The sequence below is a fragment of the Bubalus bubalis genome, chromosome 10 (genome assembly GCF_019923935.1).
Source record: "Bubalus bubalis isolate 160015118507 breed Murrah chromosome 10, NDDB_SH_1, whole genome shotgun sequence".
NCBI lineage: Eukaryota > Metazoa > Chordata > Mammalia > Artiodactyla > Bovidae > Bubalus > Bubalus bubalis.
In genome coordinates, this window is record NC_059166.1 from 74,123,296 (window position 1) to 74,380,241 (window position 256,946).

Genomic DNA, 256,946 nt, shown 5'->3' on the forward strand with positions numbered 1-256,946 from the left:
TTCCTGAAATGAATGGACCCTATAAAGTGAATAGTCATCATTGTCTACTTAAGGTGTTTGGATGTTTTCTATTTTAGTAGCACACTAACTATTGAATATATTATTTGTTAATGACAAAGTATTTTAGTGTCTGATAGAAGAAATTTTCACATATAGAGGTACAGGGAAGTTATTCTGGCTTATATATGATTTAACTTGAACTTTATTTTTATTGGAAGACTCTGTTTGTGACCTATTAAACATGCATGGTACGTCTGCTTTAACCATTAAATAAAACAATATATTTAAAAATCAAAATGGATTAACTGTGGTTCAGACATTCAAAATGGATGTGAGTGGCCATTGTGGATATGGTTTTATTTTTTTTATTTTTTTTTTTTTTTAAATTTTATTTTATTTTTAAACTTTACATAACTGTATTAGATTTGCCAAATATCAAAATGAATCCGCCACAGGTATACATGTGTTCCCCATCCTGAACCCTCCTCCCTCCTCCCTCCCCATTCCATCCCTCTGGGTCGTCCCAGTGCACCAGCCCCAAGCATCCAGTATCGTGCATCGAACCTGGACTGGCAACTCATTTCATACATGATATTTACATGTTTCAATGCCATTCTCCCAAATCTTCCCACCCTCTCCCTCTCCCACAGAGTCCATAAGACTGTTCTATACATCAGTGTCTCTTTTGCTGTCTTGTACACAGGGTTATTGTTACCATCTTTCTAAATTCCATATATATGCGTTAGTATACTGTATTGGTGTTTTTCTTTCTGGCTTACTTCACTCTGTATAATAGGCTCCAGTTTCATCCACCTCATTAGAACTGATTCAAATGTATTCGGATATGGTTTTAGACACATTCCTGCATCACTGAGATTTTAATTTTCTGAACCCTATCAGACTCAAGGACATTACCAGCCATTCTTAAAATAAGATCTGCTACTAGCTGCCAGAGGCAATCTTATGGTCTCAAGGTCTCCCCTTGTAACTACACAACTATTTCAGACCCCAACCAATCCTTGCTTAACGTGCACCCTTAATTCTTGCCAGATCAAATCTTACTGACAATTTATGTAATATTGTGGGTTTTGCCTTTATAAGGTTCCCATTTTGTAGTCTGTTGTTGTTGTTTAGTCACTAAGTCATGTCTGGCTCTTTGTGACCCCATGGACTGCAGCATGCCAGGCTTTCCTGTTCTTCACTATCTTCTGGAGTTGCTCAAACTCATGTCCATTGAGTCAATGATTCCATCCAATCATTGCGTCCTCTGTTGCACCCTTCTCCTCTTGCTCTCAATCTTTCCTAGCATCAAGATTAATGAGTCAGCTCTTCTCATCAGGTGGCCAAAGTACTGGGGTTCAGCTTCAGTATTAGTCCTTCTAGTGAATATTCAGGGTTGATTTCCTTTAGGATTGACTGGTTTGATTTACTTCTGTCCAAGGGACTCTCAAGAGTCTTCTCCAGCACAATTCAAAAGCCTCAGTTCTTCGGTTCTCAGCCTACTTTATGGTCCAACTATCACATTGGTACATGACTATCAGAAAAACCATAGCTTTCATGAGGTGGACCTTTGTCGGCAAAGTGATGTCTCTACTTTTTGATATACTGCATAGGTTGTCTTTGCTTTTCTTCCAAGGAGCAAGTGTCTTTTAATTTCATGGCTGCAGTCACCATCTGCAGTGATTTTGGAGGACCCCAAAATAAAATTTGTCACTGTTACCACTTTTTCCCTATCTATTTTCCATGAAATGATGGGACCGGATGTCATGATCTTAGTTTTTTAAATGTTGAGTTGTAAGCTTTTTCACTCTCCTGTTTCACACTCATCAAGAGGCTCCTTAGTTTCTCTTCACTTTCTGCCATAAGGGTGGTATCATCTGCATATCTGAGATTGTTGATATTTCTCACAGCAATCTATGCCAGCTTGAGCTCCATCCAGCCTGGCATTTTGCATGATGTACTCGGCATAGTACATCACTGAGGATGGTGACTGCAGCTGTAAAATCAGATGATTGCTTCTTGGCAGGAAAGCTATGACAAACCTAGACAGTTTGTTGAAAAGCAGAGACATCACTCTATTGACAAAGCTCCACATATTCAAGGCTATGGTCTTCCCAGTGGTCACGTATGGTTGTGAGAGCTGGACTATAAAGAAGGCAGAGTGCCAAATAATTGATGCCTTTGAACTGTGGTACTGGAGAGGACTCCTGAAAGTCCTTTGGCCAGCCAGATCAAACCAGTAAATCTTAAGAAAAATAAACCCTGAACACTCATTGAAAGGACTGATGCTGAAGTTCAAGTATTTTGGTCATATGATGTGAACAGCTGACTTATAGATTGCTGGGATAGAATGAGGGCAGAAAGAGAAGAGAGTGTCAGAGGATGAGATGGCTTGATGGCATCAACAACTCAATGGACCTGAACTTGGGCAAACTTCAGGAGATGGTGAGTGACAGGGAGGCCTAGAGTGCTGCAGTTCATGGGGTAGCAAAGAGTTGGACATGGCTGAGTGACTGAACAACAACACTCTTCATAGAAGTTAAATAAGCAGGGTGACAATATAAAGCCTTGATGTACTCCTTTCCCAATTTGGAACCAGTCAGTTGTTCCACATCTAGTTCTAACTTTTGCTTCTCGACCTGCATACAGGTTTCTCAGGAGGCAAGTAAGATGGTCTGGTATCCCCATGTCTTTAAGAATTTTCCATAGTTTGTTGTGATCCGCACAAAGGCTTTAGCCAAGTCAGTGAAACAGAAGATGTTTTTCTGGAATTCTCTTGCTCTATAATCCAGTGGATGTTGGCAATTTGATCTCTGGTTCCTCTGCCTTTACTAAATCCAACTTGTACATCTGGAAGTTCTTGGTTCATGTACTGATGAAGCCTAGCTTGAAGGATTTTGAGCATTACCTAGCTGATATATGAAAAGAGTACAATTGAACTTTGAACATTCTTTGGCATTGCCCTTAGGGATTGGAATGAAAACTTGACATTTTCTAGTCCTGTGACCACTGCTGGGTTTTCCAAATTTGCTGGCATATTGAGTGCAGTACTTTCACAGCATCATCTTATAGGTTTTGAAAGAGCTCAGCTGGAATTCCATCACCTCCACTAGCTTTGTTTGTAGTAATACTTCCTAAAGCCCCTTGACATCACACTGCAGGATGTCTGGCTCTAGGTGAGTGACCACACCATTGTGGTTATCTGGGTCATTAAGACTTTTTTTGTATAGTTCTTCTGTATATTCTTGCCACCTCTTCTTAACCTCTTCAGCTTCTGTCAGGTCCTTGCTATTACTGACCTTCATTGTGCCCATCTTTGCATGAAATATTTCTTTGGTATTTCCAATTTTCTTGAAGAGATCCCTAGTTTTGCCATTCTACTATTTTCCTCTATTTCTGTACATTGTTCACATAAGACGACTTTCTTATCTTTCCTCGCTATTCTCTGAAACTCTGCATTCAGTTGTGTATTTCTTTCCCTTTCTCCTTTGCCTTTCACGTCTCTTTTCTCAGCTCTTTGAAAGGTCTCTCAGACAACCACTTTGCCTTGTTGCATCTCTCTGTCTTTGGGATGGTTTTGGTCACTGTTGCCTGTACAATGTTATGAACCTCTGTCCGTCGTTCTTCAGGCACTCTATCTACAAGATTTTGTAGTCTGGTGGAACACAATTCAAGTGCTTCTTGAATCTCTCTCCCAGGCTACAGTCCTCAGTGGTTCAAATAAAACTCTTTTCTATTCCTGCTACAGATTGGTTTGCTGATTATTTTAATTAACATATCAATTATTTTTTACTCTTGAAAAGCAATTATATATTATGAATTTATTCACTTGAAGGTATCAGTTCACTTTTTTTTTTTTTCAGTTTACTTGGTTTACCTAGTCATACCATGTTATTTTGACCTCAGATCCCTCATTGCCTTTTTCTCACTTATCTAAGGTTTTTTTCACCATGTCCCAAAGGTTAAGATTGGTCTAGCCATACTGATTGTGGCTAATTCTCAGTGGTTTAACACTGGGCAGTCAAAACAGGAACTTTTACAACTTAAAAAGTTGCAAGAATACCTGTGTGAGAAATTTGAGCCAAAAAATTTAACTTGATGCTGTGTATTTTGTTTCTTGATCTTTTGTTCCACCACGACAGACTTTTTCTTCATCTCTTTTATCCCCCTTCCATTCCTATGAGAACCCCTGCACCCTCCACCACATTGATGCTAACAACCTAATTTGTATTTTTCTGTATTTTTGTGTTCATATAACAATTCACACACACACACACACACGTGTACACATATATACTTTGTTTAACAATGGAATAGGTTCATAGACTTATTATTATTATTATTATTTTTTTGCATTCAAGAATACTTCTTGAGAATCTTTCAGGTTAGTTGATAAATCTCTAAGTCACTCATTTTAGTGGTACAGTGTGTGGATGCACTTTTTAGTTAGCCCTTCTGTTGATGGGCATCCACTGTTTCCAGTTTTTCATCATTAGAAACAATGCTGCCATAAATATCCTTGTACTAATGTCTTTCATATGGGTACCTTTATTCCTGTGAGAATCAGCTCCTAGGAGAGGAATTGCTGGGTCTGTAGGTATATGCATTTCTAATTTTACTAGGTGTTGCTGAATTCCTTTCCAGGACTTTTCTTCTCTGCCAACTATACACAAAAAGTATTTCTCTAGAGGTTTTCCTTCTTACCAAGTACAAAATTTTAAAGGTCTATCTCACTAAACTTCAAATGCTCAATATTTTAAAGGATGAATTGTTACCAACAATATTGCTTTTCATTAAACATGGCTCAATATAAATTTTATGAACACAAGCACTATAGTTTCTCTTAATTGTCCAACCTTATCTGCACTAGCAATTTAACCATCAGATTTAGAAAACAAAGGAGACTAAACAGATGTTCTTTCCTACTATTTTCCTGGGTATTCAATATCCTTAAAATGCAATTTACTGCCAAATTTACTTTAATGCTTTAAAATCTTGCCTTGCAGGATTCAAATAAAGAATTCGCTCCCCTTCCCACCTCTGTGCTTAACACGGTTTTCCTGTTGGTTAGGGATTTTGTTTAAATTGAAATTAAGGAGGATGGGAATAAGATGAGGCCACATAATAACATCTCAGTCATAATGAATTCTCAATAAGGGATCTAATGAGCAAAAGTTTTTTTTGCTGTTGTCTCTACTGTTTTAAGACAATCTTTCTTGCTTAATACCTGGGTATCATTTCTGAGGTGTCAGACACCCATCAAGTACTGGTTAATTATAGACCAGATTCAAAAAGTATTCACTTATTTCACTGATACATCTATAAAAGAGTAGCTCAGGATTATAATATTCTCACATCTAATCTTAAAATAATGTTTTATTTAAACTAAAAATATGTATATTCATAAAATAGGTCAAGTTTCCATGACTGACTGCACAATAAAGGTATTATCTCTGTCACTATTCTACATTATTTATAACTCCTGAGTACTTTTTTAAATGAGAAAAAACAAGGACATTTGTATTTTAGTACTTGGTATGTCCATAACCCTCATTGTTTTGTAATCTCATTTAACAAGTTTACTTTGAAAATGCCAGAGGAATCTGGGAATGATCACTTGAAGCTTTTCGTCGGCAATATGTGCCTCACTATGAATTAAGCTGCAGTAATATGGCACATAGTATTATAGGAAAAGTCAGACTAGGATGACCCCAAGAAGTCATGTACCCTTGACTACACCAGAAGAAATGAGGTCTACAAGCATTCAGGTGCTGAGAGGACCTGGTTAGTTGTTTATAGTACCAAGGCCAGAGTACATGGTTATCGACATTCTACCCTAGTGTTCTTCACTGCACAATGTAACATGATTATACGTGAAGAAATTAAAGTTAGGTAAAGTTCTAGGCTGTGAAATACAGAACAGAGGTGACTCAGGAAGAGAGCTGATAGGATTAAATTAGTTGGTTCCCTTAGGAAAACTGATGGCAAATAAAAAGGTGGAAGGGTGATGGAGAAGAGATATTGACAACAGGTTTCCTAAGTGACAACTTTGTCCAGGGCCTATGCTGTAGACATACAGCATTTTAAATCAGTAGTAAACCTATTGTTCGGAGAAGGCAATGGCACCCCACTCCAGTAATCTTGCGTGGAAAATCCCATGGACGGAGGAGCCTCGAAGGCTGCAGTCCATGGGGTTGCTGAGGGTCGGACACGACTGAGCGACCTCTTTCATTTTTCACTTTTATGCATTGGAGAAGGAAATGGCAACCCACTCCAGTGTTCTTGCCTGGAGAATCCCAGGGACTGGGGCGCCTGGTGGGCTGCCTTCTATGGGGTTGCACAGAGTCGTACACGACTGAAGTGACTTAGCAGCAAACCTATTGTCAAGACCCTCTCACAAAGTAAAAGTAGTATGGATCGTTGCTTTCAAGGTTACATGCTTTCATCTACTCTCCAGGGCTGTTTTACAATAGTCAAGAGGATTCTGTATAGGCTTTTAGTTTTTGCTCTCATTAAGGACTCATAGACTTAATTACTTAATATCTTTAAGAAACACAGCTTGAAATAATTACTTCATTAGAAAAATTTAGCAGTGCTCATTCGGACTCTCTCGAACAGATTCTTGTTCTAGAACTGCTAAAGGTTTTATTTATCCTTTTGTTCTGAATGTAAACCTCTTAACCTTCACATGGCTTGTAGAATTGCATTTCAAAAACCACTTAAGGAGAAATTTTTTAAAAACCTACATGAGGTCACTTTGAAGGGTGTTCCTTATTAGCATAACTGTGTGTGTGTGTGTGCTCAGTTGCTTTGCAATCCCATGGACTGTAGCCCACCATGCTCCTCTCTCAATAGAACTCTCCAGGCAAGAATACTGGAGGGAGTTATCATTTGCTCCTTCAGGGGAATCTTCCTGACCCAGGGATTGAATTCCCTTCTCTTGTCTCTCCTGTGCTGGCAGGCAGATTCTTAACTGGGCCAGGTGGGAAGCCCTATTAGCATAAATCACAGCTTAAAATTTCTAGAGATGTGAACTATTGGTAACTACTTTAAGGTATATGCTATATGGTAAAAGAATAAAGAAAAAAATGGTCTTAAATGGTTTTAAGGATAGCATTTCATTCATAATGGATCAATAAAATTCGTTGAATAAATAAAATACAGTATGTTACTCTACTACTGAAAAATTTTCAGTATTATAACATACAGGAGAAAGTCTGAATTATTTGGCCAATCGAGCTTATCTTCTAGTACTTTTCCCCTTAAGCAAAACCTTCATTCTAACCAGAGCTCTCTACTGAAGTTCCATTGCTCCTTACAGTCTCACTCTGTCCAGGCTGTTCCCTCTGCAGCTCCATCCCCTGTGCTCCCTGGTGCTTTGCTTTACTCCTGTCCCTTCAGATGAAAATCCTGCCCCTCACACAATCAGCTGAAGGTATTTACTCCTCCCTCTGAATCTTCCTATCACCAATTGCTCTGGATATTTCTCAAGATTTTAAAAATAGGAACGTGTACATTTGTCTTTTCTATTGTATGAGTTTTATCCCTCTCAGTCATATTATATGCATCTTGAAGGTAGAGACTAATTGTCTTATATTTGATGTTGTAGACTCTCAAATCTCATCAGTTTGAAATGTATTTCGTTATCAAACAATCCTATAATATGGAAGTCTGAGTTTATATATTCATCACTGCTTATATTAAAATAAAAAATAAAAATAAGCAAGAATTTTCAAATGATGACAGAATATGATCACAATTTTGTCCATACATAAAAATTATATTTCACTTCATGATAAATATTGGAGATTTATATATATATACACACACATATGTATATAATGTTAAAAGAGATTATATTTGGGTGATAGAGTTGTAAAGATGAAATATGAATACAGGTACATTGAAAACAATAAATTACTATACAAAACTACTTTTGACACTTATTCCTTGCATTTATTCTGTCTTTTCAGTGATGGTATTAGATGTATTTTGCTTATTCTTCTATATTTGTCACTTCTATTTCCTTTTTTTTTGCATTTAACTCTTTGGGTAAAATCGGGCTTTCTGAAATCCTGGTGAGCCTAAGGATGTGATGATGTTCAAGTATGCCTGAGCCCTGTTTCAGTTTTTTTCCCTAGGATGGACATGGAGTTTGGGTCAAGAACCAGCAAAACCAAAGTTGTAAATATTTCTTTAACCAGAAGAACATGAATAGTTTGAGCAAGCTCTTCCTGAATAATAATATGAGCTCCAAGAATAAAATAATGGTAATAAAAGAAATTGAGCTTTTTGGAATCTTAGAACACATTTTGCCAATTTGCTGGCAGATAAGCTTCCCTTGTTATTGACTTAGGGGCCAAGAAAGTAGAAATAGGTTATAAATGCTTTAAAAAATATCAAAATAATATTCAAAATACCTAACTCTGGTCAAATTTGAGTTCAAGGATGAGATTGATACCTTAAATGGCTGTATCTTTAGATGTCCCAGCATTCATCTATAGAAACAAGATTTCCTTGATAGTACACTTATCTGCTGGTCAGATGCTATCTATTGTATCTAGAAAATTGTATGCTAGTTGCTAAAATATCAGTGAAGGGTATGATGGAACATTCTTAATTGTATTTGTGCTAGACAATACCTTCAGATTTTCAATATGAAATCTCATAAAAACTATGAAACTAGATTTACCCATCAAGGGACATCAAAAATTATTCTGAAAGAGGAGCAGAAATGGGGAAACTCAAAGAAGCTGACAGGATATTTAATGCTAGATACAATGATTTCAGTCACTTAACACAAGGTTGATTTATTCCTCAGGTCACCGTCCAATGTGGGCTGATAGGGAGGATTTTGCTCTTCAAAAATTTAAGCATTCAGGCTTCAGGGGCACCAGAAAAGAGAAAAGAAAGCTCACCTGATCCTTAGGCTTTGGTCTGCTCACTTAATACTAGTTAAGCTGATTAGGTGATCTGTAATATACTTAACCCAGGAAGAAGTAACTGATTGGTGAACTAGTTTCTGCTATATCCATCATCCATTCTAATGAATATTTTTGAAATCAAAGTAATTTGATAGTAAAATACTAATTTGAAAACTTTTCTTTGAAAAAAATAAGAAAAACGTAGTTATGGAGATCATTTTTGTTTGCAGCATTTCGGTTTCCATTATTTGATGATTTCCAGTGAAACTGTAGTTAATTACATTTGATGTTGTAAGAGGAATGACTATGTTTTAGAGATGCTTGAAAAAGATCAACTTTAACATTTTTAAGAAAAGGCTAAAGATTTATACACTTGGGGAACACATGTATACCAGTGGTGGATTCATTTCAATAAAAAATAAATAAATAAAATCACTCAAGATCACACACACAAAAAAAAGGCTAAATATTAAATGTATTATTCAACACAGAACAGCTGACACATGTTATGGTATCAGATAAATGCTTAAATCCTGCATTAGGTGATCAAACAGCCAACATTTTAATAACTGTCTCTCCCAATGTATCTCAAAAGCACTCTATTAGCAAACATGACAGTCCAATTATTTCTATGGTGCTTAGTATTTCATGGTGGCCCACTGCCAGTGGTAGAATATGGGGTGGGAAATGTTCCAGTGATGTTCACTGATTTTAAAACCTAAAATATTGCTAGTGCTGAAAATGCATGGTTTATGTAAGGCTAACTGCCCTGACTCTGGTTTAAACTCATCAGATAAGTAAATATATCAGCACCTACTTTATAACTTTCTCTTAATATTCTGCTGAAAAAAAAATGTAGGTAGGTTAATTTTGCTACAAAGAACACGTGAATAAAAGTTTATGTCACAAAGAGGAAACATTTATCTATCATTGGAGAAAATAAAACAATTCAGAAAATATATCAGTAATTCCATATACATTGATCTGGTCTGCACTGATCAATCTACAGTATAAAAAATTAACCTTTCAAAATAGGAAAGGAAAATGGGAAAATTGAATAAACTACAATAAATGTCTCGCCTTGGACTGCACAGAACTTCTATTTTTTTTCTGCCATTTTTAAACTAGTAAGGAAAACATAAATAAGAAAATACAAAAGTACTCCATGAAAAGTCTGAATGAGGGAAAACGTTAGAACCGTACCTAACAGAGTGCCTGATCAACAGGAGGAAGTTAATAAAGGTACACTGAATGACTAATGCGGCCGCGACCTGGGCACTTAGCACGGGCGAGAGGAGCTACCCCACATCCGAAGTCAGGGGCAGAAGCCGGGAGGACCCCATGCCTGAGGGGAGGCAGCCAAGAGGAGTTACCCCACGTCCGAGGTCAGGGGCAGCGGCCAGGAGGAGCTACCCCACGCCCAAGGCCAGGGGCCACAGCCTGGAGGAGCAACCCCACCTCCAAGGAGTGGTGGCTGTGCGGGCACAGGAGGACCTAGAGGAGCTATTACACGTTCAAGGTCAGAAGGGGTGGTGGTGAGGAGATACCCCTCGTCCAAGGTAAGGAGCAGCGGCTGCGCTTTGCTGGAGCAGCCATGAAGAGATACCCCACGTCCAAGGTCAGAGAAACCCAAGTAAGACGGTAGGTGTTGCAAGAGGGCATCAGAGGACAGACACACTGAAACCATCATCACAGAAAACTAGTCAATCTAATCATTGCACTAGGACCACAGCCTTGTCTAACTCAATGAAACTAAGCCATGCCATGTGGGGCCACCCAAGACGGGCGGGTCATGGTGGAGAGGTCTGACAGAATGTGGTCCACTCGAGAAGGGAATGGCAAACCACTTCAGTATTCTTGCCTTGAGAACCCCATGAACAGTATGAAAAGGCAAAATGATAGGATACTGAAAGAGGAACTCCCCAGGTCAGTAGGTGCCTAATACGCTACTGGAGATCAGTGGAGAAATACTCCAGAAAGAATGAAGGGATGGAGCCAAAGCAAAAACAATACCCAGTTGTGGATGTGACGGGTGAGAAGCAAGTCCAATGCTGTAAAGAGCAATATTGCATAGGAACCTGGAATGTCAGGTCCATGAATCAAGGCAAATTGGAAGTGGTCAAACAGGAGATGGCAAGAGTGAACATCGACATTCTAAGAATCAGCGAACTAAAATGGACTGGAATGGGTGATTTTAACTCAGATGACCATTATATCTACTACTGTGGGCAGGAATCCCTCAGAAGAAATGGAGTAGACATCATGGTCAACAAAAGAGTTCAAAATGCAGTACTTGGATGCAATCTCAAAAATGACAGAATGATCTCTGTTCGTTTCCAAGGCAAACCATTCAATATCACAGTAATCCAAGTCTATGCCCCAACCAGTAACGCTGAAGAAGCTGAACGGTTCTATGAAGACCTACAAGACCTTTTAGAACTAACACCCAAAAAAGATGTCCTTTTCATTACAGGGGACTAGAATGCAAAAGTAGGAAGTCAAGAAACACCTGGAGTAACAGGCAAATTTGGCCTTGGAATACGGAATGAAGCAGGGCAAAGACTAATAGAGTTTTGCCAAGAAAATGCACTGGTCATAGCAAACACCCTCTTCCAACAACACAAGAGAAGACTCTACACATGGACATCACCAGATGGTCAACACCGAAATCAGACTGATTATAGTCTCTGTAGCCAAAGATGGAGAAGCTCTATACATTCAACAAAAACAAGACCAGGAGCTGACTGTGGCTCAGATCATGAACTCATTACCAAATTCAGACTTAAATTGAAGAAAGTAGGGAAAGCCACTAGACCATTCAGGTATGACCTAAATCAAATCCCTTATGATTATACAGTGGAAGTGAGAAATAGATTTAAGGGCCTAGATCTGATAGAGTGCCTGATGAACTATGGACTGAGGTTTGTGACTCTGTACAGGAGACAGGGGTGAAGACCATCCCCATGGAAAAGAAATGCAAAAAAGGAAAATGGCTGTCTGAGGAGGACTTACAAATACCTGTGAAAAGAAGAGAAGCAAAAAGCACAGGAGAAAAGGAAAGATATAAGCATCTGAATGCAGAGTTCCAAAGAATAGCAAGGAGAGATAAGAAAGCCTTCCTCAGCAATCAATGCAAAGAAATAGAGGAAAACAACAGAGTGGGAAAGACTAGAGATCTCTTCAAGAAAATTAGAGATACCATGGAACATTTCATGCAAAGATGGGCTAGATAAAGGACAGAAATGGTATGGACCTAACAGAAGCAGAAGATATTAAGAAGAGGTGGCAAGAATACACAGAAGAACTGTACAAAAAAGATCTTCATGACCCAGATAATCACGATGGTGTGATCACTGACCTAGAGCCAGACATCCTGGAATGTGAAGTCAAGTGGGCCTTAGAAAGCATCACTACGAACAAAGCTAGTGGAGGTGATGTAATTCCAGTTGAGCTACTTCAAATCCTGAAAGATGATGCTGTGAAAGTGCTGCACTCAATATGCCAGCAAGTTTGGAAAACTCAGCAGTGGCCACAGGACTGGAAAAGGTCAGTTTTCATTCCAATCCCAAAGAAAGGCAATGCCAAAGAATGCCCAAACTACCGCACAATTGCAGTCATCTCACACGCTAGTAAAGTAATGCTCAAAATTCTCCAAGCCAGGCTTCAGCAATACATGAACCATGAACTTCCAGATATTCAAGCTGGTTTTAGAAAAGGCAGAGGAAAAAGAGACCAAATTGCCAACATGCACTGGATCATTGAAAAAGCAAGAGAGTTCCAGAAAAACATCTATTTCTGCTTTATTCACTTTGCTAAAGCCTTTGACTGTGTGGATCACAATAAACTGTGGAAATTCTGAAAGACATGGGAATACCAGACCACCTGAACTGCCTCTTGAGAAATTCGTATGCAGGTCAGGAAGCAACAGTTAAAACAGGACATGGAATAACAGACTGGTTCCAAATAGTAAAAGGAGTACGTCAAGGCTGTATATTGTCACCCTGCTTATTTAACTTCTATGCAGAGTACATCATGAGAAACGCTGGGCTGGAAGAAGCACAAGCTGGAATCAAGATTGCCGGGAGAAATAACCTCAATAACCTCAAATATGCAGATGGCACCACCCTTATGGCAGAAAGTGAAGAGGAACCAAAAAGCCTCTTGATGAAGGTGAAAGAAGAGAGTGAAAAAGTTGGCTTAAAACTCAACATTCAGAAAACTAAGATCATGGCATCTGGTCCCATCACTTCATGGGAAATAGATGGGGAAACAGTGGAAACAGTGGCAGACTTTTATTTTGGGGGGCTCCAAAATCACTGCAGATGGTGACTGCAGCCATGGAATTAAAAGACGCTTACTCCTTGAAGAAAAGTTATGACCAACCTAGATAGCATATTCAAAAGCAGAGACATTACTTTGCCAACAAAGGTCCGTCTAGTCAAGGCTATGGTTTTTCCTGTGGTCATGTATGGATGTGAGAGTTGGACTGTGAAGAAAGCTGAGCACCGAAGAATTGATGCTTTTGAACTGTTGTGCTGGAGAAGACTCTTTCCTTGGACTGCAAGGAAATCCAACCAGTCCATTCTGAAGGAGATCAGCCCTGGGTGTTCTTTGGAAGGAATGATGCTAAAGCTGAAACTCCAGTACTTTGGCCACCTCATGCAAAGAGTTGACTCATTGGAAAAGACTCTGATGCTGGGAGGCGTTGGGGGCAGGAGGAGAAGGGGATGACAGAGGATTAGATGGCTGGATGGCATCACTGACTCGATGGATGTGAGTCCCGTGAGTGAACTCCAGGAGTTGGTGAGGGACAGGGAGGCCTGGCTTGCTGCGATTCATGGGGTTGCAAAGAGTCGGACAGGACTGAGCGACTGAACTGAATTGAACTGAACTGAACTGAATGACTAAATGAATGATTAAACAATAGAGCTGAAAGAGTATTGAGCTCTGAAGGACAAGGCTCAGACTATGCTATCACTAGCTAGCCACATAGTAGCAAGTAATAATCAGTTCAGTTCAGTCACTCAGTCATGTCCAACTCTTTGCGACCCCATGGACTGCAGCACGCCAGGCTTCCTTGTCCATCACCAACTCTGAGAGCTTGCTCAAACTCATATCTAATCGAATCAGTGATACCATTCAACAATCTCATCCTCTGTCATCCCTGTCTTCTCCTGCCTTCATTCTTTCCCAGGATCAGGGTCTTTTCCAGTGAGTCAGTTCTTCACATTAGCTGGCCAAAGTTTCAGCTTCAGCATCAGTCCTTCCAATGAATATTCAGGACTGATTTCCTTTAGGATTGACTGGTTGGACCTCCTTGCAGTCCAAGGGACTCTCAAGAGTCCTCTCCAATACCAGAGTTCAAAAGCATCAATTCTTCTGCACTCAGCTTTCTTTACAGTCCAACTCTCATAACCATACATGACTACTGGAAAAACCATAGCTTTGACTATATGGACCTTTGTTGGCAAAGTAATGTCTCTGCTTTTTAATATGCTGTCTAGGTTGGTCATAGCTTTTCTTCCAAGGAGCAAGCGTCTTTTAATTTCATGGCTTCAGTCAACATCCACAGTGATTTTGTAGCCCAAGAAAATAAAGTCTCTTACTGTTTCCATTGTTTCCCCATCTATTTGCTATGAAGTCATGGGACTGGATGCCATGATCTTAACTTTCTGAATGTTGAGTTTTAAGCCAACTTTTTCACTCTTTTCTTTCACTTTCATCAAGAAGCTCTTTAGTTTTTCTTTGCTTTCTGCCATAAGGGTGGTGTCATCTGCATATCTGAGGTGATTGATATTTCTCCTGGCAATCTTGATTCCAGCTTATGCTTCATCCAGCCCAGCATTTCACATGATGCATTCTGCATATAACTTAAATAAGCAGGATGACAATATACAGCTGTGACGTACTCTTTTCCTGATTTTGAACCAGTCTGTTGTTCCATGTCCAGTTCTAACTGTCGTTTCTTGGCCTGCATACAGATTTCTCAAGAGGCAGGTAAGGTGGTCAGGTATTCCCATCTCTTGAAGAATTTTCCAGTTTGTTGTGATACACACAGTCAAAGGCTTTGGAGTAGTCAATAAAGCAGAAGTAGGTATTTTTCTGGAACTCTCTTGCTTTTTTGATGATTCAACAGATGTTGGCAATTTGATCTCTGGTTCTTCTGCCTTTTCTAAATCCATCTTGATCATCTGGAATTTTGAGCATTACTTTTCCAGCGTGTGAGATGAAAGCAACTGCGTGGTAGTTTGAACATTCTTTGGCATTGCCCTTCTTTGGGACTGACAAAGAAAGGCAGTCCTTTGGCCACTGCTGAGTTTTCCAAATTTGCTGGCATATTGAGTGCAGCACTTTCACAGCATCATCCTTCAGGATTTGAAATAGCTCAACTGGAATTCCATCACCTCCACTAGCTTTGCTCGTAGTGATGCTTCCTAAGGCCCACTTGATTTCACATTCCAGTATGTCTGGCTCTAGGTGAGTGATCACACCATCATGGTTATCTGGGTCATGAAGATATTTTTTGGATAATTCTTCTGTGGATTCTTTCCTCTTCTTCTTAATATCTTCTGCTTCTGTTATGTCCATACCATTTTTGTCCTTTATTGTGCCCATCTTTGCATGAAATATTCCCTTGGTATCTGTAACTTTCTGGAAAAGATCTGTAGTCTTTCCCATTCTATTGTTTTCCCCTATTTCTTTGCACTAAGAAAGGCTTTCTTATCTCTCCTTGCTATTCTTTGGAACAGATATTTGAAGATGGATATAAGAACATTTGAATTTTTCACAAATTTGTTTACATTGTAACAAAATATAATTATAATAAATCCTGTAAAATATATAAGGTCCTCCTTCACAAATAAGTCCTAGGAACTTACTTTAATTAAAAATAAAATTGAGAGGCAAGACAGGGCTATATTTATTTCTACTCTAAAGAGTAATTTTAAAGTAAAAAAGGTACAAAGATAATTCACAATGGTAGTTACAAAAAATACTGTTATTTTATATGTTATTTCACCAACCTGCTGAGTCATTGTTCATAAGATATTTATCAGATAAAAACAAAAGCCTTCTGGCTCTAGCTGAAGTCGCTTGTGCAAAATATAATTATAATCTAGATCTTAAGTTTCCAATCAAAATCACCAATGAATATTATAAAATTAAGTTATAGCTCCTTCTCCATTTGTATTTCCAATTACCATGTTAGAGTTTTTAAAAAGAAATAAAGCTGCAAGTTTCTCAAGACCAGTAACAGTATCTCAGGAACAGAATGGGAAGAAACATAAACATAATCATGTATTATAGGTTCTGTGGAACAGCTTTTCAAAATTAAGTTTAAAAGTAGACAAAACTTGGTGTTTTGAGTAACCTGGGGCTTTCTTCCTTAATTCATTTCGGCCAGAGCTAAAGTGAGCAATATGTCAAATTAACTTGCTCAATTTTCTTTTCTCAACTTTTTCAATGCCCTTTAGGAACATCATTACTGAGAAGCTATTGTTAGCATTTACTGCACAAAACCTGATTCTAGAAGGCTGATACTGCAATAGCCTAAATATCACAAAACTGGGGAAAATTGTATGGTACCAGTTATTTCACTATACTAAAATGAAAAATAGTCTGGAGATAAGCCATTTTTGGTTGAAAAGAAAAAAGGCTTTACAATGGTTTTAATGGTTGATTTACATTTAAATATAAGCAAGGAATACAAACTGACCTTTACTTATAATTTTAAAAACCTGTTGAAATTGCCAACTGAAAAATTAGTATTTTTGCGTCTTATCTTTCACATATTAGATGTGATGATTATAAGAAAAGAGACCCTAGCATATTGTATTAATCTCAGTGGAGCAGAGCCTTCTATTTAAATAAAACAAAACACTGTGTTGGTCATTTAAAATAATTTACAAATATATTCTCTTTAATGTTGTTAAGTTCATTACAAATCAAATCAAATCTATCACTAAGGAAACCACATAAAAAATGAGTGTTAAATGCATACCAGTATGAAATAATCAATCTATCTTTTAAATGAACCATGTTGAGACTACATTTCACATGAAAAATTATAAATTGATATAGGTGTCAAAAGCAATTCCTAGAAAAACAATTATGCCTGACAAAAATAATTTTCCTACCACTTGCCATGATAAATATGATTTGTTCCTCTATATGTAAAATAAGCAGCTATGGTTTTGCCTATTTTCTTTCATACGTACAGACATAAAAACAAAGAAAGCAACTGTCTTGTCTCCATGGACTCTCTTTGGATGGTAGCTATTTACAGTAATGCTGCTATTTACAAGCTCATTGAAAAAAATATATTAATCATCCTGGGAAGAAGGAAATGTAGGTTAAGGTTAACTCTTAAACATAAAGAACTATATGTAAGCTGGATTTGATTATAAAACAACCTTGTGTTAGTTGCTCAGTCATGTCCAACTCTTTGCAATCTGAAGGACTGTAGCCTGCCAGGCTCCTCTGCCCATGGAATTCTCCAGGCAAGAGTACTGGAATGGGTTGCCATTCCCGCTCTAGGGGATCTTCCCAACCCAGGGACCAAACCTAGGTCTTCTGCATTGCAGCCAGATTTTTTACTGTTTGAGCCACCAGGGAAAGCCAAAACAACCTTACACAACAACAAACTTACAAAAAATGAATTCACTTCAATTGAGCTATACCTAATTGAATATATTATTATATTCAAAAACTCTCAGTACTGATCTATAATATTGTGTATTCACAAAGCATATGTTGTTCTGGACACAGAAAATAATCAAATCCTTGTTTCCTTTAAAAATAAACGTAAAAATAAATTGTGTGTTCCATGATCTATGTGCTTTGCACTCTAATGTTCCGCATGTCTCTCAGCAACACTGGTCGGTAGTTTTGTTCCAAAATTTCCATGTATTCAAAGTAATCACTCACTCGAAACCCATGTAGTGCTTCTTCCTGTCAAAAGATATAAAGAGATGTTCATTAAGTTTGGGTAAAGACACACAGTTCTAAGTTAAAAGGGTTTAAAACAGTTGATATATCATTTTTCTCAGCTATAGATGGGGGTTTTATGTTGGTAGTAAATGCTTTTTATTTAGTAAGCTATATATATATATACACACATATATATGATAGCAAAAAATCATGTCCCTGTGATAACTAGGTTGTCTGTTTTCAAAACCAAAACTGCTTTATAGCTAACAACAACAACAAAAAACAAACACTTAGATAATGAAACCTTCCTAATGTTTTAGATATAATAGTTCCAATTATAGAATGATTGCTTACATCTGTAATCAGTAAAGACTTTAAAGCTTATCAAAGAACACTTACAATATTACAAGGAATATCTATTCTACAGCTACATTCATAAAATCTCCAGCAGTCTGCAATTCATAATTTTGGTATTATGCATATCTATACTAATTTGGAATTTAATGGCTAGTGTCCCAAATGTGGCACTCTAGAATGAAAAATAACAAAGCATCCATTTAGAATCATATACACTTTTAGGAAATTTTAGGACTATTTATTTTAGTATCTCCAAATACTAGCTGTGGAATGCCAACCTTTCAAAGTAACAACAACAACATTCTGCAAAAGAAACTTGATCCTTGATTCAGTGTAACATGCTAGAAATTTTGGATGTTATAAAAAATTTTGACAATTCATGCCTTTCTGGAGATAACAGCTTAAAGGTAAAAACTACTAACAATAAATACAAACAATTCAAAAGAATCAAAGATAATATATTATCACATACCAAATACAGTGTTTAGAGACAAATCAGTTTGTAGATGAGAGACATAAATGTAGAGTACTAGGAAAACATCACAAATTCTCAGTAAGAATGGACGTTTTTAGGGACTTTCCTGGTGGTCCAGTTATTAAGACTCCATGCTTCCAATGCAAGGGTTAAGGGTTTGATCCCTGGTTGGGGAACTGTGATCCCAAAAGCCACATGGTATAGCCAAAAAAAGAATGCACGTTTTTAAAGGCCTCAGATGTCACTAGTGATGGCTAGATTAGTAATAGTTCACAGATAACTTGGGAGAAGAGTATATTACTTGTCACATATCACCGAAAATCTGGGTAATCTGAGAGAAAAGTTCATTGGTACCTTAAAAACAAGTATTCTTAGTGATCTATAAAATTGATATCATAACTAAGAAAATTAAATGATGTTAAGTTAGATGAATAAGATTATACCTTTAAGACTAAGAGTTAATACCTCCAAACGTAAAAATTTGAACTACTCTTAATTTTAAAATACTTGTGACATTATCCATTTCTTCATTCATTAACCTCATTCATTCCCTTATGGTATGTAAGGTTCTTGGTTATACAATGAAAACCCAAAGATGAATGAGACAGGTCTCTGTTCTAAAACATTAACAGCTAAGGTATATATCATATCTCCAGTTTTATGTATAAGCAACTGAATCAAAAGGAAGATGTTCATCTTAAGAAGAGCAGAAATACTACATCTTTGTAAATTTCTCTATCAAACATAGTTCACTTTTTTCTTTGGCTTAAAAGTAGGACTGAAGTAAGACTAATTTTGCTATTCAAGAATTCACTTTAACTGTTGTAGTCATTGAACTATTTAAATTATGTGTGATTTGACATTAATCACCCCTTCACTAAAACTATACCTAAGTTGAAAAAGAATTATAGTAATGTGTTATTCTAACCAGAAGAAAAAAAAAGCTTAATGCCAGAAAAATTGTCTTTGTGCATATTCATGATTTTTAAAAGAATGCTTATTGTTCATTATATGTGAATTACAATAGGAAATGACTGCATTTGAAAAATAGCGCTAATAATTCTTCCTGGGCAAAAGTAAGCAAAACCTACTTTAACATCCTTTGATTATTGCTCCACTTCAGTTTAAAAATAAAAACTACCTATGGAGAACCATAGCTATTACTTTGTTTAAAAATACCTTTTTCTTAAAACATGTTTTTTGAATTGTGGCTCCCATTTTAGACATTAATATTAAAATAGAGAGAAAATACTCTAGTAACTATACTGAAGAGACACCCATAAAAATGGCAAATAAGTTTATTAAGGCCTTATTTCATAAGAGAAATATAAAATATTCATTTTAAAAGAAACGTTTTTAAATTATATAGATTTAAAATTCACAGGCAATTTTAACTCTGAATAAAATTTCAGAACTTCTGAATTCCACTTTGTCTTCAAAGTGGAATATTTTCCATTTTATCCTACTGCTGCTACTGCTGCTGCTAAGTCACTTCAGTCGTGTCCAACTCTGTGCGACGCCAGAGACGGCAGCCCACCAGTCTCCCCCGTCCCTGGGACTCTCCAAGCAAGAACACTGGAGTGGGTTGCCATTTCCTTCTCCAATGCATGAAAGTGAAAAGTGAAAGCGAAGTCCTTCAGTCTTATTCAACTCTTCACGACCCCATCGACTGCAGCCCACCAGGCTCCTCCATCCATGGGATTTTCCAGGCAAGAGTACTGGAGTGGGGTGCTATTGCCTTCTCCAATTTTATCCTAAATATTCTCTCATTGCCTTTTAGTGAATTACTTTTCTTTGTAATTATGACCACTTAGACTGCCAGCTAATCATTCAAGTTATAAAGGGGCCATTTCCTCAGAATACTGTTTTATTATCATTTTATTTATAGACCTAAGTATATTGGACTGTGGATAAAAATAAAAATTACCTTATTCTTTAAATAGGCAGACATATATAATTATATAAGGTAACATTATCACATTTTATACAGATAGTACTCTATTCAAGTTTTTTCTTTTTAATAAATTACTTCTGGAACAGTTTATATCTTGGTTGGGGAGTTCATTTTGAGCATATTGTGTTCTCTTTTTCTATGCAGTGGATTTTCAACCAAAGTGCCTTAAATGAATTGCTCTTTTCATTAATGTTGAGTTTCAAACATTGAATCATGAAAAAAGTATTAAAAATTACCATCCTAAACCACAATGTTGTGTGTGTATTCAATATTATACAATATGGCATATACACAGCTTCCCTCTCTCCTTTGTACACAGAATCTAGTTTCAAGTATGTATCCACTGGTTTCCTTTTACTAGTGAGAGCATTTAGTTAGAAAGTCCACTGAATTTAGGATTGGTTTTTTCTTTTTCTTTTTTTTTTTTTTAACGTAAACAGACTAGTCAGGGATACACTAGAAAGGGCATAGGATTTGGATTCAGACCAAAATGGGTTCAAACTCACCTGTGTTAGTTACTAGACAAATCAACCTGGGAAAGTTTACAGATTCTCTAAGCCTCATTTTTTTGTGTGTAAATATAGACAATAACAACACAAACTGTGTTTTCTAAACTCTTCACTGTGAACTAGAAAGCCTTATGTAATCTGATTCCTGCCTCATCCCTGACCATTCTTAGTCCCTCACCTTGTTTTGGCCAGTGGTCATCTCAACACTTTATAAGTGGGCCAAGCCCATTCTTACCCCTGAGCCTTTACATTTGCCTTCTTATTTAGAAGGATTTTGCACAGAAGTCCTTGCATTGCTTTTCTTTTTCCTTTGCTTCATTCAGTCTCTGATTACCCACTCACAGCAGCCTTCATTAGACTCTATCTAAACAGCACTTATGAATCTGACTCTCTGACTCCCTTACCATGTTTGATTTCTTTATATTTAAGATCTATCAGTACCTGAGATATTATATATTCATTCACATATTGTTTATCTACTAGTAGAACTAGATGGGGAAAAATGGCAACAGTGGCAGATTTTATTTTCTTAGTCTCCAAAATTACTGCAGACAGTGACTGCAGCCATGATTAAAAGATGCTTGATCCTAGGAAGAAAGGCTATTACAAACCTGGACAGCATATTAAAAAGCAGAGGCATCACTTTGCCAACAAAGGTCCATATAGTCAAAGGTATAGTTTTTCCAGTAGTCCTGTATGGATGTGAGAGTTGGACCATAAAGAAGGCTGAGTGCCAAAGAACTGATGCTTCTGAACTGTAGTGTTGGAGAAGACTCGAGAGTTCCTTGGACAGCAAGGAGATCAAACCAGTCCATCCTAAAGGAAATCAACCCTGAATATTCATTGGAAGGACTGATGCTGAAGCTGAAGCTCCAATACTTTGAACACTTGATGTGAAGAGCTGACTCACTGGAAAAGACCCTGATGCTGGGAAAGATCGAAGGCAGGAAGGGAAGGGAATGACAGAGGATGAGATGGTTGGATGACATCAACGACTCAATGGACAGGAGTTTGAGCAAACTCTGGGAGAGTGAAGGAGAGGGAAGCCTGATGTGCTGCAGTCCATGTGGTCACAAAGACTCAGACATGACTTCCTGACTGAACAACAGTAATAAGTAAAACATTAAAGTCAATGTGGTAGGCCATCGCCTATCTTATAACTACCACAATGCTTGGAACAGAAGCTGGGCAAGGGTCAATGAGTGAATGAGCAATCCTTTTGCCCAGTGCCTGTCATTCAATAAGCATTCACAGTGTCAACGGTGGTCATGATATTTTTGTTAAGCTACATTCTCTGAAATGATTGAGCTCGATTTTCTTGATTGCACTACAAATTTATAATGTTAAGCATGGATGGGCTCACTAAAAGGAGGATGAACAGAGATGGAGAAACAAGTCACTTCTAACTTTTTTTAAAGCACTTGCAATGTACCAGATAATGTTGTAGAAGTATTTCACAGATATCATCTCATTTCTTTCCTCCACAACTCTAAGTGATAGGTATTATTTCATACTCAATTAACATATGAGAAAAATTAGGCATATGGAGGTAAGCAACATGCCCAAACTTACACAGAGTGGCAGAATTTAACTTGAGGTGGGCTCAAATGATGTAAGGTGAAGGCAAAAAACATAACCACAGTTGAATAACACACTGAACATGTTGCATCTGTTCCTTCAGATGGTGAATTATTTTTAATACTATAAACACTTCTGCCTTTTAAGAGCTTACTATACAATTAGTTTTTTTTTCTTCAGTCTGATCTCTATTTCTTATGCCAACATGTTCGAGTAACCACAGCTGCAAGTAGAAACAACAAAAAAACCCACTTGACAATTTACTGATGGGATGAAATTAATCTGATTTTTACATAATTATAAATTGATTTCTCCATAATATGCAGGATTTACTTAAAGCATTTTAATTAAGTATTTTGAGTCTTCACAGCCTAATTTTCACTGGAAGGCAATCTTTTCCCAGCCTGGCATTTCAGTGATGTTTTTCCCCGGGTTGAATTCATAAACTAAAACCAAGATCACTGCCAACCTATTAGCATGCAGAAAGCAATGAAATACAGCTAGTCTGCTAAAACAGTGGGTCTTCTTAAATACCATCAAAGTAAATCAACCTAAACTTGCTTTTGTGTGTGTCTGTATGTGTGTGTGTGGGGGGGGGGGGGTAGGGGAATGCATGTGAGAGAGAGAAAAAGAGAGATTCATTAAAAAACAAACCAACCCAACTTTAGATTTTCAAGTCTGAGATATTGAGAAAATTAATTTTGTCAGATTATGTTTTTGTTTCTGAAAGTTTGATGCCTACAGATTTTCTGAACTATCATCTGTCACAGAAAAATTTTAGGTTCAAGGACTAAGATTTTCAGCACATCTTTAGAAGTTGATTTCTAGCTCAGCCGTAATTTATCCAATGCCATAGTGTGGGAATAATGTACTTGGCTGCTCTATTATCCAACTCACATTTTTGTTGTGTCTAAAAAAATACTGCAAAAAACTCAGACAATACCTTGCTGATAAACTTACACCCATGGCATTCATCTAATCTTTTAGTGGTTTAATCAAATGAGGAAATATAAACAAGTTATTCTTCTTCTTTTTTTTTTAATTAGGTGAAACTTAGTTAAGAAATCCCAAGTCATCTTTTTTTAATATACGGATCATGAAGAATTATTCAGGGGGTTACCATAAATTCAAGCACTGAGTCTAGACTCAATTACTTAATTTCAAATCTTGAGCCCAAACCAAAGCGAATACAGAATGAGTTGGTATTTTCTCTATACTATATGCTTCAGAGAGATTTTTATTCCTAAAGCAATGCTTCTATCTTATCTCTTTCTGTAAATACATGAAATTAAACAGGGAAAAGAATTTCATATTTTCAATTTTCTGGAATCACCTCATTTTCTCAAGTTTCTCAGGGTAACTGATAATACTGTAATTGAAAACATGTTTGTGGTTTTTCAATATTTTGGAAACTATTTCAACTGGGTCTAATTATTTGAACTCATTTAGCACAGTTGATGCTTGTTCTATCTATTTTTATATAATGATTAATACCCTTTTTAAAAATAGTTTTATTACAAAAGTAGGGGCTCATTCTTCAAAAATTCAAAAAAAAAAAAAAGAGCCCTCATAAATACATGCAATAAACAGTAAAAGTCCCCTGAACTACTGTATGTCCTGTTCCTCTCAGAAACAGTCATTACTAAATATGTAGAGCCAGGGCATAACATGTAATCTACGTAAGAATATCATTATGGCTGTGGTATGTAGTTATATGGAAAATTATTGACAAGTTTTTTCTCCCTTTGTACAAGTCTGAGATTTTGGATCAGAAAGTATAAAACCTAATTTCAAAGGTTTAATCCCTATAACAACAGTTTAATGAGGACTTTAAAAATCCTATGTCTTTCTGACTTGGTGGATTTTCCTTTCCTGAGGAAAGGAAGAATAAAATCACTTCCTTAATTGAAATTTCATTATTGGTTAATATGTGAATAAGTGAAAAATAGTGTACATATGTTTACATACTTTTCAAAGAAGACATTTTAACTGGGCTTAATAGAGTAGTTAAAGGGGATGTAAATGCATACTTAATAGAGTATACTGGAATTTATCTCACAAGAAAAATAACTGCTCATCAAAAGAGATCAGTGACCCCAGATCTACTTGCTGGAAACAAAAAATAACATGAAGTCATGGTATTAGAAAGGCATTTTTCCTAATACCTCAGATGAATGCAAACAGCAGGAGTAAGAAGTAAGGTTAGCTCCAGGACAACTGCTAAAATTAATTCTTTGCCAACATGCTCTTACTTTGGATTTAAGCCAATTCAATTAAAATTTTAGTAATTTAAGTAGGACTTAGTAAAGATAATCTTTTATCTTTAAAAAACCCTCATTTTAAAATTTTTTAGTTTTAAATTGATAGCATTATGCCTAGAGCATAACAGAGTCTGGGAAATATTTAAAGAGGTCACCATTTGTAAACTCTATTATTTTTCCTGGCAGCAATCAGGAAGAGGTGAGATTGCAATAATCACCAGCATCTATCAGGTTAAACATGATGAAATATATGGACACCCCTCTGGTGGAAAGGAAGGTGTTAGTAATTTTTGTTATTCAATGTGAATAAAATTAAGTCTATTAATCTCTCCCTTTATATTTATTTACATTCTTTGTTTAGCAAGTATTTATTGAGCACATAGTAGGTGCTGTTCAAAGCACTGAAAAATACACTAGTAACTGAGATAGACAAAATCACAATCCTTGTGGAGCTTATACATTATGCTGGGGAAGACTGACAAAAATATATCTAAAATAATTTCAGTCAGTGACAAACACTATAAAAGAAACTAAAGTAGGATAAGAGAGTAGATAATTATAGGTAAGGAGGCATTCAAATGTAAATATTTGGGGAAATTTTAGGCCCTGAAATCCCTTTAACTGACCACTGCAACTAATGAAAATGTCCCTTACTGAAAAGGAACCCACATTTTGTCCTCAATATAATTTTCATTTACTTAACCATCCCTGTTCTCCAAATTACCTTTTACAGATAATTTTTTTCTTTTTCTACCTAACTTTTCCTTCTGCTTGTATGACCATTGTTGTGTTATACCTTATTTCATTAAGAATGTTTCTAAGATCATAATTCTATGATACACGTAGGAAGTTTGAGACCTTTTGGATTTAGTATTTATGAAATAAAAATGCTTGACAGTTTATCAATCTTAAATGATCAATGACATTTACTTATAAAAGACATCATCAAATGACAAGTGAATCAGAAAGAGAAAGATAAATGCCATATTCTAATGCATATATATAGAATCTAGAAAAAGGGTACTGAAGAATTTATTTACAGGACAACAATGGAGAAACAGACAAAGAGAATAGACTTATGGACATGGGGAGAGGGGAGGAGAGGGTGAGATGTACGGAAAAAGTAACAAGGAAACTTGCACTACGATATGTAAAATAGATAGCCAATAGGAATTTGCTGTATGTCTCAGGAAACTGAAACAGGGCTCTGTGTCAGCCTGGAGGGGTGGGATGGGGGGAGATGGGAGGGAGGCTCAAAAGCGAGGGGATATATATATTCCTATGGCTGATTCATGTTGAGGTTTGACAGAAAACAACAAAAATCTGTAAAGCAATTATGCTTTAATAAAAAATAAATGAGAAACAAAAAAAGAAAAACAACTGAAAAATACCTAACAATAAATAATAAAAATAAAATTAATTCACATGGAAATTGTTTGTCCACCTAGAAAAAAGCTACATATGACGAATGTTGGTTCTAGAGTAAGTGTGTCTATGCATGCGTATGTATCTGAGGGTAGCAGGGGGAGGGAAGTATACTTTAAATTCAAGGAAATATTTAAACTTAAAACAAATTTGGATTTTCAGCAAGAATCACATATAGGGAGGTATTTATATATCTTATATTTTCTAAAGTCCAGAGTTTCAAAAGTCACATTATTGTGAGAAAGAAAGCTATTCGATCTTGCTTTAAAATATTAACTTCTGTACTTCTATATAATAATGACTTTTAAAAACAGTGTTAAGATAGATTCTTTCATGGAAACCTTTAAAAAAATATTTCAAAATTTAGAAAAATAGAGTATGAAGGTATAATAAATTACATTTTTTTTAAAGTTTCAAAGCTGTGTATTAACACATAGTAACTTGAACTTTTATTAGCTAAATAAGATACAGGAGTATTAAAAAAAAAAGTCCTTTAGGCACAGCATACTGGCTAAAAGCAAAATTTTGTAGCCAGACAGCTTACCTTCATATCCCAGCCCCATCACAGTTTAGCAGCATTCACCAGCTGTAAAATCTTGGGCAATGTACTTAATACCTGTTTTCTCATCTCTAAAATAAAGATTATAATACCTACCTCTCAAGGTTGTTTTTAGGATTGCATGAGCATATAGAAAAATACCTGGCAGTAGGCACCCCATCAAAGTTGACAACTTTCAACCAAAATTTTTCCTCTAGAAATAAAGTTACTCACTTTTAGGAAAACCTGCAGATCTTGAGTCTGAGTGTGCTGTAGAATGTCTTGTTGAAGATGTTTAAATATAGCTATACAGATATACACTTGATAATCTGGACCAAGGAAAACACAGGTAGCAATGTAATGGCAGATTTCTATCCAATCTAAATAATTCCAAAAACACTGAGTTATCCATTGCATACAAATCTAGGAAAAAAAAATAAAAGTTAGGTCATTAGAAAGCTGATATAGCCATTTTGACTTTTTAAAAGCAGCACTCAATAAATAACTCACATAAAACCATTCAATCAAAATAGACAGTCTGACTACAAGAAGCCTAATAAGGATATAAGGATGCCTCACCTACTTGCCTAATGTGTGAGAAAACTCTAATGGCCTTGGGACTCAGGACTTAGGGGTTAACTGATGGTGTTCATACTGTTCCTATGCTATTGCTAAATGCCTTCTTGATGCATGTTGTCCTTCTCTTACCTATAACACCAGTCTGCTCTCTTCAGATAACAAATGCTGAGACTATTTTAATTCAGAGATGGGAGCATCTTCTATCCTACCTAGAATCACAGATGTATAATTATGCAGATGACAGATTGCTAAATGTTACATTAATGCAAATGGACTCTCGCTGAATAATAAAACAATTTAAATCAACCAGAATTACATAACATAGAAACTGAGAGCTAATGTACAGAATTCAAAAATGAGACTTTTTACAAAAATCATTTACTTTTTGAAAAACATTTTTCAGATTATAAAAGCAATACACGCCTACTAAAAAATAATGATACAGTGATTAACACTGGTAATGTTTTGGTACAGTAATGTTATGGGTGGAATTGTGTCTCTCCCCCCAAAATAAGTCAAAGTCCTAACTCCCAGGACCTATGAATGTGACATTATTTGAAAACAGAGTCCTTACAGAGGTAATCAAGTGAAAATGAGGTCGTTAGGCTGAGCCTTATTCCAACATGACTTATATCAAATAAACTGAAAATGTGAACACACAGCGGGAAGGCCCTGAAGAGACACGTGGAGACTGTCACGTGAAGACAGAAGATTGGAGTGATGTATCTATAAGCTGAGACATATCAATGGCTACCAGAAGAGAGGAAAGAGGCATCAAACAGTTCTTTCTCAGTGCTGTCTAAGCGAACACAGCCCTGCCAACACTTGTATCCTCTCAAACTGTGAGATGATAAATTGCTGTTGTTTTAAGCTACTGAGTTCGTGGTACTTTGATATGACAGTCCTGGGAAACTGAGACAATTACTTTCAAATATTTTAATTTTCATTTATGACTTAAAAATTACCACTGAGGAGAATTTTCTTTTATTTAACCTCTCTTCACTATAGTTTTGATTTTTAGGGGTGAGGAGGAAGGAATGGGAACAGATATCTCAATCTGTCATACAAAGATAAAGAAAGACACACACAAATTTTTCTTTTTTGTTCTATTGTGTTGACCTTTAAAAAAATACATTCTCCAATAGTTTCTAAACTTTGCTTTTATATCCCTGACTCAATTTGGGGGGAATGTTGATTCTGCTTTTAACTGTCTTTAACATGGGTATTAGTTTGATAAGATTGTCGTAACAAGGTAACACACTGGGTGACTTAACAGAAATTGATCTCATAATTCTGGAAAAGTCCAGGATCAAGGTACTGGCAGGGTTGGTTTCTTCTGAGGCCTCTCTTCTTGGCTTGTAAATGGCCATCTTCTCCCTACATTTTCACATTTCATTTCACAGAGGTCTTCCCTCTGTACATGTCTGGTATCCAAATTACTTCCTGTAAGGTAATGGTAATATTGGATTCAGACCCACCCTAATGACCTCTGTGCTGTGCTTAGTCACTCAGTAGTGTCTGACTCTGTAACCCCATGGATGTAGCCTGCCAGTATCCTCCATCCATGGGGATTCTTCAGGCAAAATACTGCAGTGGGTTGCCATGCCCTAGTCTAGGGGATCTTCCCAACCCAGGGACTGAACCAGGCCTCCCTCACTGCAGGCAGATTCTTTACTGTCTGAGCCACCAGGGAAGCCCATTTTAACGACCTCATAATTAAGTTTAATGACCTCATTGTAACTTAATAACCTCTTTAAAGCTTCCCAGGTGGCACTAGTGGTAAAGAACTCTCCTGCCAATGCAGGAGACATAAGAGACATGGGTTCAATCCCTGGGTTGGGAAGATCCATTGGAGGAGGGCATGGCAACCCACTCCAGTATTTTTGCCTGGAGAATCCCATGGATAGAAGTGCCTGGCAGTCTACAGCTCTTGGGATCACAAAGAGTTGCTCACGACTGAAGTGACTTAGCACACACACACTGCTTTAAAGACTCTATATCCAAATATAGCCTTATTCTGAGGTACTGAGGCTTAGAATTTCAACATATGATTCTTTTTTTTTTTTTTTTTGCGGGGAGGATACTACGCTTTTTTCAGCAGTCATGTACAAGTGTGAGAGTTGGACCATAAGGAAAGCCGAGTGCCTCAGAACTGATGCTTTTGAATTGTGGTTTGGAGAAGACACTTGCGAGTCCCTTGGACTACAAGGAGATCTAACCTGTCAGGAAATCAATCCTGAATATTCACTGGAAGGACTGATGCTGAAGCAGAAGCTCCAATACTTTGGCCACCTGATGCAAAAAGCTGATTCACTGGAAAAGACCCTGATGCTGAGAAAGTTTGAAGGCAAAAGGAGAAAGGACAACAGAGGATGAGATGGTTATGGACAGACTGTGGGAGACAGTGGAGGACAGAGGAGCCTGGCATGCTGCAGTCCATGGGATCGTGAAGAGTCAGACATGGCTTAGTGACTGAACAACAAATCAGTCCATATCAGATGATATTACATTTTTGTTTTCCATACATCATTACTCAAGTCAACCAGTAACATTTTAATTTTAGCTATTATAGGCATATCTTTTCCCCCCTCATCTTCTGGTCATATTTCTTATAATTGATAATGCCAACTATATATAACCAAGTATTTTTTTTAACTGTAATTCTGTTCTCAGGATCAGATTTTTCTTTACAAATATGTTTCCTTCTATTATGTTCCAAAATATTTTTATAGAGCCATAGGTTAACTCAATATTGAATTTAAATATACACATGAACATTCAGTATTTGTCAATGGACAGGATATATTTAATTTATTTTGGTCCTAACTTTAAATTTCATTTGGCAGCAATAGGATTCTTCTCCTAGATCTCGACCTGGAGGGCAGGTTGTCATGCAAAGTTAATTACCAAACTTCCACTGCCCAATCAAGTATCTACAGCTCTGCTGCACTGGCGAGGAAGCAACTCTTGTTCCTACTTGACTAGATGGGTTGAAGCGGTCAGTGGCTCTTTTAATTCCCTAATGCACTGCTGCCAGGGTTCTGTCCATGCTTTGTCACAGCTATAAATACTAGTCAACCAAGGACCATGCTTCGTTAATGAAAATGAAAGATTCTAGATGAATGAATAAAGAGAAACAATTGAAGAATGAAAATTAATGCAAATGATCTGGGCAGCCAGAGAAATCAGTTCCCATTCAGCTGTCAGCTTCACGGGTGACTAGCAAGTCGATAATGATGAAGGGATCACAGTTCCCATCTTTTTAGTTGGTGTGACTATTCTACAGGTTGAAAGGTGTGAAACTGTTGACCACTGACTCATTTGACCTTTAAACCTACCAATTTTATGATTCAAACAAAGGCATATGAAGTCAAAATATTTACTTATTCCTAAAGCTTTATCCATACTGGTTAAAAGAAAGTTGCCCCTAAATCTGTAATTACTTATTTATTATACATGGTTTCTAAAGCAACTGCAATTTTCTGGAATTTACACAACATTCAAGCACTATTTTCTATGTTTTGTTTTGTTTTTTCATTAAATGGAGAATGTGTATGTGTGCTGAGTCACTTCAGTTACAGCCAACTCTTTGCAACCCTATGGACAATATAACACGTCAGGGTCCTCTGTCCATGGGGTTTTTCAGGAAGGAATACTGGAGTGGGTTGCCATGCCCTCCTCCAGGGGATATTCCTGACCCAGGGATTGAACAAGCAACTCTTACATCTCCTGCACTGGTAGGCAGGTTCTTTACATGTACCATTTGGAAAGCCCCAAATGGAGAATAATACCAGCCTTTTCAACGTGGGAAATTTGAGAGAGGAAAAATGAAAGGTTATAATTGAAAGCATTTTGAAAATATATCAAGTGCTATGTAAATGTTATTCTATAACAAAGGTATAGATGTTTATTATTCATTTAATAAACACTTATGTACCTAATATACAAAAAGCATTATTATAATTCTTAAGTGAACAAAATACATTTAGTTCCTGTCCTCATAGAACTTGCACTTAAAGAGGAGACATACACCTTTTAAATATATGAGCTTCTTCATTTGGCAGAAATTATACCAGCTACTGCTATTACATGAGCAAAATATTCCAGAATTATTCAATTGTGATAGAATTCAAAACACTATATCCCTGGAAGAATGCTAAACTATGAGTTATGTCTTTTAAACCTTAAGCAAATAGCTTCTCTATTTTTATAAGATGAAGTGATCTATATATCAGCTGATAGTCTAGGGCTCTAACAGGACAAAAGAAATAATATGTATCCAAACAGACATGATGAACTCTTTTCTTTAACATTTTTATTATGTAATTATTCCAAATACACATAAAAGGAAGAAAGCATTCTATATACCAGAGCCATCACAGTTTCAAAATTTGGATTGATTGACATGTCTCTGAAGTCCATTTGCCTCTACAGGTTTCCCTTCTTAAAGCTTTTAAGATAAAACACATCATAAATTGCTATATATTATATCTGTGCTTGCATTAAAACAAACTGAAGATCTGAGTTATCAATGGTATCCGTTTTTTGTTTCATTTACTGAACAAGACAAAAATAAGAATCCAGAATAATAATACCAGCACTACCATAAGCAACATGAATACTTAAAACAGTAATATTTTTGTTGTTTTCTTTGTCATTTAGACAACATATCACTTGGCATGTAGAGTCAAATGCCTGTGTTTTAAAGTCCCTTAAAAAAAAATTAAGTGCCTTTCAGGGTGTGGAGAAAAAGAAACCCTCCTATACTGTTGGTGGGAATGTAAATTGGTGCAGACACTCTGGAGAACGGTATGGAGGTTCTGTAAAAACTAAAAACAGAGTTACCATATGATCCAGCAATCCTACTCTTGCGCATATATGCGAAGAAAACTCTAATTCAAAAAGACACATGCACCTCAATGGTCACTGCAGCACTATTTACAATAGCCAAGACATGGAAGCATCCTAAGTGTCCATCTAGAGATGAATAGATAAAGAAGATGTGGTATATATATACACAATGGAATATCAGTCATAAAAAAAGAATGAAATAATGCTATTTGCAGCACATGGTTGGACCTAGAGATTTTCATACTAAGGGAAGTCAGAGAAAGACAACCATCATATGATATCACTTATATGTGGAATCTAAAAAAATGATATAAATGAATTTATTTACATAACAGAGAATCAGACATAGAAAACAAACTTTCTCTGGTTACCAGAGGACACAATAAGGGTATGTGGGAGATAAATTAGGAGTGTGGGATTAACATATAAACACCACTATATATAAAATAGATAAATAACAAGGACATACTAGAGAGCACAGGGAACTATATTCAATACCTTGTAATAAACTATAATGGAAAAGATTCCAAAAATATATATGTACATATATATGTATGTATAACTGAATCACTTTAACATACATCTGAAATTAACACGCTGAAAATTTACTATACTTAAAAATGGTTAAAAAATTAAAGTGCTTCTTACAAGGTTATACTGTCAAGTAGGTACTGTTAGGTTCATTTCATTATATGTATTTCTAGTATATGAACTATTTAAATGACTCCAAAGTAAGGTATATTTCCTGACTCTTCAGCTCATTCCTTACTTATCCCTATAAGCAATCACTTAACAAAATATGATACATTTTCATTTTTTAATACAAGCACATTTGAACTTGTATTTATATTCCCACCCTTTCCCATATAAATAGTAACATACTAAACACTTGATCCTAAGTATCACTCCATGGCAATATACAGAGGTATTTCTTATTTAGTTTTATAACTGCATAGTACTACCCTGTAGATAAACCATAACTAACTCAAAAAGTCCCTATTTACAGACACGTGTATTATTCCTAGTCTTTTGATAGTTACTGTTGTTGTTTAGCTGTTAAGTCATGGCTGACTCTTTTGCAACTCCACAGACTGTAGCCCGCCAAGCTCCTCTGTCCAAGGGATTACCCAGGCAAGAATACTGGAGTGGATTGCCATTTCTTCCTCCAGGGAATCCTCCTGATCCAGGTATTGAACACGTGTCTCCTGCATTGACAGGCGGATTCTTTACCACTGAGCCACCAGGGAAGCCCCAGTCTTTATACTATATGCTCTTATACGCTATAAAACATATTTGTACACATGCATTTTCAAAATTTTTGTCAGTGTATTTTTGGGATAGATTTCTATAAATGAGATGGCTGGATGAAAGGGTAAATGCATGTGTGCTTTTGCTAGAAACTGCAAAATTCCCTCACTTAAATCTCAAAAATATACTATTAATAAAATTGCTATTAGCAATTAATGGAATAGATGACAAAGAAACAAAAACTAATTATGTTTTTATGGCAAACCAATATTCCTTACACTTAATTATATTTGAAACATTTAAATGACTTTTTGAGCCACTAACACATTCATTTTAGGATAAAAAGGGAGGAAAATCCCTTAAACAATATGTATCAGAATGTACCATAGCCTTCCTAGAAAAGTTTGCTCCTTATACTTAAGCTTACGCCAAATGCAGCAGGCTTCCCTGATAGCTCAGTTGGTAAAGAACCCACCTGCAATGCAGGAGATCCCGGTTTGATTCCTGGGTTGGGAGGATCTGCTGGAGAAGGGATAGGCTACCCACTTCAGTATTCTTGGGTTTCCCTTGTGGCTCAGCTGGTAAAGAATCTGCCTGTGGGAGACCTGTGTTCGATCCCTGGGTTGAGAAGATCCCTTGGAGAAGGGAAAGGCTACCCACTCCAGTATTCTGGCCTGGAGAATTCCATGGACTGTATAGTCCATGGGGTTGCAAAAAGCTGGAAACAACTGAATGACTTTCATTTTCATGACAAAGGACATTATGATGCAACACTGATAAAAACATCATTTTTGTATCTAAGGTAAATTATTCTCAGTTGTATCTAGATATAAAACAATCTTCAAAAAATGTACTTAATTCTTCAGTAAAAACATTAGTTAGAACAATTACTTAAGAATACCTGATTAAGTCAAAATAGGTATGCCCTAAATGATTAAGTTTTATGATACAAAGATGCTATTTTTAATAACTCTTCTGGCATTATTTTATTTATTCATCATAGAAAGTAAGATGTGGTTTCAAGTAAGTCCTTGCTATCAGGGTTATATCATTAAGTCAATTCACTCACTTCACTGATCCTGAATGTCCCTGAATTTCTCCATCTGTCAAATGAAGTTAAAATTTAAAATGAAATAAGATCTGAAAACACACTTTGATACTGTGAAGCACTGATATAAATAAAAAAGTATATTTATTGCACTTCTAGACAAGACACTGTGTCAAGATACTTAAAAGACTTGAAGATATATCAGGCATACGTATCTTTAACAAACTTCAACTAGTAAGAAAGAGGTAAACACACAAATAATGATTCTACAAAGCAAAAGATATATTTCTACTAGAAGAGTAACACAGAAACTGCATACAATTCAAAGCAGAATCATCTACTTGTAAGTGATCCTAAAAGTTTCCATTTGGACAGATATCAAAGATAAGTGAAAGTGAAATCGCTCAGTCGTGTCCGACTCTTTGAGACCCCATGGATAGTAGCCTGCACCAAGCTCCTCTGTCCATGGGGTTTTCAAGGCAAGAGTATTGGAGTGGGTTGCCATTTCCTTCTCCAGGGACTCTTCCCAACCCAGGGATCAAACCCAGGTCTCTCACATTGTAGACAGACGCTTTACTATTTGAGCCACCAGGGAAGTATGACAAGTAAAGATGAGGCACAAGGACGGAGAAGGTATCATTTCAAATAGCAACATCAACAACATAAAGAAAGGGAAAGCTTGGGGACGTGCACATACAAGGGGCATTCCTAGTCTTGAAACCTTGCTCTACATTTGCATACTTTGCAGTTTCAAAATGCACTGTCACAAAATATGAAACAATAAAATAGTTTTCTTTAATCCTGCTTTCATGGAGGGGGGAAAAGCAGCAATGAGAAGAATCAAGAGATTTTCCTGGAGCATATTTGGAGGATTATCCATGTTAGCTCACTTGCTGACACAATATAGTACAATAATCAATGATATGCAAAATGATGACCCCAAGGAATTACAAAAGTTAAGTCATTAAAGATAAGGGGTACTTCTTAGAAGAGGAAAATTACTAAAATATGATAAAGTTTTTCTTTTAAATTAAATAATAAAATTCTACATTTTCATTAGAATATGTGATTTTCTGTTCATTTTAAAAGTATATTTTCATTTTGATTTTCCTTCCAATCTCAAATGCTAATCAACAAATATGTATTTCTAACTACATTTAATTTTTTGTATTCTAGTTGAGCTTATTATTTTTAGTCTAGAGATCTGTATATTTTATTTAGCAATCTGCTCACAAATTCTTTCATTAATCAACCAATCCCTTAATGTCTATAAGTATGCAACTTTAAAAAGCATAGCTCCTAATTAGATCAGAATGAGTAAACTTTGAAATACAAAATTTGTATACAAATAATTACTTAATTACATACAGCAAGTTATTTAAATGTTGTTTTCATATTTAATAATTAGCAATAAAATGGTGAATAATAACAAAGCAATGATACATACTTCTTAAGACGCAAAATGATTAGCTCACATAAGGAGCCATAGAAAGGCATTTTTACATTAGATAATTTAAGAAATATAATAACATTACTAATCAGAAATAATGCAGTAGTTTTTTATTAGGTAAATTTACATGTATGCAGCTTCAAATTGATAAAAACATATCAAATTGTTAAAGAGAAGCCAAAACGATAAAGAGGTACCAAATTGATATCGTGGGGCCTTGGGTACTGAAAGTTTTCCCCAGTTTTTGGTCATCCATTCTTAAATGTTTGGTGCAGATGGTAAAGAATCTGTCTGCAATGCAGGAGACCCGGGTTCAATCCCTGGGTTGGGAAGATCCCCTGTAGAGAGGAATGGCAACCCACTCCAGTATTCTCGTCTGGAAAATCCCATGGACAGAGAGGAGCCTGGCGGGCTACAGTCCATGGGGTCCAAAGAGTCAGACACAACTGAATGACTGAGTACAGCACATAATCTAGAATGACAAAAGGAACTCTCCTTGGCTTGAATTATTAAATATATATATATATATATATATATATATATATATATATATAAAAGGATTGTTGAGCTTATTGTAACTAATTCCAAGCAGAATTAAACATTTTGTGATTCAAAATTCTCGGAAGAGTTTTAGGTAAAAACATAGTAAGAGTCAGAATTGGCTAAGAAAGAATTGGCCTTTCCACTACATGCAATTCCTTTGTTATATCTGAACCTCTTATTAAACTTCAGGAAATTTAAAATTCAACAGGCAGAGTAACCTGATACAAGTAAATGTAATAAATGACATAAGGTCTCTTCAAAGTAAGTATAAAAGCATATATCATAATGTAAAGAATACTGATGTGAACATAATTTTTTTCAAAGTATCTATATTTTAACATAATAAAAATCTAAATTTCAAATTCAAATGTCCACTTTGACCTGAGAAAAATCTCCTTAAAGTGCACATAAGAGGAACCAATAGGTAGAAATAGCTAAATTGACTTTTTTAGGAGAGCATTAGGAAGTAAATAATAGTTTATTTACTCTTACCCCATGTTAAGATGCAATAATAAAGTTCAATAAACAAAATAGAATAGTAAATACAAATATAATAATAAATAAGTAGATAGGTCAAATTATAAAATAAGTAAAAAATTATTACTCAAGAACTGAAGAGATTTGGATAGTGGAGGTTACTTTTAAAGGATATTTACAAGTCAATAGGAAGTCCACTAAGACAGATGGGCAATGAATAAAAAGATACAACTAGTTAACAAGGCTGTGGAATTATAATCAACCTTATTAATGTTCAAAAAAGCCTCAAACCCTGCAAATTTTAAAAATTTAGCAATTAGTTTTGAAAAACCCAAGTACCCAGTCCTGGAGAACAGACACTCTCTTCATTTCTATTAGAAGAATACAAAATCAAAGTGACTTGGTATGCATCAACAACCTTAAAAGTGTTTGTATCTTTTAATTAAGTATCTACCTTCTGGGACTCTGACCTAGAGATTCAATTCTAAAAACAGAAGAAAGATTGAAGTTTTAAAATATTAAATTTTAGCCTGATAACATAGTAAAGAAGCAATCCACACTCTACCACTGAAAGACTGACTAAGCACAGGAGGGAGACATCTTTGGCTACTGCAAATAACCACATGCCCAATACCAGGCCCTCAAGACATTATTAAACCTTCCCAGACTCCAAAAGAGAGCTTACTGTTAGATATGGAATGGGGAGGGAGGAGGGAGGAGGGTTCAGGATGGGGAACACATGTATACCTGTGGCGGATTCATTTTGATATTTGGCAAAACTAATACAGTTATGTAAAGTTTAAAAATAAAATAAAATTTTAAAAAAATGTAAAAAAAAAAAAAAAAAAAAGATACAATATCTCACATACCAGATACTCAGTGGTGATAAGAATTCTTGCCCTCAGTTAGCGTACCTAATCCTTGCAGAAGCCTTATGAAGGAGATACTATCATTTGCAGAATGAGATACTATCATCCTATTTGCAGGAGATACTATCCTTGCAGAAACCTTATGAAGGAGATACTCCATTAAAAAGTCTACATGTCATAGATTTCCAGAATGTCTATGTCTTGAATAGCTGAAACAGAACTCAAAATCTGTGAATGCCAGAGATCTAATGTAAGGAAATGTGCAAGACCTAGGGGAAGCCAGCTTAAAGATTTAAACACATATAGAGCCTGTCAGGCTGCAGTCTGTGGGGTCGCTAAGAGTCAGACACAACTGAGTGACTTCCCTTTCACTTTTCACTTTCATGCATTGGAGAAGGAAATGGCAACCCTCTCCAGTGTTCTTGCCTGGAGAATCCCAGGGACAGGGGAGCCTTGTGGGCTTCCGTCTATGGGGTCATACAGAGTCGGACACAACTGAAGCGACTTAGCAGCAGCAGCAGCAGCAGCAGCAGACATATAACTATTTGCAAAATGATGTGATTAATTTTAATGTATTTCCTGTATTTGATGAGAATATAATTTTCTTTGCAAAGACACTGAGCTCTGGGAGTTGAAGAATACTATTTTCCATGAATTACCTGTGATGGTGCAAAACCAGACATGTGAAAAGCTGAAAATACAAGTGGCACCTCCGCTTTCAGTAGCATTTCAATATAGTGAGTGCTGCAAAAATACACTGGATGAATGCCAGATTCTATAGTGTCAATAGGTAGGTACCTCTGCATGAAAGAGAAAAATCGAGAATTAATGAATTTAAAAACAAACTCATCTAAATCTTATGCTTTAAATTAGTACTTCAAAATTAACATGGTGGCATAACAACCTACTGCAAATTTTATGTAAATTAAAAAGTAAGAACGTTAAATACCAAAGAAAGATTAAACCTCAATAAAGGCAGTATGATACTTTCCTTCTGAGATAATGAATACAATTAACACTTTGTAATTTTGACAAATTCAATCTCTATGGAATAATGGAGATGGGTATTACATGAAAGAATAAATATATAAATAAGTACATTAGTAATAAATGTTTTACATTTTAATTCTAAGCATATTTCAATATTTTTATATTATCCTTGGCTTTAGTTAATGACTCTAAAATATCGAAAGAGTTTATTTAGTTTGTCAGCTCTTAAGATATTTGCCTAATCGGCTTTTTCTAAGCTAATGTTAAATAACCCAAATCTAAACCTGAGTTACTAATAATTGAGCTGAGAAATCCATAAGAAATTCATCTCTAAAATTGTGGTGCATCCTCATTAATGAACTCAGGCTATCTATCTATATATAATTATTTCATATATTTTGTATTTATTTATATTTCTATGTATATATATCATATATGTATAGATACATATACACATATACTTACAAAGGCATTTTTCAGCAATTTCTTCATAAAATAGGTTATTTCAATTTAGTTCTTGAGTACAATTTATCATCATGAATGCTGTATGCTTTAATGTTACTGTAAACTCAACATCTAGTAAACTCAACATCTAACCACAATACATTTTTTAAACAACAAACTTGAAGATGTAATTTTGAGTTAAGAAAAATTATTAGACTAGCAATTATATCCTATAGACTGATAAAAAATTTGATACTCAAATTGGATCTGCTATCATAATAAAACAGGAAAACTACTGATAGATCACTGATTTAGAAATTTTCATATATAACTCAAATTTAAATTTACCTTTTTTATCTTTATTGGGCACCTCAAACTTTTTAATAAAGGAAAGTTAATACTTTAAAATCAAAACAAATCAAACTCACATATAACAATTACATGAGTTAAAATGAGAATTTTTTCAAATTTTATTGCTAAACTGTTTTTAAGAATTTATGTTTGAGTTATATAAGAAAATCAGTGATTTACCAGTAGTTTTCATGTTTTATCATTCATTATGATAAATAATGATTTACCATTTCATATTGGAGAAATATGTATTTGTGGAAACACAGAGCTATAAATTTATGTTTTATAATAGGTTCTTAGGGATTTATCTCACAGCACACACAAAACCTAATATTACATATTGATGACTGAAGATATATGCATCATATTAAATGAACATCTTGTAGTCAACTTCAGATGGATGTTCAGACAAAGAAAATTAGTTTTTTATTAAATAGCTAAGAATAAAAATATGAACTGAATGAGAATTAGCATCCTTTGATTTATCTTCTTTTGTTGAGTACACAATGTGTTTTCACTGATTACTAGTTGCAGAGTAGAATTAATGAGTCTAATAAATGTATGTAAGAGCAAAAAAATCAACTCATACATATACAATACTTTAATTTTCAATGCAAATTAGATAACAATTTTTTGAATATATATATAATAAGAGTGTAAAAATAATATATTTTAGAAATATTCTTACATTGGTCTCTAAGTTGCTTAATACAAAATATTTAGGTTTGTATAGACATGGGGACAATAGATTAATTAATTATCTCAAAGAAAAAAAACATTATTATGTAATGGATTCCCAAAGATAAGGCAAGAATTATTCTACTCTTATGAATTATACTCTGTTGGAAGAAATTATGCCTCAAATTTTGGTAACTAACAAAACTCCTAGAACCAAGACCTACACAGAACAGCTACTCAACAAACTGACTGAAAGACAATAAGACACTAATGATTACACCCTGTAATTACAGTAAACTCTCTTATAACAACAGAAGTTTTGTTAACTGGTCTATTATCATTTCATAACTCTCAGTTCAGTTTAGTTCAGTTCAGTCGCTCAGTCGTGTCCGACTCTTTGCGACCCCATGAATTGCAGCACGCCAGGCCTCCCTGTCCATCACCAACTCCCAGAGTTCACTCAGACTCATTTCCATCGAGTCATGGATGCCATCCAGCCATCTCATCCTCTGTCGTCCCCTTCTCCTCCTGCCCCCAATCCCTCCCAGCATCAGAGTCTTTTCCAATGAGTCAACTCTTCGCATGAGGTGGCCAGAGTACTGCAGTTTCAGCTTTAGCATCATTCCTTCCGAAGAACACCCAGGGCTGATCTCCTTCAGAATGGACTGGTTGGATCTCCTTGCAGTCCAAGGGACTCTCAAGAGTCTTCTCCAACACCACAGTTCAAAAGCATCAGTTCTTTGGTGCTCAGATTTCATCACAGTCCAACTCTTGCATCCATACATGACCACTGGAAAAACCATAGCCTTGACTAGACGGACCTTTGTTGGCAAAGTAATGAAAAAGCTTTTCAATATCTAGGTTGGTCATAACTTTCCTTCCAAGGAGTAAGCGTCTTTTAATTTCATGGCTGCAGTCACCATCTGCAGTGATTTGGGAGCCCCCCAAAAGATAAAGTCTGCCACTGTTTCCACTGTTTCCCCATCTATTTCCCATGAAGTGATGGGACCAGATGCCATGATCTTCGTTTTCTGAATGTTGAGCTTTCAGCCAACTTTTTCACTCTCCTCTTTCACTTTCATCAAGAGGCTTTTTAGTTCCTCTTCACTTTCTGCCATAAGGGTGGTGTCATCTGCATATCTGAGGTTATTGATTTTTCTCCAGGTAATCTTGATTCCAGCTTGTGCTTCTTCCAGTCCAGTATTTCTCATGATGTATTCTGCATAGAAGTTAAATAAGTAGGGTGACAATATACAGCCTTGATGTACTCCTTTTCCTATTTGGAACCTGTCTGTTGTTCCATGTCCAGTTCTAACTGTTGCTTCCTGACCTGCATATAGGTTTCTCAAGAGGCAGGTCAGGTGGTCTGGTATTCCTATCTCTTGCAGAATTTTCCACAGTTTATTGTGATCCACACAGTCAAAAGCTTTGGCATAGTCAATAAAGCAGAAATAGGTGTTTTTCTGGAACTCTCTTGCTTTTTCAATGATTCAGCCGATGTTGGCAATTTGATCTCTGGTTCCTTTGCCTTTTCTAAAACCAGCTTGAACATCTGGAAGTTCACGGTTCACATATTGCTGAAGCCTGGCTTGGAGAATTTTGAGCATTATTTTACTAGCATGTGAGATGACTGCAATTGTGCGGTACTTTGGGCATTCTTTGGCATTGCCTTTCTTTGGGATTGGAATGAAAACTGACTTTTTCCAGTCCTGTGGCCACTGCTGAGTTTCCCAAATTTGCTGGCATATTGAGTGCAGCACTTTCACAGCATCATCTTTCAGGATTTGAAATAGCTCAAGTGGAATTCCATCACCTCCAGTAGCTTCATTTGTAGTGATGCTTTCTAAGGCCCACTTGACTTCATATTCCAGGATGTTGGCTCTAGGTGAGTGATCACACCATCGTGATTATCTGGGTCGTGAAGATCTTTTTTGTACAGTTCTCTGTATCCCTGCCACCTCTTCTTAATATCTTCTGCTTGTTAGGTCCATAGCATTTCTGTCCTTTATTGAGCCCATCTTTGCATGAAATGTTCCCTTGGTATCTCTAATTTTCTGGAAGAGATCTCGAGTCTTTCCCATTCTGTTGTTTTCCTCTATTTCTTTGCATTGATCGCTGAGGAAGGTTTTCTTATCTCTTCTTGCTATTCTTTGGAACTCTGCATTCAGATGCTTATATCTTCCCTTTTCTCCTTTGCTTTTCACTTCTTTTCTTTTCACAGCTATTTGTAAGGCCTCCCCAGACAGCCATTTTGCTATTTTGCATTTCTTTTCCATGGGGATGGTCTTGATCCCTGTCTCCTGTACAAAACTCTAATTTACAGTTAATGATAGTCATAAACCAGATCAATGACCACTCTGAGCGACATGAATATAACAGAGAATCTTCTGAATCATCAAATTATAAATTATATTTGTTATACTTCTAGTATTCTGATATATTTTGATTAGTTACAACTCTTGGAAAGGATGGTAACTCAATAAAGGTAACTCTAAAGAAAATTCGGAACATAGAATTAAGCAGAATACATACAGGATCACATCATTTAACAGATCACCTAAGTAACATATAAACTAGCCTGATATCATGGAAAAAGTTATCAGTAAAACTTTTGGTTTGGGATATACTAAAACTGGCATGATATGAATCCATATGTTCATGTTATGCCGTTTTTTAGAGTATTTGGCTTTAATGATTAAAAATGAAAGATATGTGCTTAAAGAAAAACACAGTATGCAGTCTTAGTTTTTTTTTCTTTCACTACAGGCAGTTTTGATGACTCATTTTATTCCTAACACTAAGGAAAACTTATGGATATTAAATAGAAAGACGCTAGTAGAAAGACAAACTTTCCAAACCCATCCAAACCGATCCAATTCAATCCAATCCAATCCTGTCCTCCACTCTAGGGATCTGCAGGCAGAGAACAGGCCATATTTTATTGGCATTGCTGCAGTTACTCTGTGAAGCATGTGCATCATGCACACCGTGCAGAGGCCTGAATAGAAAACTCGGAGATACCTTTTTGATTCAATTAACTCTAAAAAACAATATTTCTCCTCTCAGCAAAAAAAGAACCACACATAGGAAAAAGGAATCTTCTAAGATTCGAAGTCACATATATGAAGGGGAAAGGACTTTACCGCTTATCCTCTTCCCAGTAAGTGATTGGTTACATGACTTACTACTGTTAATCCCTTGCAAATAGGTTACAAGTGTGCCATGACATGCTGATAATTATAACATTTAAATATAAATGAACATTTCAATGCTATTAGAATTTTTAACTTTAAACCTCCTGTGTTGGATTACTATTAATTTATTTTATGAAAAGGATGATACAGATATTCACACATTTAACTATATAAAATAATTAAATGAATATAAAGTGACTATCCTATTCCATGACACTTCCTTGTAGAACTACACTAGTTAATCAGAATGCAACTTTATCCTGATTTATCATCAAGGAAGTTTTGTTTCTAAATGAATTAAAATACTTCAGTTTTTATTTCAATTTAATTTGTTATCCTTTCTCATCTTTCAACTAACAGAGAAGGCATACATGATTGTTATTTTTATTATAATTATTATTTGAGATTAGGTATTCCTCCATGGAAATAACTGATTTCTTGATCTGTCTTAATCTATATTTATTAACAGCTTTGATGTTAACAATTAGTCAAATTGATTCTTGATGAAATTCCATAAAGAATGATTATTTAATCATTCATGAAGAATTTTCTTAAAGACAAAATTGGAAGATAATTTAACTATATCAGTACATTAAAGGGTTCTTCTTGTCTAAATGGCTTAAGGACACATTTTTTTCAAATGATTTTTATCTCACAGTAATAGAGTTCATACATTTTTGAAAATTTTAATATTTCATTATTTCCTATATTGTTTCTCCTAAGCCAAATTTTAAAATCTTTTTGATGCAATTTGTTTATAAGACTTTTAACCTGTGGTGGATTCATTTTGATATTTGGCAAAACTAATACAATTATGTAAAGTTTAAAAATAAAATAAAATTTAAAAAAAAATTAAAAAAAAAAAGAATGTAGGGGAGCTCTCTTAAATACATTTTCTAAGGTAATAAAAGCCTACTGTCTTTTACATTTGTTGCTATTGTTCAGTCACTCAGTCCTGCCTTACTCTTTGCAACCCCATGGACTGCAAAGAGTTGGACACGACTCTTTGTGACTTACTGCACACGCACACACATGGACTGCAGCACACCAGGCCTCCCTGTCCATCACCAACTCCTGGAGTGTGCTCAGATTCATGTCCACTGAAGTCAGTGATGCCATCCAACCATCTCATCCTCTGCTGCCCCCTTCTCCTCTTGCCCTCAATCTTTCCCAGTACGAGGGCCTTTTCCAATCAGTCAGCTCATCAGGTGGCCAAAGTGTTGAAGTTTCAGCATCAGTCCTTCCAGTGAATATTCAGGGTTGATTTCCTTCAGGATTGATTTGATCTTCTTGCAGTCCAAGGGACTCTCAAAAGTCCTCTAGCACCAGTTCAAAAACAACAACTTTCAGCACTCAGCCTTCTTTATGGTTTAACCCTCACATTCGTACATGACTACTGGAAGAACCAGTTTTGACTAGGCAGACCTTTGTTGGCAAAATGATGTCTCTGCTTTATAATATGCTGTATAGGTTGATTATAGCTTTTTTCCCAAGGAGCAAGCGTCTTTTAATTTCATGGCTGCAGTCACCATCTGCAGTGATTTTCGAGCACAAGGAAATAAAGTCTGTCACTATATCCACATTTTACCCATCTATTTGCTATGAAGTGATGGGACTGGATGCCATGATCTTAGTTTTTTGAATGCTGAGTTTTAAGCCAGCTTTTTCACTCTTCTGTTTCACTTTCATCAAGAGGCTCTTTAGTTCCTCTTCGCTTTCTGCAATTAGTATGGTATACCTGAGGTTATTGATATTTCTCCCAGCAATCTTGATTCCAGCTTGTGCTTCATTCAGCCTGGAATTTCACATGATGTACTCTGCATATAGGTTAAATAAGCAGGGTGACAATATACAGCCTTGACATACCCCTTTTCCAATTTTGAACCAGTTCATTATTCCATTGCTTTTTGACTTGCATACAGATTTCTCGAGACAGGTAAAGTGGTCTGGTATTCCCATCTCTTTAAGAATTTTCCACAGTTTGTTGTGATTCACAAAGTCAAAGGTTTTAGAGTCATCAATGAAGCAGAGGAGATGTTTTTCTGGAATTCCCTTCCTTTTTCTATAATCCAACAGATGTTGGCAATTTGATCTCTGGTTCCTCTGCCTTTTCTAAATCCAGCTTTACATCTGTAATTTATCAGTTCACATATTGATGAAGCCTAGCTTGAAGGATTTTGAGCATTACCCTGCTAGCATGTGAAATAAGCGTAATTGTACAGCAGTTTGAGCATTCTTTGGCATTGCCGTCCTTTGGGACTGGAATGAAAATTGACCTTTTCCAGTCCTGTGGCCATTGCTGAATTTTTAAAATTTGCCGGCATATTGAATGCAGTGCTTTAACAGCATCATCTTTTAGGGTTTAAAATAGCTCAGATGGAATTCCATCACCTCTACTAGCTTTGTATGCAGTAATGCTTCTAAAGGCTCACTTGACTTCACATTCCAAATGTCTGGCTCTAGGTGAGTGACCACATGATCATGTTTATCCAGGTCAATAAGATCTTTTTTGTACAGTTATTCTGTGTATTCTTGCCACCTCTTAATATCTTCTGCTTCTGTTAGGTCCATACCATTTGTGCCATTTACTGGGCTCATCTTGGCATGAAATGTTCCCTTGGTATCTCTCATTTTCTTAACGAGATCTCTAGTCTTTCCCATTCTATTGTTTCCTCTATTTCTTTGCATTGATCGCTGAGGAAGGCTTTCTTATCTCTCCTTGCTATTCTTTGGAACTCTGCATTCAGATGGGTATATCTTTCCTTTTCTCCTTTGCCTTTTACTTCTTTTCTTAGCGATTTTTAAGGCTTCTTCAGACAACCATTTTGCCTTATTGCATTTCTTTTTCTTGGGGATGGTTTGGTCACCATTTCCTGTACAATATTATGAATCTCTGTCCATAGTTCTTCAGGCACTCTATTAGATGTAATCCCTTGAATCTATTTGTCACTTCAACTGTATAATCATAAGGGACTTGAATGACCTAGTAGTTTTCCCTACTTTCTTCAATTAAAGTATGAATTTTACACATATCTATCTAAACATTAATTCATACATTCAGCATATTTACTGAATAATTATGGTGGGGCATGTCAGTGGACAAAACCTTGCCCCAGAGAGATTACATTTAAGTGTGTAAGTAATAAATACATAAATTAAGGAGCATATTTGGAATCAATATAGGCCATGGAACAAAAGGAAAAAAAAATAGAACAAGAGAATGGGGTTCAGGGCAAACAGGCTGAAGCTTTTCTGAGGTTAATTACATTAACATGGTATTGTGCTAAAGATGGTGGAAAAGTCTGTGCTATTAATGGCTAAAGCTAGTGTCTTTAACATGTCTTTTGGTAAATGCAGATTTGCATATTTTGTCAACCTGCATAGAAAGTGTCAGTGTAATGCTTAGAACCAATGGAACAAATATAATAGAAAAGGGCCACTTTTAAAGTAATATATTAAGTCTTCTACCGTATGCACTGACAAGTAAAGTGACACAGCAAAAAAAAAAAAAAAAAAAAAAAAAATCCAAAAGATTAAATGAAAAGTTTAAATAAAAAACATTTAAACTATGGAGTGGTGATTATACAGACATTAGTAACTGCACTTAGCTAACAGTTCTAGACAGAATCCTGGAAGAGCAATGTTAGCAGAATGTTATTTGCTTTACAAAGACAGTAAAACAAACTATTGGTAATAAAATATTCAACTTGGTATATCTATAGTTGAAAAGAAAAAAATGATACTAAAGAAGGCATTGTGTGAGTCTTCACTGACGATATAGCTGCACTAACAGAAAAGTATAAAGCTTTACATTGAGTTCATTCTAAAACCCTTGAGTAATGTCACTCCATTCCATTCACAGATCTATATTACATATCAAATGAAGCTATCAAAATGGTTAATCTAATAAACTCAAAGCAATTAGAGTACTGCCTGATTTCAGTTTTAGGGGAAGAAATGCTATTAGACAACATCACTCATGTTAAAAGTAAAATAATGTGTCAGAAAAAAGGTTTAAAGAGTCAAAGCAGAAATGCAACTTTATAAAATTATAGTTAAAAGCAGTTCATTGGTGATGTCTGGCAGGGTCACAATCCGAACACTAAAGTAGAATACTTAAAACTAGTGGCATGTAGGTATCTTTTCAAAATACTTGACATGAAAATGTGTGATAGACTTAAAAATTTTTCTCTCATTTACAAATGTAAGGTAAAAACTCTTTTGATAAGCATTTTCAGATATTCTAAATCTTCATGCACAATTTAAAGAATTGTCCAAATTCTGGTTAACAGAAGGAAAATAGTTCCACTGATTGGAGAAAAGCTAGTACATACTCTTTTGTCTTTGGTTCCTCCTTTTATGTCAGCAAATTTCTAGTTACAGTTAAGTACAAGCAGGAGAATGTCTTATTCAGGAATTGCATATAGCTATTTCAGATATAAATTATAAAATTTTAACATTTAATGTATTCCTTGGTGCTTTGCTTTTATTTTCTTTATCACAAATACTTACTTTAAGAACATGTAATAAATGCTTTCATTTAACTTGACATAGATACTCTCTAGTCCCCTTAACAACTTATTCTTGGGTACTGTGTGACTCTGCTGTCCAAGTTCAGTCTGTCATGAAAAGCACTAGCATGGCTTATAATGGACACTTTCCCCAAGCTGGAGGTCTTAAATGCAGTAAGTAAGTAAAACAAAATGCAGAATCATGAATAAATTAGGGATACACTTACCTCTAAACTAAACTTGGATCCCAGAGAACTAGTAAAATCTTTAAATAAAAAAATACACTATAATATCTTAATCAAAACTCATCATAGATTGGCAAAATGTATATAAAATTAGTATGCTTTTCCTCTATACAATATGGATACAATTTCAACTAACATATTATTTTCTTATACTATAATTTAACCAGAGATTATAACAAAGTAACAATAAAAATATTCATTCAAAGGTTTTCTATTTATATATGGAATTTTCCAATTAAATGACAAGTTTAAAATTTAATAATGCACCTATTATTATTAATCCTTCATTCAGTTATCATTAGGTAAGACAGCAAGTATTTGAGAAAATATCAAATGTGTATCTTCAAAACGAATCACTCAAAACTGCATTCAGACAGAAAATGAATATAGAGTATATAACACACTCTACAAATAAAATAATAAGATCCTATTGAATCTAAAGAGGATTTTCCTTAAAATTTAAAACATTCCTATAAAACAGACTGAAAAGTCTTACAGAAATATGTAGTCTTGGCAACCAAAGGAAAGCTGAAGTCAGAAGCCTGGAGAATTGCTGAAGAAATCGGAATGTTTTATCTTTGTCGCCCAACATTATTATGAACAAAGAAGATACAAACCAGTCATGGCTAGTGTAATTCCTCTGCAAGCAGACTGAAAAGCACAGTTAAGGAACTTCTATAATATTTTATCTTACATGCTGAAATACTAGAACTCCATAAATATTCATTTCCAGAATCTCTATCAAGAAAGATATTAACGATAGTTAGCCCTCATTTTGTCTTCAACCAGCTTATAAGCTATTGATGTAAATGCCTGTGTGCATGCTCAGTTGTGTTTGACTCTTTGCCAATCCGATGGACTGTAGAATGCCAGGCTCCTCTTTTGCCTTTTCCTTTTCCAGCAGATCTTCCCAACCCAGGGATCAAATCTGCATCTCTTGTGCCTCCTATATTGGTAGGCAGATTCTAAAATTAAACTTTATTAATAAAAAAACTACTTGCACAGTAACTATTTTAATATACTATTTGTTGACATGTCCAGGGGAGGCCAAAATCACCAGCAACAAGAGGAAAAAACTATACGCTTTGTGAAAACACACTGTTCAAGTCATTAACACAACAGTACCATCCTTTCTCTAGATTAGGTTATCTGTCAAATTATTAGCATAATCAAGTATTTAAAAAGCCCACATATTTTTAGAATTCAGTAATGCAAATGACTTGTATAAACTTTTTTCTTGAAGTCAAACTCTATTTCTGAAAGATAACCAATACAAATAAAATAAATGGATGTTTTATTCTTATTCTGTGTCTGTGTGAAGTCGCTCAGTCCTGTCCAACTCTTTGCGACCAATGGACTGTAGCCTGCCAGGCTCCTCTGTCCATGGGATTCTCCAGGCAAGAATACTGGAGTGGGTTGCCATTTCCTTCTCCAGGGGATCTTCCCAACCCAGGGATCGAACCAGGGTCCCCTGCATTGCAGGCAGATGCTTTATCCTTTGAGTCAATTATTTTGATTTACTAAATCTATTTTAAAGTTTCTCTATATACACCCGAAAATATGTTCTAATAACTAATTATTCAAGATTTAACTAATAAGGTTGAATTTAATAATTACTACTCAATCTAATAAAGTACCTATTTAAAATAATAGAATCAAATACTATAAAGATATAGCAAATCACTAATATAGGTTTAAGTATTATTTTCCTACAAAAGTTTTAAAGTATTACATCCAAGAATTCTGAAAAGCATATGAAGAGAGTTAAAGTACTGTCAGTCATTTACAAAGGATATGAAGAGAAGATTTTATAGAAGCTTGCTGCTGTTTCAGGAATCTCTCACAATGCTTTAAAACCAAGGTAAGATCATTTTCTGCACCATCTTTTAACAGGTTGAGGAACTTGCCATACCTAAATTAAATGTCCAGAAAACATACAAAATGAAAAATGTCAGGCCTTGCATAGTAAATTCATTTTTTAAAATTCATCAAACTGTAGTTCCCTTGAGATCTCATAGTTTTAAGTTTTCAAATTTCTACTTTTGGCATAACTATTATACAGAGCACTCATGAAAAAATAACACCCATATATGTACCTGATAATTATGATATATCAGAATTTGCAGTATTCATCTGGTAAATACAGTAACTTTAAAGGAAAATGAAATAGTAATGAAAGAATGAAACACAGATACTATAGATGAGTAGTAGAATATAAGCACTTTTTCTTGAATTTAATCTACAACATGGAATGCTGACAGGCTAGCTTGACAGAATGCTAAGTCTAGAAGCAATTTTAGGGTTCATTTAGTCCAGTGATTCTACATGAGTATGGCACTGTTTTGGAAGTTTATGGGAGTGTTTTAGTTTGCCACAGTGACTGGAGGACCACTGATACTTGATGAGTGAGCATCAGGAGGTTAGACATGGGACAGTCAGCCCTGCACAGTAAGAACTTATAAATGCCCTACCTATTATTTGTATAGATGAAAATTTTATTTATAATTATCTGAAATTAATTGAGCTTCATATAAAATCATAATATATTAGTCTTATTTATTATACACTGAACAAAACCAAGTGTAAGTTAGGGAAAGATAGTTCCTATGCTTTGCCTGAAGCCTTCCTAAGACTGTTCATCATTTTGCAAAGTCACTTTGCTAGTGGCAACCCTCTTGTAATATTTGAAACACCAAAATAAAATCCATCTCCATTTGTAGCTACCCCACAGCTACAATGATTCATAGGTGCCAGCTATGTCTCATACTGTATACAAACAGTTTATTATAAGTCACTTTCCATTTATGTCTTAACAATAAGACATCAAACTGAATTAAAAAAAATATGTGACTAGCTTGCTCATATTATCTATGGATTCCATTTTAGAATGGAAATAGGTCATTACAGTATAAAAGGCAGGTACAGGGTCACAAAACATAATCAGTGGGTTATATACCCTATGTGATATAGGTGGATGTGCTAGAATCACTATCATAGATTTTATTATAATGCTATGGATTTACAGTCTTTTTAAAAAACTTTCACATGCATCTTCTTTATACTTAATTCTGAAGATGATCCAACAGAACAGATAGAATGGGCCTGTCAAGATCCCCATTTAATAATGAAGGGCTCATACCTTCACACCCAGTCTGTTTAGCTTGTCCATTTCTTTTGAAAATTATAATTTGAGTATGAAAAATTCAAACTACTATAATTTATTTATTCTGCTTTTACTTATACATCTATCATTAAGATACTTTTATACTCATTAACTATAGTTATAGCCTGAAAATAAAAATTAATCATATTTTAGCAAATGGTATGACTGTGCTACCAATGTGCTGATACTTAAAATGTTTTTTTGGAAAAAACCTGATCGTCATAGAGACTTAAATATGCTGTAATTAGCTTCTGAAATAATAATGAACCATAACTGATTTACCTGCAAGGGTAATTTAACCATGTGCCAATATCCTCAAAACAAAGTTATCATTTTCTGAATGATAAACTCTGTATTTAAACTATACAAAATAGTTGATTGTTAACTTAAACAATATTAAGCACATATTAGCTAGACAAAAACAAATTCTAGAAATGCACAGGGAGATATTTCCCTATAATATACCTGACAGTCATTTTAATGCCAAGCTGTTGCACAGATGAAAGATTTTCATTCTTCACATTTGCATCAGTAGCTAAAAACAATAGAACACTGGGTTATAAAAATGTATAAAAGTCTGCATAATAATCACATTTTAATTGAAAATTGATGAAAGCAATATTTTTACATATTTTAATGTGAATCTTCAAAACACACTGATCAATCCTGTTCTTGTAAGAGCTGTCGGTTACATTTTTCAAAAAAATTAACAGGAAACCTTTTACAAAACAGTTTTTTTCTCCTATAAAAAAGCATTTAAAATATATTAAATACAAAACAAATAATCATAATTTTCAAGCAATCTACTTTTACTTGGTTCTCCAAATACAAAAGTCATAACACAAAAATGGTCTAGAATATTGTATTTTCATCAAGCATTGCATATATAAGATTCTGAATTACAAATATAGGTAAGTATGGCTGTTTATATCTGAAATATTTAAATGGTCAGTGTCAGAAAGGAATAATTGGTATTATTCTACTTAAAATGCACAGCAGTTTACAAAGGTGGACTGAACAAGTTTATTCCTGCATGTAGATATCTTGATAGAGTACAAATTGTGGTCATCTTCCAAAAGTGAAAAAGGGGGTGTATGGTACAGAGGACTGACCACAGGACAAGCTGAAAGTTTGGACTGGTCTTTGACAACACCGGATGACCAAATAAAAACTGAAGAGTCAATAGCATCACGAGATAGCAAGGAGGGTCTAGCTGAAACTTTCAGTTTTGGGCTGACAAAACTGTAGTGTGTACACACATGGGTGTGTGCACACACACACACACACACACACTCACACTCTCACACATATAAATAAGGGAACTGCCAAGAATCACAAATTTACCTAGTGACAGATCTAGGTTTTCTGAATTCTGTATTGGCAGTTTTTTTTTTTCCTATTACACACTGGTATATCTCATATTAACAATACACCTACTTCACTCATGAATTTATTCCTTACTTTTAATAAATCTCTTCTTATAAAGTAGGTATGGAGCACCATGCTAGAATCTATAAGGGATAAAAGATAAATCATACATCATTTATTACAGATTTATTACAGAACTTTCCATGTGGTGTCAGAGATAAAATTTGTATATAGAAAATTCAGATAAAGATGTTTTAAAGTGAAAAGTGGAACAAAAATGATACAGGTGAAGAATTATGTGAATTCATAAGAGGAAGAGATTAGGTAGAAGTGGCATTCAAATTGAATTTTAAAATATGGGTAGACAAGAGGTAGAGAGATAGGTACGAATAAATTAAATATCACTGTTATTGAATATCTACTCTTTAAAGCAATAATAATTCATCTTTCTGCATTCCTGGTAAGGGTAACCTACTTCTAGTTTGCCAAGGACTTGCACGGATTTAGTACTTAAAGTCTCAAGCCCTTAGGAACCTCCCACTGTTGCTGCTAAGTCGCTTCAGTCGTGTCTGACTCTGTGCGAGCCCATAGATGGCAGCCCACCAGGCGCCCCCATCCCTGGGATTCTCCAGGCCAGAACACTGGAGTGGGTTGCCATTTCCTTCTCCAGTGCATGAAAGTGAAAAGTGAAAGTGAAGTCGCTCAGTTGTGTCCAACTCTTCGCGACCCCATGGACTGCAGCCTACCAGGCACCTCTGTCCATGGGATTTTCCAGGCAAGAGTACTGGAGTGGGGTGCCATTGCCTTCTCCAAGGAACCTCTCACAGTCCTGGGCAAACCAGACTGGTTGGTCAACTACCTAGTCTAGAGGGGTAATTTCTTAAACAAAAATAAATAACAATTTTAAAAAATAAGTGTCTGTTAATTTCTTGATAAGCTACATCTGACTTATACTTATTTTGATCAGAATACAGTCTTAGCAATATTGCTAAATTTCATAATGATAGCAATTAAGCTACAATTTATATAGCTAAGAATCCCTTGCTACTTATAACCATTATGGTGCTGGAAGATGAACCTCTGCATCTAGGGAAGAAGGATACCACTTCTGCACTTCTCCTAGCAAGAGGCTGAGCAAGGAAGACTACTCAATGTTTTCTACAGGTTTTTGAAACAAGAGTGAAGATCGTATTCACCGACAATGCTCTGCATTAATTACAGGGCTATGCCCCAAGCCAGGCTTCAGCAATATGTGAACCGTGAACTTCCAGATGTTCAGGCTGGTTTTAGAAAAAGCAGAAGAACCAGAGATCAAATTGCCAACATCTGCTGAATCATCAAAAAAGCAAGAGAGTTTCAGAAAAACATCTATTTCTGCTTTATTGACTATGCGAAAGTCTTTGACTGTGTGGATCATAATAAACTGTGGAAAATTCTGCAAGAGATGAGAATACCAGACCACCTGATCTGCCTCTTGAGAAATTTGTATGCAGGTCAGGAAGCAACAGTTAGAACTGGACATGGAAGAACAGACTGGTTCTAAATAGGAAAGGGAGTACGTCAAGGCTGTATATTGTCACCCTGCTTATTTAACTTATATGCAGAGTACATCATGAGAAGCGCTGGACTGGAAGAAGCACAAGCTGGAATCAAGACTGCCAGGAGAAATATCAATAACCTCAGATATGCAGATGACACCACCCTTATGGCAGAAACTGAAGAGGAACTAAAAAGCTTCTTGATAAAAGTGAAAGAGAGTGAAAAAGTTGGCTTAAAGCTCATCATTCAGAAAACGAAGATCATGGCATCTGGTCCCATCACTTCAAGGGAAATAGATGGGGAAACAGTGGAAACAGTGTCAGACTTTATTTTTTGGGCTCCAAAATCACTGCAGATGGTGAGTGCAGCCATGAAATTAAAAGACGCTTACTCCTTGGAAGAAAAGTTATGACCAACCTAGATAGCATATTGAAGCAGAGACATTACTTTGCCAACAAAGGTTCGTCTAGTCAAGGCTATGGTTTTTCCTGTGGTCATGTATGGATGTGAGATTTGGACTGTGAAGAAAGCTGAGCGCCGAAGAATTGATGCTTTTGAACTGTGGTGTTGGAGAAGACTCTTGAGAGTCCCTTGGACAAAAATAAATAACAATTTTTAAAAATAAGTGTCTGTTAATTTCTTGATAAGCTACATCTGACTTATACTTATTTTGATCACAATACAGTCTTAGTAATATTGCTAAATTTCATAATGATAGCAATTAAGCTACAGCTTATATAGCTAAGAATCCCTTGCTACTTATAACCGTCATGGTGTTGGTAGATGGACCTCTACAGCTTACTTCTATGCACTGAGTTGAAATCCACACTTAAAGAAGTAAAACAGAACTTTAGAGATAGTTTCAATTGGACAGTCATAGGTTGCTATACAAATTTTATTTTAAGGAAAGTACCGGTTAAATCTCCAAAAGGATTTTTAAAGGAGAATATATGAGTTATTAAGTATACCAAAACAAACATCACATATCCACTCAAAAAATTACTAGGATGATAAAGATTTAGGTGACTTCAGAGTGAATAAAATTCCACTGAATGTTTCCTTTAGTAGGATGTCAGTCAGAAAATGGTTTATGGGTATATATCTAAAAAGAAGTTTCAATTTTAATTTGTATTTGACATACAGTATGACAACCTGACAAGCAGAAATGGATCTTGGGCCACAAAAGTTGAGTGAAATAATCTTTTGTTACACTTAACTTGGACTAAATACGATTTATGAAGCAGAAATTAAAATCTTCAGAAATAAAATGGAGCAAAATGATTAACTGAAATTCAATGATAAAAATAGATGTATTCAGGGGACCCTGATACACCTCTGGCAACCAGTGCTTTACTGAAATGTGGATAATAGTGTGTGATACATAACAATAAGTGATACGCTGCTTAATAAATATCAAGAGGATGAATGAGGAGTTAAATGAATAAATAAACAAACATCCAATGAACAACAAAAACTGTGCTTTACATATCAAACAAGACGCAAGGTGGAGATGCAAATAGATAGAATTTAACACATTTTTTTCTGTATATTGAAATCACGAAACAAAAGGATAATATAACTTCCATTCCCCAGAGTCACTGCGAAGCGTAATAAAGTTACTGAATAAAGGTCAATCAACCAATGACACCTATAACATCAGACTTGCCCTACTTACTCATCAATGCCTAATTCATTCTCAGCATTAACTATTTACAATAACCAATCATTTTAATTACCGATATAATAATCTCAGAACAAAATGAGTTGAAAAATTAACTTAATGTTGACTGAAATTACTCACTGTGGTAATACATACTGTTCTACTTTTAATATAGAAAGCTAGCACAGAGCAGGAGTAGAAGAAATTAAATCTATTTTGCTGGCACTTGGCTAATAGTGAGAAACTAAACAAATTTTCTGGAGAAGGAAATGGCAACCCACTGCAATATTCTTGCCTAGAGAATCCTGTGGACATAGGAGCTTGGTGGGCTGCTGTCCATAGGGTCGCACAGAGTTGGATACAAGTGAAGTGACTTAACATGCATGCATGCACTGGAGAAGGAAATGGCAACCCACTCCAGTATTCTTGCCTGGAGAATCCCAAGGACAGAGGAGCCTGGTGGGCTCCCGTCTATGGGGTCACACACTGTCGGATACGACTGAAGCAACTTAGCAGTAACAGCAGCAAATAAATTTTCAGAAGAGTAAAGCATATCTCCACTGGATGACAAATACAGTATTAGAAGAGCTGTTACAGTGTGACTGTTTACCGACTCTCCTGAAAGTCCTGTTATATCAATAGCAGAGCCAGAAAACTTTTACTTCTAAAGAAACCAACCAGTCCATTCCCTCCTGCCTTCTTCCTTACCCAAAATAAGCCTGAAGGTTCTGTACCTTCTTTTTAAATATGGGGTTGCTATCTATCCATTTTATTCAGTTTTTACTGCCATAAAATTTAATTCCTTATGACCAGTAAGCTAGTGTAAGTATCTAAGTCTCCTAACTTATGTGTGATCACTTCAGTCATGTCCGACTCTTTGCAACCCCATGGACTGTAGACGACCAGGCCCTGTCCATGGGGATTCTCCAGGCGAGATACTGGAGTGGATTGCCATGCCCTCGTCCAGGGGATCTTCCCCACCCAGGGACTGAACCCGTGTCTCCTGTGGCTCCTGCATTGCAGGCAGATTCTTTACTACTGAGCTACCAGGAAAGCCCGACTTATATAGTCAGCATTATTTGGAAAAAAGTATTATTCTTTTCCATGTCATTGATTACACAATTGCCCTTGCCTGCAAGACTCTTCCCCTTTCCTATTTCTTTCAGCTGTCGTAGCCCAGGAGGCAGTTCTATCATTGTTTTTTCCTTTAATCTTCCACTATGATATTAGTCAACACTGATCACTCTCCACTGAATACCTATGGCATTACCACACAATCCCTCATTTGACAAAATCTCAATTCAAAAAGCTATCTTAATGGTTCTAGCACATTGCCTGAAACAAAGTAGCCAGCTGAGAAATGGCAGTTTTCCATTTCTTTACTTTCTATTTACCATGTGCTGCAAATTAATTTAATTCATCATTTTAGATACATGCTCTATTTCCCCCCTCCTTGTGGACAGGGTCATTCATATTATATACCTCCTTGCGACTATCTAGCATACTCACAAATATCCTCCATAAAAGTAAGACAGAAAAGAGCATATTTGCTGAATATCAAAAGAAAGTATAATGGACATTTAACTGTATATAATAAATGTAAAAATATTTTAATAATGGAAAGGTGAAACAATGCAAAGTTCCCTGATATTTTTCCAAAATTTTGTTTAACATAAAGAGAAAAAGGATAAAATTGAAATATTTACCACCCTGAAAGGATTGCTTAATTTATCATTTTAAAGAAGCAATTATAGAAGGAAAAATCTCCAACACGTTCTAGGAAAATGAGCTGACAAACAGTTAACGTCTGTTAGGACTCGGAGAGGCACCTGCGTGGAGTTACAAACCTCAAGTGTGCAGAACTTTTATCTGTTTGTTCTCTCCTCTTTCTTTAAGGGGATAAACAGCCAAACTAATTTGATTTTTCCAGATTTGCAAATTTTATAATGGATTGAAATCCTGAGGGAGCTAACAACAGATGGATGACTGTGTTATTCTAATTTCAGCTACCTTAGGGTTTAGCAAGCTGTCATTTTTAAAAAGCCAATCAATTTCTCATTTCAAGAAACATGAAAAAACACTAAATATATCTATCCAGCGTCTGCTTTGAAACATCTTTTATATCAAAACATGGTTTTTGTTTACTTAAAGTAAATAGAATAAAATTTTGTAATTGCAAACCATTGTTTCACTAGCCAAAAAATTAATGATAAAGGACTAGGATATCTAAAGCCATGAGAAGAAAACAATACTAGCAACAAACTTAGCCCATATCATAATAATAAATAGTAATCAATCAACAGGAAGCCACTTTATTTTCTAAAACACTATTCATTCATTCATTCATTCTCTAAAACACTATTGGATAGTTGTTTACCTGGAGCCTTTTAAGAATTTAAATTCACATTCAGGGTTTATCTGCCTAGATAATATGCTTCCCCAGTAGCTCGGTGGTAAAGAATCTGCCTGCAATGCAGGAGACACAGGTTCCATCCCTGGGTCAGGAAGATCCCCTGGAGCAGGAAATGGCAACCCATTCCAGTATTCTTGCCTGGGAAATCTCATGGACAGAGGAGCCTGGTGGGCTACAGTCCATGGGGTCACAGAGAGTCAGACATAACTTAGTGACTAAACAACAACTGCCTAGATAATACATTCAGTAAAGCCAACATCTGAGATCTCCTCATCATAATTCAGAAATATACCAGAGGGTAGTAAATGCACGCACACTGAGCAATCAGCCTTGTTGAATATTCAGATAACACACACAACATAATGTTAATTTTAGATTATCTACAGAACATATAACCCAATAGAACAATGTACCAAAGAGAGCTGTAGAATTTGAAGATTATATTACTGAAGATAGCCCCTCTGGCATTCAAATTTCCATGATTACCACTTCTTACTTATTTCCTCTCTTACAGACTTGATCATTAATCTCTGTATGTTTTTTTCCACATACTTTTTCAGGTTTGTTCATAAAGTTGTAATTTATTCACAGATGCTTTTCTTCAAAATTTTCTTCATTAGCCCTAATTTCTTCCCTCTGAATCTCAGTTTCCCGATTTTTAAATGTGATGATTATACACCTGCTCTCAGAGAGTACAGCTGACCCTCGAACAATGCAAGGGTTAGGGAGCCAACCCCATGCAGCAGGTAAAAAATTCAAGTATAACTTTACAATTGGCCTTCCATATACTCAGCTCTACATCCATGGATTCAGCAAACCATGGATTTGGTGGTACTGTAGTAGGTATTTATTGGGGAAAAAAAAAATCTGCATGCTGAACCTCCACAGTTCAAAATCATGTTGTTCAAGGGTAGTTACAGGGTTGAACAATATAATGCACATCAGATGCCTCAGTGCATTATTCTACTCACAAGCAGGACTCAAAGTTATCAATTCTCTTCATCTACCTTAATTTCTGTTTTATTCTACCTTGTGTTTTCCTCTCATTTCTTTGCTTTCATTTTCTTATGATCACTTTTATCCCTTTCCCAAATCTGCATTAGATGTCACTATGATTTAATTACATATATGTGTACTTGTAAATCCCAACAGATTTAGAATTGTTATACAGATGTACTGTGTGAACATAGATGTTATTTAATGGTATGAATAATTAATCTAACAAAATATCTCAAAAGCTATATTAAAGAGAAAGAGGCATTTGAAACTAATGAAATAATTTAAATTAGCCATACGTGTGTTCAGTTGTTTAGTCGTGTCTGACTTTTTGCTACTCCATGGACTGTAGCCCACCAGGCTTCTCTGTCCATGGGGTTCTCCAGGCAAGAATACTGGAGTGGGTTGCCATTTCCTTCTCTAGGGGATCTCTCCAACCCAGGGAGCAAATCTGGGTCTCCTGCATTGCAGGTGGCTTCTTTACCAACTGAGCCACCAGGGAAGCACAATGTGATAAATATCAAATTGGTAGTTTAAGATGAATGCAATAGGAGCACAGAGGAGGGACTTATGATTGAGAGTAAGAGGGAAGGTGACATTCTAGCTGTGACTTTACAGTAGTTGGACATTATCACATGGATGTCATGAGGAAGAAAGAAGTTTATCCAGAATGAACACTAGGAGCACAACAGGTTCAATGATACGAATGCACAGGGCGTGTTTGGGCAGTGATGAATAACACAGTTAAAAAAATATAAGTAACCCAGACTGAGAATATATCTTTAAAATTTTCTTTCTTTCTATGGAGATTTGAAACATTATGTCTAACTTGAATAAATGCATATTTGAAGGATGGTTTCTTAAGCAAACAGAAAAGTCATGTTATTCTTATGAGAAAGAGGGGCAATACCCCCTGATGATCTATTACTGTGAATCTAGGCTACCTCTCTGCTTTCTTCACAGTGTCTTCACTTACTGGATATTCACCTTTGGGAAATTTCAGTTCTTCTCTCTACCTCATCCTTTACATAGTTACTAAATTAATCATCCTAAAGTACAGATGAATCAAGTAAAGCTTCTGGTCCGAAATCTTAAACGTTTTCATTTTTAATAGGCAATAGAGTAAATCAAATGCATTGACACAGTATACAAAGCTCTTATCCTTCATTCCATTCTTTCCTTTATTTGTCAAACAATTACTGACATTGTTACTCTAGGTGCAGAGGACAAGACCAGTAAGACACAGAAACTACCCTATAGGAGTGTGCTGCCACATGAAGGATTAGACATTAAGTCAGAATATGAGAAAAACAGGACAAAGAGATGTACATTAGCTTTATACAGTAAGCTGAAGATTTAGTAATTGGTATTTTCAACACATACCTTCCCCCTAAATTCCAGATTCAAACAGCCAACATGTACAGAGTATGTCTACTTAAATGTGTAACAAGTATTCAAAATATAACATAAAAGCAAACTCCTAATCTCCTCTCTCAACCTTATTCTTCACGCATTCTTCTCTATCTCAGTGTTTGATAATCCACCCTTCCAGTGGCTCAGATCAATAACTTAGGTCTTTGACTCCCCTCTTTCTCACTCCATCTTCAGTCTGTTAGCCTATTCTGTTGGTCCTATTTTCAAAATATACCTAGAATACGTGTGTGTGTGTGTGTGTGTGTGTGTGTGTATGTGTTAGTCACTCAGTCGTGTCTGACTTTTTGCAACCCCATGGACTGTAGCCCACTAGGCTCCTCTGTCCATGGGATTCTCCAGGCAAGAATACTGGAGTGGGTTGACTTCTCCAAGGGATCTTCCTGATCCAGGGATTGAACCTGGGTCTCCTGCATTGCAGGTGTACGCTTTACTGTCTGAACTAGAATCCAAGTACTTTTGACCAGCTCCACTGACATCCTCATCCAAGCCATTGCCAATTTTCATCATTATCTTTTCAATAGCCTCCTAACTCATCTTCCTTGTTCTTCAGTCTTTTCCCAATACAGCAGCCATAGTAATATTTTAAAAATGTAAATCTGAGGATGTCACTCCTATGTTCAAGATTCTGCAATAACTTTAAAATCCCTCTATCAGGGATTTCCCCAGAAGTCCAGTGGTCAAGACCATGCTTTCATTGCTGAAGGCACAGATTCAATGCCTGGTCAGGAACTAAGATCCCACAAGCCATGCAGTGTGCCCCCATCGGCCCCCCATCCACATATCATCCTCTCTAGCTTCAACACCAAAAATTCTCCCCCTTACTCTTTTTGAGCTATACCAGTCTCCTTCCTAGTCAATTGCTGGAATTTTCTTCCTCTGAAAACATTCATATATCTTGCTGCCAACTTCTGCTGATCCAAACACTATTTAACATTAAACTTTCCTTCCCTGCTGTGTATTTCTCACTTACCACCATACCACTTGACATACTGGATGTTTTACTTATCTACTGTCTATCTTCCAATAGAAAGGTAAACTCTATCAAGGCAAGATTTTTTTTCTCTCTTTTGTTCATTGATGTGTCCAAGTGCTTTGAGCAATTTTATTATATAGTGGAGGAAAATATCAATTTGCTGAATAAATGAATGTGTATCTGGAGAAGAGAAGGTGAGGCTGGCAATGCTGCTAATAGTTTAGTGTTTCTGAAAAACAAATGAGGCATGGAGAAAAGGGGATGATGCTAGAGAAGAAAGAAGAAGAGTAACCTAAGGCCTTGGGTGTCATGATAAGAATCTTAAACTGTACGCAGTGGTCAATGGTAAACTTCTAAAAGGTAGAGGAATGAACAGGCCAGATTTACACTTCATACGTCACTCTGAAAGCAACATAAAGAATACTTCTGAAAAAAAAAATGAGACTCCAATTAGAAAAATGAGGTAAAGACAATAACCTAGACAATAACCTGTTGCAATAACCTAGGCAAAAAGTAACGGTGGCTTAAACTAACATAAAGAAGAGGAGAGACAGAGGTAAGGGGTTAAGTTTGAAATATATTAAGAACACAGAATATGGTTTGCTGACTAGGCGGGAACCTGGTTTAGATGGACAGATGATTGCACTGCCCACCAAAATAGTATAGACAGAGGAAGTCTCTCAATGAGGTATGATAAAGTAACGCTCTTATTGGACATTTTGAGCCTGAGGGTTCTTTAGCACATTCAGGTGATGTTTACCTATCAAGCATCTGGAAAATATGAGAATGAAGCTTATAGATATTTGAGTAGAAGAGATAAACTTAGAAGTCATCAATGTATGCAAAATAAAACAGTACAAACAGATGAGATAGTGGATAAAAACTGAAGAACGGAAGATACCGCCATAAGGAAAAATAAATTTCAATGGGTAGACAGAAAAAAAAAAAAAAAAAGAGTTAACAACCACAAAAAAGCTAGAAAGTAACAAGGAAACCCAGACATTTGCACAGAAGAGACAAGAAGATATCTGGAATGTATATAACACAAAGTGAGAGATTTTAAGGATGGAAAACCTTGTGTATATTTGCATCTAATTACACTTTTCTATGAGTTGACTCATTGGAAAAGACTCTGATGCTGGGAGGGATTGGGGGCAGGAGGAGAAGGGGACAACAGAGGATGAGATGGCTGGATGGCATCACCGACTCGATGGATGTGAGTCTGAGTGTACTCCGGGAGTTGGTGATGGACAGGGAGGCCTGGCGTGCTGCGATTCATGGGGTCGCAAAGAATCGGACACGGCTGAGCGACTGAACTGAACTGAACTGAACTGATGAAACATTATCTATTTGCATACCAAGCACTTTCCAAAATGCAAAATGTTTAAATTGTACCTGTATATTCCACTGAAGGGAAGTAGTATTCAGATGGGCTTTCAGAAAGATGAAGTACAAATTTTTCAAGTAATTCTACTAAAGCTGTAATAAACAAGAGAATAATTAGGATATTAAAGGTCAAGAATCATACATGATACTATATCTCTAAATCACAGACCAGTAGGTAAAAGTCATTAGAACTTCTTCATAGTTATGCTCTTGAGGGGGGCCAATTCAAAACATATCGTTTTAATATTCACAACAATCTTTCCAATGTAAATTAAATTTTAAATAGCTTCACTGCAAACCTATTCAATGTGAAACTGGAGAAGAACCATCTGTTATCCTTAGATCCTCTAAGGATTACTTCAGAATTTTCTAAATGATTTCAATTCAGAAAAAAAATTATCACAAATTAGGCTATAATATCTTACCATCATTATTCACACATGCAGAAAAAACATCACATGAACTTCAAGACCAGAATCAATGCATAGCTCACATCCCTCTCAAAAGCACATTTTATATGTTTTATATACTTGACAACAGACGTTATCTGTTCAGGGTAAACAGATCAAAGGTAAGATAGGCAGGGGTTGGAAAGAGGGAGGGATGAACAGGCAGAGCAGAGAATTTCTAGGGCAGTGAAACTCTTTTGTAAGGCACTACATTGGTGGATACACGTCATCATTATGACATCTGTCAAAATTCATAGAATGTGAAACATCAAGAGTGAACCCTAATGCAAACTATGGACTCTTAATAATAATGACATGTCAATGTAGTCTCATCAGTTGTAACAAGTATACCACTCTGGTATGAGATGTTGTTAGTTGGGGAAGTTTCAAGGAGAGAATATGTGAGAACTTTCTGTATTTCCTGCTTGATTTTGCTGTGAATCTAAAACTGCTCTAAAAGTTTATTAATTCAAAGAAAAGTTGAAAAAAAGATGCCTGTCAATGTAACAGTACAGAAATATTTGCATATATTACCACCAAAGTGGATATAACCAAGTGAATTATAATTACTATGCAATTTAGAATTATTTTTGCTGGAAATAAATGTATCTGAAGAGTAACTGATATGCTTGTAATTAGGCAAGTAAGTTTAGTCACTTTTAAAATTTGTGCCCTGGTTATATTCAGGATGTTGACTGTGACACATATTAACTGAATGCAGCCTTTTTCACATCCAAGAGCACTTTAAAGATATAATTCATGAGGAAAAGTTAGTGTTCAACATGCCAGAAATGTCAAGTCAAAGAGGGATAACATATGCTTTCCAACAACTACAAGTCTAACAAGCTACATCTCATGATACAGCTTAAGCAACATCTCTAGATAAAAACAAATGTTTTTTATTTGTGGAACTCTATTCATATTGATTTCAAGTTGAAATATTTAAATATTTAAATGTATGAAATGCAATAGTTAAGGATCAGAAAGAACACTAGTATTGTAGATTATTTATAGATTGGTTCTATCTTCACACACATAAGCACAAATACTCCCACTTTTGGAGAAATCTTTCAAGTGGTTTCTTTTCTATGAATCTATAAGTAAATAATAGCCCTTCAGTGAGAGCTTTCAACTTCTATGTTTGTTTACAAGTTACAAAATGCTGTCTCTTGAGATTATAATTTTTCAGAATTTTTTTTCAGAATTTTTTTAAATTTTTCAGAAATCAGGTGAAGAAAAGAAGTGTGTGACTGCTAGCATGAGGAAAGCAATGAATAGGATCAGGTTCAGCCATTAGACAGACAGTTAGAAATATGTCAGAAGACAAAACACACATCTGTGAAGGTGCTAAAACACTAAAACATTTGAAACTTGAGTCACCAGACTAACTTCAGACTTTACAACGCATACTACTTTCCAGCAAGTAGTGATCCTGAAATATGAAAATATGCTATTAGATCATAATATATTAGAGGATAATAAAGTAATTTATGCATCCTATACAAAGGTGACATCACTGAATCAACTAGAGAAAGTTCATAATTTCTATCGATTCCAATATATTTGCTTTGCCCAGCAACCCAAACAGTACTATGTATTTCCAAATATTTTGAGAGATAAACTACAGTCATGGAACAATGTTAAAAACTAATTCACATGTGGTAGTTGAACCCACAGTTACAATTTATTGGTACCATCTCTCTAACAACGATGACAACAAAACTGCATAATGACTAACGTGGCTGTCTCAGTACAACTCACTACCTGTCAGTTGACTAAAAACTCCATCATCTGCGACTCCAGGAAATTAATTCACATAAAACATTTCTTAACTTTAAGAGTAAATTAACTCCAGGATATTGCTACCTAGAAAGTAAACTGTTGAATATTGTTTTAGGTGGATTTTTATTTTGAATGGAAGACTTAGAATCTCTATAAAGGATTTTAAATTAGAAACCGTCTCCTTTTAATTATACTCAGTCCCTAGGGTTGGACTATGACATCAGTAGACTATAAAACCAAAGTTTATGATATTTATATGATAAAATAGGACCTGGGTTTTACTGCTGAGGAAAAACCAAAGGCAGATTGTTCAGGGATAAGTGTTTTTTCCCTTGGCATTGCCATCACAACAGCAGCCGGTTCCAAAAAAGTCAGTGTTTGTAAATATGCATGGTTTCTCCAGGATTCACTCTTTAATTCTTTTATCTTTTATCACTGCTGGCACATCCTCAGATCACAAGGAACTCACACTATGTGCTCAGTTTTTTCCTGATCGTTATCCTGCATACAAGCACCAGATGTTTGTTCCTTGAACATTTGCTTATTCAGAATATACCACACCTTTCATGTGTGGAACAGACACATGAATGGAGGGAAAGTAGAGTTTGTGGCCTCCTTACCACTGGATGATGGTGAAAGTCCTGACTGTCTACTTAGGTCTCCCTGACACCACCCTATCAGCGAGAGGCAGGGTGTCTCATCACTGTCAGGTGAGAACAGAAGTCCAGGCTGCAGCCCAAGCTTGTTTGCAAGACTTCTACAGTGGTGTTTGGCTGGATTAAAGTGCTCACTTTCTACAAGTTTTGTCTTGGTAGACTGCCATTATCCTGGTCCTTTGGTTAGAGGGAGCAGGCTCTTATTGCCCAGCCCTCATTTTTTCCCTTGCATCCATTGATATTCTTCATCACTCAGCCTAGGATATATGAGGCAAAAACAAAACCCAAGAAATGTCATCTTTGTTCCTTGGATCCCAAGGTTCCTACTCAGTTTGTCTTTTCAATCAAGGGTCACATATAAAACATAAGATCATGTCCACAAATCTCAGATGTACATAGTAGGAGAGAAAAGGGAAAGATCATCTACTCCATCTCTCAACAGTAGATATCATCTCTTGTCTTTTTCATTATGAATATTTAGACCCCTTACAGACTAGATATAAGTTCTGCCATATAAATTAGATGACCACACACAATTTTTTAAAAATCCTCAGCTTATTTCAAATCATTCTTTATTCTTATATTATTCACCATTAATACTGAATCTTAGAGAATTATCTAATGTATCAAGTACAGCTGGTTTATAGCCATAAGTAGAAATAAGACAGGTCAATTTGAAGTCCATGTAAGTAAGTAAGTAAGTGAAGTCACTCAGTCGTGTTTAATTCTTTACAACCCCATGTACTGTAGCCTACGAGGCTCCTCCGTCCATGGAATTTTCCAGACATGAGTACTAGAGTGGGTTGCCATTTCCTTCTCCAGAGGATCTTCCAAACCCAGGGATTGAACCCAGGTCTCCCGCATTGCAGGCAGACATTTTACCATCTGAGCCACCAGGGAAGCCCTAAAGTCCATAGGTACATAGCAATTATGAGTATTCTTTGATTATACCAGTACAGCTGAAGTTCAGGATTCAGAAGGTGGTAGATTAGAAATTGTACTCAATTCCTCTTCCCTTTGATTAATTATGCCAAGAAGAGGGTCTAAGAAAAAAAGGAGCTTTGGTAACAGATTCACATGATGGGTAGATACCACTAGAAGCATACCACTAAGGCTAGCCCAATAACGATATATGATGGTACTCACAGCGTAAAAGTGAGAGGAAAAAAAAACAGAATTGATGCTTTTGTCCCTTTAGGGGCCATTAGTGATCCTCCTTTCAGGTCTCATATAACTTCTTATGTTTTCTTTGGTGCCTTAATCTCTCTCTTTCTGCTTAGAGCAGTCTGTACTTAACCTGTATGTTTCTCATTTTTTTAAGCTGATTTACTAGCACTTTGATATTATCAGATAACCTAAATTATTAAAGATTTGTGTCTCCTTAATGTATATTTGAAATCATAACTGGCTGGGATAAAAGAAAGTGTTATAGGAATCAGATCCAGAGATAAATGAGCAGACTTTAAAATTACTTTGTGTAAGTACATTTATTGACAAGGAAAATTCTATACAATATGGTATTGAGTGAACTGACAAAAGAAAATAGCATGCTAGGTATTAACTCTTTGGGGCTAAGAATAATTTAGTGATAATCTTATTCTGCAAAGATTATAAGGCAAATTTCAGTCTCTTCATTTTGTTTATAATTTCTAATCTTTCTAGAATGATCATATATTTCACACAATAATTTAGTTGCCAAAAGGTTAATACTAGAATCAAAGTAATAACAGAAGAAATGGATGAGAAAGAACAGATTTTAAAAATTTAAGAATAAACTCTATAAGACATGGTAAACAAATACATGAAAGTCAGAAGATGAAAGAAAGAGATAAGTCAAGAAGAACTAGGTTGTTCCCTTCAATTACTGCACTACATACAGGCTATGACTACAGGCAGAAAAAATGCAAGAAGAAGAACATATTTTAACACTTCCATGGCATCTCATACAGATAAAATCTAAGTGGCAGGACAAAATGAGAATACTAGATTAAATGCTTAGAGGAAAATTTTTTAAAAAGTATTTCACTTCAGTTCAGATCAGTTGCTCAGTCATGTCCAACTCTTTGTGACACCATGAACTGCAGCACGCCAGGCCTCCCTGTCCATCACCAACTCCTGGAGTTCACTCAGACTCATGTCCATCGAGTTGGTGATGCCATCCAGCCATCTCATTCTCTGTAGTCCCCTTCTCCTCCCACCCCCAATCCCTCCAAGTATCAGAGTCTTTTCCAATGAGTCAACTCTTCGCATGAGGTGGCCAAAGTATTGGAGTTTCAGCTTCAGCATCAGTCCTTCCAATGAACACCCAGGGCTGATCTACTTTAGAATGGACTGGTTGGATCTTCTTGCAGTCCAAGGGACTCTCAAGAGTCTTCTCCAACACCACAGTTCAAAAGCATCAATTCTTTGGTGCTCAGCTTTTTTCAGAGTCCAACTCTCACATCCATACATGACTACTGGAAAAACCATAGCCTTGACTAGACGGACCTTTGTTGACAAAGTAATGTCTCTGCTTTTGAATATGCCATCTAGGTTGGTCATAACTTTCCTTCCAAGGAGTAAGCGTCTTTTAATTTCATGGCTGCAGTCACCATCTGCGGTGATTTTGGAGCCCCAAAAAATAAAGTCTGACACTAGTTCCACTGTTTCCCCATCTATTTTCCATGAACTGATGGGACCAGATGCCATGATCTTAGTTTTCTGAACGTTGAGCTTTAAGTCAACTTTTTGACTCTACTCTTTCACTTTCATCAAGAGGCTTTTTAGGTCCTCTTCACTTTCTGCCATCAGGGTGCTGTCATCTGCATATCTGAGGTGATTGATATTTCTCCCGGCAATCTTGATTCCAGCTTGTGCTTCTTCTAGCCCAGTGTTTCTCATGATGTATTATGCATAGAAGTTAAATAAGCAGGGTGACAATATACAGCCTTGACGAACTCCTTTTCCTATTTGGAACCAGTCTTTTGTTCCATGTCCAGTTCTAACTGTTGCTTCCTGACCTGCATACAGGTTTCTCAAAAGGCAATCATGTGGTCTGGTATTCCCATCTCTTTCAGAATTTTCCATAGTTTATTGTGATCCACACAGTCAAAGGCTTTGGCATAGTAAATAAAGCAAAAATAGGTGTTTTTCTGGAACTCTCTTGCTTTTTCGATGATCCAGCAGATGTTGGCAATTTGATCTCTGGTTCCTCTGCCTTTTCTAAAACTAGCTTGAACATCTGGAAGTTCATGGTTCACATATTGCTGAAGCCTGGCTTGGAGAATTTTGAGCATTACTTTACTAGCATGTGCTGCTGCTAAGTGATGACACCACTGACAGCAGCCCACCAGGCTCCCCCATCCCTGGGATTCTCCAGGCAAGAACATTGGAGTGGGTTGCCATTTCCTTCTCCAATGCATGAAAGTGAAAAATGAAAGTGAGGTTGCTCACTAGGTGTCGGACTCTTCATGACCCCATGGACTGCAGCCTAACAGGCTCCGCCATCCATGGGATTTTCCAGGCAAGAGTACTGGAGTGGGTTGCCATTGCCTTCTCTGTACTAGCGTGTGAGATGAGTGCAATTTTGTGTAGTTTGAGCATTCTTTGGCATTGCTTTTCTTTGGGATTGGAATGTAAACTGACCTTTTCCAGTCCTGTGGCCACTGCTGAGTTTTCCAAATTTGCTGGCATACTGAGTGCAGCACTTTCACAGCATCATCTTTCAGGAATTTGAAATAGCTCAAGTGGAATTCCATCACCTCCACTAGCTTTGTTTGTAGTGATGCTTTCTAAGGCCCTCTTGACTTCACATTCAAGGATGTCTGTCTCTAGGTCAGTGATCACACCATCGTGATTATCTTTCTTGTACAAGATCTTTGTACAGTTCTTCTGTGTATTCTTGCCACCTCTTCTTAATATCTTCTGATTCTGTTAGGTCCATACCATTTCTGTCCTTTATCGAGCCCATCTTTGCATGAAATGTTCCCTTGGTATCTCTAATTTTCTTGAAGTGATCTCTAGTCTTTCCTGTTCTGTTGTTTTCCTCTATGTCTTTGCATTGATCGCTGAGGAAGGCTTTCTTATCTCTCCGTGCTATTCTTTGGAACTCTGCATTCAGATGCTTATATCTTTCCTTTTCTCCTTTGCTTTTCTCTTCTCTACTTTTTGCAGCTATTTGTAAGGCCAATGTAGCCAGAAGTAAATTTGAAACAACAAAAATACACCCTTCCCCTTTTTTAAGAGGACTCTTGATTCATGTCACCTTATTATCCTAAGTGATTATGTGGCAGATCTAAGGTACAGTTCAGTTGAGTTCAGTCGCTCAGTCATGTCCGACTCTTTGCAACCCCATGGACTGCGGCATGCCAGGCCTCCCTGTCTATCACCAATTCCCACAGTTTACTCAAATTCATGTCCATTGAGTTGGTGATGCCATCCAACCATCTCATCCTCTTCTCTTTCGTCCCTTTCTCCTCCCGCCTTCAATCTTTCCCAGCATCAGGGTCTTTCCCAATGAGTCAGTTCTTTGCATCAGGAGGCCAAAGTATTGGAGTTTCAGCTTCAGCATCAGTCCTTCCAATGAATATTCAGGGATGATTTCCTTTAAGATGGACCGGTTGGATCTCCTTACAGTCCAAGGGACTCTCAAGAGTCTTCTCCAACACCATGGTTCGAAAGGGTCAATTCTTCAGCACTCAGCTTTCTTTATAGTCCAACTCTCACATCCATACATGACTACTGGAAAAACCATAGCTTTGCCTAGATGGATCTTTGTTGGCAAAGTAATGTCTCTACTTTTTAATATACTGTGTAGGTTGGTCATAGCTTTTCTTCCAAGGAGCAAGCGTCTTTTAATTTCATGGCTGCAGTCACCATCTGCAGTGTTCTGGAACCCCCAGAAATAAAGTTGGTCACTGTTTCCATTGTTTCCCCATCTATTTGCCATGAAGTGATGCGACCAGATGCCATGACCTTAGTTTTCTGAATGTTGAGTTTTAAGCCAGATTTTTCACTCTCCTCTTTCACTTTCATCAAGAGGCTCTTTTGTTGTTCTTCACTTTCTGCCATAAGGATGGTGTCATCTGCATATCTGAGGTTATTGATAAAATCCTGGCAATCTTGATTCCAGCTTGTACTTCCTCCAGCCCAGCGTTTCTTATGATGTACTCTGCATGTAAGTTAAACAAGCAGAGTGACAATATACAGCCTTGACGTATTCCTTTCCTGATTTGGAACCAGTCTATTGTTCCATGTCCAGTTCTAACTGTTGCTTTCTGACCTGCATACCAATTTCTCAGCTTCCCTCTCAGTCAGTCTCTCCCATCAGGAAGCTTCCATAAGCCTCTTATCCTTCTCTATCTGAGGGCTAACAAACTGAAAACCACAAGCACAGAAAACTAACCAGTCTAATGATATGGACCACGGCCCTGTCTAACTCAATGAAACTATGAGACATACCATATAGGGCCACCCAAGATGGGCAGGTCATGGTGGAGCATTTTGACAAAACATACCCCATTGGAGAAGGGAATGGCAAACCACTTCAGTATTCTTGCCTTGAGTACCCCATGAACAGCATGAAAAGGCAAAAAGATAGGACACTGAAAGTGTCCCCAGGTCGGTAGATGCCCAATATGCTACTGGAGATCAGTGGAGAACTAACTCCAGAAAGAATGAAGAGACAGAGTCAGAGCAACACCACCACCCAGCTGTGGATGTGACTGGTGATAGAAGTAAAGTCTGATGCTCTAAAGAGCAATATTGCATAGGAACCTGGAATGTTAAGGCATTCCAGGTTAACAAGTTAACATTGACATGTTAGTGTTAATCTAAGGCACATTTTTTCTCAAATTCTGCCCCCAGTGCTATTCTCCCCACTAAAAGGAACCAGAATTCCTTGAACTATATTTAGGAGCCAGAAACATGAGTCCAGAGGACCTCATTGCTGTTATACCAGGATTCTTTCAGAGAAAAACAGAAACAAATAAAACAAAATTTAAAGGACAAAGAGGGCATCTTAAACAAAAACTCTTAAAAGTCCAAGTAGTAATAATTTAGGCATTTGAAGTATAGAGTTAGAAAAAATATATTACAGTTACAAAGCATATCAGTTTCCAATATTGTCCATAAGACATGTTATATATGTTATTTAGTGGCCAACTCAGACTAAATGAATTCTACACTGTATGCGTGTGCATGCTTCAGTCATCTTTGACTCTTTACAACCCAATGGACTGCAGCTGGCCAGGCTCCTCTGTCCTGGGATTCTCTGGGCAAGAATACTGGAGTGGGTTGCCATGCTCTTCTCCAGGCAATCTCCCCAACCTAGGGATGGAACTCATGACTCTTATGTTTCTTACAATGGCAGGCAGGTTCTTTACCACTAGCGCCACCTGGGAATCCATATTATCAACACTGGAGAACAAAAACAGGAAGAATATACCTGGAACATACTTAATTGTATAATTATTAGGTCTCAAAAGACTAGTGGGAAATAAGAATTAGAAGATAAGGTGAAAAACAGAAACTTATTTTTATAGGGAAATTACTCTAGGAAGATATAAGAGTAGAAAAAAATTAAACAAGCAATTGATGATGGAATCTAATGTTTAGAGTGAATAGACAACAAGCAGCTAGTGTAGTAAACTCAGCAGAACCTAGAAGTCAATCAGACCTACAGGAACCTTCCTGACAAGAAGAAGAAAAAAAAAAGAACTGTGGAATGATTTATATTTTAAGAAAGAAAAAGAGTCAGTCCATGAATACATATGAAAATCAGCCTAATGGAATACAGTGTCTACCTATGTTCTCTCCTGAAGTTGAATGAAATAAACACATGAAAATGAATGAAATTTAAAGAAGTTCAGGGAACATGTTGTAATTAGTTCTACGTTAGGAAAAAAGTCTCTGATATAGCTGGGGGTGGGGTAGAAGGTACACACAGAACAAAAATAAGGTTATGAAAAAGAAAAAATGTGACTTAACGTTTTAAAAAATTAACTTCAGCCTATGGGTCTTAGGTCTTATAATGTATTACTTCTCCCAATGACTCATTACAAGTGCAGGAATATCATGCGATTGCACATCTACATGGTCTCGTTTATTCTTATAAGCTGAAAACCTGGAAAGAAAACTCTGGAAACAGCAGGAGCCCAAGCTGGAGAAAGCTGGAATCTCTCTCTTCTGATAGCTGTCTAGATGGCCTGGGTTTAAATCAATTTGGAAAGACTATTGATAGTTTGCTCTCTCCTTCCTTATTTTTACCAATAAAAGGAGAGTAGCTGCCCATAGCAGGGACCAGGACAGAGAGTCAACAAGTAGGTTCTCATTAAGTTCTTGTAACTGAATTTCTTTTGTCTATCTCCTTTTGGATTCAGAGTATATAATTTATAGAGAATTTAAGACATTCATTCACTCATTATCATAATTATGAAAAATATTAATGGAGGTACATGGTATTCATTGAGTACTGCAGGGTTTTATAGAGAGATTTTGGGGAGAAACTGCAGCATAAGTAATGATAATTCAAAAATCTTTGGTTCTTGATAACTGTAGATTGCTTATATTTAAAACCCAAATTGAATCACATTATAGAGTCAGTCTGTACACGGGCATGAATACAGACAAATAAATAAGCATGCTTGCCTTACAAAAGCATGTATTTGTTTAGTGTTTCTCCCTTGAGCTTACCCTCCAAACTAGTTCAAGTTTTAGCTTATAAAAAGAAAACTATGCTAGGAGATTGGAGATATTAAAAACATTTTTCATCTTCTATCTCATCAGTATTACGCTCACCTGAGTTTATTTAATAAATGTTTACCTCCCATGTGCAAAACATTAGGTGTTAAAGAGAAAGTGCAGTTGACTACTGTACACTGATACTGAGCATGGTTTCAGTGTCAGATTGTTGGGTTAACTTCTTGGATCTAAGATGTGGACTGAGCTCATTACCTAAAATTTCCAGACTATCTTATAAAGTTGCTATGAAGAGTAACTGAATTTTGTGTAACCAACTAGACCTTGTTGGGCAGAGAGGTTAAGATCTATTTTTAAAAGTAGCTCAAAATCTAATGATGGACACAGTATCAGACTAATGTATAACTAAGACCAAGACTTGTGGGAAGTGCCCCAAGATTCCAAACAGAACATGGTTTTAATGATAATGTTCTGCCCCTTTATCCTGTTTCAGAGTCGTGAATAGAACTGAAGAGGTGATTTCTCTTTTGTCTTATCACTATCCCTGTAAGAAAGGAATTCAGAAAACTACACCTTTCATTCAGTTCAGTTCAGTCGTTCAGTCATATCTGACTCTGTAACCCCATGGAGCGCAGCATGCCAGGCCTCCCTGTCCATCACCAACTCCCGGAGTTCACCCAAACCCATGTCCATCTAGTCGGTGATGCCATCCAGCCATCTCATCCTCTGTCGTCCCCTTCTCCTCCTGCCCCCAATCCCTCCCAGCATCAGGGTCTTTTCCAATGAGTCAACTCTTCGCATGAGGTGGCCAAAGTACTGGAGTTTCAGCTTCAGCATCATTCCTTCCAATGAACACCTGGGACTGATCTCCTTTAGGATGCACTGGTTGGAACTCCTTGCAGTCCAAGGGACTCTCAAGAGTCTTCTCCAACACCACAGTTCAAAAGCATCAATTCTTTGGTAGTCAGCTTTCTTTATAGTCCAACTCTCAAATCCATACATGACTACTGGAAAAACCATAGCCTTGACTAGACAGACCTTTGTTGACAAAGTAATATCTCTGCTTTTTAATATGCTGTCTAGGTTGGTCTAGGTTTCCTTCCAAGGAGCAAGCATCTTTTAATTTCATGGCTGCAGTCACCATCTGCAGTGATTTTGGAGCCCCCAAAAATAAAGTTGGTCACCGTTTCCACTGTTTCCCCATCTATTTGCCATGAAGTGATGGGACCGGATGCCATGACCTTGGTTTTCTGAATGTTGAACTTTAAGCCAACTTTTTCACTCTCCTCTTTCACTTTCATCAAGAGGCTCTTTACTTCTTCCTCACTTTCTGCCATAAGGATGGTGTCATCTGCATCTCCTGGCAATCTTGATTCCAGCTTGTGCTTCTTCCAACCCAGCGTTTCTCATGATGTACTCTGCATAGAAGTTAAATAAGCAGGGGTGACAATATACAGCCTTGACGTCCTCCTTTTCCTATTTGGAACCAGTCTGTTGTTCCATGTCCAGTTCTAACTGTTGCTTCCTGACCTGCATACAGGTTTCTCAAGAGGCAGGTCAGGTGGTCTGGTATTCCCATCTCTTTCAGAATTTTCCACACTTATTGTGATCCACACAGTGAAAGGCTTTGGCATAGTCAATAAAGCAGAAACAGATGTTTTTCTGGAACTCTCTTGCTTTTGTGATGATCCAGAGGATGTTGGCAATTTGATCTCTTGTTCCTCTGCCTTTTCTAAAACCAGCTTGAACATCTGGAAGTTCATGGGCCATGTATTGCTGAAGCCTGGCTTGGAGAATTTTGAGCATTACTTTACTAGTGTGTGAGATGAGTGCAATTATTCTCCAAAATTTTAGTGTAAAATGAGCAGTTCAACTATTTTAGACCCTCCCAAAGACCTTAAAAATGGCTATTATATATATATGTTTATCTCTGGTTGCATTACAGAAAATACTTAAAATAGATTTTACAAATGCCAAAAGGTACAGAACAAAATGAGAAAACAGTAGCTTTAGTTCCTGTGTTTAAATAATATACCAAGCTGCTGTTTTCTCATTTTGTTCTGTACCTTTTGGCATTTGCAAAACCTATTTTAAGTATTTTCTGTTATGCAACCAGTGATAAACATATATATATATATATATATATATATATATTTCTAGTAGCCATTTTTAAGGTATTTGGGAGGGTCTAAAACAGTTGAACTGCTCATTTTACACTAAAATTTTGGAGAATAATGTTTGATTTTCTTGCCCTAAAAATATAATTTCTCCAACAAAATATAAACTTATTTTTATTTCCCATTTTTAATTTTATAGCATCTAATACAAACATAAGAACCATAAAGCATGATTGATAAATAGGACAATTATTTTTAAATTACAGCTTTCAAGAAATCTAGCTTATATTGACATTAAAACTTATTTGTTGGAGTATCTTTATTCAAGATAATGTTAATTAAAACAAGGTGAGTTTACAAAACCAAGTACACATATAAAATCTGAATATAAAACAATTTGCTTACTGGTCTAGAAAACATAGCTATCCCCTCACCCCATGTCCCTCCACCCCACACCATCCACCAAATTTCCTTATGAGTCACTAAATTTATTTGGATAGATGTGGCAGAGTTTCAAAATATGTCAAAACATTCAATAAAGTTCCAAAACAGTATAGTATAGTCAGGTGAAAGCTGGTGAAATCAAGCAAACTATTATCTAGGCAAGGTAGATTTAGCTTAACAAGACCTCTGAGACAGTATTTAAAAAAAAAATTGCACAGTTTCTCAAATTTTAATTTCTGTTCTCTAGGATCACAAATTTCCCAGAAGCCAATGGACTTCTGGAATTAATGTTATGTATTCTAGATATGCCAGTATTAGTCTTCAGGAAACCACAGTTTCTGTTAATAAACTTTTCAAGCCAAAAAAACCCCACAAAAATTAAAAAAATACTCACCACCTCCACTGATTATATCGGGTTTGGCCTTCATTATTTTGCAGAATTGTCTTCGGCAGTTTTCTATCCATGCAGTTTGTTTATCAGGCATTTTGAAGCACAATAAAAGTTTGCCAAGATCATTGTCTAATAAGAAAGATGTCTTGTTATATTATTTTAACAAAACATGTTAGATACACTGAAAAACAAGTATTAATGTTAATAATGTAAACAGTTATAAGTTCCATAAAAAGTACTTTATATGGGTTTCAAAAGGAAACAGACATTTTTCTATAATTATATCTTACACCATCAAACTACTATCACCATGTTCATCAAAAACTCATAAAATGGACTGATTTATAACCATTACTCTTTCTTACACAAATATTATTCATTACTCAGTATTTGATTTAATACACAGTGCAAACCTTGAAAGATTTCACTACAGAGACTGATATAAACATTATACTAATTCTTCATGTACATTCAAGTGCAGTTTTATTCATTTCTTTAAAGCAAAAAGAAAGCATAAATGTAGAAAATCTCTAATCAGTTATTTATTTCCTCTTTTTGGTAAAAGAAAAAAAAACTATGCTGAAAATGAATCATGCTGAAAAAGCATGCATGCACGTGCTCATTCCAACTCTTTGCAACCCTTTGGACTGCAGCCCACCAGGCTCCTCTGTCCATGGGATCCTCCAAGCAAGAATACTGGAACAAGTTGCCACTGCCTCCTCCAGGGGATTTTCCTGACCCAGGGATGGAACCAATGTCTCCTATGTCTCTTGCACTGGCAGGTGGATTCTTTTACCACTGAGTTACCTGGTAAGTCTCAGTAAAAGAGCACCTATTGCTAAAATATAACTTTTCTTCTTTCTTAGTAATTTTATGAATATGGCAATATTAATTTTATCTTTTCCTTTTATTCTCATGAGATTTTTTTCCATCTTCCATTTTAATTGTATTCCCATCAGATTTTGCATTAGAAAACTTCTATAAATATACTGAAGATTTAGGTGTCATTTAAAAAGGATATACAAGTATGTATACATATAAGCATATATACTATTTACTCACACATATATGTAAAAATTCAAAGGGGAGGGAAAAAAAAATTTCTTTGTAGAAGAGCAGAGGGTGGGGGGATAGACAGTCACATGAACTCATACACTTTACCACTTTCCTTGAAGGAGATTTTGAGGAAAGAGGAACAAGAACATTTTCCACATATAAAGTCAAAGGCCTGATTGCTTCTGCCCAAAGACATGGTTTGGAACACTACAAAATATAGCCACCTAAGGGGCTAATGGAAAATCCCATGGATGGAGGAGCCTGGTAGGCTGCAGTCCATGGGATCGCTAGAATTGGACACGACTGAGCAACTTCACTTTGACTTTTCACTTTCATGCATTGGAGAAGGAAATGGCAACCCACTCCAATGTTCTTGCCTGGAGAATCCCAGGGATGGCAGAGCCTGGTGGGCTGCCATCTCTGGGGTCGCACAGAGTCGGACACGACTGAAGTGACTTAGCAGCAGCAGCAGCAGCAAGGGGCTAATGAATTCCACCAAGAAAATATCAGTAGTCAATATTAAAGAGGATATCAACCAACTCCTGGTCCTTTGAAATGAATACAATTATAATAAAGAAAGTCAGTCCTTATTCTTAAGAATTTTTAAAAAATTAAACTTTTTACCATATTAAGCTATTTTATTTTTCCATCTAATTTTTGTAAAAATACATTCAATAAACAAGTATGGAATTCCTATGTGGCTATAACAATCTAGACAGACAAGGTCACTGGCCCTCATGAAACTTACATGTGTGTGTATTTGTGCATAACAGACAGGAGTATAACTGAGTATAATCAATATATATTAATACATATCATTTCAATGATCTAAGCTGGTTTTATTTAGCCCTAAAAAAGCAGCTACATATCCTCACTCAATCCTCATGGTTATCATATACAAAATTATATGATTGATTGTACAAATCATAATTCATGTAAGTATTTTCACATTTGACACTTAGGTCACCAGAAAAGCCTTCTCATATCAAAACTACAGAAATATTCTTTTGTACAAACATTATGAATATACAAGGGGCTTCCCAGGTGGCACTGGTGGTAAAGAATCCACCTGCAAATGCAGGAGACATAAGAGATGCGGGTTCAGTCCATCAGTTGAGAAGACCTCCTGGAGAAGGAAGTGGCAACCCACTCCAGTGTTCTTGCCTGGAGAATCCCATGGACAGAGGAGCTTGGTGGGCTATAGCACATGAGGTTGCAAAGAGTTGGACATGACTGAAGTGATTTAGCATGCATGCACATGAGTATACAAATGTATCAAATATATGCACACTCATAAATATACATATAAACCAGAAAGAACTGTTCTGTTGGAAAAATGTATAATTCTGATACTTAGTGGTAGTCTAATGTATTCTCCTTAAATATCAAGAACAAAATAATCCTATAATATTCCATAAGTGGCCTCAATCAGAGGCAATATCTAGAGAAAAATGAAACTGATTTAGTCAAAGGAGAAAATTATTATTTTTAATAAAAACTCAAAACCTTTAAATAAGAAATATCATAGCTGATAATTTTGTTGGAAATTATATTATTAACAGCAGAGTATTAATGTTAAATGCATCTTGATATGTTAGGTAAAAGACAACTGAACAGCATTAAATGGAATTTTTATAGTTTCCATTTAGAATATCTACATTATTTATTCCCCAAGAACAAACTATCCAGAATCTACTAAGATTCACTAATTATTTGTACCTCTTAATCCCCTTTATCTGTCTAGCCCCACTCCATAAGTATAAAGTAAGATACAAGGATATAATTATAGCACAGAGAATGCAGTCTTGATCTTATAAAAAAAACTTTATATGTCTCCAGGGGATCTTCCCAACCCAGGGATCGAACCTGGGTCTCACGCACTGTAGACAGACGCTTTACCGTCTGAGCCACCAGGGAAGTCCTATATGGAGTATCAGTTCAGTTCAGTTAGTTCAGTCACTCAATCCTGTCCAACTCTTTGTGAACCCATGAATTGCAGGACGCCAGGCCTTCCTGTCCATCACCAACTCCCGGAGTTCACTCAAACTCATGTCCATCGAGTCAGTGACGTTATCCAGCCATCTCATCCTCTGTCGTCCCCTTCTCCTCCTGCCCCCAATCCCTCCCAGCATCAGAGTCTTTTCCAATGAGTCAACTCTTTACATGAGGTGGCCAAAGTATTGGAGTTTCAGCTTTAGCATCACTCCTTCCAATGAACACCCAATACTGATCTCCTTTAGAATGGACTGGTTGGATCTCCTTGCAGTCCAAGGGACTCTCAAGAGTCTTCTCCAGCACCACAGTTCAAAGGCATCAATTCTTCAGCACTCAGCTGTCTTCACAGTCCAACTCTCACATCCATACATGACCACTGGAAAAACCACAGCCTTGACTAGACGGACCTTTGTTGGCAAAGTAATGTCTCTGCTTTTTAACATGCTACCGAGGTTGGTCATGACTTTCCTTCCAAGGAGTAAGTGTCTTTTAATTTCATGGCTGCAATCACCATCTGCAGTGATTTTGGAGCAAAGTCTAACACTGTTTCCACTGTTTCCCCATCTATTTCCATGAAGTGATGGGACCAGATGCCATGACCTTAGTTTTCAAAATGTTGAGCTTTACGCGAACTTTTTCACTCTCCTCTTTCACTTTCATCAAAAGGCTTTTTAGCTCCTCTTCACTTTCTGCCATAACGGTGGTGTCATCTGCATATCTGAGGTTCTTGATATTTCTCCCGGCAATTTTGATTCCAGCTTGTGCTTCTTCCAACCCAGCGTTTCTCATGATGTACTCTGCATATAAGTTAAATAACCAGGGTGACAATATACAGCCTTGACGTACTCCTTTTCCTATTTGGAACCAGTCTGTTGTTCCATGTCCAGTTCTAACTGTTGCTTCCTGACCTGCATATAGGTTTCTCAAGAGGCAGGTCACATGGTCTGGTATTCTCATCTCTTTCAGAATTTTCCACACTTTATTATGATCCACAGTCAAAGGCTTTGGCATAGTCAATAAAGCAGAAATAGATGTTTTCCTGGAACTCTCTTGCTTTTTTGATAATGCAGCGGATGTTGGTAAATTGATCTCTGGTTCCTCTGCCTTTTCTAAAACCAGCTTGAACATCAGGAAGTTCATGGGTCACGTATTGCTGAAGCTGGCTTGGAGAATTTTAAGCATTACTTTACTAGCATGTGAGATGAGTGCAATTGTGCGGTAGTTTGAGCATTCTTTGGCATTGCCTTTCTTTGGGATTGGAATGAAAACTGACCTTTTCCAGTCCTGTGGCCACTGCTGAGTTTTCCAAATTTGCTGGCATATTGAGTGCAACACTTTCACAGTATCATCTTTCAGGATTTGAAATAGCTCAAGTGGAATTCCATCACCTCCACTAGCTTTGTTGGTAGTGATGCTTTCTAAGACCCATTTGACTTCACATTCCAGGATGTCTGGCTCTAGGTGAGTGGTCACACCAATGTGATTAGCTGGGTCGTGAACATCTTTTTTGTACAGTTCTTCTGTGTATTCTTGCCACGTCTTCCTAATATCATCTGCTTCTGTTAGGTCCATACCATTTCTGTCCTTTATCAAGCCCATCTTTGCATGAAATGTTCCCTTGGTATCTCTAATTTTCTTGGAGAGATCTCTAGTCTTTCCTGTTCTGTTGTTTTCCTCTATTTCTTTGCATTGATTGCTGAGGAAGGCTTTCTTATCTCTTCTTGCTATTCTTGGAACTCTGCATTCAGATGCTTATATCTTTCTTTTTCTCCTTTGCTTTTCGCTTTTCTTCTTTTCACAGCTATTTGTAAGGTCTCCTCAGACAGCCATTTTACTTTTTTGCATTTCTTTTTCTTGGGGATGGTCTTGATTCCTGTCTCCTGTACAATGTCATGAACTTCCATCCATAGTTCATTAGGCACTCTCAGATCTAGGCCCTTAAATCTATTTCTCACCTCCACTGTATAATCATAAGGGATTTGATTTAGGTCATACCTGAATGGTCTAGTGGTTTTCCCTACTTTCTTCAATTTAAGTCTGAATTTGGCAATAAGGAGTTCATGATCTGAGCCACAGTCAGCTCCCGGTCTTGTTTTTGCTGACTGTATAGAGCTTCTCCATCGTTGGCTGCAAAGAATATAATCAATCTGATTTCAGTGTTCACCATCTGGTGATGTCCATGTGTAGCGTCTTCTCTTGTGTTGTTGGAAGAGGGTGTTTGCTATGACTAGTGCATTCTCTTGACAAAACTCTATTAGCGTTTGCCCTGCTTCATTCTGTATTCCAAGGCCAAATTTGCCTGTTACTCCAGGTGTTTCTTGACTTCCTACTTTTGCATTCCAGTCCCCTATAATGAAAAGGACATCTTTTTTGGGTGTTAGTTCTAAAAGGTCTTGTAGGTCTTCATAGAACCGTTCAACTTCAGCTTCTTCAGCGTTACTGGTTGGGGCATAGACTTGGATTACTGTGATATTGAATGGTTTGCCTTGGAAACAAACAGAAATCATTCTGTTGTTTTTGAGATTGCATCCAAGTACTGCATTTCGGACTCTTTTGTTGACCATGATGGCTACTCCATTTCTTCTAAGGGATTCCTGCCCACAGTAGTAGATATAATGGTCATCTGAGTTAAATTCACCCATTCCAGTCCATCTTAGTTTGCTGATTCTTAGAATGTCGATGTTCACTCTTGCCATCTCCTGTTTGACCACTTCCAATTTGCCTTGATTCATGGACCTGACATTCCAGGTTCCTATGCAACATTGCTCTTTACAGCATTGGACTTTGCTTCTATCACCAGTCACATCCACATGATTTTGCTTTGGCTCCGTTCCTTCATTCTTTCTGGAGTTATTTCTCCACTGATCTCCAGTAGCATATTGGGCACCTACCGACCTGGGGAGTTCCTCTTTCAGTATCCTATCATTTTGCCTTTTCAGACTGTTCATGGGGTTTTCAAGGCAAGAATACTGAAGTGGTTTGCCATTCCCTTCTCCAGTGGACCACATTCTGTCAGACCTCTCCACCATGATCCTCCCGTCTTAGGTGGCCCCACATGGCATGGCTAACATTGAGTTAGACAAGGCTCTGGTCTGTGTGATCAGACTGGATAGTTTTCTGTGATGATGGTTTCAGTGTGTCTGCCCTCTTATGCCCTCTCACAACACCTACCGTCTTACTTGGGTTATCTATGAAAATATTGAAGCACTATGTTGTACACCTGAAACTAATATAACACGTAAGAGTCAGTTATACTTGTATAAAAAATCACTAGTGGTACATGACTGAAAAGACAAAAGCAGTTTGTTTTTCATCTTTGTTTCTTTCTGTGTCAACTCTTTCTATCCATGTGTGATCCTGTCTTTTATAACCACCACCATCCCTCACGGCAAAAATGTCCATAAAGCTCTTTTGTAAATTACTTGCTATTTAAAAATCCTGTTATCTTTTCTTCTTCCCTCCTGCTCACACCCTCTTCTTGCTCTCCTGTCACTTTCCTTTCACATTTGCTATTCTATTTTGCTCTCACATCTCCATCCAAGGAATAGAGCACAGCCACTAGACTGTAAACAGTCCCGAAGCAGTAAATGTGTTACGCATCTGCATCTACCAACTGGGAGAAAGGCTCAAAGTCCCAATTTAGTACCTGGAAATTTGATTTGAGGCAATTAACGAATGCTGAGCTGGAGATAGAGTGCCTAGAAGACTCCTAGAGAGATAACTTTGTATCCTCATAACTTCTGGTTATGGTTTCCCCCAGCTCTCAGTGGGAATGTGAGCTCTTCAATGTGCATATATCACAGCTAATAATATTTAGTGATTTGATATGTTTACTGAAAATTTGTATCTGTAATGTTAACAAGCTTGAAGAAAACAATTCCTTTATTTCCCCCCTCCAAATCTGGAACCAAATGAAAAGCAGACAGCAGGAGATAAATGGAGTTCAAAGTATCAGTGCTAGTACCATAACAGCTAAATTAAGCACCTTAACTTGGATCTCCTACCACATGGACTTAACAAATCTCTCCCCTGCACTGAAAAAATATATTCAATCACAGACAGTGATGAAACAACCAAAGGTCTCTCCTGATTGCTCTTGTTAGGAAAGCTATGAGTATAACACTAACTGAAAAAAAAAAAAAAAACTGGTTTAAATAAAAATTAATAAAAAGATAGGCTAACTTGGAAATACAGCCTTTAAGTAGTCTAATCCAAGATTTTTCATTCCTTCTCCAAAATTCACCTATCAAACATTTTTCCTTCCTAACTTAGTGCTTAATTAGTGAGGAAGTCCAGAGAGAGGCCAGTAACTTTACTCTAGCAAAAGCCCTGGGGCATGGAGAATGAGGCAAGGAGAAATGGAATTACAGGAATGGTATCATAGGAACACAACAATTCTAAATCAGTGATTTTGGGAGTAGAACAAACCTGACCGATACATAAAATTTAATGTTTACCAAAATTTCTTTGTTTATAGTCACATAAAAAATTTAAAAACCATAGTTTTGCTTCTGGTCATGATGGAGAAACTGGAAATATACTTGCCTTCCTGCCATAAATAACTCAAGAAATGGTTAAAATACATCAAAACACTGTTTTCAGACACTGGTCAACAATAGGCAGTAAAGGACTATTATGTCTGAGAAAAGGGAAACTAACAAGGTACCTTTACAACTGGGCCCTGGTTTTTTCTAGAATTACTTTCAACATCATATGCAGGAAGTGGGGCATTGAGTTAAAGAGACAGAAGTCAAACTGCAGAGAGACTGAGGAGACTAAAATTTGTGGAAGAGGAAGAACAAAGAAAGAACTCCAGAAATCTGTTTAAGTTTTTGTCAAGGTAGTTGCAAAGAATTGGCTGTGCAGATGAAGTGAAGCTCCACAAGACTGGGCAGAGAACACGAACAATTCTCAGAGTATACGGTGAGGAGATGTCCAAGTTACAGAAAGATTATGAAGAGTCCTCCTCAACTACAGAGTTCTACAGACCAAAAGAGTCAAACCTTTGTAAAAGAGTTAAATTAGCTTTAAAGTAAAGACACAGGGCTGCCCAGGTGGTGCACTGGTAAAGAATCTGTTTGCCAATGCAGGAGACGTGGGTTTGATCCTTGGGTTGGCAATATCCCCCAGAGTAGGAAATGGCAACCCACTCCAGTATTCTTGCCTGGAGAATTCCATGAGCAGAGAAGCCTGGTGGACTACAGTCCATGGGGTCACACATAGTCAGATATGACTGAGCAACTAAGCACACACACACAAAGACAACTTTACACTCACCCTAACAGAAAAAATGAAAGCCTTGAATGATCAAACTGATTTCACAAATAACTTGACTGCATGGCCCAAAATGTCCATTAATCTTTAAAGAAAACAAAATCTAGCGCTTAACTATGTAAAATTAATAATGCTGAATCTTCGATTAAAAATTACTAACCTGTAGTTGAATCAATAAATATAAAGACACAGAAAGGACCTTGGTGATACAATTACCAGGTAAAAATTTTAATGCAGTTGTTTTTAAGAATTTTAAGAAAATATAAACAAAAAGTGATATTAAATCAAACTGTAGTTAATCTATACTGGAATCCTCCTGAGTAAAATGGTACACACAAATGGTACATGTAACAAACTAGATGAATCTTGAACTCATTATGCTTAAAGAAATCAAGCACAAATAAAGTATCTTACGTAAGTCTATCTGTATGAAGTGCTAGAATGCAAAAGCAAATCTACAGCTATAGTTCTCAAATGGGCTAAGTTTTGCTCCCTGTATTTCAGTAATGTCTACAGACATTCATGGCTGGGAGGGGAGGGTGCAAATAGAGACTTCTATGGATATCTAGTGAGCAGAGACCATGAAAGCTGCTAAAAAAAATCGTTCAATGCACAGAACAGTTCCCTCTGGCAATAAGCACTTTTTACCCAACCCACTTATTACCACTGAGGAAAATAGGAAACATCAAGTTTCACATTTACAAAATTCAATTACAACTGATAATAGTTCATATCTAAACCCTGAAATTCTTTGCTATGGTAAGTACTATAATCTTTTCATACTTGATGATATTGTATAATTGGTTTCTCAAAAGATTACTATATAGAAGGAAAGATTATACTTATCATCACAGATAATGTAAAAAGAAAGAACCTCCATTTCAAGGACAAGAAAAATGTAAGATCAAAGAAATGCAAAGAAAATCTATGCAAAAAACTTTTAACACTTCTTTCCGAATGCCCATTTCATACAGAGTATCATAAACAGCTGCTTTTATAAAAGAAACAAAATAAATGGAAGATTTAATAAATTAACTTGCAACAGATTCCTAGGCTTAATTTGGAAAGTCACCCATCTATTAGACCGAAGCTTATCTGTGAAATATTTGCTTCCAATTTGTGTTTTTGCTTATCTTTTCTTCTTCCATGTAGATTAATATAGCTATGTCACTTTATTCTTAATATTTACAATATTTAAGGAAAGACTCTGGAGTAGTCTCCAAGAAGTAACTGAAAAGATGCTTAAATTCTCTATATTAGTTCTCCCTACATTTCTAAATGTGAGAGTATCTAAATTCTTACACTGTCTTTATTTGGTTTGATCTGTGAGTTCTTAAACATATGACATCTATATTTTATACAGATTATACTTCACTTTAGAATTATCATATCACTTTTCATTTTAATATGTGATAATTAAGCATGTACTATAGGAGGTATCAGTGAAGAATTTTTTTTTTAATGAGCAATCAGTTCTCCCTTATCACTTGCACCTACACTAGCAAGTGATTTATTTCTGCTAGTTGCCATTGACGTTTGTTTCAAACACGCAAGAAGTACATGAAGAGTTTTACCATTCAAAAGAAAACACTTATTCTGATTTTTAAACTAAGTATCTCAATAACTACAATTTATGACATTGGAAAGGAACCATAATCATATTTTCCTATTCTCTCAGTTAACAGGATGATGCCAAACAAAAGCCATTCACCTTTTATCTGCAGAAAATAAATTTTAATTCCAAGGGTAGAAACAATACAGAAAGAAAAAAAAATGAGAAAGTGCCTAACTTGACATAAAAGAAAAGATAAATATTTGATAAAAAGGAGAATTCATCACCAAAAATATTTATAGACTAACTATATGTGTAAGACATAATACAAAGACTTTCAAAATCAGAACAAATAATACCTGTCATCATGCCGCATTACATTTTATGTAGTACATATTATTTTTCAAAGCACTTTGTTTTTCTCATGGGATTCTATTTTTGGTTGATTGGAGGAAGAGTGGTAATCCTAAATCTTACATAACTTATCAGACTAGGAATAAAAGCAATCCAACCTACTCATTTGTTAATTTGGCAATTTTCATTCTTTTATTAAAATGTAGCTGCTATTATGTCATCCCATTCTCCTTTTTCTCTTAAGCTCATTTTTACTTCAGAACATTCATAAGTTTACTTGCATCAGGAGTTACTAATATGTTTGAGGCTTTCAATGAATAGCCATTTGAATTTCTAAGATCAAATAAAAGCAATCACTCCCAGCGGCCTGGCCATCAATGACCTTGTGAATCAATGCTGTGCTTCTGCTGGCCCTGTTAGGGATATGAGAAACATAAAGGCAATGACAAAACAACATGCTTTCTACTTTGAAAATATCAGCCCCAACAAAGTAAATGTATTTCTGAGTGATTTCTTGATAAAGATGGAAATTCTACAGTAATAAGGTAGATAGGATATAGGCATGAATTAGATTGCTGTTTTTTATAATTCAGCCTGAATAAACTTTATAAAATAAAAAATAAAGTGAATGGAAGATGCTAGAAAGGGAAGTAAGACAAGCTTATTTCTCATTTTATTAAGTTATGTCTTTCCAATGGCCAGAGTGTGCTAGCCAACTCAAGGCATTTTTATTTCTCAGTATGGAAGTACTGAATTTCCCTTCCTCCTAAAAGAAAGAAGTCCCCATCCTGAACACACCAAAATGGAACACTGAAGAGCACACTCACTGATTAGTGATGTAATTAATAACTCCTGCTGCTGCTGCTGCTAAGTCGCTTCAGTCGTGTCTGACTCTGTGCGACCCCATAGACAGCAGCCCACCAGGCTCTGCTGCCCCTGGGATTCTCCAGGCAAGAACACTGGATTGGGTTGCCATTTCCCTCTCCAATGCATGAAAGTGAAAAGTGAAAGTGAAGTCGCTCAGTTGTGTCTGACTCTTAGCGACCCCATGGACTGCAGCCTATCAGGCTCCTCTGTCCATGGGATTTTCCAGGCAAGAGTACTGGAGTGGGATGCCATTGCCTTCTCCGAATAACTCCTGGGAAAACTAATTTTAGATTCAGTTCGGTTCAGTCACTCAGTTGTGTTCAACTCTTTGCAATCCTATGAATTGCAGCACGCCAGGCCTCCCCGTCCATCACCAACTCCCAGAGTTCACCCAAACTCATGTGCATCAAGTCAGTGATGCCATCCAGCCATCTAATCCTCTGTCGTCCCCTTCTCCTCCTGCCCCTAATCCCTCCCAGCATCAGGGCCTTTTCCAATGAGTCAACTCTTCCCATGAGGTAGCCAAAGTATTGGAGTTTCAGCCTCAGCATCAGTCCTTCCAATGAACATCCAGGACTGGTCTCCTTTAGAATGGACTGGTTGGATCTCCTTGCAGTCCAAGGGACTCTCAAGAGTCTTCTCCAACACCACAGTTCAAAAGCATCAATTCTTTGGTGTTCAGCCTTCTTCACAGTCCAACTCTCACGTCTATACATGACCACTGGAAGAAAAACCATAGCCTTGATTGAACGGACCTTTGTTGCCAAAGTAATATCTCTGCTTTTCAATATGCTACCTAGGTTGGTCATAACTTTCCTTCCAAGGAGTAAGCGTCTTTTAATTTCATGGCTGCAATCACCATCTGCAGTGATTTGGGAGCACCAAAAATAAAGTCTGCCACTGGTTCCACTGTTTCCCCATCTATTTCCCATGAAGTGATGGGACCGGATGCCATGATCTTAGTTTTCTGAATGTTGAGTTTTCAGCCAACTTTTTCACTCTCCTCTTTCACCTTCATTAAGAGGCTTTTTAGTTCCTCTTCACTTTCTGCCATAAGGGTGGTGTCATCTGCATATCTGAGGGTATTGAGATTTCTCCTGGCAATCTTGATTCCAGCTTGTGCTTCTTCCAGCCCGGCTCTTCTCATGATGTACTCTGCATATAAGTTAAATAAGCAGGGTGACAATATACAGCCTTGACGTACTCCTTTTCCTATTTGGAACCAGTCTGTTGTTCCATGTCCAGTTCTAACTGTTGCTTCCTGACCTGCATATAGGTTTCTCAAGAGGCAGGTCAGGTGGTCTGATATTCCCATCTCTTTCAGAATTTTCCACAGTTTGTGGTGATCCTCACAGTCAAAGGCTTTGGCATAGTCAATAAAGCAGAAATAGATATTTTTCTGGAACTCTCTTGCTTTTTCCATGATCCAGCGGATGTTGGCAATTTGATCTCTGGTTCCTTTGCCTTTTCTAGAACCAGCTTGAACATGTTGAAGTTCATGGTTCACGTATTGCTGAAGCCTGGCTTGGAGAATTTTGAGCATTACTTTACTAGCGTGTGAGATGAGTGCAATTGTGCGGTAGTTTGAGCACTCTTTGGCATTGCCTTTCTGTGGGATTGGCATGAAAACTGACCTTTTCCTTAGGTGTCTCAATCTTTCTGTTTCATATAGGAAAGGAATTATGAGTTAATCTCTAGCAGTTCACTGACATGCTAACTGGCATTTGGTTTTAACCACTGCGTAACTCTTTCTCCAACTCCCCTTCCCTCTTTCTTATCTTCTACACAGGAATGATAAGTTACTGTACTAACACATTTCTTCCTACTTTTCTCAACTGTCAGATAACAGAGAGATATTATTTTGGAAGAAAATTTTTGATGTAAGTTGATTTATGATTATCCACATATGTGACATATGTACATAAATAATATTTATCAGTTTTTTTAAAGGCTTTTACATTTTAATATGGTGACCCTAAAAATGTGTACAAAGAAAAATAACTGAACCAATTGGTGCTTCAAGATTCTTATTTACAGATGAAAATAAATTGTCTAATAGCTAACACTGATGCCAAGGAACTAACAAGAGGCAATTTAACAGATGAGGAAATGCTAACTGTAGCAAGGAGGATAAATCTAAAAGTTGGGAGACAAATTAGGTGAATGTCAGCATGCGCACACAACTAAATGATTTTTTTCCACAACAATGAAATGATAACTCAGAATACTGCATTGCAAATGACTAAAACAACACCTAGCAGAATCAGTGAATCATTACCTCCAAATTGAAAAAGCAAAATGGCAAGTATATGAACTCTTGCCTTTAAAACAGCTATTTGTATCTTAAAGTATTACTAGCTTAAACAGCTTAAATGCATAATTACTAGTTTAAATGCATAATTTATGTTAAACTTATTGAACAGTGTTTAACGAGGAACATTACTTTCAATTTAGTTTTCTATCTGCTAGAAATACGTCTGGCTCCATTATTCTCACAGAGGTTACAAGGACATCATCAGTATACTCCCTTAGGTACTATGGAAATCTGGACATGCTTCTGATTTCCTCTCCCATATTCTGCTGTTCTTCTATAAGTATAGGGTCAGTGAAACATCTGCAATATCAGAATGACCTAAGTATGATTCATATTTGACTCAAAATGTATCTATGTAAAATCCCTTCCTGTGGTACCTCTTAGGCTATCCACTGACTGGCTAGATCATTCTGTCCTGCTTAACAGAATCACAGTAATGTCAGGACCACCATTAGTAGGAATTATTAAGTATTGCTGTAAAATTGAAAATAATGTCTTATTCAAACCCTTGGGTTCTAGGCACTAATAGAAAGGTAACTAGAAGTTGCTGCCCAGTATGGTGGGAAAATATGAAATTAAATAAAGAGACCTGAAATTGTATTAAACTAAAATAGGACTTGTGACAGAAATTGGGCCTTATAGATTATAGGGAAGTCATTAGAGGGTTTCAGTTAGAGGAGTAAAAATAATCCAACCACATTTCAATAGCATTAATCTTGCTGCTGTGTTAACAAACTGAACAGGTTACTAAAACAGTACAGTGAGAGATGAGAGTGAGTAGTGGATGAGTGAAAAGTGGTTTTGCTTGAGGTATGGAGAATCAAGGGCATTTGCAACAGAAATGGCTCAGCCAGTAAAGAGTCTGCCTGCAATGTGGGAGACCTGAGTTTGATCCCTGGATCAGGAAGATCCCATGCAGAAGGAAATGGCAACCCATTCCAGTATTCTTGGAAATATCCCATGGGTATTTTGTAATTCCCATGCCATGGATATTCTGGAAAATCCCATGGATGGAGGATCCTGGAGGGCTACAGTCCATGAGGTTGCAAAGAGTCAGACACAACCGAGCGATTTCACTCACTCACAGATGCAGGTTATGCAGAGAAAAAGAGTCAAAAAAAGTCTTCAACTTTATTGCCTAAAGAAATGGAAGCACAAATTTGTCATTTCTAAAATGAGGAAATGTACCAAAGGAATAGATTTTGAAAGAGTATCAGAAGTTTATCTCAGTTGTTAAATTTGATATATTTACTAATCACCCTAGCAAAGGTATCAAGTAAACAGATATGAGTACAGAGTCAACTAGAGACACAGGTTAAAGATATAAATCTGTGTATATTGGACAGTATTTTAGTCATAAGACTAAATGAAATCCCCAAAAGAATATGCACACACACAAAAAAAGACAACTGAGAACTGAGGGGCACTCCAAAGTTTAGAGTTTGGAGAGACCTGAAAGATCTGACAAAGATGAAGAATTTGCCAGAAATTCAAGGGGGTGGGGACGAATAATCAGATAATGTACTTTCTGAAAGCCAAATAAGAAAATGTTTCAAAAAGCAGAGGCATCAAACATGTTAAGTGATAATGCTAAGTGTAACAGGATGAGTACTGAGATCCGACCCATTAATTTAACCCTGGTAGAATGGCAAGGTTGAAAGCCTGATTAGCTTTCAAGTTGATTCAAGAGAACTGTGGCGGATTCATTTTGATATTTGGCAAAACTAATACAATTATGTACAGTTTAAAAAATAAAATTAAATTAAAAAAAAAAAAAAGAGAACACAGAAAGAGAATAACTACATTACTAAGATTAGACAATTCCTTGAAGGAATTTTGCAGTGGGAGGACAGAAATGGAATTTTAGAGAGGGGAAAGAAAGTTCAAAGGAAGATATTTTAAATATGGAAAAATTAATAGCATGCTGGTTGGCTTATGGAAAAGCTACAGTGGAAAGCCCTACCAAGCTCCCATCCCCTAGCCCCATAATCCTATGAAAAAACCATAAGGAAAAAGGGAGAACTGTTAGAAGCAATATCTTTGCTGAGAAAGAGGATGGAATGTATCGCACAACTGAAGAACCTGGCCTTTTAAAGTAATATTTGCAGTTTCATTCATAGTAATGCAAACCCTAAATTGGTACAGATGTAGCTGAGTCAGCCAATACGTATCAAGAGTATATTGAAGCTGATAGCTTCTATTTCCTCAGTTTTGGGGGGCGGGGGGGATAAAAAAAGGAAAACAGTTATCTGACAGGAAAGATTGGGAAGAGGTGAGGAAGGGTCGATGAATGAGAAGATTTGAAACTAAGTCATTTAGGAGACTAGGAGAGTACCCTGAACTGGGGACATACCGTGTGGCTGCCTGGAAGCACTGTGGGCTCACTAGAGGTTAATAACCGTTCTGCAAGTGATCTTCTGGGCTAGAAGAGAAGCTATTATCACTACCTTTTCTAAATCACTTATAAGAGTAGAACAGGGAATAAAGTTATACTCCTCTGAGCTTCTCAGGGAACTATCAATTTAATCTTATTTTCTGATTTGTCTGCCTTGGTCAGTTTCAAATAAAGCATTTTTTTACCAAACTACTTTGAAGAAACAAATTACCTAATATGGCAGTCACAAAATAAGATTGATAATGAGTCAATTTGCTGTTCAAAAGAAAAGATATATTTGTTTCCAAGTGAAACTTAGCAAAGATACCAATGTTATTTCCAGACAAGGAAAAGGGTTGAAGGGTTGGAGCAGGGAGAACAGACCATGTCTTAACACCTCATCTTATCTCCAGGGCTTAGTGAAGTAACTGATAATCAGCACTCACAAAACATGTTGAATAAAGGAATGAGTAGATGAATAAATAATGAAACCTAAAGAAAGAATGTCAGAATATTTAAGACTGGCTAAAAGACTGAAAATAGCATAGAAAAACATAAGAGTAAAAGATTGGGTTCACTGAGGGATGCAAGTCAGTGTGAAGAGTCCAAAACGATATTCTTTCAAGGTCCTCTTCTTAAAAAATACTTAATCTTAACCCCACATCTCTGAATTAGGTCAAACAGAAAAACACACAGGCAAAATTGTAAAAGACAATATTAAAAGCTTTTAAAATTCCCTCGAGTTCTCTTTCCCTAACCTCTAGAGAGAAAAAAAAAAAATAGAATTTTTGCCTCTGTGCAACTGTGAGACACATAGTCTATATATTAAACACTGGAAAGAAATAAAAATGTTTAACAGTTGATGGCCTCTATTAATTGATTTAAGGTAAGTAAACATAGGGAAAGGTAAATGGCTTTATGAAAGAAGAAAAATGTCTTACTTGTCAATAATAACTGTGGAACCTAACCCAATGAAATCAATTATATACGTTATTTTTTTCCAATGCAAGTTTGACAGTAATGCAAAGATCATGTTGATATCAAAAGTTAACTTTTCAAATTAATGGTTTACTATCTTCATATTTCATCTTAGAATTCTCAGGTCTAAAAACTGCTTGATTTTTTTATTGTTCTTATGATAAGGTCTAAACACCTGAAGTTGAGGTATCTAGGCCTTATGATTAAACTTGGCTTACCTGTCTAAGTCTTATCTCTGGTCACGCTTGTCCTCACATATCATATCTCACACATCCTTGAACTACTTATACTTCTTAATTCAATTTTCTCCTTTTAGTCTCACTGCTGGTTCCTGTCAAAAACGCTCTTTAATACCCAGAAAACACCTACTTCATGTCTTACATTAAACTTAATGTTCTTTGGAAGAGCATCTGCTTTATGAACTATCCTAGCAGGCTATACATTTTCTACTTAGTTCCTATCACACTGTAATACTATACAATTGTCTAATTACTTGACTGTGTTCTCTAAAAGGTCATGAATAGCTGACATTTAAAATTTTTTTATTTTACTATATTTATATAACATTTCTATTTCAAGTCTCGAGCACACAGGACTTACATGTGGCACAAGTATAAAAAAAATATTAATCTGTTGAATAAAGATCTGAGGAGGGCATGGCAACCCACTCCAGTATTCTTGCTTGGAGAATGCACAGGGACAGAGAAGCCTGGTGGGCTACTTCTACATATCTAGAATTAATTCATCGAAAATCACTAATTCCCCTTTTAAAAAAAGCAAAAAAAGGTTCTGATAAGAATTATTCAGCATCATATAAATATTAGTTTAGTAAAGAATATGTGAAATAAGGAAAACTTACAAAGGAATAGACATGAATCTATCCACATGTACAAACTGAAAGAAAAATAGTATTAATGTCTTCAAATTACTTTGTCTTTTTTTCAAAGTATAAAAAAAAGCACTAAAACATGGCACTTGATGATAAATACTTTACCTTGTTTTAGATCAGTACTTCTTGTAACAGAGTCTGACAAATAGCAGTTTGGTAAAGGGTATGATGAAAACATTGGCCAAGGATATGGTTTATCACCCTAAAAAAGAAGCAAGACAGATGACTTTAGGAAGTGGTTTAATATAAAATTTTAAGACTTTTTGAAGTGACATTAAAATTGGCTTTTGTTTCATAAATTCTAGAGTTGTAATATAACTAACCAAAAGCTATCTTATAATTCAATATTCTAATGGATACTAACTAAAATGAAATATAGAAACATTAAATACTGAAGACAAATATGATAATTCTATAAACAGATTGCTCACAAAGCTATTTCTCTTGCGCTGCTATATTTCGACTTCACCATTCTTGGTGTGAAGAGTCAAAACAAGTGCACAACAACAACAAAAAACCCTTCCAGAGAAAACCAAACTCTATGGATACTGATGAAAAAAGAGGTACTCAATATTGCCAATGCAATTCAACAAAATTAGTCATGTGGCTCAGACGGTAAAGCGTCTGTCTACAATTCGGGATACCTGGGTTCGATCCCTGGGTCGGGAAGATCCCCTGGAGAAGGAAATGGCAACCCGCTCTAGTATATTGCCTGGAAAATCCCATGGACAGAGGAGCCTGGTAGGCTACAGTCCATGGGGTCGCAGAGTCGGACACGACTGAGAGACTTCAATTCACTTCACTTCACTTTAATAAAAATTAAGTATCATGAAGGAGACAGTTTTTAAAAGTGAAAAAAATTCAAAGACACACAAGGAAAATGACAAGTTTTTAATAAAATAATATCCTACTCTGCAACACAAACTACCACTTGTGACATCTTGTCATGAAAAATACTATTTTCATTAGGAACTGTTTACTTGTATCCTAACTGTCATTTGAGCTGGCTACCTTGCTTCAAAACGCATTCGAAAAACATTCTCCCCTCCATTTACTCCACTTACCTTCTCCAGTAACCTTGGAGGCAAAATTCGTTCCATTGGCCCACCAATAAGATTTATTCTAACAAGAACATGATTTCTCTCTACTGATAAGCTATCAATTATAAACTCCCTGAAAAATAAACATACCAATTGTTACTGCCTTAATTAAATATGATTTAATTTTAAGATCATGTCAGTGCAATGCATAAGGAAAAAAGCAATACAGTTTCTATAGAAAGGGGAGAGATAAATTCACCTTTATCCTACAGCTTTCTGACCTAAGGAGCAAAGAATTGGAGATATAATTGATATAATGAAATGAATGATATGAAGAATATTTTCTTAACAAATGCTATATGTCAAAAAGAAATGACATGAAGACAGGCAGTACTTCCACAACAACTTTACCACATTTTTGTCAACGTTCCGTTCAGTTCTAGTTGTTGTTACTCAGTTGCTAAGTCGTGTTTGACTTTTTGTGTCCCCATGGACAGTAGCATCCCAGGCTCCTCTGTCCTCCACTAAGTTCCAGAGTTTACTTAAATTCATGTCCATCAAGTCAGTGATGATATCTAACCATCTCATTCTCTGCTGTTCCCTTCTCGTTTTGCCTTCAATCTTTCCCAGCATCAGGGTCCTTTCCAGTGAATCAGCTCTTCGCATCAGGTGGCCAAAGTATTGGAGCTTCAACTTCAGCATCCGTCTTTTCAATGAATTTTCAGGTTGATTTCCTTTAGGATTGACTGGTTTGATCTCCCTGCAGTCCGAGGGACTCTCAAGAGTCTTCTCTAGCACCACAGTTCAAAAGCATCAATTCTTTGGCATTCAAACTTCTTTATGGTCCAACTCTCACATCTGTACATGACTGCAGAAAAAAACTATAGCTTTGACTGTAGAGACCTTTGCTGGCAAAGTGATGTCTTCGCTTTCTAATACACCACCGAGGACTGTCACAGCTTTCCTTCCAAGGAGCAAGCGTCTTTGAATTTCATGGCTGCAGTCATTATTCACAGTGATTTTGGAGTCCAAGAAAATAAAACCCATCACTGTTTTCTCTTTTCCCACTTCTTTTTGCGATGAAGTGATGGGACAGGATGCCATGATCTTAGTTTTTTGAATGCTGAGTTCCACACCAGCTTTTTCATTCTCCTCTTTCACCATCATCAAGAAGCTCTTTAGTTTCTTTTTGCTTTCTGCTGTAAGTTCTAGGCCAAGTAGCCTATTTCAAATTCTAAACTTTGCATCCTCCACACTTCCTGCAGCTGTTAATACTATCCTCTATATCAAAACTAGAGCATTCAGCAATATAGCCTGATCTATACTATTTTTCCAAGGCCTAGCTAGGGTGGAGGAACACTTTTTTTAAAGATTACGGACACAAAAATAATGCCAGCTATTGAATGTGTATCCAGCATATGTCAACCAATTCAAGGTAATGTCAAGTATGACATTTTAGTGGAAAAAAGTTTTCAAGATATTACCATAACATCGTTTCATAATAATCAGAATTTATGACTGTGAACTAACATAATTAAGAAAATGAAGTAAAAATTGCCTCTACAAGAGACACAAAAATCAGACATTTTGTTTAATGGGTCATCTTTCTCATGTAGTCTGAATTTAAAGGTGACACAACTTAATAAAGTCAGTACTTTACTAAAACATAAAAAACTAAACAGAAACTTAGAAAGTAGTACTCTGCAAGCCATTTCCAAAAACATCATTCACAATCTTTTTAACTGATATTTATGCTTTAATTGCTTTTTACTCTTATTTAAATCTACTGAATTCAAATAATGGAAAATATGAAATAAACTGTACCGAAATTACTGTCTTAACAGAATATTTGTAAAGAAAACTATTATTCTGTCTTAGTATTTTTTTTTTTTTTTACCTGTGACTTTCAGAGGTTTCTAAGGTATTTTCTTCTTGAGCATTTAGTAACAATTCAGATACTTGATACTGAGCCTCCAATAGAAGAAGAGTGTCTAGATCACAGCATACCACACTTAACAACCTATATAAAAAGGAACAATAAAAATAGATATTCTAAAATACATCCTAAAAGTTTAGAGAGTCTCTTGGTGTCTCAAACACCTATACATGGAACCACAAGTTTTGTAAGTAAAATTAGGCAGTTATTTCACATATATTTTAAATAACTGACTTCAAAAGATTTTCTTATTGAAATACTATTTAAAGACCATGGGTAATTTCTAATCTATGTTAAAAATTGATTTAAATCTAGGAACCTTCTCAACTAATAATTTAAAAATTAAGGGGTCTTTCCTGGTGGCTCAGCAGTAAAGAATCCACCCTGCCAATGCAAAAGACATGACTCAATCCCTCACCTGGGGAGATTTCACATGCCGTGGAGCAACTAAGCCCATACACCACAACTACTGAGCCTGTGGGCTACAACTACTGAAGCCCACTCACTCTAGAGCCCATGTTCCACAACAAGAGAAGCCACCACAAGGAGAAGCCCATGCACAGCAACTAGAGAGCAGCCCTCATTTGCTGCAACTAGAGAAAAGCCCAAGCAGCAAGGAAGACCCAGCACAGCCATAAATAAATAAATAAATAAAACTATTAAAAAAGACAGTGCTCTTAAAAAAATAGGGAACAGCATTAGCAAATCTATAAAAACTACAGATTGCCATCACTTTACACCAAATTAAATATAGAAAGAATGACAGAATTTTTTCGCTATCAATCCAGGAGATGTTCACCAGGTGAAATGTTAATGGCTAACTTTATAACGGTCAAATAGAGCTGAAAACACCTAAACACACTGATCTATCTTAACATCACTAAACATAGAAATCACGTGGCTCCTACTGTGATGCAAGAGGATGTACAGTGCTGCTGCTGCTGCTAAGTCACTTCAGTCATGTCCGACTCTGTGTGACCCCATAGACGGCAGCCCACCAGGCTCCCCCGTCCCTGGGATTCTCCAGGCAAGAACACTGGAGTGGGTTGCCATTTCCTTCTCCAATGCATGAGAGTAAAAAGTGAAAGTGAAGTCGCTCAGTCGTGTCCGACCCTCAGCGACCCCATGGACTGCAGCCTACCAGGCTCCTCTGTCCATGGGATTTTCCAGGCAGGAGTACTTGAGTGAGTGCCATTGCCTTCTCCGGATGTACAGTGCACCATCTATGAAATATTCTTGCCAAGAAAACTGAACCTGAAACTAACCAATCCAAGATATCTCATTATCAGTGTATAGGAAATATAAGGCTAATAGAAATATGTAAAAAGACACCCAAGGGAGAAAGAGTCAACCCCAAAGCTAGAATTTGGAGACTTCTGCACATTATGTATTTATTTAGGAAAAAAAGAAAAGAAAAAGAAGGTTCACTTAAAAAAGAGGGGGTAAAGGAAGTTATAAATTAAAAAGAAAAATAAAACAAATGTGAAGATTCTGTCTTGACATGATTCAACCAAAAACTGTAAAAGTGTATTTTTGAGTAATACAGGAATTATCTCCAAGGTATGTTAAAAGCAGAGGAACAAAATGTGTACAGTGATAGCATTTGAACAAAAACTGAGAAACATTTAAATATACATGTGAATACATATTTGTTTTTACATAGAATTTCTCTCCAAGAACAGAATGAAACTGGCAACAACTGTTAGATGGGGTGGGGGTGTAATCTGACAGACTAAGGGAATATATTTCTCACAGTACATCTTTTATAGTTTTTCAATTTTGGTGCAATCACATGCTTTACCTATCTGATAGCATCTTCAGAAAAATATCTGATGGATGCATTTAAGAGCAATTCAATATCACTCCCCAGAACCTATTGAAAATGACCAAATGCATATAAAACTAAGAGAAAATCTACTATCATCAATTTACATAATGTTTCACATTTAGTTTATAAAAGTAAAAATATTTGTGCTAGATAAACAAAAAAAACTACTTAGACTTCTGGTTTAAAGATGGTAGATAAATTGGTATTTCCCTTCTCTAAGTCTAAAAATAACCCCAAGAATTGAGAAGGAAAGAAAAGATTATAAAAATATTTAGCTACAAAATGAGCTGAAGGACAGTAAAGAGCAGTCAAACTTGGGCAAAGATGACTATGGGAGGAAAGAAACTAAGAAAGGATATCATGGCTGCCAATGAAATATAAAAAGATTAATTTCCCCCCCAAATTCATAAAAAAATTAAAAAAAATGAGTATACTCAGATGAAAAACCTAATCCTCTGTTTGCAACAATGGAAACAGAATACATGATACAGAGGCAGGAAAATCCCTGGTCCTATTATGGTTCCTAATGGAAACAGAATACATGAGACAGAAGCAGGAAAAACCCTGGTCCTATTATGGTTCCTATAATAAAACAAACAGGTAGAAGGTGGAGTCACAGACAAATCAATTACTAGTTACTGGTTATAGGTTATAGAGACAATTATTAATAGTTAAAACTGACTACCCTCCATATTGAGATTGGCAGGGACAACACAAAAACATACACAAATCCCAAAACTTAGGCCCACAGAAAGAGTTCAACTAATTGGGAATATGACCATACCAATAATAGCTGATGAAAAAACTCACATCCCTCCAAAAAGAAGTATCACAGGATGCATCCAAAGGTGCTCCAAGAAAAAGGATGAAATAAGAGGATGAGCAGATGGCAAACATAAACACACACATACATATACTGTCATTATAACTTGAAAACTACGACCAAATAATTGTCTGTAATTTTTAAGCTAAATAAAATGTATTAGAGCAACAGGCTGTATAACTTACAGAATATTATACGTCAATTATCTCTTTATTTAAAACATTTAATGTAAAGCAATAGTGTCCAACAAGTTCTTTACACAAAGTAGAGCTGTATAAGCACAGGGAAGAAGCAGCAAAACAACCAGAAAAAATAAAACATGAACTGGCAGAGTGAAGGAAAGAAGCAGAAGAAATGAAAGTGTCGTAGGAATTAAAGCACAACTACAAATAGCAAAAAAAGACAGATGCTGCTAAAGGCAGAATAAATGTTATAGGGAACAGAAAAGTACAAAAAATATAATGAAAACAAAGAGTTCAAATTATTGTTTGAAGAGAAAACAGAAATAACCTAACAGGACACACCTTTAGAGATACTAGTAAAATTCTTTCCAAGAAAAAATCACCACGAATCTAAGTATATAAAGTGACAGCATGTCCATAAGTAAACTGAAATCAGAAGAGTCAACACTAAGACAGAGCCCAGTAAAGCTACTACACTTAGAGAAAGAAAGACCATTGGGGAATCCAGGAAGAGTCACTTAGAGAGGTGGCGCTGGGGGCAGGGAATCAAGCTGCTCTCAGACATATCCATAGCAACATTCAACACCAGCAGGACAATGAAACCACACTGGGAGGAAGTCTAAAATCAGATATTAACACACATTACAAAACTGTGGTAATTTTTAACCTGTAGTAATGACATGAATGGGAGAAGGCAATGGCACCCCACTCCAGTACTCTTGCCTGGAAAATCCCATGGACAGAGGAGCCTGGTAGGCTGCAGTCCATGGGGTGACTAAGAGTCGGACATGACTGAGTGACTTCACTTTCACTTTTCACTTTCATGCACTGGAGAAGGAAATGGCAACCCACTCCAGTGTTCTTGCCTGGAGAATCCCAGGGACGGGGGAGCCTGGTGCGCTGCCGTCTATGGGGCTGCACAGTCGGACACAACTGAGGCGACTCAGCAGCAGTAGCAGCAGCAATGACATGAATAAACAAAAGAAAATACAAATAGATGCAAATATATAGAGGAATTTTAAATATGTCAGGAGCAGATAGAATTTCCTGATAGACTGAATATTTGGAGCAAAAATAAGAAAAACACTAAGGATAACTCTAGATGTTTTGTTAGAAAAATAAGAATCAAGTTGTGGGAAACTAAGTAATAAGGCTTTAAGCTATAAAGATTTAGGGTGCATCTAGTAACCTTTCTACTTTCTTCAGGCTATTAAATCAGTGAACGGGTAGTGAAAATAACCTCAGCATCCCCTAGTTTATGAATTGAAAGGAGGAGTCCATAGAATCTAGATGAACAATGAGATGATCCAAGGTGAGTTAGAGTATCTGTGAAAGCACATGCATGCCTGGACTGAATTCTCATTAGAGAATGAGTAAATAGAAACTTTCAGAGAAGGAAATGGCAACCCACTCCAGTGTTCTTGCCTGGAGAATCCCAGGGACGGGGGAGCCTGGTGGGCTGCCGTCTATGGGGTTGCACAGAGTCAGACACGACTGAAGCGACTTAGCTGCAGCAGCAGCAGCAACAGCAAATAGAAACTTTAACAAATGAGGGAAGATTTTTAAAATCTTACTTTTAAAATCAAATACTAGGAATAATGGAGAGTTTCACAAATTTGATCCAGCAGTAAATTAAAAGAACAGCATACTGTGATCAAATACAGTTCATTCCAGGAAGAAAAGGCTAGCTTAATGTTAAAACATCTCCTGAGGTAATTCATGGCATCCATATGTAATAGAAAATAATCATATAATCATCTGACCAGATGCCTAAAAGCACCTTGATTTAAGATTCAACATTTCACAGTATACTCCATATTTTCCAAAAAATGTTGAGTAAATTTAAAAAAAGGTTATTTCTTTAAGGAGACAAATTCATTTCAATGCAAGAGTATTGAAAGTATACAAAAGTATAAAGGGGAAAAGCATTCCCACTGAGGTAATAAAAAAAGCAAAACTGTCCATTATTTAGCATTGTTTTAGAAGTTTAAGCCAATGCAAAAAAGATGAGAAAAAGAATGTTACCTGAAAAGAAATAATGCTGTTCATTATCAGAAGATGATAAAACCATTGATTTGGAAACTACTCACCCCCATGACATAAAATTCAATTTACTTAATTTTAAGAAATACCGGCTGAATGCCTACTAAGTGCCTACTACTGCTTTAAGTGCTGAAGATACCGCACTGAACACAAATCAACAAAAATCCCAGTCCTTATGGAATGCCAAAGTACTCGAAGAGGGGAGAAAGAAACAAAATACAAACTTAAAACACAGCACGGATACAACTAAAGCAGGGAAATGAGTAAGGAGTTGTAACAAGAGAGCAGTGGAGATGGATCACTGTACCCAATTTAAAATAAGGTAGTAAGGAAAGACTTCATCAAGAAGGTGACACTGGGTAAAGACCTAAAAGAAATAACGAAACAACCCATGGGACTATCTGAGGAAAAAATGCTCTAAGACAGCAAACAGCTTGAGCTAGTGACTAAAGCTGAGAGCACATGTGCCTGTTTGAAGAACAGGAAAGGAGTCAATGTGGCGCTAGAGGTAAAGAATCTACCGCCAAAGCAGGAGATGCAAGAGACACAAGTTCAACCCCTGGGTTGGGAAGATACCCTGGAATAGGAAGTGGCTCCCCACTCCAGGGGTTCTTTCCTGGAAAATTTCTTGGGCAGAGGAGCCTGGCTGGCTATAGTCGGAAATGACTAAGCAACTGAGCACAAGGAAGCCAATGTAGCTGAAGTGGAATAAGCAAAGGAGAAATATTTGGAGATGAGGTTAGAGTAAAATTAGGGGTCAAGATCATACAGGATTCTAAGGTCACTGTAGGAAGTCTGCACCTTACTATCAGTCAGTCAGTTCAGTTCAGTTGCTCAGTCGTGTCCGACTCTTTGAGACCCCATGAATCGCAGCACGCCAGGCCTCCCTGTCTATCACCAACTCCCGGAGTTCACCCAGACTCATGTCCATTGAGTCAGTGATGCCATCCAGCCATCTCATCCTCTGTCATCCCCTTCTCCTCCTGCCTCCAATCCCTCCCAGCATCAGAGTCTTTTCCAATGAGTCAACTCTTCGCATGACGTGGCCAAAGTACTGGAGTTTCAGCTTTAGCATCATTCCTTCCAAAGAAATCCCAGGGCTGATCTCCTTCAGAATGGACTGGTTGGATCTCCTTGCAGTCCAAGGGACTCTGAAGAGTCTTCTCCAACACCACAGTTCAAAAGCATCAATTCTTTGGCGCTCTGCCTGCTTCACAGTCCAACTCTCACATCCATACATGACCACAGGAAAAACCATAGCCTTGACTAGACGAACCTTTGCTGGCAAAGTAATGTCTCTGCTTTTGAATATGCTATCTAGGTTGGTCATAACCTTCCTTCCAAGGAGTAAGCGTCTTTTAATTTCATGGCTGCAATCACCATCTGCAGTGATTTTGGAGCCCCAAAAAATAAAGTCTGACACTATTTCCACTGTTTCCCCATCTATCTCCCATGAAGTGATGGGACCGGATGCCCTGAGCTTCATTTTCTGAATGTTGAGCTTTAAGCCACTCATCCTGATAATATGAGGAACTTGGTAAGTATAGAATTGAGATTACTTGATTTGCATTTTACTGGGATCACTCTGACTGCTGCGTACAGAACAGGCCAAAATTAGGCAGGGACAGAAGCAGAAGTACCAGTGTAGAAAAAGATATAGTGATAATTTAGATAAGGCAGTAGCTTAAAACAGGGTATTGTCAGTAGGGGATCTATTTATTAGAAAAAAATGGCTCTGTGGCAGGTAGACGCTTAGGGTGGTCCTCATGATCCCACCCTCCTGGTACTTATGTCTTTGTGTGATTCTCTTCTCTAGAATGTACGCAGGATCTGTGTCTTGCTTCTAGTCAGAGTAGTTAAAGGGGATTGGACAGATGGAATTACCTGAATGTGATTACATAAGACTATGCCATTCTTGGTGGAGTGTCTCTTTCTTCTGTTGGCTTTGAAGAAGCAAGCAGCTATGTTGGGGAAAACCAAGTGACAAGGAAGAACTGATGGCACACTTACACTGGCAAGCTGCAAGGGCTTCTGGGCTCTAAGCAGCAAGAAAACAAGACCCTCTGTGCTAAAATCATGAGGATTTTACATTCTGTCAACAATCCATGAGGTTATAAACAGACCGTTTCCTACTTGAGCTTCAAATGATATCACAGCCCCATCTGACACCTTGATTGCAGCCTTGTGAGACTATGCAAAAGGGTGTACCTTGACAGAAACTGAGATAAATGTGTGTTATTTTAAGATACAAAGCTTCTGGTTAGAGTTCAACAAAATGCCTCCACTAACAAACTAAAAGCATTTAAAACAGAATAATTAAACGAATTGATAATTTGTACATCTATACAATCTCAGACATTTATCAGATGCTTGGGCTTCCCTGGTCACTCAGCTGGTAAAGAATTCTGCCTGCAATGAGGGAGATGTGGGTTTGATCCCTGGGTTGGGAAGATCCCCTGGAGAAGGGAAAGGTTACCCACTCCAGTATTCTGGCCTGGAGAATTCCATGGACAGTATAGTCCATGGGGTTTCAAAGAATCAGATATGACTGAGCGACTTTCACTACCAGTTCTAGATTTATGTGACATATTTAGTCTCACAGTAATTCCGAGGAAGGTATAGTTACTGTCTCCATTTCACATATGAGGAAATGGAAGCATCAAGAGTTACGAATCTTGTCTAAAATCATTCTGGCAATGTTGTTCCAGAGTCCATGCTCTTAAAGGACTGGGAGATACTGCCATGCACTGTAGTATATACTAAGGAACATAAGGCTACAGATATTAACAAAATACATATAAGACCTATGGGAAAAAAACCAATGTTCTAATGAGAGTAATTAAAGAATACTTAAATAGAGATATATGCCATGTTTACAGATTGGAAACTCATTATAAAGATGCCAGTCCACTCATTATTGATCTAAAGATTCAATCCAATGATAATTAAAATCCCAATGGGTTGATTTGTGTGACAAGGTGATATTAAACTTTACATGGAAAGAAAAGTACTAAAAGTAGCCAAGATGCTTGAAAAACAACAAAGTAGAAGGAATCACCCTATAATTACTGTAACATATTATAAAGCTATAGTAATTAAAACAATGCAATATTTGCACAAAGATGAACAAAAATCTAACTGAATAGAACAGAAGTTCAGAAACCTCTTTGAATATTTAGATATCTTTTCTGTAACACAAAAGAATTATGTATATGTATGTACACAGAGATGTGTTGCTCTATGTTCCACGTGGAGCAAGTTGTTTATGACAGCTAAAACTGAAGAACTGTAAATACCCCAAAGTCTGGTAGTAGAATAATATATAAACAAAACACAGTCTACACCTGCTAATGGCATATTATATGGCAATGAGCACTGACCCTAGAAACATAATGCTACATTTAAGAGGTCAGATGTGACAGGATATAGTCTATGCTAAAACTAAAATAAAGAACAAAAAGCAAAAAAATTAAAATGTGTTTTTTGGAAATACAAAAATAAGTAGTAAAAAATAAAAATAAATCAAAGTAGTAAATAGCATAAGTCAGAATAGTGTTTACCCATTAGCAAGAAGGGAGGCAGTCATGATCAACAAATGCATAGTACTAGTAAGTTTTCTGTTTACTTGACTGGGATTTTATGTAGACATTTAATTTACAACACCTTGTTAAGCTCATGTTTTATGTAGTATTTGTATTTGTAATATTTCATTTAAAAACTTATTTTATGCTAGGGTGGGTAATGTGAAAAAGTATAGCATTTTATTCATATGAAGTATAAATATATATGCAATATGAGCAAATTAAAAATATCAATGAAAGAATGCATACTTTAATAATCATGTATAAAGCCTTGACAACAAGTGCCATTTACTACTCAATCATGTAATCATCTAATAAACAGATCTTAATGGGTTCATTAATTACATCAGCATATCTGTATAAGCTAGCAGCTACAGTAAATATGGAAGAAAGAGTCACTTGAGTAAGACCATCTTTTTAGCCTAACCATAACATTAAAGCTAGGTTTACGAAGTGAATTGGAGTGGGCAAATTTCATATCCATTAATTTTTAAAAAGTGATCAGAAAAACATGTCTCAAAACTTACATATTATTAGGCTTGCAAATAACAAATCATTAAGCTCAATTTTTGTTGACTCCAACCCATATTTCCCAAAGTTAAGAAAAAAACTTCTGCTTATTTCATATATAAAGTTGGTTATATCAAGAAGTAGTTCAAAGATAATCAACAATTATCCAAGATGAATCCAAATTCAAGAGTAAACTAGATAAATGTTTTAATGGCATATTTTCAGTTTTTTATAAACAGATAAAGTAGCAATAACAAAGTTAATGTAAAGATATCAACAGTTTCACAGAAGAAATTTCAGAAGTGTCCGTGTATATGTATGTGTCTCTCTCAGAACACAGTTAGAAGTAGATTGATTCTACCTACTCCAGACACAAACTCCCTTAGAGGTTGTTATTTAGGCATTATAGGTTACTTTTATCAAAATAAGAGAAGTTTCTGTACACCAAAGACAGACAGTAATCACAGACCTTAGCTGCTCCCTCATTCTCTATTTCCTACAATTCTAAACAATGTGCAAATATTACCCACATTATTATAGTCTTACGGTTCCCAGGAACCCAAACAGTCTACTATCCCAGGGATATGGTGTTGCTGGTTGAAGGCAGTGAGACATAAGAGTTTGTTTGCCTATAGCGAAGCTTTTGGAGGCGTAACACAATTATTTAAAGTGGGGAAGGATTCAACCCTTCAGGAATTCCATGAAAGCATTTGTACAGCTGTGGGGATAATCAAATCTATTGCCTTATTTGAGTCAGGTTTATTGATGATATCTAATAACATCTTTCTCATCTTACCTCAGGCACTGAAGACTAAGCCCCTATCTCTATCAGACATTTTATACAGCATTGCTCAGTGTGCATGTTTCCTGCCTTCGGGTATCTGTTCATTATATGTAACAAAAGACATAATCAAGATGAAGCCTCTTTACATGAGTGAATTAACAAAATCTTTCACTGGTAAGTAAAAGTCACTTGGTTGTGTCCAACTCTTTGTGATCCCATGGACTATACAGCCCATGGAATTCTCCAGGCTAGAATACTGGAGTGGTAGCCTTTCCCTTTTCCAGGGGATCTTCCCAACCCAGGTCTCCCACATCACAGGCAGATTCTTGACCAGCTGAGCCACAAGGGAAGCCCTCTCAGTGGTAAGAGACTGCTAATTTGGCTAATGTGAAAAGCAAGAGCAGCTTGCTTTCATTCAACATGGACAGTAACACATCCTTTCTTTTATCAAAATTTAGTCCTATCATCCCTCAAATTATCATGAAAAACTACTCTACTGATGATACATTGTGAAAAGGACATAGCTTGTCTTCTACATGTTTTAGAGTAGGTGTGCCAGAGAGAGATATCCAAAAAACTCATGGCCATCTCAGTGAAGTTTCTGAGTTCTAGTGGCCTAAAATGTCAAGATATCACATGCAAGATACATGATGTATTATTAAATCTTACGCTATTTACCACCAAAGAAGTGACATAATGCATGACTCTGTGAATTTTAGCAACAACCCCGACAATATTTGGGTATGCTTCTCTGATTTATATCAAGTAATCCCTAACTCAACTTTAGGTGACCTAAAGGCTAGAATAAGGTCTAAAACTTGAGGTGGACATTCTGTCACTTGAGCTTTAATCCAGCAGATTCAAGGTTGTCAAATCATATTGTCAGGAGATATCAATATATCCTTGACTCTGTATCAATAAGCATAACTAGCATAATCTAGTTATAACCAAAGATAACTAGGCCAGATTGTTTTCACTAACAATGTAATCAAGCTGTGTGGTGAACCAGCTCACTCTAGTCATGCTGTGAGCCTCTGTGAGGTTCCCTGTGAGGGCTGACTCAAGGAGAGCCCATCTGCCCTAAATGAGTTGGGACAATGAGAGTAATGCAGCTGAGCCATAAGCCCTGCTCTGAACAAGGAAGATACACTGTTTTGCCTCAGATGCAAAGACAGCCTCCCAACCTAGTGTGGAAATGGGTATCTTACACCACTGGAAAGTTGGATTTTCACATACTACACATTATATAATTTTTATTTCCCGAAAGTCTCCCTCCCCTTAAAAATTTCAGTGACTTAAAAATTGCAAAGTTATGATGTAAAGGTCTATAATTCCTTATCCGTAAACCTCAGGACCAAGAATTTAAATTTTTATGCATTTAGCAACAAAACAGTATACACGGAGTCTGGAGCAATACCTCATATCAAGCATATTAATATTTTTTTGGCAAAATATATTGATATTCAAATTAGGCAGGCTAAATAAAGACTACAAAGAATCTCATCACTTGAGGTTAAGATTAAATGCAGATAGCAAATGAATTCTTAGAATTTTAGAATTTCAAATCAGAAAATGTGGCAATTGAGCCTGGATAATGCCAAGTTAATACCCATTATAATATTTGTAAGTTTAAAAGAATGTGTGTCTATAGGCCTGGCATGCTGTGATTCATGGGGTCGCAAAGAGTCAGACACGACTGAGCGACTGATCTGATCTGATAGAGAAATTTATTTTTAAAATCCAACCAAACATTCTGAGTTTCAATTCATTTCTGGAAGTAAAAATCAGTGTTTACTTAATACGAATGTTTATTTGAACTGTTTCAAGGAATAAAATCGGAGAAGGCAATGGCAGCCCACTCCAGTACTCTTGCCTGGAAAATTCCATGAACAGAGGAGCCTTGTGGGCTGCAGTCCATGGGATCATGAAGAGTCGGACACGACCGAGTGACTTCACTTTCACTTTTCCCTTTCATGCATTGGAGAAGGAAATGGCAACCCACTCCAGTGTTCTTGCCTGGAGAATCCCAGGGACAGGTGAGCCTGGTGGGCTGCCATCTCTGGGGTCGCACAGAGTCGGACATGACTGAAGTGACTTAGCAGCAGCAGCAAGGAATAAAATGGCCTCAAATTTGGGCCTAACCTTTTCACTAGGTTTGGGATGTATTTTGAACATAGTTTATTCCCCCATAGTTTATTAACCCAAATCAAATCTCAACACCAGAATAACTCCCTGTTCTTAATTATCACATTCTTTGTACCTCACTTTTTAATCATCACCATCATATCATTAATGTGAGCAAATGGGCACTTGTCCAGGCTACCAGAATGGTTCTGGGCAGTATACTCTTAGCTATCATCTCTACTTGAATGAAGTCCAAAAATGTTCAATGCTTTCCTCATGCTAGCAGTCACACGCCTCTTCTCTTCACCCTGACATTTTTTCCCTAGTATTTCTTTCTTGAATACACTGAAACAACACATTTCTAATAACATTTTAACTATTTTCAAAAATGCATCAACATAAATTACATGTTATACTTTTATCAACTTTAATCAAATGCATGGTATATATTTTACTTAACCAAACAATACAAAAATCCAATACAGAAGATTTCCTTCTGATTAGTACACACAAATTAGCTAGTAAAAATGCAATACCCAGTTCCCTGCCATTTGATCAAACCCAATGAGACATGAATTACAAGCACACTAACCACACCTACAAATCTGGAGCTTAAAGATTCTGATACAACTATAACCGTTTATGACGAATAAAAAAGGGGGCAAGGTCAGTTTGCCCATAAAACTAGTGAGCAGCAAAAAGAGTGAGCAGGGGCTGTGGAAAGTCTCCTCATTTGAGCTACATACCAAATTCACATCATAGTTTCAGAAAGTGCTCTGGGATTTCCTGAAGCTGGCAGTTGTTCGGATTTCCCTAGGTGCACACAGAGTATAGCTTTTGAATATAACAAGTTTGCTGAACTTGTGTGGTGTGCTGTGCTGTGCTTAGTTGCTCAGTCGTGTCTGACTCTTTGAGACCTTATGCACTATAAACCACCAGGCTCCTTTGTCTATGGGGACTCTTCAGGCAAGAATACTGGAGTGGGTTGCCATGTTCTCCAGCAGGGGATCTTCCCAACCCAGGGGTCACATTGCAGGCGGATTCTTTACCATCTGAGTCACCAGGGAAGCCCAAGAAAAATGAAATGAGTAGCCTATCCCTTCTCAGGGAAACTTCCTGACCCAAGAATTGAACTAGGGTCTACTGCAATGCAGGCAGATTCTTTACCAGCTGAGTCACCAGGGAAGCCCAAACTTGTGTGTGCATATCCAAATGGTCAATAAAATCTGGACGTATGGTCAAGAGATAGCACAGAGGATAGATAGAAAGATACAAGGTTAGCTAGTAAAGAAGTGAAAATTGAAACCACTGTAGAAAATAAAAATAATAATAATAATTTTAAAAAATGGGTAAAGGACTAAAGACATACTCTAGAATTCAGTTAGAAAGGTAGGTAGTAAAAGACGAAAAGTCACCAAAATGACTCATAAAAAGAACTCCAGAAATAGAGACAAACATCATACAATTCGCCCAAACAGACCATATATAGCAGTGCAGCACTTAGTAGGAATTCAGTAACTATTTTCTCAATGAATTAACCAAATGAAAGGAAAGTGTCAAAACTTGGTAGAATATAATATGGTACAGAGAGGTCAAGTAAAATGAGTCATAGGAAGAGGACATAAAGAAATACATAAGGTAGGAAATATGCCTAAAATTGAACTCAGTTTAGTTCAGTCGCTTAGTGGTGTCCAACTCTTTGTGAACCCATGAACCATAGCACACCAGGCCTCCGTGTCCATCACCAACTCCTGGAGTTTACCCAAACTCATGTCCATTGAGTCAGTGATGCCATCCAACCATCTCATCCTCTGTTGTTCCCTTCTCCTAATGCCCCCATCTTTCCCAGCGTCAGGGTCTTTTCAAATGAGTCAGCTCTTTGCATCAGGTGGCCAAAGTATTGGAGTTTGAGCTTCAACATCAGTCCTTCCAGTGAACACCCAGGACTGATCTCCTTTAGGATGGACTGGTTGGATCTCCTTGCAGTCCAAGGGACTCTCAAGAGTCTTCTCCAACACCACAGTTCAAAAGCATCAATTCTTTGGTGCTCAGCTTTCTTTATAGTCCAACTCTAACATCCATTCATGAATACTGGAAAAAACATAGCCTTGACTAGATGGACCTTTGTTGGCAAAGTAATGTCTCTGCTTTTGAATATGCTATCTAGGTTGGTCATAACTTTCCTTCCAAGGAGTAAGCTTCTTTTAATTTCATGGCTGCAATCACCATCTGCAGTGATTTTGGAGCCCCCCAAAATAAAGTCTGACACTGTTTCCACTGTTTCCCCATCTATTTCCCATGAAGTGATGGGACCAGATGCCATGATCTTCATTTTCTGAATGTTGAGCTTTAAGCCAACTTTTTCACTCTCCTCTTTCACTTTCATCAAGAGGCTTTTTAGTTCCTCTTCACTTTCTGCCATAAGGGTGGTGTCATCTGCATATCTGAGGTTACTGATATTTCTCCCAGCAATCTTGATTCCAGCTTCTTCCAGCCCAGCGTTTCTCATGATGTACTCTGCATAGAAGTTAAATAAGCAGAGTGAAAACACATGGCCTTGACATACTCCTTTTCCTATTTGGAACCAGTCTGTTGTTCCATGTCCAGTTCTAACTGTTGCTTCCTGACCTGCATACAGGTTTCTCAAGAGGCAGATCAGGTGGTCTGGTATTCCCATCTCTTTCAAAATGTTCCACAGTTTATTGATCCACACAGTCAAAAGCTTTTGCATAGACAATAAACTTAAACTAAGCAAGCCCATTTCTAAAGAATAGTTTTAAGAAATAAATATGGAACAAGATATTTACAATGATGCATTTAAAAAAAGTTAAATAAGCTACATTTATAAAGAGAAAGCTGGGATATGCACTGGAATATTATTCATCCTTTTAAAATTATGGTATAGATGAATATAGATATGAGAGAATAATTTAAAATAAGTTTAAAAGGCAGATTAAAAACAATAAGCCTATTGTTCAAGAAGAACTTTCAATCAAAGGAGCTGTAGTCATGAAGAGACTAGTGCTGGTTATCTTCAACAGGTATGGGTTTTCCCTTAAGAGGATAATGAATACTGTTTTCATTATATTCTAGTTACTCTATATAAACAAGAACTCTTTGATAGATAATTCTAAATTGGTTATTTTAATTAGTTCGACATCATTTGATTGTCTTTTTTCTGTTCAGTTCAGTTTCTCAGTCATGTCTGACCCTGACTCCATGGACAGCAGCACGCCAGGCTTCCCTATCTGTCACCAACTCCCAGAGCTTACTCAAATGTGTCCATTGAGTTGGTGATGCCATCCAACAATCTCATCCTCTGTCATCCCCTTCTCCTCCTGCCTTCAATCTTTCCCAGCATCAGGGTCTTTTCAAATGATTCAGTTCTTCACATTGGCTGATCAAAGTATTGGAGCTTCATCTTCAGTATCAGCCTTGCCAATGAATATTCAGGATTAATTTCCTTAGGATTGACTGTTTGTGCTGCGACGACCGGGGCACTAAGCGCAGGTGGCTACGACGACTGGCGCTTGGCTGCGATGACCGGTGCACTAAGCGCGGCTGAGAGGAGCTACCCCACGTCTGAGGTCAGGGGCAGAAGCCAGGAGGACCCCATGCCCCAAGGGCAGTGGCCAAGAGGAGTTACCCCTCATCCGAGGTCAGGGGCAGCGGCTGAGAGTGCCAGGCTGCAACAGCACAGGAACGGCTGAGAGGAGCTACCCCGCGTTGGAGGTCGGGGCGGGGCGGCTGAGAGGAGCTACCCCGCGTCCGAGGTCGGGGGGGCGGCCAAGAGGAGCTACCCCGCGTCCAAGGTTCGGGTGGGGGGAAGGGGGGGAATGAGAGGAGTTACCCCATGTCCAAGGTCAGGGGCAGTCGGGAGGAGCTACCCCACGCCCCCACGCCTGAGGCCAGGGGCTGCGACCGGGAGGAGCAACCCCTTGCCCGAGGCCAGGGGCAGCCGGGAGGAGCTACCCCACGCCCCCACGCCCCCACGCTGGAGTCCAGGGGCTGCGGCCGGGAGGACCAACCCCACACCTGAGGCTAGGGGCGGCAGCTGGGAGGCGCTACCCCACACCCCAACACCTGAGGCCAGTGGCAGCGGCCAGGAGTAGCTATCCCACGCCCCCACGCTGGAGGCCAGGGGCTGTGGCCGGGAGGACCAACCCCATGCCTGAGGCCAGGGGCGGCAGCTGGGAGGCGCTACCCCATGCCCCAACACCTGGGGCCAGGGGTGGCAGCCGGGAGGACCAACCCCACGTCCAAGGAGCAGTGGCTGCGCGGGCAGAGGAGAGCCTAGAGGAGCTATCCCAAGTTGAAGGTCAGGAAGGGCGGTGGTGAGGAGATACCCCTCGTCCAAGGTAAGGAGCAGCGGCTGCGCTTTGCTGGAGTAGCCATAAAGAGATACCCCACGCCCAAGGTAAGAGAAACCCAAGTAAGACGGTAGGTGCTGCAAGAGGACATCAGAGGGCAGACACACTGAAACCATAATCACAGAAAACTAGTCAGTCTAATCACTCTAGGACCACAGCCTTGTCTAACTCAATGAAACTAAGCCATGCCCGTGGGGCATCCCAAGATGGGCAGGTCATGGTGGAGAGATCTGACAGAATGTGGTGCACTGGAGAAGGGAATGGCAAACCACTTCAGTATTCTTGCCTTGAGAACCCCATGAACAGTATGAAAAGGCAAAATGATAAGATACTGAAAGAGGAACTCCCCAGGTCAGTAGGTGCCCAATATGCTACTGGAGATCAGTGGAGAAATAACTCCAGAAAGAATGAAGGGATGGAGCCAAAGCAAAAACAATATCCAGCTGTGGATGTGACTGGTGATAGAAGCAAGGTCCGATGCTGTAAAGAGCAATATTGCATAGGAACCTGGAATGTCAGGTCCATGAATCAAGGCAAATTGGAAGTGGTCAAACAAGAGATGGCAAGAGTGAATGTCTACATTCTAGGAATCAGCAAAGTAAAATGGACTGGAATGGGTGAGTTTAACTCAGATGACCATTATATCTACTACTGCGGGCAGGAATCCCTTAGAAGAAATGGAATAGCCATCATGGTCAACAAAAGAGTCCGAAATGTAGTACTTGGATGCAATCTCAAAAAACGACAGAATGATCTGTGTTCGTTTCCAAGGCAAACCATTCAATATCATAGTAATCCAAGACTATGCCCCAACCAGTAACACTGAAGAAGCTGAAGTTGAACGGTTCTATGAAGACCTACAAGACCTTTTAGAACTAACACTCAAAAAAGATGTCCTTTTCATTATAGGGGACTGGAATGCAAAAGTAGGAAGTCAAGAAATACCTGGAGTAACAGGCAAATTTTGCCTTGGAATACGGAATGAAGCAGGGCAAAGACTAATAGAGTTTTGCCAAGAAAATGCACTGGTCATAGCAAACACCCTCTTCCAACAACACAAGAGAAGACTCTACACATGGACATCCCCAGATGGTCAACACCAAAATCAGACTGATTATATTCTTTGCAGCCAAAGATGGAGAAGCTCTCTACAGTCAGCAAAAACAAGACCAGGAGCCGACTGTGGCTCAGATCATGAACTCCTTATTGCCAAATTCAGACTTAAATTGAAGAAAGTAGGGAAAACCACTAGACCATACAGGTATGGCCTAAACAAATCCCTTATGATTATACAGTGGAGGTGAGAAATAGATTTAAGGGCCTAGATCTGATAGATAGAGTGCCTGATGAACTATGGAATGAGGTTAGTGACATTGTACAGGAGACAGGGATCAAGACCATCCCTGTGGAAAAGAAATGCAAAAAAAGCAAAATGGCTGTCTGAGGAGGCCTTACAAATAGCTGTGAAAAGAAGAGAAGTGAAAAGCAAAGGAGCAAAGGAAAGATATAAGCATCTGAATGCAGAGTTCCAAAGAATAGCAAGAAGAGATAAGAAAGATTTCCTCAGGGGTCAATGCAAAGAAATAGAGGAAAACAACAGAATGGGAAAGACTAGAGATCTCTTCAAGAAAATTAGAGATACCAAGGGAATATTTCATGCAAAGATGAGCTCGATAAAGGACAGAAATGGTATGGACCTAACAGAAGCAGAAGATATTAAGAAGAGATGGCAAGAATACACAGAAGAACTGTACAAAAAAGATCTTCACGACCCAGATAATCACGATGGTGTGATCACTCACCTAGAGCCAGACATCCTGGAATGTGAAGTCAAGTGGGTCTTAGAAAACATCACTACAAACAAAGCTAGTGGAGGTGATGGAATTCCAGTTGAGCTACTTCAAATCCTGAAAGATGATGCTGTGAAAGAGCTGCACTCAATATGTCAACAAATTTGGAAAACTCAGCAGTTGCCACAAGACTGCAAAAGGTCCGTTTTCATTCCAATCCCAAAGAAAAGCAATGCCAAAGAATGCTCAAACTACCACACAATTGCACTCATCTCACACGCTAGTAAAGTAATGCTCAAAATTCTCCAAGCCAGGCTTCAGCAATATGTGAACCGTGAACTTCCTGATGTTCAAACTGGTTTTAGAAAAGGCAGAGGAGCCAGAGATCAAATTGCCAACATCCGCTGGATCATGGAAAAAGCAAGAGAGTTCCAGAAAAGCATCTATTTCTGCTTTATTGACTATGCCAAAGCCTTTGACTGTGTGGATCACAATAAACTGTGGAAAATTCTGGAAGAGATGGGAATACCAGAGCACCTGGCCTGCCTCTTGAGAAATCTGTATGCACGTCAGGAAGCAACAGTTAGAACTGGACATGGAACAACAGACTGGTTCCAAATAGGAAAAGGAGTACGTCAAGGCTGTATATTGTCACCCTGCTTATTTAACTTATATGCAGAGTACATCATGAGAAACATTGGACTGGAAGAAACACAAGCTGGAATCAAGATTGCCGGGAGAAATATCAATCACCTCAGATATGCAGATGACACCACCCTTATGGCAGAAACTGAAGAGTAACTAAAAAGCCTCTTGATGAAAGTCAAAGTGGAGAGTGAAAAAGTTGGCTTAAAGCTCAACATTCAGAAAACGAAGATCATGGCATCTGGTCCCACCACTTCATGGGAAATAGATGGGGAAACAGTGGAAACAGTGTCAGACTTTATTTTTCTGGGCTCCAAAATCACTGCAGATGGTGACTGCAGCCATGAAATTAAAAGACGCTTACTCCTTGGAAGGAAGGTTATGACCAACCTAGATAGCATATTCAAAAGCAGAGACATTACTTTGCCAACAAAGTTTCGTCTAGTCAAGGCTATGGTTTTTCCTGTGGTCATGTATGGATGTGAGAGTTGGACTGTGAAGAAGGCTGAGCACTGAAGAATTGATGCCTTTGATCTGTGGTATTGGAGAAGACTCTTGAGAGTCCCTTGGACTGCAAGGAGATCCAGCCAGTCCATTCTGAAGGAGATCAGCCCTGGGATTTCTTTGGAAGGAATGATGCTAAAGCTGAAACTCCAGTACTTTGGCCACCTCATGCGAAGAGATGACTCATTGGAAAAGACCCTGATGCTGGGAGGGATTGGGGGAAGGAGGAGAAGGGGACGACAGAGGATGAGATGGCTGGATGGCATCACTGACTCGATGGACGTGAGTTTGAGTGCACTCCGGGTGTTGGTGATGGACAGGGAGTCCTGGCGTGCTGCAATTCATGGGGTCGCAAAGAGCAGGACATGACTGAGCGACTGAACTGAACTGAATTCTTTATTGTCCAAGGGACTATCAAGGCTCTTCTGCAACACCAGCGTTAAAGGCATCAATTCTTCAGCACTCAGCCTTCTTTATGGTCCAACTCTCACATCCATGCATGACTACTGAAAAAACCATAGCTTTGACTATATGAATCATCCTTGGTAAAGTAATCTCTCTGTTTTTTAAAATGCTGTCAAGGGTGGTCATAGCTTTTCTTCCAAGGAGCAATCACCTTTCAATTTCATGGCTGCATTCACAATCTGCAGTGATTTTGGAGCCCAAGAAAATAAAGTCTCTCATTGTTTTCCTTGTTTCCCCATCTATTTGCCATGAAGTGATGGGACCAGATGTCAGGATCTTCAATTTTTAAATGCTAACTTTTAAGTCAGCCCTTTCACACTCCTCTTTCACTTTCATCAAGAAGCTCTTTAGTTCCTCTTTGCTTTCTGCCATAAGGGTGGTGTCATCTACATATCTGAGGCTATTGATATTTGTCCCAGGAATCTTGATGCCTGCTTGTGCTTCATCCAGTCTGGCATTTTGCATGATGTACTCTGCATAGAAGTTAAATAAGCAGGCTGAGAATATACAGCCTTGACATACTCCTTTCCCAATTTGGAACCAGTCTGTTGTTCCATGTCCGGTTCTAACTATTGCTTCTTGACTTTCATAAAGACATCTCAGGAAGCAAGTAAGGAGGCCTGGTATTCCCATCTCTTTTAGTTTGTTGTGATCCACACAGCTTTAGCATAGTCAATGAAGCAGAAGCACATGTTTTTCTGGAATTCTGTTGTTTTTTCTATGATTCAATGGATGTTGGCAATTTGCTCTCTGGTTCCTCTGCCTTTTCTAAATCCAACTTGACATTCTGCAAGTTCTCAGTTCATGTACTGTTGAAGCCTTGCTTAGAGAATTTTGAGCATTACTTGCTAGCACGTGAGATGAGTGTACACGAGTTTGAACATTCTCTGGTATTACCTTTCCTTGGGATTAGAATGAAAACTGACCTTTTCCAGTCCTGTGGCCACTGCTGAGTTTTCCAAATTTGCTGGCATATTGAGTACAGCATTTCACAGCATCACCTTTTAGGATCTGAAATAGCTCAGCTAGAATTGCATCACCTTGACTAGCTTTGTTCATAGCAATGCTTCCCTAAGGCCCACTTGACTTCACACTCCAGGATATCTGGCTCTAGGTGAGTCATCACACCATCACAGTTACCTAGAGTCATGAAGACCTACTTCTGTGTACTCTTGTCACCTCTTCTAAATACTGTCTGCTTCTGTTAGGTCCGTACTGTTTCTGTCCTTTATTGTGCCCATCTTTACATGAAATCTTCCCTTGGTATCTCTAATTTTCTTGAAGAGACCGCTAGTCTTTCCCATTCTATTGTTTTCCTCTATTTCTTTGCACTGATCACTTAGGAAGGCTTTCTTATCTCTCTCCTTGCTATTCTTTGGAATTCTCCATTCATATGGATACATCTTTCCTTTTCTCCTTTGTCTTTCACTTCTCTTCTTTTCTTAGCTAGTTGCAAGGGCTCCTCAGACAATCATTTTGCCTTTTTGCATTTCTTTTTCTTGTGGGTGGTTTTGAGCACTGCCTCCTGTACAATGTTTAGAACCTCTATCAACAGTTCTTCAGGCACTCGGTCTATCAGATCTAATCCTTTGAATCTCCTTGTCACTTCTACTGTATAATCACAAGGGATTTGATTTAGGTCATAATTGAATGGTCTAGTGGTTTTCCCTACTTTCTTCAATTTAAGTCTAAATTTGGCAATAAAGAGTTCATGATCTGAAGCACAGTCAGCTCCTGGTCTTGTTTTTGCTGACTGTATAGAGCTTCTCCATCGTTGGCTGCAAAGAATATAATCGATCTTATTTCGGTATTGACCATCTGGTGATGTCATGTGTAGTCATCTCTTGTACGGCTGAAGTGAGTGTTTGCTATGACCAGTGTGTTCTCTTGGCAAAACTCTGTTAGCCTTTGCCCTGCTTCATTTTGTACTCCAAGGCCAAACTTGACTGTTACTACAAGGATCTCTTGACTTCCTACTTTTGCATTCCAGTCCCCTTTGATGAAAAGGACATCTTTTTTGGGTGTTAGTTCTAGCAGGTCTTGTAGGTCTTCACAGAACCATTCAACTTCAGTTTCTTCGGCATTAGCGGCTGGGGCATAGACTTGGATTACTGTGATACTGAATGGTTTGCCTTGGAAACGAACAGAGATCATTCTGTCATTTTTGAGAGGGCACCCAATTACTGCATTCTGGACTCTTTTGTTGACTATGAGAGCTACTTCATTTCTTCTTAGGGATTCTTGCCCACAGTAGTAGATACAGGGGTCATCTGAATTAAATTTGCCCATTCCGATCCATTTTAGTTCACTGATTCTTAAAATATCTATGTTCACTCTTGCAATCTTCTGTCTGACCTGAGCTGTTTAAAGATTACCTTCTTTAAATTAACTTAATAGAATAAAATCATGTTTTTGATATATGCATGTGTGTATATCCAGAATCCAAAATGTGGACAGTTTTGTGGTTATATTCTAATTTTTGATGTTAAACAAAGATTACAAAAGAATTTTAAAATTGTTTATTACCAGTGTTAATAAGATTTAAGTTTATCTGGCATCTGGGTCACTGGAAATAAATAGTTTGATGTTTTGTTTTGATGGAATATTAACACTTTTCTATGTTCAAGATAACCAGACTGTTTCTAAACTGAAAAACAAATACGTATTTTTTTTTTTTCCCTCTTCAAGTCATCTTCCAGGTCAAACTTTTTATAATGAAGTTAGTTATGCAAAAAAATATTCATTATACTGTGTATAAAATTTACTATTCATTGATACAAAATAAAATAGAAAATGATTAATTTTAAAGGCTGTTCTTTAAATTTGGATTCCTGAGTTTTATTTTGAGGAAAATTAACAAATAGGCCACATTAGAGTTTCAAATGAAGACATATTATAATAGATTTTAGGAGAACTATATTAACATTTTTAACCATATTAAATTTTAATGTGTATAATTAAGAATGACTACCTAAGATTTAAGATGTTAAAAATAAGCAATTCTACAATCAATAACTAAAACATAATTTACAGTTTGAGATAAAAACTATTTATATTAATAATGATGTAACTTTTCTCTATAAAATACAGTTTTCATATTGAAATAAAATAGTCTAGGGAAGAGTATAATGTTCTTCTAGCCTAAAGATCAGAGAAGGCAATGGCACCCCACTCCAGTACTCTTGCCTGGAGAATCCCATGGAAGGAGGAGCCTGGTAGGCTGCAGTCCATGGGGTTGCTAAGGGTCGGACATGACTGAGAGAATTCCCTTTCACGTTTCACTTTCATGCATTGGAGAAGGCAATGGCAACCCACTCCAGTATTCTTGCCTGGAGAATCCCAGGGACGGGGGAGGCTGGTGGGCTGCCGTCTATGGGGTCGCACAGAGTTGGACACGACTGAAGCGACTTAGCAGCAGCAGCAGCAGCAGCAGCCTAAAGATGGTTGCTGCTTAGTCACTCAGTCATGTCTGACTCTTTGCAACCCCATGGACCGTAGCCTACCAGGCTCCTCTGTCCATGGGATTCTCCAGGCAAGAATACTGGAGTGGGTTGCCATTCCGTTCTTCAAAAAGATGGTTAAGAAAATCTTAAAACTGCTAAACCTTGAACAATATAAAGTTGCTCATGGGATCTGACAACAAAAAGACAAGAACAAAAGTAAGTGGGACCAGATGACACTAAGAAAATCAATAGAATGAAAAGACAACCTACATAATGAGAGAGAAAAAGCTGCACATCATATAGCTGATAAGGGGCTAATAATCCAAAATGTATAAAGAACTCATCCAACTCAAAAACAAACAAAAAATATAAATTAAAAATGGGAAGAGGGTCTAAATATACATTTTTCCAAAGACAACAGACAAATGGCCAACAGGTACATGAAAAGATGCTCAGATTCCCTAATCACCAGGGTAATGCAAATCAAAACTACCTCACACTTGTTAGAATGGCTATTATCCAAATACCAAGCAATAATGTTAGGATATGGAGAAAAGGGAACTCTTGTGCACTGTTGGTGGAAACACAAGTTGGTACAGCCACCACAGAATACAGTACAGAGGTTCCTCAAAAAATTAAAAATATAAGTACCATATGATACAGCAATTTTGCTTCTGGATATTTTACCCAAAGAAAATGAAAACACTAATTCAAAAAGATATATATACCCCCAAGTTCATAGCGGCATTGTTTATAAAAGGAAAGAAATGAAACAAACTAAATTTCAATTGATGTATAAATGGATAAAGAAAAAAAATATATATATATATAAAATGAGATTATTCAGCCATACAAAACAAAATCTTTCCATTTGCAACATGAATTGGCCTTGAGCATTACAGTAAGTGAAATAAGTCTGAAAGACAAATACTGTATGATCATTTACATGTGGAATAAAAAAAAAAAAAACAGTTAATACATAGAGAACAGACTGACTGCCAAAGGATGGTGGAAGGGCAAGATGGGTCAAGAGAACGTGTACTACATTTGAAAGTTGCTAAGACAGTAAATCTTAAAAGTTCTCATTACAAGAAAAAAACGATTCCTATTAACTATGCATGCATGTTGATGATCTTAAGTAGACTTCTGTGTGGAAGTCTACTTCACACATTTATACACAATATATACAAGTATATTTCACAATATATACAACTATCGCCTGAACTATATTATGTCAATTACATCTCAAATTACAGACAATTATAGAGGATAAAAACCTACCTGGGCCTTAATTAGTGTCCTTAAAAGACATGTTTAAGAAAATAATTTGCACATAGCATATAATAAATGCATAGCTTCTTTGAAAAAGTTTCCAGGCAACTGTCTTAATCAACAGAGTTAGCAAATGAATATTAACCCAATAACCAAAAAGTACTGGGCAATGAGGTGGCATCAAAGTAAAAGAAAATGATACTCCCTTAGGAAGTTTTAAGTTTTAGTCAGAGAGAAAAATAAAATTAAGTCCTTGTGAATGACCAAAAAGGCAATGGACATCCAGGAAAATTAAAAGATCAGAGTATGCTATAATAGGGCTTACTTTGGGGCTCAGCTGGTAAAGAATCTGCCTGCAATGTGGGAGAACTGGGTTTGATCCCTGGGTTGGGAAGATCCCCTGGAGAAGGGAAAGGCTACCCACTCCAGTATCCTGGCCTGGAGAATTCCATGGACTGTATAATCCATGGGGTCACAAAGAGTCGGAAATGACTGAGCGATTTTCACTATATGCTATAATAAGTCAAGGAGAAAGTAATTCATAAAGAAAGCTTTGCCTTGAAAGAGGATGATCCAAATTTTAACAAAGATGGCAAAAGTGAAGATAACATTCAAGACAAACAGGTATAGAGGCAATAATAAACACTGTGCTTGATGGAACTAAGTCTAACCTACATTAGTTCAGGGTGAGGAAGGTAGAAAATATTAATAATATACATAGGAAGGTGAAGATATTATGGAGCTCCTTGAAAGCCACATAGAGTCTGGAATTGTCAAATTATTTAAAATGGGATGATGGAGAGCTTTATAAAGATGCTATTCTTTTCTGCATTAATTACCTCACATTTTTCATTATCAACATCCAATTTCTCACTAGATAGCAAGGTTAAAGAGAATGAGCATCACATCATATTTACACATTATTACATCTCCTACATGTAGTGGAGCTACATGTTCAAAGAGTTCAAAAGTGCTGGTTGTTAGGTCATTTCAAACAAGGCTAATGGGACCAAATCTAGGAACCCTTAATGCTTTGACCAAAGACTGAATTCTTCATTGGATATTACAGTCACTCGAGGGTGCTATGCTTTCCTCTTGGAGATACAAGCCACTCACAGAGGATGAGATGGTTGGATGGCATCACCGACTCAATGGACATGAGTGTGAGCAAACTCTGGGATATGGTGAAGGACAGGGAAGCCTGGTGTTCTGCAGTCCATGCGGTCACAAAGAGTCAGACACAACTGAGCGACTGAACAACAACAACATATGCACAGCTGGCAATTTGGGAAAGTAAATATAAATGTGAATGTCTTCCAAGTTAAAAAAAAAAAAAAACTGGCTAAGTAAATAGAGAAAACTAAAAATTTTTTAATTTTACTCTAGTCAAATATAAAAAGTATTGCTCATCTTAGGTCACTACAAGAAGCCCAGATTAGCTTCATTTCCTTCCTGCGTAGAGAGGAAAATAGAGTCTCTGACTCATGAAGGTAGGTCAGGAAATGGCAGGAGTACATCCTTCTGACATAGGAAGCTGGGAGGCCAAATCAATGAGAACATTAATGTCCTCAGCTTTTTTACAGCAGAGAGTCAATCAATACTTTATAAAAGTGAGACATAATGCTCAGACCACTTGAAATATTTTATATAATCTTTTTTCTTAACCTTAGAGGAAATGCCGGGGATATAATTACCTCTCAAGTGAAAAGACAGCTATTTGAAATTCAGCAATTCTTTCTGTCTCACTAGGGTTTCTTTTTCTTTTCTATGAAATTCATTTTGAATTTTAAATGGAAACAATGATTCCATTTTTATAAACTATTTCCACATATCTATTCTTCTGTCTGTATATGCATAGAAAGACATCTAGAATGATTTTACTCAATGTTGATAATGTCACCTTCAGAGTTAGAAGGAATTTCATTTATTATATTTAATTACCTGCATTGGTTAATTTCTTTATAATAAAAACAAAATATTTTTTGAAATGCAAAGAAAATTAAGATGACTCAATGAGTCGTCTGGTAGTTCAGAATAATGATTTACATTGGTGATAAAAACTGGGACATCCACTGGCATACAGATGTACTAAAAGGCAAAGGCAGAAGTGAATGAACTACAGGTAGAGCATAAAGGAAAAAAGTGGATTCAGGACCAAGCCCTGAGTATTCTATCAATCAGAGGTTGCCTAGAAAATGAAAAAGAGCAGAAACTGCAGCCATAGGAGTATGTGCTATCACAGAAGGTAAAAGAACTCTCATATAGAAAGAAATCTCCCATTATGTCAATGTCTTGCTTACAGCAAGATGAGAATATAGAATCCACTAGATTCATCAGCATAGAAGTTGCAAGTGACCTTGAGATGAATAGGATGTGCAATTCTGACAGAGCTGTACAAGTCAGTATCAAATCTTAAGTGGGCTGAGGAGTAAAGAGAGGTGAGCAAGCAGGGACAGTTTGTGCAGATATGTTTTGCTGCAAGAGGAAAAGAAATAGGAAGTGACTGCAGAGAGACATGATATCAAGAGAAGTTTCTTTGTGCATATGTTTTGCTGCATTTCAATATAAATTGGGACATATAAAGGCAAGTCTGCACACTGTTGATGTGGAAACAAAGAGGTTAGGAGAGCTAATCGAAGAAGCAACCTTCTTGAGTATTAGTTATTTACAATATAAGACCCTGGCAAATAAAAATTCAGAAACTTAAATAGGATGTGATGCTGCTGAAAGTGTAAATCCACATTTCCCTAAGCCCCAAATTAGCCTTATCTAAGTGCTGTGGAAAACCTAAAGAAATTGTATAAAACTTATCATTATGCTAGTCTAGATTTTTGAAGTAAGGGAAAAAAAAATAAAGTGAATGGAAGAAAGCAATGCTAAATGAAGAAATCAAACACATTAACAAGATGATCTACTGAAGAGAATGGTACAATTAGAAACAAACCAAAAAATTGTGGGACTGAGAAAAAATGATACAGGCAAAAATCCCAAATACCAAGAAATGGGATTTAAAGGCAAAGCCAAAGAATGTTCAAACTACCGCACAATTGCACTCATCTCACACGCTAGTAAAGAAATGCTCAAAATTCTCCAAGCCAGGCTTCAGCAATATGTGAACCGTGAACTTCCTGATGTTCAAGCTGGTTTTAGAAAAGGCAGAGGAACCAGAGATCAAATTGCCAACATCCGCTGGATCATCGAAAAAGCAAGAGAGTTCCAGAAAAACATCTCTTTCTGCTTTATTGACTATGCCAAAGCCTTTGACTGTGTGGATCACAATAAAATGTGGAAAATTCTGAAAGAGATGGGAATACCAGACCACCTGACCTGCCTCTTGAGAAATTTGTATGCACGTCAGGAAGCAACAGTTAGAACTGGACATGGAACAACAGACTGGTTCCAAATAGGAAAAGGAGGACGTCAAGGCTGTATATTGTCACCCTGCTTATTTAACTTATATGCAGAGTACATCATGAGAAACACTGGACTGGAAGAAACACAAGCTGGAATTAAGATTGCCAGGAGAAATATCAATAACCTCAGATATGCAGATGACACCACCCTTATGGCAGAAAATGAACAGGAACTAAAAAGCCTCTTGATGAAAGTCAAAGTGGAGAGTGAAAAAGTTGTCTTAAAGCTCAACATTCAGAAAATGAAGATCACAGCATCTGGTCCCATCACTTCATGGGAAATAGATGGAGAAACAGTGGAAACAGTGTCAGACTTTATTTTTGGGGGCTCCAAAATCACTGCAGATGGTGACTGCAGCCATGAAATTAAAAGACGCTTACTCCTTGGAAGAAAAGTTATGACCAACCTAGATAGCATATTCAAAAGCAGAGACATTACTTTGCCAACAAAGGTTCGTCTAGTCAAGGCTATGGTTTTTCCTGTGGTCATGAATGGATGTGAGAGTTGGACTGTGAAGAAGGCTGAGCGCCAAAGAATTGATGCCTTTGAACTGTGGTGTTGGAGAAGACTCTTGAGAGTCCCTTGGACTGCAAGGAGATCCAACCAGTCCATTCTGAAGGAGATCAGCCCTGGGATTTCTTTGGAAGGAATATGCTAAAGCTGAAACTCCAGTACTTTGGCCACCTCATGCGAAGAGTTGACTCATTGGAAAAGACTCTGATGCTGGGAGGGATTGGGGGCAGGAGGAGAAGGGGACGACAGAGAATGAGATGGCTGGATGGCATCACTGACTCGATGGACGTGAGGCTGGGTGAACTCCAGGAGTTGGTGATGGACAGGGAGGCCTGGCGTGCTGCGATTCATGGGGTTGCAAAGAGTCGGACACGACTGAGGGACTGAACTGAACTGAACTGAACTGAAGCTATGATTTAAATTATTACCATTGGACCTCAGTGACCAATGCTAGATGGATTCAGTAGAAAAATGAAAATAAACTAACTTGAGATGCATAACTTAAAAACATAACTGAGTATTATAAGGATGGACTTTAAAATACAATGAAACAAACTTCCTGTCAAGGAAAAATTTGTTAAAAGGAACATAAAATTAAAATACGAATTTTTCTTCAAAAAGTTGTTTGAATGCTGACATTATAAATAGCCTATTACCCGGCAGCATCTAGAAGACTACAGAGATACTCAAAAAATGAAGTTAAAATTTATTTCCTAAGTAAAAATCAAAAATAGTATAGAGCAAGTAGACAGATATAAAGAAACACTTGAAGTACTGCTTCTCTATATCTATTACTAACATTTTTATAGTGCTTTCTATGTGTCAAGCACTGCTCTGCCCTTCTAATTTTTCATATGTAAGTCTCAGGGTAACTCTATGAGGAGATATACAATTATCCTCCATTTTATAGATGAGTAACTGACATCTCACTTTCAGTTCTGTTTAGTCACTCAGTCATGTCTGACTCTTTGTGACTCCATGGACTGCAGCACATGAGGCCTCCCTGCCCATCACCAACTCCCGGAGTTTACTCAAACTCATGTCCATCAAGTTGGTGATGCCATCCAACTATCTCATCCTCTGTCATCCCCTTTTCCTCCTGCCTTCAATCCTTCCCAGCATCAGGGTCTTTTCAAATGAGTCAGCTCTTCACATCAGGTGGCCAAAGTATTGGAGTTTCAGCTTCAACATCAATCTTTCCAATGAATATTCAGGACTGATTTCCTTTAGAATGGACTGGTTGGATCTTTTTTGCAGTCCAAGAGATCTCACTTTATACAACTAGTAAACAGCAGGCAGTCTGACTCCATGTTGCTAACCACTATATTGATGGTTATTACATGTATCAACAATAGAATGGTAAATCTTTTTCATGTAGGAGAGAATGACTCCGTTTAAAGATTATAAGAAAGCACACACACGCACATCAATATACTTTATCCTCAGGAGTATTTTACTTCTTGGATTGCTTTTTACGTGACTTAAAATCCTACTGTTAAAAATTTAGCCAGAATACCAGAGGAAAATATTACCTTATAAAAAGAAAGAAAACATACAGAAAAAAAATTCATTCAATGCATTAGTAAGAAGAGGCCAAAATCTACGGTCCACAATTAGAAAACTCAGAAAAATACTTGCTATTCAAAAGGAGGATTCCCCAGAAATCCTCATCACTGCTTGCTATGTGATTATCTGATGCTATTCACAGAAAGTTAAAATTGAATGTGAAAACACATTTTGAGATAAAGAGTGCACTACCCAAAAAAGTATAATAGCTATATCTTTTTTTTCTATCTTCTTTAAACTAGAAAGTCCAAAAATGAAGCTCAGCTTTTAATGAGTGTAATTTTAAAAAAGGTTTAAGACTTATATACTACCATTAGAGAATTCTAATTTTAGAAAAGTAATTGCTTTACTTCTTAGGTAGAACATTCTCACTGACCTCCTCCACCATACTTGAAAAAGTTACTTTGCTAGTCGAAAGGAAACCATGAACCTATGAAAGTGAACATTTCTTTAATTCAGCTGCTTTTAAATGTTAAGGAGTATAAATTCAGAAAATATTTAAACCTTGGGTTAAAGAGTATGATAAATATTGAAGAGCAAAATCTGGGCAAGATATCATCCATTTCTAGGCCTCTTTTTAAAAAGACCACATTTTGGCAGGAATTCAACCCAATACTGAGGGAGGAAAGCAACAGGCCGAGCTGACTCCATCTTGAAAAAGAAGGAAACTCCATCATGCATGTTCAGTGAGCTCTGGACCATGTGCCTGGGAGTCATGGGGATAACACAGCTACAGCCAAACTGGCCTCCTGGACTGATAAACACGATTCCATATTAAGAATTCCTGTCACCAAAAAGAATGTAATAATCCTCTATGTAGTCAATGACCTTTGTAATCTTTGTGGCACCCATTGGTGTAGGCTACAGTGTATAACCAGCTGACCCTTCTGGTTATGAATCATGGCTGTAACCTGATTGTATCTCCCTTTAACATTTTCCAGGCTAGGTTTAAGGAATTTGGGGATGTGGGCTTGAGCAGTACACTTAAGATACATAAGGTTTTCACAAAACTCGGTTGGTTTCCTTAGCTAGGAGGAGACTCTGCCTTGGGCCCGCAGGTGTAATAAACTGCACTCCACTATCTGCATTGTCCTTCTGAGTGAGTTTGTTTCCCAGAACGTGTGGCTACAACGATACCAATGCAGGGAAGCCCCAGTTGACGCCTGAGAAAACTGAATAGTAAACAAAAATGCCTCTAATAAGTCAAGCAAAAGTGATAATACACAACCTAAATGCAGCAAAGACTACAATGTAAAAATCTAACGACTACAATTTATCTGTAATATTACAGAAGACAAATTACCTTTAAACATGCTTTAAAAATAATATTACATCATAAAATAATTTTAAATATTATATCATAAATATTATAAAATTTAAAAATATTATTAAATTATTTTAAATATTATAAATATAGAACATATGCTCAACTATTTCTACAACACAGAAAACACCAAGTGAAATTCAGCATCTTACCTTAGACCAAAGATGTGTGATTGTTCGTAGTTGAATAAAGAACGAATCTTGGCTTCAGAATTCAAAATTATAAGTCTGTCAATAATATCCTATAAAACAGTCTTAGAGTTAGACTGTACTTGGCTGAAACCATTTAAAGAAAATCAAATTGACAGATATTTAGATTTGTGCTTTACATGTGAATGTATGGAGCTTTACATTTGAATGTGGAGAGCCATTTAAAAAACGGATTTTTTTTTTTTTAATTAATAGTTCAGTCTCACCCCTAGAGATTCTAAATTAATTGGTCTGGGTGTGATATGGACATTAAGACTTGTAAACATTCCTGAAATAAATCAAATGTTTAGCCAAAAAGGAGAATCATTAATTTATAACCCACTTTGGTACTGTGTGAGCAGCTTACTGTAACCAGTTCAATACTGTTTAAACTTCTAAAAATGTAAACTACTTTCAAAAACAAATTTGAATTCTACAAATGTCAAGCATAAACAGTGGATTTAGTTTTATCTGGAACTATTTGAGATTTTGTTAATAGATATCTTCTTCTCATTTAAATCAGTGGTTTCCAACCCTGAAGACAACCCTATGGAACTTAAAAAAGTAAACAGCTGCCCAGGCTCTACCCCAGAGCAATTACCTCACTACTCCTGAGGGTAGGATTCTGGCATTGACATCCTTGTAAAAGCTTCCCAAAGTTGTTGCAATGGGTAACCAGGTTTAAAAATCACTGATGCAGAGAGAACTTGATGCCTAGGTGTCATCAGCTGTCCCAAGCAATGACAATAAAAGCCCAACACAAAATTCTGAGCATTCTCTAAAAGGCTTTCTTTCTATAATGCCTGACTTTTGTGCATATCTTTGGGTTTAGGCCTAAGATATTTATTCATAGACAAATATCTTTCTCTCTCATTGTTCATTTTCCTGACCAACAAACTTGCTACATTCCATGAGTTTAAATTCAAGATACTTCTGTAACCAATATGGCAAAAAGAGGAAGATTATACTAGGGAATAAAGTCACAGAATATTTACTGAGGTCAATATAGATAATAGTACAAACATATCAAATAACTTAAGAGGCCAGGAAATAAGTCTGTAAGAAGGAGGAAATAATGGACTTAAAAATCACATCTGAAAAATAATAAACAAGACACAGTAAATATAGGATTTTTAATAAACTTACAAACTGAAATGTTTACATGGAACACTTAGGAAGGCATTTACCATTCCACAGATATCTTGAAAAATGTGTAAATAATGTAAGCACAAGAATTTACAATCAGCAAATATTAAATAAACTGCCTAACAATGAAGAATCAAAGAATTGCTAACTTTAAGAATCTGTCACTGTTGTCTGCTTCTTAGCAAGTGTTGACTTAAAAATAGTCACAACCTTAAAGTTGAGAGTTATGTTTTATTCAATGTAAATTTTTAGGACTTAAGCTCAAGAGGCAACATCTCAGGAAACCCTGAGAAAACTGCTCTAGGGGGGTGGGTTGGGGTGTGAGTCAGGTTATACAGAAGTTTGCAACAAAAGGCAGGTAGTCTGAACATCTTTGTGAATTAAGAGTTTTCTAAAAATGCAACCTTATTGTGTGGTAAACTTAACTAAGCCCCATATATGTCAAAACTGAGGGGAAATTTGTCATTACAAAAATTAGTGACATATAAATACCATTGGCAGGAATGTGAGTTGGTACAGCTCCTATGGAGAACAGTATGGAGGTTCCTTAAAAAACTAAAAATAACATACACCCCACTATATATAAAATAGATAACTAAAAAGGACCTACTCTGGGGCTTCCCTGGTGGTTTACTGGTAAAGAATCCACCTGCTAATGCAGGAGACCTGGGTTCAGTCCCTGGGTTGGGAAGATCCCCTTGAAGAGGGCATGACAACCCACTCCAGTATTTTTGCCTGGAGAATCCCATGGAGAGAGGAGCCTGGCAGGCTACAGTCCATGGGGTCACAAAAGAGTCAGGCACAACTTAGTGACTAAAAACTAACAACACCAAAGACCTACTCTATAGCACAGGGAACTCTTCTCAATCCTCTGTCATGACTTATATAGGAAAATAATCTAAAAAAGAGTGGATGTAAGAATAACTGATTCACTTTGCTCTACAGCAGAAATTAACACAACATTTTAAATCAACTATACTCCAATAAAATTTTTTTTTAAAACTAAAAAAAAAAAAAAAAAAAGAAAACCAGATATCCCAAATTAAGGAATTCAGCACTTTTCTATGTATGGAAAGATTCAAGAGTCTGGACTCACAGAAATCATTCCTTTTATTAGCATCTCACCTATCCTAGGGCCAGTATCCTAAGTTCACATCCTGAATTCTTTAGTGCTCACCACAGGGAGTGGCTGGAGCCTAATGGCTGCCTGGTCTCACTAAGGTATTTTTCTCCTTCCTGAGTGCCCTCAGGGTTCAGGAATTCACCTTTGGAGGCCCAGAATCACTGATGCCTGTGACATCCTTGTTTACTGATACAGCAGGAAATATTCCATTTCTCACTAGACACTCCTTGTTTCAAAACACTTCTTGACACTTCATGGTTCAAAAGTTTTAGCTCTGAATCTAAGTACTAGATACTGTAAGAATACAGGATATAGAATGTATTTCCAATAAGCTAACTGCAGCAATCTATCAATGATAATGTATTTTTCAGAGAACAAATGTTACAGTAAATGAATTCTTCTTCAAAGAGGATTATATTGATGGATCACCACTTAGGGAAGAAAAGGAAACTCCTGAGAAGTCTGCCTTATGGAGAAATTCAGTTTCTAAGCAAAATGGGTATCAAGAAGGCAATGTTTCCTAAAATAAGCAGTAGCTTTTCAGTAACAAATTAGTGCAAGTAAGGCTTGGGACTTGCAAAAAAGAGTCAGGAACGCTGTACTTTTTTTTTTTTTTAAGCATATTGTCTAGCTTGAGAATACATTAAATGACCAAGTAAGCCACAATGAAACCAAGACTGGAACCACAAAGAAGAATATTCATTTTCTATAAATCAATATATGTTTGAGTGCCTATTGTGTTTACAATTGTCCCAAAGCTTGTGTTTGTGCTATTTGATGCCTTTTACTTAAGATAGGGCCAAGTGAAGGGTAAAGAACAGATCAACCATAATGCCAATATTCCCATACTTGCATTATTAGGAGTATCTTGCAACTAGTTAGTCCATGAACATCTATTAGCAATATTCAGTCTATTAAAAGTCCTTCCTTGTACTTTTTCAAAGAAGGGAATGTCTTAGTCCATTCTGGACACTATAATAAAATTCCATAGACTGGGTGGTTTAGAAACAACAGAAGTTTATTTCTCACATTTCTGGAGGCTGAGAAGTACAAGATCAAGTTGCCAGATTTTGTGTCTGATGAGGATCTATTTTCTAGCTCACAGACGGTCATTTTTTGCTGTGTCCTCAGATGGCAGAAGGGGCAAGGGTCTTTTTTTTTTTTTTTTTTTTTAAGGCACTATTCACCCCTTAAAGGGCTTCCCCTGTGGCTCAGCTGGTAAGGAATCCGCCTGCAATGTGGGAGACCTGGGTTGAATCCCTGGGTTGGGAAGATCCCCTGGAGAAGGGAATGGCTACCTACTCCAGTAATCTGGCCTGGAGAATTCCATGGAGTCACTGTATAATCCATGGGGTCACAAAGAGGTGGACATGACTGAGAGACTTTTACTTCACTTTACTTCATCCCTTAAAAACCCCACCTCCAAATATCATCATACTGGGAATGAAGTTTCAATAAATTAATTTGGGGGTATACAAACATTCAGTCTATAGACAAGAGGTAGATGAAAATGCCATTCTGCCGGTGTGGTGAGTTGAATGGTAACTATCCCTGAAAAAGCATGTCTATGTTCTAATCCCAAAAATCTATGATTGTTACCCTATTGAGAAAAAGGTTCTTTGCAGAGGTAACTAAGAATCAATATATGATCATCTTGGATTAAGCAAGTAGGCCCTAAATCTAATGACAGTGTTCTTGTAAGAAAAAGACAAAGGGATATTTAAAACAGAAGAGGAGAAAGCCTAAAGGAAATGTATACAGAAAATGTATACAATGAGCCTGGAATATCCTATCATATAAGTCAATAAAGAAAAATACCAAATAACAAAAGGAGTCAGTAGACAATGAAATAATATTTTGACCATCAAAAGCAATAATGACTGCACTGAGTTAAAATATATGTGTAAAATCCAGAAGTTCATTATGATAATAACCATCATAAAACCTCCCTTTTACAGATTAATAGAACACAAATTCATTACTCTGCAAATTAAAATATCAAGCATTTATTTTGCTATTTCTGAAAGAACTGTATTTCAGGATTTCCTTTATTAAATAATTTCAGTTAAATACAAAAAAGAACGACAGACTAGAATCACCATTTCACATCTCTTAATGAAACAATTAGTACAACTCATAGCAAAAGTAGCCTAGTTTCTCCAATAAGTTAACTGCATGGAAACAAAAAGGGGGAAATGTTTTAGAAAATGACTGAAAAGGATATAATGACTGAATGCAACATGTGGACCTTGTTTGGATGATGACTTGAGAAACTGAAAAAAAACAAAGACATCTTTGACACAGCAGAGGAAACTTCTATACAGACTACACTAGATATTAGATAATGTGAAGGAGCATGGACTGTGTATAGAGACAAAGGGAATAAGGAAATAAACAGAAAGACTGCATCTGGCTTTCACTTTTAAAGGATCATTGTGAGGATACCTTATGAGCTAAGACTGGAAGAAAAAACAGTTAACATATCACTGGAGTAATCTAGACAAGAAACGAAGGTCTAAACTAAGGTAGTCTTAATATAAATAAAGTAAATAAGATCAAGTCATGAAGGAGAGAAAAATTTATAAATAGTAAGAAATTACCATAAAGAGGAGTCAAAAATGACTTTCCAGTTTGTAGCTCATTCAACTATGTGAATGATAGTGCCATATGTTGAGATAGAAAAATAAGAAATGGAATTGATTTAAGACAGAGAAAAACATAATATTCAGTTGTGGACATGGTTAAATCTATGATTTCTATGAGTTTTCCTAATGTCCACTATCTGGTAGATTATGGGTATAGTCCTGGCAGTCAAGTAAGTGATACAGTTCAGAGAGTTGTCAATGTACAATCAAAGCCACAGAATTGGATGAAATGAACCTAAAGGTGTGGAACTGCAGTGTTGGAGAAGACTCTTAAGAGTCCCTCGGACTGTAAAGAGATCAAACCAGTCAATACTAAAGGAAATCAGTCCTGAATATTCAATGAAAGGACCGATGCTAAAGCTGAAACTCCCAATACTTTGGCCACCTGATGCAAAGCGCTGACTCACTGGAAAAGACCCTGATGCTGGGAAGAACTGAAGTCAGGAGAAGAAGGAGATGACAGAGGATGAGATAGTTATATGGCATGATGGACAAGACTTTGAACAAGCTCGAGGAGTTGGTGATGGACAGGGAAGCCTGATGTGCTGCAGTCCATGGGGTCACAAAGAGTCAGACACAACTGAGTGACTGAACTGTCTGAGCCTAAAGGACATAAGACAGCAGAAGAGAAGTCCACAAAAGAGACCACAGAAGCTGTAAGAGAACTAGAACTAGTGCCATAGCCACAGAAGAGAATGACAATGAGGAGGAATGAATCAACTCCATTAAATGCCACAATGTGGAAAATTAAGTTAAATATAGGGGAAGGTTATTTAACTTATATGCAGAGTACATCATGAGAAATGCTGGGCTGGAAGAAGCACAAGCTGGAATCAAGATTGCCGGGAGAAATATCAATAACCTCAGATATGCAGATGACACCACCCTTATGGCAGAAAGTGAACAGGAACTAAAAAGCCTCTTGATGAAAGTGAAAGAGGAGAGTGAAAAAGTTGGCTTAAAGCTCAACATTCAGAAAACGAAGATCATGGCATTTGATCCCATCACTTCATGGAAAATAGATGGAGAAACAGTGGAAACAGTGTCAGACTTTATTTTTTTGGGCTCCAAAATCACTGCAGATGGTGACTGCAGCCATGAAATTAAAAGACGCTTACTCCTTGGAAGGAAAGTTATGACCAACCTAGATAGCATATTCAAAAGCAGAGACATTACTTTGCCAACAAAGGTCCGTCTAGTCAAGGCTATGGTTTTTCCAGTGGTCATGTATGGAGTGAGAGTTGGACTGTGAAGAAAGCTGAGCACCAAAGAATTGCTGCTTTTGAACTGTGGTGTTGGAGAAGTCTCTTGAGAGTCCCTTGGACTGCAAGGAGATCCAACCAGTCCATTCTGAAGGAGATCAGCCCTGGGGTTTCTTTGGAAGCAATGATGCTAAAGCTGAAACTCCAGTACTTTGGCCACCTCATGCGAAGAGATGACTCATTGGAAAAGACCCTGATGCTGGGAGGGATTGGGGGCAAGAGGAGAAGGGGACAACAGAGGATGAGATAGCTGGATGGCATCACCGACTCGATGGACGTGAGTTTGAGTGAACTCCGGGAGTTGGTGATGGACAGGGAGGCCTGGTGTGCTGCGATTCATGGGGTCGCAAAGAGTCAGACACGACTGAGAGCCTGAACTGAACTGAACTGAGGGGAAGGTTCCATTAGATTAGGGAATTACATATTTATCAGTGACTTTTGGCAGAAAAAGACTCCAGATTACAGTGACTTCTAGAGTTGATACAAGAGAAAGAAGTTGAGAATTCAAATATAGGCAATTTTTTCAAAATACTTTCTGACAAAGAAAACTATAGGGTGATAGCTAAAAGACAACATAGATCAAGGGAAATTTTTTTTTTAATAAGTGTTTATACTTGTTTAAATGATGACTGGAAGCAGTGATTCATTTACAGGGTTAAAATGTAGTGTCATTAAGAAGATGGACTATCAAAACTATATGCAGTTAATCATTTTAAGACTATATTAAAGACAAATCCTTTACTTAAGTGGACAGGTATTTTTGACTATGCACTGTAGCATATCCACAAAAACTTGAGAACAAACACCCAAGCCATTGCTCTAGATTAAATAACAGCACATTTGTATTAATATAATACTTGTGTTCCATAACAGATTTCAACAAAGGCAATAATGTTATAAATACTTTCAAAAACCATTCACTGGATCCAGTTATTACTAGATGTAAATATGACCAAGATATTCTACTCGCTTTCAGGTCCTCACAGTGTAGCAGGGAAGACAGGCAGATAAATGGTTAATTATAAAACTACTTAAGAAGTGCCAAGATACAAGTAAGTATAAGCTAAAACTGGGACACCTCAAGAATATAAAAGTTCAAAGAGAAAAATATTTTATTTGTATTTCGTTCATATAAATTATCAAAAAATTTCCAAAGTAGAGCAAATTCTTGAAAATAAAATGTTTAGGGTAAACAAGAATTAGAAGAATTCAAAAGGTCAAAATGATGTAAGAAAAACAACACACTGGACAAAGTGACCAAAAGATAAATCCAATGATTGGGATTTCAGAATTAAATGATTCCTTAATAATGCATATATACACATATTTAATTTGTATTTAAATACAAATGGGTGTTTAATCCATAAATTTAACAAAAGATGAGTAACTAAATCCACTTGAATGATTAAAATAAGTTACCCATTTTGAAATATGAATATAAAATAAGTTTCAAATTAAATAAATATGCATATACTGCCCTCATAGGGCAGTAATACACAGATCATTTAAAATATAAGCAGAAAACATATTGGACTCTTTAGATACAATTTATTCCTAATTATCTGAGTCAATGAAGGAGAAATAATCATGTGACTAATAACATGAGTCATCTAAAAATAATTAATACACTAACTTTTATATATGCTGGATCTCTTCCTTATTTGGGAAACCTTTGAGTTCAATCACTCAGTCATGTCCAACTCTTTGAGACCCCATGGACTGCAGCACGCCAGGCTTCCCTGCCCATCACCAACTCCCGGAGCTTACTCAAACTCACGTTAACGTTGTTATTTCAATAGGTGCCGCCATTTTTAGACATCCAGGATCAAAGATTCCATTTACAGATAATTTGGAAGCGAATATTCTATACTGGAGAAGGAAATGGCAACTCGCTCCGGTACTCTTGCCTGGAAAATTCCATGGACTGAGGAGCCTGGTAGGCTACAGTCTATGGGGTTGCAAAGAGTTGGACACAACTGAGAGACTTCACTTTCACTTATAGGTAAATAAATCAAATAGGTTTTCAAATGTGATTTATTTTATCATTTTTTTCTGTTACATTGCATTTTTACTACACATCTTAAAAAGTAGCACTATAAAAGTGAAAGATTAAAAGAAAATAACTTACAATAACACTTGTTGGGACTTCACGAAGAGAATATTCTGCTTTATTAGGAAGACTTTGATTGCCAACCAGCTCAAAAACAGCAGGATAAGATAACAGGTTCACCAGTGCTAGAAAAGACTAGGTGGGAAGAAAAAAAACTTCAAATGGTTCATTTTTTTTCTCAATCACATCCACTGAAGAGTCATTAATGCAAATGGGAATTTTTAAAATAAGTCTAATCAACCCATAAAACTGAAATATATGCTTCTATGATAAGTACAAAATAGTTAACATCAACAATAATCTATGTACTGACAATGAATAAAAAGTATAAGAAAATGTACCTGAGAGTTGGAAAATGTTTTAAAATATCATGTATCTCTGACAGTTTGGTTCTGAAAATAATGAAATGATACATTTTTCTGATTCTTTGCATTGTTATATCTGATGTGTAAGAAAATATAATACTTCAGGGCTCTGGAGCAAGATAACAAATTCTATATATTACAGCACTCAGGTCACAAGGCTGTCTTCAGCTTTTAACTGTTGATACATTCACTGGAAATTCAAGTAATCTATTAATAATTACAGTTAATTAGAAAAAGCTATGGCTTTTCCTATCAAAATCAGCTCATTTTCTCATGTAATTTTACCAAGTTAATCTCTCCATGAAAACTTTAAGCTCCTGCTCTTCTCTCATTGACAAGAATCAAAATATTTTTCTCAGGCACAGTTCATTCTTTGGATGCCCTGTGCAAAAGTATGCAGTGGTTGCCCATTACTAAACATCAGATCTAAAGTCCTTAGCATGACTTTCAAGGCACTTTATTGACACTTTTCTTCTCTTCAGTCACAAAAGCCTCAGTTGCCATTAAGTTTCCTCAGCCTGAAGTCATCACTGCAGTCAATCAAATCTGCCTGCAGTCTCCTTCAAGTGACTGCCACATATACAAACTTTTCTTTTCCTACTAAGGAGCTCCCTTTAGCCCTCCCATTGACCTATTATGTTACTTTATGAGCTTTCAAAAGTTTGCCACATTTTTATAGAAGGCTTTCTTATTAAGTCCATCCACATGATGCTGGGAGGGATTGGGGGCAGGAGGAGAAGGGGATGACAGAGGATGAGATGGCTGGATGGCATCACTGACTCGATGGACATGAGTCTCAGTGAACTCCGGGAGTTGGTGATAGACAGGGAGGCCTGGCGTGCTGCAATTCATGGGGTCGCAAAGAGTCAGACACGACTGAGCAACTGATCTGATCTGATCTGATCTGATATTCTGTTAATACTTATATATTTAGTTTTTATTGTATTAATTGCACTTATTTGTAACTATTAAGTTTTCCTTTTGCCAGTTTAAAATGTTCACTAGTCTCAGAAATTTTGAATATCAAACACATAAAGAATTTTCACTAAAATAAAAAATGATTATACTACCAAATGCAATCTACAGATTCAATGAGATCCCTATCAAATTACCAATGGCATTTTTCACAAAAATAGGACAAAAAATTTCACAGTTCATATGGAAACACAAAAGACCCCAAGCCAAGGTAATCTTGAAAAGTAGAATGGAGCTGGAAGAATCAACCTTCTTGACTTCAGACTATACTACAAAGCTACAGTCATCAAGACAGTATGGTCTGGCACAACAACAGAAATACAGACCAATACAAGACAGAACCCCCAGAGATAAATCCACACACCTAAGGTTACCTTATTTTTGACAAAGGAGGCAAGAATGTACAATGGGGCAAAGATAGCCTCTTCAATAAGTGTTGCTGGGAAAACTGGACAGCTATGTGTAAAAGAATGAAATTAGAACACTTCCTAACACCATACACAAATATAAACTCAAAATGGATTAAAGACCTAAATGTAAGATCACAAACTATAAAACTCTTAGAGGAAAACATAGGTAGAACACTCTGAGACATAAATCACACCAAGATCCTCTATGATCTACCTCCTAGAGTAATATAAATAAAAACAAAAATAAACAGTGGGACCTAGCTAAACTTAAAAGCTTTTGCACAGCAAAGGAAACTATAAGCAAGGTGAAAAGACAACCCTTGGAATGGGAGAAAATAATAGCAAATGACACAACAGACAAAGGATTAATTTCCAAAATATAGAAGCAGCTCATACAAGTCAATACCAGAAAAACACCCAATCAAAAAGCGGGAAAAAGACCTAAATAGACATTTCTCCAAAGAAAATATACAGATGGGTAACAAACACATGAAAAGATGCTCAACATCGCTCATTATTAGAGAAATGCAAATCAAACTATGAGGAGATATCATCTGATACTGGTCAGAATGGCCATCATCAAAAAGTTTACAAACAATAAATGCTGGAGAGGGTGTGGAGAAAAGGGAACAGTCTTGCACTGTTGGTGGGAATGTAAATTGATACAGTCACTATGGAACTCAGTATGGAGATTCCTTAAAAAAACTAAGAATAAAGCCACTACAGAACCCAGCAATCCCACTACTAAGCATATACCCTGAGGAAACCAAAATTGAAAAAGACACATGTATCCCAAGGTTCACTGTGGCACTCTTTACAATAGCTAGTACATGGAAGCAACCTAGTTGTCCATTGACAAACCAGTGAGTGAAGAAGCTGTGATACATATATACAATGGAATGTTACTCAGCCATAAAAAGGTATCTATCTGGGTCAGTTCAAATGAGGTGGATGAACCTAGAGCCTATTAAACAGAGTGAAGTCAGTCAGAAAGAGAAAACAAATATCATATACTAATATATATACAGAATATAGAAATATGGTACTGATGCAATTATTTGCAGGGCAGCAATGGAGTCCCAGACATAGAAAACAGACTTACGGGCACAGGGGTGGGGGGCAGTGAGTAAGGAGAGGGTGGGATCTATGGAGAGAGTTAACATGGAAACTTACATTAATATATGTAAAATAGACAGCCAATGGGAATTTGCTGTATGACTCAGGGAACTCAAACCAGGGCTCTGTAACAACCTAAAGGGGTGGGATGGGGAGTGAAGTTGGGGGAAGGTTCAAAGGGAAGGGGCATATGTATACCTATGGCTGATTCATTTTGATGTTTGGTAGAAACCAGCACAATTCTGTAAAATAATTATCCTTCAATTTAAAAATCAATAAATTTTAAAAAAGGAAAGAAAAAAAAAGAATTTTCACAAAAATCAGAACACTGAGATAATGGAAAGAATAGTTTAATTCAATTTCTCATTTAATAGATGATAAAACTTGAGGACCAGAGAAGTGAAGTGTCTTGGTCAAAGATATATAATCAAAAAACTGACAGCAGAACTAATTGCATTTTCTTATTTACAGGCTAAGATTACTCACTACAAAATAAATAATTTTCAGACACTATTTAACAGTATTACCCTAGCTCCATGGTCCTGGCTGTTCAATAAAATTTTCTGTGGTAAATAAAATATTTCTGAACATAAAATATTTTAAATAAATAAAATATTTATTTATTTAATAAAATTAAATATTTTATTTAAATATTTAAAATAAATAAAATATTTCTGAACATAAAATGGAAATTTTATGTTCTAAACTGTACAATATGATAGTCACTAGCTACATGTGACTACAGATAAGCATTTAAGATATGATTAACGTAATTGAGACTGAATTTTTACTTTTAGTTTTAATTTAAATTTACATAACTATGTAGGGCTATTTTCTGCTGCCATGTCACATCAGTTGTGTCCAACTCTGTGCGACCCCATAGACCGCAGCCCACCAGGCTCCGCCGTCCCTGGGATTCTCCAGGCAAGAACACTGGAGTGGGTTGCCATTTCCTTCTCCAATGCATGAAAGTGAAAAGTGAAAGTGAAGTCGCTCAGTTGTGTCCGACTCTTAGTGACCCCATGGACTGCAGCCCACCAGGCTCCTCTGTCCATGGGATTTTCCAGGCAAGAGTACTGGAGTGGGGTGCCAGTGCCTTCTCCAAGAGCTATTGTCTAGCATACAGCAAAAGCAAAGCTACAGAGAGAAGGAAGGAGAAACTGGACTGAAACTTTTAAATGAACCTCTTTATATATGGAAACCACATCATTGTTTCCTAAAATTTAAATAACAATAAAATTAAATCCCCCCCCAAAAATAGAATCCACATATACATGAAATCATATGGTATTTGTCTTTCTCCATCTGACTTTTCTCACTTAGTATAATACTTTCTGGGTCCATTCATGTCACAAATGGCAAGATTTCATTTTATTCTATAGCTGAGTAATATTTCATTCTATACCTACACCACATTTTCTTTATCCATTCATACATCGGCGAATGTTGAGTTTCATAAATGAATGTTGAATTTTGTCAAAAGCTCTTTCTGTACCTACTGAGATGATATGAGTTTTATCCTTCAATTATTAATGTAGTCTATCACACCAACTAATTTGCAGATATTGAACCATCATTTTAACCTTGGGATAAATCCACATGATCATGGTGTATGACCCTTTTAATATATGGTTGAATTTGATTTGCCAGCATTTTATTGAGGATTTTTGCAACTACCTTCAGTGATACTGGCCTATATATTTTTTTCATAGTCTTGTTTCTGAATCAGGGTGATGTAGGCCTCACAGACTGAATTCTGAAATATTCCTTCATCTCAAAGATGGAATAGTTTGAGAAGGAGAAGGATTAATTGTTTAAATGTCTGATATAATTCACCTGTGAAGCCATCTGATCCTGGCTTTTTGTCTGTTGGGAGTCTTTTAAAAATTACTGATTCAATTTCATTACTGGTCATCTGACTGTTCATATTTTGTATTCCTGATTCAATCTTGAAAGATGGGTAAAATCCAAGAAACATACAATTTCTTCTAGGTTATCCAGTTAATTGGCATATAACTGTCCATAGTAATATCATGATTTCTGTGATACTGGTTGTAAGTTCTTTTTCATTTCCAACCTATTTGGGTCTTCTCTTTTTTTGAGAAGTCTAGCTAAAGGTTTATTAATTTTGCTTATGTTTTCAAAAAATCAGCTGTTAGTTTTACTGATCTTTTCTATTGGTTTTTTAGTCTCTATTTCTGTTTCAATTTTTATTATTTCTTTCCTTCTATTACATCTGGGTTTGCTTGTTCTTTTTCTACTTTCACTTTTATTCTCTATTTCTGTTCTGATTTTTATTATTTCTTTCCTTCTATTAAATTTGGATTTGTTTGTTCTTTTTCTAGTTCCTTTAAGTCCACATTTATTATTTTGTCTGATGTCTATATATTTATTAACTGAGAAAAATTACAGTATAAAATATAGTAGGAATTCATAAAAAAAGAATGTCCCTGCAAGACAATTCCCAAGGAACACTGGTATTTCTGTCTTTTATAAGTTTATTTTAGAAACACAAAGTTAGAAATGAAAGAAAGGAGGGAAAGGACAAACTTAGGAAAGGCTGCTGGTTGTAACTGAATATAGATTAAAGTCTGGATGAAGCAATTTGAGAGCTACTTAAAATCTATACATTATTAGATAAATCATTTCTTACCTTTTGACAGCTTTGGTCAATAGGGTCCACTGGAGTAGATCTGGGATGGGTTACTCTAACATCATCTCTTCCACATTCCAGATTGGCCCATAATTCAGTTATAAGTGCATTAATAAACCCTAAGAAGAATTTTACATCATATTTATAGTATATCACTTCTTTGAACTGTGGTGGAAAGACATACTTATCCTTCTGACGAGACTGTTCCACAATGACAAAAGACATACTTGAATCCTGTATAAGAAATAATCTCTAACCTTGGTAGAAATTAGTGCTGATATTGTTAATATATGCTTATGATAAAACTATGTAATGACTAAATTATGTAATGACTAAACTCTCATTATTATGAAACCATGTAATGACTAAACTCTCAAAACTATTCCCCTAGGGGACTGAATTTTGAGTTCCAGTTTTTAATCCTTTAGTCAATAATCTCTCTCATCATGTTTTCCTGAAAAAAAGTAAAAAAGTTTACATGTTACTCTGCAAATGAGCTAACAGTGAAATGCAGCCTGGAAGGAGGCATCAGGAGACACCATAAGCAACCAAAGAGTGTACCTGTGTTCTCTTTGAACAGTTCTCTATTTCATACAATTTTTGGTTCTATACAGTCTTCAAATTTTCCAGAGTCAGATACTATATATCTAAATGAAAGTGACTATTGAGTTTGATTATCAAATTCCTTTATGAGGAATCAAAGCATATGGAAAAGTGTAAAACAGAACACCTAATCATAAAATCAGTAATTCAGCAACAACACATTAGAGCACAATGGGTTTCTAGTGTAACAAAATATATAGGCTCTGAAATCAAGACTATCAGGGTTCAAATTACTAATCTGCCAGCTTATTAAGTTATATATCCTTGAATCTTTTGAATTCTAACAGCATCAGTTCCCAATGTGAAAACTGAAAAAGTGCTACATTTGAAGGTTGCCGTAAAGTATAAATGAAACGATATACAGAGAGTTTTTAATGCAGTTTTTAATGCAGTAAGACATCATAGGGACTCAGGCAGTGTCAGTCTTCCTTTGTCCTATGAAAAATTGCACTTATTCCTTTCAAGGAAAGCTGGATACTATAAGGTTTAAAGCTTAATAACTCGACCAACAGGGAAATCTGGGATTGAATCTAGTCTTCAAATGTTTCCATTAACGTGCCCCTGAGTACTATAAATAAATTGGATTTTATTCTAAGTAAAGCAGTAAGTGGTTCGCTTAGGACAGCTTCTGCCAAGAAATATGTTTCATAATATAAGCAGTCCAAAGTTCAGCCAAAAAATACTTAAGATTTAGATATATCATAGAAAAATATTTTCATTTGAGGATAGACTCAATAGTGACCACTGAGGTTATGATTCTTCACTTCTAAGGTTTAAATATAATCACAGCATCTCTATCAGAGATTACATCTGGTCTCTGGTGCAAGGTTCGGGTAACTTTACAATACATTAAATCTTCAACGTTTGAACATCTTAAAAATCCAATCTGTAGTAGATAATACATGCTGACTATAAACTCCAGAAATAGTGGTGAAAATTAAGTGGGTGAGAATCTTTCAAGAAAGGAAGAGAAAAGGGAATAAGAAAATGATATGTATATGCGACAACTATTATGACTATAAATCTTGATTCATATATAAATCACTGAAACTGAGCATTAAAGCCTATCAGATAGAACTATATCAAGAAAAGATGATACACTTTTGATTTATAAAGTGAAGGGTTCTTAAAGCCATTAGGTATATCTTAGTCTAGGTTCATTATGTACCACTGTTCTGAGGAAAGAAAAAATTGTATATATTTTACAGAAGAAAATTCCTAGTGGGACTTCATGGAAGAGAAAAGAAGGAAATACCATTAACACTCTTTTACCTACGACCTAACTTGCGAAGAACTTCAGAGTGAAATAGTTGATACTTGTTCATGGCAGCTGAATTTTGTCTCAACTGGCTCATTTTATTTAAATTATACTTTTAAAGAACTTACCTGAATTTTGTAGGGCTATCGCACCTGCTGCTGTTGATGCCACTTGTGTAACCAAAACTCCATAACCAAACTTTTTATGCCTGCTGATCTAATGTAAATAAGAAAACATGAGAAGCAGGAAAACATAGCATGTTAATATTTTATTTACATTTTATATGCAGACTTACTCATTTCTTTATTGAAATGCTAGACAGTCTTTCAAGTAAAGATAACAAGAGCAGAAAAAAAAAAGCTATAACGATTAGTGAGTTAATACTAACAAATATTTTTGACAATCTTATTTCAGAACTAGGCTCTGGTACCAGCCCTAAAACTAAGAAGCTTCATGACCTTAAACAAGTCACTATGTCTCTAAGTCTCTTTATATATAAAATAAGGGATGTTGGACTAAATGAAAAGAGATTCCTTCTAACTCTTATTTCTGTTATCTTACTATTTTATTCTTTAATTGGTTCTTAAATAATAAATTATCATTGATTAACCTGTATTGACTGCCAGTTTTTACACTGGGCTTTCAAATAAACAGCTTTAAAAAGAACAATGGTATTGTCTTAAAAATCATCCTTTTAGAGGCAATATGATTTTTTTTCCCCAAAGGAGGAAGTTATACACACATGCACATACACATAATCCTCATTTACCATACATTGTAGAAAACCGGAAATAATTGCTACTTCACAGAGAATATTATACATATATTCATGGTAAAGTTCAGAAGTATCTCTTAGCAAAAATCACAATAAGGAAATAACAAAGACACTATAAAATGTTCCTCCTTCCTCAGACTTCATAGGTTAGCCTGATCTTAGCCAAAGTGTTTGACTTCTAAATAGAGCTAACCATTTAGAATTTGTATTTTTCAACATTTTATTAAAAGAATAAGCATATGTTTTCATCAAATATTTAAAATATAAACTATACATTCTGTTTTAAGGGCAAAAAAGGGGGGGAACTAAAAGACTGTGGGAAAAAAATTAGGCTTATTTCTTCAATTTTTTTGCTGCTTACATCTCTATAAATTTGCCTTCCAAATCTCATTCTCCATGTTCCTTACTTTAGTATCCATTAATTCAGCAATTAGATAACATAGAAGTACAACAAAGTAAGTGTTTATCTTTTCCCACGTGGCTTTTTCCATGACAGGAAGAAAAACACCTTACTCATCAATCATCCCAAATGACCCTACTGATTCAGAAACTGGTAGCTATAGGGGTCTCCCAATCAAGACTAAATACTAAAAAAGAAGAGGCAAAGAAAACCTTCAGAGAAGTTACAGGGGTTTCATTAAACAAGACTTAGATTTCATGGACACTGTTAAAATCTAAGACTAGAATCTCAGTTCTAGAATTACTGCTATCAATAACTACATGTGTGAACACAAGCAGATCATTTATACCAGCTTGAATCTCAACATTATCTTCGCCAAAATTAAAGAAAGTCTAGCTGCTTTCTTACAAGATAACTCAGAGTCTAAATTTTCAAAAAACATCTTGAATGGTATAAATTGATATTAAAGTATTATACTAAATTATATGGTCATAATTTACTGAGGTCCAGGGAACGTCTTCTATTACAACTAACAGCACAATACAAAGGAAGGTCAGATTGCTGTAAATTTTATGAATATAAAAAAAATGACATCTAATCCTAGGTGTATTATCACAATAATAAAAAGTTGTGTCTGAATGGTCTCAAGCATCTAAATGAGAAAGAAAAATGTCTTTGAATTGATTATTTTCAGAAATGAAATAAAAATGAAAACCCAAATGGTTAACTAGTATACAAGGAGAAATTCAAACTCACCAACAGATCAAAACACAATTTATATAAACGTTAAAAGCCTGAAAACTTCTACATTTGCTATATTATGAATGTCTGTGTTCTGCCAAAATTCCTGTGTTGAACTCCCAAGCCCCAGAGGTGATGGTAGGAAGTGGGGACTTTGGGAGGCTATTTGTGAAGGTAGAGAGTGATCATGAAAGGGATTAGTGCTCTTCTATAAAAATAAATAAATAAAAGATCCCCAAGAGGCCCTAGCCCTTTCTGCTAGGCTACAATAAGAACATCAAGAAACAGCAACTTCCAGAGATAAAAGGAAACACTTTTAAAAGCATACCTATGCTGATTCACTTCCCTGTACAGTGGAAATCGACACAACATTATAAAGCAACTATACCCCAATTAAAAAAAAACACAACAAAGCAAACAAAAACAACAGCAACAACAACAAAAAGTATACCTATGATCCTAAGAAGCTCTGAAGTCTAGGGATATTTACTGTAATAGCAAAAAAAATGAACATACTTCAGTGATCTCTGTGAGAAAGGCCTAGATTTTAAATTTAAACAGTAGCAATAATAAAAGCCCTCTACAAATATATTTATTTATTTCAAAATGTGAACGCTAAACTCTCATTGACACATTTAGACCCAAAAATGGAATTCCACTGAGTTTTAATATATCCAGATGTCTGATATATTTATAAAACATCTGGATGAATGAGTTTTTCAATTTGATTCAGTTGTGTCATCCTGTAAAACAGTCATAGATACCAATATCAACTCTAATGTTTTCTTGAAAAAATATCAAGTTAAATATTACAACGCTATATGAGTTTTTAATTGAAGTTTAATAACCTCTTCACAAAAAGAAACCAGAATGATGTTCTTAATGGCTTTTACAGAAACAAAAGTTCCTTTTGCCTGTGGCAGATGGTAATTCGCACCTGTAATTTTTTTGCATATTGGTTGAACATGAATGTCACACATTCGTTGATGGCACCTGTTCTTTGAAGAAGCAGTAGTCCTTTGGGAGTGGCAGCAAAATTTAGTAAATCATCTAACAAATTCTCTTCCCAAGCCATACTGAAAGAGGTAAAAAGAAAGGTATAAATGTCTTTATTTTTCTCAAAACTGGGAAAAAAAAAAAAAAAAAAAAAAAAAAAAAAAAAACCTCAGCTTAATTCTACCAGCAATTAAACTTACAGAGAACACACGGGCTGCAAAGTATTTAACTGTTTAAAAATAAGATAAACAGCACGGCTTCCTAAACAGTGCACTGTTATTCTTTTTTCTACTATCTAATAATTTTCCTTCACTAAATGAATCAAATATTAACTGCACATATCAGCATTTTCATTATACCAAAATTCTCTCAACCAGGTCTTAATCTCATTCCACGTCTCCTATTAAAATTCTGCTGTGCCTAAATTCCCCAAGCCCCAGCTCTCCATTATTTCCATACATCCTTTTCATTAAGGAGTATTTGTCTTTTGACTTTCTAAAGCATACCAGGTACTTTATTTTCACTGGTTATTAGTTTTACTTTTGGAGAATGACATTTTTTCCCTCAGAATACTTCTAAAAGGCCAGTAGCATTCTCCAGAGAAAAACAAAAAAGAAAAGGAAAACAACTCAAAACTTTCAGAAGTCACACAGTAAACAGGAGACTCAGAGCTAGAAATCTGGAAACACAGGAAGGGATATCAGCACTTCATCTGAAGTATCAAAGTAAGAGAAAATTTTCTACCCATCCTATTCCTACTTGCTTGGAAAAACAAAAAAGCTGGATTTTAAAATAGGTCAAAATCAAATGTCTATATGTACAATGAAACAGAGTGTGGAAATGTGTGCCCTTTTGTTGCCCAAGGAAGTTTCAGAAGTATGTTTTGAAACAGGCAAGAGATTTGAAATCCAGAACTTTTCTGATTAAAAAAGAAACAATCAGTACATGTTGACAGATATCCATCAGTGGTGATCACAAAGCAATGGTCAAAGATACAACCATGTTCAAACACAAAATAAATTATCTCTTGGATAAAGAAGGACAAAGAAGTAGGACTAGTTTTGAGGTAAATACAGGCAATGGAAACTAAAGTCGGCCCAAATAGGATATAAAAGACTCAGAGTTACATATGAGATGTATGACCAATGGAAGGCTCACTGCTTAAGATTCATGATGGAGTAATACTACTAAAAATTGCATATGATTAGCTAAAGGCAATGGCACCCCACTACAGTACTCTTGCCTGGAAAATCCATGGACGGAGGAGCCTGGTAGGCTGCAGTCCATGGGGTCGCTAAGAGTCGGACACGACTGAGCGACTTCACTTTCACTTTTCACTTTCATGCATTGGAGAAGGAAATGGCAACCCACTCCAGTGTTCTTGCCTGGAGAATCCCAGGGACGGCGGAGCCTGGTGGGCTGCTGTCTATGGGGTCGCACAGAGTTGGACATGACTGAAGCGATTTAGCAGTAGCTAAAATTAAAATATAAAATTTATATACTTAAAATATATAAACAAAATACTTAAATATAATTGACAAAAATTGGGACTTTTGACAAGCCACAACCCTAGGGAGACAGGAGGATACAGAAAAAGCTTCATTTCTAGAAATGTACAGATAATAAATTCACCTTCTAACTTTTAACGGTATATGCAATACCCTCCAGAGAAGGCAATGGCACCCTACTCCAGTACTCTTGCCTGGAAAATCCCATGGATGAAGGAGCCTGGTGGGCTGCAGTCCATGAGATCGCTAAGAATCAGACACGACTGAGCGACTTCACTTTCACTTTTTAGTTTCATGCATTGGAGAAGGAAATGGCAACCCACTCCAGTGTTCTTGCCTGGAGAATCCCAGGGACTGGGAACCTGGTGGGCTGCCGTCTCTGGGGTCGCACAGAGTCGGACACGACTGAAGCGACAGCAGCAGCAGCACCAGCAGCAATACCCTCATCATCACTGACAGGAGTCTCAAGATGCCAATACAGTATTTAAAACATGGGGGAAAAGGAAAAACCCACAAAACTGCTTGACAGAGAAGAATGAATATAGAAAAGAAACTAGGAAAAATAAGGGAGGAAAGAAAGTAGTGAAGTAAAAAAATTCATTTTAAAAGGAACTTGTAATTAAACGTCAAAGACATCTACAGCTAAGTGCCAGCAGAATCAACATTCATTAAATTAATCCATTCCAGCTGAAATAGTTCAAAAATAATGACTACCTTTATGATTCTCAAAATTGTTTACTCTTCCATTAGAACTGAAACAGAAAAGCAGAAATGAAATAAAAATAAGTGACTATTAAAAAAAAACTATAAGAAATCTTGTGAGTATTTTTTAAAAGCCACTTTAAAAGCAAATGGAAAAAATCTCAGCCACAAAGAATTATTGAACTGAAAGGTAGCCAGATAAGCAATAAATGTTTGAGGAAACAGATGAGACAGAACATGCTGCTGCTGCTGCTGCTAAGCTGCTTCAGTCGTGTCTGACTCTGTGCGACCCCACAGACGGCAGCCCACCAGGCTCCCCCATCCCTGGGATTCTCCAGGCAAGAACACTGGAGTGGGTTGCCATTTCCTTCTCCAATGCATGAAACTGAAAAGTGAAAGTGAAGTTGCTCAGCTGTGTCCGACTCTTAGCGACCCCATGGACTGCAGCCTACCAGGCTCCTCCGTCCATGGGATTTTCCAGGCAAGAGTATTGGAGTGGGGTGCCATTGCCTTCTCCAACAGAACATACTAAAAGCTTTCAAATACATCTAATCAAGAGTCCAAGAGAACAGAAGAAATATTTGAAAAATACTAAGAATTTTCTAGATCAAAAAAAAGGTATCAGTCCAGTTTATTGATCAAAAAAAAAAAAAATTCAAAGTAGTAAGCAGGAGTTAACTATATCACAATAAATTGGGATATATATATAGTTAACTATATCCCAATAAACTATAAAATTAAAAAAAACATGTTTTAAAGTACCAAGCAGGATAAACTTAAATCACACAGAAGTAGCAAATATTCAAAGAAAGAAATTAAAAGCTATGAGAGAAAAGATATGACCTATCAAAGTGGTTATACTACCAGATTTATCAGTTACTACTTACTCCAGAAGACAGTGGAGTAAAACCTCAAATAGTACTAAGAAAGGATGGTCTATCAAAACTTTTATACCCAGATAAACTACCATTTAGAGGAGAGAAAATGTGAGACCTCAAAAGCTCTGAAAAGGAGGTGGGGGTGGTTTGTGTGGCCTGGAAGGAGAATAACTATTTTCAGACACATAAAGATCAGTTTGCTTTCCTCAAAGCCTTAAGAACAATTAAACAGTTTACTTCTATTACCTTAAGACCTACAGTTAGAAACTTAAAAACATCTTTCAGTAAGGGAGAAAAAGGAGCCTATCAGAAAGAATGGCCTACAAGCTTCAACAAATGCTGTAAAATAATAAATACAAATTTAATTTCTGTGTGAAGACATAAACCAGGTGATTAAAAATATTAAACCAAAATTCTAGATAACTATAAGAATACAGAACTATAGCATATTTACCACCAGATGGTCAACACCAAAATCAGATTGATTATATTCTTTGCAGCCAAAGATGGAGAAGCTCTCTACAGTCAGCAAAAAAAAGACCAGGAGCTGACTGTAGTTCAGATCATGAACTCCTTATTGCCAAATTCAGACTTAAATTGAAGAAAGTAGGGAAAACCACTAGACCATTCAGGTATGACCTAAATCAAATCCCTTATGATTATACAGTGGAAGTGAGAAATAGATTTATGGGCCTAGATCTGATAGACAGAGTGCCTGATGAACTATGGAATGAGGTTCATGACATTGTACAGGAGACAGGGATCAAGACCATTCCCATAGAAAAGAAATGCAAAAAAGCAAAATGGCTGTGTGGGGAGGCCTTACAAATAGCTGTGAAAAGAAGAGAAGTGAAAAGCAAAGGAGCAAAGGAAAGATACAAGCATCTGAATGCAGAGTTCCAAAGAATAGCAAGAAGAGATAAGAAAGCCTTCTTCAGCGATCAATTCAAAGAAATAGAGGAAACTATTTCCTCTAGTCCTCTAGAATGGGAAAGACTAGGGATCTCTTCAAGAAAATCAGAGACACCAAAGGAACATTTCATGCAAAGGTGAGCTCGATAAAGGACAGAAATGGTATGGACCTAACAGAAGCAGAAGATATTAAGAAGAGATGGCAAGAATACACAAAAGAACTGTACAAAAAAGATCTTCAGGACCCAGATAATCACGATGGTGTGATCACTCACCTAGAGCCAGACATCCTGGAATGTGAAGTCAAGTGGGCCTTAGAAAGCATCACTACGAACAAAGCTAGTGGAGGTGATGGAATTCCAGTTGAGCTCTTTCAAATCCTGAAAGATGATGCTGTGAAAGTGCTGCACTCAACATGCCAGCAAATTTGGAAAATTCAGCAGTGGCCACAGGACTGGAAAAGGTCAGTTTTCATTCCAGTCCCAAAGAAAGGCAATGCCAAAGAATGTTCAAACTACCACACAATTGCACTCATCTCACACGCTAGTAAAGAAATGCTCAAAATTCTCCAAGCCAGGCTTCAGCAATATGTGAACCGTGAACTTCCTGATGTTCAAGTTGGTTTTAGAAAAGGCAGAGGAACCAGAGATCAAATTGCCAACATCCGCTGGATCATGGAAAAAGCAAGAGAGTTCCAGAAAAACATCTATTTCTGCTTTATTGACTATGCCAAAGCCTTTGACTGTGTGGATCACAATAAACTGTGGACAATTCTGAAAGAGATGGGAATACCAGATCACCTGATCTGCCTCTTGAGAAATTTGTATGCAGGTCAGGAAGCAACAGTTAGAACTGGACATGGAACAACAGACTGGTTCCAAATAGGAAAAGGAGTTCGTCAAGGCTGTATATTGTCACCCTGTTTATTTAGCTTAAATGCAGAGTACATCATGAGAAACACTGGACTGGAAGAAACACAAGCTGAATCAAGACTGCTGTGAGAAATATCAATAACCTCAGATATGCAGATGACACCACCCTTATGGCAGAAAGTGAAGAGGAACTCAAAAGCCTCTTGATGAAAGTGAAAGTGGAGAGTGAAAAAGTTGGCTTAAAACTCAACATTCACAAAACGAATATCATGGCATCCGGTCCCACCACTTCATGGGAAATAGATGGGGAAACAGTGGAAACAGTGTCAGACTTTATTTTTCTGGGCTCCAAAATCACTACAGATGGTGACTGCAGCCATGAAATTAAAAGACGCTTACTCCTTGGAAGGAAAGTTATGACCAACCTAGATAGCATATTCAAAAGCAGAGACATTACTTTGCCAACAAAGGTTCGTCTAGTCAAGGCTATGGTTTTTCCTGTGGTCATGTATGGATGTGAGAGTTGGACTGTGAAGAAGGCTGAGCGCCGAAGAATTGATGCTTTTGAACTGTGGTTTTGGAGAAGTCTCTTGAGAGTCCCTTGGACTGCAAGGAGATCCAACCAGTCCATTCTGAAGGAGATCAGCCCCGGGATTCCTTTGGAAGGAATGATGCTAAAGCTGAAACTCCAGTACTTTGGCTACCTCATGCGAAGAGTTGACTCATTGGAAGACTCTGATGCTGGGAGGGATTGGGGGCAGGAGGAAAAGGGGACGACAGAGGATGAGATGGCTGGATGGCATCACTGTCTGGATGGACGTGAGTCTGAGTGAACTCCGGGATTTGGTGATGGACAGGGAGGCCTGGCGTGCTGCGATTCATGGGGTCGCAAATAGTCAGACATGACTGAGTGACTGATCTGATTTGATCTGAACTGGTCAAGGTATGTTAAACTCCATACTGCTTTTCAAAACATGATATAAATATCCAATTACTTTATACTTTCTTAGAAAAATATATGGTTAAATGTATGTTGAGAATTTAGGAACAACCACTTAAAGAAACATAACAGTGATTTATAAAGTCAAAAGCAAGGGGAAAATAGGATAAAATGTACTGATCTAAGATAAGGAGTAAAGGAGAAAAGTAAAGAAAACAGAATAGAAATAGAAAATACAAAAAAATAAGACCCAAACATCAGCATTGCAAAATGTAAAAAACTTAAAACTCATCTAATAAAAAACAGGAATTGTCAGATTGGATAAAAAATTCAAAATTTACTACTCTATAGTGACAGAAAATAAGAGATGAAAAAAAAATACTTTAATAGTCTGACCCAGTCTCCATCTAAGCTCCTTTTCATCCACTCCCATATAGCAAGAAATGGCCATAGGGCACATCCAGCAAGATATTCACAAAAATGTTATTGACAAGATATTTCTTTCCTAGATAAAAGATAAAGAATGAAAAGAAGCCATTTGTCTCTACAACCTTTTTCCTCTTTGAAGGCTGTGAGCTCTAGAGGTTAGCCATTGTGCAACCTTGAGCGCAAAAAGAAAACATTAGTGATGTCTTCTCCTAAGAAAAGGAGGCTGGATCTCAAACTGCATCACTAAGTCAATGCCTGATAATATTTCATGAGACTTTCTGCTTTATGAAAAACAGAAAGCCTTACTGAGCTACTTACAAATAGATATATCCTTAACTAATGTACTCTGCAAATACTAACTAAAGAAAGTATATATATAAAATAGTAGTATCATATAATATAAAACTTAATGGAAAGAAGTAATGAGATACTACAGTAAAAGTTCCCAAGAAACAGTGAATTTTTATGTTCCTAACAGCATAAAATGCAAGTATGTAAAACAAAACCCCAGAAGTACAGAGAAAAATGGACAAGTCAACTTTTAAAGTGAATGATTATACATAAGCAGACAAAATATTGGTGGTGATATTAAAAAAATTGGAATATCTCTATCTACTTCCAATGAAGAACATAATATAGTATTTTCAAATAAAGACAGATTTTTAACTGATCCTGTACTACAACACAAAATTTCAACCCACCCGGAAGTATATATATCATACAATCCATGTTTTCTGAAAAGAACAGAAATGAATTACAAATCAACAGTATAATACAGTAGTTAAAGAAAAAACTATATTTTGAAAGTTAAATATATTCCAAATATTTCATGGATTTAAAGGGAAAAAATCAAGATAATATTTTTAAGAGCTTAATAATGAAAGTGCTACATATCAAAATGCATTAAAGTTAGAATGTCTGATGTAGATTTCTTCTATTGATATCCATTCTCAATTGTCTTTTCACTTGTTCTCCTATCCTACTAAAGTGAGAGGAGTAAAGATAGAGAAGGAAAGAGAACATCAGCAAAATCAAAATCTGGTCTTTGCATAAACCTGTTCTAATGCAAATAAATTGGTCAGGGGAAGCAATGGCTGCAAAAAATACTAAGAATAAAAAAATGAGAAATAATTACAGCCAAAGAATTTTTTAATATCACTAAAATATTTTGAACAAATTAACACCAATATGTAAATATTCAGATTTAAAAATATGTTTTTTTAAAAAATATAGTTAAAAATTACTCATGCAGAAATAAAATATATTGAATGAACCATTAGCCATTAAAGAAATTGTGTTTTTAAAAAGTCTACTCTGACTCTCCAAAACGTAAAACACAGGCAAAAACTTGCAGGTGTATCACACAATCCTAAGAAAGAGTTAATATGTTTTAGTTTAGTGTTTCTAATAACTTAGCATTTAGCTCCTCCTTCAAATTATAATGAAAAGACTCAATGTTTCAAAACAAAAGGAAAATCTAAGCTATAGAATTTGCCTCTTCTCTTTAGAGAACCCTTCCCGGAAGACAACAGTTAACAAACTCATTGCCTTGCTTACTCCATTGCTTTAGCCTATGTGAACTCCATTTTTGAATGGTCAGATATTAATAGAGGGTTAGACACTCTCATGGCACTTAAGTTTTAGGTGTTTATTCATCGGCTGTTTTTGCAGTCCAGAGATACCTGTTACTTCCCTGTAGAGATTTACCAAAGGCCCCGTGGTAACTGGTCAGGGCAGGGTGGGCATCTTTGGTTTTTCTCTGACTCTGTTCTTGTCTACAGTCACCCTACGGATGGCCCCTAAGTAGTCTGTGAAAGTGAAAAGTGAAAGTGTTACTCCCTCAGCCGTGTCCAATACTTCAAGACCCCAAGGACTGTAGCCTGTCAGGCTCCTCTGTTCATGAGATTTTCCAGGCAAGAATACTGGAGTGGGTTGCTAGTCCGTTCTCCAGGGGATCTTCCCAATCCAGGGATTAAACCTGTGACTCTGTGCTGCAGGCAGATTCTTTACCATCTGAGCCACTAGGTAAGTCCCATATAGTCTGTAGTCATTGCAATCACTGATATCAAACTAGCCTTGAGAAATCTTATTTGGGGTTGCATTTCAACGTCCAGATTTAGAGATATCACCTATGATGACTACACAGTAGCTTCTACCTTCCCTATAGTACTGTAAGCACCAATAAATGAAAGGATGGAGAGGAAATCTCCAACATACGCTGTGAGGAAATAAGATCAAACTACCGCACATTAGTCTGTCACAGGCTCAAAAATATAGATTTTAGCAGCTCTTCATTTTACCGTTTTCAGTAAGACTGAGTAAATGTTATGGTCCATGTCATTATTTAGAAACTAGTGCCTGGTGGCAGGAGAAGTGTTATTCATTCCTTTACCCATTCAACCAAGCTATCAAGCACCTGCTACATGCCAGAGAAAGGCTAGTCTAGTTAACTGACCATAATGGTTCTACACTCAAGTGGTACCAAACTACAAAGGAAAAATAATGCCCACACATACCAATGTTTCAAATAATACAAAAGATACTCAACTCTATGAGGTATTTTGATGACAAAATGAAAACAGTTCCACTGTATCAAAAACCACTAAACCTTTGTTTCTAAGAGTAATATCAGATGTTGATGGAAACTCCTTTTCCTCTAGCACCAAGTTTACACGTGGAGCACATTCCCCAGTTTAATACTGCTTGCCGCTCTTCACCTAATCACTCTTCCCCTTGAAGAAGGGACTCAGGAGACTTGGAGGAGGACTGAGAATGCTAGGCTAGGTGATGCCTCTCCCCAAATCCAGCACTTCTTTGCAACCCAGGTACCTGTAGGAAGCACACAGTCTGCTCTGTTCTACTTCGCAGTTATGGTTGATCTTTGTAAGCTCTGCTTCTGAGGGTGAGGAAAGCCTGACAGTTGACTGGGACAGAAACGTTCAGTTCAGTTCAGTTCAGTCGCTCAGTCATGTCCGACTCTGTGACCCCATGGACTGCAGCACTCCAGGCCTCCCTGTCCATCACTAACTCCCGGAGTTTACTCAACCTCATGTCCATTGAGTCGGTGATGCCATCCAACTATCTCATCCTCCAGCATCACCTTCTCCTCCCACCTTCAATATTTCCCAGCATCAGGGTCTTTTCCAATGAGTCCATTCTCCACATCAGGTGGCTAAAGTTTAAGAGTTTCAGCTTCAGCATCAGTCCTTCCGATGAATATTCAGGATTGATTTCCTTCAGGATTGGCTGGTTAAATCTCCTTGCAGTCCAAGGGACTCTCAGTCTTCTCCAACACCACATTTCAAAAGCACCGATTCTTTGGCGCTCAGCTTCCTTTATAGTCAAACCCTTATATCCATACATGACCACTGGAAAAACCACAGCTTTGACTAGATGGACCTTTGTTGGCAAAGTAATGTCTCTGCTTTTTAATATGCTGTCTAGGCTGGTCATGGCTCTTCTCCCATGGAGCAAGCGTCTTTTAATTTCATGGCTGCAGTCACTATCTGCAGTGATTTTGGAGCCCAAGAAAATAAAGTCTGTCACTGTTTCCATCGTTTCTCCATCTATATGTCATGAAGCGATAGGACTGGATACCATGATCTTCATTTTTTGAATGCTGAGTTTTAAGTCAGCTTTTTCACTCTCCTCTTTCACTTTCATCAAGAGGCTCTTCAGTTCCTCTTCACTTTCTGCCAAAGGGGTGGTGTCATCTGCATATCTGAGGGTATTGAGATTTCTCCCGGCAATCTTCATTCCAGCTTGTGATTCATCCAGCTTGGAAGTTCACATGATGTACTCTGCATAAGGTAAATAGCAGGGTGACAATATACAGCCTTGATGTACTCCTTTCCCAACTTGGAAACAATTTGTTGTTCCATGTCCTGTTCTAACTGTTGCTTCTTGACCTGCATACAGGTTTCTTAGGAGGCATGTAAGGTGGTCTAGTATTCCTACCTCTTGAAGAGGTTTTCAGTTTGCTGTGATCCACACAGTCAAAGTCTTTGGAGTAGTCAATAAAGCAGAAGTAGATGTTTTTTTGGAACTTTCTTGCTTTTTTTCAATGTTCCAACAGATGTTGACAATTTGATCTCTCCTTCCTCTGCCTTTTCTAAATCCAGCTTGAACACGTGGAAGTTCTCTGTTCATGTACTGTTGTAGCCAGGCTTGGAGAATTTTGAGCATTTGCTGTTGTGTGAGATGAGTGCAACTGTGCAGTATTTTGAACATTCTTTGGCATTGCCCGTCTTTGGGATTGGAATGAAAACTGACCTTTTCCAGTCCTGTGGCCACTGCTGAGTTTTCCAAATTTGCTGGCATATTGAGTGTAGCACTTTCACAGCATCATCTTTTAGGATTTGAAATAGCTCATCTGGAATTCCATTACCTCCACTAGCTTTGTTTAGAGTGATGCTTCCTAAGACCCACTTGATTTCGCATTCCAGTATGTCTGGCTCTAGGTGAGTGATCACACCACTGTGGTTATCTGGGTCAGGAAGACCTTTTTTGTATAGTTCTTCTGTGTATTCTTGCCACCTTTTCTTAATATCTTCTGGTAAATGCATGGATTATGGTGGCTCAGACTGTAAAGAATCTGTTTGCCATGCAGGAGACCTGGTTTGTTCCCAGGATCAGGAAAATCCCCTGGAGTAAGGAATGGCTACCCACTCCAGCATCCTTGCCTGGAAAATTCCATGCACAGAGAAGCATGGTGGGCTACAGTCTATGGACCACAGAGAGTCAGACGTGACTGAGCAACTCACAACACTTTCATGCTCCCTTTTACTTACAGCCCACTGACCACACTGTGTCTTCCTCCAGAAATAATGTTCTACCCTTTCTAGACAATTAATATCCATGTATTCACTTTAACTTACTTTAATTATAACTTCTTCTGGAAAGATTTCCCCAAGTTAGCCTGTATGAACCCTCTATAATTTGTATCATAAATTTAGCATACTATATTGCCATATGGTATTTACTTATTTATATTTTATACTATATAATAAGTTCTCTAAGGTATGTAGGCATCCACAGAACTTGGCAAAGCACTCAGTCCAATAAATACCTAAATACATGAATAGAAAATGAATGCATGAATGAAGACAATAAATCATAAATCAAAGAAAACAGACATAAAAATTACCTGAAAAATTAATTGCAGCGACATTTTTACTCACCCCTTCATGCAAAGAAAAAATAGTAGTTGATTTAAGTTTCACAACTATATAAAAAAAATTATAGCTGACATTTAGAAAATTAACTATTTGTTAAGCATTATACCATTAAAGCAATGAAAAAGATTTTGTTTGTTTGACTAGCTTTTTTTCAGTTAAACAATGCCTATCTAAAGACAAATTTTTTTTTTTCAATTTCTCTAGACTCCCACTTAAAACTCTAATTATCTTTTCAGATTATGCCAATACTCAATTAGAAAGAGACTCCATGAATATATGACCTTAATTTAAAAAAATATATATGTATATATAGTTCCCATTAATCTGACTCCACCCTATTGATAACTGTGGGAAAATATATGAAAACATCTAAATTAAAAAATTAGTATAGAGACTTCCCTGGTGGTCCAGTGGTTGAGAATCTGCCTGCCATTGCAAGGGTTCTATCCCTGCTCTGGCAAGATCCTACATGCAGCAGGGCAACTAAGGACGTGGGCCACAATTACTGAGCCCCTGTGCCCTAGAGCCAGTGTTCCTCAACAAGAGAAGTCACCAGAAAGGGAAGCCTATGCACTGCAACTAGAGAGCAGCTCCTGGTCACGGCAACCAGTCTTTGTGCACGGCAACAAAAACCCAGCACAGCCAAAAATAAACAAATCAAAATTTTAAAAAATTAGTATGCTAAGCTAAGTCGCTTCAGTCGTGTCACACTCTGTGTGACCCCATAGACGGCAGCCCACCAGGCTCCGCCGTCCCTGGGATTCTCCAGGCAAGAACACTGGAGTGGGTTGCCATTTCCTTCTTCAATGCATGAAAGTGAAAAGTGAAAGTGAAGTCACTCAGTTGTGTCCGACTCTTAGCGACCCCATGGACTGCAGCCTACCAGGCTCCTCTGTCCATAAATAATGATTTAAAGAATTCTCCAATACCAAAATCTAATTAAACGGTACTCCCACACATGTTGAAGTTATATTTTAAATGTAAACAGACTTTATTGGCCATTTGAAAAGTTCTACTGAATTTCCAATTTTAGTATTTGGTAATTTTCCAAGTTTTCTGAAAGTATTATGTCACATTTCCTAACTCCAAATGTAAATACAGGCTGAAATATAATAAATACTGCTATTGTTTTCCTCTTATAAAAAATACAAGTATATATGATCTCTAAAGTTTCCCCTAGATGAACTTTTCTTTCTTTTTTGCCACAGTATCTATACATTTCTCATTTTAAAACTATTTCAGCAAATGTGAAAAAAGAGATGAGCTTAAGTCAATCATACTTACATGTTCTGGGATTCCTGGCTAACCAAAGAAACAGAATCAGAACCCTCTACTGGAGTAGGAATTCTTTCTGATAGCAGACTTGTCTAAAATATAAGAAATATACATTTTTCTTACTTATAGCATTACTCATAAGCTGTCATGCTACATCTTTATATTTGACTCTTACTGTAATTAAAGATTAAATTACTTGCAAATTTTAAATTATGTGATTCTTAAATATCATGCAAAGTAATTCATAAATAAGGCACATAGATAATGTAGGGAGAAGATACTGATATATACATTTGAATATTGCTCCATTATGATCTCCAGTGTCCATACAAAAACCCAGCTATCTGTAAAAATTGCTCAGAAATAACTTCCAAAGAGTAAGTCTATATAGAGACAGTCTATTTTAAGTCCCTTTTACCTGAAGAAATGAAAGCAAGGCCAAGGCTAACAGAGTTTTACCAAGACAATGCACTGGTCATAGCAAACAATGCTTCCAACCACACACGAGAGGACTCTACACATGAACATCACCAGAGTCAATACCGAAATTAGACTGATTGATTATATTCTTTGCAGCTGAAGATGGAAAAACTCTATACAGTCAGCAAAAACAAGACTGGGAGCTTATTGTGGCTTAGACCATGAACTCCTTATTGCCAAACCCAAACTTATGTTGAAGAAAGAAGGGAAAACCAGTAGACCATTCAGGTATGACCTAAATCAAATCCCTTATGATTATACAGTAGAATTGACTTAAGGGATTAGATCTGACAGACTGCCTGAAGAACTATGGAATAAGGTTCGTTAACATTGTACAGGAGGCAGTGATCAAAACCATATCCAAGAAAAAGAAGTGCAAAAAAAAAGGCAAATGGTTGTCTGAGGAGGCCTTACAAACAGCTGAGAAAAGAAGAGGAGTGAAAGGCAAAGGAGAAAAGGAAAGATTTATCCATCTGAATGCAGAGTTACAAAGAAGAGCAAGGAGAAATAAGAAAGCCTTCCCAAGTGGTCAACACAAAGAAATAGAGGGGAAAATAGAATGGGAAAGTCTAGAGATCTCTTCAAGAAAATTAGAGATACCAAGGGAACATTTCATGCAAAGATGGGCACAATAAAGGTCAGAAATGGTATGGACATGACAGAAGCAGAAGATATTAAGAGGTGGCAAGAATACACAGAAGAACTATACAAAAAAAGATCTTCATGACCCACATAACCACAATGGTGTGAGCACTCATCTACAGCCAGACATCCTGGTGTCCAAAGTCAAGTGGGCCTTAGGAAGCATCACTACAAACAAAGCTACTGGGGGTAATGGAATTTCAGCTGAGCTATTTCAAATCTTAAAAGATGATGCTGTGAAGTGTTGCACTCAATATGCCAGCAAATTTGGAAAACTCAGCAGTGCCCACAGGACTGGAAAAGGTCAGTTTTCATTTCAATCCCAAAGGCAATGCCAAAGAATGCTCAAACTACTACACAGTGCACTCATCTCAACTCTAGCAAGTAATGCTCAAAATTCTCCAAGCGAGGCTTCAACAATACGTGAACCATGAACTTCCAGATGTTCAAGCTGGATTTAGAAAAGGCAGAGGACCAGAGATCAAATTGTCAATGTCTGTTGGATCAAAGAAAAAGCATGAGAGTTCCAGAATAACATCTACTTCTGCTTCATTGACTACACTAAAGCCTTTGACTGTGTGGATCAGGACAAACTGCGGAAAATTCTTCAAGAGATGGGAATACCCAACCACCTTATCTGCCTCCTGCGAAACCTGTATGCAGGTCAAGAAGCAACAGTTAGAACTGGACATAGAACAATGGACTGTTTCCAAATTTGGAAAGGTTAAGGCTGTATCCTGTCACCCTGCTTATTTACCTTATATGCAAAATACATCATGAGTAATGCTGGGCTGGATGAAGCACAAGCTGGAATCAAAATTGCTGGGAGAAATATCAATAACGTCAAATATGCAGATAACACCACTCTAATGGAAGAAAGTGAAGAGGAACTAAAAAGCCTCTTGATGAAAGTGAAAGAGGAGAGTGAAAACAGCTGGCTTAAAGCTCAACATTCAAAAAACGAAGATCAAGGCATCCGATCCCATCACTTCATAACAAATAGATGGGAAACAACGAAAACAGTGACAGACTTTTATTTTGAGGGGCTCCAAAATCAGATGTAGATGGTGACTGCAGCTATGAAATAAAAGACGCTTCTTCCTGGGAAGAAAAGCTATGACAAACCCAGACAGCATATTAAAAAGCAGAGACACTACTTTATCAACAAAGGTCCATCTAGTCAAAGCTATGGTTTTTTCAGTAGGCAAGAATGGATGTGAGATTGGACCATAAAGAAAGTTGAGTGCCAAAGAATCGATGCTTTTGAGCTATGGTGTTGGAGAAGACTCTTGAAAGTCCTTTGGACAGCAAAGCGATCAAACCAGCCAATCTGAAAGGAAATCAATCCTGAATATTCATTGGAAGGACAGATGCTGAAGCTGAAGCTCCAATACTTTGGCCACTTGATACTTCTAATGAGAAGAGATGAATCATTAGAAAAGACACTGATGCTGGGAAAGATTGAAGGCAGGAGGAGAAGGCGATGACAGAGGATGAGATGGCTGGATGACATCACCGACTCAATGGACATGACTTGAACAAACTCCAGAGATAGTGAAGGACAGGGAAGCCTGGCATGCTAAAGTCTATGGGGTCTCAAAGAGTTGGACACAACTGAGCAACTGAACAACAACAACAATAACCAGAAAAAAGACTGCAGCACCCAGTTAAGTTGTAGAGCTCTATCCTACAGGGACAGGATGTACTGAAGTCATCTTTTGACAAGTTAGAAATCATTATGTGCTTTGGAGTACTGTGATGCTAAAGAAGTCCAGTAAAATATTTTAACTGTAGTATAATATTATAACACTAAACATATCTGAAATAAAGGTTTTCAGGGAAGAAAAAAGATTGAAAATACTTACCTTCTTCCAAGCCTTTGCTATAGATTCATGCAAACTATAAGGAATTAACACCTGCAAGCCTTCACATGTACCATATATTTGACGACACACAGAAGTAAAAGCTCCTTTAACCACAGGAAACATTTCTGATCCAGAAAAAATAGAAATATCTTCATCAAGAAGTTTTTTCGAAAACTGGGCAAGTAGATGAGCACCTGTAGGACTAAAAGATGATACCAAAACAATGTACTTCAAGTGACCTAATTTGATTGAATTGCTTTCTCTGCATAGGTATGTCACTAACTTGACTGTTTGGCAGTAAAGCTCACTTATTTCCATTTGTTTTACTTCTTTTTAAATTCTACTTTTTAACTTTAACATTTAGTATATAAAACATATTCATGATTCTAAAGTCAAATCTAGGTACAATCAAGGAATAATAACAGATATCTTTTATCTATGCCTCTTAACCCAAATATTTTTTTCCTTTCCTCTAAACTATTGCTTTTCTTTCCTTTAAAGCTATTACTATTCTTTTATCATTTCCTTTTGAAAATAAGGTGGGATGATTTGGGAGAATGGCACTGAAACATGTATAATATCATATATGAAATGAATCGCGAGTCCAAGTTCGATGCATGATACTGGATGCTTGGGGCTGGTGCACTGGGATGACCCAGAGAGATGGTACAGGGAGGGAGGAGGGAGGGGGGTTAGGGATGGGGAACACATGTACACCTGTGGGGGATTCATGCTGATGTATGGCAAAACTAATACAATATTGTAAAGTATTAACCTCCAATTAAAATAAATGAATTTATATTAAAAAATAAAATAAATAAAAAATAAAACAAATATAATTTTATTTATTCATATTCCCTTCTACCATACAAAGGGTAACAATCTACAAACTTTCTTGTTTTGTTTTTTCACTTTATATATCCTGATGACAACTCTATAGCCGTACATCAAAAAAACTTCTCATCCCCTTTTCACTACTGCTAAGCACTCCTTTGAATAAATATAATTCAATCTATTAGTCTCTTGTGATTGAACACCTGGGATGTTTCTAATCTTTCCCTAATAAAGTCAGAAACTCTAAACCACGGCACAATGAGGATTCAGAAGAAATTCTAACATTTTATGTCTTTTCTGTTTAACTTCAATGTGAGGGAGACACCTAAAAAAAGAAACCTAAAAATCATAATGATAATAATGGGAGAAAATTAACTACATACAATTAAATGATGTCTATATAAAAGAAAAAAATAGGGAAGTGATGAACAATAAAAACAACCTTAGAACTCATGGCAAAGAGTTAGTCTTCCTAATTTTAAAAGAATTATTATATATGGATAATGGATAAGAATATTTCCATATTATATATGGATAATTATTATATGTGGATATATGGATAAGAAAAAGGCTTATTATATATGGATATATGGATACAAAAAAGGCTTTCCAGATATATGGCTGGAAAAAGGCTTCCAGGTTAAATATGTCAGATCGAACACATTACATTCACGTCTACTCCCTTCTGAAATATTAAAATGCAACAGTAAACAAAATTTTCAGAATGCTCTTGTAGCCATTAAGGACAAGGAGAAAAAAAAAAGGGTATGATAAGTAACAACTTTAGGAATGTAGGAAAAAATGAGTAATTTAGGATCCAGAAAAATTGAATAATCAAAAATAAAACAATTAGAAACAAGAATTACACTTCTATTAATACTGAATCAAAGTTATAGAAATCCAAGCCTCACTGTTTCCATCTATATAACAGAGATAACCATAGAGGCCTCTTCCTTAGTCACTGTGAGGATTAAATGGTTACCACCCCCCACCAACCTCACCCAAAGACTTTGATCCTATGAGCAAGACAATATGTTCCCAGATGTAAACATATTAAAACACATGATGGAAAAAAATAACAACAGATGGCAGGAAAAGTTTGGCACACACAAAAAAAGGAAGAACAAAGCCAAAATAGAAAACAGTAACAAATATGGTAAACATGAATCCAGTCATATCATACTCTAAATGACAAGGATCAATTAAAAGAAAGACTATCAGAGTAGATAAAAAAACAAGATCCAGTTATGTGCTATCTATAGAAGCCTATTAAATATAATGATAAAGACAGATTAAAAGTAAACAGATAAAGACATCATGCTGGTGATCAAGAGAAAGCTATACTAGCTATATTAATTTCAGACATCACAACAAGGAAAATTACCCAAAAGGCATATTATGTAATAAAGGGGGTCAATTTTGCAAAGAGATGTAACAATCCTTAATGTGTCCCTGACAGTGTCAAAATGCATGAAGGAAAAATTTACAGAACTGCAAGGAGAAAAAGATGAATTCACTGATGCACCCTGAAATTTCAGCACTTCTCTGTCAGTAATTGACAGATCCAGCATGAGGACATAGCTGAACTGAACACCACAAACTACCAACAGCATATAATTGGTACCTACAGAATACTTCCAGTAGCAGAATATATACTTTTCTCAAGCTCATATAAAACATTCACTGAGTGATCACATTCTGAGCCATAAAACACATTTTAACAAATTAAAAATATCAATCATACAAAATATGCTCTCAGAACCATAAATAACTCATAGGTCAAAGAAGTCTCCAGAGGTCTAAAACTATCTTGAACTAATGAAAATGAAAACACAACTCATTTGTTGGATGCAACAAAAGCAGTGCTTAGAGGGAGAAGTTTACAGCACTAATCTAAAATTCAATAATCTAAACTTTCACCACAGAAAATGAAATTAAATCCAAAACAAAGCAGAAAATAAAAATTAGAACAGAAATCAATGAAATTAAAACAGGAAATGAGTGGGGGGTGAAAAGCTAGTCTTTTAAAAGATCAGTAAAAGTGAAAAGACTTAATGAGGTTAGAGAGGAAAAAAGACACAAATTAATAATATGAGAGGCTATCTCTACTAATTCCATTGATTTTAAACAGGTAATAAAGGAATACTGTAAAAATATATATATATATCAATAAAAAGTCTATGCCCACACATTAGAAAACTTAGATAAGTGGACCAGTTCCTTGAAAGACACAACCTGCCAAAACACAAAACGATCTGAATAAACCTACCTATTAAAGAAATAGAATAAATAATAAACTTCCTAAATAGAAAACACTTTGCCCAAATAGGTACACTGGTGAACTCTAACAAACATTCAACAAATTATGCTAAATCTCTTTCAAAATCTAGAAGTAGACTATTTCCTAAATTATTACACCAGTGTTACAGTAAGACCAGACAAGAATCACGAAAACCACAGACTGGTCTCTCTCATAAACACAGACAAAAATCCTTAAATATTAGTAAATCAAATCTAACAATGTATAAAAAGAAATATTCTAGGTATGCAAGGTGGTTCAATATTAAAAAAAATCAATTAATGTAATCTACCACAGCAATAGAATAAAAGGACACTCATTGTGGTGTTATTTGTGGAGGCAAAATCATAGACACAACCTAATATTCAATAATGTAGAGAAATCTGAATAAATTATAGTAAAGTCATACAAAAATGTATCATAGAGCTATTAAAAATGTTTCGTTCTATATTCACCTAGGAAGAGGTTATGGTTACACACAAAAAACCAAGTAATGTATATACCATTTTTGAAAAGAAATTATTCTATGACTATGAACATATATATTTGATGCATCATTACAGGTGCAGAGAAGTCTACAAGCATAAACATAATGTTATCACTGGCTGACCCAGGTGATAGAACTGAATAAGGGTTAGAGGAGGAAGATGGGGAAGTAGTTAACTTTCCTTTGTACGGTTTAACTTAAAGTCAGTCATTTGTGGCTTTAAAAGTTCCAAGAGTACAGTCCAAGGGAGCAAAAAAGATCCTATGTAGAGTGAACCATTCTAGTTTTCTTTTGAAGTTACAGACATCAAGACCTACTCTGCCTGTAGAATTCATAATCCTGGTTATTCCTTCAAATTTCTGATGATCTAATATGTTAGTAGTTGATCAAGAAACCTAACTAGATAACTATCTAGAATAGTTATCCCAATTTTCATTAATATATGACAAGATTTTTGGAAACTTTAAATCAGATTTGAGAAAACACACTAAAAAATTCCACAAATTATTCAAAACAGAAACATACCTTTTTTCTTCAGAAGAGTTCATATTTTCTCCATAAAGTAGTAGAGTAAGTCCTTCTTCCACAGATGCAATTCTTGCCAAAATATGAGCTATATGAATTAAAGCTGTTTCAGAGCAATGTGGAGCAGCCTGTATGTTAAAGATATCATATAATTTTATGACATGCTAACATATCACAGACTAACATTCAAGGATGGTACTGTAATCTAATAAAGCTATATTATCACAACAAAAAAAGAAAGTTAATGATTGTTAGGTTGTGAAATATGTCTGAATTAAATGCATCATTAGATTATATTCTCGTACTAGCACAGTTGATAAGGCAAAAACATACATACTTTTTACCCACAGCTATTACTGTTTATTAAGACAGCTGAAACAATTGCTGCTATTATAATTTTATATGCATATAATTCTAGATGACAAATGCAGTAGCTCTTCTGCTTTGCCCTTTACTTTTCACTCACTGGGCTATATATATCTGATCTAATTTCATTGTACATGCTATCTAACATACTTTCTAAGGGACATCATCTTTTCCCATAACTGATTGGGTCATGAGTTATAGGTGTGACTGCTGCTGCTGCTGCTGCTAAGTCACTTCAGTCGTGTCCGACTCTGTGTGACCCCACAGACGGCAGCCCACCAGGCTCCCCCGTCCCTGGGATTCTCCAGGCAAGAACACTGGAGTGGGTTGCCATTTCCTTCCCCAATGCATGAAAGTGAAAAGTGAAAGTGAAGTCGCTCAGTTGTGCCCAACTCTTAGCGACCCCATGGACTGCAGCCTACCAGGCTCCTCCGTCCATGGGATTCTCCAGGCAAGAACACTGGAGTGGGTTGCCATTTCCTTCCCCAATGCATGAAAGTGAAAAGTGAAAGTGAAGTCGCTCAGTTGTGCCCAACTCTTAGCGACCCCATGGACTGCAGCCTACCAGGCTCCTCCGTCCATGGGATTCTCCAGGCAAGAGTACTGGAGTGGGGTGCCATTGTCTTCTCCATAGGTGTGACTAAGGACTATCAATTCATGAGTTGGCCAATAGCTAATGATGTCAACTAATGAGAAAACCTAAGTGGAACTGATCATATTTCCCCAGTTTTTATTGTTAAAAGTAGTAAAACTAGTTTTATCAGTATATAGAAAATTAGTACATAGGAAATACTAAAAACTAGAGAGTTGTGTCAATGCTAGAGACTATCTAGAAGTCTCAGTCTACTAAAGTTTCCATTCTTTCTGGGACCTACTTATGCACCTGTACCTACATGGATGCAATGCACTTATTCTCCTCGATAATTTTGAATATATCTATACAGTGAGAGTTGAACTGTGAAGAAGGCTGAGCGCCAAAGAATTGATGCTTTTGAACTGTGGTGTTGGAGAAGACTCTTCAGAGTCCCTTGGACTGCAAGGAGATCCAACCAGTCCATTCTGAAGGAGATCAGCCCTGGGATTTCTTTGGAAGGAATGATGCTAAAGCTGAAACTCCAGTACTTTGGCCACCTCATGCGAAGAGTTGACTCATTGGAAAAGACTCTGATGCTGGGAGGGATTGGGGGCAGGAGGAGAAGGGGATGACAGAGGATGAGATGGCTGGATGGTATCACTGACTCGATGGATGTGAGTCTCAGTGAACTCCGGGAATTGGTAATGGACAGGGAGGCCTGGCGTGCTGCGATTAATGGGGTCGCAAAGAGTCGGACACGACTGAGCGACTGATCTGATCTCATCTGATACAGTGACTGCAGCCATGAAATTAAAAGACACTTGCTCCTTCAAAGGAAAGCTATGACAAACCTAGATAGCGTATTAATAAGCAGAGACATCACTTTGCCAACAAAGGTCCATATAGTCAAAGCTATGATTTTCCAGTAGTCTTGTACAGATGAGAGAGTTGGATCACAGGCTGAGTGCCACAAAATTGATGCTTTTGAACTGTAGTCCCAGAGAAGACTCTTGAGAGTCCCTAGGACAGCAAAGGAGATCAAACAGTCAATCCTAAAGGAAATCAACCCTGAATATTCATTTGAAGGACTGATCTGAAGCTGAAGCTCCAATACTTTGGCCACCTGATTGTGAAGAGCCTACTCACTGAAAAAGACACTGATGCTGGGAAAAAACTGAAGGCAAAAGGAGAAAGGGGTGACAGAGGATGAGATGGTTGGATGGCATCACTGACTCAGTGGACATGAATTGAGCAAACTCTGGGACAGAGTAGAGGACAGAGGAGCCTGGCATGCTGTAGCCATGGGGTTGCAAAGAGTCGGACATGACTTAGTGACTGAACAAAAAACACATTGCAACCAATACATTCTAATAAATTCAGTGGGTTAGTTTAACTAATGAGGGGTCAGGTACATTCACCTGAAGAATTCTTAACTAGATGATCTAATGTTTAATTTGTTACTTTCACACTAAATATCTTTCTTAAAAGAAATTCTCTACTTTCCTTCATTCATACACACATTTTTTAAACTTTCTTTTTCCTCATTTTAAATAGTTTATTTGTTTGATATTCTGTCTTTCCTATTAGAGTGGGTTCCTTAAAAAACAATGACTACGTCTTAGTCATTTCTATATTTCAACTACCCAGCACAGAGCCAATGATGCCGCAGTGACTCAGTGGGTAATGTTCAATGCCTTAAGTGAAATAATGAATGTCTATTATGTGCCAGACAGTTTTTTTTTTTTTAATTCTCAAGAATCATTGCAACTTAGGTACAACTACAGAAGTACATAATGTGAGAATATAGACAAACACCGAAATCTGTCAGGGAGAACTGAGAGAAAATTTCAAGATACAATAAATTATGGTCTGAAGAACAAACAGACCAAGTTAGAGACTTTCCAGGGCAAGGAATAAATGTTTGAACATAGGGAAATACTATAACCTGACTTAAAAAATGCAAATGATCTCTTATAACTGGAATATACAGGAAAGAAACAGGTACAATATAAGAAAACAGAAAACTCGATATAAACGTCTAGTTGAAAAGTCTGAAGTTTATCCAGCAAGCAGCAAGTAGCCTTAGTGGCGAAATAGGAATAGGCTGGAAAAAGGAAAACCTGAACAAGGAAAAATGTTTATATTCCAAGCAAGAAATTATCGGGGCTTAAACCAAAGTAACACCTACACTGGTGGCTGAGCAGTGAAGCATCCGCCTGCATACAGGAGACTCTGGAGCACACTTGATCCTGGGCTGGGAAAGTCCCACGGAGGAGGAAATGGCAACCCACTCCTGTAACCTCGCTGGGAAAATCCTATGGACAGAGGAGCCTAACCAGTGGGCAACAGTCCCTGGGGTCACAAAAGAGTCAGAATTGACTGAGCATGCATGAGCATACACAAACAAAAGCAAAAACAGTGGGGATTGAGAGAAATACCTGGATTTTAGACATATGCAGGGGGGGAAAAATCTATAGGTCTTAAATATAAATTGAATGTAGAGAATGAAGGAGTTCCCATTTACAGAACAGAAAAGGGCAGAAAAAAAAAATACTGTTTTGCATACACACAGAGGAAACCAGAAGGGAAAGAGACACGTGTACCCCAATGTTCATCGCAGCACTCTTTATAATAGCCAGGACATGGAAGCAACCTAGATGTCCATCAGCAGATGAATGGATAAGAAAGCAGTGGTACATATACACAATGGAGTATTACTCAGCCATTAAAAAGAATACATTTGAATCAGTTCTAATGAGGTGGATGAAACTGGAGCCTATTATACAGAGTGAAGTAAGCCAGAAAGAAAAACACCAATACAGCACACTAACACATACATATGGAATTTAAAAGATGGTAACAATAACCCTGTATGCGAGACAGCAAAAGAGACACAGATGTATAGAACAGTCTTTTGGACTCTGTGGGAGAGGGAGAGGGTGGGTTGATTTGGGAGAATGGCATTGAAACATGTATAATATCATATAAGAAATGAATCACCAGCCCAGGTTCGATGCATGATACAGGATGCTTGGGGCTGGTGCACTGGGATGACACAGAGGGATGGTATGGGGAGGGAGGTGGGAGAGGGGTTCAGGATGGGGAATATGTGTATACCCTTGGCGGATTCATGTTGATGTATGGCAAAACCAATAGAATACTGTAAAGTAATTAACCTCCAATTAAAATAAATAAATTAAATAAATTTTAAAAAAAGAAAAAGCTGAGTTTGGCTCATGGAATAAATAACAAAAAAAGGTGTTCAGTAGGCACCTAAAGTTAGGAGGCAGCTAAAGAAGTCTGGAGCTGAAGTGATCTCATCATCCAGGAAAAGCATACTAAGAGAAAGAAAAGTGAACCAGGTCCTGAATCACTGAAGACAGCAGGGACTTGGAAGGGAAACCACCGAGGTAACAAAGAATATTTAGAAAGGGACAGAAAAAAACAGAAAGATTGTAGGAAAGCTAAGGAATAATTTCAGAAGTGGTCTACTGTGTTAATGATCAAATCTGAAAAGTTACGTTTTAAAATTACAGGCAACTGCAATCAAAGCTCCATCAGTGACATGATGAAGGCAAGATTATAATACAATGAGGTGAGAAACAATGGGAAGAGAAGGAGCCAAGACAAGAATGGTAAGGTGCCATAATTAAAAGCTTATTGTTAAAAAGATCAGATATAAGGTGGTAGTTAAAATTGTGCACTGGGTAATCAAGAGTTTCCCCCATCCCAACACATTTACAGCTAAAAGAAAGATGCCAAAATAAAACAGAAAGTTAAAGATAGATAGATGAAAGTTAAGAAGCAATACGGGAAATAGATGGGGAAACAGTGTCAGACTTTATTTTTCTGGGCTCCAAAATCACTGCAGATGGTGATTGAAGCCATGAAATTAAAAGACGCTTACTCCTTGGAAGGAAAGTTATGACCAACCTAGATAGCATATTGAAAAGCAAGGTCTGTCGAGTCAAGGCTATGGTTTTTCCAGTAGTCATGTATGGATGTGAAAGTTGGACTGTGAAGAAAGCTGAGCGCCAAAGAATTGATGCTTTTGAACTGTGGTGTTGGAGACTTTTGATAGTCCCTTGGACTGCAAGGAGGTCCAACCAGTCAATTCTAAAGGAGATCAAGTCCTGGGTGTTCATTGGAAGGACTGATGCTAAAGCTGAAACTCCAATACTTTGGCCACCTCATGCGAAGATCTGACTCACTGGAAAAGACCCTGATGCCAGGAGGGATTGGGGGCAGGAGGAGAAGGAGACGACAGAGGATGAGATGGCTGGATGGCATCACCGACTCCATGCACGTGAGTTTGAGTAAACTCTGGGAGTTGGTGATGGACAGAGAGGCCTGGCATGCCGCGATTCATGGGGTCGCAAAGATTCGGACATGACTGAGCGACTGAACTGAACTGAACTGAAGAAGCAATAGCTATGGTTCAAAATCCAGCAGTACATTTCTTAGCTCTGGTATGTGGTTTACATTTTGAAATTTATGTTATGGTTATGTTTAGATTTCAAAATTTATGTTATGGCATTCTATAATATTAAATTGTATATTATGATCTATTTATTTCTTCTCTGGTCATCCTGTTTTCCTGAGGCTAAGATCAAAATATTTTCATTATGACTACTTACTTTCCCAGAATTCCACACTGTGTACCACAGTCACATAAATGTTTAATGCTTTCTGAATGAGCAATAAATGATGAATATGTGAGTGGGTGAACAGCTGCCCATCCCACTGAGAGGTGGGCAAAGGGAGAAGACATCAATGAAAACACTACAAAACACAGACACGGAAAATCAAAAACCTTTAGTCTATTGCTAAGGCTTTTAGTCATTTCCCAGAAATTTAGTCACAGGAGTGGAGAGATACATTACACAGACTGCACTAGTGGTGATGCTACCAACTCTTCCACCTACTAAATGTCTGACATTAAGTCTCTTTCAGCCTCGGCTGTGATGGATACAGTATATAATGTAAGGTAATATACTGCACAAACCGCAGAGACACACATAGGCTCAGAACTGGGATGCTTATAAGTTTATCTAAAACAATACTTGTTCTTCATATGTAAAAAAAGCTGACTCCAGGAAAATATTTCCAAGGGCTCTACAGTTGTCATTAAAACAAACAACAAAGTATTCATAAGACTTAAAAGATTTATAAAACAAATATCTTAATAGATAACTTCAGTTCTTGCCTGACCACAAAAAAAGATTAAGATGTTATATGGCCTTTTCCCTGACACTGTCATAACTAAAATCAACTAACTGTATGAAGTAAAATTTAAAATACATTTATATGGAAAATGGTATAATACTTCAAATGATCAAATTTAGAAGTCCCACTGAATATTCACTAATACCCAAGTAAGAGACTCTTTATTACCAACCTTAGTTCCTTTCATTAAGTTATGAATAGGCTGAAGAAGAGCCTCAATCACAGTGTTGTTATATAAGCATTCAATTGCACATTCTTTCTGATCACAGAGTATACACAGAACTTCAGTTGCCATACTTGCAGGAGAATAATCCTCTGATAAAGAAGAAGTATTTTTTGAAAATGTAATAAGACATTACTTACATCTTTTGTTTCTGTGTTAGCTATTGCTGTTTCAAAAAGCTCATCAAGGTTAATTAAAGAGTTTAAAAATCATACAATTCAATGCTCAAAGGATGATTTATTACCAAATTATGACCTGAAACTTGAGAATATTTGCATAATGTATCTTCAAGTTAATGAAAGCAAATGACATTATAAACACCAAAAGACATCATTAGATCATTTGCTGTTTGACATAAAAGCTCTGCTTGATAGTGAGGATGTGGTTTGAAGCAAATTCACAACTTCTCCCCTCCTGGCAAACACCTTTCTGATTGCATTCACTTTTCTTCTTTTTCTTAAAAAAAGAAGAAAGTATATTCAGGTGTCAAGCCTGGGAGTAAACTAGAATCATTAAAAAGTATAAAACACAGCCAAAAAGAAAGCAGAGGAGAAACTGTAATGGAAACTAGCATATTTCTTGTGTTAGCATAAAACCAATGAAATAAACGAACATTTTTAAGACTTTTAAAAATATACATATTCAGCAAGACACAGATATAAATAAATATAATATAGAGAACAGAGTACCAAAATTAATGTGGTATTTTTAGTTTCATAAATTAACACTTGCAGATATTTGCCTCCTAATATACTAAACAAAACAGTGTTTTACATGAAGAAATTAGGGAACCAAAAGTTAGTAATGTAAGGTTTTCCTGGTAATATACAACATAAACACACTAAAGTTCTTAATTTATACTCTAATATTCCATACTCCATAAATTCACTAAGCAAATACTTGACAGGACCAATGTAATTTATTATGAATAATGCTTTCTTAATGAAATCTCTTTACCAAATGAGGTCTGTGAAAACATCCAGAAAATAGAATATTTTTCCATGGTTTCTATTTCTCTATTTATAATAGAAGCAGATTACCTAAATGACCAGGTGATGTCATCTTTGGACAAGTTGGTGAATGATAGATAAGTTGGGTAAACAGAACCAGAAGATCTGTAAGGGATACTGAATCTTCAAAAAGGAAGAAAAAGAACATCATTTTCTAGCATATGTTTACAAGTTAGAAAATTTTAAACTAATCATCCATCCTCCTAATCTGAGTTTTCATAGAGACTATGGTACAATTAGGAAAAAAGGGTCTATAATACAAGATTATATCCAGAAGAATAAACTAGACATAGTTGCCTAAAGATCACAGCTAATTTTTAGCGGAATCAGAACAAGGACTTCTAGTTCTGAATCCAGACTTGAATCATCCAATATATCTAGGATTTTAAAAGGCAGAGAAAAAAAAAATAAGGAAACATTAAAGACAGGGGAAACAGAATTATACAAGTAGGAAGAAGTACATACTGGGAGAAAAAAAAATAACAACACTTTACATAAGCCTGTCAGCAGACTGAAAGGTATCTTGCTCAGTATCCTAGGAGAGACCAAGCCAAATCTCTAAACTAAAAAATCATAGCACAAATTTTATCATACCTGAATATATTCATATCTCCTAATTGCACTTACCTTTTCTAGTCTTTAACTTTATAGGAAATAGCTTTCGGCCTTGTGTATAGATCAGTAATCTTCCCAAAAGGCTCAGTGAGTGAACGAAATAAATGTATTGTAATTCTTGTCCTGAGTAGTAGAAAGTTTTCTGCTTAATCCCTTAAAAGAAAAACAATTACATTTGTTTTAATGCTATTATATTTCATAGTACCTGTTTTTATTTCTCTCTGAACATTAAACAAGGTTGCAGTCTATAATGGAGACACTTGGTATAAATTTCTTTAAAAATCCCTTACTGTTTCCCAAGATACTTTAATACACTTAAATCTGAAGAAAAGCATTCATTATAAAATTTATCAAACCTCAGAAAACTATAATAGGCATACAGTGATCATTCTAAAACAAATACCATAAGATTGTTAGTTATCTGTCATTATAAAGAGACTGAATTAAGGAAGGAAGGAACTCAATATAAAACATTATTACTGCATAATTCTACCAATTAAAGGCCAGTAGCACAATCATATTTGTAACCATGTTTGCAGATGAAATTAGAATTGCTAAAATAAAGGCACCTTCTAACATATATCATTTATTCATTCATTCATCCATACATTCAAGATCTACTGAGTACCTGTTTTATATAAGACCTTGAACTACTTGCTGGTGTCAAAAACCAAGAAGAGTGAAACCAGGCTTCCAGTGGCAAACAGCCTGATATGAACAGAGCACAGGGAGGATAAGTAGGAGAAACAAATGGCTAGAGGATAGCAGCAACATATCAGGACTTAGCTGCAAAAAGAGTATGGGCTTTATTACAGAGGCAACTGGGATGATACTAAAGGGTTTCAAGCAGAAAAGTAATCAAATATGTTTGTGGAAAACTGACTGATGGCAACATGGAAAGGTGAATGGAAGAAGGTCAAGGCTTAAAGTAACAATCATTAGGAAAATCACGAACAAAAACATCTATTAGAAAAAAGAATGGAGAAGATGAGACAAAAAATAAATGTTCAAGGAAATAAAATCAATGTGCCTTAGCTAGAATTACATGCATACCATGAAAAGATTTTTTAAAAATTCTCAAGTTTCTGAGTACATAGTAAATTCTTCTTCTATTTAATTCTGAAGAAAAAATGTTTAGAAAGATAATAATGATTTCAGTCCTTGATATTTTAATATTGACCTTCCCAAGGATCTTCCAAATAGAATACTAAGTATGAGTGCATTGGTCTGGGACTCAGGAAAGGAATACAGACTTAAACATTTCAGGGTGATCATTTATATATAAAAATATGTAATACTTGAAACCATGAGAGTGAACTGGCTCCCTCAAGAGACAACAGATAGACTAAGCTGAAAAAAAAAGCAAAGAGCAAAACTTTTTAAGTACAGACATAAAAAGAGCCTTTCAAGTGACTAAGAAAAACGTGTTAGATGAGAATGAAGAAATCCAAGAAAGAATGGTATCAGGAAGATGAGGGAAAGAGTCAAGAGAGGCAAATGCTGTAAAATGAGGGCAAGAAAGAAGAGAAAGTTAATGCAAAGACCATGGAGCAGCAGAAATAAAAGTCTCATTTTCATGGTTGAGAAGTGAATAGGAGATAAAGAAATGGGGCCTGGGTATATATTCAATAGTTAGAAGGCCTTTTCTCTTAAGGAAAGCAAAGAGAAGTAAGATACATATGAAATTGCTCACTTTTTTGTATGAAAAATATGAGCAGGTTTAGAGAATGCAAGGAAAGGTACCAACAGAAAGGAAGACAACAACAAATGAAGCAATGGTTCTTAAAAACACAAAACAAAACACCAGATGGGAACTGAATCAAGAGCAGACAAGTAGTTCAATCTGGAACAGAAGGATTACCTCTTCATTCTAACTGGGAGAAAGGGAACATTGATAAGGGCACATAAATATGCATCTGCATGCATAAATGCAAGACATCTAGGAATTTCATATCTAAAAACTTCCATTTTTCCCAATGAGACAGGATGCAAAATTTACTCTTAGAAAAAAATGGGCAGGGGCAGGGGCAATACAGTACAGTTTGATGAAATTCATTGAACACTGAAGAAAGAATACCTAAGATGATTACAAAGCAACACAAAGAGCTGCTGAAGCAAGAGAAATGCACCAGTGCACTATCAATTTAATGTTACAACACTCTATGCAACCTGTCCTCTTCCTGAGGACTGGAAGTGACCTAGAGTCTCTGCTCAATTTCCTGAGGACCAGAGGTGATCTAGCATCTCTGCTCAATATCCTGAGGACCAGAGGTGACCTAGAGTCTCTGCCCAATTTCCTGAGGACCACAGGTGACCTAGAGCCTCTGCTTAATTTTCTGAAGACCAGAGGTGACCTAGAGTAGAAGAACTGTAGGCAGGAAACTCTGAAAGAGAAGAAGGCAAAAATTTTGAAAGAAGTGTTGAAAGACTGCAATGAAGCACCCTGAAGTCTTCATTAGACAGGGAAAAAACCAAGGTAGTGAAGGGCTGGGAGAGTGGTAGGGGAAAAAAGCTAGATACAACATTTTAATATTAATTAGAAAAATTTATGAATTTACAGATTATATACACACACAAAGGCTTCACTGGCAGCTCAGACATTAAAAAATATGCCTGCTGCAATGCAGGAGACTGGGGTTTGATCCCTGGGTTGGTAATATCTCCTGGAGAAGGGAATGGCTACCCACTCCAGTATTCTTGCCTGGAGAATTCCATGGACAGAGGAGCCTGGTGCAATGGCACCCCACTCCAGTACTCTTGCCTGGAAAATCCCATGGATGGAGGAGCATGGTAGGCTGCAGTCCATGGGGTCGCTAGGAGTCGCACACGACTGAGCGACTTCACTTTCACTTTTCACCTTCATGTACTGGAGAAATGGCAACCCACTCCAGTGTTCTAGCCTGGAGAACCCCAGGGATGGGGGAGCCTGGTAGGCTGCCGTCTATGGGGTTGCACAGAGTCACACACAACTGAGGCGACTTAGCAGCAGCAGGAGCCTGGTGGGCTACAGTCCATGTGGTCACAAAGAGTCAGACATGACCGAGTGACTAACACTTTTACTCTCATATGCATATAAACTTATATATCTTTGTCTTCTCTCAAAGTTCTGGCTTCTTTCTGTACTATCTCCTTTACTACAAAACACTTATATTTTGAAACCTGTTAATAATTGGTCTTTGGCCAATTTTCTTGAGTAAAGAATTTATTCAGGGATAAAGAAAATTATAAAATATCTTCATATTCTCAAAGAACTTAATATTTCCCTAAAGAAGTGACATGGAATGATAAGATATCAAATTCACATACAAAGCTGTATGAAGTCAGCAAGAACAATAAAAGTTCACCCAAGGCAAAGATGCCTTCTTGAAAAACTCAAAGTTTACTCTTTCACAATAAGATTTTTATCAGTGTAGGGATTATGGATAGTGGCAGCAGGAGCAGGAATAACCAAAGTGTAGGCACTGGTATGCCTTCTAAGAGAAGTTTCACTTCTATCAATAACTAGATATGAGATTAGATAGATATATAAGGGCCAGACTATGAAACATCTAGATTATTTTAGCTCAGACTGAGAATAAGCAGAGAAGAATCATAAAATGGGGCAAAGTGTTCAATAATAAAACAGTATTCCATAGAAATCTTCCTCCCACTAAAATGCACCTGATACACTTTCATTCTTTCTTCCTCTAGTGTATTACTGCAGTGTAACTCACGAAGACATACACCGTGTTATGAGCTGAAAAACTGCAGACTATATGAATCACTATGATAACCTCAAATGTAGATCTGCTACAAAAGGTCATATTATGCTGTATCTTAAATCTGTGGAAAGTATCTTGTATTAGCAAAAGCAATCTAATTTATTATGATATTAAAAAATAAATTACAAAGCTATTTATTAATAAAATTTACCATTTTTTAAAATGTAACAAAATATAATACTTACCACAAGACTTTGAATGTCCCAAAACTTCATCACCTTTCATGGTTTCACACAACTCAAAGTACTGAACACACTGCTGAACCGCTGTAGTTATCTAATAAAATAACAGCTTATTAATTCTAAAATTTTAAGCACACAAGTCCATGTATTAAAGAAGTTAGTCAAGACTGTAAAATATGTTGAAAAAATATCTAAGAAAAATATTCAGAAAATGTAGAATAGCACCTTTCCACTGAAGCTCAGTCTCTGCAGTTACATTTTAACTATGGCTTCATTCCAGGCAACATGGAAAATATTTGTAGACCAATAAATATACTATTGTTATAATGTTAGTATTAAGACAAAAATACAAATGTATTTTACATTTTATAGTGAAAGATGAAAAATTTCTGGTCATGACTTTAAAAATTCTCTTGTCAATATCCCCAATTTCCTTGCCTTAAGAGTCTTTTCTTCCTACTTAGCCAGTAAAAAGTGACCTGTATCTAGCTTTCATTTCCATCTTAGATACCAGAATTGCTAAAAGCTGATAAAGAAAATTCTCAATACAAAGAACAGTCATAAAAAATGATCTCCAATTTCTGTACCCAGCAATTCTCTGATAGTCTTGATTCTACCTCCTTTTCCCACTCTCCTCAAGCAAATATTTCAAATCTTTTTCCTTTCCTCTGCACCTACATACTTCCTGTAGATACTGTCTCATTCTGCTCTCAAATAGAGGTCACCAGTGAGTTAAGGAGTAATAATTGCTAGATGTAGTAATAAAGAGGGTTTTGTTGATCGTCAAAAGATCAATTTCAAGGAAGCTTGGGGAATAGAACTATAAGGAAAGGGAATAGGAACTGAAAAATTAAAGGCAGATAATATAATTTTCATTTTCAAGAAGGTTTGCCATGAAAGAAAAAAAAGGGTAAAACATAGGGGTGAGGTCTTAGGTCAAGAATGAATTCTTCAGGTTGAAAGGATATGGTCTTGCTTAAGTAGAAAGGAAGTTAAGAGTATATAGAAGAGAAAGGATAATTAATAGAATAGTGTCTAAGAGCAGGAGCAGCTAGGACCTAAGGGAAAGGAAAGGTTAAGCTTTAGATGGGAAAATGAAGGAGGCTGTGTGGACAGAGATGAGTTCATAATGATGGAATCAAGGAATGGATAGATTTCCTAGTCTCATTCATTCTTATGGCCTTATTTCATGTAGAAGAATTAGCATGGCAGAATTACCATCATTAGAATGGCCCGCCAACAAGACTGGACTTTGACCATCATCTGGAAACTTAGATTTCAGGACTTTTCCTACCATTCCAAAAACAGTACCTCAACAAACAACGTGGTTTTTATGCTGAACGTCTGTGTTCCTTCTGGGTGTGTGGAATCCCTGATATGTAGTAGGCAGAAGGTGCGAACATGATTAATCCCTGACTTGAAAATGGGCACTAAGTATCTAATAAATTTCTCTGGTAGACAACATTTCACATGAGCTGTCATAATTTGACACTGGAGAAATTCAGATGAGTCCTGTGTGACTCTGCTGGGAAAAAAGACTCTTAGAAGTTCATGCCTGGTATCTTCTCCAGTGTGCCTTATCCTTACACCAGTTCTGTTTTGCATCTTTTTTTTTGGTAAGAAACCATAGCTGGGAGTACAACTACATGCTGAGTGCTAGAAATTCTCCCAGCAAATCATCAAATCTAGGGATGGGCTTTGGAAACCCCCTTCCATATCTATGTCTAAATCAACCTTTAGGATCCAGATCCATAAAATGAAATCTCCCCACCAGGAAATCTGGATCTCAAACTTGGTATGACCAAATCTACCAAATCTAAAGCCATAACCTTTTCCAAAATCCTGTTTTCTTCCTACTGTGTTACTTATATCAATGAATGACAAATATTCAAATGAGTAAGTCCTGACCCAAAGTATGAGTGGCTAAGTCGTGTCTGACTCTTTGTGACCCCATGGACTGTAGCTCACCAGGCTCCTCTGTCCAGAGAATTCTCCAGGCAAGAATACTGGAGAGGGTAGCCATTTCCTTCTCCAGGGGAACTTCTTGACCCATGGATTGAACCTGAGTCTCCTCCATTGCAGGTAGATTCTTTACCACTGAGCCACCAGGGAAACTCAAGTTCTTACCAAACCCCCATTCAAAAAGTCAAGTCCTCTAAAACTTATATTCAAAATATAGTACTCCTAAGACCATCCATTTATCCCAATTCACTGTCATAGCCTTAATTCATGTTTCTATCATCTTTTGCCTCTTAGGAGAAATGTATTGAAGTAAAAACTATCTCCATCTACACCTTCAGTCCATTTCCCAAATTTTCCAAAGCCCTAATATAATGTTACTTCAGTACATGAAAATCTATCAGTGTACTACTAAATCTCCAGAATAAAGGTCAATCACCTAAATTTGACAATAAGAACTTTCTAATGACCTAATATTAGTTTTATTCCTATTACCCTCCAGATGCCCATCTCCCAAGACACGCACAGAGAAATACATCTACCTGTGTAAAAAGTCAGTCACCAAAAGCCAATTCAACAGTCATCTGACTAGTCAAATAACCAATTCATTAAAAGCAAATCCACCAAAAATCTCACCAATCAGTACACATCAATTAATTCTGAAACACATTCAAAGCTGAAATGTACAAGAAACTCATTTTTATCTGCAAAAGGGAAAAGGGTGAAGATTCCCTTCAAGTAGGTTGTATTTACTCTTCATGAAATTATGAGACCTTATCCTGCCTCATACATGATGAAACAAGCTAAGGTCAACTGACACAGACCCAATTTAAAGTACCTAAAAATTTTTCAAAAAACATCATCCACTTAATACTAGTTTTAAGGGAACTGGTTTTCAGGAAATTTCTCTAATACTAACTCACACATCTCTTAGCAATCTATGTCCAGCCATATTAAGTACGTGCAGTTTCCAAGTGTACTATGTATTTTCCAATCCCTAAAGCTTTTAAAACATGCTATTCCATGGCCCTGAAATATTTTCCCACCACTACACTAACCACCTTCCCTCCTTTCCAGAATAACACCTATTCATTAATTTAAAAAATTCCCCACAATCCTTGGAAATGAGTGATTGTTCTATGGATAAAAGCCAGAACAACCATACTTTTATATAACCATGGTTAACAGGTATATAGAACAAAATTAAAATCTTGTAAATCATTGTATGTCAACAGATCTCAATGAACTTAACTTCTGAAAACCAACCAATCAGTAGCCCCTTCCTTCTAAAAGTCAGCCAACAACAGATATGCTCTGGGAAATTTACTGTTGGCTTGAACTCACTTATCACTTCTAAAAGCCCATCAGACCACTTCCAAGTTTTCCCCAAAATCCTGTATTAACATCTGCTTTGCCTAATTAAGTAAGCAACAAATACAGTTTGATGCATTGTTTCAGATACTGAACAGTGCTCTTAAACTTCAACATTTCTGGAGCTTCCAAGGAAATTACCTTGAGGACTCTCAATTGGCATCATTTCCATGGGGTCCTCAAAGAAAAGCGTCCACTGGGGCCATAAATCCCAAGCTTTGATAATCCTTCTTCAGATTTGCCACCACTTGAGTCTGTGTCAACGATGATCTAAGATTCATCTTGCTTTATTGAGTTCTCATTGCTAGATTTTATTATCCTTGGATTTATTATGAAATAGCTCTTTGTACAAAGAAGCCTCTTTGTTGTGGAGGAGCACCACTGGGTCATTAGTTCTATTATTGTTCTATTATTAACATGCCTATTCTTTTGTGTTCATTTTGCTTTTGTCGTTATTTGCACAGACTCTGAACTCCTGTTTTGTTTTGGGTTAGCTTGCATCTACTGAGTATATAAAAGAATGCTCAGAAGAAGGCATAGTCCAAGAAGTCTCTAATCCAGTCAATTCAATCCAAACCAGCCCTGAGATGAGTGGCTACCAGCAATAAACTCATTTAAAGGAAACTGGTCATATTGCCTTGGGACTTCTACAAAAATTTCATGACTACACTCCCTGACTTGTCAATTCTTGAAAAAAAAAGGGAATCAATGATTATTCTATCACCAATCACACAGCCCCTCCCTCACTTCTGCTTAGTCAGAACCTGAAACACCATTCATAAACACGCACTTTTGCCCAAAAGTATAGTGATTTGTTTCATGTTTATCAGGAGTTTGTCTAGGATGCAGCCTCCGCTTGATAGAAATACTTTTGAGATGAAATTATATTAAAATCCTAATTCTTCAAAAACTGCCATTACGGGGAAATTTTGATATGACAAACATAGTTAAAACAGGCTCTAAAGAATTAGAAGACAAATGAACAAACAGCTTCTGTGTGAACTCAAAGCACTATCTCCAAGATAATCTCTCTCAGATACTCTTTTTTTTTTTTAATTTTATTTTTAAACTTTACAAAATTGTATTAGTTATGCCAAATATCATAGTGAGTCCGCCACAGGTATACATGTGTTCCCCATCCTGAACCCTCCTCCCTCCTCCCTCCCCATACCCTCCCTCTGGGTCATCCCAGTGCACCAGCCCCAAGCATCCAGTATCGTGCATCGAACCTGGACTGGCAACTCGCTTCATATATGATATTTTACATGTTTCAATGCCATTCTCCCAAATCTTCCCACCCTCTCCCTCTCCCACAGAGTCCATAAGACTGTTCTATACATCAGTGTCTCTTTTGCTGTCTCGTACACAGGGTTATTGTTACCATCTTTCTAAATTCCATATATATGCGTTAGTATACTGTATTGGTGTTTTTCTTTCTGGCTTACTTCACTCTGTATAATAGGCTCCAGTTTCATCCACCTCATTAGAACTGATTCAAATGTATTCTTTTTAATAGCTGAGTAATCCTCCATTGTGTATAGGTACCAAAGCTTTCTTATCCATTCATCTGCTGATGGACATCTAGGTTGATTCCATGTCCTGGCTATTATAAACAGTGCTGCGATGAACATTGGGGTACACATGTCTCTTTCAATTCTGGTTTCCTCAGTGTGTATGCCCAGCAGTGGGATTGCTGGATCATAAGGCAGTTCTATTTCCAGTTTTTTAAGGAATCTCCACACTGTTCTCCATAGTGGCTGTACTAGTTTGCATTCCCACCAACAGTGTTAAGAGGGTTCCCTTTTCTCCACACCCTCTCCAGCATTTATTGCTTGTAGACTTTTGGATCACAGCCATTCTGACTGGCGTGAAATGGTACCTCATAGTGGTTTTGATTTGCATTTCTCTGATAATGAGTGATGTTGAGCATCTTTTCATGTGTTTGTTAGCCATCTGTATGTCTTCTTTGGAGAAATGTCTATTTAGTTCTTTGGCCCATTTTTTGATTGGGTCATTTATTTTTCTGGAGTTGAGCTGTAGGAGTTGCATGTATATTTTTGAGATTAGTTGTTTGCCAGTTGCTTCATTTTCTATTATTTTCTCTCTCAGATACTCTTTAGCTCACTTTCACTCAAATCTTTAAAAACTCATTCTTCCTTGCACTCATTTCTACACATCTTTATTTTCACTATCCACGTAAACTTACTTCTGTTCCTTCTACCTCTTTTCCTCACTTCTTACGTGTTTTATCTTTGGTTTGAGAAGAGTAACAATCACTGAAAAAGGCACATCTCAGAAGAGGAACAATTACAAGACATAATATCTCCTTTAAATTGCAGGAGCAGAAACCAAATCTATAGTAGGTAAATTTAAATACTAAAGAGTCAAGTTGAGGGTATAAAAAATGAGTATTCTAAACCTTCAGTTCAGTTCAGTCACTCAGTCATGTTCGACTCTTTGCGACCCCATGGACTGCAGCACACCAGGCCTCCCTGTCCATCACCAACTCCCGGAGTTCATTCAAACTCATGTCCATTGAGTCGGTGATGCCATCCAGCCATCTCATCCTCTATCGTCCCCTTCTCCTCCTGCCTTCAATGTTTCCCAGCATCAGTGTCTTTTCTAATGAGTCAGTTCTTCACATCAAGTGGCCAAAGTACTGGAGTTTCAGCTTCAGCATCGGTTCTTCCAATGAACATTCAGGACTGATTTCCTTTAGGATGGACTGGTTGGCTCTCCTTGCAGTGCAAGGGACTCTCAAGAGTCTTTTCCAACAGCACAGTTCAAAAGCATCAATTTTTCGGCACTCAGTTTTCTTTATAGTCCAACTCTCACATCCATACATGACCAATGGAAAAACCATAGCCTTGACTAGACGGACCTTTGTTGGCAAAGTAATGTCTCTGCTTTTGAATATGCTGTCTAGGTTGGTCATAACTTTTCTTCCAAGGAGCAAGCATCTTTTAATTTCATGGCTGTAGTCACCATCTGCAGTGATCTTGGAGCCCCCCCAAAGTAAAGTCTGCTACTGTTACCACTGTTTCCCCATCTACTTCCCATGAAGTGATGGGACCAGATGGCATGATCTTAGTTTTCTGAATGTGAGCCTTAAGCCAACTTTTTCACTTTCCTCTTTCACTTTCATCAAGAGGCCCTTTAGTTCTTCTTCACTTTCTGCCATAAGGGTGGTGTCATCTGCATATCTGAGGTTATTGATATTTCTCCCAGCAATCTTCATTCCAGCTTATGCTTCATCCAGCTCAGCATGTCTCATGATGTATTCTGCATAAGTTAAATAAGCAGGGTGACAATATACAGCCTTGACATACTCCTTTCCCGATTTGGAACCAGTCCGTTGTTCCATGTTCAGTTCTAACTGTTGCTTCCTGACCTGCATACAGGTTTCTCAAGAGGCAGGTCAGGCGGTCTGGTATTCCCTTCTCTTTCAGAATTTTCCAGAGTTTATTGTGATCCACACAGTCAAAGGCTTTGGCGTAGTCGACAAAGCAGAAATTCTAAACCTTACAAAAGATATATTTGCTGTAAAATTCAGGATTTTATTTCATACTTATTCTCCTGCAGTAGGAAATATGTACCAGCCAGTTCACTTAACTATTAATCCCTAAGATTGGGGTGGGGTGGGTGGAGGGGGAGAGGAGGAGTGGAGTGGTGGTGGTATGAAAATAGTAAGGTAGGAAAAACCAAGCAAAATTTTGAATAACCTAGCTGTCAATATTTTTTTTTTAGCAACCTGAAGAGGGCAAGGAAAACAGGAAATGTACTACATAAGGCCATCTCAGAAGCCATTCTCTTAAGGGTAAACTGGACAAAAGATTCCAATTGTTAAAAGATTAAATATCTGTGCTGATAGCCAAAATGCTTTTCAGATAGTTCATAAAAACAAAGTTCTTAACTTCCTCAGATATGGCTTTAAAAAAACTGGCAACACATACATGATTTGTCGCCCAGTGCTATCTATTGAATCTTCCCCTGTGGCTCAGCCGTAGAGAATCCATCTGCAATGCAGGAGACACAGGCGACGCATGTTCAATCCCTGGTGGGGAAGATCCCCTGGAGGAGGGCATAGCAACCTACTCCAGTATTCTTGCCAGGAGAATCCCATGGACAGAGGAGCCTGGCAGGCTACAGTCCATAGTGTCGCAAAGAGTCAGAAACTACGGAAGTGACTGAGCATGCAGGCACATTATCTATTGAAAATGTCACACATTTCACAGAACAAACTGCACAGAGTAGCTAACACATATTAGTTTAAAATTTAATTAAAATATCAAAAATTTAGTCTCTTAGTTTCCCTAATCACATTAAGTTTTCAGTGGATATATATAGCTAATAGCTGCCTCCCTGGACAATGCCACTGTTTCACTGTTATACAAAATATCATCAGACAGCACCTATAAGAAGCTAGAGGCCATGCTTTAGCAGATACTCATATCACGCTGCTATGCCTGAAGTCCTTTCACAAGGATATCTTATAAAACAAAAGACAAATCCACAAGCGACTCAAATTTCCCACTACTACTGCTGTTTAGTCTAAGCTGTGTCCAACTCTTTGCAACCCCATGGACTGCAGTCCACCAGGATCCTCTGTCCATGGTATTTCCCAGGCAAGAATGCTGGGGCGAGTTGCCATTTCCTTCTCCAGGGGGTCTTCCCAACCCAGGAATCTAGCTTGTGTCTCCTGCATTGGCAGGTGGATTCTTTATCACTGAGACACCTGGGAAACGTGTGTGTGTGTGTGTGTGTGTGTGTGTGTGTGTGTGTGTATGCACATGTACGTACACCCATAAATACAACCATAAAAAAAAATCTTTTAGTATTTTGGTAAATTTAGGAAAACTTTAAGAGAAAATTAGATTTAGGATGAAATCTCATGCAAGATGCAAGTTTGGTTCATTATGTATATGAGATAAAATATCTGAACAAGTTGGTAGAATACTGAAGCTGGTAATATTTGTGGGCTAAGAACTGACTATAGTATAATTCACTTTTCAAATAAGCAACATATTTTAAGAGTTAACCTTAAAGAAACATTTGAAATACTTCCACCAGGGCCTTTCTGACAGCAAGAGTGAGATATCTGTATGTCAAATCATGCAAGGAGAAAAATCATTCCTGTTTTTTCTTCTTTCTCTATTCTAGCAAGATCACTTTATGCTCACACGGCAGCAACAAATTTCCATTAAAAATGGGAATGAAGGAGAAATTCAGAAAGACTTTCAGTTTCTCTAAGGATTTTTAAATACCTATTACCTCTACAAATAAATTCCCATTCTAATAGTCAATATCTCCATCTTCTCCTTTCTGAATCCCAATTCTTTTAATTCTCAAACAGAAAGCAATTATTGTTCTCCTTTCTTCAATTTATGTCCTATTACAGTATTCTTAAAATTTACAATCCTAGGAATCTTTCTCTTCACTTCTCTTCTCAAGATTTTACTTAAGTACATAAACCATATTTATTATCTGAAAGTCATATCAGTATAACCTTAATTTCACAATTTTCATATTGGTCAATTATTCACTAGACTTGCTGAATTCATTCCTTTCAGTGCTCTAATACGTTGTTCTACCAATAGCATTAAAAGCTGAAAATTTTACTAATATATTTTACAGTATTAGTTTGAATTTACCCACTCCAGTGTTCTTGCCTGGAGAATCCCAGGGACAGGGGAGCCTGGTGGGGCTGCTGTCTATGGGGTCACACAGAGTCGGACATGACTGAAGCGACTTAGTAGCAGCAGCAGCAGTTTGTATTTAGTATAACTTGAATCAATATGTGTGAATACAAAAGCACTTACCATTCTGAGTTTTTTAATGCAACTTTCAGTCAAAAGCATGGGTAAATTTCGTAGAATGAAATTGGCGGGGAATGCTACAAAAACACCTGCTCTGAATTAAACCATATGATAATACTTAATGGCTTATCCCAAAGTAGCTTGTTAGCAGCTCAATTTATTAATACTATGAAGTTATATACTTCCTAACTCTTATCTTGACTGCATTTTAAGTCTCTACTTTTATCCTTTTATGTTTCACAGAATGGTAGTTTAAAAGTCACATAAAATGGGGATTACTTCATTATCCAACATTAATTATCACTCAACTTGGCACATTCAAGTTATTACATCATATATCTTCTTGTGATATTATTTCTCAAGATAGGAACAAAACATAGACTTACCAGAGATTTATATTTCTTTTCGAGAAGTCTTAGTACTGCAGTTCTGCTATAATATGCATGCTAAAATTAGGAGGAAAATGACATTTAATATTCAGGCTATACCATTCAAAATCTATTTTTCCTGCATCATTTCTTTCTAATAACATAAATTACAGAATAACTTAGTTTAAATTATTGTAATCAAAGCAAAACAGGTTTTTCTAAGTACAATGATTTATAAGCATAGCAATCACAAGAATGCAAATCATATTAAAAACTGGAGCATTTACTAATAGACCAATATCCCTGATCTATCCAGGGATAGATTCTATTCTTCAGTTGTGTCCAGTTACCATACTAAGTTATTTTAAAACCAAAAAATATGCCTGACTACCAGTTTATGACAGAGCCTAAACGGAAGATTAAGAAATGAGGGCAAGGAGGGGTGAGGGGAGAACTCGCAACTCTCACAACAAGGAGGGAACTGTAATGTTTACATACACAGAAGTATGCCTAGGTTGAAACGCTCTCAAGGGACAGTATCTTAATCATTCCCTGCCAACCATATTTTAAAACCAATTCAAAGTGCCAAAAAAACTCTCCTTAGAACTAAACAAAAATGAGATTAAAATATGTTTTTTATGCATTGTACAAAAGGGAAATTTTACATAAATATTACTTAGGTTCAATATCATTAGCCTTTAATGTAGTTTTTCATTTTACTTTAAAAAATAATATTCTGTAAAAGCTATCAGAACTTCTGGGGAATAGAATTTAATCAAATGAGGTTTGCATTAGTTGAGAGCTAATCAAAACCCTTTGTTTTGGGGGGGGGCTTCCCTTGTGGCTCAGTTGGTAAAGAATCCACCTGCAGTGAAGGAGACCTGGGTTCAGCCCCTGGGTTGGGAAGATTCCCTGGAGAAGGGAAAGGCTACCCACTTCAGTATTCCTGCCTGGAGAATTCCATGGACTGTATACTTCATGGGGTCACAAAGAGTTGTACGCGACTGAGTGACTTTCACTCTCACTTTCTGTGTTTTAACCCTTGTAGCTTAAAATGTTTAAAAAAAATCATTAATCCATTTTTCAGGTTTAGTAAGAGAAATATGCTGCCTTACAATTAAACTACTGACCATGTTCTGAAAAGAAAGCCTCATAGTACATCCCTTAGACCATAGTTCACATACCACAACCCTCAGGTCAAAGTTAGCTGCCTCCTGATATTTGGTGAACAATGTTTTATTTATAGATGCTTTTGGGCTATGGCAGAGAACTGATTAGTTGCATCAGAGACAGGACAGTCTACAAAGCCAGAAATATTTATTGTCTGGCTCTTAACATAAAGTATGACAATTTCTGCCTTAGAGAAGTAAAAAATGTGATAAATTTTAGTAATACTAGAACACAGTGGGAGCTATTTAATAATTTTCTGTTGGTTGGTTTTCCTGTGATGTGTCTCATTCTCTTTAGAATTAAGTGCTGACAATAAAAATGTTAAGTGAAAAAAGTTAATTATAAGCACTTAGAATATGATGTGTTAAAATTAATCTGTTTAGGTCTTTTTTAAAGCATACAACCACATAAAATAAAATCTCAATAGTTGTTAGGCCCATATATAGAATTAGAGATATTTAATTTTATTTGTGCTTTTACATATTTTGTATATGTTTTATAATAGTGGTATAATTTGATAATCAAAAAAAGAAAAAGGTCAAATATCAGATTGAGGAACAAAGTTTCAGTTTCGGTTCAGTTCAGTTCAGTTGCTCAGTCGTCTCCGACTCTTTGCGACCCCATGGACTGCAGCACGCCAGGCTTCCCTGTCCATCACCAAATCCTGGAGCCTACTCAAACTCCTGTCCATTGAGTCGGTGATACCATCCAACAATCTCATCCTTTGTCGTCCCCTTCTCCTCCTGCTTTCAACCTTTTCCAGCATCAGGGTCTTTTCTAATGAGTCAATTCTTCGCATCAGGTGGCCAAAGTATTGTTTCACCTTCAGCATCAGTCCTTCCAATGAATATTCAGGACTGATTTCCTTTATGATGAACTGCTTGGATCTCCTTGCTGTTCAAGGGACTCTCAAAAGTCTTCTCCAACACCACAGTTCAAAAGCATCAATTCTACGGTGCTCAGCTTTCTTTAACTCCAACTCTCACATCCATACATGACCACTGGAAAAACCACAGCTTTCGCTAGACAGCTGTTTCGCTAGATAGCTTTGTTAGCAAAGTAATATCTCTGCTTTTTAATATGCTATCTAGGTTGGTCATAACTTTTCTTCCAAGGAGCAAGCACCTTTTAATTTCATGGGTGCAGTCACAATCTGCAGTGATTTTTGGAGGCCAAAAAAATACTCTGTCACTGTTTTCATTGTTTCCTCATCTATTTGCCATGAGGAACAAAGAGTTCAGGCTAAATTAAGTTGAGCAAGCATTTACCAAACATATACTATATGGAGGCCAGGTAAATGTTAAGCACCAGATGCTTTGGTTAACCGGGCATTATCATACAGTTGATATGATAATGCAAACCATTCAATTTCACAGTAATCCAAGTCTATGCCCCAAACAGTAATGCTGAAGAAGCTTAAATTGAACAGTTCTATGAAGACCTACAAAACCTTCCAGAACCAACACCCAAAAATGAGGTTCTTTTCATTATAGGGGACTGAAATGCAAAAGTAGTAAGCTAAGAGATTCCTGGAGTAATAGGCAAATTTGGCCTTGGAGTACAGAATGAAGCAGGACAAAGGCTAATAGAGTTTTGCCAAGAGAACTCACTGGTCATAGCAAATGCCCTCTTCCAACAACACAGGAGAAGACTCTACACATGGACATCATCAGATGGCCAACACTGAAATCAGAATGATTATGTTCTTTGCGGCCAAAGATGGAGAAGCTCTATACAGTCAGCAAAAATAAGACCAGGAGCTGACTGTGGCTCAGATAATGAACACCTTATTGCCAAACTCAGACTTAAACTGAAGAAAGTAGAGAAAACCACTGACCATTCAGGTAGGACATAAATCAAATCCCTTAATATTATATAGTGGAAGTGAAAAAGACATTCAATGAATTAGATATGATAGAGTGGCTGAAGAACTATGGACGGAGGTTCTTGACACTGTACAGGAGGCAGTGATCAAGACCATCCCCAAGAAAAACAAATGCAAAAAGGAAAAATGGTTGTCTGAGGAGGCCTTGCAAGTAACTGAGAAAAGAAAAGAGGTGAAAGGGAAAGGAGAAAAGGAAGATAGGTCCATTTGAATGCAGAGTTCCAAAGAATAGCAAAGAGAGATAGAAAGCCTTCTTCAGTGATCAGTGCAAAGAAATAGAGGAAAACAATAGGATGGGAAAGACTAGAGATCTCTTCAAGAAAATCAGAGATACCAAGGGAACATTTCATGCAAAGATGGGCACAATTAAGGACAGAAATGGTATGGACATAACAGAAGCAGAAGATATTAAGAAGAGGTGGCAAGAATACACAGAAAAGATCTTCATGACCCAGATAATCACAATGGTGTGATCACTCACCTGGAGCCAGATCTCCTGGAATGTGAAGTCAAGTGGGCCTTAGGAAGCATCACTACAAAGCTAGTGTAAGTTATGGAATTCCAGTTGAACTCTTTCAAATCCTAAAAGATGATGCTGTTAAAGTGCTGCACTCAGTATGCCAGCAAATTTGGAAAACTCAACAGTGGCCACAAGACTGGAAAAGGTCAGCTCTCATTCCAATTCCAAGGAAATGTAATGCCAAAGAATGTTCAAACTACCACACAATTGCACTCATCTCACAGGCTAGCAAAGTAATACTCAAAATTCTCCAAGCCAGGCTTCAAACAGTACATGAACCATGAACTTCAGATGTTCAAGTTGGATTTAGAAAAGGCAGAGGAAGCAGAGATCAAATTGCCAACATCCACTGGATCATCAAAAAAGCAAGAGAGTTCCAGAAAAACATCTACTTCTGCTTTATTGATTATGCCAAAGCCTTTGACTGTGTGGATCACAACAAGCTGTGGAAAATTCTTAAAGAGATGTGAATACCACACCCCCTGATCTGCCTCCTGAGAAATCTGTATGCAGGTCAAGCAACAGTTAGAACTGGACATGGAACAACAGACTGGTTCCAAATCCGGAAAGGAGTACATCAAGGCTGTATATTGTCACTCTGCTTATTTAACTTATATACAGAGTACATCATGAGAAATGACAGGCTGGAAGTAGCACAAGCTGGAATGAAGATTGCTGGGAGAAATATCAATAACCTGATGTGCAGATGATATCACCCTTATAGCAGAAAGTGAAGAAGAACTAAAGAGACTCTTGCTGAAAGTGAAAGAGGAGAGTAAAAAAGTTTGTTTAAAACTCAGCATTCAGAAAACAGAGATCATGGCATTCGGTTCCATCACTTCATGGCAAACAGATGGGGAGACAATGGAAACAGCAATAGACTTTATTTGGGGGGCCTCCAAAATCACTGAGATGGTGACTGCAGCCAGGAAAGTAAAAGACACTTGCTCCTTGGAAGAAAAGCTATGACCAATCTAGACAGCATATTAAAAAGCAGAGACACTACTTTGCTGACAAAGATCTGTCTAGTCAAAGCTATGGTTTTTCTAGTAGTCATGTATGGATGTGAGAGCTGGACTATAAAGAAAGCTGAGTACTGAAGAATTGATGCTTTTGAACTGTGGTGTTGGAGAAGACTCTTGAGAGTCCCTTGGACTGCAAGGAGATCCAACCAGTCAATCTTAAAGAAAATCAGTCCTGAATATTCATTGGAAGGACTGATGCTGAAACTGAAATTCCAATTTTTTGGCCACCTCCTGCCAAGCACTGATGTATGTGAAAAGACCCTGATTCTGGAAAACATGGAAGGCGGGAAGAGAACGGGCTGACAGAGGATGAGATGGCTGGATGGCATCACCAACTCAATGGACATGAGTTTGAGTATACTCCGGGAGTTGGTGATGGATGGGGAAGCCTGGCGTGCTGCTGTCCATGGGGTCGCAAAGAGTCAGAGACGACTGAGCGCCTGAACTGAACTGATACAGTTGAGATAAAAATTAAAAAAAAATAAAGCATCAGCTAGATAACATCCAAATCATGCTAAGTAATAATGAAGCATGTTGCTGTTTTGTATGGTTTGCATGGCAAGATATGGCCCATTCCCATCCTTCCCAGTGCAACAAATACACGTTGAGAGGGACAAAGACATAAGAACACAGCCCAATATAACTATGACTACTGTCAGATGCAGACTACTCTTACTCAACAGCAGAAGAGGGAGGTAACAGTGTTTAATAATCTTTTAATATTAGTACAGTTCTAAGGCAGTGGTCATTTCCACAGGCAGTCACCAGCATTCCGGCATTAAACACATTTTCTAAACTGCAGATTCAGGAGGTGGCAAATGAAGAGATGTTTCCAGACATCTATAAGCCAGAGAAAAATGAAACTGAACCCTTATGGTTTACCACATCTTCTTTAAAAATTCATAGCTTTAAAACTAAGATATGAGACTTCTCTGGCAGTCCAACAGTTAACTCTGCACTTCCAATGCAGGGGGCACAGGTTTCATCCCTGGATGGGGAACTAAGATCTCATACCTGGAGTGGCAAGGCCAAAGGCTTTTAAAAATTAAAAAATAAAATAAAATAAGACATGATTTGGAATAGGTCATTCAGTTTAGTAGATTCAAATGAATTACCATTAAAATCCTATTCGGAATCTGTCACCTACTAGGTAAAGAATACTGAGCAAGTTACTTTTTTATGCCTCAGGTGCTGCATCTGTAAAATAGGATAATAATACTGCCTATGTCATAAACTGTTGTAAGAACTGAGTTAACACATGTAAACATGATTAGAATTCTTGACACTGTAAACAAACAGCAGCTATTTTTTAAAACAATACAGCAATACAAAGAAAGGTAGAAAAACATTCCGTATTTCCTTACCATCCACTTTTTGAACCACACAGCTTTGGTATCCACCAATGCAAGAAAATATATCGGATCCAAAATTTTTTGTGAGACAAGATGGCTTTGATCATGTTTAACTGATAACAAAGACAAGGTACTCTCCACAATTTCTTCCATATACCTAATAGTTTGGGAAATAAGTGATTTTTAGAAAAAAAAATGTTATATATATAACAGTGACATTTTTCATTTATGGAATGATAAAGTAATGGGTAATATTTAGAAACATCATTTTTAATATTTCAGTAAATGACAGAGATGAGATTCACCCCCAATTTCCTCTGCTCTAAAAACTTACGTTCTACTTCAACACTGGCTGTTCAAATTTAACTTTCCTTTTTAGACCACAGTTACCCTTACAACCTCATGAAAAATCTTAGAATTAAAAAGGGAAAAGTTTAAAGAACATTGAAGGAACTTCACCAAAGTATCAAAGACTCAAAGACCAGTAATGAAAGAACCTGAGGCTACAGCACCCTCTTTTTACCTTGTTGTGATAATTTTGCTGCTGTTTAGTCACTAAGTTGTGCCCGACTCTTTTTGCAACCCCATGGACTGTAGCCTACCAGGTGCCTCTCTTCATGGGATTAACCAGGCAAGAATACCGAAGTGGGTTACATGTACTTCTCCAGGGGATCTTTCAGACCCAGGCATCAAACCCACAATCTCCTGCATTGGCAGGTGAATTTTCCACAGCTGAGCCACTTGAGAAACACATTGTGATAATCAAACTGTATTATATATACTGGTATAGAGCCATTCACATAGCTAAGTACAAAACATGAAAAGCTAAAAACAAACTGCATAAAATCAGTTGACTATCTACTTTTTGAAATTTATGTGGCTAGTAAGATTCCTAATCTCATTACTGGTATAAATTAGGGGGCTTACTTTTCTGGGTGTCGAATCCAAAAAGATGGAGCCTCTTTCTGATATTCATTTAGAAGACGAATCTATAAAACAGTGTATAACCATTCTCAAAAGTTTAGAATTCTTAAATACAGAATTACATCAAGAGAAATAAAAGCATATTACAGAAAGTAAATACCTTTTTAAGTAAATGGGTCACATTAGGATTACTTATGTCTATGCCAGTTGAAAGAGTAGGAATATTATTTTCTCTAGAAAGAAAGTATAACTCCAAATATTTAGCTAAAAAGGAAAAGTAAAAATAAGGTTATTATGCCATTCAGTTATAGTGCTTTCTAAAAAGTTATTTCCTGTCCATTTTTCTTAAGCACAAATTTTTAAAAGTTTTGAAAATGATATAATGAACATACCTAAGCTTGTATAAATTTCCTTGGTCATATGTAATGGTGAAAGTGTAAACGTCTGTGCATAGAATTTTAAAATCCGGTCCTATGGAAATTAAACAAAATTTGTATCCAAGATTCTTTCATCATCTATTTTTGTAAGAATCATTTTTTCACAAAGCAAAAACCTTAATAAACACATGACCATTCAAAAACTTCAATAGAAATGTAACTAAAATGGCACATTCTTGTGTTAGTTGGCAAAAAGTAAAGTCAACCAAAACTAAGAGTCAATCTAATGCAGCAGAACATTGTAAAATTTGGTAATAGTGGGGATACAGACATGATGAGGCAGAGTGAGGTTCACTAAAGGAAGGAAACAATATAATCTGTTATAATCTGACACAATGTAAAGGTGTCAGACAAGGAAACAGTAGGAGTACTACATGTAAAAAACAAAAAACCCACTCCTTTCCAAATCCAGTATCTGTTTTTGTTTTAATTGCTTACAGGAAAGTTTAGACTTTTAGGACTTCAATAATTTTACCTACTCCCAAGAAAAATATTATATTGTAAAATTTTACATTATTAAAACGTAAAGTAGGAATTATTACAATGTAAAAAAATTAAATGAGATAATAGAAGTAGTCAGTACGTGACACTAACAGGTACTCAGAAATGACAGTTTATCATTTTAATTATACCAACTTTGATGGGATTAATCTTAATAGTGAAATTCAATTTTTCATTATAAAAATAAAATTCCCTCAAATGTTCTACTTTGAGGAAAAAACTAATAACCTTGCCTATATCAAATATAGGAAGATACCCCGGTGGCTCAGATGGTAAAGCGTCTGCCTGCAATGCAGGAGACCTGGGTCAGGAGGATCCCCTGGAGAAGGAAATGGCAACCCACTCCAGTACTCATGCCTGGAAAATTCCATGGATGGAGAAGCCTGGTGGGCTACAGTCCACGGGGTCGCAAAGAGTCGGACACGACTGAGCAACTTCACTTTCACTTTTCATATCAAATATTAGATTAATACATTTAAGAAAATGGTTACCCAAGAAGATGTCAGATGGTAAAGAATCTGCCCACAATGCGGGAGACCTGGGTTCAATCCCTGGGTTGGGAAGACACCCTGGAGAAGGGAATGGCAACTCACTCCAATATTCTTGCCTGGAGAATTCCATGGGCAGAGGAGCCTGGTGGGATATAGTCCATGGAGTTGCAAAGAGTTGCATACAGTTGAATGACTAACACACACACACACACACACACACACAAATGACTAAAAATATATTGCAAAAACCCAAGAGATTCTTACCGAACATAGGGTATTAATTAATTTGGGAAGCATGTTTTCATAGTTGCAGCAATTGGTAAGCATTAATATTTGTCACACTTTCAAACACTATATACTTCACTCAGTTACATGTAAGTATCCTTCGGAGTAGAAAATGAAGAAACAAAATTGAACTCAAGAATTTGGATAAAGCATAAGTTTTAGACAAAAAGAATACCATGCCTTGTTTCCTACTCAAATGATTGGTTCTGTTGTCATCGCTCCTCGGGTGACTGCTTCTTCCAATGTTATTGCCTTAAGTACTAACACAAACTCTTGCTGCATCCAAACCAAAGCACTTAAATTGATCCAGCATGATCTTTACAATGTTTATAAAAGGAATAAAGAAAACCTATTAGAGCACTATTCTATCTTTAGGAGGGAAACTTAAACAATTGTCTTTCCAGTTAGAATGCGTTGAAGTGAAAAGGTAACCGTGAAATATCTTTCCCCCTGGAATCCTTCAGAATTTTTGAGAAGTCTGCATCACCCTCTGGTGTTAGTATTGTTGAACTACATCCAGGACTGAGTAAACACCCTTTTCCCTCTTACAAAAATATGAACAAATCATTTGTTTCCAAATCCCTTCTGTTTACCAGTAAAATTATACTTTCAATGATGAAAGGTATTTTTAAGTAGTAAAAAGGTATTGAGATTTATTTTTATGAACTGTTTACTGTCTCATCTTCTAGAATGTAAGTTCTACACAGACAAAGGGCTCTGTTTTGCTCAGTGTGTTCCCAGCATCTGATCTAGAATGATGTGTATTGTAGGTAAATTTATCTTTTACTTATACCTTAAAAAATTCTATATAAAAAAAACCTTATATATTTTAAGGACACTTTTTTCCTTCACTGATATATCTTTTATGAAGAAAAAGGCATTTAAAAAACTTTTTTGTAGTTAACTGTGATGCTGGAATACAGACCGGATTTTTTTTTTAATCCCATATAATTACTGCACTTTTTAACGTAACCTTGCTTTTCATCACATAGTGTTTCTGAGAAGTCATATGTGAATCATTTTTTACATAACTACCTCTACTACTTTGCGACCTTAATTTTTGCAGTTGTCTATATTTGCTGTATAATTCATCTCTATTATCTTCTAATGTATTAGCTTTACAGTTTTCTAACTTCTCTTTCTAGGCAGTTGGTGGTAGTGGTTTACTTGCCAAGTCATGTCCAACTCTTGCAATCATGAACTGTAGCCCGCCAGGCTCCTCTGTCCATGGGATTCTCCAGGCAAGAATACTAGAGTGGGCTGTCATTTCCGTTTCCAGGGGATCTTTGAGACCCAGGAACCAAACCTGGGTCGCTTGCATTGCAGGCAATTCTTTACCAACTGAGTTAGGAGGGAAACCCTTCTAAGCACTTAAGCAATCTCTAACACTTAAATACACAAGGAAAATGCTTATTTAAATCTTTCAGAGTAAATTTTAATCATTCCAAGTTCAAGTTTTCACATATGAATTCTTTCAAAAACACACTCTTTCTTTTAAAATATTTTTCTTAATTGAAAAACAATGACACAGATACTTGGATGTCCCTTTAGAAGATAAAAACAAAATGCATACACTAATAAAGTCTGTCTTGGCAATGAAGTGTGATACTAACCAGACCCTGAATTTAATCATGACGTAGTAAGCTAATTCCCTAAAAAAAAAAAAAAAAAAAAAAACTTGACAATTCAAAAGCTGGAGGTGAATTTCCATAAATATTTGAGCTACTATTAAAGACAATTATATTCCATTTGCTTCTAGAATGGTAGGGAAAAAAACAGAAAATGTTTATACTTCTGTAAGCATTTCCTTACACTAAATACAGGATCAGGATCTGAAAGATACACTGTCAGCTTCTCACAGAGAGTGGTCCAGTTTTCACAGTTCAGGACATCAGATGGAGGAGCTGAACACAATGTTTGCAAGGCTTCATATCTCACCTATAATTTTTTAAAAGAATTTTTATTAATAATCAGCCACCAAAATAACAGCAATTCTCAAAATATTTAACAAACATTGAAAGGCTGAGTTTGGATAATTGCTTTAAAGAGCCAATTGAGACTCAGATGCCCTTTCATGAAACAATTCTTGATAACCGATTTTTTTAGACTACTTAGCAGAGAAACAAAATAGGTTATTTCATATAATGCAAAAACTAAAAAAACACTAAAAGTTCAAGATGTTTCAGAAAAACAAATTTTTTGGCCCATCCAATATCCTGGGAGATTCTAGGTCACATGTCTGAGGGGAACAGGAGAAGGTATGGTGGTCAAATCTGAAAAGCCAGAATAAAGTGTCCCAGTGTCTCCTCCCATAGACTTTCCTCACTAGAACAATCCCCCACACATGGTCCTGAGGCAGGAGGCAGATGGGTCCCGCCAGGGTAAAGCAACTGGAGATTCATTCTCTATTGATGGAAACTCCAAGATAAGAATAGAGGGCAATTAAGGGAGGAGGCTGGACCCTGGAGAGAACACATATTTCTCATTCCCACAGTCAGGAGACCTCCCCGACCACACATGTGCAGAAAAGGCTCCTTGGAAACCAAACTGGAGTCAAATCAAGGGATGTTCTACCCAGAAGCCTTTTCAGTAGGATCCATCTTGGCTAAGAGATGCACATGTACACAAGAATCCTGAGATACACCAAATATGGACTGCAAACCAGGCAAATCATAATGACTGGTCAAAGGAAACCTGAAAGAAATGTTCCATATAAGTGATTCAAACTGCCATGTGGGCACAACTCAGGGACTCTCCCTCTGAGTCTGCCAAAATGTCTATCCATATGTACTGTACTCTTTTTCCTAATAAATACTTCACTTTCTTCACTATTTTCTGTCTTTGTGGAAATTCTCTTCTGCAAAGTGGAAGGGCCAGGGCCCTTGTCACTGACCACTGGTCTAGTGGCTAGGATCTGGTGCTCTCACCGCCACGACCCAGCCCAATCTCTGGTTGGGAACCAAGCCCAGCTCTAAGCCACTGCAGGCCAAGGCCACCCAATTTCAGTCCTACAGTTTGAGGACTCGAATTCTAAAACCTTGCCCATATGCTCCTGATAAGGCATTCCCACTCCAAGATATATGAACAATTCTCACAAAACAATTGATTTTAACTTGCTTTTGCTTCTACATCATATTTTCTGACCTAGTAACCACTGTGGAGGGTGGGGGGAGTCATTCAGCAATGTGATGCAAAACTGAATTTCTGAATTTTCATATAAATCTTTTTGAGAAGAAATCCAATCAGAATTCTCAAAATCCAATTAGAATTTACTTAGGACAGTATGACCCAAGAGACAGCAGTGGCAAAAAGCTCTATTCCAATCAGAAGTGGAATAAAGCTTCTCTGCCTCTCACTCTCCAACTAGTGAGTTCCTCAAAATTTGGTTGTTTTTCAGCTGACTGAAGCCTAGTGAGAGGAAAAAAAAAAAAAAAATGAGTCAAAAAGCTAAGATCTTAGAACACCAGGCACTCCAAATCAGGATGTCAAGTTTAGGGTGAAAAATACAATACATATGTGTTTTTAAATGTCTATATATTCATATGAAAGACTTCTAAATACAATTTTATTTGGGATAAGGTTAAGCAGGACTAGAAATAAAATTTTAAAACATAGTAAATTTCTCCTTTTCAGTTAATTTTTAGGACAAAATTCCATTAACAATTTACTACTTGTTCAGAACAAAAGTTTCTAATCATGTACAGATTTCCAAACAATCCACTTAAAAACAATAATATTGTTGTCATATAAAGTCAGGTCCGATTGCTGATCTGTTGAAACATTTACTAAAAATCTAGAAAATAAATCAGAATGTGAAATGCTGAGAGAAAAGAAAAAGATCAGTAAGAGTAAATCATAGCTATTCATTTGGTTTAAAATAAAAAGTTGAAGAAAAACAACGTATTTCAAAATTCAGACCAAATGGTAAGATGTACGAGATGTCAGGTACTTCAAAAACCCTATAATTTTCTATGTCAAGAGAAACAGACACTGTCAAATGAAAGAAAACTTCATAAAAATTAATTTATATAGTTATTACAATATAAAGAAATATTCAGTAAAACTGCTTTTAAAAAATGTTTTCAAGTAAACGAATATATGTGTCAAAGTTGCTCATACTTTCCAAAGTAGAAAGAGCATTAAATGAAGTTTTTTTCCTTCAAAGAAATCACTAAATTATCACATACAAAGTGACAGTGAAGGAACAGTTTGGGGGGAAACTGCTCATAACTTCATCTCCTTGAAAACTGAAACTAGAAATAAAAATTTCCTCTTATAAACTGTGACAGTTCTCTAAAGAGAACATCTCTTATTCTGTGACTCTTCATTTCAAGACTAGAAGGTCTAGCAGGAATGTAACCCTAGAACTGTCATGATATTAAAGGATTATCTTGAAGAGAAATAATCCAGCTGCTATAGATTATAATATATAATAAGTATATCTGAGTAAACTTGACAGCTGTCCTTTAAACTTACCTGTTTAGGTTGCCCAGGATCCAACTGGTCTAAAATCAATTGTAATTTTCCTTGACAAAATTTGTAACTCTGTAACACAATTAACAGGACATTTATTCCTTCACTCATTTAGTAGACTTTTAGAGGTATTACTATAAATGATTTTAATATAATTCCAAGCACAAAATGCATTCTGAACAGGAGAAGGGAATGAACTAGTTTGGTTTGGCAGCAAACTTAGATTTTTTTGTATCCCAAGGCATTTAAGTGAGGACAGTGTACCTTCCTATATATGAAGGCTATCATTTGCTGAGCAATTGCAACATGCAGAACATTGTAAGACTCAAAAGACATGTAAAAGTAAAAAGTATTTTACACCCAGGCATCTGAGATCTATGAAACAAAGATAAAACAACATAAATATGAAGGTACTAAAGGTACACAAACCATAACTATAATGCTGACTGAACTTTTTTGTTCCTTTTCTTTTCTGTACTTCTCTATAACCTTTCTTCATGCCTCCTCTTAAGTGAAGAATTTCTGAAGTAAAAACTTTCATCTAGAAAAAGTTTATAGTAGACCATAAGCTATTTTGGAAAAGGAAAGAAACTTTTTATTGCCAAAGCAATTTAAATAATACCTAAAATAACCACTTAAAAATAAAAGCTGCCATCATTATGGAGTAGCCTCATTAATATGCTTACTAACCTATATAAGATATTGGGTTCCCAGGTGGTACAGTGGTAAAGAATCCACCTGCCAATGCAGGAGATGCAAGAGACTCAGGTTCGATCCCTGGGTTGGGAAGATTCCCTGAAGTAGGAAACGGCAACCCACTGTGGAAATCCCACAGACAGAGGGGCCTGCTGGGCTACAGTCCGTGGGGTTGCAACAAGTCGGACACAATTGAGCACACATGCATTACTATACAAGATTCCTTAGTCATCTTAAACACAGTATAAATTATTCCTAAAACATTACATAAGCAATGAAATAACTTATTACACTAGAGATCAGAGTAAGTCTAAAAGTGTGGAAAGCGGGAATACCTACCTTAAAGGTTTTCTGTATTTAACATTTCCTCTAGTGATGTTGTGTATCAGTGGATGGGCAAATTTCCATTGCAACTAACTGCAATAACTGATTTAACTAGAGCATGCAGGTAATGTGTTCCACTGAATACAGATTTGTTAGAAGTATTTAGAACAGCTGAAAGAGTTATATTAAAAATTCCTGCCCCTCTCCCCCACCAAAAAAGGGCGGTCCGGTGGCTAAGACTCCATGCTTCCAATGCAGGGACCAAGGGTTTGATTCCTGGTCCAAAAACTAACATCCCACATGCCATACAGCACAGTCAAGAAATAAATAAATAGATAAATTCCTGAGGGAGCAGGATCTGCTAACTTCATTGCTAAAGCAACACAAAATAGATCTGTTGGTGATATTAATATAGGTAGGTAACTCCAAAAGGAAAAATATTTTTTAAACATATTTACATGAATGAAATTGTAATCCAAGCAAACAATTCCTGAGCAAACTCTACAGGGAAAAGGGCAAGAAGGAGAACAGGTTGATAATCCAAGATGAATTTTGGTCCTACTGCATGATCATGCAGGAGAAGGCAAAGGCACCTCACTCCAGTATTCTTGCCTGGAAAATCCCATGGACAGAGGAGCCTGGTAGGCTGCAGTCCATGGGGTCGCTAAGAGTCGGACACAACTGAGCGACTTCACTTTCACTTTTCACTTTCATGCGTTGGAGAAGGAAATGGCAACCCACTCCAGTGTTCTTGCCTGGAGAATCCCAGGGACGGGGGAGCCCTGTGGGCTGCTGTCTATGGGGTCGCATAGAGTCGGACATGACTGAAGCAACTTAGCAGCAGCAGCAGCAGCATGATCATGCAGATACTAATTAAAGGTCTTTAAATGCCATAGTAAGATTTGTATACATTTCTGTCAAACAAGGTATACCTAGAGATAGTTAACACAAGATGCATTCTGTAACTTTTGTTGTTTTACAGAGATGTACTCACTTTATTCAACACAAACTGAAGATTATTCACATTAGTCAATAACTGTACTAAGTTCAAAATTCACACCACCATCAAAATTAATTACCCTAGAAACCTCTTTTTAAATCTTTGGTTTGTAAACTGTATAAACCATTGAAATACAACTAGTGAAAGAAAGACAACTGTTCTGTTGTTGAAACAAATGACTATGGGAAATAAAATATACAAATATTAAACCTAGTTCATTGGAAGGACTGATGCAGAAGCTGAAACACCAATACTTTGGCCACCTCATGCGAAGAGCTGACTCATGGGAAAAGACTCTGATGCTGGGAGGGATTGGGGCAGGAGGAGAAGGGGACAACAGAGGATGCAATGGCTGGATGGCATCACCAACTCGATGGACATGAGTTTGGGTAAACTCCCGGAGTTGGTGATGGACAGGGAGGCCTTGCGTGCTGCGATTCATGGGGTCGCAAAGAGTCGGACACTACTGAGCAACTGAACTGAACTGAAGTGAACTGAAACCTAGTTATTCCTCAGGCTTTAATATGTCTAACTGCACAATGACTTCTTCTGTATTCTCACAAAAGGAAAAGAAAAAAAAAAACACCAACGAGGGATGAGGACAATAACAGCAAACACTTACATAAGAACTTAAAATGAGGATCTTTAATGTGTGTAGAATGCTTTATGTACATTAAACCTGCAAAGCAATCTTATAAGGTAAATGTTATTACTGTCTCTTCTATAACAGTTAAGAAAATTGAACACAGAAAGAGAGTAAGAAGCCAAAGCCCACAGTTCATAAATGGCAGAGCCAGAGACTGACTTGTTTTCAAGATTCAGAAGGAATTAGCTTCATGTAAAATAGTTTTTCAAAATTGTAGTGCATCTAAAACTTCTTAAAACTATGCACTCTTCATTAAGTCTTAAATATAGAAAAAGTTATTAATTCAAAACAAAAACAAGTTTTTAAAATATTTTCAAATGATAAAGTTCTTAATTTCCTAGATACTTAAGTTATGTGAAAAGTGCTACCATTGAGAAATAAAAACAAAAACCTATTAATATTTAAAAGTATAAAGGAACACATATTCATGAAGGTATTAGCACTGTTAATTAAAGAAATTAGCTTTTCTGGTATCAAATTGTCTCAAGACATTACTATTAAACAAGCAAGCAAGGAAGCTCACACCTGCACCTAACCAATTCTCCTCCCAATCCACCTGTCTCAAGCTTAACTCTAGGCAGATGCACTATTGATACTAGTGTGTTCTTTTTTTCTAGTCTCAGATGACTTTCCTTTCCTACATTTTTAGGATTTTAGGTTTTTATCTTTTTCTGTTTATAAGGCAAATAATAATAATAAAAGTCTGATCAATGGTGGCTCAGAGGGTAAAGCATCTGCCTGTGATCCGGGAGACCCAGGTTCGATCCCTGGGTCGGGAAGATGCCCTGGAGAAGGAAATGGCAATCCACTCCAGTATTCTTGCCTAGAGAATCCCATGGACACAGGAGCCTGGTGGGTTATAGTCCACAGGGTCACAAAGAGTCGGACACGACTGAGCGACTACACCACTACTACAAGAGATGGAGGAACTTCTGAACAACAGTTTGGGCTGCGGTTATCCTATTGCTCTAGCCAATGCTACTGAAAAAGAAAATCCTGTGATTCTTCAGCAGTACTATGACATCCTCAAAAGCAAAGTTCCTCACCAAAAAGAGCACTGTAAAACTCTAAAGATTTTCAGTTCAGTTCAGTTCAGTTCAGTCGCTCAGTCGTGTCAGACTCTTTGTGACCCCATGAATTGGCACGCCAGGCCTCCCTGCGGAGAAGGCAATGGCACCCCACTCCAGTACTCTTGCCTGGAAAATCCCATGGATGGAGGAGACTGGTGGGCTGCAGTCCATGGGGTCGCTAAGAGTCGGACACGACTGAGTGACTTCACTTTCACTTCTCACTTTCATGCACTGGAGAAGGAAATGGCAACCCACTCCAGTGTTCTTGCCTGGAGAATCCCAGGGACGGGGGACCCTGGTGGGCTACCATCTATGGGGTCGCACAGAGTCGGACACGACTGAAGCGACTTAGCAGCAGGCCTCCCTGTCCATCACCATCTCCCAGAGTTCACTCAAACTCACTTCCATCGAGTCGGTGATGCCATCCAGCTATCTCATCCTCTGTAGTCCCCTTTTCCTCCTGCCGCCAAGCACTCCCAGCATCAGAGTCTTTTCCAATGAGTCAACTCTTCGCATGAGGTGGCCAAAGTACTGGAGCTTCAGCTTTAGCATCATTCCCTCCGAAGAACACCCAGGGCTGATCTCCTTTAGAATGGACTGGTTGGATCTCCTTGCAGTCCAAGGGACTCTCAGGAGTCTTCTCCAACACCACAGTTCAAAGGCATCAATTCTTTGGCACTCAGCTTTCTTCACAGTCCAACTTTCACATCCATACATGACCACTGGAAAAACCATAGCCTGGACTAGACGGATCTTTGTTGGCAAAGTAATGTCTCTGCTTTTCAATATGCTATCTAGGTTGGTCATAACTTTTCTTCCAAGGAGTAAGTGTCTTTTAATTTCATGGCTGCAGTCACCATCTGCAGTGATTTTGGAGCCCAAAAAAATAAAGTCTCTCACTGTTTCCACTGTTTCCCCATCTATTTCCCATGAAGTGATGGGATCAAATGCCATGATCTTCGTTTTCTGAATGCTGAGTTTTAAGCTAACTTTTTCACTTTCCTCTTTCACTTTCATCAAGAGGCTTTTGAGTTCCTCTTCACTTTCTGCCATAAGGGTGGTATCATTTGCATATCTAAGATTTTAAGAGAGGCCAAAAATGGGGTTGAACTCAAGATACTCTAAGATTTTAGAAGTTAGGGCAAAACACCAATTAGAGTGATCCAGTGCGTAGCACAAGGGCTTCCCCAGTAGCTCAGCCGTAAAGAACCTGCCTGCCAATGCAGGAGACATAAGAGATGTGGGTTCGATCCTTAGGTCAGGAAGATTCCCTGCAAGATCCTGGGAATGGCAACCCCCTCCAGTGTTTTCGCCTGGAGAATCCCATGGACAGAGGAGCCTGGTGGGCTAGTCCACAGGGTTGAAAAGCATAGCACATACTCAGGGCAAAGGCCTCACACCCAATAAAAGAAAAGAGCTACTTAAGAAAAGTCTTACTGAAAGATTCAAAACCCAGCCACAGCCAAACTTCCTCCTTTGAATGGAAGGAATAGCAGCTCACATTCAAGAAAGTGTGAATGTGTGCACTTTAAGTGTGGCCTTAAATCTGAACTGAGAGCTTGTTTTGCTTAACAACTGAAGGGAATCAAGATCTAGGTAAAAGTAGGAGGAGAAGATCTTATGATTACAACAGGAATATGAAATATGTGTGTTCCTTTCATTTTCATAATGTATAAATTGTCATAATTTAAAGCCAGCTCTCTGTTGCAATTCTGCTTTGTGTTGCCATGATGCCCTTTTTATTATTTTCATGTTCTGTTTTTCATTGTGATAGAAAAGGCTGAGTGTTCATTTTGAATTAATTGGAATACATGTGCTACTTTTAGCAAAAAAAAAAAAAAAGATTCAAAACCCAGTAACAAGATGGGGTTCAAATTGCTTCCAGGAGGCAGTTCAAACACAAAGTCCAAGTAATAGCTTCTTTTCCAGGAAGTAAAAAGCAGAAACAACAAACCTGGCCTTCAGGTGAACAAGTAACAATGGGAAGATACTAGTTTCGGCACTGCTACCGTAACAAGTTACCATAAACTTCATGACTTAAAAAACACCAAAAAAAATAAAATAAAATAAAATAAAAAACACCAATTTATGTATTTTTTTTAACTGTTAGTTGTTCCCAGTGACCCATTTTTCCCCTTCTATAGCCACAGATTTTTATTCATTTATATTTTGACTGTGCTGGGTCTTCACTCCTACACGTGGGCTTACTCTAGTTTCAGTGGGGTGCAATCGCTTCTCTTGCTGCAGAGCACGGACCCTAGAGTGAGTGAGCTTCAGCAGCTGCAGCACAAGAGTTTAGCTGCCCTACTGCATGTAGAATCTTCCTGGACCAGTGATTGAACCCATGTCCCCTGCATTGGCAGGTGGATTCTTAACTACTGGACCACCACGGAAGTTCTCAACACCAATTTACAGTTCTAGAGTTCAGAATACATTCACAGAGCTCTGTTCCTTCTGCCTTCTGGGGAGAATCTATTTCCTTGCCTTTTCTAGCTTCTAGGGACTGCCTGCATGCTGGGATCATGGGCCACCTTCCCTCTTCAAAGCCAGCAACCACTCTGACATCTACTTCAGCCTGCCCAGCACTTTCTCGGCCTCTGACCTTCCTGAGTCTCTCTCATATGGATGCCTGTGATTACATTTGGCTCACCTGAATAATCCAGAATATCTCCCCATCTTAATTTAATCATATTTATAAGCCCCTTGGGCTATGTAAGGTAACAGGTTACAAATTCTGGGAATTAAGACATGAATGTTTTTGAAAGGGCTGTTATTCTGCCTGCATTGGGACCAAAGGATGGGCTTCAAGGAGAGGTAGCCATGAAAGCAAAGAAATGCCTTATATAGGTTCACGTTACAAAAGAACAGCAGTGGACTGTTATACTAAACTCACCTTCTCCATACAAAGTGTACATCTATCTTTTCAGCATTATTTTGCAGACTTTTCCATGTTTAATCACAGTATCAATCCTTTGAGAATTCTCTGCTCACAACTATAGTAAAAATCAGCCAACTTTATTCTTTAATATGCTCAAATGTACACAAATAGTCTCCAAGGAAGTCATGTCCAAAGTTTTTTAATAATGGATCAATATACAATCAGGATTCAATATTTAAAATAATGAGGAAATAAAGCCTACTCTATTCACAAAATACAAATGTTCTACTAATATCAAAACAGCAGCATCAAAATTGTTGACTAAATGTTATTCACAGAATAATTCAGTTTTTTTTAAGCCCAGTGTAAGTAACATCAATTTTGAAGGCATCAATAATAACATCAATATTTAATGGAATGAAAGATTGATATATCTTCAGAGACTCTTTCACTTCTGAGCATATTAATTCAGCCTCTCTTTGGTCAGTTAAAGCAAAGGAATCTTTTTTTCACTAAACAAAAGTATACCCGAACATCTCAGACACACTAACAGACCTTTCAGGACAGTTCCGGCATTTATGTGATTTTTTTCCCAAAGGTCCAGGGATCCCATGCCTTGCGGGTGGTGGGTCTAGTTCAAATTCAATTCAATTAGTCCCTTCTGAAACAAAGTCATATTCATAAGGCAGGCACTTTAACCTGCAGATATACTCTGTGGACATTCCAAAGGAAGCCATATAAACTTAAAGCAAGATCCTTCTCAAGAATCAAAACAAAAACCAAAAATATCTTCTGAAAGTATGATTCCATTTCTACCAAAGCTTTGAATTTCTTCAAAAATCTATGATTCTATGATGGGAAATAACTTGGCATTTGAGATTAACATGCTTAATTGCCAGTTAATCAGTCCTATTTAGATCTAAATATTTTTACTTCTTACAACAAAATAACACGCTCCACTTTTCTCTCTTCTGGTTTAATTTCAGTGTATATGTGCTTAGTCACGTCTGACTCTGTGACCCCATAGACTATAGCCCACCAGACTCCTCTATCCATGCAAGTTTCAAGGCAAGAATCCTGGAGTGGATTGCCATTTCCTCATTCAAAAGATTTTCCCAACCCATGGATCAAAATGGACTCATGAGTCTCCTGCATTGCAGGTGGATTCTTTACCACTGCCCCACCTGGGAAACAATTTCAGTGTAGACATATGGTTTATCTAATAACTAAGAATGCAAAGATCAGTGCAAAGAAATAGAAGAAAACAATAGAATAGGAAAGACTAAAGATCTCTTCAAGAAAATTAGAGATACCAAAGGAACATTTCATGGAAAAATGGACACAATTAAGGACAGAAATGGTATGGACCTAACAGAAGCACAAGATATTAAGAAGAGGTGGCAAGAATACACAGAAGAAATGTATAAAAAAGATCTTCACAACCACGATAATCACGATGGTGTGATCACTCACCTAGAGCCAGACATCCTGGAATGTGAAGTCAAGTGGGCCTTAGGAAGAATCACTACAAACAAAGCTAGTGGAGGTGATGGAATTCCAGGTGAGCTATTTCAAATCCTAAAAGATGATACTGTGAAAGTGTTGCACTCAATATGTCAGCAAATTTGGAAAACTCAGCAGTGGCCACAGGACTGGAAAAGGTCAGTTTTCATTGCAATCCCAAAGAAAGGCAATGCCAAAATGCTCAAACTACCACACAATTGCACTTATCTAACACACTAGTAAATATTCAAAATTCTCCAAGCCAGGCTTCAGCAGTATGTGAACCGTGAACTTCCAGATGTTGAAGCTGGTTTTAGAAAAGGCAGAGGAACCAGAGATCAAATTGCCAACATCCGCTGGATCATCGAAAAAGCAAAAGAGTTCCAGAAAAACATCTATTTCTGCTTTATTGACTATGCTAAAGCCTTTGACTGTGTGGATCACCACAAACTGTGGAAAATTCTTCAAGAGATGGGAATACCAGACCACCTGACCTGCCTCTTGAGGAACCTGTATGCAGGTCAGGAAGCAACAGTTAAAAGTGGACATGGAAACATGTAAAATATCATGTATGAAACGAGTCACCAGTCCAGGTTCGATGCACGATACTGGATGCTTGGGGCTGGTGCACTGGGACGACCCAGAGGGATGGAATGGGGAGGGAGGAGGGAGGAGGGTTCAGGATGGGGAACACATGTATACCTGTGGCGGATTCATTTTGATATTTGGCAAAACTAATACAGTTATGTAAAGTTTAAAAATAAAATAAAATTAAAAAAAAAAAAAAAGTGGACATGGAAAAACAGACTGGTTCCAAATAGGAAAAGGAGTACGTCAAGGCTGTATATTGTCACCCTGCTTATTTAACTTTCATGCAGAGTACATGATGAGAAACGCTGGGCTGGAAGAAGCACAAGCTGGAATTAAGACTGCTGGGAGAAATATCAATAACCTCAGATATGCAGATGACACCACCCTTATGGCAGAAAGTGAAGAAGAACTAAAGGGCCTCTTGATGAAAGTGAAAGAGGAGAGTGAAAAAGTTGGCTTAAAGCTCAACATTCAGAAAACGAAGATCATGGCATCCAGTCCCATCACTTCATAGCAAATAGATGGGGAAACAGTGGAAACAGTGCCTGACTATTTTGGGGGGCTCCAAAATCAATGCAGATGGTGGTTGCAGCCATGAAATTAAAAGGCGCTTACTCCTTGGAAGTAAAGTTATGACCAACCTAGACAGCATATTAAAAAGCAGAGACATTACTTTGTCAACAAAGGTCCGTCTAGCCAAGGCTATGGTTTTTCCAGTGGTCATGTATGAATGTGAGAGTTGGACTGTGAGGAAAGCAGAGCACCGAAGAATTGATGCTTTTGAACTGTGGTATTGGAGAAGACTCATGAGAGTCCCTTGGACTGCAAGGAGAGCCAACCAGTCCATCCTAAAGGAGATCAGTCCTGGGTGTTCATTGGAAGCATTGATATTGAAGCTGAAACTCCAATACTTTTGCTACCTGATGCAAAGAACTGACTCATTTGAAAAGACCCTGATGCTGGGAAAGATTGAGGGCAGGAGGAGAAGGAGATGGCAGAGGATGAGATGGTTGGATGGCATCACCGACTCCATGGACATGAGTTTGGGTGAACTCTAGGAGTTGGTGATGGACAGGGAGGCTTGGGTGTGCTGCAGTTCAGGGGGTCGCAGAGTCGGACATGACTGAGCGCCTGAACTGAACTGATAACTAAGAAAGTATAATCTTATGAGTCCTCAGAGTTCTAAAGTTAGGTGTTACTGTTCCTTTCCTCTCCAGAATGTCCTTGAAAAGTAGCAGTTCAGTAAACCTATTGAATAAGCCATCTGATTGCATTAAACTGAACTAAAATCTCTACAGCCTACTCTTCTTCCAAAGAGTACATCAACAAGGGATGATTTATAGGCACAACATGAAGAAAATTCACAACCTTTGTCACTTCCTCCATCACATCAGATAATTAACTGGACTTATAAAAATTAAAACTCAGCACAGTTATCTCCTGGTAAATAATACAGTGATAACTTTTACATTCTGCCTTGACTAATTCCAAAGCCATTTTCCCTTCAAAAGTGTAGTCTTAACTGCAATTAATATACATATATATTTCATGTCTCACCCAAACTTTCCATATCCCTTTTTGGTATGCATTTAGGATCTATGTTACAGTTATGTCCCTATGTTAGAACTAATTAGGTGAAAATGTTTCACTAAAAATATCAGGTGAGATTCATATGAAGGTCAAACAGACTCCACATGGCCTGAAAGTTTCTGTATGGAAATTTATGGTGCATTCATGGGTTCTACTCCAACTAGTTTCCTTTGTTTTCTATTAGGACTAATCTAGACACTGGACTCTTAGCTCTGTTGTAGCTAAATGACAAGGATTCCAATAAATGGGAAGGATAAAATATAAAGCTTCAGATGTTTGAACATTAAAAAAAAGCTTATGTTTTAAAACTAACAATTCATAGCAACTTTCATCTCCAGAAGATAAAGGAAATATTTTATCTCCATGTCTCATCTACAGTGTAGTTAATATTTGATTAATAAGGATTAACTGGGAATAAGATCTTTTGTTTAACTAAAGACTAAGCAGATTGCTTCATTTTTTTTAATCCAAAATCTACCAGTTTATTTCCTAATCTCATTAACAATTGTTCAGATATAATTTGCTGTACATATAATTCTAGAAGATATTATTTCATGAACTAAATGTTTAATATCAGATTATGTTACTGCTTATTCTTCTGAATCTTAAAACTAGAAAGTAGAAAAAAAAATCTGGCTAATAAAAACTGAATTGAAGCTAATGATTATTAAACACCATTTCAAGACATAAAGGCAGAATTAAACAACACACCTGATTGAAGGACGAATCACTATCAGAGCAATTGTCTGTGCAATAACTACTGCTTTTCTCCTTTTGGATTTTTTTCTGCCTCTCTTGACTTCGTATTTCGTCTTCTTCAAACTTGTTAATCATAGATTCCACCACTATCATCATGATGTTCTTCAGAGAATGAATCATCTCTTTGTATCTTTAAATTCAAAGCAAGTTTTGTAAGAGAAAGACTATTAGCACAAATTAAAACATTCAACTAAATTAAACTTATTATTTTTTTCTGTAAAGTCCCTCTAAGAATACAATCCTAAAGACAAAAGTCAGTTTTTCTGAAACACCAAATGATACAACAGAATTCACACAACAGGTAAATAATAGGAAATCTAAAATATGTTATTTCCTAAGTTTTTGCATCTGGTTACATGAACCAAGGCAGTAAAATTAACAGAACCCAAGGCAAGATGTTCCAAAGGCAGACTCCAGTAATTAGCAACAAAGTCAACTGCTAATATCCAACTACCAAAACCCAGCCTATATTACAGGACACTTTCACTCCTTTTTAAAATTTCTCTTTCTCTACTCTCCCTTCCTCTATTTTTTCCTTCCCTTCTCACCTGCCTATAATTTGTATCTATAGGCATCCATCACTACAACTGAGAACCAAATAGGAATTAAAATATCAGTGGATCCTTTCAAATAGAGAAACCACTATCAGAGATGTTAGGAAAAGGATTCCTGAAATTAGTAAAATTTTGAAATGGATAATTTCTAAGGTCAATTTTAGCTCTCTGGGTCTATCTATCTATCTATTTTTTAAAAACTTGTAATAAATTTATCCATTTATTAAGTGCAAACTCTCAAGCACCCATACTAACATTACTAAGATCCTCCAAAACCCTACAGGTAGAATTTTAGAGCTAGATGGAAATATAAAAATAATCTTGTCTACCCTTTATTTTACAAATGAGGAATATGAGATGTGTACTACTGAAATTTCTATACTTAAAAAGGCAAAAATTAAAAGCAACAAGGCATAAAGATTTAAATAAAGATAATGAATAAAATGGGCTTCCCTGGTGGCTCAGATGTTAAAGTAAATAAAATACTAAATTTGAAATCAGAAAACTTGGATTGGAGTCCTCACTAGTTTACCTAGAAGCTCTATCATTATAAATAAGTCTCTTTTTTCTTAACTATACATAAGAAAAAGAAAACAATCTAGGACTTCCCTAGTGGCACAGTGGATAGGAATCCTCCTCCCAATGCAGGAGACACGGGTTCAATCACTGGTCCCGGAAGCTTCCATATGCTGCAGAGCAACTAAGACCATGCACCACAACTTCGAGCCCGCAAGCTGCAACTACTGAACCCATGTACTACTGAAGACTGCACGTTCTAAGGCCACAAGCCACCAACTACTGAAGCCCAGGAGCCTACAGCCTGTACTCCACAACAACGAAGCAACCTCAATGGGAAGCCTGCACACTGCAACAAAGAGTAGCCCCCACTCACTGCAACTAAAGAAAGCCCAGGCGCAGCAACAAAGACTCGATGCAAGCAAAAAATAAAAATAAAAAATACAATCTAGGAGCACTCTTCTATTTACTAGATGGGATGCTGTCCAATTCATGAATCACTGAATAAAGGCACTTAGAGCTTTAAATTAAAAAAAAAAAAAAAAAACACAATAAAGCTGATCTAGTTCACATGGTCATAGCAAGAAATAAATAAGAGTATATATCTGAAAGTTATTTGTAAATATAAAGCATGATAAAACATATGTCCATGGCTTATCGTTATAATAATGGAAATACATTAGAAAATAAGCACAGAAACTTCCCTTTTTTATATCCTGGTTAGTGGGTCATTTTAACTACATAAATCTAAGAAAGGATAGGTAAAGTACTCTCCCATGGAAGTAATAAAATCATGCGGGGGGATTTGGATAAAAATAGTAGACTGAGATTTTAAAGTTTAAAGAAATTTTAAAATATATTTTAAATTATATATTATATACATTATAAAGCACCAAATACATTATTTCTATATATAACTTATACATTATATACTTAATCATGTTATTTAATAATGTATAATTTACATATAACTATAAAGAGAATATACATATAGCTATACATGTGTATATTTTTAAAGCCTCAGAAATTATGAGAAAATACAAAAATACTATAAGAAAATAAGAATAGATTAGGAACAATACAGAGGGAAAACACATACAGAAAAGAACTACTATAGAAGTGAGAAGCAGCCCAGGGAAAATTCAAGTTTAAAAGTTTATAAAGAGCAAGAAGGATAACACAACACCGTTAATCAACTATAATCCAATATAAAATAATTTTTTTAAAAAAAGGCAAGAAGAAATTGAATTCTAAGACACTCTTTAGACTAACTGGTGAAGTACATATAGGAACTGAGTTAGGAGGCCCCAGCTTCCTCCTTAACACATTCCAAGCACCAAGAAGCAGGGAAGTGTAACAATGTCCTGGTAGCAATCAATAGCTATCCACCACAGCTGCGCTCCCTTTCCACAGTAACTGGACTGTATAGCTGGGCGTAGGAGTGAACTACACTCCCCAGACTCCATTCCAGTTAGGTATAGCCATGTGACCAACATAAACTCCTGTCCCCTTAAAACTAACAATAGAGTGGGACTTCCCTGGTGGCACAGTTGATAAGGTCTGCTTGCTAATGCAGGGAACATGGGTTCGATCCCTGGTTCAGGAAGATGCCACAGAGCAACTAAGCCTGTGTGCCACAACTACTAAGCCTGTGCTGTAGAGTCCACGAGCAGCAACTACTGAGCCCACGTGCTGCAACTACCGAAGTCTATTTGCAACAAGAGAAGCCACTGCAAGGAGAAGCCCATGCACCACAAGAAAGAGCAGCCCTGGCTTCCTGCAACTAGAAAGCTTGAGTGCAGCAAAGATCCTATGTAGTCAAAAATAAATTAAACTGTTTTTTTAAAAAGCCTACAACATACTGATTTAATAAAGGAAAATAAAAGTAAATCTCAATAACTTACAGGGTAAGGGTAATTAAAAACCATAAAGTTTCATTTTAGACATATTTTCTCCAGAAAATATAAATTTCTTGAAAACACACAAACATGAATTCTTCTACAAGACATATCAGCAAACTAGCCAAAGGAAGACAGAATAAAACAAAAAACAAAACTAGAGAGTAAGACCCTCAATATCAACAGCTAAACAAACTGGAACTCAGTAGCAACTGTAGGTTTGAAAAAGCCTAGGACAGAATATGTACACCACTGAGAAGATTCCTTCATAGTCCAAGAAGTTAAAAAAGAAAATGCTCTAAGAGGTAGTGAAAAAACCAAATCAATTAACAATGAAAATAAACACTGTGAGTACTTCCACTTATATATACAAGATTATATTAACATGACAGATCTTACAAATGAATTGTTTCATGTGCAAATACCTCTATTTAAAAAATAGACACCAAAATGTTTAAGAAAGCAATTTGAATTATTACAGTAAAAATGTTTTTAATAACTGTACTATTACATTAGCCCTAAGTAGTTTCTGAAGAAATACACGCACAAAAAAAAAAAAGAAAAAATATTCTGTACAACTTAAAATCTTTCATCCATGTTCACAAAGAACACATCCATTAAGACATTTAAAATCTTTGTGAGGTAATTATTATTATATTAATTTTACACATGAGTGACCTAAAATGCAAGAAAATTAAATGTCTTAACCAGAGATAAAAAGTAATTACTAAATACATTTTTAGTAATATTTAGATAGCCTAAATATCTCATGTAAAACTTTGCTTTTAGCATTAAAAAGTTTTCATTTTCTGACTAAGAGTTTTAGTCCTCCTTTTAGAATATTTAATGATATTGCCAGAAATAGACTATTAGGAATTATAATAAAGAGGGTTTCCCCTACCTATGGTTTCACTTTCCACAGTTTCAGTTATTAAATGGAAAATGCCAGAAATAAACAGTAAGTTTCAAATTGTGTGCACTCTGAATAGGTGATGAAATCTCTCAGTCCTGCCAAGCATGTGAACCATCCCTTTATCCAGCCCTGTCTGTTAGCCACTTAGTAGCCATTTAGCCTAACAGATCGACTGGTCAAGTCATCCTTATTTTACTTAAAGCTGAGTGGAAGAGTGGCATGATCTGACTCATTGGTTTAAAGACTCATTCTGGCTGCTAAGAGAAAAAGAGACTGCAGGAGACATGGGTTAAGGGTGCTTTCAAGGAACCCTGTTGAAAGAAAAACTACTTTAAAACATTACTGGGGGCATACTCACTCTTTAGATTCCTGAGTTCTTTTAGTAACATGCTGTACAACTGTGTCATAGCCAAATTCCTCAACCTGATTCTGATCAGATGTCCATTTTTCCATTTCTTCTTCAATCATAGACCCCAAAGTGTTGCATATGTACTGTCTAAGGTACTTCACAAATTCATAGCTGAAACAAATATTTGAAAAATAAATGCAGTAAATATCATGAATTCATCTATCAACCGTACCCAAAAAAATGTTAGCACAGAAAAGATCTGTAATATAATTAGATTTCTTATCTTAGTCTAGGATTAAATTAGTTATTCATCCCAAATCATTCAGCTAATCTAAAATTTTGTTGTTTGGTTGTTTTTTTTTTTTTTTTTCCTGAGAAAATTGGCAAAATTCACATTTAAAAATGACAATAGCGGATAGCAAACTTCGGGACCAACACAAACTTTAACGGGTTAGGACCTTTCCATACTTTGTTATGGCTTGCACGTGATGCTTAAGCATGGGGAAAGCAGTTGTTATAGACTTTTATAATTGTTCAAGTTGATGAAGAAAACCACATTAAAATAACAGTAATTATAAAAGAATTAAATAGGAAAAGGTTAAGCTCCAATCATCAGAAGTTTTTTGTACATTTGGAAACTGTGTACATTTTGAACTGCCGTAAATTTCACCTAATCAGCTTTTGCCTGACTATGTTCACAAAAAGAAGTATCTCAGAAAATCTAACACATTGGACATTTTCCTTCATACTCTTAGGTTGATGCCAACATTAAAATCCATTTGCTAACTCACAACAATATAGCAAACATGAGAGGGCAAGAGTTCCAAAAGTGGGTAATTCTTTATGAAACACATTTAGTAAATGTAAAGAGCAATGGTTGTAGTTAATATCATGATTTTAAATGGTTTAAAAAGTTTTTTGGTCTCTTAAATGACAAAGATAATTTAGGACAGGTCATTTTTGTAAATGCCACTATGTTCAAGACTTGTAGCTTGTATATATACCTGTACAAAGAGCCTCGCATATAATATGTAGCACAGAAGCTCAAGGAGAGCCTGAATAATTTTCTTCAACATAAGTCCATCATAGTATCCAGCATATAGTCTTCAGTTAAATATTTATGAAGGGATTGTATGTCCACTAAGTGATTGTATGTCTTACCCAGGTAGCCAAGGGATCCCATTTTCAATTTTAACTGCTTTTGACTGAGATTTCCTGCCCTGCCCATTTTCCCTCAGCTCTGAACACACTGCTGCTTCCTGGAATCTCCAAGTCTGCTTCAGAAATGTAAGTGGCAGCCCTGCCATAGACAGTTCAGGCCCCAAAAGCCAAGTAGAGATATTTATTATGAAACATGTAGTATTACAGCAAAAGTACAAGCTCAGAGTCAAAACAGCCTGAATGCCAGCTCCAGCTGGTAAACTCTAGCTGGAGTGGCCTGGAAGAAATCTGTTTTCTCATCTGAAATTTGGAAACAATGTCTACTTCATTCCTAGACAAGAAATAAAACGGATATTCTTCACTCCCGTAGCTTCAATTTCATATTCAACACAAACAAGTGATTTCTTAAGCTCTTCCTTCAGCCAAAATGTCTCCCCAGAATAAAGGCACACTTGTTACTATACAAGTACACCCCATTTTATTGCAACTTACTGCACCTCACAGATATTTGAGTTTTTAACAGACTGAAGTTCTGTGGCAACCCTGTGTCAGAGCAAGTCTATCAGCAGCAAGAGCATTTATTCACTTTGTGTGTCTGTCACATTTTGGTAATTCTCACAGTATTTCAAACTTTTTCATTATTATTATATTTGTTATGGCAATCTTTCAAGAGTGACCTTTGATTTTACTACTACAACTTGCTAAAGGCTCAGATGACAGCACTTCTAGCAATAACATATTTTTAATTAAGGTATGTACTTTTTTTTACACAACTTTACTGCACAGTTAATAGGCTACAGAGAAGGCAATGGCACCCCACTCCAGTACTCTTGCCTGGATAATCCCATGGACGGAGGAGCCTGGTAGGCTGCAGTCCATGGGGTTGCTAAGAGTCGGACACAACTGAGTGACTTCACTTTCACTTTTCACTTTCGTGCATCGGAGAAGGAAATGGCAACCCACTCCATGTTCTTGCCTGGAGAATCCCAGGGACGGGGGAGCCTGGTGGGCTGCCATCTATGGGGTCACACAGAGTCAGACACGACTGAAGTGACTTAGCAGTAGCAGTAATAGGCTACAGTGAGGTGTAAACATAACCTTTATGTGAAAAAAGGAAACACTTCAAAAAACCATATGACTCATTTTACTATAATACTTGCTTCATTTCAGTGGTCTGGAACCAAACATACAATATCTCTAAGGTAAACCAATATATTAACTGCCTATTGGACAAGGCTACTTTGTTTTATCACCATATCAATCAGCACTGCTGCTGCTGCTGCTGCTAAGTCGCTTCAGTTGTGTCCGACTCTGTGCAACCCCATAGATGGCAGCCCACCAGGCTCCCCCATCCCTGGGGTTCTCCAGGCAAGAACACTGGAGTGGGTTGTCATTTCCTTCTCCAAAGCATGAAAGTGAAAAGTCAAAATGAAGTCTCCCAGTCACGTCCGACTCCCAGAGACCCCATGGACTACAGCCCACCAGGCTCCTCCATCCATGGGATTTTTCAGGCAAGAGTACTGGAGTGGGGTGCCATTGCCTTCTCCATCAATCAGCACAACCTATACCAAATCTTTCATCCTATCCACCGACTGCAAGCCATGTTCTCCTCTGACATATCTCTGTTAATGGTACCATCCTTCAATCGGATACCTGTGTATAGCCTCAAACAATCTTCTCCATTACATCTCAGATCTAACTAGTTAGCAAATGCTATAATTATGTAAATTCTTCCTCTATAACTTTCCTTTCCCACTGCCACCAGATTAATGTGCATATTTTTGTAACTGTAGCTAAAGAAATACCCTCTAGCAATGGCCCTCTAGTAAGTCATCCTATAAATCAGTGGTTCTTAAAGTATAACATGAATAAGAATCACCTGAAGGGCTTATTGAACTACAAATTGTTGGGGCCCACTCTCAGAGCCTCAATTCAGGTACACTGTGGGCACAGGAATTCACATTTCTAACGAGTTCCCAGGTGAGTCTGATGCAGATGCCAAAGCTGCTGGTCCTAGGACCAGTATTTGAGAATCACTGATCTAGACAGATTCTGTGCTCAGGTGACTTTTAAATTAGCCTAAATTTCTTGGAGCTTCGATCAGCAAATTCCTACAATGTTGTGTTGTTTCTGGTGTACCTGCTGCATGCTAAGTCGCTTAAATTGTGTCCAACTCTTTGTGACCACAGGGACTGTAGCCTGCTAGGTTCCTCTGTCCATGGGATTCTCCAGGCAAGAATACTGGAGTGGGTTGCCATGTCCTCCTCCAGGGGATCTTCCCCACCCAGGGATCGAACCCATGTCTCTTGTATCTCCTGCAATGGCAGGCGGGTTCTTTACCACTAGTGCCACCTGGGAACTCACCCCTTTAGTACAGTGAAGCGAATTTCTGACATGTTCAAATTTTTATTTCAAAATATACACAACTGTATTATTATAAGGAAAAAAATACATAAAACATGTAGTACAAGTTTGTTCCAGGAAATCATCCTCTTAGCTATTATAAACAAGAAATTTTTTGATCAGATTAGAAAAAGTGTCAGTAATGATTTATTTTAAAAAGATAACTTAAGTTATGAATTATAATACTGATATGTGGAATTCTTAAAACAGGTTATATTCCAGAATTATAGGATTTATTATATGATAAACAACCTTACATATTAGTATATAAAAGATTATATACTGAAAAAAAGAATATTTTACACTACCTACAACCTTTTAGGTCAAAGAATAAGCCTCTGAATCATGATGTGAGTGCTCACTCAGTCGTGTCCAACTCTTTGCAACACCATGGACTGTAGCCCACCAGTCTCTTCTGTCAGTGGGATTTTTCAGGCAAGAATACTGGAGTGGGCTGCTATTTTCTCCTCCAGGGCATCTTCCCAGCCCAGGCATCAAACTCCTGCATCTCCTTCATTGGCAAGCTGATTCTTGAACACTGGGCTACCTGGGCTTTGCCTGAATCATGATGAACAGTTACTAAATGCATAATTAATTATTGAAGCACACATATAATTCTTAGTGATTTCTCTATGCAGAGATAACACTCTACATAATGGATGTTTTCCTGAAGTAACCACTTAAACATACTAGAGTTCACTACTTTAGAAAGTCATTGGTAGATTCTTCTGTAAAATCAAAAATAAAGCGAATTCAATAAATATTGTGTTCCTTCTCTATCACACTAAAAATATGCCAGATTAGAGGACCACAAAGATGAACACCTACATTAGAGACTGCTACAATCATTAGGGTTGCCAAGTATTTTATAGAGAGCTAACTAGTGAGCAATTCACATTGAAATCCAAGTAAGTAAGCTCTAACTCAGGCTTCCCAGGTGGCACTAGGGGTAAAGAATCCACTTGCCAATGCAGGAGACATAAGAGATGTGGGTTCGATCCCTGGGTTGGGAAGATCCCCTGGAGGAGGGCATGGAAACCCACTCAAGTATTCTTGCATGGAGAATCCCATGGACATTGGAGCCTGATGGGCTATAGCCCAGAGGGTCGCAAAGAGTTGGACACAGCTAAAGCAACTCAATATGCATGCATGCTCTAACTCTGAGGTTCTCAACCCTGGCTGTATATTAGAATCACCTAGAGAGCTTTTAAAGAGATGGGAATACCAGGCCACATGACCTGCCTCCTGAGAAATCTGTATGCAGGTCAGGAAACAACAGTTAGAACTGGACATGGAACAACAGACTGGTTCCAAATCAGTAAAGAGTATGTTAAGACTGTATATTACCACCCTGCTTCTTTAACATATATGCAGAGTACACCATGATAAATGCTGGGTTTCATGAAGCACAAGGTGGACTCAAGACTGCCGGGAGAAATATCAATAACCTCAGATAAACAGATGACACCACCCTTATGGCAGAAAGTGAAGAAGAACTAAAGAGCCTCTTGATGAAAGTGAAAGAGGAGAGTTAAAAAGTTGGCTTAAAGCTCAACATTCAGAAAACTAAGATAATGGCATCTGGTCCCATCACTTCATGGCAAATAGATGGGGAAACAGTGTCAGACTTTATTTTGGGGGGCTCCAAAATCACTGCAGATGGTGATTGCAGCCATGAAATTAAAAGCACGTACTCCTTGGAAGGAAAGTTATAACCAACCTAGACAGCATATTCGGAGAAGGCAATGGCAACCCACTCCAGTACTCTTGCCTGGAAAAACCCATGTACAGAGGAGCCTGGTAGGCTGCAGTCCATGGGGTTGTGAAGAGTCAGACATGACTGAGCAACTTCACTTTCACTTTTCACTTTTCACTTTCATGAATTGGAGAAGGAAATGGCAACCCACCCGTGTTCTTGCCTGGAGAATCCCAGGGACAGCGGAGCCTGGTGGGCTGCCGTCTATGGAGTCGCAGAGTCGGACACGACTGAAGTGACTTAGCAGCAACAGCAGACAGCATATTAAAAAGCAGAGATGTTACTTTGCCAACAAAGGTCCATCTAGTCAAGGCTATGGTTTTTCCAGGGGTCATGTATGGATGTGAGAGGGACTATAAAGAAAGCTGAGCACCGAAGAATTGATGCTTTTGAACTGTAGTGTTGGAGAAGACTCTTGGGAGTCCCTTGGACAGCAAGGTGATCCAACTAGTCCATCCTAAAGGAGATCAGTCCTGGGTGTTCATTGGAGGGACTGATGTTGAAGCTGAAACTCCAATACTTTGGCCACCTGATGCAAGGAGCTGACTCATTTGAAAAGACCCTGATGCTGGGAAAGATTGAGGGCAGGAGGAGAAGGGGGCGACAGAGGATGAGATGATTGGATGGCATCATCAACTCAATGGACATGGATGTGGGTGGACTCCGGGAGTTGGTGATAGACAGGGAGGCCTGGCATGCTGCAGTTCATGGGATTGCCAAGAGTCGGACACGACTAAGCGACTGAACTGAACTGAACTCATTTGAAAAGACCCTGATGCTGGGAAAGACTGAAGTGGAGAAGAGAAGGGGATGACAGAGGGTGAGATGGTTGGATGGCATAACCGACTCAATGGACATGAGTTTCAGTGAACTCTGGGAGTTGATTTACAGGGAAGCCTGGCATGCTGCAGTCCATGGGGTCACAAAGAGTCAGACACGATTGAGCAACTGAAATGAACTGAGAGAGCTTTTATCAAAAATACCTAGGCTAGGCCTCCACCATTCCCCCTCTACCAAACTCCCCGGAAATTTTGATACATTTATGGTTAAGGTTCATCATCAGTGCTTTTTTAAATGAACTCCAATCAATCCTACTGTAGTCAAGACTGAAAACCAGGGATTTTTTTTTTTAATAGGAGGTCAATATGAGTGTAAAAATGTATACAATACATGCACACATAATGAAAACAATGTCTTCTTCCCTACCATTCTCCTCTCCTGCAAGGCTCAAATCCTAGCTGCCAGTTTCAAAGAAAAGAAAGCAAGCCTGGATCTTTTAGAGGACATATACAGTTTAGGGCAAAAGAAAAGTTTTTTAAAGGCTATGGAAAGCATAGATTAGGGCAGCTGCATGTGGAGCAAATCCTCAGTAAGGCTGTCTGCCGATACAATGACTTCTCAAATGACTGCATTTTCCCCTTGTCACATTATTATACTACCTGAAATTCCATCATCCATGGACTCAATTCTCTTAACAATCATCATCTTACAAAAATGCCAATAGCTTAGAGATACTGCTTTCCCCTGTTAATCTATTTAATAAGATTATTTTTCTTGCTAATACATCAGGACAACATCAGGCAGATATAAGGAACTACTGTTCTGATAGTGGAGATGGGATGACATAATTCTGATATATAATATGAAACACTTTGGGTGGCAACATATACCTAAGTGACACAAGGACATTTAAAGTTCGAGGAGAGTTTGTCAGTGAGTAGAAAGACAAATCAAGATATGAGTACCTGGACTGACAGAATCTCATCAAACTCTAAGACTGTAAGATGCTATGAAAACACCAAACACAAGCATCTCCTCCTCTTTGCTTCTTCATAAGGACTTCCTTCCTCCTAAGACAAAGATCTTAGGCTAGTGCAGCTAACACATGAATTTTGTTATCTGTACTTTTAAAACTACAAATGACTCAAACTACTTTTAGAATTATAAATTGTACTTTTAAGACTACAAACTTGTTATAATTTGATTGTGTCTGGGTTTTTCCAGGTCAGCCACAAGTAAATCAAATAGTAAACCTTAATGATGCAAGTTAATCAGCAAGCATTTAATCTATCTAATAAACTGCTGAAGACGAGTTCACATTATTACAATAGTAACTGCACTGCTGAGAAGAACCATAAGGATTCAATTTTAACTTGAAAAGCATTTAAAAACTGACACAGCTAAAGCAATACTTAGAGGCAAATGTGTAGCCTTAGATACTTACATTTTAAAAAAAAGAAGAAGAAAAAAAGCTGCAAATAAAGGAGCTAAATAAACATTCATCACAAATTTTAAAGTTTCCCAGGAAGGGAAAAAAAGAGCAGAAATTTTACAAACCATAAAATAAATACATAATAGAAAGGAAAATCAAAGCTAACAGCTAGTTCTTTGAAAAGACTGATAAAGTTGATGAACCTCAAGCAGAACAGATGAAGAACAAAGGAGGAAAGACACAAATTTTTAAAAAAGAATAAAAAAAGGGACAATTATGTTTCAAAAAAGTAGTAGGATATTAAGGGCTTTCCAGGTTGCTCAGTGGTCAAGAATTCACCTGCAATGCAGGAGACATGGGTTCCATCCCTTGTTGGGAAGATCCCCTGGAAAAGGAAATGGCAATCCACTCTCATATTCTTGTCTAGGAAATCCCACAGACACAGGAGCCTGTACATGGGGAGCTACAGTACATGGGGTCACAGAAGAGTCAGACATGGCTTAGCAACTAAACAACAACAACATTAGAATATTAACAAAAACTTTTATACAGATAAGTTTGAAAATATAGATTAAACAGACAAATTCCCAGAATATGACCCTAACAAAAACTCAATAATTTAAAAATATTTTAAAGAAGTATTTGCGTGTGAACTAAAAAACAGAATTTAACCCCAAATTTAATGCTTGATGTGGCTCTGTTTGAGGCAAATCAGTGTTATATGATTATAAAAGACATTAACGACATAAAAGACGTTTCTCAAATCTGAATTTGAGAAAGTTGAAATTTTCTTATATTCTTCTGTTTAAGTAATGAATCAATAGCTAACCAATAAAAGCTGGTCTCTGGTATCTCCCGGAGAGGGCAATAGCAACCCACTCCAGTACTCTTGCCTGGAAAATCCCAGGGATGGCAGAGCCTAGTGGGCTGCAGTCTATGGGGTCGCACAGAGTCAGACAGGACTGAAGCGACTTAGCAGCAGCAGCAGCTGGTATCTCCAAAATAAAGAATATTATCATGCAATATCAACTATCAAGAGTGGATTTAATGAAGAAATAAAAAATCATGGAAATACCAAAAAAAAAAAACTTATGTATAACCAGAAACACTAATTAACAAAAAACCCCTCCCACACTTCTTAAAAATTCCTTGAGAATTGGAAGAAAACTGTAATGTTCTCCTCCAAAAAACTGCAAATAAACACAAACTTTTGCACAGAATATTAAAAGGGCTCAAGGATCCCCTGATGCCCACATAAAAATAAAAATTAAAAAAAAAGAAATACTAGAAAAGTCAGGACACAAAATTGAAAAGAAAAAAGCAGGCAGGAATTCCAGATAAGAATTTCAGAGGACCCAAAAGTCAGTAAAGCTAACATAACAAGAAAAATGTTAAATGCCATCCTCTTGAGAGCAAATTGAATTTAAAAATATCACTACTAATAATAAATTGAGACATCTGGAGGTAAATTTTCATTGGAGAGGCTTAAATTATACATATGAATCAAATCAAAAGAAAAAATATGCATCTCTAAAGAAATACACCTGTCAAGATTTATCTCAAATGATATCTCTCATTAAAATTCCTACCAGTAGGAATAGCAGTAGCTTCCAACCTAGAGCACGCTGTACCTTATCTAAATCCCTCATATCCCTATGTATCAGAGACTTCTGAGTATGAGCCTTCTTCCTTCGTAGGCACTTTCGATATCCCATGAGCTTCCCTGGTGGCTCAATGGTAAGCAATCCGCCTGTCAAGCAGGAGACGCAGGTTCAATCCCTGGGTTGGGAAGATCCCGTGGAGAAGGAAATGGCAACCAACTCCAGTAGTCTTGCCTGGGAAACCATGGACAGAAGAGCCTTGTGGGCTACACTGTATGGGGTCGCAAAGAGTAAACAAACAACAAAGCTATTCCACAAGAAATTAATCTCTCCCGTATTCCTGCAGTGCTCAGAAGCTAAAATTGGTGCAGCCACTGAAATATCAGATCAGCAATGAAACAAGGATTTTGTAAACTCAAAGCTTTAGAGGTATAGTGACAGAAATCACTTGTAATAGAACTATTCTTAAGCGACCAAGAATAATTTACAATAATTTACTATGCTGCCCAGGAGAAAAAAAATATAATTAGGATATGTCGGTCACGTCATTAAAAACACAGGGGAAGCAGAAAGTTTGGAAAATAAGAAATAAAAAATAAATTCGGTATCTGAGTAAATAAACGAAAACGTAAACCTCCAACTTGGACGCTGTTTTGACAACAATCATATAACATTCTTTATCCAACTGCATTTTGACCTTTTCTGGATCAGCTGATTTGTTTGCTTAAGACATCAAAAGGAATTTTACTTGTGAAAATTTTCATCCGTTTCCTCCAGATGTAAGAGGATCTCCTCGGCGCACTCCAGAGAGGGAGCACCCGTGATTTTCTCCTTCACGCTCTGGAACAACTGCCTCAACATCGCCTGCAGCATCGCTTCGTCCTCACCGGAGAAGTGAGCCATTCTCTGTCAAAATCAATGTCCACGCCCGTTACCGAGGGTCCCAGCGAACGCCGCGCCCCGCGCACGCGCGTTCCCACCCAGCAGCCGGCGTACAGCGCCGTTCCCCGGGAGACCGCGGCCGGCGCTCAGGGGCGGGCCCTCGGCTGCAGGCGCGTCGTTCCTGGAAAGCAAATTACCTTGCGTTGGGGAAGCAAGAATCCTTGACGTCCCACCTTTGGCACTCGTTGCTTTTTTACCAACAGAATTCAAGCTGCCCCGATTAACGGCAAAAAAAGAGAGTCCAAAGTCTCTGCGGGTGGACCTGACGGCGGGACGTCAGCGCTACGCGTGACGTCAGCGCGTTGACGTGACGAATCCCTACATGGGAGTGAGTGAGGCTTGACAACCTGCCCGGGCACCTCCAGGAAGTTTAGGTGCGCTCCTTGAAAAGGTTGTAGGTGGGAGGGAAAAGAGAGTGCGAAGAGAAAGGGGTCAATAAAAGAAAGTAATTGAAGTGAAACTGAAAGCAGCTTAAAAAGTTTTAATCGAGTGAATGGTATTGAAGTGTTGCGATGCTTTCTCCTTCAAACAGCTAACATCCGTTGACTCCTCCTTACCAATCATCTTGCTAGGAAATACGGAGAAGAGGACACTTCACAGTCTAACAGATAAGGAGTCAGCGATTGCAACACAGTGTAATTAAGTGGTATGCTAGAGAAATGCACCAGGTAGGTGCTGGAAAAAAAACCCAAATCACCTATTAACCCAAAGGAGGAGTCAAGGAAAGAACTAAAGAGAACATAAACTGGACGTGCAGAAGGTAGGGGCCTGAGAAAGTGTAGCATATTCCAGTACTTGAATTTGCAGAATTAGAAAGAGGAGGTGAGAAGTCTATAGAAGTAAAAGGGCCACATAAGAAAGGGTCATATTTGGCACTTTCAAGGGATTAGAGATCCAAACAGTCGATCCTAAAGGAAATCAGTCCTGAATAGACAATGGAAGGACTGATGCTGACGCTGAAGCTCCAATAGTTGGGACACCTGATGCGAAGAACTGAGTCATTGGGAACGAGCCTAATCCTTGGAAAGATTGAAGGCGGGAGGGGAAGAGGACCACAGAGAATAAGATGGTTGGGTGGCATCACCAACTCGATGGACATGAGTTTGAGTAGGCTCCGGGAGTTGGTGATGGACAGGGAGGTCTGGCATACTGCAGTCCATGGGATCGCAAAGAGTCAGACTCGACTGAGTGACTGAACTGAATTGACTTTCTTCTAAGAGTCGGACATGACCTATTGTATAGCATATGGCACTGTGCTCAGTGTTATGTGCCAACCTGGATGGGAGAGGGGATTGGGCTGGGGGAATGGATACATGTATATGTATGGCTGAGTCCTACGCTGTTCACCTGAAACTACGATGTTGTTAATTGGCTATATCTCAATACAAAATAAAAAGTTTGCAAAACAAATTTTTAAAAAGCTAAAGCAAGGTAGCCATTTTAAATTTACAATATTAGCAGAGTTTTAGAGCATATATACATTTAGGGTTGAACAATATGAAGTGAAATAATTACTCCTTTATTGTGTTATTACGAATATACATAGGCAAAATCTTGGAAATGAAACTGGCAATATATATTGAGAACTTTTGACTCTAATTTTATTTCTAAGAATCTACTCCAAGGATCAGAGATATAGTTTGTTATGAGAATGTTTACTAACAGGTTATTTGTAACTTGAAAAAAACTGGAAAACCTCCTCTAAGTATTTCAGAATATGTTGAAGGTTAAATAAATTATGGCATAGGCATATGCTGTTAGTATCAGTCATTCTAAAAAAACGTTTCCTATGAATGTTTAATAAGGAATTATTCACATTTTAAGTGGAAAAGTTTAAACCTAAAATTGTATACATTCACTCTATTTACTGAGTGTAATGTGCAATGCATGATTATATACTAGGCAATACACATACCTTGGGCTTCCTGGTGGCTCAGTGGTAAAGAATCCTCTTGCCATTGCAAGAGACCCAGGAGACAGAGTTGCGATTCAACCCCTGGTTCAGGAAGATCCCTGGAGGAGGAAATGGCAACCACTCCAGTATTCTGGCCTGGAAAAATCCATGGATAGAGGAGACTGGCAGGCTATAGTCCAAAGGGTCGCAAAGAGTCAGACTCGAACACACACACACACACACACACACCTTACAATCTCGGATGAAAACGTCTTTGCCATAATTGTGATATTAGTATATATAATGCTATCCCTAACAAATTCTTAGTCCAAGGATAGAATAAATGCACTAAATTCTCCTCCACTATGGAAGAAAGTCAATTCATTTCAGTTCAGTTCAGTCACTTAGTCCTGTCTGACTCTGTGACCCCATGGACTGCAGCATGCCAGACCTCCCTGTCCATCATCAACTCCCAGAGTTTACTCGAACTCGTGTCCATTGAGTCGGTGATGCCATCCAGCCATGTCATCCTCTGTCATCCTCTTCTCTTCCCACCTTCAATCTTTCCCAGCATGAGGGTCTTTTCAAATGAGTCAGCTCTTCGCATCAGGTGGCCAAAGTACTGGAGTTTCAGTTTCAGCATCAGCCCTTCCAATGAACACTCAGGACTGATCTCCTTTAGGATGGATTGGTTGGATCTCCTTGCTGTCCAAGGGACTCTCAGGAATCTTCTCCACACCACAGTTCAAAAGCATCAATTCTTTGGTGTTCAGCTTTCTTTATAGATTAAGTCTAAAGTCGGTAAATTGCTAAATAAAGGCATGGTTGAATTCTATTGAATTAATGAGAAAACTATCAAGACAAGTATTAATAAAAACAAACATTTGAGTATGGTTGCCTCTGAGAGGTTGGAACAGCAATGGAGTTGGGGCAGCAATGAGGCAGAGGCACTTGCTTTTTGTTATAAGTCCTGCTACACTGACTTTTATTAATGCATATTTTTACTTCCATTTTAAAAACAGAATGCCCTTTTAGAGCTGGTAGTACATGGAGACACGATAAATGGCACTATTCTTTCCCAACCAAGGTAAGAACTGAGAGGCAAACATAGGACGCCAACAGCTGGAGATAAAATAACAAATTCATTACAAGTTTAATTCAAAAATGTGACTGATGTATGTGGCACAACAGGCTTGCTGATGTTTCACCACTAAATTAGCATTTACCCACCCAGCCACATGTATAACTATAAAATAATAGGCCGCCCCTACTGAGGCAGATGGAAAGCAGAAAATACTGCGTGTAACCTGCACATCATTTCAGTTCAATAGCTCAGTCGTGTCCAACTCTTTGCGACCCTATAAATTGCAGCACACCAGGCCTCCCTGTCCATCACCATCTCCTGGAGTTCACTCAAACTCATGTCCATTGAGTCAGTGATGCCATCCAGCCATCTCATCCTCTGTCATCCCCTTCTCCTCCTGCCCCCAATCCCTCCCAGCATCAGAGTCTTTTCCAATGAGTCAACTCTTCACATGAGGTGGCCAAAGTACTGGACTTTCAGCTTTAGCATCATTCCTTCCAAAGAACACCCAGGATTGATCTCCTTCAGAATGGACTGGTTGGATCTCCTTGCAGTCCAAGGGACTCTCAAGAGTCTTCTCCAACACCACAGTTCAAAAACATCAATTCTTTGGCACTCAGCTGTCTTCACAACCGAGCTCTCACATCCATACATGACCAATGGAAAAACCATAGCCTTGACTAGACAGACCTTTGTTGGCAAAGTAATGTCTCTGCTTTTCAATATGCTATCTAGGTTGGTCATAACTTTCCTTCCAAGGAGTAAGCGTCTTTTAATTTCATGGCTGCAATCACCATCTGCAGTGATTTTGGAGTCCAAAAAAAAAAAAAGTCTGACACTGTTTCCAGTTTACCCATCTATTTCCCATGAAGTGATGGGACGATATGCCATGATCTTCGTTTTCTGAATGTTGAGCTTTAAGCCAACTTTTTCACTCTCCTCTTTCACCTTCATCAAGAGGATTTTTAGTTCCTCTTCACTTTCTGCCATAAGGGTGGTGTCATCTGCATATCTGAGGTTATTGATATTTCTCCAGGCAATCTTGAGTCCAGCTTGTGCTTCTTCCAGTCCAGCGTTTCTCATGATGTACTCTGCATATAAGTTAAATAAGCAGGGTGACAATGTACATCCTTGACATACACCTTTTCCTATTTGGAACCGGTCTGTTGTTCCATGTCCAGTTCTGTTGCTTCCTGACCTACATACAGGTTTTTCAAGAGGCAGGTCAGGTGGTCTGGTATTCCCATCTCTTTCAGAATTGTCCACAGTTTATTGTGATCCACACAGTGAAAGGCTTTGGCATAGTCAATAAAGCAGAAATAGATGTTTTTCAGGAACTCTCTTGCTTTTTCCATGATCCAGCAGATATTGGCAATTTTATCTCTACACATAGGCTGAGACTAAAAAAAAAAAAAAGAAAGAATTCAGCAGACATACTCTGTTTCTTTTCCCAGAGTCACTGATCATCTCTATAAAATTACTCACAGCCTATCTCTTACTCAAACACATTTATCTTCCATGTGCTAGGTACTTTGCTATATGCTATGTTCGCATCAGTGAACAATAAGATATGTAAGACAAGTCTGCTGTCCTCAATAGCTCACAGTCTGATAGACATGTTACACGTAAGGGAGACTTATTTACAAATAATTAGACAAGATGCTGTGTATCATCTTGAATGATTCCCTCCAGTTCTAAGCATCTGTGTTTGGAGAGTCTGTTCAGTTCATCAGTTAGTTGTCCGTAGTAGTTTTATTGATTTTCCTTAACCTTGATTTGCAATACTTGCATTATCTAAGTGAAGCTGTAATAGTTTAATTGAAAATCTTCAGTTGCCTGTGTTTATCCCTTTATTATTTTTGAAATTATTTTCTAGGCCAGTTTTCTTTCATATAGAGATTTAAAATAGCCTTTGTGTTCTATAGTAGTTAATATTTGTAGTTGCATATCCTTTCATTAGGATAATGCATTTTAAAGATAGAAAGGAACTAAAATAATATTGAATTGCAGTAAGTAATCAATTTAATAGAATTTGGTAACTTGAAGTTTTCCATAAAATCTGAGTTATCGTTTTTCTATTAGGTTGGTGCAAAAGTAATTGCTCCAAATCATTCAAGCTAGGCTTCAGCATTCCATGTATCTCCAGATGTACAAACTAGATTTAGAAAAGGCACAGAAACCAGAGATCAAATTGCCAACATCTGTTAGATCATAGAGAAAGCAAGGGAATTCCAGAAAAACATCTGCTTCATTGTCTATGCCGAAGCCTTTGACTGTGTGGATCACAACAAACTGTGGAAAATTCTTCAAGACATGGGAACACCAGAATTCTTACCTGCCTCCTGAGAAACCTGTATGCAGGTCAAGAAACAACAGTTAGAACTGGATATGAAACAGTGGACTGGTTCAAAATTGGGAAAGGAGTACAACATAGCTCTATATTGTCACCCTCCTTATTTAACTTCTATGCAACCATGCGAAATGCAAGGCTGGATGAAACACAAGCTGAAATCAAGATTGCCAGGAGAAATATCAACAACCTCAGATATGCAGATGATACCACTCTAATGGCAGAAAGCAAAGAGAAACCAAAGAGCCTCTTGATGAGGATGAAAGAGGAGAGTGAAAAAGCTGGCCTAAAACTCAGTATTCATAAAACTAAGATCATGGCATCTGGTCCCATCACTTCATGGCAAATAGAAGGGGAAAAAGTGGAAACAGTGGCAAATTTTATTTTCTTCGGCTCAAAAATCATTGTGGATGGTGACTGAGACACAAAATTAAAAGATACTTGATCTTTGGAAGAAAAGCTATGACAAACCTAGACAGCATATTAAAAAACAGAGACATCACTTTGCTGCCAAAGATCCATCTAGTCAAAGCTCAGGTTTTTTCAGTAGTCATGTAAAAATGTGAGAGTTGGACCATAAAGAAGGCTGAGTACCAAAGAATTTACGCTTTCAAACTGTGGTGCTGGAGAAGACTCTTGAGAATCCCTTGGACAGCAAGGAGATCAAACCAGTCAACCCGAAAGGAAATCAACACTTCCAAATTTGGAAGGACTTATGCTGAAGCTGAAGCTCCAATATTTTGGCTGCCTGATGTGAAGAACTGACTCATTTGAAAAGACCCTGATGCTGGAAAAAACTGAGGGCAGGAGGAGAAGGGGGCAACAGAGGATGAGATGGTTGGATGGCATCACTGAGTCAATGGACAGGAGTTTGAGCAAACTCTGGGAGATAGTGAAGGACAGGGAAATTGGTCATGCTGCAGTCTTTGGGGTCACAAGAGTCAGACATGACTTAGCATCTGAACAACTCTAGTATCCATAATTCTGCCTGGTATATAGCTTTCTAGAGTATTTGTTGAATGGATGGGTGAATAAATGAACATAGAAGAGAAGTCAGGAAATGATCTGGATGACGGCAAAGAAAAATGTCAGAATGGCAGACCTGATAGAGTGGAGTGAGACTCCAGCTATCCACATACAAAAAGAGTTCTGGAGTCCAACTTTAGCAACACAATGAAACAAACAAAGAAGAAAACCTGAGAATCACTACACATCAAGAGAAGGAAGACAGCTTCATTTTGTCTGCATCATCCATTACTCAGCACCAAGAAGGAACTTCCCAGATAAGAAGAGTTCTTCTCACCAGGAAAGGAAAAGTAAGCTTCCCCAGCCTTTAGGGCACCACATGAAATTCCCTTTTTGATTTTACCCCACCTAGATTCAGCAAAGCTGAGACATATATAGACTACAGAGATGGCTAGGGACATGGAAGAAAACCACAGGTTACCAATTGCAGTCATGCAGTGAGAAAGACTGTGGCGTATAGTGACCCATGTTGCAGACAAATGAAGATTTTACTACTTAAAAAATAAAACAACAACAACAACAAAAAACCAGACAGCACAGCTGTGGCAAACCTCCCAGCAGTGATGCTCTACTCAGGATGACAGACTGGATCCCTGCAGCCGACTCCTAGCACTATATGCACACCAGGGTTGCCTCCCCAGCTGTGCGCTTGCACACTGCCAACCTGATATTTATCATTAGCATCCACTGCAGTGCACATATCTGCAGACATGGGACAGCATGCTGATAGCCGGGGCCCCACCACTGCTTTGGGACCTGGATCAGGTTTTCTCTTCTGTCACTGGTCTGCAAAATTGCGCTCCAGAGCCTACTCTCACCACTACTATTCAACAAAGTACTGGAAATCCTAACCAGAGAAACTGGGCAAGAAAAATAAATAAAAGGTGTCTTATTTGGAAATGAACAAAGTAAAATTGTCTTTGTTTGCAGGTAATATAATCTTAAATACAGAAAATCCTGAAACCTCCACCAAAAGACTGTTGGAACTAATAAACAAATATTGTGAAGTTGTAGGATACAAAATCAACATATAGAAATTATAATAGTTGTTTTTCTATACTCTAACTGCAATATATCCAAAAAATAAATTTTTAAAAAAGTCTTATTCACAGTAGCATCAAAAAACAATAAAATACTTAGGAATAAATTTAACCAAGGAAGTGAAAAATCTATACACTAAAACAATAAGACTTCAATGAAAGAAACTGAAAAACACACAACCAAATGGAAAGATATCCCATGGCTTATGGGTCAAGAATTAATATTGTTAAAATGTTTATACTGTCCAAAGTCATCTATAGATTCAATACAGTATCTATCAAAATTCTAATACATTTTCACAGAAACAGAAAAAGCAGTTCTAAAAATTATATGGAACCATAAAAGACCCCAAATAGCTAAAGCAGTCCTGAGAAAGAGGAATAAAGCTGGAGGTGTCAGACTCCTGATTTCAAAATCATACTATAAAACTATAGAAATCAAAACAATATGGTACTGACATAAAAATAAACAGTATAGACCAATGGAAGAGAATCTAGAGCTCAGAAATAAGTCCTCACAATACAGTGAACTAATATTTAACAAGAGAGCTCTTCAATAAATAGTGTTGGGAAATGTATAAATACATGCAAAAGAATAACACTGATGTCTATCTTACACCACTCACAAAAGCTAACTGAAAAGTCCAGGACTTAAACATAAAAACTGAAACCATGAAACTCTTATAAAAAATATAGGTGAAAAGCTTCTTGACAAAACTGTGGCAAATTGTCTTTTTGTGTATGAAACCAAAAGCAAAAATAAATAAGTGGGAGCAAATAAAACTAAAAAGCACAGCAAAAGAAACAAGAAAGTGAAAACTTGGCCTACCAAATGGGAGTAAACATTTCCAAATTACATCTGCTAAGGGGCTAATATCCAAAATACATTAAAAAAATTCATACACCCCAATAGCAAACCATCCAGTTAAAAACTGAGCAGAGGAACTAGATATTTTTCCAAAGAAGACATACAAGTGGCCAACAGATACATGAAAAGTTGATCAACATCACTAGTCACTATGTACATACAAGTCAGAACCACAGTGAGATATTACCTCACACCTCTTAAAATGGCAGTCATCAAAATGACAAGAGATAAAAAGCACTGGTAAATATGTGGAGAAAAGGGAACCTTCACGCACTGTTGATGGCAATGTATAAATTGGTTCGTCCACTATAGAAAGCAGTATGGAAGTTCCTCAAAAAATCAAAAATTGGACTTCCTTGGTAGTGCAGGGGATAAGAATCCATCTGCCAATGCAGGGTACATGGATTCAATCCCTGGTCCAGGAAGACTCCTTGTACGAAAGAGCAACTGAGCCCAGGTGTCACAACTGCTGAACTTGCATTCTAGAACTGAACTGAACGGAACCGGAGCCTCAGCTACTGAGCCTGCGTGCCACAACTACCCTGCCTAGAGCCTGCGTTTCACCAGAGAAGCCACCTCAATGAGAAGCTCACACACCACAATCAAGAGTGGCCCCCCACTCGCCACAGCTAGAGAAAGCTGGAGGCCTGAGCAAAGCAATGAAGACCCAGCATAGTCAAAAATAAATTAAAAAAAAAATTACCATTATGAAAGATCAACCTAATCCAGTCACCACATGTTAAAAAAAAAGTCTCTTAAACAATGTAACCCATAGTTATTTAAAAAATCAAAAATTACTCCAATTTTCTCATACACATATTTGTGTATGTGTAACATACAAATCAACCAAGATCAACCCAAGAAAGTATGTTGCTGCCAATAATTTTTTGTCACTGTATGCTGCTGCTGCTGCTGCTAAGTCACTTCAGTCTTGTCCAACTCTGTGTGACCCCATAGACGGCAGCCCACTAGGCTCCCCCGTCCTGGGATTCTCCAGGCAAGAACACTGGGTTGCCATTTCCTTCTCCAATGCGTGAAAGTGAAGTCACTCAGTTGTGTCTGACTCTTAGCAACCCCATGGACTGCAGCCCACCAGGCCCCTCCGTCCATGGGATTTTCCAGGCAAGAGTACTGGAGTGGGGCGCCATTGCCTTCTCCATGTCACTGTATACTGTTTTTTTCTCTGTGCCACATTATTTTGTTCAAACTATTCTCAGTGTGTGAGTAATTTCCATTATTTTTGCCATTACAAATAAAACTATCAAATCATATAGAATTGTATTTGCATATTAATTTTGTAGCCACCAACCTTATTAAAATGTCTTCTTCTGTTAATTCGTCTTTAAATTTTTTACTATTCTATGTCTATTTATAAAATCCACAAATAATGACATCTTTGCTTCTTTTTTCCAATCCACATAATCTTTATTTTTCTTTCTTACTATACTGGACCTGTGGTACATATTGAGTCTACCGATCAGACTGTGGTTCAAATTCTCAATTACAGCTTTTTATTCTTCTCAGCACAGCATTTATGTTCAAGAAAGTTGATTTTCCTTGTTACGTTCTGGGGTGTGAAATAAGAGAGGGAAGGTTTAATCCTGGCTCACCATCCATTTGACATCCTAGTTTTATGGGGGAGGCATGTTTTTCTATTAGACTTCTTATCTTGAACAAGTCTTGGGTTGTGGTTCCTGTTGTAATATCCTGTGAGGCCATGGAGAAACATGGTTAGAAACATAAGCCAGTTCTATTTCTCAATTTACCTTTCTGAGCTCTTGACTTAACTTAGATAATTGACCTGAAATTTTCTTATATTATTACCAGTTCACTGATACATTTAAGAAAGTTTTATTAAATATATTTTATGAGAAATATTTAGTTATTTTTATTGGCAAGTCAGTCCAGGCACCCAGCCATATTTCCAGAAAAAAACCAGGTGAGTGGAAGAACTATGAAAACAAACTAGGTTGCTGATTCTTCAGACAAGATGCAAGCACTAGTTTAAGCATACCCTTTAAAGTAAGGCCAGTTTTCTAAACAATTTTGAAATCCTTTCTCAAAGAGTAACAACAATGCCAATTTTTTTTTTCCTTTTCCAGTAAAAGCCCTATACTACATATCTGACAGTAGATAAAAATATCAGGAGAAATGTATTCCTTTCACCCTGATGTCATTTCTCTCAGTGAAAACACTTTTACATTTTTATTCTGAAAAACTATCTCCATGCCAACACGTAATATGCCAGTCAGTTACACACCAACTTTTGAACTCTAAACACCCACACAAAGATCTTCATGATTGACTCTCACTTCTCAGAAATAAAACAGTAATGTTCCAGGACTCATGAGAGATCATAGTATTCTTTTATGGTCCATTTGATGTATGGTTCCAAAATGCTAGACAGAAACCCATAATGCCGTTCAGAATTTGTGCCAAGTACACATAGTGGAGATTACTCAGATAAAGTAGTGTTAATCTTAAAGACATTTACTATTTTCTTAGAATGACAAAAGGGCATTCATAAAATTTTATGTCTAACTCACTTTGTTTATTCTATGGGTGTGACCTTTAGTTGTTTGTTTTGCTATTTAATTCAATATTTGCCCAACAAAATGACAGGGATTTTGAGTCCCATTTTACTGCATCCAGCATATCTCAAGTTACCAATCTTGACTCACATATTCAGAAGAGGAAAACAGTCACTAAAATAAGGAACCAAAAACTCCACTTTTGTATCCATAATGTCACTACCCCTGGCACGTGGGAGAAGCTAAATCTTTATGACTTTATGTCTGTGTAACTTTCCAACAGCAGCCACTTAGATTGTGGACCTCTCTCAGAGCCCTTGCTGAAGTGATGTGTTTAGGTGGTCATGCTTGTACTGTGCAGTTCCATGATTCCATGATGAGTAGACAATCTGTATATAAACCTAACCTCCACTGAGAGATTTTAAATAGAATTCCTTGTATCAGGAAGAAAGTGACAGAGAAAGAAGATAGTCTCTGGGGTTTGATAGATCTGGGTTTATATTTCAGGAAAATGTTGTTCATGACCTTTGTGGCACTAACAAGTGAACTCTAGTTTCCTAATCTCAAAGACTCTGATGCTGGGAGGGATTGGGGGCAGGAGGAGAAGGGGACGACAGAGGATGAGATGGCTGGATGGCATCACTGACTCGATGGACGTGAGTCTGAGTGAACTCCGGGAGTTGGTGATGGACAGGGAGGCCTGGCGTGCTGCAATTCATGGGGTCGCAAAGAGTCGGACACGACTGAGCAACTGAACTGAACTGAAGGAAGGGTGTAATGCCTACTTTACAGGGCTGTTGTGGGGAACAAGTGAAATGGCACAGAAACAACTAGCTTACTTCCTGGCACAAAGTTGTAATTCAGTAAGCTATTTTCCTACTCATCACCTACTTTTTCAAACACTATTTTAAAATTATATTTTTTTACCATTTGGTATTGAATATGTTGCCTGCATCTGATGTCCATCATGGTGCTGCTTCTTTATAAGAGCCCTTCTCTTACAGTACATGTAAGCCTTGTCTAGTTTCTGGCCAAATGGCAAACGGTTATTTTTAAAACAGAAGGAACACTCTGTACAAGACTCCCATTTTTTCCCACTGATTTCAACCCTGGTCATGGCTTCTTCAATGAACAATCTACACAAATTTCAAACTATTTCATGTCTGTGTCCCTTGGTTCAAATTCTAAATACTGAGACTCGATGATTAGGTTTATATAGATTGTCTAGTCATTATGGAATCGCACAGTACAAAAATCACCACCCAAGCCCATCACTCCAACAAGGGCTCTGAGACAGGGTACAAATTCAAAGAAGTGGCTGCTGTTGGAAAGTTACATAGACATACCTAGTTTACCTTATCTGATTCCATGCTCAACAAATTGTTTATTAGGTTTACCTTGAAGTTTGCCTATTGAGGAAACATGCACTGCCATCTGGGTGTTATAGTTCTCTTTGTAAATTAATATATTGACTTCAATAATATAAGCAAAAGTAAAGAAGATAAACATAGAGGATCAATCTATAGAAGGAAAGTAGAAAAAAATACATAAGGGGAAGTAAGGAAGAGGGAAAACTAGAAAATTACTTGACTTTTTGTCCTTGAGCTTTGGCTTTTCGTTCTGAACTTCTTTCCTTGAAATTCCATGGTAGCCTGCACATATATCACATTTTTGCTTGATCTACTTTGAATAAGTTTTTGGTTTTTCAACTGTGGCACATTGAAAAAAAATTTTTTTAATTTTAAAAGCCTGAAACTGTGTCAGACCTGGTGTCACACTGTAATAAATTATCCAAGGTAGTACAGTCCTGTGAGGTTTCTTGCCTGTCAGCCAACTTTAGCTAAACTTCTTTAACTCAATACTATTCACAGATTTGCTTATTCAAACAAATTATCTCCAAGAAGACATCTATGGTAAAATATTTGCTTATAAAAAGAAAATCATGTGTCCTGAAGATTTTAATTAACGGTAAAATATGAAATGTTGTCACTGAGTTTTGCTTCCTCAATCAATTTTTTTTTAATCCAAGAAATGATACCAAGAAGGGTATGGGAGTGGTATGAATAAAATTATAAACATAGCATTTTTGCATTTTACAGATAATAAAGACAGTGATAGAATCTAAAATCCCAATATCTTTAATATATGTAATAGGTTTCACATTGACTTCCTGTGTAGTTTCGTCTGAAACATATTTAGACCTAACTTCAACTGTCAAGACATAGAATAAAACAATGGTTATCAATACTCATCACCACTTCAATTGCTTGCAGTAGACATAAGGAAAAGAATAACAGTATTGTAAGTACTTGCATTCAAGTACTAGCTACAAGCCATGGCATGTGGGTAGAAAAAAGTGCTTTTAAGACACATAAGGTGCAATATTATACAATTACTAACTGAAGAATTAAGAATCCTGGAGAGGCAGTTTAAAAAAAAAATGAACTCACTGGGTTTAAGTATTAGAATAAAAGAAGAAAAATAAAGAAAAAAACATAAGGTAACAGAAAATGTATTCCCTCAAATTTAATCAGTAAATGCAAACTTACAGTGTTCTACCCAATGTCACATAACTAATTTATTCTACCAATGTTTCATTATTTTTCTTAGCCTGACAGGTTGGGAAAATATGTTACAATAGTTCATAAAATCTTTGCTAATGCCCCTACCTTGTCAAATAGTTAGTGATCTGGAACCAATGAGAAAAAAAAAAAAAAAAAAAGCAGATTTTATATGTTTTTCCTTTTGCTTGCTAATTAACCCATGCCTACCAACAATCTGGTCTGTACTTTCTGATATCAAGACAGAGCTGTCTCAAGGCAAATTTGTTAGGGCTTGAGATTTCTTTCTCAGTAATACTAGACTTGAAGGGTTAGAATACTGGTGAAGAAAATACCCTGCCATTAGCTTCTCCACATTTCAGAACACAGCAGACAGCTCAGGGGAACTGTGGGTAAACAATAAATGACAACCGAAATTCTGCCCATTAATTCAGCATCTTACTGTTTGCTGTTTGGTTTCCTGCAGAAACAAAACTCATAATTAGGCTAGGCAGTTGAGGACCTGCAATTGCCTCTCTCTACCTTATGTTGGAGAAGGAAATGGCACCCCACTCCAGTACTCTTGCCTGGAAAATCCCATGGATGGAGGAGCCTGGTAGGCTACAGTCTATGGGGTTGCAAAGAGTCGGACACGACTGAGCAACTTCACTCTTCACTCACCTTATGTTGAACTCTTTGCTTCCCTTTGCTTTAAATATTACAGAAGAATAATTTCATATGGGTGTAAAAAGCACCCAATAAAAGAAAGGCATAAAAAATCACTATTGATTTGTATACAGTGTACTGTCATTTCTGTGGTAATGACTAGTTTATGATACAACTTTATAATCTGCACATGTCTTCAGAAGTTACTAAACATAACTAACAGAAATAAAGAATAACCCTGTGGAATAAGTCTTCAAGCATTATCTGACAGCTTGGCTAAGGGTGACAGAATTTTCTCTAAATAGCTCAGATTTTACAATAGTACTTAAACAAGAACTCATCCTCTCATACAGCAATAGTTTTGTTTTGTCTTCTGGGCTAATTTTATCACAGGCATAAAACACTACTTATACTCACTGTGAAAAACTGTTAATATGCAGTTGTGATGGAGACAAAAAATTATACATGGAAGAACTGAATGATTTATTTTTCTTTCCCAAAGGTCTACACCTTAGATATACCTTAAACTGTTGTCTGAGGCAAAAAGTCAAGACAAATAATTTGTTACCTAGCTGGTAAGGTTTTATATAAAAGTGATTTTATAGCAAAGAGTCAGACACTAAACTGAGGCTCAGAAACTTTTGCTATTGGTTGTAATCATTTTTATTTTAGAAGTTAGGTGTATTTCAGAAAAATGCTTCCTTTTGGTAGACAGTAACAACATAGCTCATAACTTTCTTGTAAATATTCAAAGGAATGCTCAGAAAAACCTATATTTTACTCAATAAGTTGCTTGTAAATATGAACCAAAAGAAGTGTCATTCTCATCCCTAGGATGAAATTCCTAGCTTTTTTACATGAAGAATATTTTCAACTATTGATTCATCTTCATTTAAACCTCAAACATTTTTCAAATGATCACACAGTCTGTAACATAATACCTCAAAACTTAGTCCTGCATTCTCAGTCACTCACTCATCAGTCATGCCCGACTCTTTGTGGCCCCATGGACTGTAGCTTGCCAGGATCCTCTGTCCATGGGATTTCCCAGACAAGAATACTGGAGTAGGTTGCCATTTCCTCCTCCAGGGGATCTTCCCACCCCAGGGATAGAACTGAAGTCTCTTGAGTCTCCTGCATTGGCAGGCAGATTCTTTGCCACTGTGCCACCAGGGAAACACCAAAACTTATTACTAATCTCAAAACTTATTTTGGGATGTGTTTAGGCAGTAGTATAAAGCAATCAAATGTTTTATCACTTAGTAATAACATTATATCAAATTATACATTCCTGATTCTACTTTTTCATGATGAAATGACATATCAGCAATAAGCTGAGTCAGAGAAACTAAAAAGTAAGTAAGATTTACTGAACTGGGTACTAGTCAGTACTGTTATTCTGACCCTCCCTTTCTCATTTATGTTCCAAAAGAATGTTTCAAATTAGCATAAATTCTTTCTTATTGAATTTAAAAGATCATCTGACTGATAAGGCATTAAGTTCTTTTGTTTAAACAAAATAAGGGAAAAAATGATCAGAGATTCAAAAAATGGCTTAACAATTCAAAAGGGTAGCTCAACTAAATATTCTGATAAAGCAGAATTTTAGCATTATTTTTGTCAACTTTCGGAAATAAAGGACACTAGCCAAAACACATGCTTATACTTATGGAACTACTTTAAGATATAAAATAGCATTATTTTTTTACTAGGATCAGTTGTTCTTCATTTTATTTGTTAAAATAGGCCTAAGTGTTAGTAAGCCTGTCATATGTCTAAAGAAGTCATGATTTTGTAATTAGTTATTTTTTATATTTATTTTAGCAGTTGAGTAGTAAACATAATTGAGTAATAGCTGAATGATAAATAATACATATTTGTATAAGTATATGTTTGTATTGGGCTTCTCAGGTGGCTCAGTTGGATAAAGAACCCACCTACAATGCAGGAGATACAGGAGATGTGGGTTCAATCCCTGGGTCAGAAAGATTCCCTGGAGGAAGGCATGGCAAACCACTCCAGTATTCTTGCCTGGAGAATCCCATGGACACAGGAGCCTGGCAAAGTACAATTCATAGAGTCACAAAGAGTCGGACATGACTGAAGCGACTGAGCACGTGTGCACACACACACACACACACACGTCTATATTAATTATCATATATTCTGATTTCTCCCCTGTATTACAACTCAATTTGCTTCAGAAAAAAATAGTAAGATATTTTCATATCCTCTTTCTTTCCCTGCCCACTAAAAAGATTTCTCTTTTGCCTCTTAATTTCCTGGGACTTATGCAGTCAGAGTACCAGAAAAAATCTGAACAGAGTTCAAGACAGTTGAGCCAGTTGGACTGCTTTAAATTGGAGATGACAAAGAGTTGCCAAAGAAAATTACAGAAAAAAAAGAAAAAAACAAAGAAAAGGAGGGCAAGCAAGATAAGGATCAATCCAGGATGACTTTAGGGGATGTTTGAAGCACTGGGGATGAGAGTTTAGGGTGATTTGCTCTTCTATGTGGCGCAGGACTCTAAGAAGGTAGGTGAAAAAGAGGACTCAAAGAATTTTGTTGTATATTATGACTGAAACTTTTCTTTGGTGGCTTTTGGGGGAATACATTGGTAAATTGCTTTCTAAATTTTTAGGAAAGTTGTATTATGTTTTTCATTTGTATATTTGTTTTCCAATTAGACACCATATTCAGGCTGATTTCACAGTGAGAACGAGGTCCAGCTTTATCCAGATGATAATATAGATTAAGGATTATTGTTCCATGAGGTGATAGATATTTGATCTATAACTTCTAAGAAAATTAGTCTTATTTTTCAATTTCTTCCAAGTTTTGTTGTAAGCTATAACATAACAACCCAGATGATTGAGAAACTGGTATATTTAGTAGCAAGTATTAGTTTACAAGTATTTAATGATTCACATAAATTAAAACAGATTGTTCCAGACACTATAAAATTCTTATTAGAGGGAAAACATAGGCAGAACACTCTTTGACATAAAATGAAGCAATATCTTTTTCGATGCACCTCCTAGAGTAAGGAAAACAAAAGCAAAAATAAACAAATGGGACCTAATTAAAGTTAAAAGCATCTGCACAGTTAGGAAACCCACAGAATGAGAGAAAATATTTGTAAATGATGCAACTGACAAAGAATTAATATACAAAGAGCTCATGCACCTCTATATTAAAAAAAAACTTGAACAATCCAATCAAAAAATGAGCATAAAATGTAAATAAACAGTTCTCCAAAGAAGGCATTCAGATGGGGAAAAAAAGCACATGAAAAGATGCTCAACATCACTAATTATCAGAGAAATGCAAATCAAAACTACAGTGAGGTATCACCTCACAATGGTCAGAATGGCCATCACCAAAAGTCTACAGACAATAAATGCTGGAGAAGATGTGGAGAAAAGGGAACCCTCCTACACTGTTGGTTGAAATGTAAATTGGTACAATCACTATGGAGAACAGTAAGGAGGTTCCCTAAAGAACTTAAAACAGAACTATCATATGATCCATCAATCCTACTCTTGAGAAAACTGTAATTCAAAAGGATATATGTACCCCCAAGGTTCACTGTAATACTATTTACAACAGCCAAGACATGTCCATCAAAAGAAGAATGGATAAAGAAATCATTGTATATATATATATATATATATATACATATATATATATATACAATGAAATATTACTTAGCCATAAAAAAGAATAAAATAATGCCATTTGCAGCAACATGGATGGACCTGGAGATTATTATACTAAGTGAAATAAGTCAGACAGAGAAAAACAAATACATGATATAACTCATATGTGAAATCTATTTTTTAAAAGATACAAAAGAACTTATTTGCAAAACAGGACTAGAATTATAGATATTAAAAACAAACTTACGGTTACCAATAGGGAAACGTGGCAGGAGGGATAAATCAGGAACTTGGGATGAACACTCACACGCTAAAATATATAAGATAGATGACAGATGAGGACCTACTGTATAGCACAGGGAACTCTACCCAATATTCTGTGATGACTTGTATGAGAAATGAATCTTAAAAAGAATAAATATATGTATATGCATAACTGAATCACTTTGCTGTATACCTGAAACTAACACAACACCGCAAATCAGCTGTATTCCAATATAATTAAATTTTTCTGGATTATCTTTTTTTTTAAGGTTCAGTGAAGCAAGGGGTTTATTTATTTGGCCTCCCTCAACATGTGGGATTTTAATTCCCTAACCAGGGATCGAACCCACACTTTGCATTGGAAGCTCAGAGTCTTAATCACTGGACCATCAGGGAAGTGCTAAAATACTTTTTTTTTTTTTTAAAGTTGTGGCATTATAAGACCAAAATATTGCATAATTAACATTTATTGAATGCTTATTTTTTGCCTGTTTTATTCTATGCAGTAATTAATTTGATATGCTCACCATGATGTAGAACTGTTTCCAAAGAGGAAAGTAAGCAGCAATATAGTCAGGTTATGGAGAAGGCAATGGCACACCACTCCAGTACTCTTGCCTGGAAAATCCCATGGACGGAGGAGCCTGGTAGGCTGCAGTCCATGGGGTCGCTAGGAGTCAGACACGACTGAGCGACTTCACTTCCACTTTTCACTTTCATGCATTGGAGAAGGCAATGGGAACCCACTCCAGTACTCTTGCCTGGAAAATCCCATGGACGGAGGAGCCTGATGGGCTGCAGTCCATGGGGTCACTAAGAGTCAGACACGACTGAGCGACTTCACTTTCACTTTTCGCTTTCATGCATTGGAGAAGGCAATGGCACCCCACTCCAGTACTCTTGCCTGGAAAATCCCATGGACGGAGGAGCCTGATGGGCTGCAGTCCATGGGGTCACTAAGAGTCAGACACGACTGAGCGACTTCACTTTCACTTTTCACTTTCATGCATTGGAGAAGGAAATGGCAACCCACTCCAGTGTTCTTGCCTGGAGAATCCCAGGGACGGGGGAGCCTGGTGGGCTGCCGTCTATGGGGTCGCACAGAGTCGGACATGACTGAAGCGACTTAGCAGCAGCAGCATAGTCAGGTTGCAGAGCCTGTCTTCCAGATTATACCGTCTCTTTAATCAAGGCTTATATTTAATCTATAAAGTATAAAACATTATATTACTGGTACTTACCCAAATAGAAAAACATATAATAACATTTCATAATTAATAATAAAGCATATATATAGGGAGATCTATTTTCACAGTATGGATTTCAAAACAATCTTATTCTCAATAATACAAATAGTATCTTTGTACTGTATTCTGTTTATGTTCTACCTAATCCATCTATTCACCTTGCTTTCTGGATAGACCTGTCATTATTACAACTACTGAGTAATGCACACATCAATCTTCATGCAATTTATTTGAGAAAAAAGTAGCAAAGTCACTTTTTCCCGTATTTTCTTTTAAGTAAGGAAAAGTATATGTGTCAGGTTGTCTCAGACTTATTAAGGGAAAATTTGACTAAGGGCATCTAAGAACACATAATTTCTACTCGTGTATGTTACTAAAGAATAGAGGCTGTCTGCAGAGAGTGATGATAAATAGATTGATAGATAAATAATTATATATTGTAAATTATTTAATGTATATCATATATATACCTTGGGCTTCCCCAGTGGCTCAGCAGTAAAGAATCCACCTGCAATGCAGGAGATGTGCATTCGATCCTGGGTCAGGAAGATCTCCTAGAGAACGAAATGGCAACCCACTCCAGTGTTCTTGCCTGGAAAATGCCATGGACAGTGGAGCCTGGTGGGTTACGGGGGGCGCAGGTCATAAAAGAGTCAGAAGCAACTTGGCGACTGAACAGCAGCAGCAGTAGCAGCAGCAGTATATACATTTGGCAACACTAATAGAGATAAATCATATTGTTGAATGAGATTGATAATTATGTTATATGCTGTAATTTATTTCATTTATACAATATGTAACTGGTAAAACTAATAGATAAAAATCCTATTGTTGAATCTATTGTTGTTCTAGGGGCATAATAGGGGACACAGACATATCAGTTAAAATTCAGGGTCACCTTAAAAAGTAATGTATATAACAGAAATGTGGAAATAGTCAGAGAAAGGCACTAAAATGGTCAATCTTTGAACAAATATATCTAATGATCACCATGGTAACAATCGTGACAGGGTAGCTATGGAGAAACATTTCCTTCACCATCTCAATAGATAATTTTCCTGAGGATGACCTATATTGAGGCTTTAACAGGATCACCTCTGTAGTTGAAAGAAAATTGCCACTTCCATAGGAAATTGCCTAGAAAACGACTTTCTCATAGAACAACCACCTGAGTCACTTCAAAATATAGTACTTAAGGGACTGTTTTGAGAATGGTGAGAGCATTACTAGCATTCTAAGAGTCTTCCCAGAATCACTTAGACTAGGCTGAGTTCCAAACCATCCTTTTGTGTTGTTCCACAGGACTCTATAAATGAGGGATTTAAAACCCAGAAACTTCTCAAAGTGAGGATGCGTCCATTCACAAGAATATTTAGTTGATTCTGAAAATATTTTATGATATTTGTGTGTGTGTGTGTGTATGAGTGATCTTATTGGTGCAGAGAGGTGAATGCCTTATAGGAGGACCTCAAAAAAATCTCATTTGGGAAATTTGAAATATCCACTGCCACCTTGTAATGGTTTTTTCCTGCACATGGGAAAAGGTGAAATTGATGGGCCATGATTTTTGTCTATTGTTCTTACTTAAAGAAGTATCAAGATTCTTTCCTAAAAAATACGCTGCTACCTCTGCGGAAAATTCTCTGGGAGAGAGAATTTCTTGTGGTGTGTAAATCCTTAGCTCATAGCAGCTTGGTTTAGGTATCAGTCTTGTTTTTTTGTGTTTCTGTGAAGGGATAAGAAGAAACTTGCCCTCAAATGAGGTGTGAGGATTGTGAGTGGGTCTAATCATGGGCCCTCAATTTTTTCCCTAAGGGAAGTAATAAAAGGGGTTGGAACACCTTAATTCCTTCTGACATTAACCCAGTCCTGCTGGTAGAAAACTCTGCTGTACGTATTCAGCAAGTCGTTTGCCATTCACTACCACTTACTTCTGGGACTCCAAAACCATCTGGAAAATTAAAGAATCCCACTTCCAGCAGAGGGCAGGACAGTACAGGTGATATCTGGATATTGCTTGTCACTGTGGTTGAGATGGAATAAAGGGACAATGAAACTTTTGGCTGACATTTATGTCTTGAGGACTTACTATTTTTCTCTTTGTGATTAGCAGTTTCAACAAGCAGACTAACCCCAAATGGGAAGTATCTCTATTTTTGACAAGCCCTAGAACTATGTTCCCTTGCTATCTCCAGTTTTCTTGAAGAGATCTCTAGTCTGTTCCATTCTATTGGTTTCCTTTACTTTGCATTTTTCATTTAACAAGGCCTTCTTACCTCTCCTTGCTATTCTCTGGAACTCTGAATTCAGTCGGGTATATTTGTCCCTTTCTCCCTTGTTTTTTGCTTCTCTTCTCTCCTCTGTTATGTGTAAAGCCTTCTCAGACAACCACTTTGTCTGATGCTGGGAAAGACTGAAGGCAAAAGAAGAGGGTGGCAGAGGATAAGATGGTTAGATAGCATCACCGACTCAATGGACATGAATCTGAGAACTCCAAAAGACAGTAAAGGACAGGGAAGCCTGGTGTGCTGCCATCCGTGGGGCTGCAAAGAGTCAGAAATGGCTTAGCGACTGAACAGCAACAAAGAACTATACAGAAGCCACCCAATTTTTGACTGAATTTCTTCAAATATTGATCCCATGTACATGCAGATCTGAAATAAGGTGACAAACAAATATTAAAAATTTTTTGAAACAAATATAGTGGATGAGGGGAAAATGTGCTAACCTGATAACTTTGGAAGTGTGTGGAATTTTTAAGACTAAAGGCAAAAAAAAAAAAAAAAAAAAAAAAACCCACAAAAACTGCATAAGTACTTAAAGTAAGTAAGTGTTAGTCACTCAGTCATGCCCAACTCTTTGCGACCCCATGGACTACAGCCCACCAGGCTCTTCTGTCCATGAGATTTTCTAGGCAAGGATACTGGAGTGGGTTGCCATTTCCTTCTCCAGGGGATCGTCCCAACCCAGGGATGGAACCCAAGTCCCCTGCACTGCAGGCAAATTCTTTACCGACTGAGCTACAAGGGAAGCACTTTAGGTGGTAATATTTTTTTCTCCACAATGGTTTAGGGTGACAATTTTAATACTGCTATTCATGTATGTATGTTGGAATTGAAAATTTAAGTAAATAGATGGCAGGTGGTAGGAGCCAGGTGTCTCACTGTAGGAATGAGACTTTACAGATAAACAAGTAGAGGAGGCCAGAATGAGCCATGTGGTAGTGGATTATAAAGTTGGAGATACCAGTATGAACTCATGTTTAGCTTAAGCTTAATATAGACAGATGGTTACATACAGAAATATTTGTGTGTGTGTGTGTGTGTGTGTGTGTGTGCGCGCGCGTGTGTGCTCTGTTGCTCAGTCGTGTCCAACTCTTTGTGACTCCATGGACTGTAGCCCATCAGGTTCCTCCGTCCATGGGATTCTCCAGGCAAATATTTATAGATATGTGTCTATTTACAGGTTAATATACACACAGATATTTCCTTGCTCTATCAGCTTAGAAGGCCTAGAGGCAATGACACCTCAAAAGTAAAGAGCACAACCAGTGCTCAGATCTGGTTTCTAAGACCATTCTCCAGTCAAAGTAACAACAGATTGTTGGATAAATGGCTAATTCTAGGACTGGCTCAGGCAATATACAACATGGAGTGGATTTCTTGTAGTGTCAGAAAGTAAGGAAGTGCTCAAAATGAAACAAAAATCTGCAATAATGGGGGTATGTCAAAGGAACACAGAAGCCAACTATAAGAGATCCTAATGGTTAAAACTGACACAATTTGAACAACAACATAAAATAACGGATTATAATCCAATGTAAAATAAATAAATGCTTGTGAGTTCATAATAATATAAATTAATGATTGAATAAATAAATAAGTGGCAGACAAAACACAAATCTCTCCGGCAGAATTCCAAATAATTCATATAGATCCTCTACTCTCAAGGAGGGAGAACATGACTGCCACTCAAGTGTGACTGTGCATAGTGACATGCTTCCAAAAATTATAGTGTGGAAAGAGAAAGAAAAGAGTGACTTTACTGTGTAGAAACCTGGTAGACACTGACTCAGCTGGGTAATCAAGTCAACATCCATAGTTTGTCATGTTGACGGTATGTACTCTTGATACGCTGTTATGAAAACAGCACTTTAACTCTGTGGTCTTCCTCTCAAAAACTACATATCCGTCTGTCTAATAGTGAGAAAAATATGAGAGAGGCCATAATTGAGGAACATTCTACAAAATACCTAAACAATACTCTTTAAAAGTGCCGTCCTCAAAAGCAAGTCTGAGAAAATGCCACAGCCAAGAAGAGCTTAATTAAATCTAACAACTAAATATAATGTGGTATCCTGAGTGAGACCCTGGAACAATAGAGTGAAATTTGGTAAAAACAAAGAAAATTTGAATGAAGATTTTACATGTATGTATAGGCTTTTAGCTAGTAAAAATCTGCCTGCAATGCAGGAGACCTGGGTTAAAGCTCTGGGTTGGTAACATCCTCTGGAGGAGGGCATGGCACCCCACTCCAGTATTCTTGCCTGGAGAATCCCCACGGACAGAGGAGCCTAGCAGGCTACAGTCCTTGGGGTCACAAAGAGTCGGACAGGACTGAGTGACTAAGCATAGTACAGCATAGACTTTTTAAATAGTAATATGTCAATACTGTTTTATTAATTCTAATAAATGCACCATACTAATGGAAAGATGTTAATAACGGGGGAGGACTTCCCTGGTGGTCTGGTGGCTAAAAATCCACCTGCAAATACAAGGAGCACTAGGTTGATCCCTGGTCCAAAAATATGCCACATGCCACAGAGCAACTAAGCCCATAGCCACAACTACTGAGCCCAGAAACTCAACTACTGAGCTTACGCACCACAACTATTGAAGCCCATGACCCCTGCCCATGCTCTGCAATAAGAGAAGCCACCACAGTGAGAAACTCATGCACTACAACTAGAGAAAGCTCAAATGCAGCAACGAAGACCTAGCAGAGCCAAAAATAAATGAAAAAAATTTTAATTGCAAAAAAGAAGAAAAAGCTAATTATTTTAACCATTATTCTCTCTGTGTACTTTCAAGTGATTTGATTCCTATTCAGTGCAAGCTGTCAACAAAGCTGTAGGGTCTTGTTATTAATACTTTGTAGTTTATAACCTGTTAGGTATATTCTTTCCTTAATATTCTCACAATGATCTGTGTGACAGATGATACAGACAAGGAACTGTGGTTCAAAGAATTAAAGTTATTTCTCTAAGGTCGTGTAACTGTAACATAAGGAGCAGGAATTCAAAGCTGAGTCTTCCAACTGAAAATTCCTTTCCACTTGTATTCCTTCCCAAATTAATCTGATTTCCAACAGGACAAGTGACTCCCTAACCTTAACTCTGACCTAGCAAATTATTCATAATTTTTCTTCATCACCAGAAAGTAGTTTGTCAAGAATCACTGTCAAAAATTCTTAATCTGGTGAACTATATTGTCCTCCTAAATTTCACTCCATACCAAATTATTCAGACAGAGCTTCCATGGCCTATAGACCTGAGATTCTAAAATTTTCTGTAATGTCTGATAGACCTTTTTGATCCATCACATTGAGTTACATCAATCATATCATCTTGAAGAACACATTGTAAAGAAAATAATGCAGTGTGATTAATATGAACGGATGTGACATGGCACAAATAAGTTTCAGTCTAAGGACCCAAGGAGAAAAACACCTGATGCTCTGTAAGGCTCACTGAATGAAGACTCCCTGTTAACAGAGTAAAGACAGTTTATAGCCTTTGTTTTCCCAAGTTAGAGAGAGAAGAAACACAATATATGTAAATAATGTAATGTGTGTTTATCCACTCTGTGTGGGCAGAAAATTTCCTCTGTCTGAAATCTAATATTTCCCATTTCATTCCCAACCCAAGTTTAACTTACCAATGCTAATCCACAGGGGAAAACATAATGTGTTTTTGGAAGTAATTTATTATTATTATTATACATATGGATGAGAGAATTTCAAAATAATTCAATATATTACTTTCAGATAAATAAAGAATTTTAATAGATTTGAAATGTAAATATTTTATCAAGAATATTCTTGCATCATTTTAGATGATGAATTCTTAAAAGTTGTTTACACTGTTACCAAAGGTTGTGATCATTCCTTTGAAGGTCATCTTTTTGTTTAGTTTTACTTTATAATCTTTTTTTTTTTTTTAGCTATTTTGCAGTATATGGGATCATACCACCCCAATCAGGGATTCAACCTGTGCCCTCTGCAGTGGAAATTTGGAGTCTTAACCACTGGACTGACAGGGCAGTCTTGAGTTTTACTTTATAATTTAAGTCTATGTAAAACAAAGATCAAAATAAACTGTGAAGTGTGTTCTTCAGAGTTTCTTTTTTCATTATGTATTGAGAGATGTAACATTTGTATATTTGTATACCTTGGTAGAATAATAATTTATAATTAACCCAATGCTTTTAAAGCATATCTTTACTATCTTTGTTACTGAACATAAGTTAATGTATCTGATACATGTGCTTGTGTATGCTCAGTTGCTCAGTCATGTCTGACCCTTTGAAACTCTATGGACTATAGCCCGCCAGGCTCCTCTGTCCATGGGATTTTCCAGACAAGAATTCTGGAGTTGACATTTCCTCTGCTAATGGATCTTCCTGACCCAAGGATCAAACCTGCATCTCCTGCTTGGCAGGTGGATTGTTTACCACTGAGCCACCTGGGAATCCCGTCCAATACACAGTGAGGCCAAATAAATCAAAACATTAGAGTTTGGAGCAGAATAAGGTTTATCACGAGGACCAAGAAAGGAGAACAAGTGGGTTATGCTCAAAACCCCTGAATTTCCCGATGGTTTGAGGGGAGGTTTTTATAGGCAAGATGTGGGGTGAAGACTGCAGGGTACATGACTTCTTCTGCTTGGTGGTGAGGTAACAGGGCCCCTTTTTAATGTTTCTCTCCTTCTTATCTCCATTTCTTTTTCTATCTAGCTTTTCTCTCTTCCTCTCCCTGCTCCCCATGCTTTCTTTTACAAAGAGAAGCCGTGAAACTGCTCAGGACCCTGTGGGGCTCCCAGGCACAAACATCTTTGTGTATCCCCCATTCCTTGTTTGTAGGAAATAGGCTTCATTTAGCCTGCTTGACCTTCCCTGAGTTCCAAAAGGCAGGTTGAAATGGTTTCTAATCAGGGAAGGGAGGGAATGCAGAAAGAAAGGAGGAGCCATCAAGAATAATAGTGCAAGCTTGGGGCAGGATCTTGCTTCCTCCTCAAGGAATATCAGTCAGTCACTTGAGTCACTCAGTTGTGTCTGACTCTTTATGGACTGCAGCACACAAGATTTCACTGTCCAACTCCCGGAGCTTGCTCAAACTCATGTCCATTGAGTCACTGATGCCATCAACCCATCTCATCATCTGTCGTTCCCTTCTCCTCCTGCCTTCAATCTTTCCCAGCATCAGGGTCTTTTCTAATGAGTCAGTTCTTGAAATCAGAAAGTATGGCCAAAGTATCGGAGCTTCAACTTCATATCAATCCTTCCAACAAATATTCAGGATTGATTTCCTTTAGGATTGACTGGTTTGATCTCCTTGCAGTCCAAGCGTCTCTTAAGAGTCTTCTCCAACACCACAGTTCAAAAGCATCAATTCTTCAGTGCTCAGCTTTCTTTATAGTCCAACTCTCACATCCATGCATGACTACTGGAAAAACCATAGCTTTGACTAGATGGACCTTTGTCGGCAAAGTAATGTCTCTGCTTTTTAGCAGGCTGTCTAGATTGGTCATAGCTTTTCTTCCAAGGAGCAAGTGTCATTTTATTTCATGGCTGCAGTCAGCATCTGCAGTAATATTAGAGCCCAAGAAATACAGGAATATATGTAACAGGAAATATGTGTTACAATATCTTTGAGTTCTTCTGTAGGAACTAAGGCCCCCATCCAGGTGGAGAATGGTAGCTTCAGGCTGAGCACAGCATTCCTGGGGCACGGGAGACATGGGTTCGATCCCCAGTCCAGGAAGATTCCACATGCCACAAAGCAATTAAGTTCATGTGCTACAACTATTGAGTCCAAGCTCTAGAGCCCACGGGCCGAAACTATTGAGTCTGTTTGCCTCAACTACTGAAGCCTGTGCACCTAGAGCCTGTGCTCTGCAACAAGAGAAGCCACCGCAATCGGCCCACATATCACAGTTCAAGAGCATCCCTCCCCCCAACCACTCCCGTTGGAGAACAGCAATGAAAGGCCCAGCACAACAACAACAACAAAAAAACTTCTTCTCCCCCTGAACCACTGGGGAGTTTGGGAGTTTTGAGCATGAGCCACCTGTTCTCCCTGCTTGTCCCTGTAATAAACCTTTCTTTGCTCCAAACTCTGATGTTTTGGTTGTTTCGTCTCACTGTACATTTGGCACATGAACTGAGCTTGTGTTTGGTAATACTCCCGTAACATGGATGGATCTAGAGATTATCATACTAAGTGAAATAAGCCAGACGGAGGAAATCATATATGTATGGCTCATATGTGGAATCTAAAAAGAAAAAAGAAAAGATACAAGTGAACTTATGTACATGACAGAAATGGACACACAGACATAGAAAACAAATTTATAGTTACCAAAGGTGAAGAATGGAGGGATAAATGAGAAGGTTGGGATTAACATATACACACTACTATATATAAAGTGGGTAACCAACAAAGATCTACTTCATAGCACAGGGAACTATACTCGATATTTTGTAATAACCTATAAGGGAAAAGAATCTGAGAAAAACTTTGTGTGTGTGTATGTGTGCATGTGTTTGTGTAAGTGAATCACTGTGCTGTATGCCTGAAACTAACACATTACAAATCCACTATGTCTGTGTGTGTGTCTGTTAGTCAGTTGCTCAGTCGTGTCCAACTCTTTGCGACCCCATGAACTGTAGCTCGCCAGGCTTCTCTGTCCATCAAATTCTCCAGGTAAGAATACTGGAGTGAGTTGCCATTACCTTCTCCAGAGGATCTTCCCAACCCAGGGGTTGAAACCTGGTCTCCTGCATCACAGGCAGATTCTTTACCATTTGAGCTACATGCTTCAGTTAAAAAAGAAGAAGAAGAAAGAAAGGGACTTCCCTGATGATACAGTGGATAAGAATCTGCTTGCCGATGCAGGGGACAAGAGTTCAATCACTTGTCAGGGAAGATTCCACATGTCTTGGATCAATTAAGCCTGAGAGTTGCAACTTTTGAAGCCAGTACCCTAGAGTCTGTTCTCTACAAAAACAAAAGCCAAGCCATGGCAATGAGAAGCCCATGCACCACAATGAAGAGTAGACCCCTCTGGTTGCAACTAGAAAAAGCCTGTGTGCAGCAATGAAGACCCAGCACAGCCAAAAATTTTAAAAAGAAAGAAAGGAAGCAAGAAAGGTAGGAAGGAAGAAAAGGAACCCTCAGGATTCCAGCACTTAACTCTCAGCAGCCGCTTCCTGGGAAGCCTACTGTCAAAGATGAAACTGTTCAGAGTGCTCCATGTCAAGGTAGTTCTGTGACCTTGGACACGTGACTGGATTCCTATACCTGAGGTTTCTTATTTTTATACCTGAGATAATTATGGTCACATATCTCTTGGAGTGATTTGTGAGAATTAAATAAGGCAATTCTAAGGTGCTTACCGGAGAAGGCAATGGCACCCCACTCCAGTACTTTTGCCTAGAAAAATCCCATGGACGGAGGAGCCTGGTGGACTGCAGCCCATGGGGTCACTAGAGTCAGACACAACTGAGCGACTTCACTTTCACTTTTCACTTTCATGCATTGGAGAAGGAAATGGCAACCCACTCCAGTGTTCTTGCCTGGAGAATCCCAGGGACGGGAAGCCTGGTAGGCTGCCGTCTATGGGGTCGCACAGAGTCAGACAGGACTGAAGCGACTTAGCAGCAGCAGCAGCAGCAAGGTGCTTACGTGGGGTTTCCCAGGGGGCGCTACTGGTAAAGGCTCCTCCTGTAGCTGAAGGAGATGCAAGAGACACAGGTTCTATCCCTGGGTTCCCTGGAGGAGAAAATGGCAAACGACTCCAGTATTCTTGCCTGGGAAATCCAGGAACAGAGGAGCCTGGCAGGCTACAGTCCACAGGATCACAAAAGTCAGACATGACTGAGCATCTGAGCACAAAGTGCTTACATACTTAGTAGCGATAGCAATAATTAATAGTAATCGTACAAGGTCACTATGTCAGTTTCTTTTCTTCATTAATTAAGGAACTGACAGTTTAGCCTTTTTGTCGAAGCAACAGTTTTATCTCCTGATTTGGTCTCATTTCTCTTCACTAACACCTAAGAAAGGAGATCAAGATGACAGCAGCAGGTGGGAGGGGAGTTTAGAGATGGGTAAGTGTATGTATGTATGACTGAGTCACTCTCCTGTGCATCTGCAAATATTACCACATTGTTAACTGGCTATACTCTAATACAAAATAAAAAGGTTTTCAAGAGAGAGAAGATGATAGGTACCAGTTTCTTCTCCTTTTTCCCTTCTCTAATTTAAGTGTATATTACAAGGCATTCAGCATGGTGCCATATCCTATGAGAACGAAAGAAGACTAGA

General features: G+C 37.2%; 1 protein-coding gene across 2 annotated transcripts; it reads right to left on the reverse strand.

The window, feature by feature from the left end:
• Positions 1–15,819: 15,819 nt before the first annotated feature.
• On the reverse strand, positions 15,820–227,471 carry TBC1D32 (TBC1 domain family member 32). 2 transcript variants are annotated; one of them, XM_025294778.2, is made up of 34 exons: positions 227,310–227,471; positions 226,979–227,136; positions 217,107–217,268; positions 212,820–212,997; positions 201,814–201,882; positions 199,150–199,275; positions 196,016–196,094; positions 195,784–195,887; positions 195,627–195,688; positions 194,712–194,856; positions 188,766–188,825; positions 179,237–179,327; positions 175,303–175,443; positions 174,706–174,798; positions 173,615–173,757; positions 167,277–167,404; positions 163,132–163,333; positions 160,154–160,236; positions 147,393–147,531; positions 144,668–144,755; positions 142,679–142,797; positions 137,178–137,294; positions 128,838–128,926; positions 97,466–97,588; positions 95,593–95,701; positions 94,634–94,730; positions 76,879–77,004; positions 63,369–63,452; positions 52,056–52,125; positions 50,224–50,339; positions 48,924–49,078; positions 38,674–38,814; positions 27,184–27,372; positions 15,820–17,873 (listed from the first exon to the last, which is right to left on the reverse strand). In XM_025294778.2, the coding sequence occupies exons 2-34, from the start codon at positions 227,131–227,133 to the stop codon at positions 17,754–17,756; spliced, it is 3,903 nt and encodes a 1,300-aa protein (XP_025150563.1). In that variant the 5' UTR covers positions 227,134–227,136; positions 227,310–227,471; the 3' UTR covers positions 15,820–17,753. The 2 variants fall into 2 exon arrangements, with proteins under 2 accessions (XP_025150563.1, XP_025150565.1); XM_025294780.2 differs by lacking the exon at positions 199,150–199,275.
• Between the last annotated feature and the right edge of the window lie 29,475 nt (positions 227,472–256,946).

What these genes read in the sequence shown, in the direction of transcription:
- TBC1D32 (XM_025294778.2), bottom strand. Translation starts at nt 227,133, where the DNA reads ATGGCTCACTTCTCCGGTGAGGACGAAGCGATGCTGCAGGCGATGTTG. An exon ending in TTCTATAAAATCTTCTCTTC is followed by an intron (nt 49,079 to 50,223) that starts ATATCCTTTGTA and finishes TGTGCTTTTCAG; the next exon opens with TCTGCTTGCAGAGGAATTAC. An exon ending in TGCCAAGACTACATATTTCT is followed by an intron (nt 38,815 to 48,923) that starts GTAAGACTTTTC and finishes TCTTTCATGCAG; the next exon opens with AGGTACCTACCTATTGACAC.